The sequence below is a fragment of the Adiantum capillus-veneris genome, chromosome 2 (assembly GCF_014529385.1).
Source record: "Adiantum capillus-veneris isolate H3 chromosome 2, ASM1452938v2, whole genome shotgun sequence".
Classification (NCBI taxonomy): domain Eukaryota; kingdom Viridiplantae; phylum Streptophyta; class Polypodiopsida; order Polypodiales; family Pteridaceae; genus Adiantum; species Adiantum capillus-veneris.
The window spans coordinates 11,927,226-12,215,583 of record NC_140932.1 but is presented as its reverse complement, the minus strand read 5'-3'; the positions used below and the strand labels follow the sequence as shown (position 1 = coordinate 12,215,583).

The 288,358-nt window shown below is 43.9% G+C and overlaps 1 protein-coding gene across 4 annotated transcripts; it reads right to left on the bottom strand.

Annotated features, from left to right (window-relative positions):
• Positions 1-85,415: 85,415 nt before the first annotated feature.
• LOC147462376 (ARM repeat superfamily protein) lies at positions 85,416-249,489 on the bottom strand. 4 transcript variants are annotated; one of them, XM_086483750.1, is made up of 33 exons: positions 249,351-249,489; positions 249,012-249,159; positions 184,325-184,415; positions 184,043-184,125; positions 183,587-183,702; positions 183,410-183,496; positions 183,169-183,285; positions 145,533-145,596; positions 145,314-145,456; positions 125,060-125,107; positions 124,910-124,978; positions 124,708-124,783; positions 109,702-109,832; positions 109,569-109,622; positions 108,923-109,007; positions 108,731-108,795; positions 108,535-108,596; positions 108,306-108,429; positions 108,173-108,230; positions 107,964-108,076; positions 107,811-107,888; positions 107,644-107,706; positions 88,223-88,318; positions 88,024-88,133; positions 87,763-87,952; positions 87,584-87,698; positions 87,389-87,501; positions 86,759-86,839; positions 86,617-86,682; positions 86,349-86,519; positions 86,202-86,258; positions 86,019-86,099; positions 85,416-85,925 (listed from the first exon to the last, which is right to left on the bottom strand). In XM_086483750.1, the coding sequence occupies exons 2-33, from the start codon at positions 249,121-249,123 to the stop codon at positions 85,875-85,877; spliced, it is 2,970 nt and encodes a 989-aa protein (XP_086339876.1). In that variant the 5' UTR covers positions 249,124-249,159; positions 249,351-249,489; the 3' UTR covers positions 85,416-85,874. The 4 variants fall into 4 exon arrangements, with proteins under 4 accessions (XP_086339876.1, XP_086339871.1, XP_086339859.1 ...); XM_086483745.1 differs by lacking the exons at positions 184,325-184,415; positions 249,012-249,159; positions 249,351-249,489 and adding an exon at positions 183,789-183,960 and having other exon boundaries at positions 86,006-86,099; positions 109,702-109,850; positions 184,043-184,190; XM_086483733.1 differs by lacking the exons at positions 184,325-184,415; positions 249,012-249,159; positions 249,351-249,489 and adding an exon at positions 183,789-183,960 and having other exon boundaries at positions 109,702-109,850; positions 184,043-184,190.
• Between the last annotated feature and the right edge of the window lie 38,869 nt (positions 249,490-288,358).

Sequence of the window (288,358 nt, the reverse complement as noted above, 5' to 3'; positions counted from 1 at the left end):
GTCTACTTCTCTGACAAGAACAAAGCTCTCTTCTGTGTCTAGCGAACTCCCTTCGCAGAGCTTCCTCAAGATGGGATACAACCAAAAAGTTTTTGATTTCAAGCCTGATAAATTCCTTTCTCATGCTCATGATATCTCTATGCTCCATGTCATTCCAAAATGAGAATGAGAATGTCAAAAATCACCCCTTCTCTTGCTTGGTCAACCCCTCTCTCTCACACACACATCTCTCTCTTGCTTGATCCCTATTGGCCATTTGCCAATCACCTTAAGTGGTCATTTCAAGCAATAGGGGTAGCATTTGGACAAGTGTCCTCCCCTTTTGAAAGAGAGGCTTGATAATTGCTTAGATAATTGATTAATTAATCTAAATGCTCATTGGACCCCTTTTAAGCCTATCCAATAGGATTCAAGCACTTCATGAGGGTGACATGGGTAGGGGCTGGACATGTGTCCTTGCTGCCTCTTGAGGCTTGGCTTACCTTGTGTGTGTGTGTGTGTGTGTGTGTGTGTGTGTGTGTGTGTGTGTGTGTGTGTGTGTGTGTGTGTGTGTGTGTGTGTGTTCTCTCTCATCCCCCTAGCTTTGGGGCTCTCCCTCTCCTTTGTAGGGATGCCTTTGACTTATGAGACACAAGCACCTTAGTCAGCAAGCACGACAAAGCACATCAAGCTTGGGTAGTGTTCCCATAAGCACTTCAAGCTCCCTAGTCAGAAAGCATGACAAGCACCTCAAGCATCTTAGCCAGCAAGCACGACAAGCACCTCAAGCACCTTATTCATCAAGCATAACAAGCACCTCAAGCACCTTAGTCATCAAGCACTTCAATCTTGGGCAGGGTTCCCACCTCAAGCTCTCGGCCCTAGCTTACCTAAGGTCAAAGGAATTTTAGCACTAACCTTTCGAGGTCTTCAATGAAGCTAACCCTAAGGTCTTTAAGCTCCGTTGGCTAACCTTTCTCCTTGAAATATCATCTTTCATTTGGACTCCTTTACCATTGGCCCCGTGTTGAAATGATCAGTAAGCCATGTCTATATTCTAACTCTTGTTCCCATCTATTCTCCCACATTAAATGATCAGTTTAATATGAGAAAAACATTTGGGTTGGTTAGATATTAGATTTTATGACATGTATATCTATTGTGTTTTGAGAACGTGTGTTTGTCTGCAAAATTTTCAAACACAAAAAAGAAACTCAAAATAGAAGGAAAAAAGTGTCCACAAAGAGCCAACAAAAAGTCAACATCATCAATTTTTCTCGCTTGACTTGTGTCATAATAATCAATATCTAATTCTCCTAAATGATTTCCTCATGTTAAACTGATCATTTAATATGGGGAAGTGCTAGGGGAGAAAAAGCTAGAATATTGGTTAAGCTAGCAGACCAGCCATAGTAGGGATCCAAAGGAGGGAAAATAGGGATCCAAAGGGGGGGCCATCTGCAAAAGAGCCATGTGCAACAATGGGCTAAAACGACCCTAAGGTTCAGCCCATTAAGACTTCCAAAATGCTAAGGTTCCAAAATTCAAAGGTTGTGTCCAAAGGTCAACCTTAAGGGAATTGGATGCTTTGTGTGTGACCAAAAAAGTCTTTGCATATCCCTACATAGGAGGGGGCGAGCCTAGCATGTAGGGGATGAGAGAGAAAGCAACACACACACACACACACACAAGCCCCCTTTACACAAAGGGAATGAGGGACACATGTCAGCTCCCTAGGCCAAATGCCCACAAGGTGTACCCAATTCCTATTGGATGGCCTTGGAGGTGGACCAATGAGAATTAGGCTAGAGTAAATCTAGTTTAATTAATTTAAAAACACTTAATAAAAGAACCAATGAGAATTAAGTCCTCTAGAAGACTATTGGACAGTCTCCCAAGGGGTCCAATGAGCATTCAGCAGCGCAATGGCTTGCCTGATTCCTATTGGCCAGGAGGCAAAGGGGTCCAATGAGAGTTTAATTGAATTATTAATTAACCTAAAGCTCTCACAAAAGGGGAAAGGGGGACACATGTCAGAAGGCTATCACTTATGCTGCTTAATAGTCATTGGCTTGACTTGGGGAGGGCCAATGAGGGTTGAGCAAGATCAAATAGCAAGAGGGCTCGCCCAAGAGAGAGGGGGGGCTGAGTTTTGCAAGGCATTATCACACACACACTCACACAATCTCATGTGTGAAGAAAGAGAAGACTATCTCTTCCCAAGCTTTAATGGAGAGCTCATCACCTACTCCAAGCTTGTGAGATAGAAGCCTACATCGACACACTCTTGGCATGTGGATGCAAATCCAACCAAGAGACAAGCTTCAATGCATGCTCATCTCCTCTACCAAGGTAATTACTAAGCTAAGCTATGCTAATATGAGTGATTATGTGAGGAGATGTACATCTTTCTTGTAAGATACTCCTTCTTCCTCTCAATCTACTTTCATACCCTGCTAGCTCTCACCATCTTCGAAGGTGTGTGAGGTCTTGGGTCTGAGAACGGGGATAATTGATGTTGTGTTTGCTAAGTGTTTTTCTTAGTGCATGAAGATTTCATCTTCATTGCACTACTAGTCTTGAAGGAACACAAAGAATTGTATTGTACAATGTCTCTCTTGATGGGAGAAACCATAATACAAAGCCTTTTGGAGGGGGGACCGGCTCCATGAAAATCCGGTCCTCAATTGTTGTCAATTGCTTAATTTCTCTCTCTTTTGAAAGTATTTTTGATGCTATCTAACTAGGTGTTATGCTTTTTGTTGCTCTCTCCACCCAAGCACTCTTGTAATTCTCATTAGGAATCTATTCTAATGAAATGCCCACTATGCTCATGCTAATTTTCGCTACACACAAGTTATTAGGCCATTAAATGTTACATTGGTATCAGAGCACAAGGTTTCTCTTTTCTTGCTCAAGAAGGGAGGTCCTCAAGCTAGCTATAAATGGTTGGTATTATTAATTTCCTGTGAGTAAGTAGAATAGGGTTTTTTAAGCCTTGCAGTGCGCCTGCCTTCGTGCAGTTAACGGGGCATCACCGTCGAGAGATATGGTCTTAATAGTGGAGTCCTATGGGGCTTGCCCATGGCTTTGCCTATGGCTTAACCACTATTGAGCTATTAGAAGTGGTGCTGTTTTGGTGTTGAAAGACCCTCTCTTCTATTCCTTGCAATTAATGGTATTCGAGCCGCGGGTACAGTAGCTTGAGTGCTTTTACTAAAGGGGTAAAGAGGAGTAGCAACTAGGGCTTGAAGTGCCAAAGTACACCTAAAAAGTTTACACCTAAAAGTTGTTAGAATGGTTGACAATAGTAAAGAGAGTGAAATTAATGTTGATAACTTTGATTATGCTAATGAGCAAGCTACTAATGATGCTCCGATGCTTGTTAACTATCTTGTTTCTAGGCTTCAACAAGCCATGGGAAATCCATCTCTCCAAAGTGAAGTGCAACGGTAGCTCCGTGCTCATGGGATTCTCCAAGCTCATTACCATGACGAGAGAACACCTAGGAAGCCTCCTTGTGAGACTCCCAAAAGAGGCCTCTCTCCGATTCGGGAAAAAGAAGAGAATCCGTACGAAGGGCTCAAGAATTTACTTCTTGATGATGCATCTCCTTCCAAGAGGAGAACTCAAGAGCCTCCACCAAAGGAACGAGAAAGAATTGAGTCTCCCGCCACCTTGGCGGAGATGGCTCCACGAAGACGGCAGGCTAAACGCTCTCCATCACCACCAAAGCGGAGAAGACCATCACACTCTTCTCCACACCATAATTCAAAGAGGGATGATAAAAAGCAAGAGAAGCAAAAGGCAAGAAAGAAGACACCCTCTTCTCCATCTTCTTCATCCTCTTTCTCTTATGAAAGTGATGGTGAAGACAACGAAGATCAAGACAAGAAAAAGGAGAGAAAGAGGTCACCCTCTTCTCCACCTTCAAATTCTTCACCTTCTGAAGAAAGTGATGGTGAAACCTTTGAACCATCAAAAAGAAGAGGCCATAAGAAATCCTATGCCGCATGGAAGAGGTCATCCAAGTTGAAAAGAGGGAAGGAAGAGCATCTCTTTCCTTACTTATGATGGTACCTTTGGTGCTACGGACAAAGTCTTGGCCTTTATCCAACAGTTCGATGCGGCGTTTGGAGATGAGGGCTTCACGGAGTCCTCTAAGCTACGCCATGTAGCTATGCACTTTCAAAAGTCCGCCAGGCAATGGTGGTCTAGCCTACGAGCCAATGGTGAAGCTCCACGAACATGGAAAGCTTTAAGAGCTTCCATTATGAAGCAGTTTTTGGCCACCGATGCCAAAGACAAAGTACTCACCGAATGGCGAAGCCTAAAGCTCTCTCCCTATGAATCCATCCACAAATATGTAGACAAGTTTTGGGACCTACAACTCAAAGCCACTGTCTTCAAAAAGTTGGATTTTGGAGAGAAAAAGCAACAATTTTGTGCGGGCTTAACCGAAGAAATGGCGGAGTATGTCAACTCCCAAAGGCCACGTACCATATCGGCGGTAATACACCATACTATGGTGGCCTCTCGAATCAATTTCCAAATGGGGGCTAAAAGAAATAATAAGCCCCCGGAAAACAAGGGTTCCAACGAGCCTAAGGGGAAGGACAATGTCCAAAAGTCTCCTAAGGGCAACTCCAACAAAGCTAAAGAGAAGGGAGTTTACAAAGGTAAAAACAAACTCTCTCCTGAAGAGCTTGAGCGCTATCGCAAGGATAACCAGTGTTTCAAGTGCGGCGAACAAGGGCATGCGTACCGCGCTTGTCCCCAAAAGAACAACCGCCAAGATCCTCCTAGAGCTTCCTTCGTTGAAATCCAAGAGGAGGAGACTCACCAAACTCACCACAAAGGATCTCCTCTATGCCATGCTTGGGGAAAGGTAAGAGAACATGATGCTTTTATTCTCTTTGACCTTGGTTCTACTCACAATTTTATATCTATAGAGTTGGCCACCAAGCTAGGCATACAAGCTTACGAGATGGGAGATGTCCTACCCGTAGACAGTGCCTTCAAGGGGCAAGAAGCTTCAGTCACTCCCTTAATCGGGAAATTGAGGCTTCATGTCCAAGGCTATGTGGACAAAGAGGACTTCTTTATCTCTCCTCTCAAGCATGAGGATGTAATCCTAGGGGCACCATAGTTTGACCTCCTGGCTGCCAATGTTAAATTTTTTGAAAGGAGAATCTCCTTTAAGTTGAGGGAAAAAGACATGTATATAGATGCTAAGGAAATGGGTAACACTATCCCATTGTACATACACCAGCTTTCAACAAGTCAATAAAGAGCTCTATTTCCGTGTACATGATTTTTGTTAAAGATTCTCAAAATGCACCTAATGCTTTAACAAAAGAAAATAAAAGCAACCAAAAGGAATTAGAGTTATCCAATTTTCTCAAGGGGTTTCAAGATGTTTTTATTGACGACATCCCTTGTGAGCTACCTCCTAAACGAGGTAATGATGACCATGCAATTGAACTTCTTCCAGGAAGTTCACCGCCTAATAAACCTCCTTATAGAGTTTCTCAAGCTCAACAAGAGGAGATTATGCGGCAAGTGCATGAGTTAGTTGAGAAGGGCATGGTTAGGCCTAGCTCATCTCCATTTTTCTCACCTGTCCTATTAGTGCAAAAGAAAGACGGCACATATCGTATGTGTGTCGACTATAGAGCACTAAATAGGATCACTATCAAGAATAGGTTTCCCGTTCCACGGGTAGAACACCTATTTGATAAGCTACAAGGATCGACCTACTTCAGTAGGATTGACCTAAAAAGTGGCTATCATCAAATAAGGATAGTTGATCAAGACATTGTAAAGACCGCATTTTGCACCACATTTGGTCTTTATGAATACATTGTCATGCCTTTTGGCTTGACCAATACACCAGCCACGTTCAACCGCTTGATGGAGAAGCTCTTCAAGACTCATCGAACCTTCACTAGAGTGTTCTTTGATGATATTATCATCTACTCTAATTCATTAGACGAACACAAGCAACACCTCCAGGTAATATTTCAAGTTTTGAGAGAGAATAAACTTTATGTTAATCGAAAGAAAAGTGAATTTTTCTTGCAAGAGATTCAATATTTAGGTCACATTATCTCTCAAGATGGCATCCAAATGGATCCATCAAAGTTAGAGGTAATAAAAGGATGGCCTAAACCAAGGAATCTTCATGAACTAAAAAGCTTTATAGGTATGTGTGCATACTATAGACGCTTCATAGAAAAGTTCTCACAAATTGCGGGACCATTACATGACCTAACAAAGAAAAGCGTTAGGTATATATGGTCTACTAAGGAGAACAATGTTTTCGAAAATCTTAAAGAAAAGCTTATCTCTCAACCTGTGCTTACACTACCGGATCTCTCAAAACCATTTGAGGTCCAATGTGATGCTTGTGGTGATTGCCTTGGAGCTGTTTTGCTTCAAGAAGGGCACGCCATAGGCTATGAGAGTCGAAGGCTCGACCCTGTTGAGCAAGCTCTAGGCATATATGAAAAGGAACTCCTTGCAGTTCTACATGCCTTAGACTCATGGAAGCACTATTTATTGGGGACTCCTTTCATTCTGCAAACGGATCACCAAAGTCTTAAGTACTTCATGACGCAGACCAAGCTCTCTGACAAACAAATGAGGTGGGCAAATTTCCTTTTGCAATTTCATTTTCATATTGCTCACATTGCCGGCAAGCATAATCAAGTAGCAGATGCACTCTCAAGACGGCCGAGAGTGAATGCGGTTTCCAAAGCAACTCACAATGATCTATCTTCAATGATAGATGAGTATGCTATTGATCCCGATTTTAGAGATGTGATTTCAGCCCTTGCATTAGGGAAGAAAGAAGAACCATTTACTTTACAAGATGGTTATCTTCTCTATGGAAATAGACTATGCGTTACTAACTCACTACGTGAGAAAGTAATGTATGAATCTCATGCTCCACCGTATGCGGGGCATAGAGGGATTCAGTCTACCTTAAAGGGAATTGAAACATATTTCTATTGGCCTACCATGAAAGTGAACAAACAAGAGTATGTTTCTAAATGTGTGGTATGCCAAAAGACAAAATTTGATAGAGGGAAGCAACTTGGATTGCTTCAACCCTTGCCAATCCCTAATTCACCATGGGAGAGCATATCCATGGATTTTATCTTTGGATTGCCTAAGTCTATCCATGGGAATACGGGAATATGGACAATAGTAGACAGGTTCAGAAAACAAGCTCATTTTATACCTGTCAAAAAGACTATCAAAGCCCATCAAATGGCAACCCTCTTCATTTCACAAATTTTCAAGTACCATGGCTTGCCAATGTCCATAGTGTCGGATAGAGATCCTAGAATGACCAGTAATTTCTGGAAGGGTCTCTTTGAGAATTTAGGGACAAGGCTAAACTTCTCTTCGGCCTATCATCCACAAACGGATGGCCAAAGTGAAATAGCTAACCTAACAATTCTCGATCTACTAAAATCCTATGTAACGGAAGTAGATCAAAGATCCCAATGGGAGAAGTACTTACCCTTAGTGGAGTATGCTTACAATAACATTGTACATACTTCCACGGGAAAGGCACCTTTCAAGGTAATTGAGGGAAGATCAAAAAGTCCCTTGCTACTTAAGGTACATGGAAAGATCTTCGCTACAGATGAGTATAGCCGAGACCTACAAGAATCTTTTCAAAAGATTAAGGATGCTATCTGTATCTCACAGCAAAGGCAAAAGGCTGATGGTGACAAGCACAGAAGAGCCCAAACCTTTAAAGAAAATGATTGGGTCTTATTAAAGTTTCCCAAGGCTCGATTAAGGCACACTACGGGCAAGAATCCTACGGGACACCAAAAGTACTATGCTAAACTAGCAAAAAGGTACTATGGTCCCTTCCAGATTCTTAGGCCAATCAATGAGATGGCCTATCAACTCAAGTTGCCCAATCATTGGCTCATACACAATGCTTTCCATGTGAGCCTATTAAAGCCTTACAAAGGAGAGCCACCTCAAGAACCAACTATTGAAGACCCACCGGAGATCGAGGACCAAGAGGAGGTGCTGCAGCCCAAGTCCATTCTCCGACATGAAGACAAGGTACTAAGAGGCGGTAAGACTATCCCGACGATATCTTATTAAGTTTAAGAATTATCCTTTTGAAGATGCTAGATGGATGCAAGGCATACAATTAAAGGATAACCTAAACCTTGTCACTGCTTACAATGCTTCCCAAGAGTAAGCAAATGTACAAAATGTTAAAAATGAACAAAGTTTTTTTGTCTTATAAGACTCTCTTTTTCTTTATTGTGCACAAAAATTAAGTAGTATGCATGCTTAGATCAAGTTTGTGGAGACGACGTCTCCCAAACACCAAGTAGAGCTTGTCACTCTACTATGGCAGACTAATAGGACTAATGTGCAGACATGCTTGCGGTAGCCTCAGGCTCTCAAGCACCAAATGGACTAGTCATCCATTGTGGAATGATGTCGTAGGGTAACATAGGGATCCTCTACCCGCTAAGAAAAGGACTCATGAATATGCTTTATCTTCTCTACACCATAGTCGAGGATGACTATGATTTCAAGAGAGAGTTAATGTCATAATAATCAATATCTAATTCTCCTAAATGATTTTCTCATGTTAAACTGATCATTTAATATGGGGAAGTGCCAGGGGAGAAAAAGCTAGAATATTGGTTAAGCTAGCATACGGGCCACAGTAGGGATCCAAAGGAGGGAAAATAGGGATCCAAAGGGGGGGGCCATCTGCAAAAGAGCCATGTGCAACAATGGGCTAAAAAGACCCTAAGGTTCAGCCCATTAAGACTTCCAAAATGCTAAGGTTCCAAAATTCAAAGGTTGTGTCCAAAGGTCAACCTTAAGGGAATTGGATGATTTGTGTGTGACCAAAAAATTCTTTGCATATCCCTACATAGGAGGGGGTGAGCCTAGCATGTAGGGGATGAGAGAGAAAGCAACACACACACACACACACACATACAAGCCCCCTTTACACAAAGGGAATGAGGGACACATGTCAGCTCCCTAGGCCAGATGCCCACAAGGTGTACCCAATTCCTATTGGATGGCCTTGGAGGTGGACCAATGAGAATTAAGCTAGAGTAAATCTAGTTTAATTAATTTAAAAACACTTAATAAAAGAACCAATGAGAATTAAGTCCTCTAGAAGACTATTGGATAGTCTCCCAAGGGGTCCAATGAGCATTCAGCAGCCCAATGGCTTGCCTGATTCCTATTGGCCAAGAGGCAAAGAGGTCCAATGAGAGTTTAATTGAATTATTAATTAACCTAAAGCTCTCACAAAAGGGGAAAGGGGGACACATGTCAGAAGGCTATCACTTATGCTGCTTAATAGTCATTTCCTAAATATGTTGCAGTCTTGTACTTTTTGATCAGGTTCTGTTCCTCCTGATGGAAATGTACCCTGTCTTGAATCCATTCTTCCTTAATCCATTCCTCCAGCACCACTAAATTTGCCTCATCTGGAGATATCTGTTTTTATCGGGGTGGAGGTTGTTGATTCTATTCCTGAGGTCTGTTTTTAATGTTATTGTTGTACTTGATGATACGAACGCCTCTATCATTTTTGTGTGTACACCATAGTTCACAATCAGGACCTTTTCTATGTCCTACTACTCCACAATAATTACATTGTAATTGCTGCATATTATTCAATTTTCTCAACTTCTTCAAAATTTCTTTAGGTGTTTTATCCTCCCTGAACCTCAATAAAAATCTCTACTTCAGATCATTATAATTAGCAGAAGTTGTCATGCCATACTACAAGAACCAATCCATGGACTTACCTTGTAGTGTTGAAACAAAATGCTCTTTCTTCACTACATCCAAATGTAACGTCTCATATCCACTTGCAGACCACCTTGTTTGAAACTGATCAATGTGGTTGTCAATGTCTTGGGACTTTTTTCCGCGCCCACTTTGGGATTTGGTGTAGATATTGGAGGTATTGGAAGTGTTTTGAGTACTCTTATTGGGATTGGATTGAAAGGTAAAGTACCTGTCCCTGATGGTACAAACTGCAATTGTCTTCTTGCCCTTAAGATTGTCTGAGTTAGCACGCAGTACATTAACCTATTGTCCCAAAAGTGGTTCTATTGTGGGAGGAGTTGTTTGTTGGCCTCCTTGGTTTGCAGGGGGGGTCTCCTGCAGCCTGTGTTCAAGTTCTTGCACTTCAATCTCCACCCCAACAGTTTCTACTTCTACAACACGCCCTCTTACAGGTTCTTTTTGGTCATCACTACCCGACTCTTATTCCTGTCTTCCCCTTGCAGGGAACTCTCTCCTCAGTCTAAATCTTATGCCATATGAGTGTTGTGGTAAATTGGACCCTTGCCACTCATGCATTGTTTCTTCTCTTCTATCTTAAATGTTGTGCCAACACTTTCCTTTCATACAGACTGTAACATGAAGACAAATTTCATGTCTCTAAAGGTCAAAATGTTTTAACTACCTTGTCAACAATTGCAATTTTGATTTTCCCTAACAGATTTGGGAGAAACTCCTCCAAAAACTTTGTTGCATATCCCTCAGACTCTTTCTGCGGGTTTGCCCAATTTGAGAATTCCTGTAGGTGGTTTATGTTAACCAACATATCATTTCCCTGCTACATTCTTGAGTGCCATATGGTTCAAGCTGAATTTGAACCAATTCCAAGATCGCCAAAGTGTTACGGGCTCACATCCCTAATAGGTATTCAATACAAGAAACATGCAATATAAAGGAAAACGACTACATGAGATTGCTCATTAAATCACAAAACTGCAAAGCATATGAATAAGAAACCCCATGATGCACATTGCATGTCTGACTCCATTATGAGGTACAGTGTTGTTGAAAGCTTTCCAACCTAATGCCGCATATGTGGAGAGAAAGAGAGAGATAGGCAAAGAGACAGAGAGAGAGAGAGAGAGAGAGAGAGAGAGAGAGAGAAAGATAGAAAATGTAGAGAAAGAGAGTAAAAAGTCATTTTTGAACTCCATCTTGGGACGTAAAAAAGATCTTGCAAACAACTATATACCTTAGAAGCACTTTACTTACTTGCAAGCTCACATACGCAAATACCTTATCTGCGAGCCGTTTGCACACGTGAGCTTGCAAACAACTACATACCTAAGCTCATGTGAACTACATGCAAACTACTGCAAACATAACCATACACCTAACTCTAAATTTAAACCATGAAGCTAAACTTAAATATAAAAACTAAATCCAAAATCTAAACCTAAGCTCTCATCTCACTAGCTATCATTAAATATCTCTAATTATGCTCTAAACCTTAAATATTGTAAGATCCCAAATTTTTGGGTCTCTTCTAAAGATAAGAAAAATAGCTTTCAATATCAATTTTGCCAAATTTTGATTTATTCTAAAATAAAAAGCAAGGCCGTTTGCATGTTCCAGTAGGTTAGATGGACGTTTGGTTCAATTTTTTTAAAATCCGCTATTTTTAGATTTTTCATGCTTTTTATGCTTTAAGGTGCTTTTATGCAAAAAGAAAGTACTACTTCACTGTATATTCATCATTATCATCAAATTACAAGGCCAAAACAGCAGTAGGACTACAGAAAAGCTGCAACTGCTCATTGGTTACATCCAAAAATTGCCACACTCCATAAGACAATTCGGGTATATCAAACTAACTAAGCATTAGGCACTTGTGTAAACATGCCCCTAAGGTTTTAAATCTAAGATCTTAGTTAAAGTCCAAAAAGATAAGTACCCTGACACATCAGGCCCTAACAAAACATCATGGGATGGAAGCAGTGGACAAAGTCCACAAGAAAGCAGATTTTGAAACCACCCTAAGTGGGAAAGCTTCAAAGTGGTTGGCGGAGTACTTAGTCAACTATTTCAAACCATTCTCGATGATTGTTCTTGCATTCTTAAAAAGATTTCCCATTGAAAAAATGACTCTACAGATGCTAGAAAGACTGCGGTTAATCAATTAAAAGAAATTGGATGTGGAGACTTATACAACAAAGATTCAAATTCTACTCCAGAGAGTGAGAGCAGTGCAACTTGCACATAAAATGCTGAATTCGTATTATGATTGACGATTGCAAAAGATTGAAGTATGGGCCAGGGAAGTTTTCCTCCTAGAACAAAGTGTTGCTCTTTCGGCCTTGGAGCATGGCCATTGGCAGAGCGAGTGTCAAAAAATATTTAGTTTGATCGCAAACAAACAGAAAAGGAAAAAGGGCCTAGCACCAACATAGTTTCAATTGAGATGATGAGCACAAAGGACAATGAAGTGAACGGAGAAGTTAAATCCTTTGATCTGGAAGTCCAAGTAGTCATTCATTTTGGAAAGAAAGTTCAGCCAATTTGAAAGGCGATCTTGAAACTGACCATTCTAGACCAGATAGAAATCTTGAAGGAAGTAATATGATGGGTAGAGAATGAACATGTGTTGATGCCATAGGTTTTCCCTGAGAAATATCCGAGAATTGCTCCAAACCAACCACAGTTTCATAACGATGATGTTGTAGAAAACAAAATCCAAATCAATAATAAAGTCACTCCTAAATGCATGGCACCACCAGACCAGTACAATTTAGTGAAATAAAAGTCATGGCATTTAAGCAAGGATAATGTGTTTGCAGAGGCAACTCACGCAGTTTCCTATTGGGATACAATCGGAGGATGAACATATGGATTGATCCTACAACTTGGATATTTGGGAAGCAATGGTACAGTTATTGATCCATACGAATTTGGGAGATATGCTATGACTCGTGTTGGCCTTCAAGGAGAGGTTGATCCCTCACCAAGAAGCACCAAGAATGAGTAAAGTCACACATGAGGAATTGGCTCCTTTGGAAAATGTGCAGGTCCCATTGATTATAGTGGGGCACCACTGGCTGGACTATAAATTTTGTGCTTGTAGATGGAGGATCTAGCATTAATATCATCACTTGGGAGACGTGCAAGAAGTATGAAGGCTTGAATTGGACACAGTCCCGTCTTTTGTAAAAATGGTAGATCAGCAAAAAATACGGCCTCAAGGAATTCTCGGGGTGTGGTACTCGGTGTTGGTGGAATTTCCTTTGTGGTGTCTTTTGTTGTGCTAGATCTATAGGGCATGAAGCTGATGATCATATATTCTTGGATCGGCCATGGCTCTTTGCTAGATGAAGGTCAAGTAGGATTGGGTAAAACATACCTTAGTCATCCGTAGAGGATCTTGGAAGGTGAGCGTTAGGAATTAAGAAGTAGCTAAGTAGAGATTAGAGTGGTTTACTTAATGGAGCGAGATAATTTTCACCTACGAGAGAGATAATAGAGGAGGGAGGGAGAGAGAGAACACATGATATATGTTGTTCACCCAAGTGTCAGCTACATACATGGGAAGGCATCCACTTAATGGCTTTGCACTTCAATCTTGAAGTAATTACAAAGGGATTAGCAACCCTTTATGGAACTCCCGCCTTGCTTCACTCTCATACACCAACTCATACACTTTACCACCTTACAACCATTTTGTGTGCAGAATAGTCCTCCTTTTATATGCCAAAATGGGCTACCCTCTCTTATGAGAGATGGTCGTCTGTAACCGCCCTTTGAGAGGTCCCCAACCCACAGACTCTAAAGCTGTGATGGGGTCCTTGACTGGCCTCTATGCCTAATAAAAAATTAAATTCTTTGAGTAAGAAATAATTCAGGGAATAGACCTTGGCTATTAGCAATGGCTTGGGACTATATCCCTAGAGAAAGACCTAGTCTTATCTCGCAAGCAAAAACGGGACAAAATTTAAAAGACTCGAAACTCTTTTGGCCCTATAACCTCTACAAATGGACTATGGTATCCTCTTCCAATGTTTTTTTTCCTCTACGTGAGTGAGGGCTCAGCCCTTGGTGGACTCCTCTTCCAGTAAAGACATTTACTACATGTTAATGTGCGGGAGTGGATATCTACCTGTCTAATCAGATTTACCCCTCCATGATCGACATCTTAGTCGATCCCCACTTACCACCCCGCACTCACACATGCTTCTTTATTTTCTCCTTTTATCACATTCTTTGAACACTTAAAATAATGGTTCCTTTTGATTTTTAGTAACAGTGATTCCTTCAAAAAAGTATGAAAATAGCATTGAAAAGATTCTCTATCAAACAACATCTTTAAACTTGAGAGAAGGTACGGTCACTTAGAAAATAATCCTTGGAAACCTGACCAATACTCAACTTGTCTCAAGCACACCTATACATGGGTGAAAATGGCACCCTTCCTTATTTATAGTCTGAGGTGGAAAAAAAATCATCCAAAGTTCGGGGCGCCCATACGCAAAACCAGTTTCCCATACAACCGGGTGGTTTGTTTAGGTTTAAAAAAATGCTTCTAAGATATATACAAGCATACACTTGCATGGAGTAAAAACTCTCTATACATGGGGATAACCGGCTCATCAATGGATGAAAAGCCATCATTGCTCATCACCTAAAGTAAAAATATTTCAAGGAATGAGAGGTGTCTTGAGAAGGATGATCAATCATATCTTTCCTAGTTCAATCAGGCTAACCAAAACATATCTCTCCTAGTTTAACAAACAAATGCACAATGTTTCTTGAGAGGTATCCTTCCGTTCTTAGCCAATTTAAAATTTTCTAATTACCTATTCATTCCTTAACGGATGAAATGTTATAACTTAAAAAGGACTTAGGCTACTCCTAAACTTAGTTTATAACTATGACCCACATGTGACTTGTTTGAAATATGTTGAGGCTCAAGTCACAAACACTCTCATCTGTCGTAAGTGGTTGTGTCATCTTTGTGTTGCTATCATCCTCTTCGATTTGTTGATTTGCGTGGGTCCTTTTGGGAGCCATGGTCTTTGTCCTTATAAAAGGATGACTAGTATCAAAATTCAAACTAACCATAGATTCTCCATAACGTATTTCTTTTAATTACCTTAATTTTTCTAAGAGACTAAAGTTGTTTTTTGGATTATAGTATTATAACTACTTTTGTGTTGTGTGATATCATTCTCAAGGCTTCTCGCCACCTTAATTTACCTATAGAAATCCATGCCTAATTTTTGAATAATTAATTTAATAGATTTTTCCTTTTTGTCTAGTCAAAAATAGTAACATTTTGAAATAATAACTTCTTAGGTACTGGTATAAGCAAGATATTCTTATCCTAGCTTTTCATGAGTTTCTCAAGTTCTTGTAATTATCCTATAATTTTTTGAGTTCACTTTCTAATTTTCTCCTTTTAGATATAGTCAAAAATGGCTTATTTTTTTCTTTTAGTAATTTCTTAATGGATATATATTTATCTTAGGTTCCTATATATTATTATACTTCTAGATATTACCTTGGGAATTTCTAAGTAAAACTTATAATCCCCTTTACTTTTTTGCAAAAATTAGAGAAATTAAGTTGTAGTAAAATTAGCAAAGCCAAGTTACTAAATATGAGAATCATTTTGATTTTCTAATACTGAAATATGCCTTTGAAACTTATCTCGCTAACTTCTAGCCTGATTTACTAATTATCTTACTTAATTTTTTGATAAAAATAAAGATTTTAAGCAATAATATTTAGAAAAACTAGCTATCTAATTATAAGATAATCATCATTGGTTTCTTTGAAAATTATCTCACTAATTTCTAAGCTAATTTACTAATTATCTTGCTTAATTTTTAACTAAAAATAGAGAATTTAAGTAATAGTAATTAGAAAAACTAATTATCTATTTTTGAGATAATTATTACAAGTTTCTAACACTTTAATAATTCTTTTAAAACGATCTCACTACTTTTTAGACTATTTTACTATTTTTCTTACTTAAATTTTAGTTAAATAAAAAAATATATAAGCAAAAGTAGCTAACAAAACTAATTACCTAATTATTAGATAATTATCACAATTTTCTAATACTATTATCTTTATTTGAAAATTATCTCATGATTTATTAAGTTGTATTCCTAAATTTCTCATTAATTTTAAGCTAAAAATAAACAATTCTTGCTTTAAAAATATTAAAAATAGCTTTAAAATATTGATATAATTGCCACAGCTTTTTAAAAGTGTGTAGAAGCTTTGAAAATTAATTCATAATTCTCTAAGCTTTTTGGATATATTTTCCCTTAATTAAAGCCAAAGTTTGATAATTTCAATCCTAATACATGTTCATAATTAATTATATTAATAATCGTAAACAAATATTTAGTATTCACTAGAGTAATAACATATAAGAATGTAATTATTAGTATAGAGAGGCTTAATTTTTCCTAATTAATAAGATAATTAAAAAATAAATATAAATTAATATGTCTCACTAATCTAATGAGATTAGTGTTAATTACCTTGATTAGTCAGCTAGAGCTTTTGCTCTCTACTAATTTTTGTATAGACTCTGTCTACTCTAGAGAGAATTTGCCAAGGTCCCCGAGTCTGTTTTGAAATGTGAAGGCTAGGGGCTTATTTATAGGTTTCTCACAAGCAACGCCGAAATTAGCAACCCGGAGCAATGCCCCATCTCTAGGAAGCGCCCTCTACAGCTATTTTAGCCCCTCACAAGTCCAGTCCTGATGGACAACCGGTCAAGGCTTGGGGCCAAAAGGAAAAAACTCCATAAAAGAACAAGAGTAGATGTTATCTAGTTGTCTCAGTCATAGGTACTGAGGCGGTCCGGGGCGGGCAACAAGAGAGGCGACCTCTAAACACCCCTCAAGGCTCCCGTGCTGCTCAATTGGGGCTGGGGCAACCACAAGCACAACACAACAACAAACCAACAGCCAAACCCAAACAAGATAGGGGCACCACCTAGTTATGGTATGCGAACTAGGACGCAAGAGAGATTTTGGCACAACCAAGAAGATGCACTACACAACACACACAAGCAACCTCACACCAAGACACACATGAAATGGACCAGAGAGAGCTAGAGCAAAGGGAAGAGAGAAAGGAAAGGATCTTGCGTAATACCTTATTTGTGACTTGCAAATGGAGATGGTTCGTTATGATGCTATCGTAGAACTTGTACAAAACTCACTCAATGCTTAGTGATTGCTAAACATTGCCAAAACACACACACACTGTCTTAGGGTGTGGGAGACCTCTCACCACAATACCCTCTTACAATGGACAAAAAACTGGCAATGAAAAACACACTAAAACACTTTCTAAAATCAAGATCAACTAATAAAAACCCAAAATACACAAGTCACCTTGAATTCACCAAACCGTATTGCACAAATGGAAGGACGAAGATTTGAACGTCGAATCACGCCTTTGATGCACCAAACCTCAATTTATTGATGATGAAGGAGCATATACAATAGTGGCTTTGAGATTTGTGGAACTCACGCTCTCTCACTTGCAATGTGTATCTTGAAGGCTTCTCTCACAACAAGAGTGAAGCTCACAAGTGGTTGCTACACCTAAGTCTCTCCTCATGCATAGAGTGTTGGGGTGTTATGTGAGATATTGGAGGTTGTTTTACAAGAAGGAGAGGGGCCTATTTATAGGTTGGAGATCCCTCATTAAGATTATTGGAAATCCTAATTTACAAGCTAACAAATCAGGATTATGATTTTTTTGAATATCAAAACATTGCGGGCCTTCTTTGTCTGCTTGAGTCATGGGTGTGGGCTCAAAAGAGAGCATTATTGATGGTAGATAAGGTGAAAGTAAGTTTTAAGGAAGGGGAGAGAGAGAGAGAGAGAGAGAGTTACTATACATGTCTTGAGGTGAGGTGTCTTTTATGGTTAGGTCAATGCTATTTTGTGTTAGTATGTTAGTCGTTAGTAATCACTAGAAAGTTAATGTTACATTTACAATGGGTAGAGTGAGTTGATTTGATGAAGGAAGAGGGGTGAATTAAAAGAGAATCATTGAGATGGTGAAGCTTTGAAGAAGCTTGAACTCACCCTTGTGTAGATTGTGGAAAAAATGACCACTGGTCTTCTTCTTCTTCTTCGCTTCTTTACGCCGCCGCCACGGTTGACCACCACGATGAAAAGAGGATTTGTTGATGAAAAATCCTCAATTTGCAGAAGTTATCATGGTTAAGATGCTGAATTTTAGATATTTTTAGGAGAGGTAAATGAAATTGTAACATAGAAGCAATAGAGAGAGACATGGAGATGGTGTATGTATGTAGAGGTTCATAAAAGAACTATAGGGATGAGAGAGAAGGGTAATGGTGAAGAGGGTGGGAGAATCCATGGAAATTGCAGGTTTGAGTGAGGGAAGGAGAGGGAGGGATGTGTAAGAGTGAGTAGGTGTGTGGAAGGGTGAGAGAAGACTAAAAGCTACTTGTGAGAAAAGTGGGCAGACTGGGGTCCACTCAAAAAATAATAGCTCACCGCTGGTAGCTCCAAAAATCATGAAAAACTTTGAGGTGATTATTCAGAGCGTGGGCTACATTTTTACTTTTGACCACCGCTCCAAATTCAGAGTGGAGATAGGTGCCCAAATTCTCACCAAAAAGCCTGTTTTTTATGCTTGCAAAAGTCTTTTAGTGGCCCCCTCCTTTGTTGAATTTGTACAATGCATCCAAGAGTGAGCCCCTCCTTTGTCATATTATAATACAAAGCATCCAAGTTGCCCTTGACCCATGCATGGAGGAGGATTATTGGTGAATAAAGAAATATATACATGGTGGGACTAGTGTATGGACTATTCATGGACTTTAGCTCAATGAGCACATGGTGTTAGAATAATGAGTAAAAATAATAATAAAAATATGGAGGAGTTATGGATATGGAAAGATATTGGAATCATATGATATGGTCCCTCCTTGAATTATTTTGGGTGAAAGAGGAAAAGGTATGCAAGTAAATAATATAATAAACGTAACGAATGAGTAGAAATCAATTTTTTGTTTTCACGAGGGTGAGGGTGAAAATGTGGGAGTGATTTGTATAAAGGAAAAATATGAGATTAGAGTATGTACATATTGGCAAAAAATATAATTATGGTGTAAGAGGATGAAAGAAGCTGTACATAGGTTTAATAAAACACACACCTAAGTAGAAATATTTAAATAAAATACCAAAATAATTATAAAAAATCCCTATATTTAGGCCATATATACAATGAAATATTTACACACAAAGAGGCCATAATATACTTTTATTTTTTTATTTTTTTGGCTCAACTAGCCCAGTGACTAGCTAGCTGAGGGTTTTTAAGAAGATATGGGAAAAGCCCCCTAACTCACACACGCCTATGTACAGTGAAATGGTAGGGATAGCCATAGCGTTTGGGTGAATTTGGTAGGGTGGAGTAACTTACTATGGCAATTATGGAAAGCCGAAAAACGGCTATCATTAGCCCTCCCCCAGGATGATGGTATATTCATGTACCATTATAGAGCATCTTTTCCAAAGAGAGTGCTTCAGAGTCCTTGACGAAATCTTCATTATTTGGCCCCTCATAATTTTGGCTGGAGTTACACTCATGCTTCATGTAACAATACTTACATGAGACAGCGGCCTTTGGACGGATCTTTGGTAGATCCTTTGGTACAAGGCGACTCAAATAGGGCTTCAAGCGATACCCATTTACCTTCCTGGAGTGCTCTTTACCATTCAAGTCCATAAGCTGATAGTAACTAGAATTGAAAGCCTTCTTGACTATGTATGGCCCTTGCCATCTAGTTTAAAACTTGGCATCAAAATGATTGTCAAGTCGATTGTCATACCTTAGCACAAGCTCTCCTTCCTTGATGCCTTTGTCCTTCAGTTTCTTGTCGTGCGTTTCTTTCGCTTGTGTGGCTTTCCTCTTGTAGCACTCGTATGCTGCTTCTCTTTTCCACTCAAGCTCCACTAACATAAGAAGTCGATCCATCCATACCTCTTGATCATCTTGTGCTCCTTTGCCATGAAGTCGCATTGTTGGAATGTTGAGCTCGATAGGCTGCAAAGCCTCTTGACCATAGACCAAGTGAAATGGTGTGAACTCCGTGGCTTCCCTATATGTGGTTCGATATGCCCACAAGGCACCATCCAAGAAGTCATCCCATAATTTTGTCTTGTTTTGCACCATCTTTCTAATGATTCTTGCAATGACACCATTAGCCTTCTCCACCAAACCATTTGACTGTGGGTAGTATGGTGTGCTATGACGATGTAGAATGTGAAGCTCTTCACAAACTTCTGTGAGCAAGCCCTTCCTAAACCCTGGACCATTATCAGAAACAATCTCCAAAGGTGTGCCAAATCTGCAACAAATGTGAGTGTACACAAACTTGCTAACTGTCCTCTCATTCACTCTTGCCACACTTTGAGCTTCCACCCACCTAGTCATATAGTCTACATCCACTAGAATGTAGAGTTTACCATTTTTTGTCCTAGGTAGAGGACCCATAGCATCAATGCCCCACTTTTCAAAGGGTCCATTTGCAAGCACTATTTGCCTCGGGCCATGCACCAACCTTCTATTTCCATTTATCTGACAATTGTGACAGCTTTTACACCAATGTTGAACATCCACATGCAAGCTTGGCCAAACATACCCCGCAAGCAAAATCTTCTTCACAGTTGATTCTTGGGCAAAATGACCACCACATGCCTCTTCATGCAAACCTTTTAGAATGGCTGGAATTTCCTCGATAGTTGGTACTCTTCTGCACACTTGATCTTTCCCTCTTTGATAGAGGGAGCCTTCTAGGAAGAGATAGAAACTTGCCTTCTTCATGAGTCTCCTCTTCTGAGCCTTCGTGAAGTCTTGTGGAAACTCACCCTCCATAATGTAGCCAATAATGGGAGCCAATGACTCCAATCCCTGGTATCTTGGTTTCTTGACAGCTGCTGTCACCATGATGACCTGCACTTCTCTCTCAACACATGTAACTGCTTGTTGTGCAAGTAAATCGGCATCTTCATTTTGTTTCCTCGGAATATGATATGGTTGCACTTCTTCAAACTGATTAAACATCCTACGAATGGCATGAACTTTTGTCCTTAAGCTTTCATTCTTGCATGCCCAAATGCCTAAAATCTGTTTAACAATGAGAAGTGCATCTCCCTTTACCATGAGACGTTTTATCCCTTGGCCAATGCACATCTTCAAACCATGAAGTAGTGTGTCGTATTCTGCTTCATTGTTGCTAGTTGAACCTGGTAGATTGACCTTCTCTTTCATGACCACCTCTCCACTTGGGTTGAGCAACACTAGCCCTCCCCCTGCTTTCCCTGTGGCTCGTCGAAAAGCTCCATCAAAGAACAAGGTAAAAGCATTGGGAATACTTTTTGGTGGTGGCAATGGTAGGGTCTTTACTTGAGGCACCTTAATTTCCTTCTCATGTACCCTATAAGTGAGAATCCCTGCCAATTGTGCACGCACACTATCTTCTACCTTGAAAGAGTATTGGAACTCTTGCAACTCCATAATCCACTTTGAGATCCTAGTACTAAGATTCATTTGAGATGACACCCAAGGGAACAAATTTTTTGCAGTGAGAATTACAAAAGGTTTTGGTAGCAGGTAAGATCTAAACTTTCTCACCGCAAACATGAGAGAAAGCATCATGAGTTCTGCTTCTGTGTAGTCTCTCTCCAAAGCATTCATGACCCTACTAGCAAAGTAGATGGGTCGCATCCTTGTACTGTGGGGATCTTGTTGTAGCAACACAGCACCAATTGTTTCCCTTCCAACACTAGAGCTAACAAAGAATGTGTACTCCCAACAAGGAGGCATGAGTGTTGGTAGCTCTGAAAAAATGAATTTAATGTTACAAAAATACTCTTCAAGCTCATCAGACCATGCAAATTCTACTTGTTGTGTCAACTTTTGCAAAGGATGAAGCAACTCCAAGGCTAAGTGAATGAAGCGTGACATGTACTTCACCTTCTGAATGAAAGAGATGACCTCCTTAAGACTCTTCGGTGATGGGAGCTCAATAAGATCCTTTGCCTTTGAAGGATCCACCTCAATGCCTTTATAGGAAACCTTGTGACCGAGCAAGATCACTTCATCCTCACCTATGTGGCACTTGTCGGGGTTGAGTTGACCTCCCATGTCGTAGAGCTTCTTTAAACCTTCTTCTACCCTTTGTAGATGCAATGATTTTGAGCTATAAATGCAGAAATCATCAATGAACATCCTAATTGACTTTCCAAAGAATGCTTGAAACACCATGTTCATGAAACGTTGGAATGTTGCAAGATCATTTGTCAGACCAAATGGCATGACTCTAAAAGCATAACAACCCCAACGAGTGATAAAGGTTGTTTTCAATTGATCTTCCAATGCGATACCTATTTGAAAGTAGCCTGAGTAGCCATCACACACAATGTACTTCTCATGACCAGCTACCTCATTTAGTATCTCATCCTGAAATGGGAGGGGAAAGTGATCTCTTTTTGTTGCCTCATTGAGTGGACGGTAATCCACACACACCCTCCACTTTCCGTTTTTCTTAAGAGTGACAACAACGGGAGAGACCCACTCTGAATTCTCCACTGGATAAATGAAACCTGCTGCTAGAAGCTTTCTTACCTCCTTGAGTAAAGCCTGCTCCTTGATGACTCCTAGCCTTCGTAGCTTTTGAGCTTTAGGTGTGGCCTCTGGCTTCAACTCAATTTTGTGTTGAACAGCATCTACTCCACGCACATCGGTGTAGTCTTTAGCAAAAAGCCTAGGAAATTTCCTTAGCACACATTTGAACTCCTCTCTTTCATCCTTTGTAAGTGTTGTAGATAGCATACCTTCTAGCATTCTTTCATCTTCCACTTTTTGGTTCTCTTGGGAACCTACCTCCTCCAAACCTTGACAAGAGGTCTCTTGGTTGGTTGGCTTAAACCTTACCCCCATGACTTCGATGGAAGACTCCTCTTCAGTAATGCTGCCGCTACTTTCTTCTTCTGAAGTGTTATCGGTCCAACCTTCTTCCGTCTCACTTTGAGATGATTCTTCATGGAGCTCCTCTTGGTGTTGCTCCTTCATGTCAAAGACAACCTTCTTATGATTTTCATTCCTGCAAATTAGCTTTCCACTCTCCCAATCCTGCAAAGCTCGCATTTTCATTAACCATGGTCTCCCTAGGATAAATGGGTAACCATTTCCTTTGGTAGACATGACATAGAAATCCACTTCCTTCTTAATGCCAAAGGCCTCCACAAAAACATTTTTACAAATGCCTACGCACCTAGCCTTGCTATTGTTTGCCATCTTGACCTTAATTTCAGGTGTCTCATGGATGTGCATGCCTAGTTTTTGCATGAGTCCCTCTGTCATGATGCAAATTTGTGCACCCCCATCCACTAGACCTTTCCTAACCAATCTCCCTTTTATGTAACAATCTAGCACAGGTGTAATGTCCTCATTCATTTCAGCTTGTGCAATTTTTACAACAGGCACACTCTCTTTTACCTTTCTCCTAGTGCTAACTGCCCTTGTTAAATCCCTCCTAACTTGTGGACATAATGCAAAAAATTGAGGCCATGAGATATCAGGACCCTTAACTCTCATGTCTTCCAACAGGTTGTATGGAGCCATTCCATGTCCAAGAGGAAAGTCTTGGAGGTTGATACGACGTCGAGTCCTCTTAGCTTCCTTGGTCTGCTTTTCCTTCTTTTCTCGTCCATGGTCACTTTGTGATGTAACTCCTTCTTTCTCCTTACCTTTCCCTCGGCCATGCTTAATGCCATTTGCTTCCATGTCAACCTCTCTTGAATTTGTCACCTCTACCACATGCACGTTTGGGTCTGGCAAAGGTGGAACTCCTTCCACTCCTTGTGGAGGTGGTCTTGCTCCATTTGGCCTTTGTATAAGCCGTGGTTGCTGACTAGTTCCTTCACCTACATTCATCACTGGGTAATTCAAGTTAGGTCTCCCTGGCTCCCCACGGGGCCAAGGACAATTATACATCCCATGTCCAGACTCACCGCAATTCCAACATTGCAAGACTCTCCTAGGTCGTGGGTCTCGCTCTTCAGACTTCTTTGCTTGTCCCTTTGGACCTACAGCTTGTGCAAGGTGAATTGACAAGCTACTTAAAGATTCATTTAACTTCTCAATCACTTCCGCCATTACCTCAGGATGCTCCTTAGATGTTGATGCTTGTGACTTACCTTTGGGTCTAAGACCTTCTATTGGAACCTCCCCCCTTAAGCACTTGAGTTTCCTATATTTCTCAGCAGCCCTAGTTTCAGCTGCATCAAAGGTAGCAGGTGCACCCGCCTCAACTTTTACCTTAAGGTCAGGGAAGAGTCCGGCTATGAACCTCTCCTTCTTTAGAAATTTTGCACCATCACCAGGGTTAGCAACATTTCGTATCCATAGAGCCCAAAGACGTAGGAACTCTTGCTTGTACAAGTAGTAGTCATCTAAGTCTTTTTGCTTATGAGAAACAATGTCTTGCCATAATTTCTGAGTGTTTTGGGGATCAAAGAAGTATTTCTTGAAACGATTCAAAACTTCCGTGTAATTCCCTTTAACTTCCTCCGGCAAAGAGTCAAACCAAGTGCTAGCATCTTTCCTAAGGACCACCTCAAACATGTCTACACGTTCTTGATCAATTACTATCCTCTTGATACGGCAAGACATCTTGAAATTCGCTAGAAATAATTCTGCATCCTCTCCAGGCTCTCCAAAGAAAAGAGGATATCCAGACATTTGGCGTTGGCTCTCCATTGAATTGATTTCAAAGTGACGCGTTTTTGTTTTTTCTTTCTTTAAAAGATTTACACAATAATATTTTCTAAATTGCAATCTATTCTACAACAAAATAAAAATATTCACATCAAATGACCTATGATAATCAATAAGAGGTAGAATGACAGGGTTTGGTGACGCGAGAATTTCTCCTACTCTTTGGGTACCAAACATGAATACCATACGTTGTTGAAAATGAATTTTTCTACTAATTGCAATGTTTACTCTAATGTGTGGAGTGAAATGAAAGGGAAAAACCTGTATTCTTGGGCCATTATCCATGGTCTATGCATGAACTAATTCTTAAAACAAAACAAAAATATAGACTTCCAAACTAAGGTCGTACCTAATGAGAGGCAAAATAAAAGGATTTACTGATGCGTTTATCTCTACCAACCTAAGAGGACCTAAAATTCTACGAATTACTCGCTGAAATTGCAACTTAGTACTAACAATTATGTGTACCCTTTTGCCTTGCAATGGGAATGAAGGGATCATACAAATTCTCGTGATTCATGCAAGCAACTTGATTATGCTAAAGGTTGAGCCTTCACAAAACATACACAAGCCTGTCCTCAGTGGGGGTAGCAAAATTGAGGCGGTCCGGGGCGGGCAACAAGAGAGGCGACCTCTAAACACCCCTCAAGGCTCCCGTGCTGCTCAATTGGGGCTGGGGCAACCACAAGCACAACACAACAACAAACCCACAGCCAAACCCAAACAAGATAGGGGCACCACCTAGTTATGGTATGCGAACTAGGACGCAAGAGAGATTTTGGCACAACCAAGAAGATGCACCACACAACACACACAAGCAACCTCACACCAAGACACACATGAAATGGACTAGAGAGAGCTAGAGCAAAGGGAAGAGAGAGAGGAAAGGATCTTGTGTAATACCTTATTTGTGACTTGCAAATGGAGATGGTTCGTTATGATGCTATCATAGAACTTGTACAAAACTCACTCAATGCTTAGTGATTGCTAAACATTGCCAAAACACACACACACACACTATCTTAGGGTGTGGGAGACCTCTCACCACAATACCCTCTTACAATGGACAAAAAACTGGTAATGAAAAACACACTAAAACACTTTCTAAAATCAAGATCAACCAATAAAAACTCAAAATACATAAGTCACCTTGAATTCACCAAACCGTATTGCACAAATGGAAGGACGAAGATTTGAACGTCGAATCACGCCTTTGATGCACCAAACCTCAATTGATTGATGATGAAGGAGCATATACAATAGTGGCTTTGAGATTTGTGGAACTCACGCTCTCTCACTTGCAATGTGTAGCTTGAAGGCTTCTCTCACAACAAGAGTGAAGCTCACAAGTGGTTGCTACACCTAAGTCTCTCCTCACGCATAGAGTGTTGGGGTGTTATGTGAGATATTGGAGGTTGTTTTACAAGAAGGAGAGGGGCCTATTTATACGTTGGAGACCCCTCATTAAGATTATTGAAAATCCTAATTTACAAGCTAACAAATCAAGATTATGATTTTTTTGAATATCAAAACATTGCGGGCCTTCTTTGTCTGCTTGAGTCATGGGTATGGGCTCAAAAGAGAGCATTATTGATGGTAGATAAGGTGAAAGTAAGTTTTAAGGAGAGAGAGAGAGAGAGAGAGAGAGAGAGAGAGAGAGAGAGAGAGTTACTATACATGTCTTGAGGTGAGGTGTCTTTTATGGTTAGGTCAATGCTATTTTGTGTTAGTATGTTAGTCGTTAGTAATCACTAGAAAGTTAATGTTACATTTACAATGGGTAGAGTGAGTTTATTTGATGAAGGAAGAGGGGTGAATTAAAAGAGAATCATTGAGATGGTGAAGCCTTGAAGAAGCTTGAACTCACCCTTGTGTAGATTGTGGAAAAAATGACCGCTGGTCTTCTTCTTCTTCTTCGCTTCTTAACGCCGCCGCCACGGTTGACCACCACGATGAAAAGAGGATTTGTTGATGAAAAATCCTCAATTTGCAGAAGCTATCATGGTTAAGATGCTGAATTTTAGATATTTTTAGGAGAGGTAAATGAAATTGTAACATAGAAGCAATAGAGAGAGACATGGAGATGGTGTATGTATGTAGAGGTTCATAAAAGAACTATAGGGATGAGAGAGAAGGGTAATGGTGAAGAGGGTGGGAGAAGCCATGGAAATTGCAGGTTTGAGTGAGGGAAGGAGAGGGAGGGATGTGTAAGAGTGAGTAGGTGTGTGGAAGGGTGAGAGAAGACTAAAAGCTACTTGTGAGAAAAGTGGGCAGACTGGGAGTGGAGATGGTGTATGTATGTAGAGGTTCATAAAAGAACTATAGGGATGAGAGAGAAGGGTAATGGTGAAGAGGGTGGGAGAAGCCATGGAAATTGCAGGTTTGAGTGAGGGAAGGAGAGGGAGGGATGTGTAAGAGTGAGTAGGTGTGTGGAAGGGTGAGAGAAGACTAAAAGCTACTTGTGAGAAAAGTGGGCAGACTGGGGTCCACTCAAAAAATAATAGCTCACCGCTGGTAGCTCCAAAAATCATGAAAAACTTTGAGGTGATTATTCAGAGCGTGGGCTACATTTTTACTTTTGACCACCGCTCCAAATTCAGAGTGGAGATAGGTGCCCAAATTCTCACCAAAAAGCCTGTTTTTTATGCTTGCAAAAGTCTTTTAGTGGCCCCCTCCTTTGTTGAATTTGTACAATGCATCCAAGAGTGAGCCCCTCCTTTGTCATATTATAATACAAAGCATCCAAGTTGCCCTTGACCCATGCATGGAGGAGGATTATTGGTGAATAAAGAAATATATACATGGTGGGACTAGTGTATGGACTATTCATGGACTTTAGCTCAATGAGCACATGGTGTTAGAATAATGAGTAAAAATAATAATAAAAATATGGAGGAGTTATGGATATGGAAAGATATTGGAATCATATGATATGGTCCCTCCTTGAATTATTTTGGGTGAAAGAGGAAAAGGTATGCAAGTAAATAATATAATAAACGTAACGAATGAGTAGAAATCAATTTTTTGTTTTCACGAGGGTGAGGGTGAAAATGTGGGAGTGATTTGTATAAAGGAAAAATATGAGATTAGAGTATGTACATATTGGCAAAAAATATAATTATGGTGTAAGAGGATGAAAGAAGCTGTACATAGGTTTAATAAAACACACACCTAAGTAGAAATATTTAAATAAAATACCAAAATAATTATAAAAAATCCCTATATTTAGGCCATATATACAATGAAATATTTACACACAAAGAGGCCATAATATACTTTTATTTTTTTATTTTTTTGGCTCAACTAGCCCAGTGACTAGCTAGCTGAGGGTTTTTAAGAAGATATGGGAAAAGCCCCCTAACTCACACATGCCTATGTACAGTGAAATGGTAGGGATAGCCATAGCGTTTGGGTGAATTTGGTAGGGTGGAGTAACTTACTATGGCAATTATGGAGAGCCGAAAAACGACTATCAGTACAATTCAAGTAAGGATAAATGTATCCCGAGCAACCTTGATAAGGTACAAGAAAAGGAGATGACCAAGACCAATTATAGGAGTCTAAAAATAGAAAGTAGTTGTGCTAAGTTCAAGTCACAAGAATAAATCATTAGACTCCAAGTATGAAGTTTAGGAAGCCTTAAGGTGAAATTTGAACTTTCCATAAATTGTCTAAAATTAGCAGCTTTTGGCGGCACCTCCAAAGCAATGTGCTAAGGTTTTGCACAAAGGTGAAATTTTTAAATCCCAAAGCATGAGTTTTATTTTATCCAAATTTTATCCTAGTTTAGCAGGTCCTAAATTAGCAGATAGGTTGTAGCCTTGGATCAACTTCATAAGCCTCCTAGGTTTGTGCAAAGGTCTTCCACCCGATCTAATTAATAAAAGTGTAAGTTTATGTTTTTAATAAATGAAAGGGAAAAGTTAAAGACTAAGGTTAGATCAACACTTTCTTATTTAGTAAGTTGACTCTAGTTTTTGTTTACTAAGCTTGGATACACCACATGTCCAAAGTAGCACATACTTGCTTTGAGTAAACTTAACAAGTGCGTGTGGTGTCTATACTTACCAAGAAGCGCGGGGGGGGGGGGGGGTGCAAGTTCTTTATGCAAGGAAGTCTAGGACAAATGTGGGATAAGCCTAAGTTGCATTATGAGGTGTTCCCACCTCAATGGTCAAGTTACAAGCATTTCAATTCAAGACTAATTGCACGCTTCCATAAGCATATAAGGAGGGGATGGTTGGGATTTTTGTCTCTCTTTCTGCTCTCACACACTCTCTCAAGTGACCAAGTTGGCAAAGCAATCTCTCTCTCTCTCTCTCTCTCTCTCTCTCTCTCTCTCTCTCTCTCTCTCTCTCTCTCTCTCTCTCTCGGGAGCTCTAGAGATAGACTCTATGCTCAAGCTCTTAGCTATGGATGAACATCCAAGCCAGTGAAATTCTCTTCTCAATATCTCATATTTTATGATACTAAGCTTTAGTAAGAGTTTGCCCATGAGAAAATGTACACGAGTATATTTTCTTGCTTGAAAATTATTTATTTTCACTCATATATTCCTCTTTCCCCGCAATTCCTTTCTCCCTGTTGGGGTAATAGGGTTTGGAAAGGAGGATTATACCATGGAATCTTGAAGAACACCATATTATGGATTCAAGAAAGGCTCCACAAGAGCACAAAAATGTAGTGTAACAAAGCATTCTTTTGAGAGGATTGTAATACAAGTCCTTTTGGAGGGGGGACCACCGCCTCCAAGAAAATCCGGTCCTCATGGAGTTGTATCTTAATTGGGTATTCTCTTTGAATTATGTACAGGATTATAGTGTTTTTTATGTGTGATTGTGTAAACAAATCATCCTGGCACAACCTATAATCTCCTTGCTATCTTTCTCTTAAAGGAAACTCTCTCCTTTCATAGTTGCTTTTCATTGAATCTAAAAGTAAGTACTAGATTCTCTAATATTGGTATCAAAGATGAGGTTTCTCTTCTCTTGCCTAAGAAGAGAGGTCCTATAGTAATCTACAAATGGTTGGAGTTGTTTATTGCAGAAGGGTAAGTGGGAATGGGATTTATTATCTTGGTTTGTATGCATGCTTATAGGGTACGGGGGACACCATTGGGATCTATGGTCTTAATAATGGAGTCTTTTGGGACTTGCTTTTTTGACTTAACCATCATGGTCTTAATAATGGCACAACATAATCAAAAAAATGTAATTAATATTGATAAATTAGATTTGGCTCATGGTATAGCAATTGATTATGGTTGCAGAGTTGTCAACTACCTATTGACAAGTTACAAGAACCAATGGAAAACCTTATCTTGCAAGAAGAGGTTCAAAGACAAATTCAAGCCCCTCAAGCTCAAGTTCCCCTAAGAAGAGAATTCTTGTGAGACCTCCTAGTGAGACCTCCAAAAGAGGAATCCCTTTGGGTAATGAAGAGGAGATATTGGAAGGACCTCCCAAGAAAACTGTTCAAAAAGAAGAAGTGCGCCCTGAACTTTCAAGAGAGAGGTATGAAAGCGACACCCATCCAACCTCTAAAAGTGATGTTTTCTTAAGAAGACGACAAGCACGGAGGACAGCTAGTCCTCCCAAAAGCAAGAGGAAGTGAAGAAAGTGGTCATCATCCTCGCCTTCTTCCTCCTCTTCCTCTTCGTCCTCATCACCATCTTGTCACACGGAGGACAACGACTTGTTACCCAAGAGAGAGGAGAGAAGGGGTACACGGAGGATCTATGCAACATAGATAAGTTGAAGAAATTCAAATAAGGAGGAAAGAACATCGATTTTCTCACCTATGATGGAACCTTCGAAGCAACTAATAAAGTATTGGCCTTTATCCAACAATTTTACATGGCTTTTGGAGATGAAGATTTCTTAGAATCTTCAAGGCTCCAATGTTTCTATGCATTTCCAAAAGTCAACCTGTCAATGGTGAGCAAGTCTACATAGTCAAGGTGAAGCGCCAAAGACCTAGAAAGCTTTGAGAATCACTATTACAAACAATTTCTTGCAAGTGATACCAAAGACAAAGTCCTCACTGGATGGTGAAGCTTGAAGATGGCCCCAAACGAGTCTTTCCAAAAGTATGTGGATAAGTTTTGGGAGTTAAAATTCAAGTCTACCGAAAGATAGACTTTGTGGAAAAAAAAGCAACAATCTTGTGATGGCCTATCTAAGGAGAGAGTGAGTATGTCAACTCACAAAGACCTAAAACTATTTTGGAGGTCATACATCATACTATGGTCGCTTTATGGATTCATTTCCAACGAGGGACTAAGAAGGGCTCCAAGCCAACAGAAGTCAAGGAATCAATTGAGCCAAAGGGAAAGAACAATGCGATGCAGAAGTCTCCCCAAGGCTAACAACAACAACAAAGGAAAGGCAAAAGAAAAGGACTACAAAGATAAAAATAAAATTTCTCCTGAAGAGGTTGAATGTTATTGTAAAGATGACAAGTGTTTCAAGTGTGGAGAGCAAGGCCATGTTTTCAAGGCATGTTCTAAGAGAAATGAATGTAATGACCCTCCTAGAGCTACCTTGTGAAATCTCCAAAAGAGGAAGGCCGTTGCAAAGAAACACCACCCTACCCTCTTATGCTTGGGGAAAAGTAAGAGAGCATGACGCTTGACCCTCGCTCTACCCACAACATCATTTCTTTTGAGTTAGCTACCAAGCTAGGAATTCATGACTTTGACATGGGAGATGTGGTATAAGTCGATGGAGCTTTCAAAGGGAAAGAAGCCTCAGTCACTCCGTTGATTGGGAAGCTAATGCTCCATGTGCAAAGATACGTTGATAAAGTATATGTCTTCATCTCTCCAGTCAAGCATGAAGATGTTATCCTAGGGGCACCATGGTTTGATTGCATGGTTGCGCTATGAAGTTTATTGAGAGAAAATTCCTATTTTTCTATGGAGGCAAGGATGTTGCACTTGATGTAAATAGCGCGCGCAACACTATACCACTTGTACAAACTCAAACTTTAGACAAAGTAATAAAACTCTCTCTTACTTGTTACATGGTTTTTGTCAAGGAGTCCAAGAAAGTTGAATGTGTTCCTAATGAAACTAAACATAAAAGTAAAGAGGAGCTAGAATTCTCTAATTTTTACGGATGACATTCCCAGGGAGCTACCTCCCAAAAGGGGACAAGATGATCATTCCATAGAAATTCTACTTGGTAGTTCACCGCCTAAGGAGACTCCTTATTGGGTCTCACTGGCTCAATAAGAGAAGATTATGAATGAGCTTTGTGGAAAAAGGGATGGTCAGGCCTAGTTCATCTCCATTTTGTTCACCCGTTCTACTACTATGAAAGAAAGATGGTACTTATAGAAAGTGTGTGGACTATCCGAGGCTTAATCCAATATTCATAAAGAATTTATTTTTTGCTCCCAAGATAGAAGATCTATTTGATGAGCTACAAGAGTCTACTTACTTTAGTAGAATAGATCTTAAAAGTGGCTATCACCAGATACGGATAGTGTCTGAAGATATTCATAAGACGAGCTTTCGAACAACTTTTGGCCTATATAAATTCTTGGTACTCCCTTTTGGACTTACCAATGTGTTGGCTACCTTTAATTGAATGATGGAGAGGATCTTTAGACTTCATCGAGTGTTATTTGACAACATTATCATCTACTCAAGGACTATTGAGTAACATAAGCAACATCTTCATCTAGTAAGCACAACCAAGTGGATGATGCACTTTCACAAAGACCAAGGGTGTATGTTTTACCAATAGCTACTCACAGTAATCTATCCTCTATGATGGATCAGTACACTAAGGATCCAGACTTCAAAGATGTAATGTCATCTATGTCACTAGGGAAGAAAGAGGAACCTTACGTGTGCAAGATTTTCATCTTCTCTATGGTAATAGGCTATACGTTATAGATAGTTTACATGAAAAGGTTATGTACAAATCTCATGTTCCACCTTATGCAAGACATAGAGGGATTCAAGCTACTTTCAAGGGAGTAGAGATGCACTTTTATCATGGCCACAATGAAGGCAAACATACAGGACTATGTTTCCAAATGCATTGTATATCAAAAGAGAAAGTATGATAGAGGGAAGCATTTTGTCTTGCTTTATCCATTGCCTATACCTGATTCCCTATAGTAAAGTATATCCATGGATTTCATCTTTGGATTACCCAGCCGGTTTAGCAAGCAATCTCATTTCATATCAGTGAATAAGACTATTAAAGCACACCATATGGCAACCCTCTTTATCTCACAGGTCTTTAAGTACCATGGCTTACCAACATCTATAGTATCCGATAGAGATCCAATAATGACCATTAATTTTGGAAAGGGTCTCTTTGATAATTTTGGTACTAAGTTGAGTTTCTTCCGGTCCTATCACCCACAAATGGATGTGCAAAGTGAGATAGCAAATTCAACCATCACTAATCTACTTAAATCCTATGTTACGGAAGTAGATCAAAAAGATCAATGGAAAAAGTATTTGCCCTCAGTAGAGTATGCATACAATAACATTTTTCATACTTCTATAGAAAAGGCACCCTTTGAGGTAATTGAAGAAAGACCCAAGCTCCCATTAATAGCCAAGACACTTGGGAGCAATTGATGAGTATAGCAGAGATATTAAAGAATCTTTTCAAAAGATCAAAGAAGTTAAATCCATCATGCAGCAAAATCGATGCTACTGATAAGCATCAATGAGCCTTGACCTTCAAAATGATTGGGTATTGCTCAAGTTTCCAAAAGCACTCCTAAGCCACACTACAAGAGAAAACAAGGACATCCAACAAGTCACTAGAAATATTATGCTAAATTAGCCAAAAAAAAAAAGGCCCATTTCAAATTCTTAAGCCTATTAATGAAACAGTTTATAAGTTAACACTAGATTTGTAACATGACACTTTTATATCCTTGGACACTTTTGTATCCCCTTAACTCAGCAACTTCCAAGAATTATTGCTTGAGATGCCAAGTAGATTCTAAAGTGGTTTATATCCACAGAGCTAGCTTATGACCTGAAAAAAATTGGAAATTTTTTGGGCTAGTGATTTTATCTTTAGACTTTGGTTTGAATAGTATTTTTAAACCTAATCTGAGCCAAGACACATGTGCTATTTTTGGCCAGTGTTCATATAATTGGCATTAAACCACCCTAAAATACAGCTTAATGACCTTTAAAGTGCCACACAGATAGCATGGCTAAATCTCAAGATGCTTTCATGCTTGTAATAGCTAGAAAATTGATGTATTGGAAGATATGGTCCATTTATGAAAATTTGTTGATTTATTAGTAAAAATCACACTTTGACGAATATTTTGGAAGTGCTTTTTAAATCATAAGGATATTTTGAGTGCAGTCATGGAGTGATAACTATGTAATGCTTCTTCCTTGAGTTTTGGGGCCCCTAAGACCCTAAATAGCAAACAACATAGAGGCGGGTGTGATTTTGCTTTTTACTAGAATCGGACTTATTTTTAGTTATGATCATGTTGTCTTCAAATTTCTAAATTTCACTTAATCAACATGGTGTGTTTTAAGCTAAAGGTCCAAACATAAGCATACAATTTCAATCTAGCACCAACTTGATAAGTTTATAAGATATACGGAAGGCCACATGTGGATGTCAGTTTTTTCATTCATGCATTTTTTTGTACTTCATATGTGTGTTCCAATTAATTGTCTTATGAAGATAGGTTTTGATGCTTTTTGTGTCTGAACATAAAGGTAAAGAACCAAAGTGTGTAAGATGGAAGCATTTATGGTGGCAATGATAGGTGTAGGCATAGAAACATCGATGATAGATCATCAAAATAAGGAAAACGCCATTTTTTGTACTTAATTCTATGTCCAAACCAAAAAAAAACTAGGCGTACAACAACCACATACATTCTTCTAGAACCCATTGATGTTTATACGAAAAATATGTTTGATTGCTAGAGAATTCTAGCAACTATGTTTTTTTTTGTCAATTTGAGCACTCCTTTTGGTTTTGAAAGCTCCTCATGACCATGTAATCAAGAGTTGTGAGTGTTTCTTATTTTTGCCACATAAAGTGTGGTTTTTGCTTTAAATTGATTTAAGGACTTCTTAAAACACATACATATGATAGTAGTATTGAATTTTTTTCCAAAACCCTCAAAGGACAATTTTATGTCCTGTTAGGTTACTAAACGAGTGTTAAGGTTACCAAATACTTGGCTCATTCATAATGCCTTTCATGTGAGCGTCTTGAAACCTTATAAGGGTGAGACACCCAAAGAACCATTGATTGAAGAGACACCTGAGTTTGAGGGTCAAGAAGAGATTTTGCGGCCTGAGAGCATCCTACGACATAAAGACAAGGTTTTAAGAAGTGGTAAGACTATCCGATAATATATTGTCAAATTTAAGAATTATCCTTTTGAAGATGCAAGATGGATGCAAGACAACCAGCTAAAGGATAATGTAAACCTTGTAATTAGTTACAATGAATCTTCTCAAAGGTAAGAATCGGGTATGAACAAGTATATTTTGTGAGCAAATCTAATACTTACTTTTAGATTCAATGAAACTTAATTATGAAAGGAGAGACTTTTCTTTAAGAGAGAGATAGCAAGGAGAACATAGGTTGTGCTAGGCTGATTTGTTTACACAAATACACATTATAAACACTTTAATAATGCACATGATTCAAAGAGAATAACAAATTAAGATTGACAACTCGATGAGGATCGGATTTTCTTGGAGCCAGTCCCCCCTCCAAAAGGACTTGTATTATAATCCTCTCAAAAGAGAGCTTTGCTACAATACATGTTTGTGCTCTTGCAGGTCCTTTCTTGAATCTTGAAGATAGTGTCTTCAAGATTCCATATTAAAACCCTCCTTTCCAAACCCTAAACACCCCAACGGGGAGAAAGGAACTGCGGGGAAAGAGGAAGATGAAGGTGGAGAGAAGATTTTTCAAGTAAAAGAATTGATAATCCATGTACACTTGTTCATTTGCAATCTCTTGGCTTGGATTTGCATCCATAGCCAAGAGCTTGAGCATAGAGTTCATCTTTAGAGCTCCCATGAGAGAGAGAGAGAGAGAGAGAGAGAGAGATAGCTTTTCCAATTGTGGGCACTTGAGAGAGTGTGTAAGAGGATCAAGAGATTCAAAAATGCAACGATCCCTCTCTTATAAAGTTGTTAGTGTGCAACTAGATTAGAATGCTTCACACTTGACCAATGAGGTGAGAACACCTCCTAATGCAACTCAAGCATACCCAACACTTTTCCCCTCTTGCCTTGCATGTTACAACTTTCCCTCCCCTTATTGGGACGCTTCTTGGCAAGTGGAAACACCACACACACTTATTAAGTTCACTCAAAGCAAGTGTGGGCTACTTTGGACATGTGGCTTAGCTAAGATTGGTAAACCTATTTTAGAGTCAACTTACTAAATGAGGAAGGTCTAATATAACCTTAGTCTTTAGCTTTTCCCTTTCATTTGATACAAACCATAAACATACCTTTCAATCAATTATCTGGGGTGCAAGACTTTTGCACAAACCTTCGAGACGTATGAAGTTGGCATGGGGCGATAGCTTACTTTCTAATTTAGGACCTGCTAAATTAGGATAAACTTTGAACAAAATAAAACTCACCCTTTGGGCTTTAAAACTTTGACCTCCCGTGCAAAACCTTAGCATAGTGCTTTGGAGGTGCCACCAAGCTTCTCTCAAAACCTGCTAGATTTAGACTTGCTAAATTTAGACTTTCTAAATTTAGACAATTTTTGGCAAGTTAAAACTTCACCCTAAGGCTTCCCAAACTTTATAGTTGGAATCTAAAGAGTTGTTTTAATGACTTAATCTAAGCACATTCACTTTCTATATTTAGACTCCTATAATTTCTCTCGGTCATCTCCTTTGTCCCGTACCTTTGATCAAGACTGCTTGGGATATTCCTTGACCTATACCTATGCTTGAGAGTTCACAATTACCCTTGCTCTTTTATGGACTTTCCCCCTTTTGGTCCCAAGCCTTTGACCGGGTTGGTCCATTAGCACTTAATCAATTTCACTTGTTCTCTTTTTATTTTCCCTGGACTTAAGTGGCCAATTTAAGTTGGAAAATACTTCTAGGTTAGCAATTAATATTCATGACATTACCTTTCCCTTGAAATCGTAATTGTCCTCGACTATGGGGTGGAAAAACAAAGTCATAGTTAGTCCTATTTCTTTGTTTAGAGAATCCCTTTGTACCCGTCAACATTCTTCCACAGTGTTGAGTAATTCCACTGTGCTTGAAAGGCTTAGCTGCCACAATGATGTCTTTACTTAGCCCTAATAATCTTTTGTAGTAGATTAGCAAGGTGTACTAGATGCTTGAGAGACTAAGCTCCTGCAAGCTTGATTCATGGTATGCATACACTTAAAACTTATGAGCATTTAAAAGAGATCTTAGAGTTAAAACCAGACAAAATTCTTTCCAAAATATACTTTTTTCATACCTGATTCTTACCTTTGACAAGAGTCGTTGTAATTAATTACAAGGTTTACATTATCCTTTAGTTGGATGTCTTGCATCCACCTTGCATCTTCAAACGGATAATTTTAAAATTTGACAAGATATCGTCCAATAGTCTTACTACTTCTTAAAACCTTGTCTTCATGTCGTAAGATGCTTTCTGGCTGCAAAGTCTCTTCTTGTCCCCCAAACTCGAGTGGTTCTTCACTTAATGGTTCTTTGGGTGGCTCGCCCTTATTATAAGGTTTCAAGAGGCTCAAATGAAAGGCATTATGAATGAGCCAGAGACTTGATAACCTTAACTTGTAAGTTGTTTCATTGATAGGCCATAATATCTTTTTGTTAGTTTCATTGATTTGAAATGGGCCATAATATCTTTTTGTTAGTTTAGCATAATATTTCTCGTGACCTGTTGGGCGTCCTTGTGTTCCCTTACCCGTAGTGTAACTTAGGTGTGCTTTTGGAAACTTGAGCAATACCCAATCATTATCTTTGAAGATCAAGGCTTGTCTATGCTTATCATCAACAGCCTTTTGCTTCTATTACGTGATGGATATAGCTTCTTTGATCTTTTGAAAAATATCTTTAAGATCTTTGTTATACTCATCAGTAGAAAATATTTGCCCAAGTGTCTTCACTTTCAATTGGAGCTTGGGTCTTCCTTCAATTACCTATAAGGGTGCCTTTCTTGTAGAAGTATGAACATGTTATTGTATGCATACTATTAAGGGTAATTATTTTTCCCTTTGATCTACTTCTGTAACATAGGCTTTAAGTAGATCAATGATAGTTGAATTTTCTATGTCACTTTGGCCATCCATTTGTGGATGATAGGCTTGTTACCATATACATGTAGTAGTGATGTGTGTGAACACACTTAGGACCGTCGGGGCATTTTTTCCCTCACTAGGAGGTTTTTCCCACGTGCATTGTATAACGCCCATCACTCTAGGGCTATCGATCTTTCCATTGCACACTAAGTAAAACACTCTCTGTTGTGTGCCTTGAGTTTCCTTCATCTTCTCCAAGATTTGTGTTTTCCTACAACCCTAATTCCAACAATTGGTATCAGAGCAGGTTGCGTCCTCCCGGGCTTAGTCGCCAGCAGCTCTAGTACAGTTGCTCACTTTCTCTTATTTCTGTGAGCTTTGGCGAGCGTTCGCAGGTCGACAAATATTTGGGGTGAGCTCAATGAGCTTAGTCTGCTCAGATTTCTAATTCGGACTCATTTCAACCTCCGTTTCCACTACATGCAGTACTACACATGCTATTTTCTCATTTTGTGCAGAATTTTTGTGCCATTTTTTGCATAACGGGTCTTGTATAGTCTTCTATGGTTTTGCCTATATAGCACCTGTTGTTCTTGCTTTGTTTCTCCTCTTTTTGGGAATTTTTCACATCAGTAGGTGCAGGCATTCATCATGGCTCACAACAAGACAAATGTCTTCATGATGTTTGCTGCTAATGAGCACTAATTGGATGGGGACAATTACCCTATGTGGGCTTATATGATGCAACATGTTCTTGTGTCAAAGGGCGTTTGGATCATTGTGCAGGGCATTGATGTATGTCCTAATTCTGAGGATACATACAAGGTTGAGGATGTTGCATGTCGTGATGCAAGGATTGTTGCTGTTAGAGTTGTTTTTCCTATGCTAGAGAACAAGCTCGTTGGGATGTAAAAGATGCACAGGCTCATGTATTGATTGCATTGTCTATGAAGCACACTATTACTCCTCACATTCGTTCAATGAAATTTGCTAAACATGCTTGGGATATTCTAGCTGAAGTCGCAATGAGGCTAAAATTGCATTGCTACGTAAAGAGCTAGAGTCAAAGATTATACATGAGGAAGATGATATGGACACTTTCCTTGCTTGTGTCAAGGATATCAATGAATTACTTATTTTTGCAGGTGAATTCATTTTCAACAGTTCCCTTGTGTTGACTGTTCTTGATGCCTTGCCAGATTCTTACCAAACTTTTGCTAGTACTTGGAGACTTATGACCCAAGGAAATCCTGAAGTTGTCAAGTTTGATGCATTATGCACGTTGCTATTGCAAGAGTCATTTTCCAAAAAAACAGGACTAGACAATGTGCAGTTGAACATGCCTTTATTGCTGCTACAAAGAAAAGGTGGTAATAGTAATGTAGCCAATTCTCATGGTTCTTCTATGAGTGGTAAATCACTTATTCCTAATGCTTCTACTGGCAGCAATTTGTCTGGGAATTCTTGTGAAAAGGGCAAAAAGAAGATGTGCTGCCATTATTGTAAAGCTAATGATCATTTGATCCAGCAATGTCCTAAGTTGAAGTCCAAAGAGAATAAGAAGAAAGAGGCTAGTTCCACTACAAATGCAGTAATTGTTGAGTCTTCTGTGAAAGGAGAATGTGATGTTGATGTTGATGCAGAATGGACTTTTAGTGGAGAGTGTACCTATAATCCTATTGTCCATGTTGCATGCATGTTGCTGCAAATTCACATGTCTGGTATTTTGACAGTGGTACTACAAAGCACACTACCTCACATTGTGTTTTGTTCACCTCTCTTGAGTCTATCCCTCATGGAAATTCAATTACTTGTGCCAACAATGCCTCTTATCTGGTTCAGAGAGCTGGAAAAATTGTGCTTACTGCTACAAATGGAAATTCTTTCACACTTTTTGATGCATTGTATGTACCTAGGATCCAGAAAAAATATGTTTTCTGTATCTACACTTGCTATAATTAGACTTGTAGTCAAATTTGTGGATGACAGATGTACAATACATGATCTTAGTTTTGGTGATGAAATCATTGCATCTGGTATTTTATGTCGTGGACTGTATAAGCTCACTTTGTATTACAAGTGTGGTCAAAATTTTGCAAATGCAGTTGTGGATTATAAGGCTATTTCATATGCAAAACTTTGGCATCCACATTTGGGACATCTGAATTTTGCTAGTTTGTTGAGTTTGTAGAAATGTGATATGTGTACATGCTGTACTTGATGAGGAAATGGCTGAGAATGAGCATGCTAGAGGTATTCCTAAATGGATGGTGCATACTTTGCATGACAATAAATTGGATGCACCTTTGTCTAATCGTACTCATTTAGGTTCTCGCCATTCATCCTATGCATCGAATTGTTATGCTTTGGTTGTGTCTAGCTTACATGATGTGGGGGAACCTCTATCTTTTGATAAAGCACATAATTCAAAAAATTGGATGACTGTCATGCAATCACAATATGACACACTTTTATAAAATGACACATGGACTTTATGTGAAATGACTCCTGGAAAAATTCCATTGGTACAAAGTGGGTTTACAAGTTGAAACGCTTCAAAAAATTGGATGACTATCATGCAATCACAATATGACACACTTTTATAAAATGACACATGGACTTTATGTGAAATGACTCCTGGAAAAATTCCATTGGTACAAAGTGGGTTTACAAGTTGAAACGCAAGCCGGATGGTGAGATTGATCGCTATAAGGCTTGACTTGTTGCAAAGGGTTATGCAAAACAAAAAGGCATAGATTATGAAGAGACTTTTGCTCTCACTTGTTGTAGGACTACAGTGTGTTTTCTATGTGCATTGGCAGCTCATTTGGGTTGGGATGTACATCAATCAGACATTATTACTGCCTTCTTGAATGGTGACATATTTGAGGAAGTTTATGTAATGCAGCCTCGAGATTTTGTCAAGAAAGGATAAGAGGATAAAGTGTGCAGATGTAAGAAAGCTTTTTATGGGTTGAAGCAATCTCCTTGTGCTTGGTATAAGAAAGTTGACACTCATTGGTCAAACGAGGCTTTCATAACAGTCCACTAGAAAGCACATTGTATGTGAAGCGTGACGGTGATGTACTTCTCATTGTCGTTCTTTATGTGGATGATTTCTTTTATCAATGGACCAAATGAGAGACATATTGCTAAATTTAAGCCAATTTGAATGCTACTTTCAAGATGAAAGATTTGGGATTGTTGCATCATTACTTGGTATACTATTTAAGCAGTGTGATGGTGGTATTGCTTTGTGTCATAAAAGTTACATAGAGACATTGCTATGTAAATTTGGACTTGAGGATTGCAAACCTACTGCCACTCCCATGGAACCATGTTTAAAATTGAGTCTTCATGATGCTGGTGATCCTACAGATGCCACTCTTTACCAAACTATTGTTGGATGCCTCATTTATGTATGCAACACGAGGCCGGATACTCAGTTTGCAGTCTCACACGTCATCAGATTTATGCATAGCCCACGGTCTAAGCATGACTGGTTGTCAAGAGGATTTTTTGCTACTTGAATGTCACTTTACATCTTGGCTTATTTTATCCCAAGGGGGATCATTGCTACCAGATTTACATGCATTTTCGGACTCAGATTGGGCTAGTTGTTTTGACACGTGAGTGTCCACAAGTGGTTTTTGTTTCATGCTTGGCAGTTCATGTATATCATGGTTGAGCAAGAAGGAACCTACTCTGGCCACTTCTAGTTGTGAGTCTAAGTACTGGGCAGTCCTCATAGCTACGGTTGAGTGTGTATGGCTCAGATGCCTTATGGTTGATTTAGGTGTTGGACATGACACTGCCAACACTACCTACAGTGACAATCAAAGTGCATTAGAAATTGCAAGGAACCCTATTTTTCATGCTCGCACAAAGCACATTGAGGTGAATTACCACTATGTTAGGGAGAGACTCTCAACAGGAGAGATCCTCTTGGCTTATGTGCCAACACAGGACAACCTTGTAGATCTTTTCACAAAGGCATTGTATCATGAGTAGTTCAAAGCTTTTCGCAAAGCTTTGGGATTACTCCCCTTTGTGGACGTATCATGTCCTCATGGCATGGCACTTCCCTTTAATCTATGTGCCAGATCTTGCTCACCACATCACTCCCAGGGGGAATTTGTTACCATATACATGTGATAGTAATGTGTGTGAACTCACTTAGGACCATCGGGGCATTTTTTACCTCACTAGGAGGTTTCCCCCCCCATGCATTGTATATACGCCAATCACTCTAGGGCTATCAATCTTTCCATTGCACACTAAGTAAAACACTCTCTGTTGTGTGCCTTGAGCTGCCTTAAGCTTCCTTCATCTTCTCCAAGTTGTGTGTGTTTTCCTAAAACCCTAATTCCCACAAGGCTAAGGAGAAATTCAACTTATTACCCAAATTCTCAAAGAGACCCTTCCAAAAATTACTAGTCATTCTTGGATCTCTATCGGATACTATAGACATTGGTAAGTCATGATACTTAAAGACCTGCAGGATAAAGAGGATTGACATATGGTGTACTTCAATAGTCCTTTTGACCTGTAGAAAATTCACTTGCTTGCTAAACCGGTCTACTATTTTCCATATTCCCATATTCCTATGTATGGACTTGGGTAGTCCAAAAATGAAATCCACGGATGTACTTTCCCATGGGGAATCAGATATAGGCAATGGATGAAGCAAGCCAAGTTACTTCCCTCTACCATACTTTGTCTTTTGACATACAATGCATTTGGTAACATAGTCCAGTATGTCTGCCTTTATTGTTGGCCATTATAAAGATATATCTCTACTCCCTTGAGAGTAGTTTGAATCCCTTTATGTCCCACATTAGGTGGACAATGAGATTTGTGTAACGCGGAGCCTATCAAGCGGTATAGTGTTGCCCACACTATTAACATCCAATGCAATATCCTTGCCTCGATAGGAAAAGAGAACTTTTCTCTCTAGAAACTTCATAGTGGTAGCCATGCTATCAAACCAGAGTGCCCCTAAGATAACGTCTTCATGCTTGAGTGGAGAGATGAAGAAATCTTCTTTATCAACATATCTTTGCATATGGAGCTTTAGCTTCCCAGTCAACAAAGTGACTGAGACCTCCATTCACCCCTTCTCTTCTCTCGTGTGGGTGAAAGGTCACTATTCTCCGTGTTAGAAGATGTTGATGATGACGAGGAAGAGGAAGAGGAGGAAAAAGGTGAAGATGGTGACCACTTTCTTCACTTCCTCTTGCTTGGATTTCTTTCTCCCTTCTTTGAATTAGCATGGAGGGAGTGCTTAATGAATTTCTCTTCTTTTTGGGAGGAGTAGGTGACCATCGTGCCCGCCGTCTTCTTGGGCAGCATCACTTTCAGGTGGTGTGTCACTTTCATACCTCTCCCTTGAAATTTCAGGGTGCACTTCTTCTTCTCAAACAATTTGCCTTGTCGGGATCTCCTCCTCATTACCCAAAGACATTCCTCTTTTGGAAATCTCACTAGGAGGCCTCACAAGAATTCTCTCTTCTTGGGCATTTGGGAGAACTTGAGCTTGAAGGGGTTGAATTTGGTTTTGAGCCTCCACTGCAAAATAGGGTTTCCCATTGCTTCCTGTAACTTGTCAACAAGGTAGTTGACGACTCTGCAACCATCATCAAATGTTATACCACAAGCCAAATCTAAGCTGTCAATACTAATTACATTCTCTTCATTGTGTTGGGCCATGATTAAATTTTCTTTTATGTGTATATTAATCACTTCCAAAACTTTGGCTACCACTCCTCTTATCCCTTGAAAATTAGCACTGGAGTAACAACACCTATGGTTTAGAATATTGTTAATTGTAAAGAGTAGTGGAGTGGGTTTAAAAGTGCGAGTTTGGCCCGATTTCTATCGGGCTTGCTAATAGTTTAAAAATGGTTAAGCCATAGGCAAGTCCCGAAAGAATCCATTATTAAGACCATAGTTTTTTATGGTGTCCGTTGTACCTTGTAAAGTGGCATAAAAACCAAGTTAATAAATCCCAGTCTCACTTACCCTATTGCAATGAACAACTCTAACCTTTCAAGATTACTCAAGGACCTCTCTTCTTAGGCAAGAAAAGAGAAACCTCGGCTCTAATACCAATGTCAGAAAGTCTAATACTTACTTTTAGCTTCATCAAAAATTAACTATGAAAGGAGAGAGTATTCCCTATGAAAGAGATAGCAAGGAGTGTTGGAATTAGGGTTGCAGAGAAACACACACAGCTTGGAGAAGACGAAGGAAGCTCAAGGCACACAATAGAGAGTGTGTTACTTAGTGTGCAATGGAAAGATAGATAGCCCTAGAGTGATGGGCGTGGCGTATATACAATGCACGGAGGAAAAAACCTCCTAAAGAGGGAAAAAATGCTCCGGCGGTCCTAGTGTGTTCACACACATCACTACCACATGTATATGGTAACAAATCCCCCCTGGAGTGATGCGGTGAACGAGAGCTGGCACATGAGGAAAGGAAAGTGCCATGCCCTGAGGACAGGATCATTCCACAAAGGGGAGTAAGCCCAAAGCTTTGCGGAAAGCTTCAAGCTTCTCACGAGACAATGCCTTTGTGAAAAGATCTGCAAGGTTGTCATGTGTTGGCACATAAGCCAAGCTGATCTCTCCTGCTGAGAGCCTCTCCCTGACATAGTGGTAATGCACCTCAATGTGCTTTGTGCGAGCATGAAAAAATGGGTTCCTAACAACTACCAATGCGCTCTAACTGTCAGTGTAGATAGTGTTGGCAGTGTCCTGTCCAACACCCAAATCATCCATAAGGCATCTGAGCCATACACACTCAACCGTAGCTGTGAAGAAGGCCCTGTACTCAGCCTCACAACTCAAAGTGGCCACAGTAGGTTGCTTCTTGCTCAACCATGATATACATGAACTGTAAATCATGAAACAAAAACCACTTGTGGACACTCGCGTGTCAAAACAACCAGCCCTACCTGAGTCCGAAAAAGCATGTAAGTCTGGCGGCAATGATCCCCCCTTGGGATAAAACAAGCCAAGATGTAAAGTGCCACTAAGGTAGTGGAAAATCCTCTTGACAGCCTGCCAATGCTTAGACCCTGGGCTATGTATGACCTGTGAGACTGCAAACTGAATATCCGGCCTCGTGTTGCATACATAAATGAGGCAGCCAACAGCAGGTTGGTAAAGAGTGACATCATCAGGATCGCCAGCATCATGTAGACTCAACTTCAAACCTGTTTCCATGGGAGTGGCAATAGGTTTGCAATCCTCAAGTCCAAACTTACATAGCAATGTCTCTATGTAACTTTTTTGACACAAGGCAATACCACCATCACACTGCTTAAACTGTATACCCAAGTAATGATGCAACAGCCCCAAATCTTTCATCTTGAAAGTAGCATTCAAATCAGCCTTAAATTCAGCAATGTGTCTCTCATTTGGTCCAGTGATTAGCAAATCATCAACATAAAGAACCACAATAAGTACATCACCCTCACGCTTTACATACAATGTGCTTTCTGTTGGACTGTTACGAAAGCCTTGTTTGACCAAATGGGTGTCAGCTTTCTCATACCAAGCACGAGGAGATTGCTTCAACCCATACAAAGCCTTGTTACATTTGCACACTTTGTCCTCTTATCCTTTTATGACAAAACCACGAGGCTGCGTTACATAAACTTCCTCAAATATGTCACCATTCAAGAAAGCAATAACAATGTCTGATTGATGTACATCCCAACCAAAATGAGCTGCCAATGCACATAGAAAACGCACAGTAATCATACGACAAGTGGGAGCAAAAGTCTCTTCATAATCTATGCCTTTTTGCTGTGCATAACCCTTTGCAACAAGTCGAGCCTTATGGTGATCGATCTCACCATCCGGCTTGCGTTTCAACTTGTAAACCCACTTCGTACCAATGGCCTTTTTGCCAGGAGGCAAATCACATAAAGTCCATGTGTCATTTTATATAAGTGCATCATATTCTGATTCCATGGCAGCCATCCAATTTTCTGAATTTTGTGCTTCATCAAAAGTCGGAGGCTCCTCAACATCATGTAAGCTAGACACAGCCAAAGCATAACAATCTGATGCATAAGATGCATGGCGAGAGCCTGAACGAGTACGACTAGACAAAGATGCATCCAATTTGCTGTCACACAAAGTGTACACCAGCCATTTTGGCATACCTCTAGCCTGCTCATTTTCAGCCCTTTCCTCACATCAAGTACATCATGTACATCTGCATCAGTAATAGGCTGATCTAAAACATTTTCAGAAACCCCCAAAGGCTGTACATTTGCCTCATTGGAACTTACATTTGTATTTCCACCACTGAAAAGAGGCAACAAAGTGTCATAAATGTCCTGTGAGCTTACATTATTGTCTCTAGTACATGACAGCAAGGGCTAAACAGAATCTTCCACAAACACTACATCCCGAGAAACCAGAATACGTTTTGTTTGTGGATGATACAACCTGTAACCTTTGCTTTCAGCACTATAACCAACAAAAATACATTTGACAGCCTTATCATCCAATTTTCTGCACTGCACTTGTGGCACCAAAGCATATGCCAAACAGCCAAAAACACGCATGTGCTCAATAGAAGGTTTTCTATCATGTCATGCTTCATATGGAGTAATAGAATGCAAAGCTTTCGTAGAACACTTGTTAAGTACATAAGTGGCACACATAATGGCCTCAAGCCAAAAAGAATGCGGCAAAGCTTGACTTTTGACCATACATCGTGCCATTTCCGTTAGTGACCTGTTTTTCCTCTCAGTAACACCATTTTGCTGAGGTGTATAAGGCACTGTACATTGGTGTTTTATCCCACGACTAGCCAGAAATGCATTAAATTCATGAGACATATACTCCCCCCCTTGATCGGAACGGAGGGCGCCCATAGTACATTTCGAGACATTTTCAGCCATAGCCAGAAATTGTTTGAAGCACATAAAAACTTCGGACTTCGCTTTAAGCGGAAATACCCATGCATGCCTGGAGTAATCATCAATGAAAGTCACGAAGTACAGATAATTGCCCAAGGACGGAGTTTACATGGGCCCACAAACATCACTAAGTACAAGCTGTAACCTGCGTGTGGCCCGAACTGAACCATCCTTTGGAAATTTAGAATGCTACATCTTACCCAAAATACAGCCTTCACAAACATGTTTGACAGGTGATTCAAGAGGCGGCAAAGAAGCAACCATATCAGATTTCTGCAAACGCAGCAAACTGGCAAAATTCAGATGACCAAAACGTGCATGCCAAAGTTTTGCATCTGAAATAGCCCTTGAATCTGCAACAGCATTTGCAAAATTTTGTCCACACTTGTCATACAAAGTGAGCTTATACAGTCCACGGCACAAAAGGCCAGATGTAACAATTTCATCACCAAAACTGAGATCATGAACATCTGTCATCCACAAATTTGACTACAAGTCCAAGTCTAGCAAGTGCGGATACAGACAAGAGATTCTTCTTGATCCCAGGTACATAAAGTGCATCAACAAGTGTGAAGGAACTGCCATTAGCATCAGTGAGCACAATCTTTCCAACTCCCTGAACTAGATGAGAGGCGTTGTTGGCACAAGTGACTGAATTCCCATGAGGGACAGACTGAAGAGAGGTAAAAAATTCACGATGTGAGGTAATGTGCTTTGTAGCACCACTATCGAAATACCACACATGTGAATCTGCAGCAACTAACAAGCATGCATCATGGACAACAGGATTGTAAGTGCACTCTGCGTTAAAAGCCCATTCTGCATCAACATTAGCAACATAGTCTCCTTTCACAGAAGACTCAACAATGGCTGCATTTGTAGTGGAACCAGCATTTGCAGTGGAACCACCCTCTTTCTTCTTAGCCTCTTTGGCCTTCAACTTAGGACACGACTTGATCAAGTGATCATTGGCTTTACAATAATGGCAACGCATCTTCTTTTTGCCCTTATCACCAGAATTTCCAGACGAATTGCTGCCAGCAGAAGCATTAGGAACATAATTTTTGCCACTCGCAGCAGAACCATAAGAAGTGGCTGCATTGCTGTTACCACCCTTTCTTTGAGAAGCAATAAAAGCCTGTTCAACTACATGTTGTCTAGTCATGTTTTTTCTGGACAGTGACTCTTGCAACAGCAATGTGCATAATGCATCAAACTTGACAACTTCTGGATTTCCTTGGGTCATAAGTCTCCAAGTACTAGCAAAATTCTGGTAAGAATCTGGTAAGGCATCAAGAACAGTCTGCACAAGGGAATTGTCTGAAATAATTTCACCTGCAGAAATAATTTTCTCATTGATATCCTTGACACTAGCAAGGAAAGTGTCCATATCATCTTCCTCATGCATAATCTTCGACTCCAGCTCTTTATGCAGCAAAGTAATTTTAGCCTCATTGCGGCTTGCATAAAGACCTGCTAGAATATCCCAAGCCTATTTTGCAGATTTTGTTGAACGGATGTGAGGAACAATGGTTCTCTTCACAGACAACGCTATCAATCCATAAGCCTGCGCATCCTTAACATCCCAACGAGCTTGTTCTACCGTAGGCAAAACAACTCTAACAGCTGCAATCCTTGCAGCAAGACTTGCAACATCCTCAACATCACCTACATCCTCAGAACCAGGACGTACATCAATGCCCTGCACAATGTTTCAGACACCCTTTGACACAAGAACATATTGCATCATATAAGCCCACATAGGGTAGTTGTCCCCATCCAACCTGTCCTCAGCAGCAAACATCTTGAACACATCTGTGTTGTTGTTGTCAGCCATGGCAAATGTTGCACCTGATGTGAAAACTGCCCGAAAATAGGAGAAATGGAGCGGGAACAACCTGTGCTATATAGCACAAACCGTAGAAGACTATAAGGCACCTGTTATGCAGAAAACGGCACTGACAGAAATTCTACACAAAATGACGAAATAGCATGTGCAGTACTGCCTGTAGTGGAAACGGGGGCCGAAATGAGCCCAAATCAAAATTCTGAGCATGACATTCTACGAGCTTTCCCGAAGTATTTGTCGACCTGCGAACGCTCGCCAAAGGTCACTGAAATCGAAGAAAGTGAGCAGGCGTGTACTGGAGCAGCTGGCGACTAAGCCCGGGAGGACGCAACCTGCTCTAATACCAATTGTTGGAATTAGGGTTGCAGAGAAACACACACAGCTTGGAGAAGAAGAAAGAAGCTCAAGGCACACAATAGAGAGTGTGTTACTTAGTGTGCAATGGAAAGATAGATAGCCCTAGAGTGATGGGCGTATATACAATGCACGGGGAAAAAAACCTCCTAAAGAGGGAAAAAATGCCCCGACGGTCCTAGTGTGTTCACACACATCACTACCACATGTATATGGTAACAAGGAGAACATAGGTTGTGTGTGGATAATTTCTTTACACAAATAAACATCAAACCATACACATAATTCAAAGAGAATAGCCAATTAAGATTGACAACTTGATGAGGACCGGATGGAGCCGATCTCCCCTCTGAAAGGACTTGTATTGTAATCCTTTCAAGAGAGATTTGTTATAATACATGTTAAACTGTGGGAAAAGAGGAAGGTGAAGGTGGAGAGAGGTATTTTCAAGAAAGATAATTGATATTCAATGTACACACTTCCACCCTTTTGGTCCCAAGCCTTTGATCGGGTTGGTCCATTAGCACTTAACACTAGAATGGTAACAGGACACTTTTATGTCCTTGGACACTTTTGTGTCCTGTTAAGTGACCATTTTGCTTGAATTATTTGAAGAGTATCAAAAGGAATTTCAAGGTGCTATATATCCACAAAGTTGCCTTATGATCTGAAAAAAACTTAGCATTTTTTTTTGAGTATCGATCTCACCATTAACCTTACTCTTGCACAACATTTTTGAACCTAAACTGTGTGAAAAAATAGGTCCTGTTTTTGGCTTTTTTAAAATTTTTGGCAACTATACCACTCTAAACTTCATGTTTGTGAGGTTTAGATGGCTAGATGTTAGGCCTTCATAGTTCTCAACATGTTTTGATGCTTGTAGGGAGAGCTAAGTGTTAAAATTGAAAGTTATGACCAATTTACAAGAATTGCATAATCCTGTTTTTTGTCCAAAATTAGCACTTTTATGATTTTTTGGTGGCTTTCTTGATATTCAAATTCAATTTTGATTGTGTAAGTGTAATGTATAACATAAAACTAATCTTCCTTGAGTTTTGGGGGACCTAATATGCTATATAGCATAGTATATGATGATGGTTGAGTTTTTTGATTGCTGAAGAATACGATACATTTTAGAGTAGCAAGTATAACTTTCTCAATATTGCTAGTTTCTTAGGCCAATTGTGTGTATTTTGTAGGTAGTGACCATATCTAATCATAGACTACAAACTTGGCTAGATATTGAGTAGTTTCTATGGGTTTCTAGAGGTCATAATGCTAAACCCAGTTTTTTCATGTTTGCTGTATTTAGCACTTTATCATTGCCCCCAAGGTTCCAATTGTAAGAGATCCATTATCCTCTTGACATGCTCCATGGCCCAAAGGGAACTAAGAAAACATGTATATAGTATCTGTATTGAGCGTGACTATAGAAACTTTGATGATAGGTCCGCAGAATGGAAAAAATGAAACTTTTTTGTACCTATTTTTTTTGCCCAAAAAAAATTAGTGAGGTAAAAGCAACCATATGTTTTGGTCACCAACCCATTGAAGTTAACGGGGCCTTTTATCTCATGTCCTACAAAAATCTCCACTCTTATTTATATGCAATCAACCGTAAGAAATTGCTGTTTTGGGCAAAATGCACTGGTCCATCAACTTTGGAGGCTTGTAGTGACCAAGGGATGAGAAAAATTACAAGTTTCTCATTTTTTCCATATGTAGTAGTTATTGAACTATAAGCTCATGAAAGGATTTTTCAAAATGAGTGGATCTACTATGGTTTTCGATTTTTTTTTCCAAAACACTAAAAGGACACTTTTATGTCCTGTTAGGTTACCATTCTAGTGTTAATCAATTTCACTTGTTCTCTTTTTATTTTCCATGGGGTTAAGTGGCAAATTTAAGTTGAAAAAGACTCTTGGAAGGTTAGAAATTTATATTCATGACATTTTTAATACATGATTTTGTCTTGTTTTGACTATAAGATTTATTTTGAATGTTTATAAGTTTTAAGTGTATGTGTACCATGAATCAAGCTTGCGACAACTTAGTTCCTCAAGCATCTAGTAGACTTTGCCAATCTACTATGAAAGATGATTAGAGCTAAGTAAAGACATGCTTACAATAGCTAAGCCTTCCAAGAACCAAGTGGAGTTAGTCACCACTGTGGAAGAATATTGATAGATAAAAAGAGATCCTCTACTCAAAGCAATATGACTAGCTAGGACTTTAGAAAGTATTTGTGCTAAGTTCAAGTCACAAGAATAATACTCTAAGACTCCAAGTATGAATTTTAGAAAGCGTTAAGGTGAAATTCTAACTTGCCACAAATTATCTACTTTTAGCAGATTTTTTATATGGACTGGCTATGGAGTGCAAGAGAGGGATGGAGAGAAAGGGGTAAGGGAATGAGCATAGACAGACAGTCTTGGTGGAGCATATGAGATAATAGACTCTCATTTCCTTATTCTTCATTATAAGCAAAAGAATATAAATGGGCGGGCGCCCGGCCATGGGGCCTAAAACCTAATAATCTCCCACTTGAAGGCCTGAAAGAATATAACTGGTAGTTGATAAAATTGACTGAAAACTAAGAAAAGATAAATAGAACAGGGTAAAAAACTTTTGAAAATTAAGGTTTTGATGTATTGAGTACTCCAATCAAACCGTTGCATGAGTCGTCACTTACTTTCTTTCTGCATGAGCTTTGAATTTGAAGTCATATACCATGTTCTTGAAGCAAATATCCATGATGCATGATAGATGATTCTTCACATATAACAACATGGCTCCAAAATTTCCTCTTCTTCATGTGCCTCGAGCACAACTCAGATATAAATTGATAAAATCTGGGAATAACCTTCAACCCATATAGGGCATGTTGTTTTTGCCAATCTCTGAGGTCTTGTCAGATATTTGGGATCCTCAAGTCGTCCTTTGCATCGCTGTTGGTGATTAGTAGCATTTTCAAGGTGTTTCTCATAAGAATCTTTAGATGATGTGCCTTGCAAGGATGGTGTTTTAATATGTCATATGCAATGAGTACCAAAAAAATTCATATCGAATGCAGAAGCCTCAAGAGAGCATGTTGAGATGTTATGAGAGAAGACTGCATAACTGCCAACTGTCGAATAGCGCTTCAAAATGCTATGCATAGAAACATTTTGAGATGCCTTTTGTCTGAGGTCACTATACTAGTTGTTGGCACAGCGTGTTGAGAAGTTGCGTGTGAGAATCTATCCTTGATGAGCTCCTTGACCTCTACCCGCGCATCTTGAGATTCTATCGTGTTGTAGTGTTTTGATATGCCGGCCTAATCACCACCTACGACTGCTACCACCCCCACAAAGTGCCTGCATTTCAATATGTAGCCTGGGGTGCCTAGGACTGTAACATCTTGAGATGTGAGGCCGCCACCCTTGTCTGCCTGGGAACAACTGCATGTAGCTCACCTTTTGAGATGCAAGGACTTCAACTACTGCCTGCTAGCAGCGTTTTGAGAGGCCCGATATGTCTCCATGTGACATTCAATCTTGCCCACCTAGTGGCTCTGTGGAGGAGCAAAAAACAAAGAACGAGGGCTTGAACTCAAAAATCCCCATGCTTATCTGCATGCCATAAGAGCATGTGCCCAAGGGTATGACAAATTAGCCGAACTCGGGCTTGAATACCAGTACGTCCATCGTATGAAAGAGAAAATGGCAAGGTTTGCAGGTTGAATCAAATCCAAAAGATGCTAGTTGCATTGGTATGGAAGATGCTTGTGGTGTCTACTGCTTGATTGGGATATAGAAGAAGAGTAGGGTACCACTTGGTAAGTTTTCATACTGATTACTAGGTAGGGTGGTTTTCTCAATGAGGTTGATCACCTCTTTTTTGCAGGTATGCCTAGTTGAGGTGGACCAAGACCCTGTGGAAGGTGGAAAGTTCAAAAGATAAATATTTAAGCATGATGGTTCTTAAAAGAGAGAGGGCGCACACACACACACACACACACACATCCAAAGAGGAATAGAAGAAGAAGGGGACTTCTAACTTTGTATGAACAATTCCAAGAAACATCAATGCTGGCCTCAAGATTTTCCTACTCCATCTTACCATGAAATGTCAACACACTTTGGACAATTTCTCTGCTCCTGAAGTTGTAAAGAGAGTGACATGACCTTTCCAAGTGACTAGCTAGGAGCCACACACACACATCTTACCAAGAAGACGTAATTCCACACATTTTTGCATCTCAAGTGTAGAGTCCAAGTCTACATTTTTTCAGAGATATTTAAACTTTGTTTTTTTGTTCTTCGAATGTTGAAGACCAAAACTATTTACATCTTTTTGCTCTCCTTCACATCATGGCTTCGAGCTTCTATGGAGTTGCATGAAATTTCAATAGGATGAAACAAGATGGAGTTTCCTAGTATATCAAATTGCTGCTTTTGTGATGTAGGATTATTTTTTTCAACACAAAGATTGTTTGTGCTTTTGCTACAACGATAAAAACAAGAGCAAGGGCAAGTTTTATGCCAGTGCATATTTAGAATGACTCATACTCTATAATGATGATCTTTTGTTTATCAACATACGAAAACTATTTTGTCAATCTTTTGGGATGTGTTCTAAATATTCTTCCAGACAATCAATAATCCTTTTTTTAATAAAGCCATGGTAGTTTTGAGATATAAGTCAACAATGAGCAATTTTTATGGTCAGTAAAGTTGCAGAGTTTCCAGACATTGCCATGACATGTTTAAGTCACTGTGATGGTATTTAATTATGGTATGTTAAAAACTATTTACTATATAGATGATAGGTGGAGAGTAATCTAGATTGTTGGATCATCCCAAAAACTAATCATGGATGTGAGATGCTCATGGATGAAGATCTACTATTATCTTCTATTTATATACTCTCTGTTTATTGTTGTCACAATTTTGGAATTTATAATTAGGCTCTGGCTCACATGGGTTCATTGAAGGACTCTTGTAGGGGGAATAGCTTTTGCTCTTATGTTGGTATCACTCTTCTTCTCTCCTCTCTGTTCTACCTCTCGTCTATTCTCTCATGTGGAATGCATAGCACTCCATTGTAGGAGGTGCACATGACTCTCTCTCTCTCTCTCTCTCTCTCTCTCTCTCTCTCTCTCTCTCTCTCTCTCTCTCTCTCTCTCTCTCTCTCTCTCTCTCTCTCCCCAATTGTGTTTTGTGCTTGATTGTGTGCACGTAGGATTCTCCAAGTATGCACATTTGTAGATTTCATTGCTAGTGTGCTTTCCGTTTTATGTGTTTTGCAGGATTGCTGCGACATTATTTGTCATAGTTATATCCAAGACATAGACTATGCTATATATGGAAATTAGTGTTAAGTATGTTAGGCAAACATAAGTAGCTACCTTTTTGTACGATGTATATTATAAGGACATTTATGCAGTGATTGTCTAGACATGAAAAACTAGAATGGATTAAACTAATTATGCAGTGATTGTCTAGACATGAAAAAACTAGAATGGATTAAACTAATTATGTGGAGATACTTAACGAAAAGAGTATGTCTATAAACAAAATCACGATTTGAATGGAGATAACAAAAAGAAACTAGAACTTGAAGAAGAATAAGAAGAATAATAAGAGGGAGAATCAGATTTTGTTTCCTTCATCGTGTCATTCCCGTTATGGGAAGTGAGCCGCTTGGGAGAAGAGGAGGAGAAGAGGACCTTTAACTATGCGGGAAACAACCCCGATTCAATTTTTCAAAGCACTCTAAATTCAAGATGATTTTCGAAATACTCTTTGGTGGGGCAACAGTTTCACACCCAATAGAAACCCGACAATTATATAACGGGTGAAGTGCAAATGATGCAAGGGGGATTGACCTGAGGTGATGGAAGGCAATAATAGTAGATCCAAGGCATGCGGGCAGAGCCGAAGCAGATGCGGGCTTTCTCTCTCTATATATATACCCCCCAAAAAAATGACGATAAAAACACTCAATTTTAATGTTAAAATCTTAGGTATTTATACTAAAATTAGTGCCCTCACAAAATATTCCCCTTGATTCAAAAAAGGTTTTGCTTTGTGAGCCATTACTTGTGCAAATCATCAATACACGACAAAGAATAGAGATAAACATAACCAAATATATAAGGGCATGTCATGCTAATACTTGACATAAAATATATAGAGAAACATAAAACGATGGTTAAAGATGCAACTAGTATGCCTTGATCGACTCGCTATGAAAACGATGTGAATTAAACAAGAAGAGCAGTGTTATACCTTACACCTCATCGCGTCTCTTATTCTGAAGGCTTTGTAGCATCTCTCCTCAAAGCTTCCGCCAAAAACTCTATGACCTTGCATCACAAACGAGATTTTGCATTAAAAGTTGTATGGAGGTGAAAATATTACATTACAATAAAGATGGAGAGAGATGCATTTCGTGCATTTGTGATGATTGTGTCCATAAATAAATAAATAAATAAATAACCATACGTATGTATGGTGTGGAGTTGGCACCATTCTCCACATTTATAATAATACCGTAGGGAACGTGCCCTTCCCCCGCCACTTTTATCCCCTCCAGTGTTGATGGGGGGCTTATGCTTCTCCTCCAGTGTTGGAGGGACTTTCTTATTGTAAAAATACTACAACTGTACAAAGAAGAACTCATTACCGATGTTTTATAAAGACATGTATCATTTCACATTGTCATGCCGTGGTGTATCGTCTATGTGTCTCTTTGTTGGGCATCCCCAAAAATTCTTCAACCATTGTCACCTTCATCTACAACCTTTAGAATGGAAATGATGTAAATTAATTGCTTTAATGAGTACATGATGTAATCTAAGTACTTTTGAGCATAGAGGAAATCAAAGTCAAAATATAAGTTTACCTTTGGTATTGGTCGTGTGGATCAACGCACAATCTTGGATGGATCGGCTCTTAGATCTTCCTTACATTGTTCTATCACCTTGCCTGTAGTATAAAGTTCTGCCATCGTCATCCAGTCTGTGACTTCTGCAAAGATATCAACTATCGCATTCACTTTTGCTATCATGCCTACCATTACCTGCACTACTTATGATGTTCTTGGTTTCAGGGTATGTTGAATCTTCCTTACTGTCTGTTCGTAGGATCACACGCACACATACACAAAGTTGCAGACTTTGGGACACCCCATCTGGCATACATATCGATCAAGACACAGCCAAGCACAAGATCTTTCTCCAAGAGCCCTTGCTTGGCATCTGCTGAAAATATCCTAGAGTTTTCCGGTGCTGCCCTTTTGGAACAAATCCTGCAATAAAGAGAGAGGCCATCACTTCGCATCTGCTAAAAATAGACTAGAGCTTCCTAGCCCTGTCCTTGTGGGGCAAATCCTGCAATCCATTCCTTCCAAGAGTCCACACTCCAGACAGGAAGCTTTTTCGAAGTTCTCGTGCTCTTTGAAGTGCACCACATTTAGCATCTTGTGTAAATCCAGATGCCTTCAAAATGCACCTGATTGCGTTTGGAGATAGGCCCTCCCTTTGCATCTCCTCAAAACAGCCCAGAGTTTCCTCGCGATACCCCTTTTGCGTTTGGAGATAGGCCCTCCCTTTGCATCTCCTCAAAACAGCCCAGAGTTTATTCGCGATACCCCTTTTGGGCATATCCTGCAATCAGACACAACATCCCGCACAGGAATCTCGTCCAAGAATCTCGTCAAAGACTTGTTGTGCCATGACAAGTGCACTGCACTCGACACACATACTGACCAACATGTTCCCCAAGTATGTGTTCATGTCAAGTAACCCAGTATCGCAAATATCTACATGAATCCAATTGCCTTGGTACAAATCCTTCTTCTTAGCATAGTCTTTAAGTGGGCTCACAAAAGAAATACTTGTTTCCTAGCCCTACCCCTATTGGGCATATCCTGCAATCAAAGATGACATCCCTCATAGGAATCTCATCAAAGACTTCTTGCACCATGACAGGTGCAACGACCAACATGTTCCCCAATTATGTGTTCATTTCAAGTAATCCACTATCACAAATATTAGCATGAATTTTACTGCCTTGGTACAAATCCTTCTTCTCAACACAATCTTTAAGTGATCTCACAAAATAAATACTTGTTTCTTGGATCTCCCTCTACTAGGCATATCCTGCAATCAGAGACAACATATTGCACAGGAAACTCGTCAAAGACATCTTGCGCCATGACAGGTGCACCGCACTTGACATACATACTAGCGAACATGTTCCCCAAGAATGTGTTCGTTTCAAGTAACCCACTATCCCAAATATCAGCATGAATCCTACTTCCTTGAATATCAGCCTGAATTGTATTGCCTTGATACGAATCCTTCTTCTCAGCATATCCTATAATCATAAAACATCCCGCACAAGACTTGTTGCGCCATGACAGGTGCACCGCACATACTGACCAACATGTTCCCCAAGAAAGCGTTATTTTCAAGTAACCAGCAATCAGTGCATTCTAAGAGACGCCACTCCAGACAGTAAGCTCCCTCACGACATCTTTGTTTGACAACCCCTGACTAAGAGTATCAGCGTGAATTTTATGCCCATACCAGCATCTGCGTAGAGACACATGCCTTCAAGATGCACGCACATGTGATTGCATCAGGAGAGGTGCGTAAGCGATTGCATCAGGAGAGAGTCACGTAGAGTGATTACATCAAGGGAGAGGCCCTAAATTTGCATCTGCAAAAAACAGCCTAGAGATTTCTGGATGTGCTCCTATTGCGCATATCTCGCAATCAGTGAACTCCAAAGAGGACATTCTGGACAGAAAGCTCCTCAAGCACTTTCTATGCTTTCTGAAGTGCACCACATTTGGCATACATATTAACCAAGGCATTTCCAATCACGACATTTTTTTGCAACAACCCCGGACTAACAATATTAGAGTGAATTTTTAAAGTGCACAACATTTAGCATACATATTGACCAAGGCAGTGCCAAGAGACGCTCACTTCGCATCTGCTCAAAACAGACAAAAGCATTGTGCCCTACCCCTCTGGGGAAAATCCTGCAATCAATGCATTCCAAGAGTCCATAGTCCGGACAGGAAGCTTCTTGAGCACTTTTTGTACTCTCTGAAGTGCACCACATTTAGCAAACATGTCAACCAAGGCATTACCAAGAACATCTTTTTCAACAGCATATGGCTAACAATATCAGCATGATTTTTTAAGCTCATATCAACATCTCACGTAGAGACACATGCCTTCAAGATGCACTCGTATGTGATTGCATCTAGAGAGATACCCTCGCATTTGCATCTGTTGAAAACGCTTGAAGCTTTCTGGCATGCTCCTGTTGCACGTATCCCAAAATCAATGAACTCTAAAAGACAACATTAGACAACAACCCCTGACTAACAATATTAAATTGAATTTTTAAGCTCATATCGGCATCTTGCACAGATTCACATGCCTTCATGATGCATGCGTAGGTGATTGCATCAAGACAGAGGCCCTCACCTTGCATTTGTTGAAATCAGCTTAGAGCTTTCTGGCCCTGCTCTTGTTGTGCGTATCTCGCAATCAGTGCACGCCGTTCCGAAAAGTAAGCTCCTCTAGCCTTTGTACTTTGTGAAGTGCACTACATTTGACATTCATATCGACAAAGGCAGTGCCAAGCAGTAATTCTCTTTTCAATAGCTTGACGTACATACTAACTAACGTGTTGGTTAAGTATGTGCTTTTTCAAGTAACCCACTATCACAAATATCAGCATGTATCCTGCTGCCTTGGTACAAACCCTTGTTCTAAGCACAGTCTTTAAGTGAGCTCACAAAAAAAAAAGACTCATCTCTTCCTCTCCATGTTTGCTTGTGTAGTGGATATTGCGTCAAAACAAAACTAGTGCTGCATAGAGAGAATCGAGTGTGTGTGTGTGTGTGTGTGCGTGCGTGTGTGTGTGTGTGTGTGTGTGTGTGTGTGTGTGTGTGTGTGTGTGTGTGTGTGTGTGTGTGTGTGTGTGTGTGTGTGTGTGTGTGCGCGCGCGCGCATACAAAGAGTGCTTTATGAATTGCAACACATTTAGCATACATGTCAACCAAGGCAATGCCAATTAACAACGTTTCTTTTCTACAGCCCCTAGCTAACAATATCGTCATGAATTCCTTTGCCCATATAAGCATCTTGCCTAATGCCACATGCCTTCAAAATACAAGAGTACGCGATTGCATTTGGATAGCTGCACTCTCTTTACATCTGCTGAAAACAGCCCAGAGCTTCTTGGCCCTGCCTCTGTTGGGAATATCCCAACAGAGCTTCTTGGCCCTGCCAATGTTGGGAATATCCCACAATCAATGCATTCCAATAAACAACATTCCAAACAGCAAGCACTTTTTGTACTTTATTAAGTACACCACCTTTGACATACATGTCGGCCAAGGCAGTGCCAAGCACAAAGTTTTATGTCAACAACCCCCTGAATAACAATATCATCATAAACTCTTTTGTCGATACCAACATCTTGCATGATTCTAGATTCCTCAAATTGCACGTGTAGGTGATTGCATTTTCTCTCTTTGCATCTGTTGAAAACATCCCAGAGCTACCTGGCCCTTCATACCTTCAAGATGCACGCGTAGGTGATTTCATCTAGACAAAGGCCAGCTTTGCATATGCTGAAAATAGCCTACAGCTCTTTGTCCCTACTCCTACTGTAGGTATACCACAATCAGTGCATTTGAAGAGACGTCGTTTCAAACAATAAGCTCCACAAGCTTCTTTTGAAGTGCACCACATTTGGCATACATATCGAGCGTCATTTCAAACAATAATCTCCACAAGCTGCTTTTGAAGTGCACCACATTTGGCATACATATCGAGCAGTGCCAAGCACAACAGCTCATCAAGGACTTGTTGTGCTCGGACAAGTATACCACGCTTGACATACATATTGACTAACGTGTTGGCTAAGTATGTGTTATTTTCAAGTAACCCACTATCGCAAATGTATCATGGTGCCTTGGTAAGATTTGTGGCCCTGCTTCTGTTGTGCATATCCCACAATCAATGCACTTCAAAAGACGATGTTCCGGATAGGAAGCTCCTTAAACACTTTCTGTGCTTTTTCAAGTGCACCACATTTGGCATACATATCAACCACACACAGGCAATGGCGATGGCGGAAGGAGCTGCAGTTTATGTAATTGCATCAGGAGAGGTTTGAGGCATTGCCAAGAACAACAACAGCCCCTGACTAACAATAATAGAATGAATTTTTAAGCCCATATCGGCATCTTGCATAGAGTCACATGCCTTCAAGATGCATGCGTAGGATGCGTAGGTGAAAGCATCAGGACAGAGACCCTCATAGCCTTGCATTTTCTGAAATCAGCCTAGAGCTTTTTGGCCTCGCTCCTGATGTGCGTATCCCGCAATCAGTGCATACGTACGTGATAGCATCGGGACAAAGGCCCTCACCTTGCATTAGCCGAAATCAGCCTTGAGCTTTCTGGCGGAGGGGCTTCAGCTCTTTTGCATCGGGACAGAGGCCCTCACCTTGCATTAGCTGAAATCAGCCTGGAGCTTTTTGATGGAAGGGGCTGAAGCGATTGCCTCCTTGCATTAGCTGAAATCAGCCTGGAGCTTTCTGGCAGAAGGGGCTGAAGCGATTTCCTCCTTGCATTAGTTGAAACCCAATGAGCTGGTGCCAAGTGACATAGCTCTCCTTGTAGGGTTCCGAAAAACACTTCTACATAATCAAGGTAAAGAGTTGCACATTTTTGAAGGTGGAAAATACTCGTATGGTGATTATACAACAACTTTTATTTTTACTCGAAATCTAGCGGGAGTTTGTAATTCTAACCGATTTAAAATTCTCTAAACCTTGATTTTTTATTGACCCTATGTTCACTCCTAACACAAACAGTGAATTATTTTTGGAACCTTGCTTGACTAAATAAGAAAAATTACAGTGCATCTTTGATTACACATTTTCACGTACAACATGCTAAGAAATCCTTAAGATCTACTGTCATGCAAAGGTTTATTTCTTTTTCTCTAATTTTCTCTATAGACAAGTGCATCAATAATAACATCAAAAAATGTATTTAGGTTTTCTCTAGTCCATTAAACTACATCCATATTTAACTGCCAATACAGATATTGTATCGCACTCTATTAGTATTTTGCTAATATCATGGTTCTTTAATAGTCCAATATATAATATCTACAAACTATTCTAATTACAGTAGGTCATGTTGTTTGATGCTTATTATTATGAGTTGTATTTCATTTGTAAAAATATGCATTAAATTTGTACAACTTGAACATGACGATCTACATTAAGGTGAGTTTTTTTCTCTCCATGCATGCAATGTCCTTTTTCTCATCATAGCCTCCTAAATTTGACCATCTTTAGGAGCCAATACAGTCATTAGTTACTTTTACACTTGAGTTCTCAAATGATGTTCTATAAATTTTAGTAAGTATTACCATGGACTCAACGTTACATGGCTTGCTTATTAGCTTGTCATGATAGAGGGTATACCAAAATCCTCCTTAAAAATTTTCTTTTAGCCCAATATCATGACATGCACCAGATTTTGGCATCCTCCAAGCATCCGTAGCCTTTTCTTTCCCGTGTCTTCATACATTTATAAAATTTGTAGAACTTACTCTCTCACCCAACCTGCCATTCCTTAGATTCTTAACATGACTTGAACTAAGTGTCAAAACCTATGAACGTGTACCTACATCTCACATTCTTCATTGTACACCAATCTCAACTATCTTTTACATCAGCATACTAGCTCTTCAATTTATCATAAACCACATACCTACTTACCTTCACTTGATGCATGATAGGGGTGAAACCTTAATTAGATTTTATATTGCTTTAAACATAAATTCTCCCTAACATAGTTTACGCTTTTGGGTGCATAATCAAGCATCATTTTCACACACATATTACTACCATGTGTATAGCCAAAATTAAGGAAAATATTAACATAAGATGACACATATTGAGGGCCAGATTTTATAAGGCCGACAGATCCCCCCTCAAAGGCCTACATGACCTAAAGGAGCTTAGTGGATTCCTTGATCATCATATGTCATTCTTGTCTTCTTGAAATCATCAATAAATAATAAATACAAGTATATTGTAGAGAAAAGGAGTGAAATCTATGGGGCTTTGGTTATGAGCTTCAAAACAAGTTCCATAGCATAGTAGTATATAAAAAGGTTCTTGAGATTCCAAATTATCTCTAGAAATCCTATTATATGACCTCTGTAATCTCCAAACCAGCTTTTGACCTCTTCTACAAAGTTGTAGATCTTGAAAAAAGCTAAGTATTAATTTCAATAGTTGTAGAATCCACTCTTTTATGAGTGATTTTTGATTGATTTAGTGAAGACTACTTATTTTTTACTTTTCAAAAATAATATTTGTATTTCCAAGAGGAGGTGGAAGAGTTCAAAGCATGGCAGTATGAATGTGGAGATTTGGCTTCTTTTTGCTATTTTTGAAGAGGCAAATGAATGTTCTAGGCTCTCAGCCCATCCACCTCTTTCGCGTCCCATTCCCACCCATCGTGAGCCGTACTTTGTTGTTTTGTATTGATTGGGAACTCACTTAAGCCTTGTGAAATTTTCGTGGGATCTTCCAAGAAAAATCCATGCACTTATAAAGTGACATTCATCTTCTAAAATTTTCTTAGCCATGAGTGCACTTCCTTGAATGCCTCATTATCGTTTGACATATGCTTTGTTGTGCTTTCTCTCTCTAGTATAGTCATTTTAGAGAGAGAAAAGCCATGATCAAACCTAAAATACATCAAATTAAATTTTGATGATATACCACTCCCTTGAAATCAAAGTCGTCCCTCGACTATGCATGTATGAAGTGGAAGGTAGCCCATTTTTTCTTGGGATCCACATTTCAGCGAGAATACTTTTCTTAAGCTAAAATGGTAAGTTTGTTGGAATTAGGGTTGCATAAAAATACACACAGCTTTGAGAAGATGAAGGAAGTTCAAGGCACACAATAGAGAGTGTATTACTTAGCGTGCAATGGAAAGATAGATAGCCCTAGAATGATGGGCATATATACAATGCACGGGGAAAAAAAACCTCCTAGTGAGAGAAAAAATGCCCGACGGTCCTAAGTGTGTCCACACACATCACTACCACATGTATATGGTAACAAATTCCCCCTGGAGTGATGCGGTGAACGAGAGCTGGCACATGAGTAAAGGGAAGTGTCATGCCCTGAGGACATGATCAGTCCACAAAGGAGAGTAAGCCCAAAGCTTTGCAAAATTCTTCAAACTTCTCACAAGGCAATGCCTTTGTGAAAAGATCTGCAAGGTTTTCCTGTGTTGGCACATAAGCCAAGCTAATCTCTCCTGCTGAGAGCCTCTCCCTGACATAGTGGTAATACACCTCAATGTGCTTTGTGCGAGCATGAAAATTTGGGTTCCTCACAACAACTGCCAATGCGCTCTGACTGTCAGTGTAGATAGTGTTGGCAATGTCCAACACCCAAATCAGTCCCATAAGGTGTCTGAGCCATACACACTCAACCGTAGCTGTGAAGAATGAATTGTACTCAACCTCACAACTAGAAGTGGCCACTGTAGGTTGCTTCTTGCTCAACCATGATATACATGAACTACCAAGCATTAAACAAAAACCGCTTATAGACACTCGAGTGTCAAAACAACGAGCCCAATCTGAGTCCAAAAAATCTTGTAAGTCTGGTGGCAATGATCCCCCCTTGGGATAAAAAAAGCCAAGATGTAAAGTGCCATTCAAGTAACAAAATCCTTTTGATTGCCTGCCAATTCTTAGACCCTAGGCTATGCATAAATCTGTTGACCTGTGAGACTGCAAACTAAATATCCAACCTTGTGTTGCATACATAAATGAGGCAGCCAAAAGCACTTTGGTAAAGAGTGACATCAACAGGATCACCAACATCGTGTGACTCAAGTTCAAACATATTTCCATGGGAGTGGTAATAGGTTTGCAATCCTCAAGTCCAAACTTACATAGCATTGTCTCTATGTAACTTTTCTGACACAAGGCAATACCACCATCACACTGCTTAAATTGTATACCCAAGTAATGATGCAACAGCCCCAAATCTTTCATCTTGAAAGTAGCATTCAAATCAGCCTTAAATTCAGCAATATGTACCTCATTGGGACCAGTGTTCAGCAAATCATCCACATAAAGAACAAAAATGAGAAGTGCATCGCCCTCACGCTTGACATACAATGTGCTTTCTGTTGGACTGTTATGAAATCATCGTTTGACCAAATGAGTGTCAGACTTCTCATACCAAGCACAAGGAGATTGCTTCAACCCCTAGACAAAGATTTGTTACATTTGCACACCTTATCCTCTTGTCCTTTCTTGACAAAACCGTGAGGCTACGTTACATAAACTTCCTCAAATATGTCACCATTCAAGAAAGCAGTAACATTGTCTGATTGATGTACATCCCAGCCAAAATGAGTTGCCAATGCACATAAAAAACGCACATTAGTCATACGACAAGTGGGAGCAAAAGTCTCTTTATAATCTATGCCTTTTTGTTGTTCATAACCCTTTGCAACAAGTCAATCCTATAGCGATCAATCTCACCATCCGTCTTGCGTTTCAACTTGTAAACCCACTTCGTACCAATGGTCTTTTTGCCAGGAGGCAAATCACATAAAGTCCATATGCTGTTTTCTATAAGTGCATCATATTCTAATTGCATGGCAGGCATCCAATTTTTTGAATTATGTGTGCTTTATCAAAAGATAGAGATTCCTCAACATCATGTAAGCTAGACACAGCCAAAGCATAACAATCTAATGCATAAGATGCATTGCAAGAGCCTGAACGAGTACAAGCAGACAAAGGTGCATCCAATTTACTGTCATGCAATGTATGCACAACCATTTGGCATACCTCTAGTCTGGTCATTTTCAGCCCTTTTCTCATGAAGTACATCATGTACATCTACATCAGTAATAGGCTGATTTGTAACATTTTCAAAAACCCTCATAGGGTGTACATTTTCCTCATTGCAATTTACATGCGAACTTTCACCAATAAATAGAGGCAACAAAGTGTCATAAATGTCCTATGAGCTGACATTACTGTGCCCAGTACATGACAGCAAGGGCTGAACAGAATCTTTCACAGACACAACATCCCGTGAGACCAAGATACACTTTATTTGCGGATGATACAACCTGTAACCTTTGCTTTCAGCACTATAACCAACAAAAATACAATTGACAGCCTTATAATCCAGTTTTCTACGTTGTGTTTGTGGCACCAAAGCATATGCTAAACAGCCAAAAACACACATGTGCTAAATAGAAGACTTTCTATCATGCCATGCTTCATATAAATTAATAGACTGCAAAAATTTTGTAGGACACTTGTTTAGTACATAAGTGGCACACATGATGGCCTCAAGCCAAAATAATGCGGCAAAGCTTGACTTTTGACCATACATCGTACCATTTTCGTAAGTGACTCGTTTTTCCTCTTAGCAACACCATTTTGTTGAGGCGTATAAGGCACTGTATATTGGTGTTTTATTCTACGACTAGCCAGAAATGCATTAAATTCATGAGACATATACTCCCCCCCTCAATCGGAACAGAGGGTGCCCATAGTATATTTCGAGACAATTTCAACCATAACTACAAATTGTTTGGAGGACATAAAACTTTGGACTAGCTTGTAGCGAAAATACCCATGCATGCCTGAAGTAATCATCAATCAAAGTCATGAATTAAAAAGGGAGTTTGCATGGAACCACAAACAACATTATGCACAAGCTGCAACCTGCATGTGGCCCTATTTGAACCATTCTTTGGAAACTTAGAACGCTGCATCTTACCCAAAATATAGCCTTCACAAACATGTTTGTAGTGGGCGGTAAAGAAGCAACCATGTCAGATTTCTGCAAAACGCAGCAAACTAGCAAAATTAGATGACCAAAACGTGCATGCCAAAGTTTTGCATCTAAAATAGCCTTTGAATCCAAAATTGCATTTGCATAATTCTGTCCACACTTGTCATACAAAGTAATCTTATACAGCCCACGGCATAAAATGCTAGCTGCAACAATTTCATCACCGAAGCTGAGATCATGTAAACTATATATTTGTCATCCACAAATTTGACTACAAGAACAAGTCTAGCAAGTGCAGATACAGACAAAATAATCTTCTTGATCCAAGGTACATAAAGTGCATCAACAAGTGTGAAAGAACTGCCATTTGCAACCAGTAAGCACAATCTTTCCAACTCCTTGAATCGGATAAGAGGCATTGTTGGCACAAGTAACTGAATTCCCATGAGGGACAGACTCAAAAGAGGTGAATAAATCATGATGTGAGGTAATGTGTTTTGTAGCACCACTGTCAAAATACCACACATGTAAATCTGCAGCAGCTGACATGCATGCATCATGGACAACAGGATTATAGTTACACTCTGTACTAAAAGCCCATTCTGCATCAACATCAGCATCATAGTCTCCTTTCGATTTTCCATGAGCTTATGGGGAGGTGATTAACATTTTGACAAATAGGTGCATGCCATGTGTACAAGAATGGTGGGTGTATAAGATATGTGTAAGAGTGGTCAAAGGATGCACTTTTCTCCCCAAAAAGGAGGTGGAACATTTTATGATTTTTGGCATTCCATAACTCCCACATATGATCTCCAATTTTGAGCGAAGATAATAGATCCAGAATCTACACATAGAGCTCTTTCCATAGATATGCTACATGATATGGTTTTACCCGCTAAATTTTAAATTCCATTCTGGGGGGAAATTTGAATTCAAGTAAACTAGCCGTTTTGCTTGTTTGAATTCAAAAATTATCCTTTGATTACTTTCATAGTAGTAAAGATTTGACTTCCTTAAACTGCCAAATAAAGAGGCCTTCCTAGACCCCATTCTCTTTCTAATGCACAGAAGACTCAACAATAACTGCATTTGTAGTGGAACCACCCTCTTTCTTCTTAGCCTCTTTGGCCTTCAACTTAGGACACTGCTTGATCAAGTGATCATTAGCTTTACAATAATGGCAACGCATCTTCTTTTTGTCCTTATCACCAGAATTTCCAGACGAATTGCTGCTAGCAAAAGCATTAGCAACAGGTGATTTTCCACTCGTAGAAGAATCATAAGAAGTGGTTGCATTACTGTTACCACCCTTTCTTTGAGCAACAATAAAAGCCTCTTCAACTGCACGCTGTCTAGTCCTGTTTTTTGTGGAAAGTGACTCTTGCAATAGCAATGTGCATAACGCATCAAACTTGACAACTTTAGGATTTCCTTGGGTCATAAGTCTCCAAGTACTAGTAAAAGTCTTGTAAGAATCTCGTAAGGCATCAAGGACAGTCTGAAATGACTTCACCTATAGAAATAAGTTGCTCATTGATATCCTTGACACCCAGCAAGGAAAGTGTCCATATCATCTTCCTCATGCATAATCAACTCATCTCTTTACACAGCAAATGCAATTTTTGCCTCATTGCGGGTTGCATAAAGACCAACCAGAATATCCCAAACCTGTTTTTCATATTTAGTTGAACGAATGTGAGGAGTAATGGTGCGCTTCACAAACAATGCAATCAATGCATCAGCCTACACATCCTTTATATCCCAACGAGATTGTTTTGTTATACGCAAAACAACTCTAACAGCAGCAAGACTTGCAACATCCTCAACATCGTCTACATCCTCAGAACCAGGACATACATCAATGCCCTGTATAATATTCCAAATGCCCTCTGACACAAGAACATGTTGCATCATGTAAGCCCACATAGGGTAATTGTCCCCATCTAATATGTCCTCAGCAGCAAACATCTTGAACACATCTGAGTTGTTGTTAGCCATGGTAAATGTTGCACCTGATGTCAAAACTGTCCAAAAAGAGGAGAAACAAATCGGAAACAACACATGCTATATAGCACAAACCATAGAAGAGTGTAAGGGACTTGTTATACACAAAATAGCACTGATAAAATTTTTGCACAAAATGACAAAATAGCATGTGCAGTACTACCTGTAGTGGAAATAGAGGCCGAAATGTGCTCGATCAAAAATCTCAGTAGACTAAGCTTTACAATTTTACCCAAAAATTTTGACGACCTGCGATTGCTTGGCAAAGCTCATTGAAATCGGAGAAAGTGAGCAGGCATGTGCTAGAGCTATTGACGACTAAGCCCGGGACAATTCAACCTGCTCTGATACCAGTTGTTGGAATTAGGGTTGTAGGAAAATACACATAGCTTTGAGAAGACGGAGGAAGGTTAAGGCACACAACAAAGAGTGTATTACTTAGTGTGCAATGGAAAGATAGATAGCCCTAGAATGATGGGCATATATACAATGCACGGGGGAAAAAACCTCCTAGTGAGGGAAAAAATGCGCTGATGGTCCTAAGTGTGTTCATAGACATCACTATCACATGTATATGGTAACAAATTTTAGAACAAGTTTTAGTGATGTAACCGTCACAAAACTTATTTCTTGAAAGCATTGGTGTACTTTAAAAACATTTTAATTCACAGTAATTTGAAAGAAAGCAAACATCGAATTACATTATTAAACCTTTTGTATATCCATATCTTAGTTTACACTTAAGCCATGAAGGAGCTTTTAGACTTACAATAAAGGATTGGTATCCTTTCGCTGGGGTTCCTAGGGGTCCATTGGAGGTGTACCCTTAAATGGCTTCAGTAGACTCACATGAAACATACCAGTGCTCATATAACTTCAATCTATAAGATCGTGTATCATTGATTCTTTGGAAAATCTAAAATGGATTGTGGTATCTCTTAGCGAGTTTAACATGCAATTTTTGATTGCTTGTATGTTTGTCTTGCCAGTTCTTTGCCCATATTTTGAGATAATCGCGCCTTAGGAAATTTAAGCAAAACCCATTCTTCTTGCTTAAACTATAAAGGTATTTTATTTTATCAACAACTCTTTTTTGTTTTTGTTGTGTCACTTGAATAGCTTCATTTAACTGTTGAAAATCTATCTTAATGTCCCATACAGTTTCATCACTTATAAATTGATCCATTTTTGAGATAGGTGGAGTCTTTGGCAACCTTTAATTATCTTAAATTGAGACTTGCCTCTAGAAGTATACACCATGCTACTGTATGCAAATTCTACTAAAGGTAAGTATATCTCTCATTGATTATCTTGGTCCTTCTCACCAACATAGCTTTTGAGAATATTCAAATTTTCAACTTCACTTTGGCCATCCATTTGAGGGTGATATGATGAAGAGAAATCAAGATATGTACCCATGTTTTCAGATAGCCATCTCCAAGAGAGACTTTTCATACATGCTCTCTATCACACACTATTGAACTTTGGTAGACCATGGTACTTAAAACTTTGGGAAATGAACAAAGTAGCTAGGTAATGTGATTTAATAAACTTTTTAATAGTAATAAAATGAGCATATTTACTAAGTCGATCAAACTATTATACAAATGCTTGTATTTCAATGTATAGATTTATGGAAAAAGATAAAGTCCATAGAAATACTTTTCCATGGAGCTTCTGGAATGGAAAAGAAATCAGATTGATGCTATTAGTGTACCATCCCATTACAAAAACTATACATTTCAAGATAGAAAGAATGTGGTTCAACAATCAATGAGGGAGTTGAAAGAGCTTGGGAATCTTATGATAGAAGCTAAGAAAATAGATCTAGCCTTGCCGGGTGAAGATCCAAAGCCACTACTGACCTATCTTCTGAGGAATAAGAAATTGTGATCAAAACCCTTAAAGAGTATAAAGATGTATATGCTTTGTATTAAAGACTCAAACGGGGTGGATCCAAAGATTCAATAGACAATTCCTATGTGAGATGATGCTAAACCGTCGAAACAAAGACAATATACCTATAATGAGACCTTTTTCAAGAAGATAAAGAATAGACAAATCAAAGATGCAGAGTTCATTCATGAGATTGGGCATAATGATTGGGTTTCACCTATTGTGGCAATGCTCAAGAAAAATGGCAAACTTCGAATTTGTATAGATCTCAAGAAGGTGAACACAACAGCTATAAGTGATAATTATCCTCTTCCAATCATAGAGCATGTCTTAGAAATGGTAGCAAGAAAAGAGCCCTACATTTTTTGGATGGATTTTAGGTATAGAACTAATTGGCTCTACACCAATACAAAATAGCTGTTGCAACTGATTGGAGCATGTTTGCATATAGAGTCATGCCATTTGGATTGACCAATGCTCCACCTACTTTCCAACGACTGATAATTCATGCCTGCAAAGAGCATCTAAGAATTTTCTTGAAAGTATATATGGATGACCTCTATGTACATTCTTCTTTGCGAAGAGACCATTTTGATGATTTAAGAAAGGTCTTTGAAAAATGCCACTTATATAGAAAATGTTTAAATCTTGATAAATATGTATTTATGGTTAGGCATGGAAAGATTTTGGGACATATATTATCCAAAAATAGGATATCAATAGATCTTGAAAAGATCAAAACTATCATGAAATGAAAATATTAAACAAACCAAGGCCTTGGAGGAAAAAATTGTTGCTCTCAAGAAAATTTTGAACGTTGACAAAGTTGGTCAAGACTCTGAAGTTTAGTCATCCATTTTATTTGCTCAAGAGGGTAGTCCTCTCTATACAAGGTTCTTCATACTTTGGGTATAGCACAATGTACCGAATCGGGCTAAGAGACAATAGACTTAATCATGGATGAAGGATTTTAAACTTCCAATTTAAAGGTGTGTGCGCTCCTTGCCGCACTGTCGAAGCAAGGGACTTGCCAATACACCGTATGCGAGCCACAAACGGCTCCAAGCACACAACAAGCCTAAACTAGCAAGCTCAAGAAAACAAAGGGTGTGTCACTCACCGCTCTACGCTCGCCTTCGTGGTGGATTCCTTGCCGCGATGAAGAAGAAGCTGCAGTCGTGCCGCGCTCAACCGCTTCGCCGCCGTCGTGCCTTCGTAATGCTCGATCGCACACACACTCTCCCTCTCTCTCTCTCTCTCTCTCTCACACACACACACACACACACAAGGAGGTGAAGAAGAAGAAGATGGAGATGGAGCAAGAGCACTCTTCAATTGCACAAATGAGAGAATGAGTAAAAATTAGGTTTAGTTGGCTTTTATAGGAGCTCACCCCATTCACACTTGGGCGCCCATGCTTAACCAACTAATCCCTTGAATGTCCAAGTTAAAGTGCGCCTCTCATCGACGATCACTCTACCTTTCCCTATTGGTCCGACAAGCCCGGTACCTGACTCTAAATAATACAACGTTTATAGATCACAGGGTGTCCGTGTGCCGTGAGGGTTAACATGCCCCCCTTCCTGATGTAGATTCCGTCCTCGGAAGCTATTGAGTTGAAGCTGGTTCGTCGAGGTGGAAGAGCATTTGAGATGAATGTCCTTAGCCTTCTTCAGTCACTGCAAAATCAAACAACATTGGCACAGTAATTGCATTCTCTTAAAAAGCATATGCAGATTTAGGTAGACACATTGATTGGTCAAAGAATTTCAAACAATTTGTCAGCAATGAACATTAAATTTCAATGTAATCAAATGCATAAACAGATGTAAAGGTAAAAAATTAAACAAGTCCGGGGTCGCTAATTTGACGGTCGAAAAGCACTAGAGATCGAATATTAATACCATGGGTAAGCTTCTTAATTTTCAGTGGTCAATTAAGTTGTTTAATCGCGAGAGCCAAGTATTCATGTTCAAGGGCTGACTAGAGGCTATATCTAGAAAACCTTGTAGTTAAGCTACCATAAAAGGAATTTCTCATGAAATCATCGCCTGACTGATTACTTTTTCTTTGACCCCCCAAGGTCTTTTCACACTGATTCAATTTTGATGTGTGTGCTTATTTTGTATGCCTTGGGTTTTTTGCTTTTCAAGGAAAAGCGCCCACACTGGGAACCTCTAGGGCTCTAGTACCATAGGCAATACATGTGAGTGAAGTACCAAATCAAGCTGAGATTTCTCTTCCAGCTTAAAATTTTACATTGTGGCACTTTGATTTTTTGTTTGTTCATTTTCATCATTTTAATTTTGTAACTTTGGGGGGTCATATAACACTGTTACCCTCCCCAGGCTCATCACATTAGTAAACTCCCTTTATAATACTTAAGCTAAAGGTCAATAGGGTTAAGCCCACTAGAAAGCCCTAGTACATTTCATACAATGCTGCCTAAATCGGATTAAGAACCTAAGTAACCATTGTTTATTAGGAAGGCATTCCCCATGGTATTAAGAGAAGATTTCTAATACCTAGCTTGGTCAAACTAGCTTAGTCGGACTTGTTTAATTTTTACACCTAGACAAGTGATTATGACAAAACATTACATTGAATTAAATGTTTGATACTAAGCCAATGCGCTGAATAGTATGCTACCAATCACAATCAAAGCAGACAAACATGGATGCAAAAAAGATAAGGGCAATGCTAATGGACAAGAAACACCTGTTTGTGTTGATGGTCGCGCTTGATATGAAGTGTGAACAAGAGAAAGGTTCCATGAAGGTCCAAATCCTATCAATAGCAACACGCTCCTGTACACACTAGGAAACAAAAGGAATACCTCCAGGAGGCACATCAGTGGGAAAAATTAAAACTCCTAAAAAACAAACTCAAAACACAATCTAGACCCCTAACCTACCTATCTGTCACCCCTTTTAGAATCAAGGAAAGAGGATATTATATAAACCGGGTGGCCACCCTAAGGCTAGGCCTCTATCCTCATCATCTAGATAAATAAAATCGTTGTCCGTGAGGCCATAGTCTTCCTCGGTCTCTATTAGTTCCTCTTCATCATCCTCTTGTGCAAGCATGCTAATAAAGAACCTCGTGATGCGTGGATACTCATCTTGTGCAAAAGAATAAGCATGTGCCATTGGAGACACATTCGCTACTGGGTAGGGATCACTAGTTAGCCATAGACGTATCAGCCATTCTAACTCCTCAAAATTTCTCTCACATGCAAGGCTCTCTATCAAATCCCATTCGCAAGAAAGTATAGGGTAGCATACGTAGAACACTTTTTGAAAAGACAAGGGGTACCTTTCATCAAAAATAGAAGTGCATGCCTCTGGTGAAGTAGCCATTTCTGACAAGACAGATAGATTTGGTTAGGCCTTTAAAACATAAGAGTTGTTTTTGTGTGTTGCTTGACTTGACACGGTAAATTTGGACTTATATGTAAGATCTGATAGGGTGCTCTCTCATTGCTAGGCGCTCTTGCTCTTTACTATTTTTGTTTTTTTGCGAGTATAAGGCTATATATATACATTCCCTAAGATCGGAGATTGAGAGGTCAGGGAAAAAGGTTGAGAGGGAAACAAATGAATGATGACTGTCAGCAAACACTCCCCCCTTCCTTGGGTAGATCATACCGTTTGAAATGAGCTTGTCACCCTTTGAAACCAATTGTTCCAGTTGGTAATAGGTGAGGGGTTTTGCCAGTAGTTTGCTATTACCCTAGGTGCCTCGTCAAGCTGCAAGGGTGGTAAGGTACTCTCCCAGGATTTTATTTGCAACGTTGTTGTAGGTGGTGAACTTACCCCGGAAGGTGCAAACTCTTTCGTGCTTGGATGGATATGTACAGTGGTAGGTGGAGGTTGTGTCGAAGCTTCTATTTGCGTATAGGAACTACATGAAGAGCAAGAAGCTTCATTTGATTTCCCTATTCCTGAGCTAGGTGGGACAAATCGTTCTTTCTTTGGTACCCAAACTAGCTCTAGAACGGGTGTGTAACGTTCCATGATTTTTTCCTTTCCGCAATTTTCAATTTGTTTTGGAGCCACAGGATTGGGTTTACATGGGCCAGGTGACAGGTAAGAGTACACTTTACGTTTGGGCACCCAGATTTGATCATTTCCTTCATAGTATCCTTGGGCTTCCAATAGTCGTTTAGGAATCCAACGCAGTGTTTCTTTACATTTCTTGGAGTGAGTGGTACGGTTCTTACTAGGTTTCCGTTTTTTTGCATCAACCATGCTCACTACAAAGGTTTTAGGGACCCACTTGTATGTTTTCTCTGTTATATTAGGATGGTTCTTGTGTGTCTCAAGCTTTCTTTCAACTACATCAGTTGAAGCTCTAGAGAGTTGGGCTATGGGGATGTATGGTTCAACCTCCTGGACATGCAATGTCTTGGGTTTTATTTCCTTGGGCAATATCTGAGGGACTATGGCTTGAGTGGTAGGGAGTTGTTGTCGCTCCTTAGCCTCAGCTTGAGCTTGTATCTTGTTTAACTCGGTTTGTGCTTTGGCCGCCTTCTTTTGATGAATGGCCCGTAGTTCTTCTTGGCTTAAAGGATCATAATATCTTTTGAATTTACTCCCATTGAGGAATCCAATGGTTTCAACTCCATCAAGAGTTTCCACACGAAGGGTACCTTGTGGGGTAATTTCACATACTCTATATGGTCCTTTACCAGCATATTTCAACTTTTTCTTCTCTTTACGTACTCCATACATAAGGACTTTATCACCAACTTTGATATCCTTGTCCTTCACATGGCGATCAAACCACTTCTTTCTCCTATCCTTTTCCACAAGAGCATTTTGCACAGCCAACTGTCTCTCTTCGTCTAGTTTTTCTAGATAAACAAACGCTCGGTTAAGGGGTTACCATTCCATCCTTCTTGCGAAGCTACCCTAAGACTAGGAATGACAAACTCCCAAGGCATAACCGCTTCTTGGCCATATACCATTTTGAATGGCGTACAATTAATAGCCACTTTATAAGCAGTACGATAAGCCCATAGAGCAGATGTCAACTTCAAATCCCAATCAGTGCGATGAGCTTCTACCGTCTTGGTTAAAATAGAGATTAGAGTCTTGTTGGTGCTCTCGGCTTGTCCATTAGCTTGCGGGTAATAAGGTGTAGACTTATGGTGGGATATCATAAAGGTCGTGGTAAGCTCTCTTATTACCTCATTTATAAAATGGGTACCATTATCACTAACAATTTCAAAAGGGCAACCAAATCTTGTGATAATGTTCTCAAAAAGAAACTTAGCTGTTGTCCTCGCGTCAGCTTTTTGTGAAGCCTTAGCTTCAGCCCACTTTGTTACATAGTCCGTAGCAACTAGAATATATCGAGATTGAGTGTTGCGAGCTGCGGGACTAATTGGACCTACAAAGTCTAAGCCCCATTTTTCAAATGGTTGGGTTACATTAATAGGATGTAAGGGCATTCTGTCCTTGCGCTGTGTGGTCTTGTAACGTTGGCACTCATCACACCCTTTTGTAAAAAGTGATGCATCCTTAAATAAAGTTGGCCACCAATAGCTTGATTGCAGCACCTTTCTAGCAGTCAGGTCCCCTGAAAAATGTCCTCCTGCTATGCCCATATGTGCTTCTTGCAAGATATACAAATATTCATCCTCGCGGGCACAACGCCTAAGAATATCGTCCTTGCCTAATCTATACAGGGTTCCGGCAATCAAACAATAGGGTTCACATTCTTTTACTAGCCTTCGAGCGATATCCTTACGAAGTTCCTTGGGTGGAAAACCATTAACTAAAAAGTTAACAATGTTCTCACTCCATTCAGGCATAGTCTCAACTATGAATAGGGAAGTATCGGGTAATTCATCATCAACTCCTGTAGGGGCTTCACCATTGGGTATGCGAGACAAATGATCAGCCATGACGTGCCTTTTACCGGGTCTCACTACAATCGTGAAATCAAACTCAAGAAGAATTAACAACCATCGTGTGATTCTTCCTGTGGAGCATGGCTTGTTTACCAGATACAGCAACGCTTGATGATCCACATAAAATACAAACTTGTTTGCCAGAAGGTAGTAGCGAAATTTCTTTACTGCATAAACCATTGCCAAACCTTCTCGCTCTGTAGTGGTGTAGTTCCTTTCAGCATCGTTCAATTGACGGCTTGCAAAGCTAATGGGATAGTCCAATTTATGTTCTCCTGGTTGAGTGAGAACACACCCAATAGCAAAGTTTGATGCATCAATATGCACATGGAAAATGACATCCCAGTTAGGTGTCCTTAAAATTGAAGCACTTGCTAGTGTTTTCTTCAATTGTTCATAGGCCTGGTCACACTCTTCAGTCCATTTAAATTCAATGAGAAGCTTGTACAAAGGACGTGCTATCTCAGCGAAAAATAAAATAAACCGTCGATAATAACCCACGTGTCCCATGAACCTTTGAACTCCCTTGTAATTGGTTGGTGGTGGTAACTCTAGAATCACTTTAATTTTGCTCTCATCGGTTGAGATACCATTCTTGGATACTATATGCCCTAAAATAACTCCATGCTTGACCCAAAATTGGCATTTGAACGGGTTCAATGAGATACGATATAACCTACATTTTTCAAACACCTTCCGCAAACATGATAGATGTTCTTTCCAAGAAGAGTAAACACAAAGGTCGTCTAAGAAAGCTTCACAAAACTCTCTCAAATATTCTTTAAAAGCAGTGTTTATTAATCGTTGGAATGTAGCAGGGGCATTTGTTAAGCCAAAAGCCATCACACGAAATGCAAACACGCCAAATTCTGTGATGAAGGCAGTTTTAGCTTGGTCCTCTAGCGCTATCGTGATTTGGTTGTAGCCTGAGTACCCATCTAGAAAGCTATAAGCTTCCTTGCCTGCAACTCTTTCGAGTACATGTTCGGAATATGGTAGGGGGTAATGGTCTCTTCTAGTAGCTGCATTAACTTTTTTGAGGTCCACGCACACCCTGAGTTTCCCATTCTTTTTTGGCACGATAACTATTGGCGACACCCATTCAGAGTGTTCAATAGGATATATGAACCCACATTTGATAAGCTTTTCTAGTTCTTCTTGAATGATCTTTGCGTACTTAGGATTCATCGGGTAGGGTCTTTGTTGTACGGGCTTCGCAGTGCTAATCATAGGGATTGTATGTTGGACCACAGAAGGCGGAACACCTTTCATATCATGGTATGTCCAAGCGAATACGTCCTTGAATTCCTTGAGAAGCTCTTTGAGGACCGCCTCTTCAACTTCTGTGAGGTCTTGGGCAATAAAAACAGGTTTTGATTCTTCACCGGGGTCAGCTAATTCTATTTCTTTAACTATTGCCGGACCATCATAGATTCCATTATTCCCATCGATAGGTATTCTTTGGGCTTTTGTGTACACAACCTTTGCTTCCCCTGTGGTGTAAGATTTGAAATGTTCTGGTGCAGGATGCAAGTCTGTGGATTCTGGTTGTGCGTTGGTTTGTGCTTCCATTTCTGCTTTCTTGTGTTGTCAAGCTAACTCTTGGTTTTGACGCCTCCTTGCAGTGCGGCTCAACTTTGGCTTGTCTATGATCTCTAATTGGGCTATGTCATGGGGTCGTGGTCTACACCACATAACATTTTGGAGATATTCACCCCAATTGTCTACCAATTTTCGATGAGCATCACATGCTCCTATATAACTGAGCCATTCTGCTGAGGATCTCTTCTTGTTTATCCTAGCACGTACATTGGCTCGATATCGACGCCTCTTAAGGTTTTTCTTTTTCTTATTTGAGACCTGCTTTTGATTTGCATTTAGATCTGGCTCACTAAAGGAGTCCTCGTTGGTGTCCTCTTCACTCTCGGAGGAGCTATCATCGGTTGATGTGCTCGATCCTTCCGAATGTTTTGACTGTGAACTTGCTCCACTCTCTAATTCATGAGATTCAGAATCCGTTTCACTCTGGGAGTCAGTGTCCAAGTCGTGTTGGTCAAAGTCTTCTATTGAGCTATCAGTGTCACTGTCAGATTGGTCCACAATTGCCTTTCCCTTAGAAGATGCATGTATGGCACTTATCATGTTCAGAGGTGCAATTTGTGGTACCTCTTCCCCCTCTGGTGTGACCCAAGTGGTTCCTCTATTTCCCCAGGTATCTATGGTTGCAGCTAGGTGTACCCAATCCACATTGTCCGACTCAGTCATCCCAGGTAGGATATCCATATAAGGAGAATCTTGGCCAATGTCTGTATCCTTCTTACAAGTGTAACAATATTGTAGTGGGGCCGAGTGAACTGTGGTGTCAGAGCGATGATCAATAATGGTTTTACTCCCTAAGGGGTGTACCTTACCAGTCACCAAATCCACTCTAAGGACAGAGTCTTGGAATTGCAAATAGACATGATTTTTAGACCAATCGTGAACCATTTGTGCTTCCCTCATGAATGGTCGTCCTAAAATCATTTCATATGACATAAGGTGTTTAGAGAAATCCATTACAATGAACGTATGTCGCACCTTGTATCCTAGAACTTTGATCTTAAGATCCTTGAGCATCCCCATAGGTTTGGCTATGGTACCATTTGCCATCTTTACCACAATGTTAGTAACACTGAGGCGGGGTTTTCCCATGGATTCCCAACAATCTTTTGTAACGATGCTAACTCCCGCACCACCATCAAGAATTCCCTTTATAGTTAATCCCTTGGTAGTGATGGGTAGGGTCGCATTAGACTCATCGCCTTCAAAATACTGCCCTAATTCGTTAATGGGTACCTCGATCACAGACTCGTGTCCATCTAAGTCAAGTGATTGCACATGATTTTCCTCATCAATCATAATCGAGTCAAGCCTATTTGGTTGCGCAAACTGCGGTAATCCCGTTCGTAGCTCTCCGTTAAGGAATGCTCGAAGTGCAAGGAATAACTCAGGATCTCCATACAGCTTTGCTATGATCGTGGTTCGGACCTCAGAAGACATGAAGTCCACTAGTTTGGCAACATTCATTGGCGTTTTGCAAGGTGTAGGTCCTTGACTAGGAACTGGTGAGGATGGAATCTCATATTCCTCAATGGGATCAGGTATTCCTTCGTTAAACATCCTTTCCAACAAGAAGGGTGTATGCTCACTTTCTGATGTCCTGTCCTCACTCCCTTCTTGGATGATACTAGATATGGCTAACGGTCTATGGTTCATGTGGGGTGGATGAACTTGCGTGGGAAACACAGTGTCATGAATTTTGATATGCATGGGTTCTGGTTCTAGTTTCCTTTGAGTCTCCTCCACTAAACCTCTTAGATGTTTCACCTGCTTAATCTCGTCTACAGGGTTTGGGTACGTCCCGATCTTCTTTTTACGATTCTTCCCTTTTTGCCCCTGCGATTTATCTTGGGGGTCTTGGATTGGATTTGGAAACACTTGTGGTGTTTTTAGAGGCTCTTTATGATTTTCTCTTATTCGGTTTTCATTTGGTTCCATGTTACGGTTTTCCTTGTCGGTCTTTCCCTTTGTGGTATTGGTTCTAGTCTCCATTGTCTCGACTGAATCTGAATCATCCTCGAGGTCATTCATATACACGGGGTCATCTCCTGTTCCTATGTTTGTTTTGGAACTTGGCTTTGAATTTTCCGTATTCTGCGACTTCTTCCTTCGTGTCTTCTTTTTCTTTGCTTGGATAACTGACGCGGTATCTCTCTCTTCGAGGATATGTCCTGGCCCTTGAAGCATGGACCGTGTAATCGCATAAGCGGGTGCGACGGGTGGTATTGGTGATGTCACACTAGCAATTTCGACCAAATTTAGGGGTGTGATTTTAGGCGCATTTGGGTTATAGGGGCATTGGGAAATCAAGTGATCTATGCCACAACGATTACATGTGAGTATTGGCATTGCAGACGTGCTCCCTTGATTCACTTGCATCTGTGCAGCATTCTTTTGCAGCCTAATAGGGCACTCCGCTACTCGATGTGGTCCCCCACACTCGTAGCATTGAAGAGGTGGCCTCCTAGCCTGGGTGTTGATATTTTGACCTCTGGATACGAGAGCAGCAGCTTGATAAACCGGCTTGACTTGTCCCCAACAATCTTCCATGTAGTATATAGGACACTCTTCCAATGTATCAAGTCCGTAAGCAATACTAGTGTCTATTTCCTCCTCACAACCATCTGCATAAGCATTAGATGGCTCGCAACCCACTTGGTTCATAGGGACGACTCTTGGATGTGGGGGCTGCGGTCCTAGCACAGGAGGTGGTAGCGGTGTAGCTTGTACAACATTTTGAGGTCTAGGGACCATGTGTTGCGGTAGTTGCTCAACAGGTGGAGTAGGCATCAATACAGGAGCTCGAGGCGCATCCGTCCAGGCTACAGGTGGTCTATTTGCCATCATACGTTTGATCATTAAACAATCCTTAGCTTGGTGACCATACCTACCACATGCGTTGCAAGTTCCATTAAATTTTACTCTAAACGTAGGGCACTCACTAGTGCTATGTGGACCTAAGCAAATGGAACACCATTGTTGCTCCCTTCTTGGATACATGTGACTATTTTGAGGGGGTCGATTATCCTTAAGAGACTCTTGGATTGCCTTGGTGAGGTCTGTCAAGAATGTCTCAAATACCTTTGGCTCATTGGCAATGGGCTTTGCAGTCATGGGTTCATACTCAATGGCTTGTGAGCTAGTGGATCTCGTGTCAGTAGACACCCTCATGCCTGCTATCATCAAGTTGTCCTCTAATTGGATTGCATTGGCAGTGACATCTTCCCAGGTTGTGATACCTCTAATCACTAGTCCATTATAGATTCCTTCATTCCTCAACCCTCGAATGAATCGATCAAGCAGTTGGTTATTGTTGAAGCGCTCATTTACAGGGCAGCGAGAGTTTAAGTGCTTTAGACGACTAATGAAGTCCCTTACTGACTCTCCTTCCTTACGTTCGGCCTTCTGTAGCTGAGATGCTACACCCCAAAGCACACCTTCTCGTATGTACTCCTTTAGAAACAACCTTCGAAGGGTAGGGTAGATTGTTTTCTCGTCCACCCTTAGGGTCCTATACCAATCTCCAGCCTTCTCACTTAATGTCAAGCTTAAGGCATTGCACTTATGTAGTTCATTGCGTTCCCCTAAGGAATCACATACTTGTTCAAACACTTCAATGTGTTTCCTAGCATCTTCGTCCCCATTGAATTTTTGCGTGAGTTTGGCAATTTGTACTGCCTTACTTCTAGGCTCTCTATCAGATGCATGACGCATATTTTCCGCGATAGATCGACCTATGGTTTGAGCAAACGCTGCCAAGTCACCTATGTGAGGAGGCAGGGCCGGTGGAGGTACTCTTGGAATCATATGTGGGAGAGGAACGGGTGCCGGTCTTGGCATATGTGTGGATGATGCAGGATATGGAACATAACCGGGCATAGGTCCACTCGGATAAGAGCTAGGGAGCGGCACTCGAGGAGCATAAGCAAGTGGTACTATTGGAGGTGTGGGGGCCATGTGTGCATAAGGGGCTAGAGGCACATATGGTCGAGGCCCCATATTAGGTACTACGACACTAGGTAGTGGCACTGCGCTAACCGTAGATGTCATCGGTACATTCTCTGTCAGGCTTATCCCTGGAGTGAGCACTGTGTTTTCCTTGATAGAGGGTTGAGCCAAGTTAGGGAAGCTAAAGTTTTCGCTCGGAGGCTCAGATTGCATAGAGACCCCAGGTGAAATGACGTAAGATGGGTCCATGGGGCTCATTAGAGGAGTCTCCATTTGAGATAGAGTAGGCTGTTGAGCCTTGCTCGTATCCAGAAATCTCATGGGGCCATTTGAGAGTATATTTACCCCTCGGTTTTGCCTTTCTGATTGAATCATGCCATGGATAACATTACAGATCATTTTCTGTTGATCTTCGATGCTCGTGGCACTAGAGGTGGATTGTACAATCTCTATCCATCCTACATGGTAGGCGTGGCCAGAGTGTAGATCCGTCAACACCTCAGTGTGGAGGTCGTATGTCCAATGATCATTAATGAACAATCCTTCTAGAGTCGACGTGTTAACGGTTTCTTGTGAGGTAGAAGCAATGTGGCTCCCCGTGGTTTTACTTGCCACCAATGGTACTCTAGAGGGAACTTCTGAAGGAGGCAGCTCAACAGGGCCTTCTTGGTAAGAAGTTGGTAGGATATCCACATGGACACTCTTTGGGGGTGTGGGGTCCACGTGCGATGTGAAAGGAGATTCCACTTCCCCACCCCCTTCGCGTGCTTCATCTGCATCAGGTTCCGAGCGAGTAGCTCTACCTAATGTTTCCTTGAAACGGCTAAACATACTAGTACTAGGCTGTGGAGCTTCGGGAGGTGCATGGCCTTCTCTCTCAGTGTTTTGGGTAGGGTATGCTTCCATGATTTCTGAGTCGGAGGAGGAATCACTAGCGGCTATTTTAGGGTCTTGGGTGGTGCTACCTTGTGTCCCCGCTGAGGGTCTAGAGCTTATCGTGGATGGGTAATGGGTGTCCGTATGAACAGAGGCACTCTCAATATGCTCGTGTTTTAGCACCCGCCCAGAGCGTAAGTGCATGTGCTTTTGATACCCTAAGGTGTCAAAAAGCTGCTCTAGGAGGCCTTGTGACTAGTTTTTAGCGTGTTTTTTGTTTGTTTTTTTGCTAGATTTTTTAGAGCGTGTCGTGGAATGGGCCGTGTGATAGCTCGAAACGAGCGTATCGGTCAGAGGGTCGTGCCGTGCTTTACAGCCCTCCGTTTGGTCACTCTATGCCCTCGGAATCCCTAAAACTGTCAATTTCCAGTAGGGAACTAGGCCCAAACTAGAAAGTCTAAGGGTGCAAGTGGGAAGAGAAAGGAGGAGAGTGGAGGACTTGTCCCACATGCTCTCATTCTCTCTTGAGGGAGTAAGGTATATATATAAAAGTGAGTTTAGTATATATCATAGGACTGAGGCCTGGGCCTGGGCTTGGGCTTGGGCTTGGGCTTGGGCAAATGATCCCGATCCCGATCTATCTTTTATACAAACCAACCCGTCCGTTTTAAGAGTCACGTTTTTTATTTTCGAAAAATTTCGCCGCCCACTCGCTCGCGTTTTTTTATTTTTTATTTTTTTTATTTTTTTTAAATTTTTTTTTTGTGAGAAAAAATTAAAAAAAAAAAAATTTTGTGCAGAAAATACAGAAATTGAAAACGCAGGTATGCAAAAAATGCAGAAATTGCAGAAAATTGCGGAAATTGTAGGAAAAAACGCAGAAATTGCAGAAAATTGACAGAAATGCAGAAAATTGCAGAAATTGAAAACGCCGAACTTGAAAATGCAGAAATTGCAGAAATTGAAAAAACGCAGACAATAGCAGAAATTGAAACTTGACAGCAATTGCAGAAAACGCAAAAAACAGAAATCTTCCACACACTCCTTCCCTGCTCATATGATAGAAATTGCACCACAAGGAAGCGTAAAGTGCTAACCGAGCTTAGTGTAGGACATATCCCCGGCAGCGGCGCCAAAAATGTGCGCTCCTTGCCGCACTGTCGAAGCAAGGGACTTGCCAATACACCGTATGCGAGCCACAAACGGCTCCAAGCACACAACAAGCCTAAACTAGCAAGCTCAAGAAAACAAAGGGTGTGTCACTCACCGCTCTACGCTCGCTTTCGTGGTGGATTCCTCGCCGCGATGAAGAAGAAGCTGCAGTCGTGCCGCGCTCAACCGCTTCGCCGCCGTCGTGCCTTCGTAATGCTCGATCGCACACACACTCTCCCTCTCTCTCTCTCTCTCTCACACACACACACACACAAGGAGGTGAAGAAGAAGAAGATGGAGATGGAGCAAGAGCACTCTTCAATTGCACAAATGAGAGAATGAGTAAAAATTAGGTTTAGTTGGCTTTTATAGGAGCTCACCCCATTCACACTTGGGCGCCCATGCTTAACCAACTAATCCCTTGAATGTCCAAGTTAAAGTGCGCCTCTCATCGACGATCACTCTACCTTTCCCTATTGGTCCGACAAGCCCGGTACCTGACTCTAAATAATACAACGTTTATAGATCACAGGGTGTCCGTGTGCCGTGAGGGTTAACAAGGTGAAGATCCAACAACCAAGCGGGGTGTCAACTTCATATTTGAATTTCTAGTTCATGTTATATGTGGATGTAATTATAGATTTTCAATTATACTATGACTGATGGACATTTGCGACTCTCATTTAGGGGAGTTTATGACATTAATTTTGCATGTTTGATTGGGAAAAAAAGACTTGCCAAAGGGTTTCACAAGGTATGATGGGCAAAGATTCCAACGGTATCTTCCACTCAAGTTTTGTGTTAAAAATAGGACACCTCATCTTCCTTTATTGAGTCTTTTACTCTATTTGCACAAGATGGTTTCACATGTCAAGACATTTTGCAAGATCATCCTGAACTAAGGTAGATTTAAATTACTAATATCACATCCTCACAATTGGATACATCTAGGAAGTGTCTTATGACACTAACTATAGGGATGTACTAACAACAATGTGCAAATTGCATGTTTCACCACGGATTGTTAAGAATCAATTTCACAATTGGACTGCAAATTAATAGCTTATACATTTTCAATGGTATAAGATACCAAGAATGTATCTACTAGTTGGGCTTCACAACGACTGTTTATGCAATTTGTGGTATGCAATGCCAATATTGCATGCACTGGTTGGATGTCACACCAATCGTTTTGTCATTTTGGTGATATTGGACGCCATGAACTGTGTGAGCTAGTTGGTTACAAACAAAGACTTCATTATAGTATTTCTTGCTTGTTGGATTTTGGTGGCATGAGAAACAAAATATAATCGTAGCATCAAAAGCGCTTAGCATGAACTTTCATTGTTCCTTAAACATCTGAATTGAATTCTTTAGGATCTCTTGATCTACAAGCAATCTCGGTATAACAATATTCTGCCTTAAAACTAAAAAGTTCACAATTCATTTCTAAGAGGACTGGTAAAAAGAATGATGCTTAAAAGCCATAATGACACTCCAAATACCCACATCAAGATAATTAATAAAGAGCACTCTTCCTTGCTTTGAATAGGAAGCTCTCGTGTCCAAGAATCAAACGTACGCAAGGTCTACGGCATGGCGAACTGAGAACGTCATGTTGTGGGTGATGGCTACAATGATGTATGTTGAGTTTTGTATGTTGCAAACATGACACAATGGTCCCTGATGATGGCACACTAGAGGCAGTTGCACCAAATCCCCAAAAAGCAAGATGAGCTTATGATTGAATGGATTGAGAAGTGTTCCGTTATTGATGTTAATATCAAACAAACGATCATGTTGAAGATTGTACTCATTAGCATCGATATCTCGTCTATGATAATGACATTGGCACCATGTACGACAACAAATATTTTGTATGTGGGATGAACGGCTTGCAGATGTGCAATATTGGAGCCCATAATTGAGATCATGGCCAAATTGGATGAACAAAATAGTGGGATTAAACAAAGCACACTTATAAGGCAAATCTTTTCAAAGCATTTGATTAACGGTCTCATATAGAAATTCAAAAAGTCTACACAAGTGGTAACGTGAACAAATGTGCAACAAGTTTCAGGTTAGTATCAATCAACACTCAATTGTCTATTTGAATCAATCATTATTTCCACCATTGGAAGCTGAGTCGAGGTCAAAAAGTATGTTTACTTGTATTCAAAAGTATACGTCTGATACATCATATCAATTGAGCATGTTGTAAGGATACAATGGTGAGCTCATGAGGGTTTGAAGCCATGGACTGGCAATTGTTACAAAAGTGCTGTGAGTTTAGAACATTAGGTAAGGTTCTAACGTGCTCGTATGATTGTGTGGGGGGGCTATGCGTACTCCAGGCCAAAATAGTCTACAACACCATTGAGTTGGTGATGAACCCGAGCATGATAACGAGGGAAGGTGTGAGAAACCAAGAAATCAAGAAGCCGCAACAAAACGTCCACCAGTTGAAAAATGGTGCTTATTTTACAACTCTGGCTTGAACACATTCCCTGTGTACCATTTGACTTGCCCATGTACAAAGAAGAAGATCAATATGGTGCAAGAGTGGCTACCTTGCCATTGCACCTTGAATTATGGCCATTTCATTCTCCAATAACCCCTGTTCAAACAGCCGAGTATGTCAGGAGGCTAATATAACAGATTAGCACTCTTGCACTAATATTGTCAGAAAAAAGCTACCTTGAAAGGATACCTGACATATCCAGCTAAAATATTGAGGATCATCTGCAGCAAGTTTCTTGATGACTTGACTAAGATAGGAGACAAGGTTTATCTGTGCAGTTGTCGCATGTCCAATAAATCTCATGAGAATCAGCACTACCCAAAATAAAAATTTGCCCAAGTACCTTTCTTTTCAAGTTGTGTAAAGCATTACCTGATTTATTGGGTCTGAGAAAGCACAAGGATCTTCCTTGTAATCGCCAGTTTCAAGCTTTGACACAAAACAATGAAGTCTTGTAAGCCAATCCAGTTATATCTAACCAGCATGTTTCTATACAACACTCATTAGTTACATGCCAACCTCATCCGTCAAAAGATGCTGCATGTCTTCAAGAGGCTTAAATACAGAACTTCCACTCAGTTTCCCAGAGATTTTCAAACCAAAAGTCTTCTCGCTGCCAACATCAGGTTCATCATCAGCATCATCGACATCATTCTCAACTCCATCCTCAACCTCCTCCCAATCATCATCCTGCATAGCAAACAATGTCCAAGAAAGCCAAAGATATTTCATTAGTCAGCTCCATTTTCAATATAGCTATTAGCTCTCATACAAATCAAAGACGCACCTCATTGCCCACTGCAGCCCTTTGCTCTTGCATCTCAGCCATGGCACTTACCATAAGTGATAACAGCTGGTATCATAACAATCCAAATAACTTTTAAGAAGGTTTTCCACCACATGTGTGTTTTTGCTGCTCAACCACTCACCTTCACAGGAAGCGGAACCAGAGTCCACTGTTCAGGAGCTTCTTTGGCTCGTGACCGTGTCATGATTCCACTTGTTGCAAGCTGAAAGCAGCTCATATAATCCCGATCAATCTCTCTCGTCACAAAATTTATAACTCTTGAACAAAACTGTTTGACATTCATTAGGCTCGGCATAAAATTCAACTAAGAAACACTTCAATTGTTGCCAGTTATTTTTGAGCAGCATATGCCTAAACACTCACTTTTGAAGAGGGAAGAAACAAGGGAAGCAAGGGAAAGCAAAGAAAAATGGAGCTTTGGGCCTGTTATGTTTTTTTATGTCTTGGCTCAATTTCACCTCACATGCTTAGAGAACCAGCTAGTCCATGAACTCCCTATGGTCAGAAGAAATCATTAGGTTGTAATTAACATTGATGTATTGACCACTTCCAATAATTTTTCTTAAATGAGGATATCAACACAAAATTTGCTGCTTGGACAGCAGATTTAAGCAGTCCAGAAACAGCTGGAGGAAGACAGCTGCTCATGAAAGATTTCCAAAATTACTTTTACAGCTTCTGGTCCAAGAAAAACTCCAGAAAAAACATGCAAAGAAATAATATATTGCTAAATAGCAAACACCTCTCTTACCTGGATAAGGCGGCCTTGCACATGCATCTTGGAAAGTTCTGAATGTCTTGAGCTAAGAATCAAGGCAAGTGCAGTAGTGGTCACTTTTATCTGATAGGCTCCTTGCATTTCTCCTGATAGCAGCTTACAACAATAAGAGCCAAGACCGCCCTGAAGTTGGTATTTTATGTCAACTTCAAAATACAAGAAATGCACCTTGATGTTTTGTCCACTCTGACATTACATATTCAAGAGAATTGGGAGAGTTCTTTGCAGGAATCGAGACCAGTAGGTTGAGAAGTTGCCCAACATCAGGAGCACTCATATGAACCTGTAGACTGAGCTGTCGTCAAGCTGCTTCTTGAAAAATCATTCTTAATGTCAACAAAACTCACCAGCCTGGCAATGACTAATATGAGAGAGTTCCTCAACCCCATAATTTCGGAAGTCTCCATGCGTTGCACTAGAGCCACCACAAGGTCCTTAAGATGAGGGGCCATATGGCCAGGTAACTTAAGTATAAGCTGAGAGATGAGACGTTCTACAAATAAGGATGATGAGCTATCAAGTTCTGGATTTAGCAGCCTGCATGCACGGAAAAGGCATTAATAGGCAAAGCTTGATCAAAATGTTTCCGAATCCAGCTCTGTTATCACCTAGCAGAAGCATCTAGCAGCATTCTCATGGTTCCAGCTGCATCTCCACTCCAACTCAACATAGTCTCCCCACCTTCTTGGACAAAAGTTGCCAGGCATTCTGTAGCATTCTAAGGAAGAAATCAAGGCTAGATCAGTAGGCCTTTTGATCTTGCATATCGAGACAAAAAATATACTTGATTGGAATATTCAATCTTACTTGGAGCTCACTATGGTCATCACTACGAAGGACAAGCCCAATCAAGGCTGCAAATGCAACATTATAAACAGCTTGCACAATCCCTGCACTTGATTTCTGCAAGCAAAGTAAAACTTCTCTCTCTCTCTCTCTCTCTCTCTCTCTCTCTCTCTCTCTCTCAAGCCTTTGCACACAAAGGCATGGAGGGTAGGTAAGAAAAGTGATGGCACGGGAGAGTCTTCAGAGGGGAGAGCTCTCATACTACGCTTCCCCTCGTTGGAAGAGAAGAAGGAATTCTTGAGGAAGAGGCCTACTCTCAAAAAGACAGGTATTTTCCTCGGTGATGACCTGACTCTCTCACAGCCCGCACATATGAGAGAGGTAATGCCAGAGATTACAGCGGCAAGGGAGAAGGGAAAGATAGCCTTCTACAGAGATGGACGGGTGGTGATTTTAGAGCGGCGTACTGCATGACGGTGCGAGACATATGGGACCACACTGAAGATGGCTACCTAGAATTGTAATGGGTCTATGAGATTGGACGTGGGTGCATTTGAGGAGAGTTTCAAAGACAAGGATATTGTGTTCTTCTCAGAGACTCATCAGGCCCCTAGACAGGTAATGCCACGTGTGGTGGGATACAGATGGGAAACAGCTCACAGGACAAATGCGAGATCTGAGCATGGGAGTAGAGGCTCAAGAGGAGTAGCAGTGCTATTCAGAGAGGAACTACAACCATTACTGCATATTGTACGAAGAGATGATCATGCTAAATATATGTGGGTGAGACTGAGAGCTGACACAGGTCGATTCCTATATATTGCCATATGTTACTTTCCTCCCAGTACATCAATGTATGCAGCATCCAGAGGGCAGTCGCCTTTCTCTATCCTAGATGATGACATTTGGGAGTTCTCTAGGGATGGTGATATCATTCTCCTAGGGGACTTTAATGCCCGAACGGGCAACTCGCAGACAGTCTTCTACGACACTTCAGATGAGATGCTTAGAGAGCTGGATGTGGGTGAGTTGGGACTTGACAAATGCTCAGATGACAGAGAGCAAACGGAGTATGGGAGATACCTCATGGAAATGACGACTACACATGGATTAGCCATACTTAATGGCTTACAGCGATTTCCTGGAGCAGCCGGTTTCACATGCTTTCCACATAGACATGGGGCCAGTACAGTGGATTATGTTATGATACAACCGAGCTTTGTACCCTGCATTCAGGACTTCACAGTGGGAGCCAGGCCAGTGGGCATAGCAGTAGATCATGCTCTCTTGACACTATCCGTTAAATTTCAGTATAGTACAACCCAGACATCAGGAGGCAGGTCACACACCCGCTATACATTTACACCAGAGACTGATTTCGTTTATTCAGAGGAGATCTGGGACCGTCTATTGGAAGGCACAGCTGGCACAAATGGTACATGCCTCTCAGTGGAAGAGTGCACCACTCTACTGTCTAAGACACTGCATGGGGCTGCATCAGTGGCATACCCACACACTCAGCCGGGCAAGAGACGACATTCTGGGAGCATGCCCCAGAATAGTTGGTATGATGAGGAGTGCAGAGAGATGAGAGCCCAGCTTCAGAGGGATCTTCTTTTAGAAGGCATCACTTACAGACAGTCTCGGATTGCTTTCCGACGCCTTGTGTGACGGAAGAAGCGAGCTTACCTAGCTCAGATGGAGCGAGACTTGTATCAGATGTTCTTGAGTAGGGACTCAGGAGAGGCATGGAGACTCTTCCATGAACACTCCCCTCCCCCAGTGATTACTTCACCTGAGGTGTGGGGCCAATATGCGACATCATTATATACGGTCCCTGGACAGGAACCCCTTCCAGACCCTACCAAGCCTTGCCCAGCTACGAGCACTTTCTTTACTCCTGAGATGGTACAAAGGGCCATTGACAGGATGAAGACCGGAAAGGCATATGATCATGACGGTCTAGTAGCGGAGCACTTTATACATGCCAGGGATATGCTGATGGAGGTTCTCGCAGTGTTGTTCAATCGTGCCATGTGTGAGGGGTTACCTGAGACTTGGAGGTTGTCTAATATTGTGCCCATCTTCAAGGCTGGTGACCCTACAGAGCCTGGGAACTACCGCACTATTATGGTTGGACACACATTGGCACGCTTGTATGCATCTATCCTGGAGTAACACTTGAGTAATTGGGCAGAGGGCGAGGGTGTACGAGCGAAAGGTCAAGCCGGCTTCAAGAGGGGTTTCTCCACTCTTGATCATATTCTGACACTCAGGGCCATCATTGAGGAGGGCAGAGCACATGGGAGACGGATCTACTGTAGCTTTGTGGATTTTCGTAAAGCATTTGACATGGTACCAAGAGCTCGATTGATGCGCAGATTACAGGAGATGGGGGTGCCCATAGAGGTGATTTGGGGGATTATGGCTTTGTACAGATCAGTGATGGGACATGTACGCACTCCGGAAGGGGTATCTGAACTAGTTCACTCTACTATTGGAGTGAAACAGGGCTGCCCATTGTCTCCTACTCTATTTGGTATGTATGTTGATGAGGTGTCTGATTACATCGACAGAGAGGGTGACAGGGGTGCACAACTGGCAGGGACGCGGATCCCATTGTTGCTATATGCTGATGATATTGTGCTGATATCCGACTCACCAGAAGGTATGCAAAGGATAGTGGATTGTGTGTAAACCTAGGTAAAACCAAGGTTATGGTGTTCAACACCACACCGCAATGGGTCAGGAGATTAGTACCTACTTTCAAATATGGTCAGGAGATTGTGGAGTATACAGATGCATACACTTACCTGAGGGTAGTCTTTACTGGGCCGAGATTTTCCTTGAGAAGAGCGGCAGAGACTAGACTAACCAGAGCTGGTGCGGCTCTGGGAGGAATGGAGAGGATGTGTTCGCAGGTTCAGTTCCAGGAACCTAGGACAAAGTTATGGCTCTTTGATACTCTGGTTGCCTCTACTATGTTATATGGGGTGCAGGTTTGGGGACCTTCTGTAGGCCAGGAGGGTTGGAGGCGTATGGAGAAGCCCCTGGTATCTATGATCTCTCGACTGATTAGAGCCAAGGCTTCCGTACCACATGATATCATTCGAGCGGAATTAGCTCCTCCCCCTATGGTGATTGAGGCACTTACTAGATCAGTTTCTTTTATACACAGTCTGTGGGATACTACCAGAGACAGATATGCCAGGGTGGCTCTAGAGTCCTCCAAACAATTAGCTCTTAATGGGGATACATCATGCTGGTATGCACAGATGGCATCATGGTTTCAGACACATGGTTTCACCATGGACAGGTTGCCTCCTTTTCAATACTCTCTACAGGCACCCTTGAGGTCTTTGACGCGGGTAGAGATTAATAGACTCATTCGTCAGGATCTGATTCAGTTGGACACGAGGACATGGATAGAGCCGATACAAGAGTTGGGCACAAATACGGCTTTCTATAGAGAGCTTTTCTCCACCTCACAGGGGATGGGTTTGTGATTCGACCTAGTTATATGGACACGCATCTTTCTCATGGTGTCCGATGTGCCATTGGCCAGATACGCACGTCCTCACATCAGCTCGAGATTGAGACTGGCTTCAGAGGGACACCAACAGATAGCAGGATATGCCGCTTATGCCTTCTAGAGCCAGAGACATAGGTACATTACATATGTCATTGCACAGTGTACTATGAGATACGAGGCCGTTTTCATTGTCTATTCAGAGAAGGTTTCGGGCCACTATCTAGGGTCATGAGTTATGAGGATCAGAGATGTCTTGGGCTTTATCTACTTGAGCTACACAGGCATAGAGAAACATTACTGAGGAGAGCTAAAGAGAGACAACCGCAGAGACAGATCAAAGATTTCTTTACACTAGATACTGAACACCCAGAAGAACAGACAGAGGAGCAACCAACAGTGGAGAGGTCTACCCGCACTACTTGCATTCTGATAGACCGTGCATTTGAGCTAGGGAGATCTAGACGACCCCCACGGAGAAGAGGAGCTACACAGCTTCGAAGGAGGCTACAGCAAAGGATTCGAGCCATACTTTTTCGTCGTCCAGAGTGCAGATGAAGATGGATCTCTATGCAGATAGATCTCTACTTCCCTCCCAAATTGTCTACACATTGTATAGCTCATTTCACACGTTTCACGCCTCTCGCCTTTCACACCTATCCGCTTGGTTTAGGATTCCGCAGTATTTATATCTTGTTATTCCTAATCTAGTTTAATTTTAATTTATTTTGTTAATCTGACTTGATATCAAATACACCACATTGTAACTTCCTGGTCTCATAGGTCACTTTGGCCTTTTGAAGACGTTAATATAACATTTCATTTCATTTCTCTCTCTCTCTCTCTCTCTCTCTCTCTCTCTCTCTCTCTCTCTCTCTCTCTCTCTCTCTCTCTCTCTCTCTCTCTCTCTCTCTCTCTCTCTCTCTCTCTCTCTCGTACCTACTGGAACTACATCAGCACAGGGATAATCTAATGAGAAGACAAAGAGCACTACAGCCTCAGAGGCAGATCACAGATTTCTTCGTATCGAGAGAAGCAGGAGTGGAAGGAGAAGCAAGAGGCCAACAGCCAGCACAAAGGAGTACCCACATTCATACCAAAGGCACCCTAATTGACAGAGCGACTGAGCTTAAGAAATCAAGACGACCACGACCAAGATGCAGAAGCACACTTCACCGGAGGAGACTACAACAAAGGATTAGAAGCATTCTAGCCAAACACCTAGAATGCTCCTAAGAAGTTTATTTAATACTTTGTATTTAGTTTTTCACATTTATTTTCACACTTTTCACACTTAGTACTTTAGTACTAAGGTACCCAGACATTGTTACAGATTCACCACTTTTGTATCAGTTTGGTCTCATAGGTCATTCTGGCCTTTTGAAGACGTTAATATAACATTTCATTTCATTTCATTTCTTTCCCCCATAGATTTGGACTCTCTCATTGTTTTGAAGGTTTCGTTACCTCTTTTTTGCTGTTTTTAGGGTTTTCTCATAGTTCTTTTGCGGTTTTTTAGGGTTTCGTCATTGTTTCTTGTTGTTTTCTAGGGTTTTGAAACTGTTTACCGTTTTTTTAGGTCTCGCCATTGTTTTTTGCTGTTTTATGGGGTTTAAAACATCTGTTTTGCTGTTTTTTAAAGTTTCGAAGCTGATTTTCTCTGTTTTTTAGGGTTTTTCAAATGTTTCTTTCTGTTTTTTCGAGTTCTTGTATTTTTTTGGTTGTTGTAGTCTCTCTCTCTCTCATGGTCTCTCTCCATTGGGCTACCCATTGACCCCCTTTCACATGACCTCTGCAATGGCTATAGCCAACCTCCCTCTCAACATGAAGTTCTCGATCACCAACAAGCGGATATCAACACTTGAAGTTGAAGTGAAGGAGAGGAAAAACGAGATGGAGGCAACTTTTCTTCAAAAGATGGAGGAATGGAAAGAGGAGAAGAAGAACCTATGCGAAAGGATTTCTCACGTCGAAGAGCAAACGGCTTCACAAGAAGCCACAATCCGAACTCTCCAAGTGGACGGCTCGAAGAAGGCAAAATTCAGCCATCCATGATGGAAGGATTGGATACCATGAGAGAAGAAATACAGGTTATCAAGGAAGATGAGGAGAAGAAGTCATGGGCCGCGGTCATCTCCGCAACACAAAAAAAGGTAGAGGCGGCCAAAAAATGGATTGAGGTCACCAAGAAAGGGAAAGGTAAGGAAGCTCCTTGTACACCCACTCTTATTAACATGACCCTCGAAGAGGAACAAAGGAGGAGGATGTGGGCTCTACATGTGAGGGTAACCGGCCTCAAGGACATAAGCAATGTGGAAAAAGAGGTCACAATCCTCACATCCATGATGGGGGTGGACAAGCCTTCACACACGAAGGCATGGAGAGTGGGCAAGAAGAGTGATGGCCCGAGAGAATCTTCAAAAGAGAGAGCTCTCAAACTGCGCTTTCCCTCCTTGGAAGAGAAGAAGAAATTCCTGAAAAAGAGGCCTACTCTCAAGAAGACAGATATTTTTCTCGGTGATGATCTCACTCTCTCACAGCTTGCGCATATGAGAGAGGTAATGCCAGAGATTACGAGGGCAAGGGAGAAGGGAAAGACGGCCTTTTACAGAGATGGTCAGGTGGTGATTGTAGAGCGGCACTCTACATGACGGTGTGAGACCTATGGGACCACACTGAAGATGGCTACTTGGAATTGTAATGGATCTATGAGGTTGGACTTTGATGCCTTTGAGGACAGTTTCAGAGACACGGACATTGTTTCCTTCTCAGAGACTCATCAGGCCCATGGACAACTTATGCCGCATGTGGTGGGATACAGATGGGAGACGGCCCAAAGGACAGTCGCCATATCTGAGCATGGGAGTAGAGGTTCACGAGGAGTAGCAGAGCTATTTAGGGAGGAGTTACACCCACTACTACATATTGTACGGAGAGATGATCATGCTAGATACATGTGGGTGAGGCTCAGAGCTGACACAGGCCAATTTCTATAGATTGCCATATGTTACTTCCCTCCCAATACGTCAGTATATAATGCATCCAGAGGACAGTCGCCTTTCTCTATACTAGATAATGATATATGGGAGTTTTCTAAGGATGGTGATATTATCCTCCTACGGGACTTTATTGCCCGAACGGGCAACTCTCAGACAGTCTTCTAAGACACTTCAGATGAGATGCTTAGAGAGCTGGATGGGGGTGACTTGGGCTTGACCGATGCTCACATGACAGAGAGCAGACAGAGTATGGGAGATACCTCACGGAGATGACGACCACACATGGGTTAGCCATACTTAATGGCTTGCAGTAATTTCATGGAGCAGCCGGTTTCACATGCTTTCCACACAGACACGGGGCCAATACAATGGACTATGTTAGGCACAACCGAGCTTTATTCCTTGTATTCAGGATTTCATAGTGGGAGCCAGACCAATGGGCGTAGCAATGGATCATGCTCTTTTGACATTGTCCATTTCATTTCAATATAGTACAGCACAGACATCAAAAGGCATGTCACATACCCATTTTACATTTACACCAGAGACTGACTCGGTTTATACAAAGGAGATTTATAGCCGTCTATACACAGCTAGTCCTTGCCTCTCAATGGAGGAGTGCACCACTTTACTAACTGAGACATTGCATGATGCAACATTAGAGGCATACCCACACTCTCAGCCGGGTCGGAGGCGACATTCTGGGGAGCATGCCCCAGAATAGTTGGTATGATGAGAAGTGGAAAGAGATGAGATCCCAACTCCGGAGAGATCTACTTTTAGGAGTCATCACTTACAGACAGTCTCGGATTGCTTCCCAGCACCTTGTGCAACGAAAGAAACTAGCTTACTTGGCCCAGATGGAGCGAGACTTATATCAATTGTTCTTGAGTAGAGACTCAAGAGAGGCATGGAGATTCTTTCATGAGCACTCTCCTCCCCCCATTGATTACTTCTCCTGATGTGTGGGGCCAGTATGCGACATCATTATATACAGTTCCTGGACAGGAACCCCTTCCAGATCCTACAGAGCCATGCCCACCTACCGGCACCTTCTTTACCGTTGAGATGGTAAAGAGAGCCATTGACAGGATGAGGACCAGCAGGGCACATGATCATGATGGTCTAGTAGCAGAGCACTTTATACATGCTAGAGATATACTGGTAGAGGATCTTGCAGTGTTGTTCAATCGTCCCATGTGTGAGGGGTTACCTGAGACTTGGAGATTGTCTACTATTCTGCATATCTTCAAGGTAGGTGATCCTACAGAGCCTAGGAATTACCGCACTATTATGGTTGGACACACATTGGCATGGTTGTATGCATTCATTCTTGAGCAACAGTTGAGTAATTGGACAGAGGGTGAGGGTGTACGAGCAAAGGGCCAGGCCGGTTTTAGGAGGGGTTTCTCCACTCTTGATCATATTCTGACACTCAGAGCCATCATTGAGGAGGGCACGTCACATGGGAGACGGGTTTATTGTAGCTTTGTGATTTCCGCAAAGCATTTGACATGGTACCAAGCCCTCGATTGATGCGTAGACTGCAGGAGATGGGGGTGCCCATAGTGTTGATTTGGGGGATTATGGCTCTATACAGATCAGTGATGGGACATGTACGCACCCAGGAGGGGATATCTGATTTAGTTCACTCCACCATTGGGGTGAAACATGGTTGCCCATTGTCTCCTACTCTATTTGGTATGTATGTTGATGAGGTGTCTAATTACATTGACAGAGAGGGTGATAGAGATGCCCAACTCGCAGGGACGTGGATCCCGTTGTTGTTATATGCTGATGATATTGTGTTGATCTCGGACTCACCAGATGGTGTGCAGCGACAATTTGATGCATTACACAATTTTGCAGAGGATAGTGGATTGTCTGTAAACCTTGGTAAAACCAAGGTTATGGTGTTTAACACCACACCACAGAGGATCAGGAGATCAGCACCGACTTTCACATATCATCAAGAGATTGTAGAGTATACACATGCATACACTTACCTTAGGGTTGTCTTCACTAGGCAGTGGTTTTTCTTTGGGGAGAGCAGCAGAGACTAGACTAACTAGAGCTTATGCGGCCTTGGGAGGCTTGGAGAGGATGTGTTCGCAAGTTCAGTTCTAGGAACCTCAGACAAAGTTATGGCTCTTTGATACTTTAGTAGCCAGCTATTTTGTATGGGGTGCGGCTATGGGGACCTTCTGTAGGCCAGGATGGTTGGTTGGAGACGTATGGAGAGGCCCTTGGTATCTATGATCTCTCGCACCCCACGCTATAATTGGAGAACAGCTAGCTGCCCCTCCTATGGAGATTGAGGCACTTATCAGATCAGTCTCCTTTGTGCACAGCTTGTGGGATACTACTAGAGACAGATATGCTGGACTGGCCCTTGAGTCATCCAGACAGTTGGGGACACTTCATGCTGGTATGCACAGATGACATCATGGTTTCAGATACATGGCTTCACCATGGACAGGTTGCCCCCTTTCCAGTACTCTCTTCAGACACCCTCGATGTCTCTTACACGGGTGGAGATTACTAGACTCGTTCATCAGGACCTGATCCAGCTGAATACCAGGAGGACATGGATAGAGCCACCACAAGAGTTGGGCATGAAGATGGCTTTCTATAGAGAGCATCTTCTCTACCTCACGAGGGATGGGTTTGTGATTCGACCTAGCTATATGGACACGCATCTTTCTCATGGTTTGCATTGTGCCATTGGCCAGATACGCACGTCCTCACATCAGCTCGAGATTAAGACTGGCAGATTCAGAGGGACACCAGCAGATAGCAAGATATGCCGCTTATGCCATCTAGAGCTAGAGACAGAGGTACATTACATATGTCATTGCACAATGTACTATTAGATACAGGCCGTCTTCATGGCCGTTTTCATTGTTTATTCAGAGAAGGTTTTGGGCCTCTATCTAGGGTCATGAGTTATGAGGATCAGAGATGTCTTGGGCTATATCTACTTGAGTTACACAGGCATAGAGAAACTTTACTGAGGAGAGCTGAAGAGAGACAACCCCAGCGACAGATCACAGATTTCTTTACACTAGATATTGTACACCCAGAAGAACAGACAGAGGAGCAGCCAACAGTGGAGAGGTCTGCCCGCACTATTGGCATTCTCATAGACCGAACATTGGAGCTAGGAAGATCTAGACGACCCTGATGGAGAAGAGGAGCTACACAGTTTCGAAGGAGGCTACAGCAAAGGATTCGAGCCATACTTTTTTGTCATCCAGAGTGCAAATGAAGATAGATCTCTATGAAGAAGGATCTCTACTTCCCTCTCATATTGTCTACACATTGTATTGTTTAGTTCACACGTTTCACGCCTTTCGCCTTTCACCTTTCACACCTATCAGCATAGTTTAGGATTCCGCAGTATTTATATTTTGTTATTCTAGTTTAATTTATTTTGTTAATCTGACTTTGTATCAGATACACCGCATTGTAACTTTCTGGTCTCATAGGTCACTTTGGCCTTTTGAAGACGTTAATATAACGTTTCATCTCATCTCTCTCTCTCTCTCTCTCTCTCTCTCTCTCTCTCTCTCTCTCTCTCTCTCTCTCTCTCTCTCTCTCTCTCTCTCTCTCTCTCTCTCTCTCTCTCTCTCTCTCTGGCGGGCTGTTGAATGCGCATGACTAGGGTAGTTGAGCGTGCAGGGGCTACTAAACGCGCAAGGGAGCAAGTCGCACAGGCACACCCTCTCTCTCTACAGATGCGTTGTAACACGCTACACAGCAGCAGTCGCAGCAACGCGCAGGTGCAGACACAACAGTACACGCAAGCGGACAGCTTATAACAGTGCAGTGTAGGGGTTTGCACGCTGTCGAAGGTGGCACACAACATGTCGTCGCCCTCCCTGTCTTCTATCACCCAACGCTCAAGACATCTATCGTGCAAAGTGCTTAAGACATATATCGTGTAAATTTTTAAGACATCTATCATAAAAATATCTCCCTCTAAGGGATGGTTCTCACGAACTCACACACATCACACAAGCGTGCGTATACGCAAACAAGTGGGCCTGGGTGAAGCCCACATCTTGTTTAATCTCTTTTCCTCCCAAAAAGAGGATTTGCACATTGTCGAAGGGGGCACACAGCAAGAGGTCGCCACTCTATCTCTTCACAGGCCAAGCGATCCCATTGCAAGGAATTGTTCGGGTGCTTGGGGATGGACCAACCAGTCGATGTCGAGGATGACACCATTTATGAAACCCCGCCTAAATCGAACTTGTTAGAGTCAAAGATCGCTTAATGTATGAGAAAGTACAGGTGATGGACCAACCAGCCGATGTCGGGGATGACACCATTTATGAAAACCCACCTAAATCAAAAGCGACGTTTAGGCGGAGGTTTCGAGAGAGCACACTGTCGCCAGGTTCTGTGAGAGCAAAGAAACTTTCTAGAGTCAAAGATGACTTAATGTATGAGAAGGTACAGGTGATATTTAAGGCAAAGCAGAGCCTCTTAAGGGGTGACATTGAAAAAGAGATGTATGCAAATGCGGAAACTTACAAAAGAGCTATGTATGCAGATATGAGGAAAGAATTGGACCAAGAGATGCTTAAAAAGCGTAACGAGATGTACCCATCATTGAAGGCCGAATAGACGATCGTGAGGGCAAAAGTGAATGTAATGGAATGAAGGACGCAGAAAAGATTAGAGGATGCACTCGCTATGTTTGAATCCTGGAAATCAAAAATGGAAGAACACATGAATGAAAAGGATGCATTGATCGAAGCACTTAAGGGAGACCTTGCAGCTTGCAAAAATACCCTCGCAAAGGAGGCAGAAAATTAACCCTCTATGATCAAGGAGCTTGAAAGCATTAAGGAGCACGTGGAGAAGAGGAAGAGCAAAAGGCACTAACAACCTCTTTGGGACGGAGCACCTATTCGAAACACAAGATAAGGTTGATAAAGCTGAAAAGTGGATCGAGGATGCAAAGAAAGGATTTCGGGCTAAGGCCTTAGTGCCACATGAGATCATTCGGGCTGGGCTAGATGCCCCTCCTCTCGTAGTTGAGGCCCTTACTAAATCAGTCTCGTTCATGCATAATTTATGGGACCTTCCCATAGACTGATATGCTCGGCTAGCACTTGAGTCATCCCGACAACTAGAGCTACAAGTTGGTATGGGCAGATGACATCATGGTTTCAGTCACACGGCTTCAGCATGGATAGACTGCCATTATTCCAATACTCCTTGGATGCACCCTCCCTTCCTCTCACACGGATGGAGACCACTAGACTTACACGTCCAGATTTGATTCAACTAGATACCAGAAGCACATGGATCCAGCCGGTACAAGAGTCGGGCACGAACATGGCTTTCTATAGAGAGCATCTCCTCCAACTAACCGAGGATGGATATATGATCAGATCGGCCTATATGGACACTCATTTATCCTATGGGATAGAATGTGCTACGGGTTAGATGCCCACATCATCGCATCATCTAGAGATTGAGACTAGCAGATTTAGGAGAGTACCAACAGAAGCCAGGATATGCCCGTTATGACCTATACAGCTAGAGACAGAGTTATATCACATTTGTCATTGTCCGGTATACTACGAGATATGAGGCCGCTTTCACTGTCTATTCAGAGGGGGCTTTGGACCGTTGGCTAGAGTCATGAGATGTCAGGATCAGAGATGCCTCGAGTTGTTTTTGCTAGAGCTGCACAGACACAAGGAAAGTCTCTTGAGGAGAATGAAATGAAATGAAATGCAAAACTGTGTAATGCATCCAACTGTCACTGCATACCCTCAGGTGAGGCAACGATCAACACAATATAATCAACATATAGCAACAATGAGATCCACCTCCCTGCCAGTTGGGCACCTCTATTACCCTCTGTCAATGTAATCAGACACCTCATCAACATACATACCAAATAGAGTAGGAGACAATGGGCAACCATGTTTCACCCCAATGGTGGAGTGAGTGAACTAAATCAAATATCCCCTCCGGGGTGCGTACATGTCCCATCATTGATCTGTATAGAGCCATAATCCCCCAAATCAACACGATGGACACCTCCATCTCTTGCAATCTGCGCATCAATCGAGCTCTCGATACCATGTCAAATGCTACAAAGCTACAATAAATCCGTCTCCCATGTGACTTGCCCTCTTCAATGATGGCTCTGAGTGTCAAAATATGATCAAGAGTGGAGAAACCCCTCCTGAAACAAACCTGGCCCTTTGCCCGTACACCCTCACCCTCTACCCAATTACTCAACTGCTGCTCCAAGAATGGATGCATACAACCGTGCTAATGTGTGACAAACCATAATAGTGCAGTAATTCCCAAGCTCTGTAGGATCACCTGCCTTGAAGATAGGCACATAGTAGACAACCTCCAAGTCTCAGGTAACCCCTCACACATGGCACGATTGAACAACATTGCAAGAACCTCTATCAACATATCTCTAGCATGTATAAAGTGCTCTACTACTAGACTATCATGATCATATACCCTCCTGGTCCTCATCCTCTCAATAGCTCTCTTTACCATCTCAATAATAGAGAAGGTGCTGGTAGGTGAGCATGGCTCTGTCAAGATCTGGAAGGGGGTCTTGTCCAAGAACCGAATATAACGATGTCGCATACTGGCCCCACACATCGGGAGAAGTAATCATTGGGGGAGGGGAGTGCTCATGAAAGAATTGCCATGCCTATCCTGAGTCTCTACTGAAGAACAGATGATACAAGTCTCGCTCCATCTGGGCCAAGTAAGCTCGTTTCTTCCGTCGCACAAGGCACCGGGAAACAATCTGAGACGGTCTGTAAGTGATGACTCCTAAAAGAAGATCTCTCTGAAGCTGGGTTCTCATCTCTCTGCACTCCTCATCATACAAACTATTATGGGGCATGTTGAAGTACGCGAGCGGGAACATATGTGAGTCTGTGTGCAGCAATGGAGAAGAGAGGAGAAGAGAAGACCTTGTATTTGCAAGGGCTAAAACTCACTCTCAATATGTGAGTCCCCCTTATTCATTCTATTATGTACATAATGAATAAGTGTAGTGGACGGGCGCTTGGCCTAACCGGCCACATGGTGCTTTACCCCAACAACCTCCCACGTAAAGGCTAATGTGGCCGTGAGAGAGAAAACAACAAGAAAGCCATACAAAACCTGTACAAGACCATCACAAGTATGACCTCAGCCAATGCCCACTGGTTCATTGAATCTGTGTGCATCCAGCTCTAATTGTAGAGGAAGTATAGAGCGATCGACCACATACTCCTCACCAAAGCCGCACACATCCCGCAGGTATCTCACTATATGCTGCGAAGTGCCCCTATGCTCAAGACCAACATCAACCATTGCACAACTGACTGCTTCCATTGCAAATGCAATCTCGAGTCTCGAGATCAGTATCTCGTACATGAGACTCCCGAATGCTGATGGAATCCTCACAATATCAGCCAATCTGACCATCTCAATCAAATCTAGCTCAGAACTCCACTCTCATGGCAACCACTCTGACACCTGAACTCCGATCCCTGAAATCCATCCTCGTGTCCATCGCATGTCACATGTGCACCAGGAGCATCTATCTGTCCTGAACCTTGTGAGGCAAGAGCAATGTCTAGCTCCAACTCACATGCATCAACCTCTGGCCTAAGCATATCCATGAATGACTAAATCACAACTGAATCCTTAGCGTTGAATCCATCCATATCTGTTATCATATCCACAAATGACATACCCTGCTGCACAACTGTCTGCGCAACTGGCTCAACATGCTCACAAACTAGAGCATTATGCAACCTATCCGCAAAGGAGACATGCCTCGTCTCTCTGCATGGCTACGTACTCACAAAGATAGTGCCGTCTCGCACGCGAAGTACTTGCATCCCATGAATCGTGCCAATACTAGCACCTCTCGCTATGACCAGATGTACACGATGCAATTCAAAACTATGCTCGTCGATGCAATCTAAAACTATGCTCGTCCAGCACTACCTGTTGGCATCCGATGTCTTGTAACTGAATCACAGAGTTCAAGCTCTACGTCAAACCTAGCACATGGCGTACATCTCGCAACACATATGATGCACCACTTGGCAATAATATTCTGACATCTCCTGCTCCAACTATGTCATGCACTGAACCATCAGCTAGACGCACACGTCCAAGCATACCACCAACATATGTGCTAAACCACTCACGACTCGGGGTGACCCGAAATTTAACACTCACATCTAGTATCTAATATAGTCTAACATCTCCGTCATGCGTAGCTACATCTGCTCCCACATCATCCAAAGTGATAGCATCTCTCCTGTGCTATCTCCTGCGCTGTCTCATCTGCCGAAAACAACGCCTACGTACATGCCCTGTATGACCACAATGCCAACACACAACATCTCTGTGTTTGCAAGATTGCCCTTCGGCTGTAGGTATCTCTCTAGACACATTTATCCAAAAGCGTTGCACAATCTTTGCCATAAATCACTAGCTGTACATAAATCCAAACCAATGCGATAGACAGACTCACCAAGGTATAACACGATCGTCGGATGTGCAAGCTCATCCAAGTCCTCCCACTCATCGTCAATTATAGACTCTGGCCTAGCATCCAGAACCTGTAGTGGCAACACTTGGCCCAACTAAGTCAATGCATCTTGCATACCTGCTTTCCAATGCTCAAAGTCTGAACATCCAACTTCGCATAGAAAAGCAGAAACCCTGACAATGATTTACATGTCAATCCATGGCCATAACCTATGACAAGATCAAGCACAAATCGATCATCTGACAATAGCCAAAGCCTGGCTAACTCGTACACCAAGCACTGTCAAAATACAACAAATGCTAGCATAAGCTGTCCAAGAGAACTTTGTCAAAACTATGGCGATCAATATAACGAAACAAGTGAGCAAGACCACTCAAATGATGCTAAAAAACCTGCTCTAATCCAAGAGCACTATGTGGTAACCGATGAATCTATCATCAACAATCTCCTCCTGAAGAGATTACCGCATACATGTCAAATGACATAATCCGGTGAGCAAACACTCTCACAATGCGATGCCAAAACACTATCGCAAAGCAACCATTGAGTGTCAAATGCAATCAAAACACGACTACAAACCACGCGCATAAACAAATAAACTCGCAAGAAAATTCGACAAAGTTTCGACAATATTTGGCTATCTAACCATAATAACCATACACGCCATAAACATGCTCAAAACCATGAGTAAATCATCCGCAAAATCCGCACTCAAGCATATATGAGTTACCCCAAAGTCTCAACTTTCTAAACTTGGAACACAATCCTCCTGTAATCCGAAACACCAAGTGCATCAACCACACTCTGCAAGAGCTAAGCAATTACTGGCAAGAATCTAGATATAAATGAGCGAAAATGTGGCACAAATTGATGCTCAAAACAACTTAAAATCAGTCCACATATGCCATTGCAAGGCGAAGAATATCATCCGCCGAAAAGCGCACATCATGTGCATCCACATGGCAATACAAACGAGCATCAAGCATGCACCAAATGTGTATAAAATGAGTATCCGAATCAGCTGAAAATTCAACTCACAATCATCTCAGAAATGCTTACAAAACTCTCTGCAAATATGTACACCACACTCTCGAAATTTACTTAATCGCATAAGTCAATACACATAACATATGATGAATTCACTCTCGAATCCTGAGAATCCACACGAATACATACATCCACAAAGTGTTCTTAACATATGAGCATAAATTTGTTGAAAATCTTAATCCACACTTTCTTCATTGAGAGCAAAACATCAATGCGCAAAACAAGAGAACGACAAATCTCAATGCAAGCTCTCCAAATGTAGCAAATCACCACAATAGGCATACATAATCTTCAACTTTTCGAACACCCTGCAACGAGTCAACCCATATCTCTCAAACCATTCAGAATTTGCAGAAACTTCTTTCTGCAAAGTTGTAGATCTCAAAAGAACGGACATGAGATGAGCTATTTGTACAAGTCAAAACAAATCTGTAAAAATCTACAGCTGTGTACCATAGACGTGCAGGCAATCTACCAAACTTACAGCAAAATCAGTGCTGACTTTGGAAAAACTTCCAACTGGAAAGTTGTAGACCACGACATTTCCAATATGGCGCGAGGAAATCAAGCTGAAAATCGACCTTTTACTCACCCAAAGTTCTGTTGCGAAACAGTGCTGAAAATTTCACAGCTTCACCGCAATCTCTGCCACAATGTCACCATGCTCTCCGCAATCGCCATAAGCTTTGATACCAGTTGAAGTCATAGTTACCCGGAACAGGAACGGGAAACGGGAGAGTCCGGAACGGACGGGAACTAGGAGGAGGAGGGGGGGCCGGAACGGAAACGGGGCCGGAACGGGCCACTAAAGTAAGGCTTGAATTACCTCCATTCAGCTTAGTCCCAAATAAACTCCTAAACAACCCCAAAAACTACCTCCTAACTTGCCCTCAATGTGCACCAAATATAATCTCCAAACAACCCCAAATTTGCCCCCAAAAGACACTTTTTTGCCCCCAAATACCTACTTTTGTCCGTTCCGCCCCTCGTTTAGTCGTTCCGCCTCGTTCCCCCCATTCCGGTTACACCTCGTTCCGCAACGGCGTTCCGTTCCCATCTCCGTTTCGGAAACGAGACTAATGCAGAACGCCGTTTCGGAACGTTTGGGTTGTGTTCCCCCCGTTCCCTGTTACACTAGTTGAAGTGTACGAGCGGGAGCGTATGTGTGTGTGTGGAGAAATGCAGAAGAGAGGAGAAGAGGAGACCTTGTGTTTGCTGGGGCTAAAACTCACTCTCAATATGTGAGCCCCCTTATTCTATTATGTACATAATGAAGAAGTATAGTGGATGGGCTAAAACTCACTCTCAATATGTAAGCCCCTTTTATCATATACATAATGAATAAGTGTAGTAGCCGATTAGGCTCCATGTGGCCTAGCCGACCACATGGGGCTTTACCCCAACACATGCTCCCAAAATGTCGCCTCCGACCAAGCTGAGTGTGTGGGTATGCCTCTGATGTTGCACCATGCAGTGTCTCAGTCAGTAAAGTGGTGCACTCCTCTACTGAGAGGCCAAGACCAATTGTGCATAAACGGCTATAGATCTCCTCTATATAAACCGAGTCAATCTCTGGTGTAAATGTATAACGGGTATGTTCCCTGCCTCCTGATATCTGGGTTGTACTATACTTAAATGAAACGGACAATGTCAAAAGAGCATGATCTACTGCTACGTCCACTGGTTTGGCTTTCACTATGAAATCCTAAATACAAGGAATAAAGCTCGGCTGTGCCATAACATAGTCCATTGTACTGGCCCCGTGTCTGTGTGGAAAGCATGTAAAACCAGCTACTCCACGGAATCGTTATAAGACAGTAAGCCATTAAGTACGACTAACCAATGTGTGGTCGTCATCTCCGTGAGATATCTCCCATACTCCATCTACTCTCTATCATGTGAGCATCTCTCAAGCCCAAGTCACCCACATCCAGCTCTCTAAGCATCTCATCTAAAGTGTCGTAGAAGATTGTCTGTGAGTTGCCCGTTCGGGCATTGAAGTCCCCTAGGAGGATGATATCACCATCCCTAGAAAACTCCCATATATCATCATCTACTATAGAGAAAGGCGATTGTCCTCTGGGTGCAGCTTATACTGACATACTGGGAGGGAAGTAACATATGGCAATGTATAGAAATCGGCTTGTGTTAGCTCTCAGCCACCCATATACCTCGACGATGATCTCACACGTATGCAGATTGAGCACCGACAGGCATGTATGCCTGGAGTACTACAAGCCCGCAAAGAGGGCAAGAGGGCCATCTACAGAGACGGTCAGGTCATCATTGATGGCAAGGCCACTGACTAGAGACTCGCGGCCTATGAGACACCTCATGCAGAGATAAAAATGGCAGTATGAAACTGTAATTGTTCCTTGTAGAGAAGGTGATACAGAGAGGTCTACCTAGAGTACAGGACTACCAGTGGGGGTCTCTACATAGGAAGTGTACACGGCGCAACACTTCCACAGACTCTTGTCGAGTAGCAATCCTCTATCGCCGCTCACTCCACAGCAAGATACAGATAGTAGAAAGCGACCCACACGCATGTTACATGTGGATGGGGCTTGAGCTATGTGAGGAGCACATCCTCTACATTGCCATTTGCTCCTTTGAACCTAGTGGATCCAGATTTGCACAGATAGGAGTAGGAGTGATAGAAGTCCCACACACATACCAAGGAAGAGGAGGATGACACACTCACCATATCCATGCCTCAGGGAGGAGATCATGGAGTACTCCAGATTAGGGGAAGTCTTTCTTATGGGAGACTTCAATGCAAGGACACAAAGCAGACAGTGTGACATTTTTGACTTTGACGACCCAGAGCTACTCTCCACTATGGAGCACACAGGGGCAGAGTGGACCTCCACACATACCACTACACCCATGCCATACGGACGACACCTGATCCGTTTAGGATCATAGCACCATCTCATTATTTACAACGGGATGCCACAATGGCCATCATCGGGGGGCTTGACATGTATACCACCATCCCTTACAGGCGGCACTACAGTGGATTACATCATGGGCTTTCGTGGCGCTGCCCACTTGCTCACATCCTTCACCATACCACCACCTCCTATTGGGGCTGACCACGCATATCTCGCTCTCCCCTTCACTAGTCCACCTCTCTCCCACACACCACCTATATATACACCACACACCACCATACATTTCACACATGAGCTAGCTAGAATTTAGCTCATCCCATGTATATGAGGGGATATTTATGCACACACATACAAAAGAATAAACAAACTTCCCTGTCGCAGGGACATTAGAACAGACAAAATCTTCTGTTGGAAGTCACCTTTATCAGAATATTCAGTAAATCGACTGTTCCTGCCACCAAGCCAGGAGCTTGATCAGAGGGCTGCAAATAAAAATGAACAGTTAGCTCAACGAAAGTAACAACGAAAATTCACATAGGGAGAATGTGCCGTGACTGCTGAAAGACATAAATACAGGTCAGCTCACATTAGCCAGAACTGGACCCACAAATGGAAGCACCCTTGACACCAATGATTCGAGGCACCCAGGCGTGTCCTTTAGCGCCTGCAATAAGAGTGACATTTTTAATGCTCCCTCAGCAATAGGTGACCCCACAAGGGTTGTCAAGCTTAACAATACCTCCAAAATTTCAAGAGCATCCATGCTCACGAAGGGATCTGAAATGTATTGCCGCCACATCCCAAGGACAAGGGGAGAAAGCTTGGATTCCATTGCCCATGAGGTCTGTGGATCTGATCAACAGAAAAACAACTCAGAAGTTGCATACCAAGGATTCCAGGAGAATGCATTTATCTGTGTTGAAAGCAAGAGGCGCAAACCCTACATACCCGCCTTGATAGCAGTTTGCAGAGTGTCCAAAGTTAGATGCAAGGTTTCTTCTGATACCTATATATTTCATAACACACACTGTGAATGGCTGAGAAACAAAAGGCACAACATCGACCTTATAACAGCACATACTTCCTGCATAAAATTGCAAAGAGATGTCATGACACCCTCCATGTGAGGATGAAGAACTTGGATTTTAGCAATTGGTAGCAATTCGAGGAGTGAGCGACACGCACACACCCTGATCGGTGCAGAACTGCGAGCACAAAAATTCTCAAGCACTCCAAGGTGGATAAAGGGAGATGTTGACATACCACTTTAAATGCATCATGCACACATATTAATAGCTTCGTGTTAATACCTGTTTGGTCCAAGACCTGCCACTGCAGCCTTAAGGAACTGCTCACATCTTCTCTCATCAATCTATGCTAATATAAAAAGGCTATGTCAGCATCTGCCAGCCCAAAATACAGGCACATGATCGACTCTAGAATATGCAATGCAGAAGTCAGATCTAATGTTTTTCCAGACCAGAGAGAATTAGCTTGGGAACTTACAAAAGTGGAAAGCTTTGAAGCCACCCATAGAGCACGACCATAGAGAAACGGGTACTCAAAACCAGCTGCAGTAGGTTTAAATGTGAGTGTAACAGTCAATTAATTGTTTCTACCTCGATCCTGTAAGTGACATGCTCAATGGCCTAAGTAAGCCAGGTAAAAAGACTTGTTCCTGGATCTCCAAGTCTTTACCTGGATTGAGGTCCTCCAACAGAAGGCTGTCTAGAAATCCTTCCAAATTAAAAACAGTCTCCACTTTCATCTGTGAAACATGATTCTGTGGCCAAGGCAGCATCAACGTCAGCACACCTTGATCAGCAATTGGTGGTCCATTACAATGTGAAGAAAGATTGGCCCCAAGTTCACACAGACAAATAGCTACTGTTCTCTATTAATAACGAATATGATCAAGAATTACATGCAAACCAAAGTCTAGACATAAGAATAAAATTTATAGATCTCTGGATCTGACAACAGCATTTCCACATCCAATAAATAATGTTGAACATTATAATGTGACTTTTCTCCATCACATACATTTACTCCTGCCAGAGAAGAACTTAAAGATTTTGACTCATACTGCACAAAAAAAAAACCATTGCCATGACTTCAAATAGTCTCATTCAAGGCTGCACCAACTTCCATGACATGCAAAAAAACATATAAACAAAGTTGAACTGTAAGCTTGCACATTTTTCCTTACTTCCAGCCACCGCTAAGGTTTACCATCATTGGAAAGTTAAATGTGGATATATTTCCCTAAATCACCAAAGAACAGGTATGCCAGATCCACCAAACAATGTTTTCCCTTAGAAGGTGAAAAATAAACAGCAAGTACCTCGAGTAAGGCATCAGAAACTGTACCAATAGCCAGAAGTGCAGCTTCGCGGACCTGTAAAATGCACTGTCAATCACACAATTCGATCACAAATAGTTGTTATACATCTTTGTATGGTTAAGACAGAACATACTTTCCACCATTCAGCCCTTCCACTCGCTTTTACTTGTGCAGCTTCACCAAATCGTCTCTCTACAGATTGCACAATTGACTGGACGCCTGCTAGCTCAAACGTTGACACTAGCTCCTCGAGAAGTAAGGCTCCTTGAGAATCCAACATTACTATTAAGTAAATTATGGAGGACACGTAAGTGCTCAAAACACTTGGCATGTGTGAACGCATAAACACGACATACATCTTCAGAAGGTTAGAGACATCTTCACTTTAAAAATGAAATGACTAAAAGAAAAAACAGTTGCAAAAAATACACAATAAGGAAACGCATGTATACATCTGGAGATTTAATCAGGTGAAAAAGGAATTGACTTTAAGTTGAAGTACATGTCTGCAAGTATATACAAGTGCGTCAGGATCTGTGACATAGGCCCTCCCACAGATGCCCACTACTTGTATCCTCTAAAAACAGCACTCTGCAACCTGTGGAGCCTCTACTGAGACTCTGTGTAGCCCTGGATCTCAAAGAACATGGGGAGTGCAGACTCCAAGCAAGCACGAATTTCGATGAGAACCTCCAATCGCGTGAAGGCCCCCATCCATCTGGGAGCTGCTGTCTCTAGAGGGGTGAGCCACTGAGCCGGTAAAGCCTCTGTAATGTCCTGGCACATGCTCTGCACCCCTCTCATGCCTCGAAGGTGGATGCTCTGTGCTTCCTCTGGCAAACTTGAAAACTGAAGCCAGTCGCCGAGAGTGCAGGCTGGGCCCTCTGCCATGGGACCCCAAGAAACATGAGGCCTACTACCAACCAGGTGGCCTCTCTGAGTGCAAACCATGGTGTTCCAAACTAGGGGCTGTCTCAAACGCTCCTTCGTGCAAGTGGGTTGGTGCTGCTCAAGGCCACTCCGCAGCTGCTCCCAAGAACGAAGCAAGCTCACAGCAAATCGATCCTCCAGCCTCCCTCCTGCTCAAACCAGCTTTGCGCATCTCTGTAAAGATCCACATGATGGAAGGGCTCCAAGGGCCTTCTGCCTGAGGGACTCGAGCTCGAAGCCACTGAAGCAACAACTCCTTCCAGGGCTCCTCCCCTGGAAGAAGTCCTCTGACAACAAACTTCCCAAGAAGGGGCTCTGCTCTGTTGTGCTGAGTCAATGATCCCCAACCCCCCCGAGAACACGGTAGGGTGGTGACCTGCCAGGCTGCTTTGGCCCGAGCTAACTGAGTGTCGTGCCCTAACTAAAGAAAGTTCCTGAGCAGCCTCCCTAGTTGGTTGATACAGAAGCTCAAGAAGATCCAACAAGACGTGGTGTGCCACATAGTAGCCAACAGCACCTGGTTGGCCACTACCAATTTGCCTGCCAAAGAGAGCTGTGTCGAACTCCAATGCAGCAACTTCCTCCTAATGGACAGAAGGAGGGGACCAGTCTGCTGCTCAAGGGACAAGTCTAGGCCAACCTGACAACCCAAGTAACGAATTGCAGTCCCTTGGGGAATCCATCTAAAACCCTCACCTAGAGACCAATCAGGTGTAGGAGCACTGCCAACCCACAAAGAAATTGTCTTCCTCTAGTTGATCAATGCTCCTCATGCACAACAGAACACCTGAAAAGCCTACTCACACTTGTGCAGGTTGGCCTCCTCGCCCTCCAAGTACAAGGCTAAGTCATCCGCAAACTCAGTGTCAAGAAGCTCATCTGCCCTGACAGGGAGCTCAAGACCACGCAAGCCAACCTGCTGGGAAGTCAAAAATCTGCTCATCGCCTCAACATAGAACAGAAAGAGGAAAGGGGCTAGAGGGCAACCCTGTCTGACCGAACGCTGAGCAAGAAGTGTTTGTCTCTTCCCCCTACCAAGAGCACCTAGCTGTGCGCACACCTATAGAGAGCTGACACACCTCTGATCCAAGCATCTGAGAAACCCATCCTGCGTAGAGTGCCCTCCAAGAAGTCCCAGTCAACTCTGTCGTAGGCCTTCTCAAATTTGAGGAGTATCACCGCATCATCTCCCTCCAAGAAGTCCAAGTCAACTCTGTCGTAGGCCTTCTCAAAATCGAGAAGGAGTATCACCAATCATCTCCTTGGAGACGTGCGAGGGCAGACACCTCCCAAAAAGTGAAGATGTTGTCAAGGATACTACGCTCCTTGACAAAACCTGTCTGGGTCCCATGTCAAATGCTCTCTAGAAGTGGGAGAATCCTCAAGCTCAGAGCCTTTGCTAGAATTTTGTAGGATGAGTTGAGCAACATAATGGGCCGCCACTATTGAATCTCATCCAAGGAGCCTTCCTCCTTCGGAAACAGGTAGATCAACTTTCAAGCCCTCACTCATGCTGTCAGGCATCTCGCCAGTGTGCAAAACGTACTGAAATGTCCTGCAAAGATCTGAACCAAGCAAGTCCCAGTACTCCAAGACAAAGCTGGGAGTCAAACATCCTCCCCTGGACAACTACCTCGGGGGAGTGCTCTGAGGGCCTCATGGATCTCCTCTAACTGGAAGGGAAGCTCAAGTCTCTGTCGCATCTCCTCAGTAACAAGGCAAGGCATCTGTGCCCAAACCTGCTCTCTGCATGCATCCTGGCGCTCTGACTAAGATCTCAGCTGACAACAGATCACGGTAAAAGTCAGTAGCAACTACACGCATATCCTCAAGCTCTGAAGCGATTGATCCGTCGGGTCTCCTCAACTAACTAACACTGGTGTGCGCATGGCGCGGCCCCACTGTCTCCAAAAACTCCCCAATAACTCTATCACCCACCTGGGTCCACTGAGATGCCTGCCAATGGAAGGCAAACTCATGAAGCCACTCCTCAATGCTAGCCAGAGGAGGAAGAGGCAGAATTGAGGAGTCTGAGAGTGGAGGGGGGGGAGGCAGCGGAGGTGGTGGAGTTGAGATGGAGGAGGTCTCCGCAAGGGACTCCTACTAAAGGGGGTCGAACGGGTTCCATGTCGGAACCCAATGCTGTTGAGCTGCAAGAGGTCGGCCACCCGAGGGGGGCAGTGTGGCGAGCCTGTCCTTGTCGATGGAGATCGGGCACCTGCCACCAACCGTCAGCTGTCTGATCGCTAGCCTCTATCGAGGTACCAACCTGTCTGTTTGGCATGCTCAGCCTTGGGAGGCTGCGCATGCGCTGTTGGTCGAGATCTCCTTCGAGGACAGGCCTTTGATAAGTGGCCCATCTGCTTGCAAATGAAGCATTGGTTCAAGCTTCCCAAAAACTCTACCCTCTGGCGTAACCATCCCCTACTCACCTTGGGTAGAAGGACCACCTTCGATAGAGTATGGGTGTCACGAACCAGAATGCATATTGACGGCACAATGGCAGCCTTGCCTACAACTGAAGCTGTCGTGCGCGGGTCTCCAACTGTCCAGATCTCAGAACCAATCCTGGAGAGAAGCGGTAAGTACTCCCTCCGCAGGCCAGTGAAGCAGACCGAAATAGGCAAGTCTACCTCCTCGACAAGAATATCCGATGCTGGATCGAAACCATGGTGCCACTGTCGAAAGTGAGCCCTGACCGCTCGAATGGCCAACGGGCTCATCGAGATGACCTAGGCAGCCATCTCGAGAGTCTAAAACTCTATCTAATAGTATCCTCGCCTGAGCGGTTGAACATTAATGAACTTCCCCATCTCTGCAACTGGGACGATTGCCGATAATCTTGCAGATGGCAGAGGTGGCATGAAGGCGCTCCACCTCTCTTGCACGACAGAGCAAGTCGAATGGTGGGCTTGGCGGGGTCGGGTGACGTGGCTTCATTTGAGTCCCTCAGGGGCGAAGCGCGAGCTTCCTTCGTGTCTACAGCTAAGGAGGATGACGACGGTGCTCGAGCAAATGCTAGCAGGCTAAGAACAACCCACAAGTAGAGACGAAGGAGGGGGGGGGGACGGGGCAAGGGGTAGAGCGCTGGAAAGGAGGGCGCACAACGCGGGGGAGGGAGGGGGGAGGGAAGGCGAAGGGGGGGGATGCAGGGTGAAGGGGGAAGAGGCGTGCAGGTGCAAGCAACGAGCAACCGATTTTTGCAGTTTCTACGCATGGCTTTCAAAGATTTGCAAAATTATTCAGAGCTTCTTCAAGATTTCTTTGGCAACTGCCATGTTGTAAAGTGCTTTAGTTTAAGCGGAAGGGAATGTCAAGATTCTTGTGGCTAGCTATTTTCCAAATATTCTCTAAATATTATGGATATTAATTTCCTATTCTGGACAAGGGTTACCATGAAGAGTTCAAAGTTGTACCTATTCAAAGGATTGTCTTGTCCAGGAACACATCTTCTATACTTCTCGAACCTCCAGTTAAGTGGTTCTCTGTCGAATAGTGCAACCAAGTTCATCAAGTGTCTTATATGTAAAGAGAGAGAGAGAGTATGAGAGTCTTAGTCTAAAGTTTAAGTTCAAATGTTTATGTTTGGAAGTTAGAGTCTTCACCCCTACAATATCACACATCTAAGTGAAAAGTCGTGGTCCATTGTAGGAATATTCATGGATAAGACTTGTATGTTTGAGGGTACAAAAGAGACCCTCCATCTTGGCATACATACTTAACTCAGCCTCTACCTTCTAAGACTGCCTCCATATATCTTGACCAACATGTGGCCAAATTCGAATCATGATATTCCTAGCACTAGTAAGGCCTAGTAGGTTTTCCCCTTACCAAGCTATTGTGATATGCATGGTCGAGGTATCAAGGAACCCCCCATGCCGATGACCTCTTGAGGTGTAGAAATTACCATGAAGGTTGAGTGAAGTAGAGGGGGGGTGATATTTATAGTGATTGTAGACAAGGGTGGCAAACCCACATATCGCAGTCTCTCATGGGCATGATATATATATATATATATATATATATATATATATATATATATATATATATATATATCTATTTGCTGACAAGTAAAGAAAATGGCAGTTTTTTGTGTCTTAGATAGAAGAGGTGGTGTACATGGTTAGCTACAAAAAGAAAGGCGAAAATGTGTTGAATCAGCACCAATTAGGAATTGAGGGAATGACAAATGGTCAAGCTCTCCTTGGTCTCCACCCAAAATATAATCCAAAATACATTAGTATAGCTTTTAAAGACATTGAAATTTCTTTTTTTCTTTCTTACATCACTACCTCCACCTGCCCAACCTTTTTGGGAAGCACGTAAGTCCCCTTGACTCCGAGCCACCGTGTCATACCATTATAGAAGTGACATGCAACTCCCACGCCGAGCTAATGAGACCCGTACCTAAAGTTGTCTACCTCCATTTGGTTTATACTCTATCTCCATAAGCCGAGCCCTCCGCATTCCAGGATACGTAAGAGCATCCAATCACCAAAGTCATACGTCTTCCACTGTCCACTTTGAGCATTCTCTATCGAGAGACACTAACACCACAATGGTGTCGCTACTAGGCCACTCATGAGGACTATGGAATGGGAGGGCACCACGTGCCAACAGAAAAGAACAAACTAAATAACTTTAAGCACTTCAAATAACAACTGAACGAAAAGAAACAAAAGGGTGCGACACCGAATGGGAGCGAATTAACTTGCATATCACGCAAGACCGCAGAGCCTCGCTACGCTACTGCCGCCCCCCCCCCCCCCCCCCCCCCCCCCCCCCCCCCCCCCCCTGCACATTGGCTCGTGTAGCACTATCTTTTTGGGCAAGTGCTCGGCGCTCGTCTATATTTTCTCTCCACCGCCCGTTCTTTTCGCCGCAGCAGTAGACACAGATGGAGGTTCCAACTCCGCCACAAAGGGACTCGTTCGAAGCCCCCTCGTCTGACCCCGCTGAACCCACCATTCGACTTGCTCTTTCGCCGACAGAGCAAGTGAGCCTTGCCGCAGAGGTAGAGCGATTGCAGGCGACTTCTGTCATATGCAAGATTCTCGGCACCCGACCTAGCAGAGGAGAGCTGCGTGACCTTCTCCGAGCCTGCCGCCTTCTCGCAGAGGTGGGCAAGATCTTGGACGTGCAAATACTCGGACGAGGTTACTACCAGATCAAGTTTGAGACCTCCGAGATGGCGTCCAAGGTCATCGCCATGAGTCCACTGACCATCCGAGCAGCACGTGCCCACTTTCGACAGTGCAGACATGGTTTCGACCCTGCTTCGGATGTTCTAGTAGAGGAGGCAGACATCCCCATCTCTGTTTGCTTTCTAGGTTTGCGGAGGGAGTACTTACCACTTTTGTCCAGGATCGGCTCAACCATCGGGCCTGTCCTAGAGACACCTCGCACGGCAGCAATAGTAGCTGCTAAGGCGGCTGGCATTCCCTCAGTTCGCGTTTTGGTCAGAGACACTTACACTCTTCCAAAGGTTATTCTTCTACCTCGGGTGAGTGGGGGTTGGTTTAGACAGAGTGGAGTATTCGGGCCTCCCGAACCAGTGCTTCATTTGTCCACAAATGGGCCATCTAGCAAAGGTCTGTCCACGGAGGAGGCCTCGACCTACACCACAACGTTGCTGTGGCCCTTGCTGAGTGCCAAGCTGTTTCTGGGGCCCTTGCCTCAGGCACCTCCTCAGCAACAGTGGGTTCCCACAGGAAACCCGTTTGGTCCTCTTGAGCAGGATGAGGTCCCTGCTCCAGCCCCCACCCCAGCTTCACCCTCGACAGACACCCCCCCCCCCCCCCCCCCCCCCCCCCCCCCCCCCCAAAAGAGTTCCCCCCCTCTTCCTTATCCTCCGCCCCGCCTCCTGCTCCCGCCGCCTCTTCCCCCCGCCCCTCTACCTCTGCCGCTCCCTCCCACCCCTCTTCTCCACCGCTCCCCCCAACTCCTTCCCCCCCCCCCCCCCCCCCCCCCCCCCCCCCCCCCCCCCTCCTGCTTCAGTTCCACAGTCGACCCAGGGGGCGGGGCCTTCTCCAACAGCTAGGAGATCTCTTGGCAACGCCTTTGCCACGAGTCGCTTAACGAGAGAGGGACAACCTTTCTTGCGACCCCCTCTGCAAGTACAGACATCTTTCCTTGCGGCTATCCCTCGTGGTTTGACGAGCATTGACATCTGGCGCCGATGGGACTTCTTCGACTACGGCTTCACTCATTTTCTCGGCGACCCCTCAACAGACCATGAGGCAGCATGCTTCAGTGTCCATGTTCTGTTCCTTGCCGCTAGGGGGACAGAGGCCTTGGGACTCCGCAGTTGGCTTCTCCTTCCCCCTCTACGGCAGGGACCAGACAGAGTGGACTCTCGACTCAATGATGGGATGGTTGCACACACAGGTCCTAGAGTTCTCTCACCACATGGGAGAACTAGGAGTTACAGACATGCTCTTGACTTTGTGGCCATTGGCCAAGTTTACGGTGACACCTCCAGATTCAGCAGGATGTAGACACATTGTGGTTTACTTCTTTGCCGATACACAGTGCTTGCCATGCTATGTATACATTCATGAGGACTCTTGGACAGAGGAGGTTGCTTTACGTACGGCTCGCTCTACTTGGGCTTGGGCCAAGCACTCGATGCAGTCACGCCTATCTAGAGGACACTCGGATGCAGATTAGTCCCCATCCAAGCCAGCCTCGAAGATAGCCTGTCTAGCTGTTGCGGAAGCATCTGTTCTCTCTCGCTCCCCATAAGGATCGTCTCATGGAACATGCAGGAACTTGGTGGGCCCGAGTTTCAGCGTCAACACGACCGACTGCGTCAGGAGCTTCAACGCTGCCTTGTGAGAGGAGAGATTGATCTCCTTATGCTTCAGGAGCACCATTTGTGTGAGAGCCGCATTAGACGTTGTGGTCAGCTCTTGCGTGGACGATATGATACTTTTTGGTCAGCTGCTTTTGGACCTGGAGGCATGCAAGGTGGGGTATGTATGACTATTGCGGACTCTTTGCAGCAGGCCATTGTGGGTAGAGGGATTATTGTGCCAGGCAGGGCTCAGTGGATTACTATGCAAGTTCAGGGTGGCCTAGTGGGTTTCCTGAACATCTATGCGCCCAATGTGGCAAGTGCTCCTGCAGAGTCTTGGTCTCAGATAGTTGAGTCATTGGTGCATAGGAGGGGACTTCAACATGTTGGAGGACCCTTCTGACAGGATTGGTGGCAGCCATGCTACAGTGCATGGAGTTGAGATGACAGCTTGGCAGAGGTTTTGTATAACTCTGAGGGTTTCGGATGTTTGGCAACACTCTGGTTTGTGAGGCCCCCAGACAGCCTTGCCTTCTCTCGGTCGGACCGCAGAGTGGGAGGAGTGAATCTATCGCGGATAGATCGCTTCTACACTACTGACCACTCAGTGACTTGGGAGGGATAGTGGGCATTCTGGCAAGGACCTCCTTCTCGGACCATGCACCAGTGATCCTCACAATGGCAGACAGACAGAGGACTGGGAGCACGATGCTTCGCATCCCAGAGAGAGTCTTGTTGGACTCGGCACTCAGAGAGCGGGTAGAGGCTCTCTGGATAGAGAGCTTGGACAGGAGTCTTCTGATGACAGAGTGGCCTCAGGCCTAGCCCAGATTAGCCGCTTCTTTCTCCAGGAGTCTCTGGCTCGCCGGGCTACAGCAAGAGAGGAGGAGCAGCGTCTCAGACGGAGCATTGCTTCGTTACAGACATTGCAGGAGCAACATCCAAACAGTCCTTGGTTGGAATAACAGTTACAACAGGCTCGACAGGAGCTTGCTAGCACAGAGGAGAGGCGACATGAGTTTGCTTTTCACCGACAGGCATCTCAGTGGACCCGGGTGGGCGACAAAGTGACTGGTGCTTTCTTTGAGGCAGTGGGACCTCGGCACTCGCATGCCAAGGTCAGTCAGTTGAGGAGGCCAGACCGGTCAGTTGCTTTTGAGCCCAAGGATGTGCGTGCAGTTGCTACTGACTTTTACCGTGAGTTACTGTCTGTAGAGTCCTAGACAGAACGTCAGGATGCATGCAGGGAGCAAGTTTGGGCACAAATGCCTTGTCTTGTGACTGAGGAGATGCATCAGAGGCTTAAGCTGCCACTTCAACTTGAGGAGCTGCACACAGCTCTTAGGGCCCTCCCCCGTGGTAGCTGTCCAGGTGAGGATGGGTTGACTCCCAGCTTTTTCTTGGAGTACTGGGCCTGCTTGCCCCAGTTCTCTGTAGTGCTTTTCAGTACATTTTGCACACAGGAATGATGCCTGACAGCATGAGTGAGGGCCTGATCTACCTCATTCCCAAGGAGGGTGGCTCCTTGGATGAGATTCGACAGTGGCACCCCATCACCATCCTCAACTCAGCCTACAAAATTCTTGCCAAGGCTCTGAGTTTGAGGATTCAGCCACTTCTAGAGAGCCTTATACATGGGACTCAGACAAGTTTTGTCAAGGAACGCAGTATCCTTGACAACATCTTTACTTTTTGGGAGGCTTCTGCCCTGGCACGGCTCCGTGGTGAGGACCTCGTGATTCTTCTTCTCGACTTTGAGAAGGCATACGACAGAGTTGACTGGGACTTTCTGGAGGGCACTCTGCGCAGGATGGGCTTCTCAGATGCTTGGATCAGAGGGGTGTCAGCTTTGTACAGACAGGCTCATAGTCAGGTACTCTTGGCAGGAGGTAGAAGTGATCACTTCATGCTTACACGCTCGGTCAGACAGGGCTGTCCTCTTGCTCCCTTCCTCTTTCTGTTCTATGCGGAGACGACGTGCAGGTTTTTGGTGTCGCAACAGGTTGGTCTACGGGGCTTAGCACTCCCTATTCGGGGAGATGAGCTATTGGACGCTGAGTTTGCCGACGACTCAGCCTTGTACTTAGATGGCCAGGAGGTCAACCTTCACAACTGTGAGCAAGCTCTGGAGACCTTCTGTTGTGCATCGGGCGCACTGATCAACTGGAGAAAGACAGTGGCTTTTTTGGCTAGTAGTGCTCCTGTGCCCGATTGGATGCCAGGAGAGGGTTTTAGGTGGATTCCCCCAAGGACTGCAGTTTGTTACTTGGGCTGTCAGGTGGGTTTGGACTTGTCTCCCGAGCAGCAGATTGCTCCCCTTCTCCTGTCTATCAAGAGAAAGTTGTTACATTGGAGCTCAGCACGACTTTCTTTGGCTGGCAGAGTAGTAGTTGCCAACCAGGTGTTGTTGGCGACTATGTGGTACATCACTTCTTGCTGGATCTTCTGGAGTTCTTGTATCAGCCAGGTAGAGAGGTTGATCAGGAATTTCCTTTGGTCAGGACGTGACACTCAGATAGCCCGAGCCAAAGTGGCTTGGCAAGTCATCACTGTTCCTTGTTCACAGGGAGGGCTTGGGATCATTGATCGAGCACAGCAGAGCAGAGCCCTTCTTGAGAAATTCATCGTCAAAGGACTTCTTCCAGGTGAGGAGCCCTGGAAGGAGTTCTTGCTACAGCGGCTTCATGCTAGGGTGCCTCACGCAGGAGGCCCTTGGCGACCTTCGACCAAATGGATCTTTGCAGAGATGTGCAGAGTTGGTTCGAGCAGGAGACTGGAGGACCGCTTCGCTGTGAGCTTGCTTCAATCTTGGGAGCTCTTGAGGCGTGGCTTGGAGCAGAGACAGCCTACGTGCACGGAGGAGCGCCTACGGCAGCCCCTCGTATGGAACCCCATGGTTAGCACTCAGAGAGGCCACTTGGTTGGGAGTCGGCCTCATGTTTCCTGGGGTCCCATGGCAGCGGGTCCAGCGCGCTCTTTAGGTGACTGGTTAGAGTTCACAGGTTTGTCAGAGGAAGTGCAGGGTCTCCAACTACAGGGCATGAGAGAGGTGAAGAGCATGTGCCAGGACATCTCAGAGTCAATTCCAGCTGAGTGGCTCACGCCTCTCGAGCTAGTAGCACCCCGATGGATGGGTGCCTTCACACGACTGGAGGTTCTCATCTCAGTCAGGGCCTGCTCAGAGACTGTTCCATCCCTTTTCTTCGAGCTCCAGGGTGGGGGACGGCTTCAGCGAGTTGCAGTAGAGGCCCCGCAGGTGGCAGAGTACTATTTTCAGAGGATCCGAGTAGTGGGCATCTGTGGGAGGACTTGTGTCATAGATCCTGACCCAACAGCTCTTGAGACTGGACACTGGAGACTGTGGGCTTGGGAGTGTTGTCCACTGGCACGAGTACAGTGGGATCCTGGTGAGTGGCTATGGAGGGATCCCTTCTCTTCTGCAGACCATCCAGGAGTCCCGTTCTTTCAGTACACTGTTCCTCTGGGACGTCATATACTAGCAACACAGAGAGAGGCCCGCCCCGCTGCAGCACCTCATTGGCAGGAGGAGGGTCTCACAGCTGAGTTCTTGACAGCATTTTGGGAGAGGTTGTGGGACTCCAAACAACCGAGGCGAGTCACCTTGTTTCAGTGGGGCTGGTCGCACACAAAGCTACAGCAGTTCGGAGTTGCCTAGTGCATAGTGGTCTCTCGGCCGCATGTGCAGCTTGTGACCATCTTGTGGAGAGTCAGTGTCACTGTCTATGGGACTGTCCCTTGGCCCAGCAGGTGTGGCTACGAGTTCTTCGGCTGATGCCTGCTCTCTCCACGGCTCGACAGTACACTTGGGGAGCAGTGGCTTGGTCCACCCTCACGGGCCCAACGCTTCAGTTTGAGCTATCCTCCACCAGCAGGGTGATAGTGATGCAGGAGGGGCGACCTACACTTCAGCCTGCTACAGAGCTTACTCCACAGGAGTGGTGCAGTGAGAGAGAGGCGTGTTGGGAGCTCATCTGTGGCCTGACACTCTGGTTCATCTAGCGGGCCCGTTGTTTCTGCATCTCTGAGGCTCGCCCTGTGCCACCAGCAGAGACTGTACGCGATTTTTGGCTAGAGCTGATCCACACTCTAAGAGGACAGCTCGAGGGACTACAGGGAAGCTCCGACCGCATGCGGGAGCGCAGAGAGGCTTTCCTACGACTCTGGCGTCCTGGGCCTTTCTACACCATGGTCCAGGGTGTACTCCGATGGCACTACCGACCACCTGTGTGGCTTTTCCCTCCCCCCATCTCTTGATTTAGCCCCATTGTACATATGCTGGTTCTTTCATTGGGAGAGTCTCCCACCATGGTTGTTGTAGCCCTCTCTTGAAGAGGTGGTTGTAGCCCTATGGGCAGTTTCAGTAACTAATAAAAGGATCTTTTTCTCGAAAAAAAAAACAACTGAATGAAAAGAGATGCACAACACATGAGACGCAGAGTGGCGGAATTCCACCCCAAGAGATCACTCGCCCCAAACCCTGGTGCCCCTTTAGTATTTCTTTATATTGCTTCAACTTAGTACAATGTTGGTACTCCGTCCTCTGCACTTCCACGCGGAAACATGCTAGAGAATGAGCCTAAGGCACATATTTCAAGGCCCTTGGCCTGTAAAGCAGCACATGAAAAACATCAACTAAAAAGCATCTGGTCCCAAAAGCTGGCTAGGCAAAGGCTGGAAATCTCTACAGCTTGCCACATCAGCAGCCATCAACGTAAAACGCACAAATCCATAGACCTGCCACATGGCATTGTCAACACCATTTGTGCGTTCTCCGTACAATCATGCCACATCATCAACTGCCTATGCATAAGTTTGTGTGATTGTATGGGTCCGTGTGACCTGTGCCCCATTGGACGGGGTCCCATAAGTTGGTAAAAACTTCTTTTAATAACTGGTCCCACTCGACGAGGATCTGTAAGTTGGTGAGACCTCTGCTTCTTCTCCTGCTTCTAGGGTTTACGCCCCTCGACCAGGATCTGCAAGTCGGCTAGGGTTGGGTCTGGGAAACCCCAACCCGCCAGGTCTTCAATGGCTTGACATGTCAACAGTTTGTGACATTTCCCTTGAAAGAAGAGTGATCGTCCGAGATTACTGCACATCTACAAAACAACTCAAGTTAGCTCAAAAATATCCGAGGGTCATTTCGAGGGACAATCAATTTTCTCATTCCAAATCGGAGCACTTGATATTCCGACATAGCAAAATTAGCCATCGCAATCAACCATCGCTGATCTTGAACAGGTGTCTCGATGCACTAAAATTACATACCCAAGCAATCTCACCCAATTAGGAATATTCAGTGGTTGGCACATCACAATGCAACACAAATGTTATATGCATAGAAACATACAGTCACCGTTGAACACTCCCCCCGCAAATAACCATCCCGGTCCGGACCATGAGTTGTTCAACGACTCCCTCATCACTCCTCCCGCAAATAACCTAAAGAGGCTCGGGCCATTAGATATAGAGGCCTCTTACAACCAAACGATCCCCAAACTTCTTAATACTCCCTCCGTAAATAACCATCTAGGTCAAGGCCATGAGTAAAAACAGCACTTTTCAAACATTCAATACGCTCCCTGGGGATAATCACAAGGGTCCAAGCCATGAGTATGGACACGCATTCTCAAACATCAATTCTCATCAATATTCCTCTCCAGAGTAAATCACCAATCATTGAAACCACTATTAAGACCAGAGTCAAACAATTCAAATCGGCACTAAGACCGTTTTAAAAAAGATACCATCCATTTCAAACAGATTCCAAGCAGTATCTCCAAACAATTTCTCAAACAGGTTGTTGTCAAACAAAATTCAAAAAACTACTAAATCACATTCAGAAAGCATTCTTGGTATCAATCGAGCTCGAAAGGACAACAAGCTTTCCATCTTGAGACCTGCACCAAAAATTAGAGTTAGGTTCCTTTGTAGCCGATTGCAACATGGTCCATAAACTCTTGAATGGTCGAAACTGGCTCTCGTAGCAGTGATGGCAGTCCAAAGATATAGCAATCACACTGAGCCTCCAAGGTTATCAGTTCGAGAAACGACACCTTATAAGAGATATCAAAAAAGTCCAAATCTATAATCTATAAGGGTTTTCGTGGCAAGCATTTCAAGATACTCCACTTTGCCAAAAACTACACTCCGAAGGAAGATATCAGATGGCATGTAACTTCGGGCAAAAATTTTGTTGAAGGCTTGCCAAGTCCTTGGAGTGTGCGGCTTGGTAGCTATAGATATCCACCATTGCATGGCACTGCCTCTGAGAAAAGCGGTGGCTCGAAGGATCTTTGATTCTTCTGAGTAGATCCCCATGGTGTAGATGTTGTCAAGCTATTGCAGAAACTGTAAAGCTTTCCTTGAATTTTTCTCTCCCAAAAAAGCAAGAAAAATTTCTTCTGAAATATAGAAGCACCATCTTGCTCTGTCTTGCTCTTTGATAAGACCAGTATGCTTTCACAAAAGCACATGATTGGAGCTTTGATATTACTGTAATGGGACGGCATCACGTGCCAATGGAAAAGAACACACAAAACAACTTTAAGCGATTCAAATAACAACTAAACGGCGGAGTGTGTAGGTCCATTTTTTTTCCTTTTGACCTGGGCCCTATCGGACACGGTGACCCATAAGTTGGTAAAAACTTCTGGATCTGTAAGTGGGTGAGCACTTCTGCTTCTTTTACTGCTTCTAGGGTTTAAGGATCTACAAGTCGGCTAGGGTTGGGTCTAGGAAACCCCAACCCGTCGGGTCTTTAATGGGTTGACACGTCAACAGTTTGTGACACACTCCACTTCATTACCAGAGTGGCATTTGCTTCTTGTTGTATAAACAATGACAATGCAAGAGACAATCCCCAATGCTCATGCAATGTTGATGGTCCCCATTGAATAGACTACTCGAGAACGGACTTCTCCACCAGCCCCACAATTACTCCTGGAGTGTAGAGGTTCCTCCAGGGTTGATCTATAGGAGAAAGTGTCGTATACTGGCTGAAACAAATAATTAAATCTATTACTAAAAAGAAAGTGGGCTGCTCTGATAGCACATATGGCTGTCAGGGCCTGATGTGGAGGTTGCTAGAGAGATGGTGCATGCTGGCTAAATCGCCCTGTAATAGGCTTCCAAATATGGCAATGGTGAGGCTGGATATGGCTGTCCCTAGCCCTAATGACACTACATGTATGCATGCCTACATATTCAGTATATAAGAATTAATATAATAAAACCTACAAACACAAATTAAAACTAGCAAGCAATAGTGTACAACATGCTCAAATCCCTTGCCAGAATTATGATAATACTGCTAACCCTTTGAGATTCCACGTATTTTAAGGGTATGTAGGCATATTTTTTCAGACGAAGCGAAGGTAAGAAGAACTACACCAGAAACTCGACAACTGCATAAAACATCTTCCTCGTCCGCAGCAAACACATTAACATCTGAAGACCACGTTTCTACCTGGGGCACAATGTAGATCAAATAAAAAAAATACTTCCGTAGACACTTGCAGGTCTACCCATTCAATGGCAGAAAATAAGAATGTGTACCACACCTGAAGTCAATCAGTACTAATGAGGAGCTTACCTGCTCACTTGTCATCTGCATATAGCATATTGAGAAATAAGCCAGATCACCTATATGACTCTTGATAATCTAAAAGAAACAAGTTCCCATTGTTAATGAGATCAAACGATTACATAAAAAGATACACACTGACAATAAGTTGTGTTTTACCTTACTGCATCGTGGATGCCCAACCATTGTCGTAAGGAGCTCAAGAAGCTGCAAATTGGGATGTGAATTCTCAACACTTTTTCTCTTGTAAATATAGATTTCAACCACACCACAATGCGCTGACAATGTAAAAGATAAGCTAGCCATGCCTATTAGTCCTCAGTAAAAATGACTCATACACAATGAAAGATATTAGACACATATTCTCAACCGGCTCATTGAAACAAATGATCTTCTCACCTAATACAAACATCACACTATTTGCCTAATGATGTGTTATACAATTCTCATAACCCAAGCATGTAGTGCACAAGTACAAATTCATGGCTTGCAAATCTCCACGCACAACAAACATCCACAAAAAAATTTGGAAAGACAATAGGCTCAACCACTTTCTCCTTACACAGTATTGGGCTTTATAATAAATTGGCATGATGATCTATCATCTAGTTTGCTACTTGCTTTTATCTGGTATCAACCAAGAAATTTTGAATTGTACATGCCATGTATATTTTCTGTATGTCTTTGTTGTTGTTTGAAGCAGAGCCTGTCCTCAACGTTTTTGAGCTATGAGGTTTGGAATTTGCCTGTGATTCATCAGGCATGTTGTTTCCCAATTTGAAAAGTTTAATGTAACCTAGGCAAAAATTATAAGTAGAAGTCGCGTGCTGTGTGTGGAGTAATAGAGTCTTGATTTAGTGAACCGCTTCAGAGACGTTGGAGTATTCACAAATCACTTGTCACTTATACATCTCAAAAAGGGCCCTAAATTTTAGGAAATGCTTCCATTGGACTCCCATTGGTCATCTTACCATCAATCCCCACTGGGACCGCATCCAAAAATGCAATGTAGCTGAGCTGTCGGGTACTTTCTTTTGGTGACCCCACCTTGACATTGTACCTTTATTGAGTTCACTTCCTAGTATCCACCAACTTGCTAAGTGCGACGGGGGGACCTACATGATCTTGAACTGAGCCTAGACATCCTCTTACTATACGAATTTCAATGCCGACCAACTTCCCGTCTGCGGGTGAAACTACCGTTCACGTGGGCCACACAATGTCCAACCATTTGCAACTTCAAAAAGAGGGTCTCAAAAATTAAACAAAAATCATTGGAAAGAAACCAACAACTAAGGTTAGCAATTGCCACGTCCCCGTGACAGCATTTCTAAAAGGATGAACAGAACAATCATGGAGCGAGCACGAAACATGCGTCTACCGCTTGAGCTTTGGGCGGAAGCTGTAAGTACGTCTATGTACTTAATCAACCAGTCACCCTCAACGGCATTGGATGGGGGAGTTCCAGAAGAGGCATGGACAAGTAAACTAGTGAATTATGCATTTCTCGCAGTGTTTGGGTGTGAAGCTTTCATGCACATAGATAGAAGCCTAAGGTCAAAGCTAGATGCAAAGTCCAAAAAGTGTTTCTTCATTGGCTATGGAGAAGGTGACCTTGGGTATCGCCTATAAAATCGTGAAGATGGTAAAATCTTTAGAGGTAGTGATGTAATTTTCAACAAACAAAATATGTAGAAAGATTACTTGGAAAGAAAACAAACAAAAGAAACAGGTGATTAGTACATGGAGCTTGAGGACGGTGAAGACTCAAGGAGTGCAAACGGTGATAACGAGCAAAAACGTCAACCAAATGAGAAGCTTCAACCTGTTCCTCGAAGATCCACAAGAGCAAGTAGACCTCCAGAGAGGTTTGTTCCTTCCTTCAACCATCTCTTGATTTCAGATTCTCGAGAGCCAGCATCATACTAAGAAGCTATGCATCACGAATCCAAAGAAGAATGGATGAAGAGCATGCAAGTGGAGATGGACTCACTACATCGCAACCAAACATGGGAGTTGGTTGAGTTGCCTAAAGGTAAGCGGGCACTGCAGAACAAATAAGTTGAAGGAAGAAGAATATGGGAAGAAAAGATAAAAGTCGAGGGTTGTAATAAAAGGGTTTTCTCAAAAGAAAGGCATTGACTTCAATGAAATATTATCTCCCGTTGTAAAAACGAACTCAATTAGGCTTGTCTTAAGCCTTGTGGCTGCTCATGATTTAAATCTTGAGCAAATGGATGTAAATACGGCATTCCCTCATGGTGACTTAGAGGAAGAAATTTACATGATTCAACCATACGGGTATGAAGTAAAAGGGAAAGAGAAAATGGTTTGCAGATTAAAGAAGAGCTTGTATGGCTTACAGCAAGCATCAAGACAATGGTACTTGAAGTTCGATCGATGGATGTTGGATCATGGGTTCCGAAGATGCAACTCAGATCACTACGTTTATACAAAGAATTTGAGAGATGGGAAGTTTATCTTCCTAATGTTGTACGTTGATGACATGCTGATTGCAAGTGCTAACATGCAACACATGCTGATTGCAAGTGCTAACATGCATGATCAAAGACCTAAAAGAAGAGCTATCTAAATCTTTTTCAATGAAAGATTTAGGTGCTGCAAAAATGATACTTGGTATGAAGATATCAACGGACAAGACGAAGAAGACAATAAAGCTATCTCAAGAGGATTACATCAAGAAGGTACTAGAAAGGTTTGCAATGCAAGATGCAGAAACGGTTTCTACACTTCTGGTTAGTTTAAACTAACTAAGGAAATGTGTCTAAAGACACAAGAGGAGATAGCATATATGTCTAAAGTTCCATATGTTGCAGCGGTAGGTTCTCTTATGTATGCTATGGTCTAGACAAGGCCAAACATTGCACATGCAATGGGAGTTGTAAGTAGGTTCATGGACAACCCAGGTAAAGAGCACTGGCAAGCTGTCAAGTGGATGCTTAGGTATCTAAAAGAGACAACAACAAATGCTTTGTATTTTGGAGGAACTGATATTTTTTTGGAAGGGTATGCTGATGCAGATATGGCAGGTGACAAAGATACTCGAAGGAGCACTACTAGCTATGTCTTCACGGTTGGAGGCACAGCGGTAAGCTGGGCTTCAAAGCTGCAGAAAGTAGTCTCACTTTCTACCACGGAAGCAGAGTATGTAGCAATGACAGAGATGTGGCTTCACAGATTCTTAGAAGAGCTTGGATTCAAACAAGACAATTGTGTCTTGTACAGTGATAGCCAAAGCGTTGTCCATCTTGCGAAGAATTCAACCTTTTATTCAACGACAAAGCGCATTGAGGTGAGATATCACTTCATACGCACTCTTTTGGAAGAGGGACATCTAAAGCTAAGAAAGGTGCATACAAGTGAAAATCCTGCACTAGCATAGTTACCCGGAATGGGAAATCGAAACGGGGAACAGGGAACGGCAACATGAATGAAATGCCATTCCCTATTTTGGATACTCACGTTTGAAACACGGAACGGAGATCCGGAACGGAAATTGGTTTGGGAATAGGGCACGAGGACCTGAAAATAGCCATTCCTTGTAACTATGTCCTGCAGATATGTTTACAGATGTGGTCAACAAGGAAAAGTTGAGCTTCTGCTCATCTTCAATCGGCATTCAAGGATAAGAAGCCAGGATGGAAAGCAGTCACAAGTTTAGTGTGGAGATCAATCTCCAAGTGGGAGATTTCTGATTGTTAAGTATGGAGCCTGATTTACCCCTTGTAATTTTCTGTATTAAAAGCGTACATTTGTAAGGCCCCCGTTATGAGGAGAAGCCATCGTGCGTGAAGAAAATCACTCGCTGGAAACCAAAATTTTCACGGCCGAATTCAATGGCCGATGGCCAATTTCAAAGGACTCGTCTTCTCAAGGGTGGCCACACATGGGCGGATTGGAGGGTCCGATTTGCACTTGTCTACACAAGGACAGCTAGACATGGCTACCTCTCATGAGAGAGGGCAGCCCCTTTTGGCCTATAAAAGGAGGCCTCTTCTACACACAAAAACAGATTGTGAAGCATTGTGGTGCATTGTGAAGTTGATGTGAGGTGGTGAGAGTGAAGCAAGGCGGAAGCTCCAAAAGAGTGTAATCCCTTTGTAATCTACTTCTTGCTTTGAAGTACTAAAGCCATTGAGTGGCTGCTTTCTCATGGACGTAGCCCACATTGGGTGAACCACGTATACCGTGTGTACTCTCTCTCTCTCTCTCTCTCTCTCTCTCTCTCGTGTGTGAAATTATCTCTCTCCATTAAGTAATCTACTCAATTATCTATTTAGCTACATTATATTTCCTAACAGATGTTGTGTATGCATATAATCCGCCAAATTCAAAGATGTCCCCATTGACATACATTGGATGACCATCCATCTCCCATCCGGGTCATTGAAAACCAAGGTCAGGGAGAGCTCATGTCGAACAAGCATAAGTATTCCAGAAAAGCCAGTTGATCCTGCATACGCTATCCAATAGCCCGCAAAGTAAGAAGTTTGTACAGCAAAATGATGCTGGTTTTGCTCTTGAAGAACAACTATGTTTGCTTTACATGTATATACATAGTGTCAGTTAAGCAACCTCTTGTCGTGGTTGCATAACCCACGCACATTATAGAAGATGCAATTTCAAGAACTATGAATTCTTTACAGTATATACAGTGGCTGAGAAAACAACCTCATCCGCGCTAGGTACATGAGGAGGCGTAGCATAGCTTGGACCAGGAGGACTCAGGAGAGGGGCACCTGGCGATGAAGAAGCTTCCCCTGTAACTACTTCCTTGTTTGAGCGAATCACCTTATCCTAGGCCTCAGCCAAAGAAGTGTTGTCGTTACAAGGAAGTTTCTTATTAGGAACATTTTTCAATGGGACACATAATTGCGAGAAGATACCGAAGGGACAGCTTTAACAATTTTCTTTGATACTATCCAAGCCTGAGATGATGAAACCTGTTCTTTACCTTTATCTTTTGCATTAGGAGAAGCAAGCAGTGTCTGCAATTGAGATTATTTTCATTTGCCTTTATTCGTCCCAACCGTGGAGGTAAAAGCAGAAGCACTCTTGATAAGTACCTCAGGAGAAGATTTCAGAGGTTGTGAAGGTTGAGGGGAAGGGACAGCTGAAGGAGATGGCTGCAGATTTGGTTCTGAACATTCGGACTGCAAATGACCAAATTTGACACAACATAAACAAGAATTTGCAAATTTACCCCATTTGAGTTTGAATGGGCGCTTTCCAGCCATTGTGTCCCCAGAATCAACCGAAATGCTTGCTAGTGTACGAATGTCAGTGTCCCACAAAATACAGAAACCAGGGATTTCATTCACGTCTTCACGTGAAGTGTAAAGTGGTAATAACTCATGTTATTAACAATCCATGGGAATGTCAACAAGATCAAATTCACAATGACTGGTTTGAATCGGGCGTTCCTATAAGCACTCCAAGCATGCCTCCTGCCCGCCAGGCAACCCGTATGGCCCGACGGGCTCGACTACTTTCTTTGCACAGCCCCATATTTGGGGGTGGCTACATAAACAGTGTCCACTCCTCCCTGCTCTCCATTTTGGCACACTCTTTAAAGCTTTCACTATATAGCAGGCTACAGTGTCACTTTCACAGGACACTCAATTAGTACAGTTGGTTCAGTTTGGTTCACACTGGACGGACTCTCTGGGCTGGGCAGTGACACGTGGCAGGATACTGACGGTGGTCTAGTGGACATCGTGGCCACGTCACCACCACCACTCACTTTGGAGATTGGCTTAGGTGGCTGACATTTATGGGCCGTTGGTGGATCATCTTCTGGATATATGGTCCAGCGTCGTCGTCTGGAGCACAGAGTCTAGACACACAGCACTCCTTCACTCTCCCTGCACATCTGAGCCTCGACACCCCGATTGTACCTGAGAGTCCTGGGCTAGAGCTGAGTGTGCTGCCACGCCAGAGTCTGTATCAGTACTTTGAGATAGTCGAGTCATTTGTGTGGTCTACTGTTGCTGTTGATGTTGTGTCTGTGAGCGTGGTTGTCTATTGTTTCCTGTTTCCAGTCTGTTTTGAGTGAGATTGTCACACACATTGCACTGAGGAGCACCCACTGTAGAGAGAACGACACACTATCTGCGCTACAGGTGCTCTCATTTTGGCGATCACGGTGGGACCTCAACTGAAATCTCACTCTGTGAGGTGCAAATCTTGAAGCTAGTTGGGTCTATCTCGCTTCCCCTAGCTTCGCCGACCTTGCCTTGCACTTGGCTTGGTCCAACTGTTGTAACTTCTCTCGCCCTGGTCCAACTGCTCTCTCGCCCTAGTCCAACCTGTCCTCGTCCCTGGTCCAACCTGTCCTCGTCCCTAGTCTAGACCTCCTCGACCCTGGTCTAGTGAAACCGGCCTGTTCAATCCAAAAAGAGCGGTAGACTTTACTTCAAACCTTGATTTAGCTTTCACCCATTATTAGTGGTCTATTTTACCTGTACTTTCAAGACACAACAAAGGGGAGAGGGATACAGGCTGCTAGATTGCACCTGTATGAGTAGACGGACACTAGATTGGCCCCTAACTTAGGCGCCCCTTTCGGTATTTCTTTATTGTTCAAAAGAGGGAATAAACGTTGTGGTTCCCTACAAGCTGCCCCGCACAAACTCGGCTGAATTTCCACTGTTCCAACCCGATTTCGGCAACATAACTGTACTAGAACCCTTCACAGTCAGTATTCCCACGCATTGACTGACTTTCCCGACGCATACGGGCACTTTGCAAAACCTGGCGAGAATCTGCAGCACGCTGAATTCTCTGTTTTCAGCCCTGAAAATGCGCCAGATCACCTGTACAGCGGACCCCTTGCATCCCCGAACCTCCTGGGGGTATTAGGGTCCGTTTAGGGCCAAAACCCTAAACCTGCAAAAATACACAGCAGGCTGTAATTCACTGTTTCGGGCTCCGTTTCGCGTGCCGGTCGCATCCGTAGCAAGTCCTCGAGCTCCCGCACCTGTAGGGCTACTTGCCCTTTGAATCGGACGAGATTTCTAGCGTGAAACCTCTCCGAATTCACCTGTACCTGCGGGGGGATTAGCCGCTAGCTAATCCAGTACCTGTGCAAGAGGCTCTTGCCTCGGCAATCACGCATGAACCCACACAACTGTACATTGGTCAAATGAAGAGCCCACTAGAGGGGCATAACATACTGCCAAAGGGGAGAGAGAGGGCAGTGCGTAGCGTGCAGGGCATCACTCCTGGCACCGCACTCTGCATAAGAGGGAAAGCAAGCACTCCATAGCTCTTAACCTGTGACAAAAGCTGCAAATGAGCCTCTCCCAGCTTAAAATTCAGCGCCAACTCTCTTGCATTAGAAACTGCACCAGAATGTGCCACTTGGCACATTTATAAGCATTTTCCCGTTTCGGGGTTGCCGTCTAAAAATATCCCAACCGGTTGCCCAGTTGACTTCACGCCAGAGTAAGAAAATGTTCCCTTTTACATTCCGGAGATAATGACGTCAACACATTTTCAGGTCCCAAAATAGCAGTTCCCTAAATTTTAGGAGATGCTGCCATTGTATCTTTCTAGGTCATCCGACCCTCTTTGTACACTGCGGCCACATCCAGAACTGAAATGTAGCCTCTGTAGCAAAGGATTCCACTTTGGCTAGTCAATGACCCCACTTTGGCTAACCATAGTCTTTGTCCAACCTTAGTGCTCTCTTGCCCTCAGGCCTGGACTCCCTCTGGACAGTTCCACACTAGCTATGCAATGCAGGGCAGTTAGATTTCTCGAGGGGTGTTTCCAAAAAGTGAAAGTAAATAGATAATACGAAAAAAATCAACAAAAAGGATAGATAGTAGTCACACGCAGGTGACATCTGGTCCTCCTCATCCCTGGTCCAGCCTAGTCTAGTCACGCCTGGTCTAGTAGAGTCTAGACCAGTCTTCAGCCAGTTCAAGGTCTTCTTGCCCATAGGTTGGTTGGATTGGTGGTCACTGCATGACACATACAAGGCGGTCAGTCGAGCGTCAAAGCGCACCACTAAGCCCTCTGAAGTACTATAACAGAAGACGACCTTTGGTACCTACTAGAAGTCCATCAACCTCGTCACCTATACCCCCACATACATCACCCATTCTTTCATCTGGTTCCATACCTTCCAGATCACCTTCTCCAGTAAAGCTCTCTCCTATTCTACTACAGCAGGCTACTGGGCAACAAGCTCAGCAAGGCGCCATGGAGCCGTTGGCTAGCGTTTTGGCTTAAGGTAAACATCAAGTTCTCTACATTCAAAGGACTCTCTTCAGCAGATGCTGACGACCATGCAAGGAGGTTTGTATCTCTCTGTAGGGGTCGTGGTCTTAACAGGGAAGATGCTTATTTGGTACTCTTTCCATCCACCTTGGATGGCTTAGCAGACAAATGGTACAGCCAGTTTGCAGAGAACCATTTTGCAACCTAGGCAGCCTTAAGGCAACAGTTCTGTGCAGCTTTCAGGCCTAGTGACTACTAGGAGAAGGTGTTGGATGAGTTAGCCAACATGGTGCTCCAGTCAGAGGAGACTTTTACAGAGCTTATGACTAAGACCAAGTCTCTGGTTGCCAAGCTTCCTCAGCAACCCGGTGAATTCATGGTTAACAAGTGGGTGGAGAAGGAACTTCTCAACAAAAACTACGAGAGAGTCTCCGACCCGACGCCACTCTGGAGGAGTTCATAGCAGCTGCTACGAGGATAGAGGGGGCTAGGAAGCTGTTCTCCAACCCCCCTCACATAGAGACCCCCTCTGTGTTTTTGGAAAGTCCTGCCGATCCTTTAACTTCTTTACGCAGGGAACTGGAAGCCTTTAGTTACAACGAGCTCTTCAAGAGGAGAGGTCCTTCTCTCTTAAACAAGAGAAGCCTCCACATCACGAGGCATTGGAACAGATTAAGCACGAGCTAGAAGAGCTCAAGTGTCAGCAAGAGACTAAGGCTACGGTTTGGTGTAGGTCATGCCGCTCTCCAGGGCACCCTCCACAGGAATGCCCCCTTCGGATTTACTGCCACTTCTGTGAAGAATCTGGACATGAGGACAAGGATTGTTACTACCTCAAGGGATTGCGACAAATACAGCAAAGTCTTGGTCCTTCTCTTCAGCAAGGGCCAGCACCTGCATCCAACATGGTTTCTCCCTGCGGCCATCCACACCATATGCCACCTTTGCTGACAGCCCCTCCTATGCAAGGTATGCAGAGCACTTTTCCCTCTCAGAGCTTTATAATACCCATGCTCCCTCACCACCTCACAACTTCTATGCCTCCACCTCCAACTCCATGGAGCAGGGACCACCTCGTCCTTCGACTCGTCCAGTGAATCGGCCCATTTTGTGCTACAAATGCGGGGAATATGGTCATTACCAAAGCAAATGCCCTCTGCCCGAAGGGTCTCCTCCCTGCCGTCATTGCCCTGATATGAAGGATCACTACAGTAAGGATTGCTTTAAAATTCGTGCATCTACGGCGTCGAACCCAAGTCAAAGCCAAATTGAGTTTGCCTTTCCCAAGCTCAATTTGATAGCACTTAGCACTGTTTCTCAGCCGCCCCCTTCTACCCACGTGGTTACCCCTCAAAATAAGCCGCCACAGTTGGCAGAGGAGCCATCGGGTGTCCTCACCCGGGCCCAGAGAGCCGCTCTCGGTCTTAGCATTCCATCAAGTTCAACTCCCCCACACATTCTCACACCAATGAATACCCTGCCTGCAGCTGTTAACAAGCAATCCCCCAGTGCCATGAAAGAATCCAAATCTTTGCTCTCCGATATTGATGAAGCTTTCTTGGAAGCAGTTTCCTATTTGCAGAAGATCAAGATACCAAAGGAACAACAGGTAGAAAAAGAGAAGCTTACAGCAGAGACGGTCTTGAAGAACACTTTCCAACAAGTGTCCCTTTATGACATGTTGCGGCTAGATGCGAATTTTAGAAGTGACACCCTTGCTGTTATTTGATCACTTTATCCTGGAGCAGGTCCTTGTGGCGGGCACCTCCCAATGCGACCATCAGAGTCCTATATGATATCTAATCCCGCTGCTCCACTCACTGATTATAGAAGCCCTTGCCTTACAGTGTCCGTTTTAGGTCGGCAATTCTCAGGAGTGATAGTGGATGGTGGATCTGCCATCAACCTGATGCCCGAGTTCACTATGTTAGCTCTAGGTCTACAGCCTACTCGCCCTGCTCCCTTCACAGTTACGTTGGCCGACCAACGGAGAGTCTACCCAGTGGGCATAGTGGACAATGTGCCTGTGCAGGTACAAGACTTTACTTTTAACTTGGATTTTGTTGTGGTTCGTCTTTCCCAGGTTGAGGGCGGATTTCCTTTGCTCATTGGAAGACCATGGCTGCGACACACTAAAGCACTTCATGATTGGGGGAACGACGCAATGTGGATACATACTTCTGGCTCCTCGATGCAACCCATTCTCTTAGAAGGTGGTATGGATCCCGTGGTGCAGCAAGTTTCTTTGTCAATGGAAACCAAACCTGAACAAGAACAACCGACTACACCTGAAGGGTCAGATGATGATCTGCTCGAGTGGTTGGAGGCTACCAAATCTATGCCTTGTTATGGAGTCTCTATTCACTCTTGGCCTGAAGATACACCCTCTTCAAATGTTTCCACAGTCACTAAACCTAATGTGCCAGCTAAAGTGTTGAAGGTCACAGAAGATACTCATGATGCTCTCTCGATGAAAGCCCTCTTGATGAAAGCCGTTCAATTTGAAAAGCCTATGAAAAAGTATATAAGCGAGAAGAAATCTCCACTACAAGAGTTCACCACCCTTCAAACATCAACCCCAACCTCTGTGGTGTCTGCTTCCCCGACCAGAACAAAGCTCTCCTCTGCGTCCTCTAGCAAACTTCCTTCAGAGAGCCCGTCCTGCAGTATGAATTCCAAGATCATGATAGCTGTCTTGCATGTGATGCTCATTATAGCTATAGCTGAGTGCTCTTTATTTGCCCCTATCTACCCTTCCCCTCTCCCCCTAGCCCTCGACCTACCCTCCCCTCCCCCTCGCCCTACCCTCCCCCTCGCACTCGCCCTAGTTCACCTCCTCGCCCTCGCCCTATCTTCCCCCTCGCCCTCGCCCTACCCTCCCCATCACCCCCTCGCCCTCGCCTATCCTCCCCCTCGTCCTAGTCCACTCCCTCCCCCTTCCCCTCACCCTCGCCCTCGACCTCACCCTACCCTTCCCTTCGCCCTCGCTATCCTCCCCCTTCCCTCGACCATACCCCCTACTCAGCCCTCCCTACCCTCACCCCTACCCACCCTAGCTTGCCCTCGTCTGTACCCAACCCCCCTACCCTCGCCCCTACCCACCCCCTCTCGCCCCTACCCACTCCCCTCGCCCAACCCTCCCCCTCACCTTCCCCTCGCCCCTACCCACCCCTCTCGGCCCTACCCAGCCCCTCACCAGCCCTCGCCCTACTATCCCCCTCACCCCTCGCCTAGTCCCTTCCCCTCAACCCTACCCTACCCTCCCCCTCCCCAACTCGCCCAACACTTCCAAACTCGCCCCTTCCCCTCCCACACTAGTCCCTCCTCCTCCCCAATTCGTCCCCCTTTTCCCCTCCCCAACTCGCCCCCCCTCCCAATTCGTCCACTTACTCCCTCTTCCTATTCGGCCTTTTCACCAAATCAGCCCCCTCCCAATTAGTCCCTTCCCAATTCAGCCCCCTCCCAATTAGTCCCCTCCCAATTCAGCCCTCTCCCAGTCCCAATTGGCCCTCTGTCCAATTAGTCCCTTCCCAATTCAGCCCCTCCCAATTAGTCCCTTCCCAATTCCGCCCTCTGTCCAATTAGTCCCCTCCCAATTCAGCCCTCTCCTAAATGCGCCCCTCCCAATCCCAATTGGCCCTCTGCCCAATTAGTCCCTTCCCAATTCGGCCTCTGCCCAATTAGTCCCCTCCCAATTCAACCCTCTCCCAAATGCGCCCCTCCCAATCCCAATTGGACCTCTGCCCAATTAGTCCCTTCCCAATTCAACCCTCTGCCCAATTAGTCCCCTCCCAATTCAGCCCTCTCCCAAATGCGCCCCTCCCAATCCCAATTGGCCCTCTGCCCAATCAGTCCCTTCCCAATTCAGCCCCCTCCCAATTCCTCCCCCTCTTTCCCTCCCAATCCAGCCCTCTCCCAAATTCGCCCCTCCCAACCCCAATTGGCCCTCCGCCCAACTAGTCCCTTCCCAATTCAACCCCCTCCCAAATTCGACCCACCCTCCCAATTCATTTCCCTCTTTCCCTCCCAATTCAGCCCTCTTCCAAATTCGCCCCTCCCAACCCCAATTGGCCCTCTGCCCAATTAGTCCCTTCCCAATTCAGCCCTCTCCCAAATTCTCCCCTCCCAACCCCAATTGGCCCTCTGCCCAATTAGTCCCTTCCCAATTCAGCCCCCTCCTTCCCTCCCAATCCAACCCTCTCCCAAATTCGCCCCTCCCAACCCCAATTGGCCCTCTGCCCAACTACTCCCTTCCCAATTCAACCCCCTCCCAAATTCGACCCACCCTCCCAATTCATTTCCCTCTTTCCCTCCCAATTCAGCCCTCTCCCAAATTCGCCCCTCCCAACCCCAATTGGCCCTCTGCCCAATTAGTCCCTTCCCAATTCAGCCCTCTCCCAAATTCTCCCCTCCCAACCCCAATTGGCCCTCTGCCCAATTAGTCCCTTCCCAATTCAGCCCCCTCCCAATTCGTCCCCCTCTTTCCCTCCCAATTCAGCCCTGAACTGTCATCATCTTTGCATAAGAATCCGCCATCCTGTGTTCGAGCAGAGAAACCTCCTCCTCCAAGTGTTGAATTCTCTTGCCAGCAACAATCATTTCTTGCATGGTTGGGCCTAGCACCTGCTTCAAAAAAGATGTACTATGCGGTACCTAGTGATTTCATTTCCTAGTTTTTCAGTATTTCCTCTCACCGAGACGGTGAGCGGTCTTGTGGCGAGCAACCTGTAGCAGGCTACAGTGTCACTTTCACAGGACACTCAGTTAGTACAGTTGGTTCAGTCTGGTTCACACTGGACGGACTCTCTGGGCTGGGCAGTGACACGTGGCAGGAGACGGACGGTGGTCTAGTGGACATCGTGGCCAAGTCTCCACCACCACTCACTTTGGAGATTGGCTTAGGTGACTGACATTTATGGGCCGTTGGTGGATCATCTTCTGGATATATGGTCCAGCGTCGTCGTCTGGAGCATAGAGTCTAGACACAGCACTTCTTCACTCTCCCTGCACATCTGAGCCTCGACACCCCGATTGTACCTGAGAGTCCTGGGCTGGAGCTGAGTGTGCTGCCACGCCAGAGTTTGAATCAATGCTTTGAGATAGTCGAGTCATTTGTGTGGTCTACTGTTGTTGTTGCTGTTGTGTCTGTGAGCGTGGTTGTCTATTGTTTCCTGTTTCCAGTCTGTTTTGAGTGAGATTGTCACGCACATTGCACTGAGGAGCACCCATTGTAGAGAGCACGACACACTATCTACGCTACACACTAACAATTTTTCTGAGGTTTATTTATTTGGCTTTGGTTTAGGTAACTTTGATCCCTTTATTTTTTTAAATCCATGAATATTTATCTGCCTTGGGTTTCTATCCGCCTAGAAACAGGTTTGGGTAGTAAGAATGCTCGTGGAGGGTTTAGGTGGTGCAAGTGTCCGGGGCTCATTTCTATAGCTGGAATGAAGCACTCCTCATGACTACACCGGTGTACTTGTTTGTTACGTTTAGTTACCTCCCTGGGTGTCTATCGGACTGGAAACAGGTTTGGATAGGGAGCATCCTCGTGGAGGATTTAAGTGATGCAAGTGCCTGGGCCTCATTTCTAGAGCTGAAATGGAGCACTCCTCATCACGACACCAACGTACTTGTCTGCTATGTTTAGTTACCTCCCCTAGGTGTCTATCCGTCTGGAAACAAATTTGGATAGGGAGCATCCTCGTAAAGGGTTTAGTTGGTGCAAGTGCTTGCGGCTCATTTCTATTGTTGGAATGGAGCGCTCCTCATCACTACACTTGTCTGCTACGTTTAACTATCTCTCCTGGGTGCCTATCCGCCTACAAATAGGTTGGATGGGGAGCATTCTCGTGAAGGGGTTAGGTGGTGTAAGTGTTTAGGGCTCATTTCGATTGTTGGAATGGAGCGCTCCTCATCACTTCACCAATATACTTGTCTGTTACATTTTGTTACCTCCCTTGGGTGTCTATCCGCTTGGAATCAGGTTGGATAAGGAGCATTCTTGTGGAGGGTTTAGGTGGTGCAAGTGCCTGGGGCTCATTTCTATTGTTGGAATGAAGCGCTACTCATCACTTCACCGATGTACTTATCTGTTACATTTAGTTACCTCCCTTGAATGTCTATCCGCTTGGAAACAGGTTGGATAGGGAGCATTCTCATGGAGGGTTTAAGTGATGCAAGTGCCTTGGGCTCATTTCTATTGTTGGGATGGAATGCTCCTCGTCACTTCACCGATGTACTTGTTTGTTACATTTAGTTACCTCCCTTGGGTGTCTATCCGTTTGGAAACAGGTTGGATAGGGAGCACTTTTTGTGGATGGTTTAGGTGGTGCAAATGTCTGGGGCTCATTTCTATTGTTGGAATGGAGCGCTCCTTATCACTTCATCGGTGTACTTGTCTGTTACATTTAGTTACCTCCCTTGGGTCTCTATCCGCTTGGAAACAGCTTTTAGATAGTGAGCATCCTTGTGAAGGATTTAGGTGGTGCAAGTGCCTGTGGCTCATTTCTATTGTTGGAATGGAGCGCACCTTAGGAGGTGTAGCCAATGCGAAGCAACCCAGATTACCGACTCCAAGCCAATTGACCTCAAGATGGGTCGCCCAAGTACCAGTTTGGAATGCGTGGAATGAGGCAAGTAAGTCTCGAGAAGAGCTTTCGACCAACTGTCTCTGCGGCACAGTCTGCTCTTGCTCAAGTTATCTATTTTACAAGCGGTTCTATGTTGATGGTCACACAAAAGCCATAGAAGCATGCATGGAGTATGGTGTATGTTTTAACCCTCCATCATATCATCAGATGCGCACAACGTTCTTGGATAAATGCTTTGTAGACACTCAAAAGGAAGTTGTTGATAAATTATTTGGAATCAATTGATCAAACAAGATGCACTATAGTCAACAATGGATGGTTGAATGTCCAACATAGGACGCTAATTAATGTGATGCTATTAAGTCCTTGAGGGACGTGCTTCAATAAAGCAATGGACCGCTCGGGTGAGATTAAATCACTAAGCTATATAGTTGATATCATAACAAAGACAAATCATACAATTCATAAAATAGGTGTCTCCAATGTAGTACAGGTGATCATGGACAATGCGAAAAATTGCAGAGCAACTGGTCGTCTCTTGGAGGAGCGCTTTCTGAGCTTGCACACATTTGGTTGCAATGCGCTTAGCTTGAATCTTGTGTTACAGCATTGGTATAAAAAAGATGAGACTGATTGGTTCAAAAGCATTGTAGACAGTACAAGGAAGGTGGTGAAGTTTATTTGCACTAACTTCTACACTGTGGAAAGTCTGCTGCAAAACAGAAATGTTGTTTTAGAGACATTTGTCTGCGTTGGTTTTGAGTGGGAAGCTGAGCAACCAGAAAGAGTAAAAACGAAGGCGAGGTCCTTGAAAGTTCTTAATGATGATAGACACTTTTGGTCTGACATTGGTGACACATACTTGGTGATGAGGCCTGTGATGATATCTTTGTGACAGTTTGAAACAAGATTTTACACTAACTTCTACATTGTGGAAAGTCTGTTGCAAAACAGAAATGTTGTTTTAGGGACATTTGTCTGTGTTGGTTTTGAGTGTGAAGCTGAGCAACCAGAAAGAGTAAAAACAAAGGCGAGGTCCTTGAAAGTTCTTATTGATGATAGACACTTTTGGTCTGACATTGGTGACACATACTTGGTGATGAGGCCTGTGATGATATCTTTGTGACAGTTTGAACTTAAGTTACCCAATATAGGCAAGGTATACATGGCCTGGTATAATTTCAGAAGTGTTTGAACTCTCCTTCAGAGCCTGCAAAATGTTTGATTAAGGCTTGGAAAGCACCCTTTAATAAATCTAAAAGGGATACCTTGAACAAGTATGTGCATGCTCGGAGGGTCAGTGCGCATAGCCCTCTGCATAGTGTTGCTTTTTTGCTTGATCCAGAGTATTGGAACATGGACTGTGATGAATAGGATAAAGAGATGATTGAAGACTTCTACGACGTGGTAAGTAATTTCTACAACAGTCCAGATGATCAAGCCCAAGCCGTCTCTGACCTCACAAAGTATAGGTTAAAGGATGGCCTTTTTAGTTCTTAGTTTATTCAGAACCTTGCATCGGAACAGCAAGCATGGAGATGGTGACTCGTGAACGATACTTCAACGACTACGTTACGCAGATTCGTTGTTAGGGTGTTTGCACATGTGCTGCCAACTCAAGTTCCCAGGCGAAATTGGAGTACATACAGCTTTGTGCACTCAACCATTCGTAATCGGCTTCTAAGCGATCGAGCAAAAAAATTGATATATTTATATTGCAATCATAAGCTCCTCAGCAATATTCAATCAAAAAAGTATGAAGAAAACATAACACGGTGGATTGTGGATAACAATGAAGATGACCAAGAGCAAGGGAAAGAGGTGACAGCCAAAGAACTAGAATTTCGTGAGCTTGGTGGATGCACTTTGTTTGAATTGGACTTGAATCTTAAGGCGGATGTTGTTCTCCTACTCGACAAAGACGACTACTGCGGAGCAATAATTTAAACATAGATAGCATTGTCGAATGACAATTGGTGGGGTGCGGTGCAGAACAAGTTGGTGGGGTGCGGTGCAGAACAAGTTTAAGTCCTTTTACAAGGACAAAATGGCAAGCTATGTAAACTTTTTATTTGTAAGTTGTGGACCATGCGAACTATCGACACTAGAGTTTAAATAGAACCATTTATGACTTTAAAAAATTGCCTTCTTGAATCCATTTTTGCGACCATTGTCTATCACCACTGTTAAATAATGCTTTTATGTCTACAGCAAGCGGACTTAAGTTCATCAAGGACGCCAATATTAGAACCACCATGTTGCATATACACCAAGTAGGACTATCAAAACATCCAGCTCACTTTATCAACTTGCTCAGTTTGCAAAACACATTATGCACAATGACGAGAGTATCATATTCATAGAATGCAAAAAAATTAATGCGAGTTCTACAAGGCGTCAGCTTTCATTCCAAGGGCATCATATACAATGATTCGAAAAGTCACTGTAATTCACTCAAGATTATAATGTGTATAAAGATAAATTTAGATTGTCCAAAATAGAGTCTCTCTCTCTTGCAATGGCTGCCACTAAACGTTGATAGTCTTTCTTCATTATGAACATAGAATAAACAAGCTCGTCAATGGGAGCCTTGCATATATGGCACTCTTTTTTATTCACTATGTTTTGCATGAGACATGCCAAATGATACATTTGGCCGCATGCTATAATGTAGTGACCACTCCAATTGTGGAAGAAGTGCCCGCAAACCAGACAAGGACCATAGCGTCTTATGTGTAAACTGGAGGAGGCCGCAATGTGTTGGGATGCTCGATCATGCTCATGATCGACTGTTGTTGGCACCCTTTCTCCATTTCACAGAGCTCGCGTCTAAGGAGCTTGATGTCTCTGTAACTCTTTGGAGTTACTTGTATCACCGGTCCCGGTGTTTGTGTGGGGATACGAATCTGTATTTGCAACTCCTCCACACCGTCATGTGTTTGATAGCTGCGCAAGCCAATGCATATCTCAGCTACTCTCGTCAGATTGTAATCGTCTCACTGTGGATATCCACTATGCTCTTATTGGGGGTCCTGTCGTTGAACATATTGCGTGTATAGCATCTTTGCAAACCATAGGGGACAATCTGTGTGGTTTAGTGTACTCCTTGTGCATGCAAGGTATATGGCCACGGTGTGCATGCAAATTTCTCGTGCAATGCATTTGTCCAACTTTAATCTCCACTTGCGGATGGAGAACTCATACACAAGCTGTCATGCTTCCTTGACCATCTCTGTGATGACATCTCTATTGATGTCTTTCCATTGCTTGCCATTGGCCAATGCCCACTCACTAGTCCTCACAGCAGCTCTGGCTTGGTTGTTTGGGCAAGTAACATCTGCAAGTGCGCATAGGTCGTCGTATGCTTTTTTGGACTTCTCATGTTCATCCATATCTGGCAGACACACATCGTTTATGTTTTCAATGAGCAATATAAACTTCAGTTTCAACAACAAAAACTGCAATTCCTTTGTGAATCCCGTGTCTATAAATCGGCTTAAATTTTCACAACACACCACACACTACATTGAATCACTTTGCGCCTTACGCCATCACTATACAAAAAAGTTTCATTTGAGATTCTCATGTGTAGAAATCAATTTAAATTTTCCCAACAACAACCCACATACTACATTGAATCACTTTGCACCATGGTATTTCGATGTAAAATTTCTACAACAAACCACATACTATATTGCTTATGGACATCTTGCCCATCAATATTGCGCACTCTTTTAGATTTTGATCTCTTTGCACGCCATACATTGGTGCTAGCTTTGCTGGATCCGCATATGTCGGTGCCTCGACGCCCATGTCTCTTAAGCACTGTGTCATATTGCCCACTACACTATCCATCAACCTACGAATAGCCTTCACATTGTAAGCGGAGAAGTGTGTCCAAACTGCTTCAACAATGTTCTCAAAGAACCAATCTCTGCGTGTTTCACTCTCCAATGTAGAGGTTATCTCCTCCGTGGCCAGGGCATAGATATACGTGACCATGAGGGTTAAAATCTTTTGTTTCTAACTCTTTTGTTTCCACAGGTTCCATCTATACTACAATGATAACATGTTTCGTGATTTTGAAAGACAACATAACTCGAAATTTTATAATAGTTATGAATTTCATCAATAAAACTAACAACTTTCGCAACCATCGAACTAACTTAAAGAGTAGAGCATCATTCAATGGGACTTACGACAACTCGAGCCCAATAGTAGAGCTGATGCCGAGAGCAACATTGAACTAGCCTAAAAAGAGGGCATCATTCAATGGGACTAACAACAATTCCATCCCAATAGTAGAGTTGATGCCGAGGGCAACATCTTTAGTTAATGTTGTTTCAACCTCTACAATTTCAAGTATCAAAATCTTTTGTGCCAAAAACCAATTTCTAAAATTACTCCAACACCATGTGCGAACATACCTCAAAACATGTTGAAATCCACAAAGCAAGCATCCAATCCATTCATATGCCCTTTGTAATAAACCTATACTTATTGCTCAAGTGCACAAGCACCTCTATTAGTGTGGCTGTATCTGTAAATCTTGCTTAATCATTTAACCAAGAAAATCCATATTTTTTATTATCTTAACCATGAGCAATGCATTTTAACCTTCATGTCCTGCATAACAATGGCACATCTCCAAATTGGACATCAGATGTGCCATTTCATCACAGTTTCAATGAAGCTCATTTCTGAGTAGTTAAAGCCTCAAACCATTTCATTGAACCCCCCACATACTCACAAATAGCTCTATCACAATGTTGTGCAATGTGGACACAACCAAAGCAGTCTTGCTGTGGCAACCAAAAATGAGTCTTGCACAAACTTAACCTTTTAATCACGTTGCATGCAAACATCTACTAATTAAAAAAAGGAGGCAATATGTGCTCTAAACACCACGTAGCATAAGTGCGGAATGCACACAACACAACACACCACACACTCTCGCCAAAACAGTTCCTCAATTAAACATTGATACCCCCAAAAAATGTCAAAAGGACGTATACAAGAGAGAGGAGAGCATGGTCAAGCTCTTGCTTGCCCTTCACCGTTCCTACGATACTCAAGCTTGCTAGTCACGTCTCCCTTAGCATACCCAAGGCTCTCATGCCATAAAGAAATGTGCGAATGATAAGAATTGACACTCTTGGAAGTAAATAAAAATACAGAAACCCCTGGAGAAGGACAAGGTAAGAAGCTGACATTCCACTTTTTCCACTTACTGTAAGTTTACATATGAGACAAAATAAACTGCAAGCACAAGAAAGATAGGTAGAAACTAGATGCAGCTGAATTGTGAAATCCATGTGCAGAGACGCTTTTGTCAGAGTTCAACCATGCCAACACATGAGCAATTGCAGGCCCACACCATACAACCCAACTCATGTTAAAAGTTCAGCTGGAACCCATACTGAGTCCCTTATGATGCATACAATCATGTACTAGGCAGAACTGACCCACCCCAGCAGAAAGACAGTCGTATGACATACCTTCAAAATGCCAAAAAGACTAATGTACTTAAGTATAAGCTCTTAAACTACAAGAGCAAGAGAGAGTTGCACCTGTACACAAAAAGATTCAAGGCTTTGTTCATTCCCATCAGAATCAGCTAGATCTGAAAATGCGAGTTGCACCCCTTGTATGCATGATGCATCATATACAGCCAGACAAGAGACCAAAGTGCTCCAAAGGGGAGAGAGAACCACTGGCATCAAAATACAAATGGCAACATAAGAGTCAGACGTCAGCAACCAAAAGTTAAGAGGCAATTAAAGACTTACCAGAAAATTCGGTAAGAAATAGCTTTGAGAAATTCAGAACCATCTGCAACAGTATCTTGAGAGCCTGGATCAACAGAATTCTTGCACAGTTAGTCAGTATTGCTAGGTGGATTTGAAACATACACATGAAACAGGGTTTCATAGGTATGAAACAGGTTTCGAAAAACTTTTGAAACGTACAAACTTAGAATATTCATTTATGTTTAGAAAAATAGTATCATGCACAAACATTCTTGTTAAATTGGTTCAACACAAATAAATTACGCACAAGAATGAGTACAATAACCATGCTTTTAAATAGCTCTTGAAGTAACCATGTCATGACTCTAGTTGAACGCTCGCTGCTGCTGTCGCGCCCCCCCGTCGCCATCGCTGCCCCCCCCGCCTTCATGCGCCGTCGCTGCCCCCTGCCCTTGCCGCCTGCACCTGCTGAGCGCCGCCCCCTGTGCGCTGCCCAGCCCGCCCGCTACCCTCTACCCGCCTAGCACCCTACCCCCTGCCCTTAGCCCGCCTTCGCCGCTGCCTTACCCGCCTGCCGCCCTGCCTTTTGCCTCAGCCCGCCAGTCCCGCCTCCCAATCCCGCCAGCCACGCCTCGCATTCTCGTATTGCCGGCCTCCTTTCGTCATCGACTCATCCTTTTTTTCTTCACAGCAGCAGACACAGATGGAGGCTCCAGCTCTGCCACAGAGGGACTCTTCCGAAGCCCCCTCGCCCGACCCCGCTGAGCCCACCATTCGACTTGCTCTTTCACCGACAGAGCAAGCGAGCCTAGCCGCACAGGTAGAGCGCTTGCAGGCGACTTCTGTCATCTGCAAGATTCTCGGCACCCGACCCAACAGAGCTGCATGACCGTCTCCAGGCCCGACTGCTTGCAGAGGTGGGCAAAATCTTGGACATATAGATCCTCGGACGAGGCTACTATCAGATCGAGTTTGAGACCTCCGAGATGGCGTCCAAGGTCATCACCATCAGTCCATTCACCATCCGAGCAACTCGAGCCCAATTTCGACAGTGGAGACATGGTTTTGACCCTGCTTCAGATGTTCTCGTAGAGGAGGCAGACATCCCAATCTCCATCTGCTTTCCTGGTTTGCAGAGGGAGTACTTACCACTTTTGTCCAGGATAGGCTCAGTGATTGGGACTGTCCTGGAGACACCTCGCACGGCAGCCTCAGTAGCTGCCAAGGCGGCCGGCATTCCCTCAGTTCGCGTTCTGGTTAGAGACACTCACACTCTCCCGAAGGTCATTCTTCTGCCTCGGGTGAGTGGGGGTTGGTTTAGACAGAGCGTGGAGTATTTGGGCCTCCCGAACCAGTGCTTCATTTGTCGACAAATGGGACATCTTGCGAAGGCATGTCCACGGAGGAGGCCTCGACCTACACCACAGACTCAGCCGCAGCCTGCAAGGGCTGGCCAGTAGCCACAGGCAGAGACGCAGTGCACACATGCAGAGCCACCCTCGGAGCCTCGGGCTCCAGCGGAGGAGGGTTGGCAGCAGGTCCGTAATCGACGACAGCAAGGGCCACAGCGACAGCCTGGCCCTCAGAATGGTCCTAAGGCGCCTGCAGAGTGACACTCAGAGTGGCCATGAGGAACCGTTTCGGTCCTCTTGAGCAGGATGAGGTCCTTGCTCCAGCCCCCACCTCAGCTTCACCCTCGACAGCCCCTCCCCCCAGAGTTCCCCCCCTCCTCATCATCCTCCCCCCCGCCTCCTGCTCCCGCCGCCTCTTCCCCCCGCCCCTCTACCTCTGACCCTCGTTTTCTCGGCGACCCCTCAGCAAACCATGAGGTAGCCTGCTTCAGGGTCCATGTTCTGTTCCTTGCAGCAAGGGGGATAGAGGCCTTGGACTCAGCAATTGGCTTCTCTTTTCCCCTTTGCGGCAGGGACCAGACTCAGTGGACTCTCGACTCAGTGTTGGAGTGGTTGCATACACAGGTCCTAGAGTTCTCTCACCACATGGGAGAACTAGGAGTTACAGACATGCTTGAGACTTTGTGGCCATTAGCCAAGTTTGTGGTGACCCCTCCAGATACAACAGGATGTAGACACATTGTGGTTTATTTCTTTGCCGATACGTAGTGCTTGCCATGCTATGTACACATTCATGAGGACTCCTGGACAGAGGAGGTTACTTTACGAACGGCTCGCTCTACTTGGGCTTCGGCCAGGCACTCGTTGCAATCACACCTATCTAGAGGACGCTGAAACCGGCCCGTAGGGCGGTAGGCGTTGGCTTTCACCCGAAATTCTTTACTTTAAACACACACAGAGCACTTTGCAAAGGAGACCTGTAACGGGAATTAACACTATATCACACACACGGCTCGGAAGCTAGAATGCTCCGAGCAGACGCCGACAACCTGTAGGCCCCAAAATTGGAGCCCCTTTCGGTATTTCTTTATTCTTTAGGAGGGTAAATTACAAGGTAAGGTCCTGGGAATCCTTCACGTGTATCCACCTAGATACCATTTGATTTGACCAAATTTCGGCAGCATAACAGCCCCAAAACTTGCGCGAAACCAATTCCTCTGCTGGAACTCACTTGCATTGGCATATACCCTCTGATTCCTGTCCAAAAACAGTAAATTCAGCACGCTGTATTTACTGGTTTTTGCCCTGTTTTCAGCCCCAAACAGTCCCCTAATTGTCCTTTGCCAGTGGGGCACGATTTCCAATGATCCTGGCGTCCGTATGGCTGAAAAACAGTAAATATACAGCGCATACACAGCGCTGATTTTGCACCTGTATGGTGAGGTTATGACCCTCACCAGTGCCTGCTTTGGAGTAGCAGCTAGCTACCCCTGTTCCTGCTCAAGGAGGCTCTTGCCTCAGCACAAAAGCATGAACCCACACAACTGTACATCAGTCAAATGAGTAGCCCTCTTGTGGGGCATCACATAACTGCACGTAGGGGAGAGAGAGCAGTGTGTAGTGTGCAGGGCATCACTCCTAGCACCACACTGTACATGAGAGGGAAAGGAAGCACTCCATAGCTCTTAACCTGTGACAAAAGCTGAAATGAGGCCTCTCCCAGCATAAAATTCAGCGCCACTTCTTTTGCAAGAGGAAAGTTCACGAAAATGTGACACTTGGCGCATTTTCAAGCCTTTTCCCGTTTCGGGTTCGCCGCTTAAAAATATCCTGACCGGTTGCCCAGTTGACTTCGTGGCAGAGTTATAAAGTGTTCCCCTAGTCATACCGGAGGTAATGACGCAAACACATTTCGCGGCCCAAAATAGCAGTTCCCTAAATTTTAGGAGATGCTTCCGTTGGGTTCCCACTGGTCTTCTGACCATCTATCCTCATTGGAGCCGCATCCAAAAGTGCAATGTGGCCCAACTGTCGGATACTTTTTGTTGGTAGTCCCACCTTGACTTTACGCCTTAATTGAGTTCACTTCCTAGTATCCACCAACTTGCTAAGTGCGACGGGGGGACCTTTAAGATCTTGCTCTGAGCCTAGACATCCTCTTACCATACGAATTCCAGTGCCGACCACTTCCCGTCTGCGGGTGAATCTACCGTTCACATTGGCCATACAATGTCCGACCGTTTGCTACTTCAAAAAGAGGGTCTTAAACAAATAAAATAAACCCCATTGGAAAGAAACCAACAACCAAGGTTAGCAGTTGCCACATCTCTGTGACATGGTTAATAACTGCCACGTCCTCGTGACAGACGCTCGGATGCAGATTACTCCCCATCCAAGCCAACCTCGAAGATAGCACGTTTAGCTACTGCGGCAGCATATGTTCTCTCTCGCTCCCCATGAGGATCATCTCATGAAACGTGCAGGAACTTGGTGGGCCCCAGTTTCAACGTCAGTGGAGCCGACTGCGTCAGGAGCTTCACCGCTGCCTTGTGGGGGGAGAGATTGATCTCCTTATGCTACAAGAGCACCATCTATGTGAGAGCCACATTAGACGTTGTGGTCAGCTTTTGCGTGGACGATAAGATACTTTTTGGTCAGCTGCTTTTGGACCTGGAGGCATCCAGGGTGGGGTATGTATGACTATTGCGGATTCTTTGCAGCAGGCCATTGTGGGCAGAGGGATTATTGTGCCAGGCAAGGCTCAGTGGATCACTATGCAAGTTCCGGGTTGCCTTGTGGGCTTCCTGAACATCTATGCGTCCAATGTGGCGAGTGCACGAGCAGAGTTTTGGTCACAGATAGTTGAGTCTCTGCCGTAGGCAGAACACTAGTGCATAGGGGGGGACTTCAACATGTTGGAGGACCCTTCTGACAGGATTGGTGGTAGCCATGCTACTGTGCATGGAGTTGAGCTGGCAGCTTGGGAGAGATTTTGTATGACTCTGAGGGTCTCGGAGGTGTGACAGAACTCTAGTTTTGTGAGTCCCCCAGACAGCCAAGCACTCTCTCGTTCGGACCGCAGAGTGGGAGGAGTGAATCTATCGCGGATAGATCGCTTCTACACTAGTGACCACTTCAGTGACTTGGGCGAGACAGTTGGTATTCTGGCAGGGACTTCCTTCTCGGACCATGCACCAATGATCCTCACAGTGGCAGACAAGCAGAGGAGGGGGAGCACGGTGCTTCGCATCCCAGAGAGGGTCTTGCTGGACTCTGCACTCAAAGAGCGAGTAGAGGCTCTCTGGATAGAGAGCTTGGACATGCAAGATTCTCCTGCTGATGGAGTGGCCTTAGGACTAGCTCAGATTCGTCGTTTTTTTCTCCAGGAGTCTCTGGCTCGCCTTGCTGCAGCGAGAGAGGACCAGCAGCGTCTAAGACGGGGCGTTGCTTCGTTGCAGAGGATGCAGGAGCAGCATCCAGACAGTCCTTGGTTGGAGGAGCAGCTACAACAGGCTCGCCAAGAGCTTGTTCGCACAAAGGAGTGGCGACATGAGTTTGCTTTCCATCGACAGGCATCTCAATGGACACACGTGGGTGAAAGAATGACTGGTGCTTTCTTCGAGGCAGTGGGACCTCAGCATACGCATGCCAAGGTTAGTCAGTTGAGGAGGCCCGACGGGTCAGTTACTTCTGAGCCAGAGGACATGCGTACAATTGCTACTGACTTTTACCGTGAGTTACTGTCTACAAAGCCTCAGTCAGAGCGCCAGGATGCATGCAAGGAGCAGGTGTGGGCTCAGATGCCTTGCCTTGTGACTAAGGAGATGCGTTAGAGGCTTGAGCTGCCACTTCAGCTTGAGGAGCTACACACGGCTCTTGGTGCACTCCCCCGTGGTAGCTGTCCAGGTGAGGATGGATTGACTCCCGGTTTTTTCTTGGAGTACTGGGACTTGCTTGGCCCATATCTCTATAGTGCTTTTCAGTACATCTTGCACACAGGAGTGATGCCTGACAGCATGAGTGAGGGTCTGATCTACCTCATTCCCAAGGAGGGTGGCTACTTGGATGAGATTCGACAATGGCGCCCCATCACCATCCTCAACTCAGCCTACAAAATTCTTGCCAAGGCTCTGAGTTTGAGGATCCAGCCACTTCTAGAGAGCCTTATACATGGGACTCAGACAAGTTTTGTCAAGGAGCGCAGTATCCTTGACAACATCTTTACCTTTTGAAAGGCTTGTGCCCTAGCATGACTTCGTGGTGAGGATCTGGTGATTCTTCTTCTCGATTTTGAGAAGGCATACGACAGAGTTGACTAGGACTTTCTAGAGGGCACTCTATGCAGGATGGGCTTCTCAGATGCTTGGATCATAGGGGTGTCAGCTTTGTACAGACAAGCACACAGTCAGGTACTTTTGGCAGGAGGTAGAGGTGATTTTTTCATGCTCACACGTTCGGTCAGACAGGCTGTCCTCTTTGTCCCCTTCCTCTTTCTGTTCTATGCTGAGGCGATGAGCAAGTTTTTGGTGTCGCAGCAGGTTGGTCTACAGGGCTTAGCACTCCCTATTCGGGGAGATGAGCTACTGGACGCTGAGTTTGCTAACGACTCAGCCTTGTACTTGGATGGCTAGGAGGCCAACCTTCATAGGTGTGAGCAGGCTCTTGAGACCTTCTGTTGTGCATCTGGCGCACTGATCAACTTGAGAAAGACAGTGGCTTTCTCGATTGGTAGTGCTCATGTGCTCGACTGAACGCCAGGTGAGGGTTTCAGGAGGATTCCCCCAAGAACTGCAGTTCCGTACTTGGGTTGTCAGGTTGGTTTGGACTTGTCTCCCGAGCAGCAGATTGCTCCCCTCCTCTTGTCCATCAGGAGGAAGCTGTTACATTGGAGCTCCGCACGACTTTCTTTGGCTGGCAAAGTTGTAGTGGCCAACCAGGTGCTATTGGTTAACATGTGGTACATCACTTCTTCCTGGATCTTCTCGAGTTCTTGTATCAGTCAGGTAGAGCGACTGATCAGGAATTTCCTTTTGTCAGGGCGACACACTCAGACTGCTCGAGCCAAAGTAGCTTGGCAAGTCATCATTCTTCCTTGTTCACAAGGAGAGCTTGGGATCATTGACCCAGCACAACAGAGCAAAGCCCTTCTTGGGAAGTTCATCGTCCAAGGTCTTCTTCCAGGTGAGGAGCCCTGGAAGAAGTTCTTGTTACAGCAGCTTCGTGCTAGGGTGCCTCATTGCAAGAGGCCTCTGGCAACCTTCGACCAGATGGATCTTCACAAAGATGGGTAGAGTTGGTTTGAGCAGAAGACTAGAGGATCGCTTTATTGTGGGGTTGCTTCGTTCTTGGGAGCACTTGTGGCGAGGCCTGGAGTAGCGCCAGCCTACTTACACAGAGGAGCGCCTGCGCGACAGCCACTTGTTTGAAACCTCATGGTTAGCACTCAGAGAGGGTAGTTGGTTGGTAGTCGGCCTCATGTTTCCCGGGGTTCCATGGCAACGGGTCCAGCACGCTCTTTAGGTGACTGGTTACAGTTTTCAGGCTTGTCAGAGGAGCTACATGGCTTTCAACTACACGGCATGAGAGGGGTGCAGAGCATGTGTCAGGACATCTCAGAGGCAGTACCAGCTAAGTGGCTCACGCCTGTCGAGTCAGCAGCGCCCAGATGGATGGGAGCCTTCATGCGACTGGAGGTTCTCATCTCTGTTCGGGCTTGCTCAGAGACTGTTCCTCCCTGTTTTTCGAGCTACAAGGTGAGGGACGCTTACAGCGAGTTGCAGCAGACACCCCGCAGGTGGCAGAGTGCTGTTTTCAGAGGATCCGAGTGGTGGGCATCTTTGGGAGGACTTGTGTCATCGATCCTGACCCAGCAGCTCTCGAGACTGGACATTGGAGGCTGTGGGCCTAGGAGTGTTGTCCATTGGCACAAGTACAATGGGACCCTGGAGAGTGGCTCTGGAGGGACCCTTTCTCTTCTACAGACCACCCACGTGTCCCCTTCTTTCAGTACACTATTCGACTGGGACGTCACATACTGGCAGCAAAGAGAGAGGCCCGCCCTGCTGCAGCACCTCATTGGCAGGAGGAGGGTCTCACAACTGAGTTCTTGACAGCTTTTTGGGAGAGGTTGTGGGACTCCAGACAGTCGAGGCAAGTCACTTTGTTTCGGTGGTTGGTCGCACACAAAGCTACAGCAATTGGGAGTTGGCTGGTGCATAGTGGTCTCTCGGCCGCATCTGCAGCTTGTGGCCACCTTGTGGAGAGTCAGCGTCATTATCTTTGGGACTGTCCTTTGGCACAGCAGGTGTGGCTTCGTGTTCTTGGCTGATGCCTGCTCTTTCCACGGCTCAGCAGTACACTTGGGGGGCAGCGGCTTGGTCCACTCTCACGGGCCCGGCACTTCAACTTGAGCTATCTTCCACCAGCAGGATGATAGTGATGTAGGGGGGGCGACCTACACTTCAGCCTGCCACAGAATTTACTCCACAGGAGTGGTGCAGTGAGAGAGAGGAGTGATGGGAGCTCATCAGTGGCCTTGCACTCTGGTTCATCTGGCGGGCCCACTGTTTCCGCATCTTTGAGGCTCGCCCTGTACCACCAGCAGAGACTGTTCGCGATCTTTGGCTAGAGCTGATCCACGCTCTCAGAGGACAGCTCAAGAGTCTCCAAGCATCTCCAACCGCATGCGGGAGCGTAGAGAGGCCTTCCTTCGACTCTGGCGTCCTGGGCCTTTTCTCACCATGGTCCAGGGTGTGCTCAGATGGCACTACCGTCCACCTGTGTGGCTTTTCCCTTCTCCCATCTCTTGATTTAGCCTCATTGTACATATGTTGTTTTTTCATTGGGAGAGTCTCCCCTTCATGATTGTTGTAGCCCTCTCTTGTAGAGGAGGTTGTAGCCCTATGGGCAGTTTCATTAACTAATAGAAGGATCTTTTTCTCGGGAAAAAAAAAACCATGTCATGAGTCATAACCACCACCAATACCCAAGCTAATTAAAAGTCTGAAGAGGAAAACAAAGACCAACAGATATATAGAGCATGCCCCGGTTTCCACAAACCAATACCCAAGCTACTTAAAGTATGAGACATGTCATAACCACGTAGAATGGCCACCCAACAATACCCAAGCTACGTGAAGTATGAGACATCTTTTGTCATTCATAACTAGCTTTAACAAATGGATAGAACATGCCATGGTTTCCACAAACAACCATATAGAAACAAGAGTCTCATTCATTTAGAAAAACAAAGAAGTCAAAGCTGTTCAAATTAAAAAATGCATTCTTAATGGGAAAACTATTTGCCCTTGGTGGAGTTTGCCTACAACAACACACTTCATTCATCGACAGGGAAGGCACCATTTGAAGTAATCGAGGGTGCTCAGAAGGTTCCTTAATTTCTAGTCTTATATTTTGGATCAAAAAACTTAAAAGAAAACTATTTGCACTTGGTGGAGTTTGCCTATAACAACACACTTCATTCATTGACAAGGAAGGCGCCATTTGAAGAAATCGAGGGTGCTAAGAAGGTTCCTCAATTTCTAAGCACCAAAGACAAGATTTTTTCTTGAAGCAGATTTTTGAAAAAGTCTAGAAGGCATGGAAAGCCATTAGCAGTTGCGAGGAGGAGAGCTATAATGCAATCTTGTAGCTATGGCTTACGTGTTGACACAAGACAACCTTGTAGATTTGTTCACAAAGGCATTGCCTCGTACCTTTTCGCAAAGCCTTCGGCATGCTTTCCTTTGTGGACTGATCATGTCCATAGAGCAAGGCACTTCCTTATACTCTATGTGCCGACTCTTTTTCACTGCATCACTCCCAAAGGGGATTTGTTACCATGTATATGACAATGATGTGTGTGAACCCAGTTAGGACACATTTTTCATGAGGTTTTTTTTTCCCATGCTTTGTATATACACCCATCACTCTAGGGCTATCTTATCTTGTATTTGCACACCAAGTAACATATTCTTTGTTGTGTGCTTTGAGCTTCTTCACCATCTCCCAAGTTGTGTGCGCATTCCTGTAACCTTAACTCCAACACTAACGTGGGAGGTACGAATGAGAGCGACGTGGTGCTCTTCACTTTGGGAGTGTTCGAGCCTCCGCTATTGAAAGCATTGGCTTTTTCAACACGAGTCAATTAGAAAAGCAATTATCTTTTATACTTTTAAAAGTGTAAGTTTTTTAAACTTTTGAGCTTTTCGGCACCAAATGAAAGCAAAGGCAAAGTGTCTATAATTATGAAGACCAGTGTGAGTTCATATAATCGGATGAAGAGAGAAATGAAATGAAATGAATTGTCAAGAGACCAAAATGACCTATGAGACCAAATTGATACAATCTTGGTGGATCTAATACAATGTCTAGGTACAAAATATAATGACGTAAAATAAAAGCTAAAATGAACCTAAGTGTCGAAGGATGTCTGGCATTGAGTGTTGTCTGAGGATGTACTGCATCGGTAACAAAAGAGCATCGTCAATGTCTGCTATGTAAATAGTCATACAAGACGTCTCCCATGTCGTGCTAAAATTGTCATGACCTCTAATGTTGTCTCTCTCCATATCTCCTCACTAAACTATTTCTCTGTCTAGTAACTCAAGTAGATGCAGCCCAAGACATCTCTGGTCCTGATAGCTCACGACTCTAGAGAAGGGTCCAAAACACTCTCTAAATAGCCAATGGAAGCGCCCCACCCCTTATCCCGTAATACATTGTGCACTGACATATATAACACATCTCCGTCTCTAGCTCTGTATGGCTTAGACGCCATATCCTGCTAGTTGTTGGTATCCCTCTAAATCTAACAGTCTCAATCTCAAGCCGGTCTGAAGATGTCCGTATCTGACCAATGGCGCATCGTAACCCATGAGATAAATGTGTATCCATAAAGCTAGATCAAATCACAAATCCATCCCCTATGAGTTGGAGAAGATGCTCTCTTTAGATAGCTATCTTTGTGCCCAATTCATGTGTCAGCTCTATCCATGTCCTCCTTGTGTCCAACAAGATCAGGTCCTCGAGAATGAGTCTAGCAATCTCCACCCATGTAAGAGATAGTGATTGTGCATCAAGGGGAGTACTAGAAGGGAGGCAAGCTGTCCATGCTGAAGCCATGTATCTGGAACCATGATCACATCTACGCATACCAGCAAGATGTGTCCCCTTGTAAAGCTAATTCTATGGAGGACTCAAGGGCCAATCTGGCATATCTGTCTCCGGTAGTATCCCATAAGCTGTGCATAAAGGAGATTGATCCGGTAAGCGCCTCAATCTCCGTGGGGGCGATGCTAACTCCTCTCTAATGATCTCGTATGGCACGAAGGCCTTGGCTCTAATCAGCCAAGAGATTACAGATACCAAGGGCCTCTCCATACCTCTCCACCCATTCTGACCCACAGAGGGTCCCCAAACCTGAACCCCAGAGAGCATAGCTGAAGCTACCAAGGTATCAGAGAGCCACAGCTTTGTTCGGGGTTCCTGGAACTGAACCTGCGAACTTATCCTCTTCAATTCGCCCAAGGCCACATACGCTCTAGTCGATCTATTCTCTGTTGCTCTTTTCAAAGAAGACCTTGGGCAAATGAAGATGACCCCAAGATAAGTGTCTGCATTTACAGTCTGCTGACCATAATTGAATGTAGGTGTTGATCTCCTGATCCACTTCAGTGTGGTGTTAAACACCATAACCTCGGTTTTATCAAGGTTTACAAACAATCTATTGTCCTCCACAAAGCTATGTAATGCATCCAAATGTCGTTGCATACCCTCCCGTGAGTCAGAGACCAACACAATTTCATCAACATATAACAACAATGGAATCCATGTCACCCTCTCTGTCGATGTAATCGGAACCCTCATCAATATACATACCAAATAGAGTAGGAGACAATGGACAACCTTGTTTCACTCCAGTAGTGGAGTAAACTAAATCAAATATCCCCTCTGAAGTGCGTACATGTCCCATCATTGATCTATAGAGAGCCATGATCCCCCAAATCAGCTCAATGGGCACTCCCATCTCCTGTAGTCTACGCATCAATCCGGCTCTAGGCACCATGTCAAATGCTTTGCGGAAATCCACAAAGCTACAATAGATCCATCTCCCATGTGCCCTACCCTCCTCAATGATGGCTCTGAGGGTCAAGAGTGGAGAAGCCTCTCCTAAAGCATGTCCCACTGCTTGTATGCCCTCACTCTCTACCCATCTACTCAACCGCTTTTCAAGGATAGATGCATACAATTGTGCCAATGTGTGCCCAATCATAATAGCATCATAGTTTCCGGGCTCCGTAGGATCCCCTGCCTTGAACATAGGCAAAATAGTTGACAATCTCCAAGTCTCAAGTAGACCCTCACACACGACAAGATTCAACAGAACTGCAAGAACCTTTGCAAGCATATCTCTAGCATGTATAAAGTGCTCTGCTACCAGACCATCATCATCATATGCCCTCCTAGTCCTCATCATATCAATGGCCGTCTTTACCATCTCAGTGGTAACGAAGGTAGTCGTAGATGGCAGGGCTCAAGAGGATCTCAAATGGGTGTCTGTCCAAGAACCGTGTGTAAGGATGTTGCATACTGACCCCACACATCAGGGGAGGTAATCACTGGGGGAGAGGAGTGCTCATGAAAGAAACGTCGTGCCTTTCTTGAGTCTCTACTCAAGGACAACTGGCATAAGTCTAGCTCCATGAGAGCGAGGAACGCTCGCTTCTTATGTCGCACAAGGCACCGCCGAGATTGTTTATGATTGATGCCCACTAGGAGAAGATCACTGTGAAGTTGTGCTCTCGTCTGTCTAAACTCCTCGTCATACCGACCGTTCTAAGGCATGCTTCCAGTATGGCATCTTTGATCACGCTCAGTGTGGGTATGCTTCTGCTCCTGCATCATGCAATGTCTTAGTCAGTAAAGTGGTGATCTCCTCCACTGGGAGTCTTGGCCTAGCTGTTGTACATAGATGACTATAGATCTCCTCCGTATAAACAGACTCAATCTATAGTGTAAATGTATAGCAGGTATGTGTCCTCCCTCTTGGCACCTCGGCTATACTGTACTGAAAGGAGACGAAAAGTGTCAAGAGAGCATGACCCACTGCTACACCCATTGGTTTGGGTCCTACTATGAAATCCTGAATGCAAGGGATGAAGCTCGGCTTGACATAGTCCATTGTGTTGGCCCCATGCCTGTGTGGAAAGCATGCGACACCAGCCACTCTAGGAAAACATTTGAACTTACATCCTCATCTCCAGCTTTGAATGTCTTCTTCTTTTTGTGGTGTCGGGACCACTTCTTGGTGATGGCTTTGGAATCCTTGTCCATTGAAATTTTGTGTCGACTCTTCTTATACTCCTTGTCTTGCTTTCCGGCGTGTCTTGGTTGATCTACAGCCTCGTCTCGGGGCAGCTCAAGTTCATCATCAACAATGATTTGTCCACCCAGGTTTTTCATGAAACAATAGTTTGGCATGTAAGTCAGTAAAGAGATTTCTTCTTCTTCATGCTGTCGAGAAGTTCCTACTGTAGGGTCCCTCTGGGGTATTCCTTGAGTCGGTATTGGGGGATTTTGAGGTGGCTCTTCCGCCATCTTTGCTTTCCCTTTTCAAGGGTCTTAAGCACTCTCTATACTTCTGGCTGAGCAAGGACAACTTGCAATTCTGCCATCTGTTGCTTGAGCCGCTCAAGCTCTTCTGTTTGTCCTGCCATGATTGGTATTTCTGCCAAGGACCGTCTCGCCTTAAGAAAGGAATTGAGAGGACCTTGCTTTGATACCACTGTCACATATACGGAAGCATGAACTTTATTACTTTAATCTTATTTTAATTTTCACAATGAATCTTGCACGGCATAAAATTAAGAAAAGCAATTGCCCCCCCCCCCCCCTTCCCGAAGGAGATTTCTTATTATTTTTTAACAATTATAAGCATATGAATACGAAACAACATAAATTGCTTGTATCTCGGATACTATTCTATTGCATAAGGATGCATAAACTCATGAGCCTGTTGGGTGAAATTTCATACTTTTAGCCGTGGATAGCTAATTCTGATTCGTACAGAGATTTTTTCCCAAGCTGGAAATGCCTCTGTTGTTGTCTACTCGGGTAGGGAATACTCACACGAGTTCTTCTTGGCAAAATTCTGCTCTCGAATGCAATTGGAGTGCTGAAAGTTGTGTGGCCAGCCCGTGTTGCGTTTGTCTGAGTGCATCTTTTCCCCGCAGGGGGCACACAAGCTCTGCGGGTGGCACTACACCGTTCCTGCGCGTTTCAAGGCTTCTACACGCTCTTCCTGGACCCGGAGCAGCAAATCATTGGGGGGGGGGGGGGGGGGGGGGGGGGAGAGAGAGAGAGAGTTCTTTCTCTAAAAACTCCTGCAAAACGTCCCCAAAAGGAAGCGCTAGCCTTCTTTTTTTAGTCTGGTGGCAAAATTTGCAAGATGGCGCTGCATGAGAATGGAGAGAGAGTGATCAAAAACTCCCTACGTTGGTCTGCAGTTTTTTTGATGCTACCAGCTGAATTTTTTAATGTTTAATGGTTTTGACCGTGTTCAAACTAGCCGGTCACTTGTTTTAAAAGCTTTTAACCTTTCACTTAAAAACACGCATGAAAACTCAGTTTTCTTACCGAACTGGTCATAAATAACTCTGCCGTCTTCTTGCCTTGACCGACTCGGCCTGCCTGCTCATGCCAAGACGTATTTACATTGTCCCGCCGGTCAACTTGCGTGGGCGGCCACAGTGCAAATATTTAATTATAATTTTTATGAACCCACTATGGACACCATCTTATTCATACGTTTGTTTTGATCTGTTCTGCCTTGTGTCCGACTACTGCTCTGTTTATCATACTATCCGGACACGGATAAATTCCAAGTTACACTGGTAAAATTTACTCGTACTATTTTTAAATAATTAATTGGTACCAAATATATAAGTTCATCAACTCATTCTATGTGCACAAAAATCATTTTCATATTATCTATAGCCGTAGCTAAAATATTACACCATAGCACCTTGTTCTTCTCTTGCAGAGCTTAGGTGCAGGGTCCATAATCTTGTCGTGCTAGCTATAGTCTCAGTACTAATGTGTGTTTCTTTTTTGCTAGATGTTTATTCCCAATTCACTCTAAGAGTGGGGTAATATTCTCTCAGGTGGTGTTCCAGACACGTGAAGATCAATAGCAGTTTTCACTCTCAGTTCCGATGAAGTTCCTTTAGATACAGTTTGCAGTTCATCATTTTATATGGTGGTTGTTGCAGTTCTTTGGTGCTTCAACATCGAACATATAATTTCTTCGTGACCTGGTTGTCCCTTGCCTTGGAATTCCTGTAGGAGTTTGGAGATTTTGGCATGTGGTATATGACCGAAGGTGCAAATTTCCAACCCTTTCTTTGAGGGTAGAGCACATTAAAGTTGGGAAATGATCCGGATACCCGCAGTTTATGCCTTTACCCTCAGTATTGATGCATTCTCTTGGAGCGGTCAACAACGGTACCTTCTGCAGATGCTGGTTGTGTGACTTGTGAGTCGATTGGCTTGAGGAGATTCTTGATAGAGCTGGATTCACTTTCAACAACCGACAGAGTATGTCACAAGATTGTGACAACCACTATATATATTTGCAGGTTTCTTTCCCTTGGTTTTTATTTAATTTTTGGGACCCTCTTATTGAAATCACAAATGCCCGAACATTGCATGGCCAGTGCAAAACAGCCATTGGCTGAGAGTTTCACCCGCAGGAGTCAAGGCCACGGAGTCACGAGATGGTTGAGCCGATCGGCACTGGAATCCGACTAGTAAAGAAGTGGCTAAGCTCAATTAAAGTCATTTAGGCCCCTCGGCACTACTTCATAAGTTGGTGGGTATTAGGAATTAAACCAAAAGGAGCAAACTCGACACATGGCAGTAGGAGAGCAACCTACAAGTCAACTCTCTCTCTCCAAAAGCTCATCCCAAGAGGGGGCACCCAAACTTGAGACTGGAAGCTGATTTTTATGTGTGTGATCCACAGTGCCACAGTGTGTGTAAATACTGGGTGCAGATGATCACAACCTTAATGTAAAGCTTGCCTTCTCCATTGTCTCATGCAACGCGATGATTTGCTCTCACGCATCTCTCTCTCCCCTTTGCACTATGGTAATGCCCCTCTAGTTGGGCTTCTCAGATAACCATGTAAAGTTATGGGGGTTTAATGCGCGTTTGCCAAGGCAACAACCTTTTGTACAAGAACCAATTAGCTAATTGCTAATCCCCTTTAGGTACACACAGTTCCATCGCGAAGAGATGCGATAACAGGGAGTTTTCTCGCATGAAAACTTGTCCGAATCACAAGAGAACTGTCCCATTGCGTGCGGGAGCTTCTGAGACACGCGTAGACGTGTTTGCTCCACTCAAAATGATGCGAAACAGGAAATTACAGCCTGCTATGTTTTTTTGCAGGTTAAGAGTTTCGCACCTAAACTGCAAGATAATGCCGGAGGAGCCTCGAGAAAGCCTTGGATGCTTATAGAGGACAATTTAGAGAGATTTCCCGCGAGGAATCTCGTTTAAATTAAAGGGCAAGTGACCCTACACGTGCGGGAGCTCGAGGGCTATGTAATTTCTGGCCAGGTTTTGTAAAGTGCTCTAAAGTGCATGGAAAGTCACTGTTTACTTGGGATTTTGTCCCCGTGGAGACTTCTTTTGTGGTTATGCTGCCAAAATCAGGTTAGAGTAAGGAAATTTCAGCCCGATAAAAGTGGGACAGCTTGTAGAAGTTTACAGGAGTGTAATAAGAATAAAGAGATATTAAAAGGGGCGACAGTCTTTTGGGCCAACAGGCTGTCGTTGTCTGCTTGGAAGCCCTCTAGTTGCCGCCGTGTTTTGTTTTGAAGTGTTGGAATTCAATCACAGGTTTATACGTGAAGTTCCTTTGCGTCGTAAAGTTCAAGTAAAGTTTAACAGTGTAAAGATCGGGTGAAAGCTAAAGTCTACCGCGCTTTGGGCCGGTTTCATGGTTCCGTCGCCTAGACAAAATCGCTTTTTTATCAAGAAGTGAGTCTTGGTTGGTTTGCGGCGAAGACATAGAGCACAGGAACTTGGAATCACACTATGGCTGCCAGGACACATGACATCAGGAAAGAGGGTTCCTCTTCACAGGACAGACAGGAAGTTCCTCTAGTCTTTGAGGTTGGAAAGAGTTCACGGCCACCACTGTCTGTGCCTTTTATTGATTTGAATCATAGTTACCCGGAGCGCGGAACGGGAACGGCGACGGGATCCCCGCGGAACGGGGGAACGGCTTGGGGTCCGGAACGGGAACGGCGCGGAACGGGAGGTTAAAAAACACCCAAATAGTGCATTTTTTAGCTCCTTGTGTTTAAATACAAGGAGTATTAGAGTGCTTTGACTATAATACTCACAAAAAACTCGTTTTGAAGACCATTCAACCTTGCTATGACTAGATGAAGATGAGAGAGAGAGAGAGCTTGAGAGAGTGAGAGGGAGAGACTCGAGAGAGAGAGAGGGAGAGGGAGAGATTTGAGAGAGTGGGAGGGAGAGGAAGAGAGCTTGAAGGCTTGAAGCCTTGAGCCTTGAGAGAGTGAGTCTTGAGAGGGAGAGATCTTGAGAGTGTGAGAGGGAGAGAGCTTGACCCTTGAGGATTAGCTTGTGGAGAGAAAGGGGGAGGGGGGTGCATTTTATGAGTCTTTGAGGCCTTGCACACTTCAAAAAGAAGCCCAAACATTTACTTCAATTTTTCCAATTTTTGCCAAATTTGTTTGTAGCCGTTGGCCGTTCCAGGGGCATTCCGGAACATTCCGGGGGCGTTCCGGAACGGCCATTCCGGTTTGCACTAGCCACCTGGAACGTCAGACGTTCCGGGACGTTTCGGAATGTTCGGGAAGGGAACTGCCCCCCGGAACGCCGGAACGGGGGCTAGGGGGCGTTCCCCGGTAACTCTGATTTGAATGCTCCACAAGGTCGAGGATTTATGACAAGGCAGCTAGAAGAGGATGCATTTAGGACACAGTTGGTTGCTGCTGTGAATGTGTTTTCTCGATTGGTACAAAATCCTAGGTTTATGGAATTTCTGCAAGCGCCACCAGTGTCACACCAGACAAGGAAACTTTCTTATGCAAGAGAGCCCGTTGAGGCTCAAGCCCAGGTCCCTTATGCGTCCGAGCAAGGTAGGGAGCACTCACATGTTGCGGAGTCGGTTGGGGCTCTAAGGCAAATTTCTTCTGTCCACGAACAAGTGGTTAGGATGCCAGTTACACAAGCTATACTAGTTCAGCTAGCCACCTTTCGGAGTCCAAATGTTGCATTAAATGGACAGGGAACCAATTTCGAGGCTGTACATCACGTTTGTCCACCACCCACGGTACATCCCGGGTATTTTGAGGGTGGATCTGTGTTTCAAAGCATGGCTAGTTATACGCCTGGAAACCATTAATACATGCCAAGAACAGTCTTTGGGGGTATGCAAGGCATGATGCCAAACCCCATGTAATATTGTTCCACAATCAAAATTTCTATCCAGCCATCTCACTCTCATATCAATATCAAAGCATAATGATATCCATCATCACACCCAGATCGTACTGATCCTTCACAAATGTCTTGACGCACAAAGACCACAAACCCAATCTATCTCATCCAAGTTGGCAATGTTGATGCACTAGATTCACATGCTTCACAAAATGCTATGCAAATGGCACAAATGCACAGATGTGGTCACAAAACATAAAGACATAAACTTAGCCCATATTGACGGCACTCAAACTGTAGCCTGCTCGAGCACAATTAAATTCCAGTTAACAACCCAACAATCCCCAAACTACAACTTGCACCATTCAAAGGGATTTATATACAACTAAACCATGTGAAGACAGCAATTTGCTCCGTTTAGAGGTTCCAAGTATAACTAATTGATCTCCAAGAAGTAGCCTACGCTGTTTAGAGATTCATCAAAACAAAAAATACCCAAACAAATTCAATCAGGACCAAGACAAGGTCAAACAACTTCAAACAATACCCAAACAATATTATTCAAAAATCTCAAACAAGAGAGCGAGAGAGAGAGAGAGAGAGAGAGAGAGAGAGAGAGAGAGAGAGAGAGAGAGATAAATTGAAATGTATATTAACATCTTCTAAAGGCCATATTGACCTATGTGAGAGAGAGAGAGAGAGAGAGAGAGAGAGAGAGAACTTTTCACGTATATTAGAGACCGAAGACGGTCTATGAGACAGATCAAATATATATGTGTGTCCTCCATCTATCGAGAAAGGACAAAAGTACAAAGTATAAAAATGTGGTCATGTGATAAGGGGGAAAGGGGGTGATCCATGGGAGACTAGGATACAAGATAGATCTATCTCCAAGGGATATATGTGTACATCTATATGCTCCGGAAGTGCAATCATGAAGAGCATCAAGCTAACTAGCTCCATCCTATGTCAAACTGAGGGAGTAAGATCTAGTACATGAGTGGGTGTGGTCTAAGGGCTGCGAGTATGATCACGGCTGGGTCTTCCAGTATCAGAGCAAATCTCTGCTAGGCTGCTTGGTGGTGGCGAGATTGGATCTCTTAGATCTACATGGGAAGCTATGTATCCTAGATCTAAAGGGCATCTCCTAGCTCTGATCGTCTCAACCTCCTGTGGGATGCCCCTCACTGTGTCTGTGTGACGAGTGGCAATAGGGTTGTGCTCCTCTAAGAGAAGTTTGTAAGCTGACTGTCTGCCACCCCTAGTGTCGCTACAAGTGCAAGTAGTGTCTCTCTATGTCTATGTATCTCCACTAGAAAGTAGCCAAACTAGCACTAGTTATACTATGAAAAGAGCCTCATATCTGTCTTGATACTCTCATATGTTCTACATTTGCAGACAAAGTGCTCCTCGTCCTCAATCACCCTTGGTGTGCAAAGCTGGCATGGACAGCTCTTCTTCCCTCTATCTCTAGCCGGTGTGATGATACTCAAAGCTGACCAATTGCCACTCGTGAACTATGTGGCATTTATGTGTTCATGTAGCGTGGTCTTTGGATGAAGCATGGTCAAGAAGTACTCATACAATAAAGCATCTTCGGCAGAAGAGGATGTCTAGGTGTGACGCATGAATCTCTTAGGTAGAGCTGCCATAGATCCTGTCTAAGTACCGTGTTCCTCTCATTTTAAGAGAGTTAGATGAAGGGTGAGCACAGGTCGTACTGGAAGGGTGATAATCCATCCATGTCTAGTCCATGTGCTACAAGCCACTCTCACCTGCGAGTACCAAGACTCTTGCTTGCCTGACTCTGAAATCTGTTTGGAGGCCTAGAAGGCTTTATGTGTGAGTCTTTCTGATGGAAACTCTCGTCCTCTAAATGAGGAAAACTATCTATACAACAGCATCGACTAGCATGGGTGGAGAGGCTAATTCTGCTCTACTAATGTCATGCGGTACCAAGGGTTTGCTATAGAAGAAGCGTGATATCATACATATTTGTGGTCTCTCAATATGTGTCCATGAGGTGGTTGATAATCCAACGGCCCATACTACTGCAGCATACACCAAAGCTAGGATGGCCAAAGTGTCGACGAGCCACCCCTTGGTCCACGGCCCTTGAAAGTATACCCGGTGGCATCTCCTCTCTAGAATTGGCCAAAGCCGCATATCCTCTGGTGAGTCTGTCCATAGCTGCCTTTGCCATGGTGAAGCATCCAAGTACGCTCACAAAGGTGACTCCCAAGTATATATAAGACTCCACCACCTCTACATGTCCAGTTGCAGCCATAAAGTAAGCCGCACTCTTTTAACTATCCTAAAGTATAAAAGATCATGACCTTGGTTTTCCCAAGGTTCACTGTCAGTCTTGTCTATGTCCAAAAGTCGTCTAAATGCTTGAAGACTGAAGTGTTGTTGTAAGCTCTCCTGTGATATGACATCAAAACAATTTCGTCAGCATAAAGCATGATATGTATTGGGGTACCTCCAAGGTATGCACCCTCGCCACCAGCTCACAATATGTAATATGAGATTTCATAAATGTAGGTCCCGAAGGGAGTCGAGGAAAGTGGCCATCCTTACTTCACATCATTAGTGCTAGCAATAGAGTCTAATAAGCCTCCAGTGTAAGGTGCAGCGGAAGTGAATGTTGAACGTTGCTCAAGATGAGTGTTCCGAACTGTGCTCAAGGGTTCCTTTTACTTACAAAAGGGAGAGCCTTCCGTTCCTTTAGTGAGAGAGTACAATGATCACATACAAAGTGAATGACATTGTGAATGAAGGTGCTGAGAGAGAGAGAGAGAGAAGAATATGACACCAGACGGTTCTCAAACCCTCCACCAAGGGGTCCCCCTCCTCTCTACGGCGAGAGAGGTCTATGCTATTGATTGCACAAATCTGGTACAATGGTCTAGATGCAATGGACTTGCCGACGATGTCGACGACAATGATGACGACGACGAGGACGGACTCAAATCTGAAAACGCTGGGGCTGAAATCTACAAGTGCTGACTTTTTGCTGTATACTGACATTGTGTCGGCGAGGACGGCGATGGCGACGACGCGACGAGGATGTGTTGAAAACGCAGATGCTGAAATCTGCGGATAGTGGCTGAAACTGAAAACGCTCGCTGATCTGACGGTACGACGAGGATCTGGTGCGGGTAGGTGAGGTCTGCGAGGCTAGGGGCTGATTTGCTATGTCTAAGTGCTGAAAACTGAAAACTGAAAACGCTGATGCTAGGGGCTGATCTGTCGCCTGAAACTGCAAAACGCTAGACAAGTCTGCAAGATGCAAAAACGCTAGGCTTGATCTGGGATCTGCAACCGCCAAGTGCTGGAATCTGGAAACGCTGTCTGATCTGGAAAGTCCAAAAACGCAAGGCTTGTCTTGTGGCTGAAAACGCTAAGTCTCCTGCCGGTCTTGCTGAGAAGGTGCACTACAAGTCACTGGAACTTCTACTGCCTCTTCTGCCAGAAAGTGCTAGCACTAGGTTTTATTTATAGACACTTAGTTTGCCCTGCCCAGTTTTCCAATGAAAGTCTTATTAAATAATAAGTGAAAAATGGATAAATAGGGAAAATGGGTTTTGTGTAAAATGCTCATGATGGGTACTGGTGATCATGTTGTGTGCAACCAAAATATATGCAACTACTCTAAGTGCCTAGACATGCACAGCCTGCGCACAGGCTCACAAAGGTGACAAAACACTTCCCAAGCTGACCTAAACCCTAGACCTGAAGTAGCTTGTCCACATGCACATAGGGTTAGATGCGCACGTGACATCCGCGACATCGTATTCTCCCCATCACTTGCTCATATAAAGCATATATAGCCAAGGTCATATGTGAAGGTACACCCAAGCTCTAGAGGAACGGAAAGAGTCTCTCATGTGGAACTGAATCAAATGCTTTGCGAAAGTCCAAAAAGCAACAAAGCAATCTCTTCTTCCGTCCGTTTGTCCCATCAATGAGGCAACGTAGAACGAAGATGCCTAGCATTTTGCTTTAGTAGATCAGTCCTTGTGTTATGCAGCCAATCAACCAGCGTTTTTGCATCAGCATTTAGCCCCAACGTTTTGCAGCAGATGAGCATAGCGTTTTGCATCAGCATTCAACCCTAGCGTTTTGCACTCAATATTCAGCAATTGTGCAAGTAATCTAAAGTTAGTACTTGATTTGGCAACAAAGCGAGGGGCCCCTTGAGGTTGGTTGGGACTGAACATGCAGTGTCAAGGTTGGTTGGGACCGAACATGCTGTGTCATCTCTCTCTCTCTAGGCCAAACAATCGGGATGGGTGGAAGTAGTTAAAAAGAATATCAAGAAGGAGGTATGCGAGGAGGTTCACATGGGAGAGCACTTGAGGGTTCAGCTTACTCTCGAGGAGGAGCGATTGCGCCAGATGAGGAAACACAATGTTAGGATCACTGGCCTTAAAGAGGGACCTTCAGCAGAGGAGGATGCACGAGAGCTTTGTAGCCAACTAGGCTACAAAGAGACTATGCCTTTTACAAAGGCATGGCGAGCCGGCCGTGACACCACTCGAGCTCGCCCGTTGATCATGCAGTTACGAGGAGATGAGGACCGCACCACCTTTTTTCGCAAAAGGGTGCTCTTACAAGGCCTCCAGGGCGGCCATATCTTTATGGACGAGGATCTCACTAGGATGCAAATCGAGCACAGGAAATCATGCATGCCCAGGGTCCTTCAGGCATGGAAAGAAGGTAAAAAGGCCTTCTTTCGAGATGGTAGAATCTTCATCGACGGCTGCCCAATCTCATAGGGATTCGGGACCTATGAGACACATACACTAGCACAGGAGACACCACTCAGAGGGGCAGTCTGGAACTGCAATGGTTCTATATGGACACATCCGGAGCGCCTAGAGGAGATCATCAGTGAGCATGACTTTGTATGTTTTACAGAGACACATGAGAGCCCAGAGAGAGGACTACTTGTAGTCACAGGATTCCAGTGGGAGTCGACTTACAGGACCATCACCAGACAGAGTACAGCTCGGGGGTCAAGAGGGGTGGCCATACTATTCAAACAGAGCTTACACAACCGGATACAGGTGATGAGTAGAGACGAGGAGGCATGCTATATGTGGGTACGGCTAGAGCTCACCCACGAGAGAGGGCTATACATTGCCATATGCTACTTTTCACCACATGGATCACGATATGCTATCCAGGACCCCTACTCTCGACTGTCGGAGGACACTTCTCACTACACATCACTCGGGGAAGTCCTCCTCATGGGGGACTTCAACGGGAGGACATAGAGCCGACAGTGTGAGATCTATGATATGGAGCAGCCGGAGATCATGAGGGCACTTGATGCAGAGGACATGGGGGTGAGTAGAGTGTCGGCAGATGGGGGACAGGACAACACTGGATATGGCAGACACCTTCTTGAGCTTGGCAGCAAGCACCATCTCGTTATTTATAACGGGATGGCGAGGTGGCCAGATTCTGGGGGATTCACTTGCTTCCCACACAGTGGCGGAGAGAGCACAGTAGACTATTTGTTGGGCTCTACCCAGACAGCAGAGCTTATACACTCCTTCAGCGTTGCACACACACCGATAGGGGCGGATCATACTTATCTCACATTCTCCCTTTTTGCTACACAGCTTGCTGACCCCCCCGCCTCCCCCCCTCACACTTACACTACCATTTCTTTCACTCATGAGCTCACTCTTGTTTATATACATCACCTGCATGAGCACCTTATACACTTAGACCCCACAGCCCCTCTGGACACACTCACCACACACATTACATCCATCTTACACGAGTCAGCCACTCAAAGTTTCCCACATCGCATACACACACCCTCCATGCACTGGCACTATGCCACAAAACAGGTGGTACGACGACGAATGTCGAGATCTACACAGACACCTACATATACTGGAGATCAGAGGGGAGATTACACATCGCCAGGCTCAGCGCAAGATGCAGACACTTACCTGTCGTAAAAGACGGGAGTGGGAGGAGCACCAGTATTGGGACATCTATCATTTACTCATGAGCAAGAATAGTGCTGAGGCATGGCGTCGGATCAGACCTCCCAAGCCATCCACTCCTATTCAGGACCCAGCGGCATGGCACAGATATGTCGAGAGCTTATACGAGATCCCAGGACAGCCACCCATACCTACGCCATCGGCTACCCGACCCACATCATCTACTTTCTTCACCACCCACATGGTGAAGAAAGCTATATCCCACCTACAGCATGGGAGGGCTAGAGATCAGGCAGGCCTACAGGCAGAGCATCTTATATATGGTTGTGATGCATTGGCACCACTCATTGCCCACCTCTTCAACCGCGCGCTTTCAGAGGGATTCCCAGAGTCGTGGACAGCGCACACCATCGTGCCTATCCACAAATCTGGGGATGCCATGGATCCTAGCACATATCGCACTATCATGATTGGTCCTATACTGGCCAAACTATATGGCGCGGTTTTAGAGGAGGTGCTCAGTTCTCTAGCAGAGGGAGAGGGCATGAGGACACCAGGACACGCAGGCTTCCGCCGAGCTTTCTCTACTATTGATCATATCTTCACCCTTCGTTGTCTGATCGACCAGACACGGGTGAGGAAGAGGAGATTATATTGCTGCTTCGTTGACTTCCGCAAAGCATTTGACACAGTACCTAGAGAGAGACTTTTCCGATGTCTGGCTGCGCTTGGGATTGGAGAGGAGATGGCATGGGGGATCTATGCATTGTATGAGCATGTATCTGGCAGAGTGAGATGCCCGGGTGGATTATCTGACACCCTTGTGAGCACCATTGGTGTGAAACAAGGTTGCCCCCTATCACCTACACTCTTTGGTCTATACATTGACGAGATTGTAGACTTCATCTTGCACAGGGGTGGAGAGGGTGTGGATATTGCAGGGACTACTGTACACATACTCTTATATGCAGATGATATTGTCCTGATGTCAGAGACGGCAGAGGGACTACAACTACATTTGCAGGCCCTGGATGATTTCTGCTCACAGAGAGGACTCACGGTGAACCTTGGCAAGACCAAGGTTCTCATATTTCATACATCGGCTCAGATTCGCCGACAGAGTAGATTTACAGTAGCTGGAGGGGATATAGAAGTGACAGGCTCATATGTATATCTGGGGGTTACATTCACCGCAGCATCAGGGACCTTCTCCATGACACAGGCAGCCAGAGATAGACTTACCAGAGGATACGCATCACTAGCTCTGATGGAGAGACAGTGCCACCAGGCCCACTTCCAGGAGCCTCGGACGAAGGGGTGGCTCTTTGACACACTGGTCACACCTGCACTCATGTATGCCTCGGCCATTTGGGGACCGGGACTGGCAGACTCAGTATGGACACAGATAGAGAGGCCACAGATTATTATGATCTCCAGGATGATTCACAGCAAGCCATCAGTTCCACACGACATTATTAGAGCTGAGCTGGCTGCACCACCGATGTTGGTAGAGGCACTCTTTCAGACTGTTTGCCTTCTTCGCAGATTCAAAGATATGGATCCAGATAGGATCTCTCATAGAGCCTTCATTGCATCTAGAGAGATGGCACAGGCAGGGGACACTAGCTCATGGTATGCCCAGACAAGAGATTGGCTAGCTCAGCCCGGTTTTGATATTGATAGACTACCACCACTCGAGTATGACACCCAAGCCCCGACCTATACCCTCTCACGCTCTGAGCGGAATAGGGTCATCAGACAGGAGATATGGCATACATATATTCAGAGGACATGGCGCAGGCCCACAGACACCGTACCTCCTAAAATGCTATATTACTATGAGCATTTTCTGAGGTTCTCAGAGCAGGGATTCATTGAGATTCCATCATACATGCAAGAGTACATGCCACACCGACTTCGGGTCAACATTGGCCAGCTACGAGTGTCATCACATCAGCTAGAGATTGAGAGTGGCAGAGCCAAAGGCATACCACGAGAGGAGCGTACATGCCGGATTTGCCAGACGGAGGTGGAGAGTGAGGAGCATTTTGTCATGAGATGCCCAGCATATACAGAGCTGAGAGAGAGATATGGCATTGGAGACTCATTACAGCAGCATATGATAGGCCGAGAGCAAAGGAGGTTTGGCCAGTTCCTGGTTGCGGCTTTAGAGGTTCGAGAGCAGTTGTTACAGCCACGCCAGAGTCAGGATAGCACGACACAGACTACCATCACACAGTTTTTCCGACGAGCAGGACCAGACCCCCCCACACTACCTACACAGAGTAGAGGGCTTACCCTTCTGCAGGCAGAGTCTCAGAGGGCACGTCGGAGACCGAGGCTCCCAGGATACAGGACACATGGGTGTCACCAGAGGGAGATCTCGAGGATACTAACCTTACACCATCAGTATCTAGAGCAGAGTCATGTACCAGCACCAGGTAATCCAGCATTCCAGAGATACCTGAGCAGGCCACCACCGATGTACCACATTCTCTACCCTACATATGTTGCATGTTTTTAGATACCCTCCCTATCATCTCATGGTGGTATCACCTTGCAGCCCCTAGTTGAGCCTGATGATGCGTGAGCACACCTCGACACGAGGACCCACACTATACATTGTACACCACATGCACCACCCTACCACACCCTCTTGCATAGTATAAGCTCATTTCAGTTTGTACCCTTTTTTTTATTTTCCGATGCCTAGAGCATCAACACATGTATATGATATTGTCTCATAGATCGAGTTCGGCCTTTCGTAGACGTTAATAAAGCTTTCTTTCTTTCTCTCTCTCTCTCTCTCTCTCTCTCTCTCTCTCTCTCTCTCTCTCTCTCTCTCTCTCTCTCTCTCTCTCTCTCTCTCTCTCTCTCTCTCTCTCTCTCTCTCTCTCTCTCTCTCTCTCTGCTGTGCTACTGTGCTGCACCAGCGCGCGGACCTGCTGCTGTGCTGCATCTCTCGCGGACCTGCTGCTGTGCTGCACCAGCACGCGGACCTGCTGCACCAGCGCGCGGACCTGCTGCAGGCACATTTCTGCTGTACAGCGCGCTGCTGTGTCACCCCAGCTGCTCAGCGCGCCCACCCCACCTGCACAGCACCCCCAGTACCCGCCTGTGGCTGCCGCTGTTAAATCAACCTGCTGCTGCTGCTGAACTGCCCCCCTCCAGCCTCCCACTCACGCAGCCCCTCCTCGCTCCCGATCACACAGCCATCTCTCTCTCTCTCTCTCTCTCTCTCTCTCTCTCTCTCTCTCTCTCTCTCTCTCTCTCTCTCTCTCACACTCACACACACACGGATACATACCCACACACACGCTACACACATACACGCATACACACACGTACTCCCCTTCTCCCCTCTTCTTCACAATATGAAGAGAGGGTAGCTCTGAATACAACATGTCTTCCCCCATCATCAAGACGCCGACATCGACAATGAAGACAACCTTCATGCTCACGAACAAGAGGCTTGCACAATTGGAGAAGGACATGAAAGAATGGTGGATGGAGAGAGAGATATGGAGGGAGGAGAAAGCCACCTTCATCAAGCTATGGAACGAAGAGAAAGAGGACATGAGAGCGGAAATCCAAAACCTCAAAGAGGAGAAGGAGAGAAGGGCACGGGAGAACGAGCAGGAGAGGGAGAGATGGAGGAAAGAGCAAGAAGAGATGAAGGCACAAATCGACCTCCTTCATGCTTCCATCACATCCCTCACCGCCGAGGAAGGAGAGATTAAAGAGGAAGCTAAGGAAGCCCTCAAGGAGGAGATCACCAAAGCCCTCACCGCAAGCATTGAGAACAAATTAGAAGCCACCAAAGAAGGATGGGTCGAAGTGGTCAAAAAGAATATCAAGAAGGCAAGAGAGGAAGCCCAAAAAGATGAGGTACTCATCGTACACACAACCATCGAGGAGGAGAAGATGCGACAAGCTCGCCGTCTCAATGTGCGAGTGACCGGCATCAAAGAAGAAGAAGGGTCCACACCCGAGAGCGATAGGAAAGCCTTATGCAAGAAAGTGGGATACAAGGAAGAAGAGATCCCTTTCTCCAAAGTTTGGAGAGCCGGCAAAGATCCAAAGAAGAGAGCTATCATCCTCCAATTCGCCTCCGAGGAGTCTCGAACTTCTTTCCTCCGAAAGAGGGTCATCTTGAGAGGGCTAGAAGGCCCCCCGATTTATCTTGATGATGACCTCACAAAGATGCAACAAGATCACCGCCGCACGTGCATGCCTAGAGTCCACCAAGCCCGCAAAGAAGGGAAGAAGGCAGTATATCGAGATGGTAGGGTTATCATTGATGGCAAGACCACCGCATAGGGACTCGCGGCCTGTGGGACACACGAGGAGATTCATGTCACGGTTTGGAATTGCAATGGAGACCTATGGACACACCCAGAGAGACTTGAGGAGGTGATGAGAGGTCGAGACATGATTCTACTTACAGAGACACACGAGAGCCCAGAGAGAGGGTTACCACGGATACATGGATTCCAATGGGAGTCTCTACATCGGGGATGTATGCGCCAGCACACCACTCGCGGTTCAGGAGGAGTGGCCATACTCTTTAGACAGGGGCTTCACAGCAGACTACAGATTGTTGCCCGGGACCCACAGGCCCGATACATGTGGATTCGCCTCGAGCTCTCACGAGACAGGATCGTCTACATCGCCCTTTGCTACTTTGCTCCCACAGGCTCCAGATTCGCCCTTATTGAGCAGGAGTCACCGTACGCATGCCTCACGGAGGAGATTATGGAGTACTCCACACTGGGTGAAGTCTTCCTTATGGGAGACTTCAATGCTCGTACGCGCAGTGAGCAGTGTGAGGCATATGACCACGAGGACCCAGAGGCACTACACACTCTAGATGAGGAGGCTACTATGAGAGATACAGCAGACAGAGCTCCAGTCACAGCCTACGGACGACACCTACTTCGACTTGGCTCCCAGCACCGTCTCGTTATTTATAACGGGATGGCCCAGTGGCCCACCTCAGGGGGCCTGACTTGTATGCCACATGGAGTTACAGAGGGAGGGGGGAGTACAGTCGACTATATTCTGGGACCCAGGGAGGCTACACACCTTATCACATCCTTCACCATTCCACCCATACCCATCGGAGCCGACCACACATACCTCTCTTTCTCCATCACCGGAGATACCATCCCACACAGCTCCACAGCACACACTCCACACACCACCATCCATTTCACACATGAGCTAGCCTCTCTTTACTCAGCCGAGGTCGAGCATGGCCTATGCCTCCTCCACCCATCCACACCACTCTCAATTCTCACATCATATATCTCTTCCGTTCTCCACACTTCAGCTATTAGCTCTTTTCCACACACCACTCACACAGGACGCACTCCCCCCCCCGGGACTATGCCTCAGAACCGCTGGTATGATGATGAGTGCAGAGAGTTATACCGACGCCTCCGTGCACGGCGAGCCTTAGGAGAGATCACAGAGAGAGAGGCCAGACGAGATATGAAGACGCTGACACGCCAAAAGCGACGAGCATTCGAAGAGGCACAGGAGCTTGAGCTATACCGCCTATTCATGAGCATAGATAGCGCGACGGCATGGCGCACCCTGCGCGAGCCACGTCCGACCACAGCTATTGAGGATCCACAGATATGGCATGATTATGCAGAGCGCCTTTATGAGGTGCCAGGGCAGCCTCCTATCCCACAACCACATGAGCCACGCCCCACGTGCTCCTCCTTCTTTACAGCAGAGATGGTAGAGAGGGCCATACGCCGCATGCAGCACAGACGATCAGCTGACCACACTGGATTACAGAGTGACCACATCATTTATGCGGCCTCCACTATAGCCCCGTTGATTGCACATGTCTTCAACCGGGCTATAGGGGAGGGCTTCCCAGAGGAGTGGACACAGCACACCATAGTGCCTATCCACAAATCTGGCGACACCCTGGACCCAGGGAACTACAGGACTATCATGATTGGCCACACGATGGCCAAGCTATATGGAGCAGTACTTGAGGCACAGCTCAGCTGCTACGCAGAGACCGAGGGTTTACGAGCTCCAGGCCAGGCAGGTTTCAGACGAGCTTTCTCCACCACTGACCACATCTTCGTTCTGCGCTGCCTCATTGATGGGGCAAAGGCACGGAAGAAGAGGCTTTACTGCTGCTTTGTGGACTTCCGCAAGGCCTTTGACACAGTCCCACGCGAGAGACTCTTCCAGCGCCTTCACAGCATTGGGGTACCGACAGAGATGATTTGGGCCATATATACTCTCTACGAGAGGGTGACGGGTCGGGTTCGTTGCCCAGGCGGCTTTTCAGAGACCATTGCTAGCACCATTGGTGTTAAGCAAGGATGCCCACTCTCCCCGACACTCTTTGGGCTCTACATCGACGAGATCTCCGACTACATACTACGAGCAGGGGGAGAGGGGAGCGACTTGGCAGGTACTCCGGTCCACATCATGTTATATGCTGATGATATTGTGTTGATTTCAGAGTCACCCGAGGGCTTGCAACGCCATCTTGAGGCCTTGGACGAATTCAGCACACACAAGGGGTTGACTGTGAACCTTGGCAAAACCAAGGTCATGATCTTTCACACATCCAGTGCAGTGAGGAGCGCTACCACCTTCACAGCAGCAGGAGGACAGGTTGATGTAGTCACCTCCTATGTCTACCTTGGCATCACATTCACCAGCCTACCAGGACCCTTCACCATGAGGCAGGCTGCTGCTGACAGGCTCACCCGAGGATATGCAGCTCTGACCATGCTAGAGCGGAGATGCCACCAAGCACACTTTCAGGATCCCCGCACGAAGGGGTGGCTTTTCGACACCTTAGTCACCCCGGCCCTGATGTACTCGGCGACAGTATGGGCACCAGGATTGACAGCTGACCAGTGGACACAGCTTGAGAGGCCACAGGTATGTATGATCTCACGCTTGCTCCGCAGCAAGAAGACAGTGCCACATGACATTATTAGAGCCGACCTCGCCACACCACCTATGGTTCTAGAGGCATTATTCCAGACAGTCTGCTTCATCCAGAGGATGAGAGAGCTACCTCCTGACAGACTTACTCGTAGAGCATTTGAGGCAGCTATACAGCTATCAGAGAGTGGGCATGAGAGAGCTTGGTACTCACAGGTCAGAGCATGGTTTGAGGGACACGGTCTTGACATGGAGAGCCTACCACCATTCCAATACGACCCCCACTCACCATCTGTTCACCTCTCTCGCAGTGAGAGAAACTTGGTATTGAGACAGGATCTGTGGCAGCTATACACTAGGAGAGTCTGGGAGTCACCTGGCTTGGGGACGAGGATGTCAGATTACAGAGACCAGTTTCTCACCATATTGTCTGGGGGGTTCACACAGAGACCACGCTATATGGACACATATATGCCACATAGCTCACGGGTGGCGATTGGTCAGCTGAGAGTGGCTTCACACAGGTTAGAGATTGAGATCGGGAGACATACTGGTGTTCCCAGGGAGGAGCGAGTCTGCAGAGCCTGCACAGAGGAGGTGGAGAGTGAGGAGCACTTTGTATGTAGATGCAGAGCATACACTGAGATCAGAGGCAGGTATGAGGCCTTATTCAGAGGACAGCCCACTCTCCGAGAGATCATGGACTCTCGAGATCAGAGACAGCTCGGACGTTTCTTACTAGAGATACAGAGCCATCGGGACACACTACTATAGCCACGCACAGCTACACAGACAGAGGGGAGACAATCGCAGCTCACAGACTTCTTTCAGAGGATTGCCACCCCTACCTCACCAGATACTCAGAGAGGAGTGACACTCCCACAGGCGGAGGTGAGCCGAGCTAGACGACGACCACGAGTCACAAGCTACAGGGGCGCGAGCTCCCACCCCGACAAATCGAGGAGTTCCGAGCCCGGGAGCGCCGCGCCACTGAGGAGCGAGTAGCTCAGATGAGGGCCGACCCGACAACTTTCATCCGGGTAGCCTTGGCACCAGCCCCGCCCATGTACCACATCTTACATCCCCCCATTTGTACAGGATGGAGCTAGATAGCTTGATGCATTCTCATGATTGTACTACCTTGAGCAAATAGACATGCATATACCCCTAGAGATAGAGCTCCATCCCTCCTCAGATACTCCATTACCTACATTCAGTTGAGTTTTGTATCAGTTTTGTTTCATTTGTCTTTCCGATAGACGGATGACATACACACCATGTACATTTGATTTGTCTCATAGGCCGATTTCGGCCTGACATAGACGTTAAAAATCTCTCTCTCTCTCTCTCTCTCTCTCTCTCTCTCTCTCTCTCTCTCTCTCTCTCATAGGTCGAGTTCGGCCTTTCGAAGACGTTAATAAAGCTTTCTTTCTTTCTTTCTCTCTCTCTCTCTCTCTCTCTCTCTCTCTCTCTCTCTCTCTCTCTCTCTCTCTCTCTCTCTCTCTCTCTCTCTCTCTCTCTCTCTCTCTCTCTCTCTCTCTCTCTCTCTCTCATAGGTCGAGTTCGGCCTTTCGAAGACGTTAATAAAGCTTTCTTTCTTTCTTTCTCTCTCTCTCTCTCTCTCTCTCTCTCTCTCTCTCTCTCTCTCTCTCTCTCTCTCTCTCTCTCTCTCTCTCTCTCTCTCTCTCTCTCTCTCTCTCTCTCTCTCTCTCTCTCTCATCATTTATGCGGCCTCCACTATAGCCCCGTTGATTGCACATGTCTTCAACCGGGCTATAGGGGAGGGCTTCCCAGAGGAGTGGACACAGCACACCATAGTGCCTATCCACAAATCTGGCGACACCCTGGACCCAGGGAACTACAGGACTATCATGATTGGCCACACGATGGCCAAGCTATATGGAGCAGTACTTGAGGCACAGCTCAGCTGCTACGCAGAGATCGAGGGTTTACGAGCTCCAGGCCAAGCAGGTTTCAGACGAGCTTTCTCCACCATTGACCACATCTTCGTTCTGCGCTGCCTCATTGATGGGGCAAAGGCGCGGAAGAAGAGGCTTTACTGCTGCTTTGTGGACTTCCGCAAGGCCTTTGACACAGTCCCACGCGAGAGACTCTTCCAGCGCCTTCACAGCATTGGGGTACCAACAGAGATGATTTGGGCCATATATGCTCTATATGAGAGGGTGACGGGTCGGGTTCGTTGCCCAGGCGGTTTTTCAGAGACCATTGCTAGCACCATTGGTGTTAAGCAAGGATGCCCACTCTCCCCGACACTCTTTGGGCTATACATCGACGAGATCTCCGACTACATACTACGAGCAGGGGGAGAGGGGAGCGACTTGGCAGGTACTCCGGTCCACATCATGTTATATGCTGATGATATTGTGTTGATTTCAGAGTCACCCGAGGGCTTGCAACGCCATCTTGAGGCCTTGGACGAATTCAGCACACACAGGGGGTTGACTGTGAACCTTGGCAAAACCAAGGTTATGATCTTTCACACATCCAGTGCAGTGAGGAGCGCCGCCACCTTCACAGCAGCAGGAGGACAGGTTGATGTAGTCACCTCCTATGTCTACCTTGGCATCACATTCACCAGCCTACCAGGACCCTTCACTATGAGGCAGGCTGCTGTTGACAGGCTCACCCGAGGATATGCAGCTCTGGCCATGCTAGAGCGGAGGTGCCACCAGGCACACTTTCAGGAGCCCCGCACGAAGGGGTGGCTTTTCGACACCTTAGTCACCCCGGCCTTGATGTACTCGGCGGCAGTATGGGCACCAGGATTGACAGCTGACCAGTGGACACAACTTGAGAGACCACAGGTATATATGATCTCACGCTTGCTCCGCAGCAAGAAGACAGTGCCACACGACATTATTAGAGCCGAGCTCGCCACACCACCTATGGTTGTAGAGGCACTATTCCAGACAGTTTGCTTCATCCAGAGGATGAGAGAGCTACCTCCTGACAGACTTACCCGTAGAGCATTTGAGGCAACTATACAGCTATCAGAGAGTGGACATGAGAGAGCATGGTACTCACAGGTCAGAGCATGGTTTGAGGGACACGGTCTTGACATGGAGAGCCTACCACCATTCCAGTACGACCCCCACTCACCATATGTTCACCTCTCTCGCAGTGAGAGGAACTTGGTATTGAGACAGGATCTGTGGCAACTATACACTAGGAGAGTCTGGGCGGCACCTAGCTTGGGGACGAGGATGTCAGATTACAGAGACCAGTTTCTCACCATATTGTCTGGGGGGTTCATACAGAGACCACGCTACATGGACACATATATGCCACATAGCTCACGGGTGGCGATTGGTCAGCTGAGAGTGGCTTCACACAGGTTAGAGATTGAGATCGGGAGACATACTGGTGTTCCGAGGGGGGGGCGAATCTGCAGAGCCTGCACAGAGGAGGTGGAGAGTGAGGAGCACTTTGTATGTAGATGCAGAGCATACACTGAGATCAGAGGCAGGTATGAGGCCCTATTTAGAGGACAGCCCACTCTCCGAGAGATCATGGAATCTCGAGATCAGAGACAGCTCGGACGTTTCTTACTAGAGATACAGAGCCATCGGGACACACTACTACAGCCACACACAGCTACACAGACAGAGGGGAGACAGTCGCAGCTCACAGACTTCTTTCAGAGGATTTCCGCCCCCCCCTCACCAGACACTCAGAGGGGAGTGACACTCCCACAGGCGGAGGTGAACCGAGCTAGACGACGACCACGAGTCACAGGCTACAGGGGCGCGAGCTCCCACCACCGACAGATCGAGGAGATCCGAGCCCGGGAGCGCCGTGCCACTGAGGAGCGAGTGGCTCAGATGAGGGCTGACCCGACAGCTTTCATCCGGGTAGCCTTGGCACCAGACCCACCCATGTACCACATCTTACACCCCCCCATTAGTACAGGATGGAGCTAGATAGCTTGATGCATTCTCATGATTGTACTACCTTGAGCATACAGACATGCATATACCCCTAGAGATAGAGCTCCATCCCTCCTCAGATACTCCACTATCTACTTTCAGCTCAGTTTTGTATCAATTTTGTTTCATTTGTCTTTCCGATAGACGGATGACATACACACAATGTACATTTGATTTGTCTCATAGGCCGATTTCGGCCTGACATAGACGTTAAAAATCTTTCTTTCTTTTTCTTTCTCTCTCTCTCTCTCTCTCTCTCTCTCTCTCTCTCTCTCTCTCTCTCTCTCTCTCTCTCTCTCTCTCTCTCTCTCTCTCTCTCTCTCTCTCTCATAGGTCGAGTTCGGCCTTTCGAAGACGTTAATAAAGCTTTCTTTCTTCTCTCTCTCTCTCTCTCTCTCTCTCTCTCTCTCTCTCTCTCTCTCTCTCTCTCTCTCTCTCTCTCTCTCTCTCTCTCTCTCTCTCTCTCTCTCTCTCTCTCTCTCTCTCTCTCTCTCTCTCTCTCTCTCTCTCACACACACATTGTGTTCAGTTCTCTCAAGTGAAGTAAAGTAACCCCGTGTTTGTGCGAAGTACTAGATCCGATTTAGAATCCTTAAACCCTTCTGTTGTACCTAACATACCATCTCCATTTTTTTAACCATAGATATGGTAACACGAGCCATACATCTACTACAACACCACATATCTGCTTATGGCATAGGACTATAGAGGGAGCACCTTATTTACATAGCCGATACCATAGCCTCGTTGATTGCACACATCTTCAACATGACTATGGGGGAGGGCTTCTCAGAGCAATCCATTAGACACACTATTTCGCCCACAAGTCTGGCGACACCGTAGACCAAGGGAATTAGAATTTCATCATGATTGGCCACACAAGGGCCAAATTCTACAGAGCAGTTCTTGAGAAAGAGCTCAGCTCATATGTAGAGAGGGAGGGACTCAGAGCCCTTGGCCGGGCAGGTTTTAGACGAGCCTTCTCTACTATAGCTCTTGCTACGCCTTGCAACCATAGTAACCTATGGTGTTTGCCCGGTTGCTTCCCTCATCGTCGTTGCCCTGCAAAACTGCCCCGTTATGCCAGACCCTCATTAACTGCAGTCAATGGTGTGCAAGCCTTTTGTAAATTGAATTTTATTACAAATTTGGCCCCCTTCCCACGGCACAATGGTCTCAATTTTTGTATTGTGTCATTCCCAAGGGTTTGTCTTTCCCATGTGCTAAAAGAAACATGCTCTTCCTCAACTGCCCAAGCTCAAATCATTCACAACATAAAAGCTTAAACTCCCACAAACTTAACCAAATTCACTTAAGCGCTTAAGGGGTCGTGCTTATACAATCACAAGTCTTGCTCAAGAAGCTTCAACTCACTCTTCAAGGGGGAGTTTTTTAGGGAGAAGTATAGTCCAAAGCACAATGATACGAATGTGTTATCTAATCCCAACATTAGCGAAGACTCTAGAAGCCCCAAGCCATGCACTCGCACAAAGCTTTCTTTTCCACACTTAAACAAATTCACAACATCCATCTTTGCATTAAAACAAGGCATGATAACATTTGGCTCAATAACCATCATAAATGTATGAGGATTTCAGACACTCCTAATTATTGATAAAACCTCCCCATATATTTTGCACAATACTAGTCCTAAGGTCAAGAAAATGAGAAAAGTACATATGAAAAAGATGAAGCCACATACGACAACAATGACTACAACTATGAATGAGGGATGACATACTTCCGATGAATGAATGAATGATGTACTTCTCTTAGTAAAACCTAGGTAATGATGAATGAACGAATGATGTACTTCTCTTAGTAACCATGTAAATGGCCACCTTGTGAACCATGAGCTAATGAATCCACTGAGAATCGCCACGATGTATCCAATTGAGAACCATGAATTGTTAAATCCAGTGAGAACTAGCCATGATGTATCAGTGGACCATAGGAAGCCTAACACCACTAGAGAGTACCATGACTAGTCTTAAGGGGGAGATTGTTGGGTAACCTTAGCCATGAGTACGGTTCCTCTCTTATGACACGAATCTATGGGAAAAGCCCCGAGTCTACTAGACACCCATGTGGCATAAAGCCATGTGACTCTTCATGCAACTCCATATGATATTTTTACACCGAGGACAAGTTACCTACTAGATGACGTATCCCTGCCCAGTAAGCCTATAAGTTCAGCCTTGTATTCACTCATTCCATATTTTCAATTAGCAAGCATTTCCAAATCTATTTTGTGTTGTTGTCTCTACTATATTACACTGGGGCATTGACAAGAAACACAAGCAGATGGGGAGGTACATTAAATAATGAGCTGCCATTGCAAACTTAACTGTCCTTTTGGTCTCTATTGGAGCATTTCTGCTATATAAAATATTTCTGGTGATTTAACAGGCAAAAACTTATCCACTGTATTCTCCAACTGTCCAGACGTTAGGGAAACTTTGCTTTCCCTCAAGAGAAAGATTTGTATTCGCTTTCCACCTTTAGTAAGAGCAAAGCTTGATCTGGTTTTCAAGGGCATGCACCCCAATACAGGGCTTCTTTTGATGCTTCATGCTTTGGCTGAGATAATGGGTCCTCTTAACTATTTGGAAAATGCAACAGAATGTATTTATGTGCCTTGAACTGCTTGAATATTGTTTCCTCCTCCTCTCCGACAAAACGTCCATACTTGTCAAAGAATAAAGATTAATAATATGAAAAAAGATATTTGTGTGCCTTGGACTCCTTTATATCCTTTCCTCCTTTTCCATGTTGTCAGAAAAATAGAGATAAATAAGCAACAACTTAAAGCCTTTTCTGCCGCTCTAGCATTCTTGACTTGACTGACCTCACTAAAAAATTTTCTTTTCATTAATCATCTACATTGTTGATAATTAAAGTTTACTAAAGGTGCACATGTGCGCACCATTGCGTGTCTGGTTTTAAAGGAGCAAAGACCCTAGGCAAAATTCAAGCCACGCTAAATTAGGGTACTAACCTCCATTCGGATGCCCCAGTCATCAGGATTCTCGTAAGGAACAGGAGAGGACAAAATCAATGCAAACTGCTCCATCCAAGCCTTCAGCATTGGTGATACAAGTGCTTTGGTCTCAGACTGAAGTCAAAGTAATACACCAGGTTTTGATTCAAATTGAACAAGGTAGAATGCAGCACTTGGTTAAGTTACCTGCCAGAAGCAAAGTCCTGATAACTACATAAAGTTTGCCTGGACCCTATACCTGATAGACTCCTGACATAACACCCAGAGTTGATATGCAGCCATGGAGAATTATAAGAGCTCTTCTGCGCATGGATGGCCCATAAGCCTACAATTTAGTTCACCCACAACAAACAATCAAAAGTGCAGAATTTTAATGAACGCTTCTGATTACATATCCCATGGCATAACCATTTACTTGTGGTGTAGACACTATTATGTACAAGGATGGAAAAAGGATGGGCACAAGCCGAGGAACATGTATATCATCAAGATCACCAGCAAACAACGAAAGGCACTTCAAAGCTCCATTAACTGCAAAAAAACATGTCACCTTTGTTGTCACTATGAGGCCTATACCAATCTCAATTTAGACTGGACAGAATGGATTAAAAAATTGCCTTTATTTATATCAGTCCTGTCATTCAAGTATCTCAGTAAAAAGTCCATCAACTCTGACCATTCCTCTGGCCAATCGCAGCTCGCAATAGAAGCAACCGCCATTCCTACAGCAGTCCTGATCTTTCCATAAGAATCGTCTACCACTTGCAAAAGAAGGGAGCGAATGATAACCTGTAATCCTCATAATCATAGGAAACATACAGTCAAATAAAGACACCCTATTGTAAAAATCAGTGAAATCATAAATCTCTACCTTGTCCTCTGATGGAACAGTCGGAGGAACGTAGCTCTCCTCTCCTTCCTGCCAATGCTTTTTTACATAGTGCTTTAGCACAACTGCAGCTAGGTAACCAAGACAATTAGGGAAAACTAGCATCTAGAACAGAGCACATGTCAGAGCCTTGAAGGACGCCTCTTTACCACCATAATATAGTCAATAGAGTTATCTTTGTTTCCATGCTGAGAAACTTATTCGATTCTAATTTCAGTTCTTCAATCTCGATCAGCAAAAAAGAATAGCGCCTTAAACAAAAACAATAAAGAATTGCAAAAATGGAAGGATATTTGTCGAAGCCCAAATGGAAGCCCCTTATCCACAACAAGCTTAGCAAGAGCAACCCCATAACCTGTGCACAAAAATAACTCTGCTCAACAACCAAGAAAACATCCAACGCTTAAATCCTTCAGCACTCAACTAGTTTAGTCTTGATGATGCAGTTTGCAAAGCAATCTCTCCATTAATAGATTCTGAGACATTCTTCAATAAAATGGTGAAGAGGGCATAGTGTGCGGATTGGTTGATCACCTATTTTGCAAAAAGACTCACCGTTGTTATATCAATCAACCTTGAAGAGCTAAAGAAATCCCAAGGGCGCTGACACTAGCAATCCATAGCCACCGGCTTTGTACAAGAGCATCCCGCTCCTACATCGTCTCTCCCCCTTCACTAGTCACTTGCTGGTAGTGCAAAAGTGCATTAAAGTCTTGCAGATTCTGGTCATTCTTACAGCCGACCGCTCACCAGAATGATTTACACTCGTCCTTTCCCCTAACTCATACTAAACACCCCCCCCCCCCCCAAAGAAAACTGTGGATGAAAAAACCCTTGGGAGCTCAAGGGAAAAACCCACAGCTCCATATATACACACCATTATATTAAAATATCATTGAATTTTACAAAGAATGTTTGAGGAGCTACATCACTCCAATCAAAATAATGATGGCTTCGAAAGGCTTTTAAAAAAATAGCTATAAAAATATTTCATAAAATAAATAATATTGACTTTAACTTTAGGATTCTCCATCAACTTTACTTTGTCATATTCCAATTGTATAAACTGTCCAACATCTCAAAATCATAGAGCACAATATAGAAATTGTTATGATGTTGAAATTCCACGAGTACAATGTCTTAGGAAATGGTTCACAATGCCGCTCTTTTGACAACATTGAACCAAACAAAACATAACATTACATATAAACCTATTAGAGTTATGGCATCTCTCTAGATTCGTTCAGGTTTCTCCCAAGGAGAGGTGTTAGGAGTGAGGGTTGTTTTGTGGGTATGCCCGGCCAATGCAAGGAAGTTTTCTCATGTCGAGATGTTTTTAGCCATGTTTAGCCTTGGGTTTTCACTTGGTTCCATGGTCTTTAGGCTCCTATAGGCAACGAGTATTTTTCTCGACCTTGCCTCTTTTTCCCCAAAGCCCGTTGGGCATCCAGTGCCAGTACTTGCTTTTTACTCCTATTTATGAGGTCGTGGGCCTAGTGGACAGCTGGCCAACTCAAACCTCTCAAGCTATATAGCCAGGGCAGGACATTATGGGAGTTGTGTGCACAACAACCTCTATTGCAGAGCACTGTATAGCAAAGATAATGTGTCGTGCTCTCTACATTGGGTGCTCCCCAATGCAATGTGCGTGAAATCTCACTCCAACAGCATGAAAACACAGAAAACACTGTAGCCAATGAACAACAAAGCACAAACAGCGACTCAACAGCAGAACCTGAACAGCATAGGACTCGACTAACTCAAATGAACCAGTACAGACTCTGGCATTACAGCACACTCAGCTCCAAGCCCAAGACTCACGGGTACAATGGGAGTGTCGAGTGCAACTATGTCAAGACTTTGTAAATAATTAATTTATTTAGGAGAAAATAATTATCTAATTAGTTGTGTGCACATCAGAATAGATCTAGCAGTTATGGGGTCTCAGGTACGTCTAAGTTTGGGCCAGAGCACCTTAGGGAGACCCTAGCAAAAAATACCATGAAGCCCTAGTGATTGGGAAATTGGGTCTTCAATGAAGGGGTAGATAGTAGCCTCAGATTTCAGGCTGAGAAAATTACGCGCGTTAGTGCAAGCACAGGAATGAGATGGGGTCCTTAGAACAACAGTAACCCTAAGGCCTGAATTATTTTTACGGCCTTAGGTTAAGTCAATTAAATTATTTTAAATGATTTGTGCTGGACCAAATGCAAATGGCCGGACAAGTGCGAACAGGTAATACCAGAGCAGTATCGGTACGGTATTGTACTGGGGAGTAGCTAACATTTCATTAGTAGCATTTGTGTGTGGAGTTGTGAGTTAATTTGCACATTTCATTAATAGCCTAGGGACTTTTAAATGTGAAAGTTGAATGGTTTTAAAGTTATTAAGTAAGTGTGCCACTTGGCACATCTACCGATGCAAAACTAGCTCTCTCTCACTCTCTCTCGACGGAGACCACGACCGAGACACAGGAGCACACTCCATCGACAGAGACTCCAACAGAGGATCAAAGGCATTCTAGCACGACACCCAGAGTGTCATTGAGGGCCTATTCTACATTTCACATTTCACATCTCACATCTCACACTTCATTTTCATTTTTTACATTTTACATTCAGTACTTTTTATACTTGTACTTCAGACATTGTATTGAATTCACCATTTTGTATCTGATGGTCTCATAGGTCATTTTGGCCTTTTAAAGACGTTAATATATCATTTCATTTCTCTTCCTAGCGTCCCCTCTTACTGATGGCTTGATAAGAGCACCCCCTCCCCCCATTTCTCAATGTTGGCAGTGCTCCTACCCCCCCTATTGTGAGTATGCTCTACGCATTGGAACCCTCCATGGAAGCTTGAGAGCAGCCCCTTGCGACATATGTGGTAGTCTCATGCTCCCATTGTCTAGAACAAGGGTTCTCATAGCCATAGCCAGCTTTTGGTTGAGTTTCATCGCAAGAAGTTGCAACAAGCGCTCTCTTCGTAGAGAGTGTCTCTTCGTAGAGTGTGCTGGTTGTAAATTCTCTGTTTTCAACCCTTAATCATCTCTTTTAGGGTGAATTTCAACTTAATACACATAGAGTCTAGTTCTTCTCTACCTACACTACGCGTCGATTCCATCGCGAAAAAGGTCTCTATTTCGGCATTGGAAGGTGCTCAGGTAACATTTTCAAGTTATGTGCAGAAAATTACGGCAAGCATGTGTGCGTACATTTTGCGTGTTTCTCCCTTGTTTTTGTTGCACGAATGATTATGCATAAAGGGACACAGTTAGCGGAAGGTAGACTCTCATTTTTGAGAGCTTCCGTTGAGTTTTGTGGAAGATAGACTCGTTTTCGAGAGCTTCCCAAAATCTCATAGCAGAGGGAAAATTCTCTCGATATCCAAAGAATAGCTTTCGCACTCTCTCAGTCAGAAACAGAAAAGAAAGAATAGAGGACCGGCTATTGCCCCGTTCATGTGCTTGTAGATTCTCCCTTAGTAATAAAGATAATCTCTTTATGGGGGGGAACCAGCCCATCTTCTAGTCCCCAATGAAGTGTCAAGCTTTCTCTCTCTCTCCCTCTCTCTCTAATTCTCTTGAGTATTTGAAGTACAATTAAAAGTCAGTTTACACTTCCGTATTTTTGTGACATCGAGGCTCAAATGTGCAAGGATGGTGCAGATGTGTTGTGCATGAACTCAAGGTATAATCGGCCTGTACACAGTACAAGGCGGTACTATTTCAATTACCTGTTAACTTTACACAGAGCACTGAGAAGAAAAGAGAACACAAATGTGTCCAGAGACTAAAATGTCACTGCGTACACGAGACCGACACCCTGTAGGCCCCAAAGACTGGCGCCTCTTTCGATATTTCTATATTCATTTGAAAGTAGGTTGTAACAGAGTTGGACACTCCAAGTCAAGAATCAATCGCGACAGCACCAAATAACCACTTCAAAACAATTCACAGATCACAATAAATTTGCACTGGCCCGGCGGAGTTCCGTGCCTAGAGATATTGGCCCCAAAGACTGGCGTCCCTTTCGGTATTTCTTTTTGTATTACTCAGTTCAAAGTACAAGAGAGTGGCTCAGGATTCACTGTCAGACTCTGCGTCCAGATGCTCTGAGAAGTGAATGCCCAAACCACTTATTTAAAGATACAAGGGATGCCCAAAAGCAAAGCCCCAAAAGCTTCAAAGCAAAAGCTCTTTTCTCTCTCTCACAGAGAGCTTCTGAAAGCAAAAGCAAACTCTCTCTCTCTCTCTCTTTCTCTCTCTCAATGAGAGCAACAAAAAGCAATTATGCTTTTCTGGCCAAAAGCTGAGATTTGCGTCGCTCAAAAATAAAACCCAAAAAAAAGCCTCCGCAATTTCCGAAAATTAGGGTTTATGGCAAAAATTAGGGTTTGCAGGTTTTTTAGGGTTTCTGGCAAAAATTAGGGTTTTTGTTGTCCGCCACGTCATCACTTTGTGACATACACCGCTCTTGAAAGCATTGTAATCGACCGCGATTACGCCTGCAAAACCGACAAAAGCCATAAACCGTCTTAGCAGACAATGACTGTTAGTACCTACGTACTAGGGACACACATCTAGCACATGTTCCAAATCGACAGTCACATCACACGATATCACAGGACATCACATGACATTCAATATTCATTCGGATCTTAGACCATGATATATCGGCAATGTAGCTAGCAATCACATCTAGGTCCAATCGAAACCTCATCGATATCCATTTGACTAACCCCTATTGCAACCATGTCTATTCGAGATCAAGTAGACCAAAATACTGCAGTCATTTCGTCTATCAGTTCCTGCACTCAAAAGAAGTCAAGAACAAATCAGTATCATTATCAGGAATTCCATTTCATAAAGTCATCCACCAGAATACTGTCAGCTATCAGTATCCCTGAAGCTCAAAGAGACATCAGTGACTTTAGTATCAAAATCGAGGCATCTGTTGACAAAGGAGCGGAGTAACTCCCCTCTTGTGCATCTCACTGCACCAGATCTTCGGCCAAGTTGAATTTCTGGGTTCCGTTTGGAGTAGACTATGCTAAACCAAAACATCGAGGTAAAGTTTTACAATCCGAGGAGTATCTGCTAGGTCCTCCTCCTCCATCCACTTTGCATCAAATGCAGGAAAGTTCTTGAACTTGACCAAGAACCGCCTTCAGACTTTACCTTTCTTCGTATCCGTATGTGCAAAATCTGTTCAGGAACAAGGGTCTCCTCGTTTTCTTCCACTGCGGGTTGCTCATCAGGCTCTCCATCATCAGGCACATCACCTTTAAAAGGTTTCAAGAGACTCACATGGAATTCATTGTGAATCCTCCAAGTATCTGGCAGTTTCAATCGAAAGGAGACATCATTTATCTTTTCAGTAATCTGGAAAGGTCCGTACTATCGCATACTAAGCTTTGGAAAAAGCCTCTCCTTTCCCTTTTTCTTTCTTAGGAGTGCCCTCTCAAAATGTAAGAGCACCCAATCATCCTCCTCAGTTTCAAGTCGCGACGATGGCGATCCGCTACCTTTTTCTGTCGTTCTTGAGACTTCTGCAAAGTCTCGCGAACCTTGGCAAAAGCCGTATCCAAATCTCGCGAATATTCATCCGCTTCAAATATCTAATCTTTTGTGTTCAGAAAGGATGGAATCTTCGCAGCACTTTGAACAATCTCAAATGGCGTCTTCCTCGTCGAAGAGTGTATCTTGTTATTGTAGACAAATTCCACCAAAGGTAAGTTCTTTTCCCATTGAGTCTTCTGATCCAAGATACAAGACTCCAATAAATCTAAAACCATTGAATTGGCAATCTCAGATTGTCTGTCAGTCTGCAAGTGGAACGATGACGAGAACTGCAACCGCATGCCAATGTTCTCCCAAATTGCCTTCCAAAACAAACTCATAAATCTGGGATCTCTGTCGGAGACAATTGTCTCAGACGTGCCATGTAAACGGAAAATCATCGTGATCATTCTCTGTTCTCGGGAGATCAAAAATGAAATCCATTTCAATATTTTCCCAGGGGCGGGTGGCTATGGGTAAAGGCTGTAACAATTCTTGTACCTTATGTCTGTCAAACTTGACCTTTTGGCATACTGCGCACAAACTCTTCCATATCCTTTTTGAGTCTCGACCAAAAGAAGTACCTCTCTACCCCTTCATGGTGGTAGCAATGCCGCGGTGACCCATAAAAGGTGGATAGTGGCATTCAGTCATAACCTTTTCCCTCAACAGTTGTGTAACGCACAACATAGTCTTTCTCATCAAGTAGCCTTCTCTAAGGGAGTATCCAGCTCCTGTCTCCACATCCTGTATCCGTGTGAAAATATCTGCAAAACCTGTATCTGTGGCATATTGATCGACCATATCCTCGTAGCTCCTATGATGTATCGCAGAAATAGCCAGAACCAATGGCTTCCGAGGCAAAGCATCTACCACCACATTCTTCTGTCCCTGCTCATGGACAATCTGGAAGTGAAACTGTGACAAGATGTTCGCCCACCGCATCTGCTTTTCCGAAAGCAGCTTCTGTGGCAAGAAGTAGTGCAAACTCTGATGGTCTGTAAAGACAGTAAAATCCGCTCCGAGTAGGTAATGCCACCACTGAGTAAGAGCATGGATAACCACCAAAAGCTCTTTCTCATAAATGTGTGTTGTCATCTCCCGCCTACAGAACAATCGGCTCTCGCAAGCAATGACATGGCCTTCTTGCATCAAGACCGCACCCAGACTACGACCACAAGCATCACAAAATACTTCAAATGACTTCTGCAAGTCCGGCAAAGTCAAATCTGATCCTGTAGTCAATTTCTCTTTCAATGTATGTGTAATGGAATTGGCCTATTTAATTTGAGAGTAGCGGAAATTAATGAGATTACTTTTGAGAAATGACTTTGTGAGCATAGCGGGTGAACATAATTGAAGATAGCAACATAATCATAGCAATTAGTTAACTTGGCATGAACAATACTTTTGCAAGAGAGAGAATTTAGAGAACATGACAACAGTTGAGGACCGGATTTATGTGGAGCCGGTCCCCCCTCCAATAGGCATTTGTATTATGATTTCTCCCATTAAGAGAGACTTGTTACAATACAATCTTTGTGTTCCTTGTGACCTCGGTGATGCAATGAAGATGGAAAGCTTCATGCATCACAAACATAACATAAACTTGAAGAAAGCTTTAACTATCCCAAGCCTCAGTCCCAAGACCTCAAACACCTTCGAAGGTGGAGAGAGCTAGCAGGGAATGAGGGTAGGGAAGAGGAAGAAGAAACGTTTCGTAGGAGAAAGAATTAGTTCCTCACTTATCATAACTCTTGTTGCTAGCATACATAATAGCATAGTGATGAAGAAGAAGGAGATGGCAAGCTTAAGCATTGAAGCATGGCTCTTGGTTGGATTTGCACTCCATATCCAAGAGTGTTGGTGTAGGCTCTCAACCTCTACTTGCTTGGAGAAGGAGAGGGAGCTCTTGCACTTTGCATAGCACACAACGAGAGTGTTTGTGAGTGTGTGTGGGTGAGTATACCCCCTAAGCAACCCCCTAGCTTGCTTGGGTCGACCCCCCCTTGTAGCTCATGCTTGAAGCTCATTGGACCCCTCCAGGCCTAGCCAATCACAAGCAGGAGGAATTGTAGCGCGGATAATGTGTCGTGCTCTCTACAGTGTGGGTGCCCCTCAGTGCAATGTGCGTGACAATCTCACTCAAACAAATCGAAACTCACTCAAACAAAATGAAACACAGAAACAATGGATAACAACAGAACAACAGAGACACAACAGTGGATCAGAACATGTGGACTCGACTATCTCAAAGAACCATGTACAGACTCTGGCGTGGCAGCACACTCGGCTCCAGCCCAGGACTCATAGGTACAATGGGGTGTGAGGTTCAGATGTGCAGGGATGGTGAAGACGTGCTCTATGTATAGACTGGCTGCTCTCGAGAGCGATGCTGGACCAAAGGTCAATAAGATCATGATGATCACCAACCGCTACTACTCATATGTATCACCATAAAGAGCCACCAACGGCTCATAAATGTCAGCCATGTGGTGACCTGGCCACGAGGTCCACTAGACCACCGTGGGTGAGTGGGTACCCTGCCACGTGTCACTCCCTAGACCAGAGGTCCGCCCAGAGGGTCCGTCCAGTGTGAACCAGACCTAGTGTAGCCAACTGTCCAACTGTCTGCCTTGTGAAGTGACACTGTAGCCCTGATACAGGTTGCCCACCACAAGACCGCTCACCGTCTCGATGAGAGGAAATACATAGTGAGAGGCAATTGACCTGCTCCATACTTGCAGATGAACCTTGCAACACTTTCTACACAACATTGCTTTCGAAAAGGGGAATGACCATAATGTGTTACTCAAAGGATGACCATAAGGTGGAGTAACACCGAAAATATGGTTAAGCTCTATGATGATGGCAAAACGAAAAGCTTTCGCAGCAAAACAGGATGGCCACCAGAAGAATGCTCAATAGCCACATGCTAGTGGACTGAAATGTACGTCTACAATGCGGTGGATTGATGCTCTAATTAAGAGTGCTTCAGAAAATCCAGGAAATCAACTTAGTATAGACTTGAACCGACGGCGTGGCATTGTGAGGGAGCTCCTTTTGCATATGCCTGCGGGTAGAAGCAGAGTAGCTGTAGGGTTCGAGGCTGTGGCCATGGATACTGGTCTACAGAACCGGGAATAGCTTTCATCACTTTGGGAGCCGAGCAAATTTGTAGAGGCACTTGTGACAAGGTCAAAGATTAGTCTTTCCTTGAGCTTCCGAGAACGTTGTTGGCATGGTCATCGAAAGCTGATCATCATGGCCGGCAATACGGGGGCAAAGTGGATGGTAGGGCGAGGAGCAGATGTTCTACCTTTTGTTCCAAGTACATTAGCTGGAACCAGGTACTTCCGTCCCAGAAAGAGCTCAAGAGCTTTTGGCTTGGAAGGCGTAGCCAGTATGAGCATGCAACCAGTGAAGCAGCAAGCTGAGGAACTTCAGATTGGGCTGAGGAACTTCAGATTGGGTTGGATCATGACGGGTTGTATCATGATCAGGGTCTCTTTGGGCCTGGTCTTACAACCCATGAATCAACTCGATCTCCTCAAAGTCGAGAAGAGCCTCTGAGAACGAACTTTGTGACCTGTGAAACCTCAATACCTGCTTCAACTGCTCCACCAATGCCTAATTACAGACACTGGGGAAGGAGGGCTGGTGAGGGGCTGGGTAGGGGCGAGAGGGGTGGGTATAGGCGAGAGGGGGTGGGTAGGGGCGAGGCAAGCTGAGGTGGGTAGGGGCGAGGGGGTGATGGGGAGGGTAGGGCGAGGGCGAGGGAAAAGGGGGAGGGGGTGGACTAGGACGAGGAGAAGGATAGGGCGAGGGCGAGGGGGTGATGGGGCAGGGAGGGGTGGGTAGGGGCGAGGGTGGGCTGGGGTGGGTAGGGGCGAGGGGTTAAGGGGGAGGGTAGGGGCGAGAGAGGGTGAGGTGAGTAGGGGCGAGGGGTGAGGGGAGGGTAGGGGCGAGAGGGGGTGAGGTGAGTAGGGGCGAGCGGTGAGGGGAGGGTAGGGGCGAGAGGGAGTTAGGGAGTGGGTAGGGGCGAGAGGGAGTGAGGGGGAGGGTAGGGGCGAGGGGAAGGTGAGGGGGGCGAGGGCTTAAGGGGGTGGGTAGGGCGAGGGCGAGAGGGGGAAGGGAGGGTGAGGGACTAGGGGCAAGGGGGCAAGGGGGAGGGACTAGGGCGAGGGGGTGAGGGGGAGGGACTTAGGGCGAGGGCGAGGGTAGTGATGGGGACTAGGCGAGGGGGAGGTAGGGCGAGGGCGAGGGGGAGGGAGGGTGAGGGACTAAGGCGAGGGGGAGAGGGGGAGGGTAGGGCGAGGGAGGGACTAGGGCGAGGGGGTGAGGGAGGGTAGGGCCAAGGCCAGGGCGAGGGCGAGGGGAAGAGGGGGAGGGAGGGTAGGGAGAGGGCGAGGGGAAGTGGGGGAAGGGAGGGTGAGGGACTAGGGCGAGGGGGTGAGGGGGAGGGTAGGCCGAGGGCGAGGGCGACGGGAAGAGGGGGAAGGGAGGGTAAGGGACTAGGGCCAGGGGGTGAGGGGAGGGTAGGGCGAGGGGGAGAGGGTAGATAGTGGCAAACAAAGAGCACCCAGCTATCAGGAGCAATACAACTCTCAAGAACTTGGAATTCATCTTGCAGGACGGGCTCTGAGAAGGGAGTTTGCTAGACACAGAGGAGAGCTTTCTTCTGGTCGGAGAAGCAGACACCAAAAGGGTTGATGTTTTAGGGGGGGTGAACTCCTGTAGAGGAGGTTTCTTATTGTTGCTATGCTTCTTCATAGGCTCAGGTGGCACATTAGATTTAGTTACTGTGGAATCATTTGAAGAGGGTGTTCCTTCAGGCGAAGAGTGGATAGAGACTCCATAACAAGGCATAGATTTTGTAGCCTCCAACCACTCGAGCAGATCTTCATTTGACCCTTCAGGTGTAATAGGCTGTTCTTGTTCAGGTTTGGTTTCCATTGACAAAGAAACTTGCTGCACCACGGGATCCATACCACCTTCTAAGAGAATGGGTTGCATCAAGGAGCCACAATTATGTATCCACATTGCATCATTTCTCCAATCGTGGAGTGCTTTAGTGTGTCGCAGCCATGGTCTTCCAATAAGCAAGGGAAATCCGCCCTCAACCTGGGGAAGACGAACCACCACAAAATCCAAGTTAAAAGTAAAGTCTTGTACCTGCAGAGGCACATTGTCCACTATGCCCACTAGGTAGATTGTCCGCTGGTCGGCCACTGTAACTGTGAAGGGAGCAGGGCGAGTAGGCTATAGACCTAGAGCTAACATAGTGAACTCGGGCATCAGGTTGATGCCAGATCCACCATCCACTATCACTCCTGAGAATTGCCGACCTAAAACGGACACTGTCAGGCGAGGGCTTCTATAATCAGTGAGTGGAGCAGTAGGATTGGATATCATATAGGACTCTGACTGTCGCACTGGGAGGTGCCCGCCACTAGGACCTGCTCCAAGGTAAAGTGACTGAATAACTGCAAGGGTGTCACTTCTGAAACTCGCATCTAGCCGCAGCATGTCATAGAGGGACACTTGTTGGAAAGTGTTATTCAAGACTGTCTCTGCTGTATGCTTCGCTTTTTCTACCTGTTGTTGTTCCTCTGGTACTTTGATCTTCTGTAGATCGGAAACTGCTTCCAAGAAAGCTTCATCAATATCTGAGAGCAAAGATTTGGATTCTTTCATAGCACTGGGGGATTGCTTGTTAACAGCGGGCAGGCAGGGTATTCACTGGTGTGAGAATGTGTGGGGGAGTTGAACTTGATGGAATGCTAAGACCGAGAGCGGCTCTCTGGGCCCGGGTGAGGACGCCCGATGGCTCCTCTGCCAACTGCGACGGCTTATTTTGAGGGGTAACCACGTGGGTAGAAGGGGGCGGCTGAGAAACAATGCTAACTGCTATCAAATTGAGCTTGGGAAAGGCAAAACTCAGTCTGGCTTTGACTTGGGTTTGAAGCCATGGATGCATGAATTTTAGGGCAATCCTTGCTGTAGTGATCTTTCATATCAGGGCAATGACGGCAGGGAGGGGACCCTTCGGGCAGAAGGCATTTGCTTTGGTAATGCCCATACTCTCCGCATCTGTAGCATAAAATGGGCCGATTCAAAGGGCGAGTCGAAGGGCGAGGTGGTCCTTGCTCCTGGTGCATTGAGTTGGAGGTGGACGCATAGAAGCTTTGAGGTGATGAGGGAGCATGGGTATGATAAAAGCTCCGAGATGGAAAAGTACTTTGCATACCTTGCATAGGAGGGGCTGTCAACAAAGGTGGCATATGGTGCGGATGGCCACAGGGAGAAACCATGTTGGATGCAGGTGCTGGCCCTTGCTGAAGAGAAGGACCAAGACTTTGCTGTATTTGTCGCAATCCCTTGAGGTAGTAACAATCCTTGTCCTCATGTCCAGATTTCTCACAGAAGTGGCAGTAAATCCGAAGGGGGCATTCCTGTGGAGGGTGCCCTGGAGAGCGGCATGACCTACACCAAACCGTAGCCTTAGTCTCTTGCTGACACTTGAGCTCTTCTAGCTCGCGCTTAATCTGTTCCAATGCCTCGTGATGTGGAGGCTTCTCTTGTTTAAGAGAGAAGGACCTCTCCTCTTGAAGAGCTCGCTGTAACTATAAGGCTTCCAGTTCCCTGCGTAAAGAAGTTAAAGGATCGGAAGGACTTTCCAAAAACACAGAGGGGGTCTCTATGTGAGGGGAGTTGGTGAACAGCTTCCTAGCCCCCTCTATCCTCGTAGCAGCTGCGATGAACTCCTCCAGAGTGGCGTCGGGTCGGAGACTCTCTCGTAGTTTTTGCTGAGAACTTTTGGGAAGCGCCTTCTCTACCCACTTCTTAACCATAAATTCACCTGGTTGCTGGGGAAGCTTAGCAACCAAAGACTTGGTTTTGGTCATAAGTTCTGCAAAAGTCTCCTCTGGCTAGAGCACCATGTTGGCCAACTCATCCAACACCTTCTCCTGGTAGTCACCTGGCCGGAAAGCTGCACAGAACTACTGTCTTAAGGCTGCCCAAGTTCCAAAATGGTTCTCTGCAAACTGGCTGTACCATTAGTGTGCTAAGCCATCCCAAGGTGGATGGAAAGAGTACCAAATAAGCATCTTCCTTGTTAAGACCACGACCCCTACAAAGAGATACAAACCTCCTTGCATGGTCGTCAGCATCTTCTGAAGAGAGTCCTTTGAATGTAGGGAACTTGATGTTTACCTTAGCCAAAACGCTAGCCAATGGCTCCATGGCCCCTTGCTGAGCTTGTTGCTCAGTAGCCTGCTGTAGAAGAATAGGAGAGAGCTTCACTGGAGATGGTGATATGGAAGATGTGGAACCGGAGGGAGGAATAGATGCTACCGTATGTGGAGGTATGGGTCATGAGGTTGATGGACTTCTAACAGGTTCCAAGGGTCGTCTCCTGTTGTAGTACTTCAAAGGACTCAGGAGGGCGCTTTGACGCTCGACTGACCTCCTTGTATGGGTCATGCAGCGACCACCAAACCAACCAAGCTTTGGGCAAGAAAACCTTGAATTGGCTGAAGACTGGTCTAGACTTTACTAGACCAGGCGAGTGACTAGACCATGCTAGACCAGGCTGGACCAGGGACGAGGAGGACTAGACCAGGGTCGAGGAGGTCTGGACCAGAGACAAGGGCAGGTTGGACCAGGCGAGAGGAGAACAGTGCAAGGCAAGGTCGAAGAACTAGATAGACCCAACTAGCTCCAAGATTTGCACCTCACAGAGTGAGATTTCAATTGAGGTCCCACCGTGATCGCCAAAATGAGAGCACCTGTAGCGCGGATAATGTGTCATGCTCTCTACAGTGTGGGTGCCCCTCAGTGCAATGTGCGTGACAATCTCACTCAAACAAATGGAAACTCACTCAAACAGAATGAAACACAGAAACAATGGATAACAACATAACAACAGAGACACAACAGTGGACCAGAACATGTGGACTCGACTATCTCAAAGAACCATGTACAGACTCTGGCGTGGCAGCACACTCGGCTCCAGCCCAGGACTCATAGGTACAATGGGGTGTGAGGTTCAGATGTACAGGGATGGTGAAGACGTGCTCTGTGTATAGACTCACTGCTCTCGAGAGCGATGCTGGACCAAAGGTCAAGAAGATCATGATGATCACCAACCGCTACTACTCATATGTATCACCATAAAGAGCCACCAACGGCTCATAAATGTCAGCCATGTGGTGACCTGGGCACGAGGTCCACTAGACCACCGTGGATGGGTACCCTGCCATGTCTCTCTCCCTAGACCAGAAATCCGTCCAGAGGGTCCGTCCAGTGTGAACCAGACCCTGTGTAGCCAACTGTCTACCCTGTAAAGTGACACTATAGCCCTGCTACAGGAATTACAAGCAGCAAGGGTAGCCTTGAGACAAGTGTCCCCCTTTCCCCTTTGAGAGAGAGGGCTAGATAAATGCTAAATCATTTAATTAAATCTCCTAAATTATTATTGGACCCCTTGGGTGGCCAACCAATAGGCTTCAGGCACACCATGAGGGCAACGTGAGGAGGAACTTGACAAGTGTCCCTTTTGCTTTATTTGTACCATGCATGCCTTGTGTGAGTGTGTGGGTGTTCTCTCTCATCCCTCCTCATGTAGGGCTCGCCCCCTCCTTGTAGGGATTGAATCTTTGACTTTTTGACACCTCAAGCCCCTCATGCATAGGCCCAGAGTTCCCACCACAAGCTTGGGCTGGGTTCTCACCTCAAGGGCAACCTTAGCACCTCAAGCAATTTAAGCTTGGGTTGGGTTCTCACCTCAAGTGCAACCTTAGCATCTCAAGCATGTCAAGCATCTCAATAACTAAGCACCTCAAGCATCTCAAGCACCTCAATCATCAAGCACCTCAAGCACCTTAGTCATCAAGCATGACAAGCAAGACAAGCACCTCGAGCTGGGTCGAGTTCCCGTGCCTCAAGCTCAGCCCTAGCTTACCTAAGGTCAAAGGCCTTTTACACACATTATTGGAGGTCTTCAATGAAGCTAACTCTAAGGTCTTATGCTCCATTTGTTAGCCTTGCTCTTTGATAGATCATCTCTCATTTGGGCCCCTTTACCATTGGCCCCGTGTTGAGATAGATCTATAAACACATGTTTATATCTTAACACTTATTCCCGTTTATTCTCCCACATTAAGTGATCAATTTAATATGAAAAAATCATTTGGGTTGGTTAGATATTAGATATTAGATTTTATGACATTACCTCTCTCTTGAAATCATAGTCGTCCTCGACTATGAGGTAGAAGAGATAAAGCCTTAGTCATTAGTCAATTTTACTTAGCGGGTAGAAGATCCCTTTTTACCCTACGACATCTTTCCAAAATGGATGACTAATCCATTTGGTGCTTGGGAGACATAGCTGCCGCAAGCATGTCTGCTCTTTAGTCCATTTCATTCTCCCAAAGTAGAGTGACAAATTCTACTTGGTGTTTGAGAGACGTCGTCATCACAAACATGATTCTAAGCATGCATACTAGTTAAATTTGTGCACAATTAAAAATCGGACTAGTCTTATAAGACAAAAACACGAGTCATTTAAAAGAAATTTGTACATTTGCTTACTCTAATGTAGCATTGTAAGCATTGACGAGGTTCATACTATCCTTAAGCTGTATTCCTTGCATCCATCTAGCATCTTCAAAAGGATAATTTTTGAACTTAATAAGATACCGTCGGATAATCTTACCATGTCGTAGTACCTTGTCTTCATGCCGAAGGACAGCTTCGGGTTGTAGCACCTCTTCTTGGTCTTCAACTTTGGGAGGGTCTTCAATAATTGGTTCAGTTGGTGGCTCTCCTTTGTAGGGCTTAAGTAAGCTTACATGAAAGGCATTATGTATGAGCCAATGGTTGGGCAACTTGAGTTGATAAGCCGTCTCATTGATGGGCTTCAAGATTTGGAAAGGACCATAGTATCTTTTTGCTAGTTTAGCATAATACTTTTGATGGCCCGTAGGATTTTTGCCCGTCGTTTGCCTTAACCGAGCCTTAGGAAACTTGAGTAAGACCCAATCATTTTCTTTGCACATTAAGGCTCTTTTGTGCTTATCAGCGGCAGCTTTTTGCCTTTGTTGAGAGATGGATATAGCCTCCCTAATCTTTTGAAAAGATTCTTGTAGGTCACGGCTATACTCATCGGCGGCGAAGATCTTCACATGTACTTTGAGTAGCAAGGGACTTTTAGGTCTTCCCTCAATGATCTCAAAAGGTGCTTTTCCCGTAGAAGTATGTACAGTATTATTGTAGGCATACTCTACAAGAGGTAAGTACTTTTCCCATTGTGAGCGTTGATCTACTTCGGTAACATAAGTCTTGAGTAGATCGAGTATCGTAAGATTGGCTATCTCACTTTGGCCATCCGTTTGTGGGTGATAGGCCGAAGAGAAATTCAATCTTGTTCCTAGATTTTCAAAGAGACCTTTCCAGAAATTACTGTTCATTTTAGAATCTCTATCTGACACAATGGATGTGGGTAATCCATGGTGCTTGAAAATCTGAGATATGAAGAGAGTTGCCATTTGATATGCCTTAATAGTCTTTTTGACAGGAATAAAATGTGCTTGCTTGCTAAACCTGTCAACTATTGTCCATATTCCTGTATTCCCATGGATAGACTTGGGTAATCCAAAGATGAAATCCATGGATATACTCTCCCATGGTGAATTTGGAATAGGCAACGGCAGGAGTAATCCAGGTTGCTTCCCTCTATCATACTTGGTCTTTTGGCATACTACACATTTTGAAATATACTCTTGTATGCCCACTTTCATGGTAGGCCAATAGAAGTACGTCTCTACTCCTCGGAGGTAGGTTGAATACCTCTATGCCCCGCATATGGAGGAGCATGGGATTCACACATAACTTTCTCACGAAGGGAATGGGTAACACAGCCTATTGCCGTGGAGAAGATAACCATCCTGCAAGGTGAATGGTTCCTCTTTCTTCCCCAAAGCAAGGGCTGACATTATGTCTCTAAAGTCAGAGTCAGTAGCATACTAATCTATCATAGAGGATAGATCATTGTGAGTAGCTATAGACACCGCATTAACTTTGGGTCGTCGTGAAAGTGCATTGGCCATTTGATTGTGCTTACCAGCTATGTGAGCAATATGGAAATTAAATTGCGAAAGAAAATTTGTCCACCTCATGTGTTTGTCGGAAAGCTTGGTTTGCGTCATGAAATACTTGAGACTTGGGTGGTCGGTTCGTAGGATAAATGGAGTCCCCAATAGGTAGTGCTTCCATGTGACTAGGGCATGTAGAACAGCTAAAAGCTCTTTCTCATAAATGCCCAAGACTCGTTCATCAATATTGAGCCTTCGGCTCTCATATGCTATGGCATGCCCTTCTTGAAGCAAAACGGCTCCAAGGCAATCACCACAAGCATCACATTGGACCTCAAATGGCTTTGAGAGATCCGGAAGCACGAGGACTGGTTGGGAAGTAAGCTTCTCTTTGAGCTTTTCAAAAGCATTTTGCTCCTTAGCAGTCCATACAAACTTAATGTTCTTCTTAGTTAAGTCGTATAGTGGTCCTGCTACTTGAGAGAATTTTGCTATGAAGCGTCTATAGTATGCGCACATATCAACAAAGCTTCTTAGCTCATGTAGATTTCTTGGGTTAGGCCATGCTTTTATTACCTCTAACTTTGATGGATCCATTCGGATACCGTCTTTAGAGATAATATGACCTAGGTATTGAATCTCTTGAAGAAAGAATTCGCTTTTCTTTTGGTTGAGAAAAAGCTTGTTCTCCCTCAATGCTTGAAAAATCACTTGGAGATGTTGCTTATGTTCCTCCAAAGACTTGGAGTAGATGATGATATCATCAAAGAACACTCCAGTGAATTTACGGTACGGTCTAAAAATTTTCTCCATCAAACGATTGAACGTAGCTGGTGCATTAGTCAAGCCAAAAAGCATGACTAGATATTCATAAAGACCAAACGTTGTGCGAAACGCGGTCTTTAAGATATCTTCATCCACTATCCTTATTTGATGATAGCCACTCTTAAGGTCAATCCTACTGAAGTAGGTAGAGCCTTGTAGCTTATCAAACAGATCTTCTACCCGAGGTACGGGAAATCTATTTTTGATAGTGATATGGTTTAGTGCTCGATAGTCCACACACATACGGTATGTACCATCTTTCTTTTGCACTAAAAGGACTGGAGAACAAAAGGGAGAGGAACTAGGCCTCACCATCCCTTTGTCTACCAGCTCTTGTACTTGCCTCATGATCTCCTCTTGTTGAGCTTGTGAGACTCGATAAGGAGGCTTGTTAGGTGGTGAGCTTCCAAGAAGGAACTCAATGCGATGGTCATCATCCCCTCGTTTTGGAGGTAAGTCCATAGGGATATCATCGATGAGCACATCTTGGAATCCTTTTAGAAAATTAGACAAGTCTAACTCTTCTTGATTCCTACCATTTACATTTGATGAAACATTAGTATCTTTTAGAGACTCTTTGACAAAAATCATGTACGCAGAAACTGAGCTCTTCATTGACTTATCAAAAGCAAGAGGATTTACAAGTGGGATAGTGCGACCACGCTCACTAGCATCTATATACATGTTCTTCCCCCTGTAGGTCAAGTAGATTCTCCTTTCAGGGAACTTAATGTTGGCAACCATGCGATCAAACCATGGTGCCCCTAGGATAACATCCTCATGTTGGAGAGGAGAGATGAAGAAGTCTTCCTTGTCGACATAGCTTTGGACATGAAGCCTCAACTTCCCAATCAAGGGAGTAACGGAGGCTTGTTGTCCCTTGAAAGCTGCATCAGCCACTACTATATCGGCCAACTCCATTGATATAAAGTTAAGAGTAGAGCCAGGGTTAAACAAGATGAAGGCATCATGCTCTCTTACCTTTCCCCAAGCATAGGAAAGTGATGATCCTTTGCAATGAGCATCCTCTTTTGGAGCTTCGATGGTGGAAGCCCTAGGAGTCTCATTGCGAGTATTCTTCTTGGGACAAGAACGATAGCCATGTCCTTGCTCCCCACACTTGAAACACTTATGGTCCTTGCGAAAAGCTTCAAGCTCTTCAGGAGAGAGTTTGTTTTTACCTTTGTAAACTCCCTTCTCCTTGGACCGATTGTTGTTGTTGTTGGAATTGGCTTGGGAAGTATTTTGAACATTGGTTTTCCCCTTTGCATCATTTTTGTCTTTGTTTTCCATGGGCTTGACATTACGTCTAGCCCCTTGATGGAAATTGATGCGTGAAGCAACCATGGTGCGATGGATTACTTCGCTAATAGTACCAGGCCGTTGAGAGTTGATGTATTCGGCCATCTCTTCAGGTAATCCCGCACAGAATTGCTGCCTTTGCTCGGCAAAGTCTATCTTTCGAAAGACAGTAGCCTTGAGATGTAAATCCCAAAACTTGTCTACATATTTGTGGATAGACTCATGGGAGAGAAGCTTCAAGCTGCGCCATTCGATAAGCACTTTGTCCTTTGCATCGCTTGCAAGGAATTGCTTCATGATGGAAACTCGTAGAGTTTTCCATGTCTTTGGGGCTTCACCATTGCCACGAAGGCTAGCCCACCATTGACGAGCTGATTTTTGGAAGTGTATAGCTACATGGCGTAGCTTGGAGGATTCTGTGAAGCCCTCGTCTCCAAAGGCCGCATCAAATTGTTGGATGAAGGCCAACACTATGTCAGTAGCACCAAAGGTTCCATCATAGGTGAGAAAAGAGATACTCTTTCCTCCCTCCTTGAACTTCTTTAGCTTTTGTGACCTTCGCCATGCAGGAAATGATTTGCGATGTCCTCCCCTCTTGTATTCTCTAGGCGAATAGCCATAACTTTCGTCGGAAGAGGAGGAAGGTGAAGAAGACGGAGAAGAGGGTGACCTCTTCCTAGCCCTTTTCTTCCTTTGTTTCCTCTCTTGCCTTTCAGAGTGATGAGGAGAAGGACTATGTGTTGATCTTTTCCTCTTGGGAGGAGTGGACGATCGTCTAGACCGCCGTCTTCTGGGAGCCACATCTTCAGAGGAACTTAAACTTTCATTGCTTTCTTGCTCTTTGGATTTCTCCTCTCGAATGGGAGAGAGTCTTCTTTTGGGGGTCTCTTCAAGAGGCCTCCTAAGCTCTCTCTCCTCTTGGAGAGGAAGGGAAATTCTAAGCACGAAGTTGTTGAGTAACTTCGGCTTGCAAAGCAGGGTTGCCCATAGCTTCCTGCAACCTAGTAACGAAATAATTCACAAACATGGGAGCATCATCATTAGCACCTTCATATGCAAAATCAAAGCTATCAATGTTCATTCTACTCTCTTGATTATTGTCAGCCATGTTAACAAAATTTATGTGTGTACTTAGTGTATGCTTTGGCAATTCAAAACCTTAGTTGCCACTCCTCTTAGCCTTTGAAAATCGGCTCTTAAGTATCTACACCCACGGCTCGAAGTGGTTAATTATAGAGAGTAGAGGAGTAGGTCTAACATAGCAGAGTTGTCGAGGGCTAGCTCCTTTCGGACTTCTTATGGATCAATAATGGTAAAGCCGTAGGCAAGTCTAAAAAGACTCCATTATTAAGTCCAAACCTCCGGAGGTGTGCACCATCCCCCACATAGTGGGCTCAACAAAACCGATAATAGATCCCAGTTCCACTTACCCTAGTATAATTAACAACATCAACCATTTATAGACTACTTAAGGACCTCTCTTCTTAAGCAAGAAAAGAGAAACCAAATGCTCAGATACCAATGTAATGGAATTGGCCTATTTAATTTGAGAGTAGCGGAAATTAATGAGATTACTTTTGAGAAATGACTTTGTGAGCATAGCGGGTGAACATAATTGAAGATAGCAACATAATCATAGCAATTAGTTAACTTGGCATGAACACTTTTGCAAGAGAGAATTTAGAGAACATGACAGCAGTTGAGGACCGGATTTATGTGGAGCCGGTCCCCCCTCCAATAGGCATTTGTATTATGATTTCTCCCATTAAGAGAGACTTGTTACAATACAATCTTTGTGTTCCTTGTGACCTAGGTGATGCAATGAAGATGGAAAGCTTCATGCATCACAAACATAACATAAACTTGAAGAAAGCTTTAACTATCCCAAGCCTCAGTCCCAAGACCTCAAACACCTTCGAAGGTGGAGAGAGCTAGCAGGGAATGAGGGTAGGAAAGAGGAAGAAGAAACATTTCGTAGGAGAAAGAATTAGTTCCTCACTTATCATAACTCTTGTTGCTAGCATACATAATAGCATAGTAATGAAGAAGAAGGAGATGGCAAGCTTAAGCATTGAAGCATGGCTCTTGGTTGGATTTGCACTCCATATCCAAGAGTGTTGGTGTAGGCTCTCAACCTCTACTTGCTTGGAGAAGGAGAGAGAGCTCTTGCACTTTGCATAGCACACAATGAGAGTGTTTGTGAGTGTGTGTGGGTGAGTATACCCCCTAAGCAACCCCCTAGCTTGCTTGGGTCGACCCCCCCTTGTAGCTCATGCTTGAAGCTCATTGGACCCCTTCAGGCCTAGCCAATCACAAGCAGGAGAAATTACAAGCAGCAAGGGTAGCCTTGAGACAAGTGTCCCCCTTTCCCCTTTGAGAGAGAGGGATAGATAAATGCTAAATCATTTAATTAAATCTCCTAAATTATTATTGGACCCCGTGGGTGCCAACCAATAGGCTTCAGGCACACCATGAGGGCAACATGAGGAGGAACTTGACAAGTGTCCCTTTTGCTTTATTTGTACCATGCATGCCTTGTGTGAGTGTGTGGGTGTTCTCTCTCATCCCCCCTCATGTAGGGCTCGCCCCCTCCTTGTAGGGATTGAATCTTTGACTTTTTGACACCTCAAGCCCCTCATGCATAGGCCCAGTTCCCACCACAAGCTTGGGTTGGGTTCTCACCTCAAGTGCAACCTTAGCACCTCAAGCACTTTAAGCTTGGGTTGGGTTCTCACCTCAAGTGCAACCTTAGCATCTCAAGCATGTCAAGCATCTCAATAATTAAGCACCTCAATCATCAAGCACCTCAAGCACCTTAGTCATCAAGCATGACAAGCAAGACAAGCACCTCGAGCCGGGTCGGGTTCCCGCGCCTCAAGCTCAGCCCTAGCTTACCTAAGGTCAAAGGCCTTTTACACACATTATTGGAGGTCTTCACTGAAGCTAACCCTAAGATCTTATGCTCCATTTGTTAGCCTTGCTCTTTGACAGACCATCTCTCATTTGGACCCCTTTACCATTGGCCCCATGTTGAGATAGATCTATAAGCACATGTCTATATCTTAGCACTTGTTCCCAATTATTCTCCCACATTAAGTGATCAAATTAATATGAGAAAATCATTTGGGTTGGTTAGATATTAGATATTAGATTTTATGACAGTCTGAAAGGCAGTCACTTCTGTGGATCGCCACGAGAAAGAGACTCCTTTCTGTGTCAAGATATGCAAAGGGGAAGCAACCTCTGCAAACTTTCGTATGAACCGCCTCTAGTACGAACACAGTCCCAAGAAGCTTCCAACTTCATGGACATTCTTCAAATCGGGCCAATCTCGGATAGTCTCTATCTTGGCCGGATCCATTTGCACTCCTGCTGCTGAGACAATTTGTCCCAAAAAGTGTATCTCTGGTAGGAAAAATTCACTTTTCTTTGCATTAATCACTAACTTGCGATCTCGTAATGCTTGAAAGACCTGAAGCAAATGATCTCTGTGTTCTGCCTCATTCTTGGAGAAAACAATGATGTAGTCAAAGAAAGTGCCAACAAATAGCATGTACTCTCGAAAAATCCTGTCCATCATCCGGTTAAACATCACAGGAGCATTGGTTAAGCCAAAAGGCATCACCAAAAACTCAAATAACCCAAAAGTCGTCCGAAAGGCTGTCTTGTAAACGTCTCTCGGCGCGATACAGATCTGATGATATCCACTCTTCAAGTCAATCCTGCTAAAGCACGAGGATCCCTATAACCTGTCGAGTATATCATCGATCCTAGGAATCGGAAATCTGTTCTTGATGGTGATTTTGTTGAGAGCGCTATAATCGATGCACATTCTCCAAGATCCGTCTTTCTTCAAATCCAACAACAATGGAGAGCAATACGGTGAAGTACTATGCTAGACAAGACCCTTTTCCAAGAGGTCTTTCACTGGGTTCATAATCTTTTCATTCTGTACTTGGCTCACACAATAAGGTGGCCGGTTTGGTGGCGTGCTTCCAGGTATCAGATCAATGGTTTGATCTTCAGGGCCTCTACAAAGCAATCGGCATGAGTGTGGAGAAAAATCTTGTCGTTCTTTTGATCGGGTCAAAACATATTCAACCTTTATCCATCGTTCAGTTCTCTCCCAAAAGAATGAGTAAGAAACTGAAGTTCATCAAGTACAATCTCTAAGCCCTTCATTTATCAAAGTCGCTTTCTCGACTCGATAGTCAACCACGACGTAGTTCTTGTGGTACCAAGGGATCCTAAGTAGAACGTCACTCGCGTGCCCTAAAAAGCCTGTCATTGCAAACGAAGTTTGCCAATGCTCGGTGTAATGGCAACATCGCATCCAGGTGCCAGTCGAACTACCTCCGCTCGTGGCGTCAATCTGTCGGGCGTAATTTCCAAATAGAGCCGCCAATTCCAAGTGAAAAGAACTTGGCCTTGGCTCCTTCAAAAGAGCTTCCTGATCCTTCACTTTGCCCCAAAAGCGGCAAAGTTTGTACTTTCATTCATTAGATTCGGTGCAGGTCCCACGCCATGTGGTACCAATTCTGCTTTTTTATCTGCCTTTTCTGCCACGTTCCTAAGCTGCTCTCGAACTCTCAAGCCTGTCGTCGTCTTTATCATTCTCTTCTTTCTGTGCCTTTTTAGGGCACTTCGTGGAGATATGTCCATGTTCCCCACATCCAAAGCACTTCCCCTCTCTGATGAAGCGAGCTCTCTCCTCAGGAGTAAGCTTGGGTCGTGCATCCTTTTTCTCAAGGCTGCTCTTTTTCTTTCTACTTTCATTCCCAGAAGTCTGTTCGGCTCGTTGTGTCATGGCCTCATCTGTGGGGTAGGTCAGACTGCCAAAGTGAATTGCAAAGCCCAGCTTCACATGACTCACCAACTCCTGAATAGAAGCTGACTTCTCTTCCAAGCAGTGATCTCGGATCTCTGTAGGTAGACCCAAGGTAAACCGCTCAATCTGTTCTCTGAACGAGATCTTCTTGAATGAAGAGGCGGGTAGAAAAGAGCTCCAGAATCTTTCACAGTAAGCATTGATTGTATCTTTCTTGGTCATCAGAAGATGGTTCCAAGCAGCTCGTATATCTCACTCATATTCTTGCGTCAACCAAGAAGAAATAAAAAGCTTCTTAAACTTCAGCCATTTAACTGGCGCAGTCTTGTTTAAAAGAAGCATGGACCACCAAGTACGAGTATTCCCCTTAAAGTAAGAGACAGCGCTCCGAATCTTGGAGTGCTCTGAATAGCGTCCTCCCGCGAAAGCGATGTCAAACTGTTGTATAAAAGACAAAGCCTTCGAAGCATCTAAGTATCCTGAAAAAGTATCAAACTTGATCGAGTGGCCACCTTCCTTAAACTCTCGGACTTTCTTGCTTTTATCTTCGAGAAAGTCATACTGGTTGGCTTTGTAAAAATTCTTCTTGTTCGCATAAAAGTTTTGGTCATCGGAATCTGAGTTGTCTGTAGACAAGTCCTCAGTAGTCTCTGGGCCAGATTTAGCCTTCTTAGCCTTTTTCTTGCCCTTTCCGAAGCTTTGTTTCTTGCTTCGCTTTTTACCTTTTCTGTCTTCTTCTTCGCTCAAATCTGAAGAGCTAGAAGAACTGTCAGAAGAAGAAGAAGAACTGGGTACTCCTTCAAATCAAACACGCTTCTTCCGTTTCTTTGCCTTGTCAAAAGTCGACTGACGACCCAATAATCCCGGGAAGTCAGTGCTTTTCTTCTACTTTTTGCCGTGCTTTTTGGCTTTCTTTTGCGCGTCAAAAAGCTGAGCAATCCGTGCATCAACCAAAGAAGTCTCGCTCATATATTTTGCCAATTTCAGATCCTTCGCAAAATTGAGCATCATCTTTGTTGCATCGCCGATCAATTGACGACGCTTCATCTCTCTTTGCTCTGCCTGAGTAGGCCGAGGCGGGCCATACTCTCTGTTTGAATCTTCGTTGTGATCCTTGCCCGCATCTCCAGATGCAGAGGGAGTCGACTGATCCTTGCGTGAAGCCATAAGTGCCGCGGAAAAAAAAAGATTGGGGATCGGATTTCCCGTAGAAGAGAAATCGGCCGTGCTCTGATATCACTGTAACAGACTTGGACACTCCAAGTCAAGAATCAATCGCGACAGCACCAAATAACCACTTCAAAACAATTCACAGATCAGAATAGATTTGCACTAGCCCGGCGGAGTTCTGTGCCTAGAGATATTGGCCCCAAAGACTGGTGCCCCTTTCGGTATTTCTTTTTGTGTTAATCAGTTCAAAGTACAAGAGAGTGACTTGGGATTCACTCTCAGACTCTGCGTCCAGATGCTCAAAGAATGCCCAAACCACTTATTTAAAGTTACAAGGGATGCCCAAAAGCAGAGCCCCAAAAGCTTGAAAGCAAAAGCTCTTTTCCCTCTCTCACAGAGAGCTTCTGAAAGGAAAAGCAAACTCTCTCTCTCTCTCTCTCTCTCTCTCTCTCTCTCTCTCTCTCTCTCTCTCTCTCTCTCTCTCTCTCTCTCTCTCTCTCAATGAGAGCAACAAAAAGCAATTATGCTTTTCTGGCCAAAAGCTGAGATTTGCGTCGCTCAAAAATATCCCAAAAAAAAAGCCTCTGCGATTTCCGAAAATTAGGGTTTGTGGCAAAAATTAGGGTTTGCAGGTTTTTTAGGGTTTCTGGCAGAAATTAGAGTTTTTCGCAAAAATTAGGGTTTCTATTGTCCGCCACATCATCACTTTGTGACATAGACAATCGGAACACTTAAATCAAACTCTCACAAAGCTGTCCAAACCTGGCGAGGGCTGAGAACGCAAGTTTCCAACCTGATTTCGACAACATAACGACGCCAAAACCCTTGTAGATCAAAAGTGTCTGTTAGGACAGATTTCCTCACAATTTAGAAGCTTTCAAGCAACTGTAACAAAATTTTAGCGTGCTGTAATTCCCTGATTTGCCACTGCCAAGTGCCCAAAGCCCTGTACACGCATCCCAAGGCCTTTCCGAGGCTCCCCTACCGTTCTCTTGCAATTTAGGTGTGAAACCCTACATCTACAAAAAAACACAGCAAGCTGTAATTCTCTGTTTTGCATCGTTTTTAGCGGAGTGAACACGTCTACCCGTGTCCCAAGGGCTCCCGCACACAATGGGATATTCCCCTGTAAATTGGACGAGTTTTCACGAGAGAAAACTCTCCAAATTTGCAATCTTTCGCGATGGAACTGTGCGTACCTATGGGGGATTAGCAATTAGCTAATCCGGTTCCTGTTCAGAAGGCTCTTGCCTTGGCAAACACACATAAAAACCATAGAACTGTACATGATTATCTAAGAAGCCCAACTAGTGGGGCATTACCATATGTGCAAAGGGGGGAGAGAGATACGCGAGAGCAAATCATCGCGCTACATGAGACAAGGGAGAAGGCAAGCTTTCATTAAAGCTGTGAACACTTGCACCCACTACTCACACACACACTGTAGGTCACTGACTCAAAAATCAGCCTCGACTTCAATTTTGGGCGCCCCCTCTTGGATGAGGCTTTCGGAATGTGTGTGTTGGCCCATGGGTCCATTTGACTCCCTTTGGTTTAATTTCCTAGTACCCACCAATTTATAAAGTTGTGACTTGCCGAGTGGCCCAAATTCCATCTGGCGCACATTGGCTTCCATACTCATCAGAAATCAGTGTTAACATATGCTAGGGGCTGATTTTGTTGTCCAAACAATACATCAAACCTTGCGATACTTTCTCACACAAAACGAAGTTGTCTAAGAAACACATGCGATGGGCAAACATCTTCCATTTTCAGATTGTGCATGGGAAAAAAGAACGTGGTGGTTGATGCGTTGTCACAAAAGCCCCAAATTTCAACAGCGTCAATTCTATACCATTGTGAACTAGACGAAATGAAGACACAATATGGTGAAGATTCAAATTTTTCAAGGATCTATATTCAGCTTGCTTATGGGCAACATCATGAGCACTATATGCTTAAGAATAACTTTCTCATGATGCATGGAAAGTTATGCATTACTAAACAGTTAAGGCCAAAGGTTTTGATGGAAAGCCGTGCTCCACCATACGTTGGGCATCATGGAATTGATGCGACAGTTAAAGGGGTTGAGGAATTTTTCTATTGGCCAGCTTTACGTCAAGATGTTGACACATTTGTAAGATCATGCTTAGTACGCCAAAAAGTCAAACTTGACAGGCAAAAGCAATCGGGGTTGTGCAGCCATTGCCGATCACTGATAAACTATGGGAAAGCATTACAAATAATTGGTGATGCCATTTGGCCCTATGAATGCTCCAACCACATTCAACCCTATGATGGATAGAATTTTCAGAGAACACCGATCATTTGTGGGCACTTTCTTTGACAACATCATCGTCTTCTCCAAGAATGAGACTGAAACCGGCTCGTAGGGCAGTTCACTGTAGCTTTCACCAGAATCCTTACTTGATAAACTTTACAACACAAAGGAACTTCACGAGTAAGCCTGTGATTGAAATTCAACACTTCAAAACAAAACACGGCTTGGCAGACAGCGACACCTTGTTGGCCCCAAAGACTGGCGATCCTCTCGATATTTCTTTATTCTTATTACACTTTAGAAAAACTTGTAAGCTTCTACAAGCTGTCCTACTTTTATCGGGTTGAAATTCCCCTATCCTAACCCGATTTCGGCAACATAACCACAATAGAAGTCTCCACGAACAAAATCCCAAGTAAACAGTGACTTTCCACGCACTTTAGAGCACTTTACAAAACCTGGCGAGAAATTACAGCACGCTGAAATCTCTATTTTTGGCCTCCAATTTGCACCAAAACACCTATTCGGTGATTCCCTAGCTTCCCTGGAGCTCTTGGGACCCATAGGCATCAAAACAGGCCAAAACCCTAAACCTGCAAAAAAATACAGCAAGCTGTAATTCCCTGTTTTGCGCTCCGATTCGTGTGCCGATCACTTTTGTAGGTAGCCCCTGAGGTCCTGCACCTGTAGCGTCACTTGCCCTATGAATTAGACCAGATTCCTTGCGGGAAATCTCTCTAAATTGCCCAAGGCTTTCACGAGGCTCCTCTGGTGATATCTTGCAGTTTAGGTGCGAAACCCTAAACCTGCAGAAAAACACAGCAAGCTGTAATTTTCTGTTTCGCATCATTTTGAGTGGAGCAAACACGTCCACGCGTGTCTTAGAAGCTCCCGCACGCAATGGGACGGTTCCCTTCCAAATCGGATGAGTTTTCACGCGATAAAACCCTCTGTTATCGCAATCCTTCGCGATGGAATTTTATGTACCTGAAAGGGATTAGCAATTAGCTAATCCGGTTCATGTATAGAAGGCTCTTGCCTTGGCAAACGCACATAAAACCCCAGAAATGTACATAGTCATCTGAGAAGGTAAATTGTTTGCCAGAGACACTCTTTTTGAGACACATCGTCTCACCGGAAGATGTAAAGATGGACCCCGCCAAAGTTAAGACCATTCATGATTGGCCCGATTTGAAGAATGTTTATGAAGTTCGAAGCTTTCCGGGCTTGTGCTCATACTATTGGCAATTTATTCGGAAATTTTCAGAGATAGCTTCTCCTTTACATGTGCTGACGCAGAAAGGGGTTCCTTCTTAATTGGGGACCGTCAAAGATTGCAGACTTGCAAAAGCCCTTTGGAATTTACCGTGATGCATGTGGTCGCAGTAGTTTGGGAGAAGTCTTGAGCAAGAAGACCAAGGAGTTCAAGGAAGGGGGTCAAGCCGTCAAGTTTGAGACGTTTTCAAGCTACCACGACACCCATCGAGCCCTTGAGTTTGTACAGCAATTTGACGTCGCCTTCTCTGGAGGTAGGTTCACAGAACACTTCAAGGTGCAAAGAGCGGCATCTTACTTGAAAGGAACTGCACAGACATGGAGATCTACTCTGTTGGTACGCAGAGAAGCACCTGCGACGAGGTTAAAATTCGAGAAAATTTTCGAGTCAACTTGGATATCATATGAATATGAAAGAGATGTCATTAGGCTTGGCATCACTTGAGAATGACTTAGAAAGATACATTAGATGACTACTGCCATAGGTTTTGGAATACTTATGTGCTAGTGTCTTCGTTTCGGAAGATTACTTTGAGAGACCAGATTGAGCGGTTTTGTTGTGGTTTGCTAAAAGAGACTATTGTCTAAACCAAAAGTCTGACTCTATTCAAAGACTTATGGAACGTGCTAAACAATGATTTAAAATGCATGCCGGCTCATTGACTTATCCTATGAACAGGATAGTATCCACCTCAACAAGGCAAGAGTCTGCCCGTGAAGAGAATGAAGCATGGGAACCGGATGATAACTCATCACAAGATTCTGGAAAATCATATGGTAACACATCCGAAGGTTCAAACGAAGTAAGGGAACCACATGCAAGTTCATCAGAGGATTTCGGAGAAGAAAGGGGATCAGATGATAGTGTGTCTAAGGGTTCCGATGATTGACACTGACGTGCCAATGGACAGGGGAAGGTAGCAAAGCCACCCACAAGTCCAAGGACACAAGGAAAGAAAAAAAAAAAAGGAAATCAGCTGGTAGATCAGGGAATTCCCTAGACCTGGGATACGATTTTTTAAGCACATCAATATGATCTAGATCTGGATACTGCTTTTGTCAAGGTACACGAGGCTCTTGAGAAGTCTCAAGCAAGGCATAAGAAGGTAGCAGACAAGCATCGGTGCCACTTGCAACTGAAGCAAGATGATTGGGTGCTCTTACGGTTTGAGAAGGCACGCATAAGGAAACGAAAGGGAAAGGAGCGGCTTTTTCCAAAGCTAAGTATGTGGTACTATGGCCCTTTCCATATTCAAGAGAAGATAAATGATGTATCCTTCATATTGAAGTTGCCAAATACTTGGAAGATTCACAATGCTTTTCATGTGAGTCTATTGAAATGTTTCAAGAGTGAGGTGCCAGTTGACAGGGAGCTTGAGAAGCAGCCTAAAATGAACGAGAGCGAGGAGATTCTCGTTCTAGGATTGGATGCAAAGTGGATGGAGGAGAAGGACCTACTGTGAGAGTGAGCAGCGGAAAGAGTGTGAGCCACGCGCGCCAAAAACGTTGGAGGGAGAGAGAGAAAGAGAGAGAAAACACGAGTGCTCTGCAAATGATGCTCTCAATACACAATCTGAATGACTACAAGACCCTAAGCATTCTATTTAGAGAATCTTAGGTTGAGGTAGAACAAAATGTGTAACTGGTGCAAAAAACATCAAAGAAAATGGCTAAAACCAGCCAGGCTCAGAAAATGACCGGCCGAACACGTGCTAAAAGTGTCCCTCCATGCAATCTACATGATGCACGATGGGTGGCCAACATGAGACAATCACTAGCCATACAAAACGGCGAAGCAACGGTGGTGTAACTCTAATACCCCCTCTCAGCACCGGATGCTGAGACAACACAGAGGAGTCGAAGGTGAGAAGCCAAAGTCCGCTAAGGTACACCCTGTGAAGATGTCTCCTGCATTGTTCACTGTAGGAACATACTCCAAATGAAGATCTCCAGCCAAAACCTACTCTTGAACATAGTGGTATTGCACCTCAATGTGCTTTGTCCGAGCGTGAAAGATAGGGTTCTTGGCAATAGCAATGCACCTCTGATTGTCGCACAAAAGACGAGTCGTAGCAGTCTCGGGAAAACACAACTCTCCCAATAATCTCCGTAGCCATATGGCCTTACAAGCAGGATAGCAAGCTTCTCAATACTCCGCCTCTGTAGAAGATAGCGTAGCGATGGGTTGTCACTTACTGCTCCATGAAATGGGTCTTGAGCTTGTTAGGAAATAAGACGTAGCTAAATAGATAATTGAGTAGATTACTTAATGGAGAGAGATAGATTTATATACACGAGATTATAGAGTAAAGAGAGAGAGAGAGAGAGAGAGAGAGTACACACGATATACGTGGTTCACCCAATGTGGGCTACGTCCACGGAAAAGCAGCCACTCAATGGCTTTAGTACTTCAAAACAAGAAGTAGTTTACAAAGGGATTATACCCTTAATGGAGCTCCCGCCTTGCTTCACTCTCACCACCTCACACTCACCTTGTTGCATCAACTTCACACTATGAAATGTGTGTAGAAATGGCCTCCTTTTATAGGCCAAAAGGGCTACCCTCTCTTATGAGAGACAGCCATGTGTAGCCGCCCTTGTGCGAATAATTCCAAATCGGACCCTCCAATCCGCCCATGTGTGGCCGCCCTTGAGAAGACAAGTCCGCTTTTGAATTCGGCCACCGGCCATTGACTTCCAACCACCGGCCAACCGATCGGTTGTTTTCCGACCACTTTCCGGCCGCCGTCCGGCCATAATATTCCGGCGATAATATGCCCCTAATTCTTGTCTGTGAAAATTTTGGTTTCCGGTGAGTGATTTTCCTTCACGCACGATGGCTTCTCCTCATAATGGGGGCCTTACAAATGTGCGCTTTTACCACAGAAAATTACAAGGGTAAATCAGGCTCCATACTTAACAATCTCCCACTTGGAGACTGATCTCCAAACCAAACCTGTGACTGCTTTCCATTCTGGCTTCTTATCCTTGAATGCCGATTGAAGATGAGCAAAAGCTCAACTTCTCCTTGTTGACCACCTTTGTCAACATGTCTGCAAGATTTTCACTTGTATGCACCTTTCCTAGCTTTAGTTGTCCCTCTTCCAAAAGAGTGCGTATGAAGTGATATCTCACCTCAATGTGCTTTGTCCTTGAATGAAAGGCTGAGTTCTTCGTAAGATGGATAGCGCTTTGGCTATCACTGTACAAGACACAATTGCCTTGTTTGAATCCAAGCTCTTCTAAGAATCTGTGAAGCCACAGAATTTCTTTGCTTGCCTCCATCATTGCTACATACTCTGCTTCCGTGGTAGAAAGTGAAACCACTTTCTGCAGCTTTGAAGCCCAGCTTACTGCTGTGCCTCCAACCGTGAACACATAGCCAGTAGTGCTCCTTCGAGTATCTTTGTCACCTGCCATATCTGCATCAGCATACCCTTCTAGAAAAATATCAGTTCCTCCAAAATACAAAGCATTTGTTGTTGTCCCTTTTAGATACCTAAGTATCCACTTCACAGCTTGCCAATGCTCTTTACCTGGGTTGTCCATGAACCTACTCACAACTCCCACTGCATATGCAATGTCTGGCCTTGTCCAGACCATAGCATACATTAGAGAACCTACCGCTGCAGCATATGGAACTTTAGACATATAGGCTATCTCCTCTTGTGTCTTTGGACACATATCCTTCGTTAGTTTAAAATGACCAACCAAAGGTGTAGAAACTGGTTTTGCATTTTGCATTGCAAACCTTTCTAGTACCTTCTTGATGTAATCTTCTTGAGATAGCTTTATTGTCTTCTTCGTCCTGTCCCTTGATATTTTCATACCAAGTATCCTCTTTGCAGCACCTAAATCTTTCATTGAAAAAGATTTGGACAGCTCCTCTTTTAGGTCTTTGATGTCCTGCATGTTAGCACTTGCAATCAACATGTCATCAACATACAACATTAGGATGATGAATTTCCCATCTCCCAAATTCTCCGTGCAAACGCAGTGATCCGAGTTGCATCTTGTGAATCCATGATCCAACATCCATCGATCAAACTTCAAGTACCATTGTCTTGATGCTTGCTTTAAACCATACAAGCTCTTCTTTAATCTGCAAACCATTTTCTCCTTACCTTTTACTTCATACCCCTTTGGTTGAAGCATGTAGATTTCCTCCTCTAAGTCACCGTGAGGGAATGCCGTATTTACATCCATTTGCTCGAGATTTAGATCATGAGCAGCCACAAGGCTTAAGACAAGCCTAATTGAGTTCATTTTTACAACAGGAGAAAATATTTCATTGAAGTCAATACCTTTCTTTTGAGAAAAACCTTTTACCACAGGCCTAGACTTGTACCTTTTCTTCCCACCTTCTTCTTCCTTTAGCTTGTACACCCATTTGTTTTGAAGTGCCCGCTTACCTTTAGGCAACTCAACCAAATCCCATATTTGGTTGCGATGTAGTGAGTCCATCTCCACTTGCATGCTCTTCGTCCATTCTTCTTTGGATTCATGTTGCATAGCTTCTTCATATGATTCCGGCTCTCCAGAATCTAAGATCAAGAGATGGTTGAAGGAAGGAACAAACCTTTCTGGAGGTCTACTTGCTCTTGTAGATCTTCGGGAAATAGGTTGAGGCTCCTCATTTGGTTGACGTTGTTGCACATTGTCACCGTTTGCAGTCCTTGAGTCTTCACCGTCCTCAAGCTCCATGTACTCATCACCTGTTTCTTTTGTTTGTTTTCTTTCTAAGTAATCTTTGTACATATTTTGTTCGTTAAAAATTACATCCCTACTCCTTAAGATTTTACCATCTTCAGGATTCCATAGGCGATACCCAAAGTCTCCTTCTCCATAGCCAATGAAGAAACACTTTTTGGACTTTGCATCTAACTTTGATCTTAGGCTTCTATCTATGTGCATGAAAGCCTCACACCCAAACACTTTGAGAAATGCATAATTCACCGGTTTACTTGTCCATGCCTCTTCTGGAACTCCCCCATCCAATGCCGTTGAGGGTGACCGATTGATTAAGTACACAGACGTACTTACAGCTTCCGCCCAAAGCTCAAGCGGTAGGCCTGCATGTAACCGCATGCTTCGTGCTCGTTCCATGATTGTCCTGTTCATCCTTTCCGAAATCCCATTTTGTTGAGGTGTCCTTGGGGTTGTCCTTTGCCTCCGAATGCCATTGCTAGCACAAAAGCTTTCAAAAGCTTGGCTTCAATATTCGCCTCCATTGTCGGATCTAAGGCATTTAACCTTGGTACCTGTTTCATTCTCCACAAAGGCTTTCCACCTTTGAAATATGGAAAATACATCGGATTTATTCTTCATGACATAAACCCATGTTTTTCTAGTCGCATCGTCTATGAATGTTACATAGTACAATGAGCCACCAAGTGATGGTGTACTTGCATGACCCCAAACATCAGAATGAACCAACTCAAGTTTTTTATTTTTTCTTTCATTTCCTGATTTTTGAAATTTTACCCTCTTTTGTTTACCATAAACACAATCTTCACAGAACTCTAAGTCCACTTCTTTCAAACCTGGTAGAAGCTTCTTTGTTTGAAGAATTTGCATTCCTTTGGTACTCATATGCCCAAGTCGGTAGTGCCACACCGCACTGTCAACTTCTGTAGTTGCTGCACAAGCTGAAGGTTGCGTGCTAATAGTACACAAGTAAAGTGTACCGACTTTTTCACCCTTGGCAACCACCAAAGATCCCTTTGAGATCTTCCACCGTTTGTTTCCGAATGCAATGTTGTGACCTTCATCGTCCAATTGTCCTGTAGAGATCAAATTTTTGCGAAGAGAAGGAACATGCCTAACATCTTCAAGCTTCCATTCATTTCCGTTAGCAGTTTTGACAGAAACTGTACCTTTGCCGACAATCTCACAAGCTTCATCATCTCCCAAGTATACATACCCAAAATTACCTTTGGTGTAGTCTTGGAAATGTTGCTTGTGTGGTGTCGCATGGAATGAAGCCCCGGAATCTACTATCCAGGAATTAGACACATTGTCTAATGAGAGAATTAGAGCATCTTGCTCTACTTTACCTGCCACATTGGCCTCCGATGTTGGCTTGTTGTCTTGAGACTCTGTCTCCTTCTTCTTCTTGGACCAACAATCCTTCTTGACGTGACCTTTCTTGCCGCAGTTCCAACATTCAAGAACTGACTTTGTGCGTGACTTGCTCCGCCTTGAGCGATCACGACCCTTTTGGTTTTTGAAGCTCTCCTTAAGCCTTCCTCTTGTTTCCACTGATAGTGCAGCACTTGATGATTCTCCTGTGCTTCTCCTTCGCATTTCCTCGCTTAGGAGAACACCCACAACATCATCAAACTTAAGAGTATTTGTGCCAGAGATAGAATTACTTACAGCCATCACAAGGCTGTCCCAACTATCTGGTAGAGATGATAGTATAAGGAGAGCTCGCACTTCGTCATCGAAATTGATTTTCACTGATCGAAGTTGACTTATGTTTGTGTTAAAGTCATTTAGGTGTTCTGCAACTGAACCATTCTCTGCCATCTTTAGATTGAACAAGCGCTTCATAAGAAATACCTTATTGGATGCCGATGGTTTCTCGTAGAAGTCGTCAAGTGACTTCATCAAGTCCTCCGTGGTCTTCATCTCCGAAACATTGAAGGCCACCGTTGACGCCAAGCTCAACCGGATTGTTCCCAGTGCCTTTCGATCAAGGACAATCCATGCTTCATCTGCCATTGTTGCGGGCTTCTTCGCAAGACCGCCTAGTGGCAAATAGAGGTCCTTCTGGTAGAGATAGTCTTCAATCTGCATCTTCCAATGTTGGTAGTTTTTGCCATTGAACTTCTCAATCTTGAGCTTCCCTTCCTCCGCCATAACTCCCACTCAATTCAAGGAATCCTTTCCTTGAGATAATTTAGCTACAAGCAAACCTTGCTCTGATACCAGTTGTTAGGAAATAAGACGTAGCTAAATAGATAATTGAGTAGATTACTTAATGGAGAGAGATAGATTTATATACACGAGATTATAGAGTAGAGAGAGAGAGAGTACACACGATATACGTGGTTCACCCAATGTGGGCTACGTCCACGGAAAAGCAGCCACTTAATGGCTTTAGTACTTCAAAACAAGAAGTAGTTTACAAAGGGATTATACCCTTAATGGAGCTCCCGCCTTGCTTCACTCTCACCACCTCACACTCACCTTGTTGCATCAACTTCACACTATGAAATGTGTGTAGAAATGGCCTCCTTTTATAGGCCAAAAGGGCTGCCCTCTCTTATGAGAGACAGCCATGTGTAGCCGCCCTTGTGCGAATAATTCCAAATCGGACCCTCCAATCCGCCCATGTGTGGCCGCCCTTGAGAAGACAAGTTCGCTTTTGAATTCGGCCACCGGCCATTGAATTCGGCAACCGGCCACCGGCCATTGACTTCCGACCACCGGCCAACCGACCGATTGTTTTCCGACCACTTTCCGGCCGCCAGCCGGCCATAATATTCCAGCGATAATATTCCCCTGATTCTTGTCTGTGAAAATTTTGGTTTCCGGTGAGTGATTTTCCTTCACGCACGATGGCTTCTCCTCATAATGGGGGCCTTACAAATGTGCGCTTTTACCACAGAAAATTACAAGGGTAAATCAGGCTCCATACTTAACAGAGCTCTGAAAACTAGTCCTGTTGTCATGAGGACGTGGCAACTGTTAACTATGTCATGAGGACGTGGCAACTGCTAACCTTAGTTGTTGGTTTCTTTCCAATGATTTTTGTTTTATTTTTGAGACCCTCTTTTTGAAGTTGCAAATGGTCGGACATTGTATGGCCAATGTGAACGGTAGTTTTACTCGTAGACGACTCGTGTAGTAAGAGGATGTCTAGGCTCAGTGCAAGATCATGTAGGTCCCCCCCCTGTCGCACTTAGCAAGTTGGTGGATACTAGGAAGTGAACTCAATAAAGGCATAAAGTCAAGGTGGGATCACCAACTAAAAGTATCCGATAGTTGGGCCACATTGCATTTTTTTAGGCGGTCCCAATGAGGATAGATGGTCAAAAGACCAGTGGGAGCCCAACCAAAGCATCTCCTAAAAATTAGGGAACTACTATTTTGGACCGTGAAATGTGTTCGCATCATTACCTTCAGAATGACAAGGGGAACATTTTACAACTCTGCCACGAAGTCAACTGAGCAACCGGTCGGGAGATTTTTAGACGGCAACCCCGAAACAGGAAAATGCGTGTACTCGTGCCAAGTGGCACATTTTAGTGTACTTTCCTTATGCAATGTAGAGGTAGCGCTGAATATTAAGCTAGGAGGCCTCATTTTGAAGAACTGTCACAAGTTACAAGCTATGTAGTGCTTTCTTTCCACTCTATGTACAGTGGGGGTGCTAGGAGTGATGTCCTGCACACTACACACTGCTCTCTCTCTCCCCTACGTGCAGTTATGTGATGCCCCACAAGAGGACTCTTCATTTGATTAATGTACAGTTGTGTGGGTTCGTGCGCGATTGCCGAGGCAAGAGCCTCTTGCACAGGTACTGGATTAGCTAGTTGCTAATCCCCCGCATGTACGGGTGAATTCGGAGAGGTTTCACGTGAGAAATCTCGTCCGATTCAAAGGGCAAGTAGCCCTACAGGTGCGGGAGCTCGAGGACTTGTTGCAGATGCGACCGGCTCGCGAAACGGAGCCCAAAACAGGGAATTACAGCCTGCTGTGTATTTTTGCAGGTTTAGGGTTTCGGCCCTAAACGGTCCCTAATACCCCCAGGAGGTTCGGGCACGCGAGGGGACCGCTATAGAGGTGATCTAGCACATTTTCAGGGCAGAAAACTGAGAATTCAGCGTGCTGCAGATTCTCGCCAGGTTTTGCAAAGTGTCCGTATTGCGTGGGGATATTGTTTGTGAAGCGTCCTAGTACAATTATGCTGCCGAAATCGGGACAGAACAGGTGGATTTCAGCCCGGATTATGAGGAACAGCTCGTAGGAAATCACAGGTTTTATTTCCTCTGTTAAAGTATAAAGAAATACCGAAAGGGGCGCCAATTTTGGAGCCTATAGGTTGTCGGCGTCTACTCGGAGCATTCTAGCTTCCGAGCCGTGTGTGTGCATAAGAGTTAATTCCCGTCGCAGGTTCTTTTTGCAAAGTGCTCTGTGTGTGTGTTTCTAAAGTAAAGAATTTTGGGTGAAAGCCAAAGCCTACCGCCCCACTAGCCGGTTTCAAGGTTCCATTGCCGGCATATCAATCACTTTTTCCTCAAGAAGTGAGCCTCGGTTGTTTTGGGTAAAGGCACAGAGTACACGAACGCGGGATTAAACTATGGCCGACAAAGGGAAGGGCATTATGGCAAAGGGTTCCTCTTTGAAGGACAGGCAAGAAACTCCTATGATCTTCGAGATTGGCAACAGCTCACGGCCACGTCAGACTCTACCTCCTTTTGATGTGAATGTCCCTCCAGTAGTACAAGGCTTTATGACTAGGCAACTTGAGGATGATGCGTTAAGGACTCCATTAGTTGCTGCGGTGAATGTCTTTTCGCAACTGGTGCAAAATCCAAGGTTTATGGAGTTCTTGCAAGCGCCACCAGTGCGACAGCAAAATAGGCAACCTACACCGCATACAGAGCTTGTTGAGGCTCAAGCCCAAGTACTTCATGCGACTCAACAAGATGGGGAACACTCGCATGTTGCGGAGTCGGGGGCTCCACAACAGGTTCTTCCCGTGCTTGAACAGGCGGCTAGAACACCTATTCCACAGGTTATGCCAGTTCAGCCTGCCAACTTTCAGAGCACACATGCTGTCTTGAATGGACAGGGAGCTGGATACCAGGCTATGCACCCAGTTTTTCCACCACCCACGGTACATCTTGGGTATTTTGGGGGTGGATCTGTGTTCCAAAGTATGGATGGTTATGCGCCTGGAAGTCAGCCTTACATGCCAGGAACAGTGTTTCGGAGTATGCAAGGCATGATGCCAAACCCCATGTATGGTAGCATCGGCATGCAACAAGGTTTTCAGTGAAACCAGGCCAGTTTGGGATGCCACAGGGTCATTTTGGCATGGCTGGTTTTTCTGGACAGCAGCCAGATATGGTACCTCTGACGCAAAATGTTAATGGCCAAGCTATGCCAATCATGCCTACTACAATGTCAATGTTGCAGACTATTCCTTATGACAATCTGGGGCACTGGAGAAGCCGAAAGCTTACAAAGAAGGTGGTGCAGTTGTAAAGTTCAGCACTTTCAGTGACTTCCAGGATAAAGCAAAGGCTCTCACTTTCCTCCAGCAGTTTGATACAGCTTATGTAGGAGGGAATTTTACAAAGGCCTCCAAGGTCAAGAAAGCTGCCACTTTCTAAAAGGACAATGCGCTTACATGATGGTGGACGACATTGTTAATGCAAGGACAGGCACCCGCCACTTGGGTTTACTTCAAGCAAATGTTTGCATCGCTTTGGCCGTCAAATGAATTTGAAGCCAACGTCATGACAGATTGGCACCAGCTTACTTCGGCTACATGCAAGAACTTGCTGGAGTACGATCGGAGGTTTTGTAAAGCGTTACTCTCAGTGACCTCCTACAGATTTGTGCCATTGACAGAGCAGATAGAGAAGTATTGTTGTGGGCTGCCTAAAGGGCTTCGGAACTACTGTACCAAGAACAGAGTGGCTACCCTCACTCAGCTTATGGAAGTTGCTAATTCACTGGTCTTGCCTTGTTGAAAGGAGAGGACAGTGGGTTTCCGAGCAACGAAAAAGGAGGGCAGCAGAAGAAAAATTCAGCGAAGAAGCCCTTTGTGAAAACGGCTCCTAAAGCATCACAGGGGTCAGAAAAGGCCACCAAAGACAAGGATTCAGCCGAGACTTCTGGAGTGCAAGCAAAGAAACAAAAAAGAAAGCCTTTTTGTGCGCAAGTCGCTCGAGGAAAAGAAGGTCCTAATGGCTGAAAATAAATGCTTATATGCGAGCAGCCTAGTCACTTTGCTATCAATTGTCCAGAAAGGAAAAGACCAGCTAACTCAGACAATAAAGAGGACCAGAAAGGCAAGAAGCCTAAACCCATGGCAGGTTTGGTGCCAAATATGGTGGGTGATAGGCCAAGTACAGATGCCAGTGAGTTATGCAGGGCATGGGGTAAAGTTAGGGATCATACGGCACTCATCTTCTTTGATCCAAGTGCCAAAGCAAACTTTATCTCACCAGAGCTAGCAATGGAGCTGGGCATCAGAGCTGAAAAAATGGGATACACAGCACAGGTAGGGTTGGCATGTCTTGGCCACTCAAAGTGTGTTACTCCCATTATTGGAAAGTTGCGTCTTCATATTCAATCATATGTGGACACAAAACAATTTTATATCATGCCATTGGAAGGGTGCGATGCGCTACTTGGAATTCCGTAGATGTTCAGAGTGCATGGCGTGTTGGATGCCTTCAGCAAGACGATCACCCTTCAACATAGTGGCAAAACTCATGTTTTGGATGTAAAGCTCAAAGGGGAGTCTGTCTCTATTGTATCTGCTTCTGCTATCACTTCTGTAATAAAGAATCATCTTTCTGTGTACTTGATTTTTGCATGTGATGTCTCAGATAATTGTCAGTCAAATTTATCTGTGTTAGATAAAGAAAGGTCAGCATTTTTAAAGTTTGGTGACTGTTTTTCTGATTCATTACCGTCGCAATTGCCGCCAGAGAGACCTGAGGACCATCGGATAGATTTGGTGCCAGGGTGTAGCCCACTAAATAGAACTCCCTACAAGGTTAGCGCGGCGCAGCAGAAAGAGATTATGGGCCAGGTTGAGGAGTTATTAGAGAAGGGGTTGATTCAGCCTAGTTCTTCACCTTTTTGCTCCCCAGTGCTTGAAACAATAGATTTTGGCAACCCATGTAATTTGAAAATGTGTTGCACAAACAATTGCGCAACGTCTGAGACCGAAGCAGCCTTCTTGCAAGGAATAAAATGTGCCATCTTTGAAAACCGATCAACCACTACGAGAATTTGTGCATTGCCTTTTTGGGAACGAGGCAAAGTAGTGATAAAATCCATGTTGATACGTTCCCATCTTTCTTAGGTACTGGTAAAGGTTGAAGTAAACCTTGAGGAAGTTGTCGAGAAGCCTTTATTGTTTGACAGGAATGACAAGCTTTGACAAACTTAATAACATCTTGCTGCATATGTGGCCAAAAATATGTTGCGGACAACAATCTGTATGTCTTTTTGATGCCTGGGTGAGCAGCAAAAGGGACTTCATGATACTCTTGGATCAAAATCTTCCTTAATGACGCATTGTGAGGAACACAAATGCGATCAATGTAATAGAGCAAGTCATCAACAATGGTGTAAGCTGCAAACATACTCATCTCTGCAAGAGTAGGAGTCGAGGATTTAAGAGCTTGAAATGCATCTCCAAAATCTTTATCTAACAAATACTCGTGCTTACATAAGCAAGTATTTCCATCTGCACACTAGAAATGGCGAAGGTGGTAGTGCGAGGCATGCGGCTTAAGGCATCTGCAACTGCATTTGCAAGGCCTGGCACGTATTGAATAATCATATGAAAATTTGCCAAGAACTCAACCCATCGTCCTTGACGAGGATTCATCACTGGTTGAGTAAAAATGTATGTTAGTGAGTGATGATCTGTCTGAACAACGAAATTTGCACCAAGAAGATAGTGTTTCCAAGTGCGGTAAGCATGAACAATGGCCAAGAATTCCCTGTCGTAAACTGGGTATTTCATTTGAATGGCTGAAAATTTGCAGTTGTCAAAAGCAATGACACACTCATTCTGCATAAGAACACCTCCAGAAGCACGATCTGACACATCTGTCATTACCTGAAAAGGTTGAGTAGGATTTGCAATAGACAAGATTGGAGTTGTCATCAAGGAATGTTTAAGAGCTTTGAACGACTGTATTGCTTCTTCAGACCATTGAAGTTTATCTTGCTTGGTAAAGCTCAGTCAAAGGAGCTACAATATCCGAGAACTTGTGCACCTTGGTATGATAGAAATTGGCAAGTCCCAAAAAAGAACGCACGTCTGAGATAGTGAGCGGTAAAGGCCAATCCACAGTGACTTGTATCTTCTTGGAATCTACTGCAATGCCATTAGCAGAAATAATATGACCAAGGTATTCAACCTGATTCTTTAAAAAATCACTTTAGTACATTGGTTCGCAGAATTTGGATAACAATCTGCAAATGTTCTTTGTGATCAGCCACCGTTCAACTGAAAACAAGAATATCATCCAAATAAACGATCACAAACTTGTCCAAGTAAGGATGGAAGATTTAGTTCATCAACGTCATGAAAGAGGCGGGGGCATTGCTTAACCCAATTGGTAAAACCAAAAATTCATAGTGACCATACTTTGTGCGAAAAGATGTCTTGTGCTCATCACCAATGCGAATGCGAATTTGGTGATACCCTGACTTTAGATCAATTTTGGAGTAGATCTTTGCACCCAATAATTGATCAAATAACTCGTCGATGCGAAGCAAGGGAAACTTGTTTTTGATTGTCAACTTAGCCAAAGCACGATAGTCGATGCAAAGACACATAGACCCATCCTTTTTCTTAACCAACAAGACAGGAGCTCCAAAGGGACTTTTGCTTGGACGAATATAACCTTTATCCACCAAATCTTCTAACTGCCGCTGTATCTCTTGAGATTCTGAGTATGAAACTCAATAAGGGGCTCGAATTGGTGGAGGTTGGCCGGGGATCAAATCTATGGGATGACCCACAGAACACCCAGGAGACAAAGTTGTTGGTAGCTCGTCGGGAAATAAGTCCAGATGGGGTTGAAAGAAGGGTTGTTGCAAACAAGCAAGTTTTGACGAGGATTTAGATTGTTCTTCACATGACTCTTCTGCATTGGGTTTGACATCTCGCAACACGATTCAGGCAATAGCACACTCACGTTTTCGAACCAAGCGTTTTGACTTGTAAATCAGAGATCATTATAATGGGTTTGGTATTGAAGAGACTACGAAGCTCCACTTTTTTGCTTGTGAAAGAGCCGAATAGAGTGATCTCTGAAACTGATGATTGAAATAACCAAGATTAGCTAAGGATCAAGACGTAATGTGACAAGGGCATAACTGAAAAACCAAGTTGATCTTGGTAATCTTGAATCTGAAAATCGAGCTTTTTAATCATTTTGTTGCACTTGAGAAAGGAACCGTCAGCAAGTTCTACTTGATAAGACGCCTCACTAGGTTGTGTTTGAAGGCGAAGTTTATTAACCAAGGATGTGCTGACAAAATTAGTGGAACATCCACTATCCACAAGAACATTGATTGGATGCTTGCCAACAAAGCCAAGGAGGCTAGCGACCTGATTCGAAAGGTCCATTCAAGTAACAACATGATTTCGAGCATTTAGCATTAAGGCACTCACCACCTTTGAAACTCGAACCCAATGTGCTACTTGTTTGCCTTTATCTAGAGTAGGAGGTTGGCTGTGGACAGGTTCTGGAATTGTGGTCTCCATATGAGAATTCCGGCGAAGATTTGAAGGGTTTGGCTTCTTGGGACACTCATACCACTTGTGCGGTCCATTGCAAATTGTGCATAATCAAGGACGGTTGGAGTGGGAGGTTGAAGCAGCCGATGAAGAGACTTGTTGCCCAAAAGAAGTATCTCGCCGAGAGTCACGGCGACCATTCCTTCAATGATTGGACACCACCCAGACCTGGAATCGAGAGGCGTGGAGATGTGTGACATACGCCAGATAGTTCTGAGGCAAAACTATTGCCTTCAGTGCAAGAACAGGAGCAAGTGCAGGCGTTGAAACAGGTTCGAAAACAGGTATATCTTCTGGAACAGGTGCGGGTTCTGGAGTTGGGGAATCCAGAATTATAATCATTTCCGGTTCGTGTGCAAGTTCCAATTCCGGTTCCGGTTCCGGCTCCGGGATATCGAGAATGATGATGATTTCGAGTGCCGGGAGAGGGTACGCTGGCAAGTCTGCTTCGAAAATCTTATCTATGTACGAGATGTAGGGAAATCTGTCCACCGGTTCGCACCGGCCATAACAAGAGGGCACACCGCGCACCGGAAGTGGGTGTAAGACGAGTCAAATGGCCAGCACGAATGTTGGGTGAGAGAGGAGCGTACAATGATGGCCCACGTTGCATCGCACGTAACATTGGCTAGTTGGTTTTTTTTTTGTGAAAAGGTGCTGTCACGTGACACATCCAACTTTATGTGTCCGTGGACAAGCTACAGTACGACAAGGGTTCGGTCAATCCAGTCAGTCTAGATTAGAAGCGATCTGGCACTTTTGTGAGTCTATTCGTAGACCGTGCATGCCCAGTCACTTAGTGTAGATGCATATCCTCTGGTTGCACACAGCATGATCATCAGAATCCATTAGAATCAGTTAGGGAAATTTTCCAGTGCATTTAGCCTATTTTCCCTATTTTTGACATTTTTCACTTATTATTTTTAAGTGACTTTCCAACAAAAGTAGGTAGGGCAATTTTGCTAAGAAAATATATAAGCAAACCCAAGTTAGCACTAAATCGCAGAAGAGACAACAGGAGCTAAGCTCAGCAGGCAACTTCTCATCAGAACCTTGGCGCTTTCCCCCTCCAAGCAAAGATCCCATGCTAGCGTTTTTGCTTCAGCTTGACCTAGCGTTTTCAAGAACCAGCACCCTCGCCACAGAGGCCACCCCTTAGTGTTTTCCATCCAACACTTCAGTCTGGCGTTTTTTGCATCAACCTGCATCGTCAGCAGTACCAACCATTGCTAGCATTTTTAGATTCCGGTAGCCTAGCGTTTTTGGATTCCATTAGCCAGTGTTTTGGTCCACCTCAGCCATAGCGTTTTTGGATTTCAGCAACAGACGAAGTACCCGCAAGTTCAGCCCTCCAGTGTAGCAGATTCAGCCCGTAAGAACCATCAGTTTTCAGCCTTGAAGATCCTCAGTTTTCAGCCCTAAACCTACAGATTTTCAGCCACAAAGACCCACTGAAAACAGCCCTCAAATCAGCGTTTTTGGATCAATCGCAGATTTCAGCCCATAGTGTTTTTGGACAGCAGATAGAAGACCACAGATTTCAGCCCTTAAGTCGTCGTCGTGATCCCCGTCGTCGTCACCGGCATAGTCCCAAGTTGCATTAGTCCATTGCATCGTCATTGTACCACTTTGTGCAATCAATAGTAGACCACTCTCGCCGACGAGAGTGGGGCCTTCGGAGGGTTTTACGTCTCCAGTGTCGTATCTCTCTTCTTCTCTATCTCTCAGTCTCATACACTTGCACGCACATACACTTTGTTTGTGATCATAGCATTCTCTCACTAAGAACGGAAGGCTCTACCTTCCATAAGAACTAAAAGGAACCTTGAGCACAGTTCGGAGCACTCATCTTGAGCAAAGCGCAAACAATCATTCCGTTGCACCTAACATTGGTATCAGAGCTTTGGCAGTGTTCTGTATCACTCAAGGAAAGAACCACAAGAACCACAAGAATTTTTTTTGCTTGTTGAGGTCGCACGAACCCAAGTTCGCTTGGGCGTGTCGATTCCTAATCGTGTTTGTTGAAGAGTGACAGGAATCCCAGGAAAGAAGGGCTTGTCCAACCTCCCCTTGTGGCTCTTTTCACTCATTGAGAGCGGACTGTACACTTAGCGGCCGGCCAATCGACGTGAGGTGGAAAAAAGCAACCTTGGTGTGAGTGCAAGGCCGCCAAGGGGTGCGCCCACGGAAAAGAGTAGAACTTGGGTGAAGAGAAGATCCTTCTCAAACACGGTTTGCAAGCAAAAGAAAACCTCAAGAACCTCAAGATCCTCAAGAACCCAAGTTCCTCGTGGACTTAATTAAGGACCAAAGATCATAGTGCATGGTCGTCACCCGAAGCGGAATGGATACTTCGCATACACGTGATGAGCATGAGAGAGGCGACGAAGAATTTTCCCCACCAGGAGACTTTTTCGACCCTCCCCCTTCGCCATCTACGCCACCAAGTGTACCAAACCCTATGGAGGAAATGGTGACGCAGATAATGGCCATGATGGACAAACAAGAAGCAAATCGCCTTGCTTTAGAACGCGAGTGCGACGCATGCAAAGAAAGAAAACAACAAAGAAAGACGGAAGAGGCAGCACGAAGCGCGGCCTTGGAGATTGAGCGTGAGGCTGAACGAGAGCTACGCACTCAAGAATTGATTTGACAAGTACTTGCCTCGAAGACCGAACCACCCAAAGATCGTGGGAGTTCCTCAAGTGGTGCACACCACGATGCGGATTCCAACCATCCAGTCACAGAGAAGTTGACTTTCAGTAAGTATGATGGTAAGATGGATGCTACGGTTATTCATTCTTGGTTGCATCAATTTAAAGCTTATTTTGCGACAACTAAGATGACAGGAGATAGCAAAGTTTTGACAGCAGCTATGTAGCTTGCCGGTGATGCCATTAATTGGTACCACGCATGGCAAGAGACACAGTTAGCCGCGCACCTAGAGGCAGCCGACGAATTCATGCCCCTTTCCTTCAATTGGGCTGATTTCCAAGACAAGCTCAAGGCGCGGTTTATGCCACCTCAATACCTCGCACGATTGAAGGACGATTGGCACGCTCTCAAGCAAAATGGTATGCCAGTCATGTCTTTTTCTAATCGTGTTTTGCAGCTAGACACTCAATTACGCAAATTGGATGAGAGCGCAAAGAGGCTTTTCTCTTTGGATTGGACGAGTACATCAAGTACGATGTCGAGGTGGTCGATTCAATTGATCTCAACAAGGCGGTAGCGATTGCTCTCGCACAAGAGATGAAGCACAACAAGGGAAAGCCTAAGGAGAACAAGACTTCCACAAGTACCTCGCAGACTTCTCAGAACCCTCAAAACAGTAAGAACGGTAAGACTGGTAAGAATGGTAACTCTTCTAACCAATCTTCCAACAGTCTCTCAGAAAAGAATTCTTCCAATGAATCTAAGGGTAAGGTTAACACAATTGCTAAACCTAAGCTTACTCCAGATGAAAAGGTAGCACAAGGAATTGTAGGAGGATACATCACGTCAAAAGAGCAAAGCACTTACTTGAAGGAAGGTCGTTGTTTTCATTGTCACATTAAGGGTCACATAAAAAGAACATGTCCTAAGCTTGAATCGAATGAATCTAAAGAATCCACAGAACCCACTTCCTCTATCAATGCAATTAATGATAACACGAGTGTGTCCCAAGTTTCTCATGACTCTCCCATTGATGATTCTCTCATTAAATGTTATGGTCGTACGTCGGGGCAACGTTTTGTCATATTGTTTGACCCAGGTAGTATGCATGATGTGATCAGTCCCTCTATTGTTGAGAGAGCCCGCCTCCAAGTTAGTCCGAGATCTCCTATCGAGGTCTCTAGCTTTGTTCCCGGTATGGACGCTCTCATCACGGAGGAGTGCCTTGATGTGTTGTTTGCAATTCAACAAGCTGCCTTCACTAGAAGATTTGTTGTTTCTCCTCTCTCAGGATGTGATATGATTTTGGGCATTCGATGGTTTCGTGATAATAACGCTCTTATTGATTTTGAGGCTAACACTTTAACTCTCGATGCCAAAAGTGATTCTCCTATTGTCATTCATGGAGAGGACATTGTTCATTCTCCATCTGTCATTGCTAATATGCAGGACAAGATTGAAAGGATTCAGGAGAAGGAGACTCTCTCAGTCTCTTTTTCTCCAAAGCATGACACACAAGATTTACATGATTGTGAGCAGTATGATGATTTGACTGACAATGATAAGCACGATGATTTGGATGATAATGATGAGCATGATGATTTGCATGATCAAGATGTGATTTCTCACGAGCATGATGATTTGCATGAAGATGATGTGATTGTTCGCAAGGATGATGTGTTAGTGGATGCTTTTTCTAGCGAAGCTAACCTCGTTGTAGATTCAATCAATCACGAAGAACCGATCTTGGCTTTCGAGTCGAGGTCCAAAGAACCCCCACAGAACGATTCGATCATTCAGGAAGAACCGATCCTGGCTCTCGAGCCTAGGTCCAAAGAACCCTCACGGGACGTATTATGTGTTCGCATGATTGATACGCACGCATTGTTCGAGTGTTTTATTCGTGATCGTTTCCTGTATTTTAGTCAGCATCGTTATGTGATCCCTTTTCCTAGGCATGACATATTGTATGTTGAGCACGTTTCTCTCATGGATGAGCACGAATGTATGCGAATTTTTCATGAAAAGCTGAAAAGTATGTATGTAAGGACGTCACATTCCATGTCTCTTCCTTGGCATGACACAATTTCCAAACGAGTACATGAAAGTATGAGCACGAAGCATGGGCATTTCCGTTGTGAATTGCCACAGTTGATTGCTCTAGATCATAAGAGAAAGATTCGATTTCATTATTTGCATGTGTTTGATGAACGGTTTGTCACTCCGTCTCTAGGTTCTACATTGTATACATAGTCTTTAGCGAAGACAAGATTTTTTTCACTCACTTTACATGGAATGGATATGTTCATGTTTTTGTGTTGGAAATGGTTTCAGGAATTTTCAGCCATGGAGATTCTTGAAGAAGAAGTAAGCATGACTCTCAACAAAGTTGAAGCATCGAAGGAGCCACAGAAGACTTTGTGTCGCTTTCCACGCGGCCCAAAGAAGCAAGCATTGCAGACCTTTATGAAGTTCAAGTACCGCACGACCCACACATCAGAGTGGGCCGGCCAAGATTCCGGATGCTATTGGCGATCTCCCTCGACGCCATACAGTTCGGTACCAGTACCTCACTTTGAAAAGGAGGGGATGTCACGTGACACATCCAACCCTATGTGTCCGTGGACTCGCTACAGTACGACAAGGGTTCAGTCAGTCCAGTCAGTCTAGATTAGAAGTGATCTGGCACTTTTGTGAGTCTATTCGTAGACCGTGCATGCCCAGTCACTTAGTGTAGATGCATATCCTCTGGTTGCACACAGCATGATCATCGAAATTCCCATCAGAATCCATTAGAATCAGTTAGAGAAATTTTCCAGTGCATTTAGCCTATTTTTTCTATTTTTGACATTTTTCACTTATTATTAAGTGACTTTCCAACAAAAGTAGGTAGGGCAATTTTGCTAAGAAAATATATAAGCAAACCCAAGTTAGCACTAAATGGCAGAAGAGGCAACAGGAGCTAAGCTCAGCAGGCAACTTCTCAACAGAACCTTGGCGGTTTCCCCCTCCAAGCAAAGATCCCATGCTAGCCTTTTTGCTTCAGCTTGACCTAGCGTTTTCAAGAACCAGCACCCTCGCCACAGAGGCCACCCCTTAGCGTTTTCCATCCAACACTTCAGCCTGGCGTTTTTTGCATCAACCTGCATCGTCAGCAGTACCAACCATTGCTAGCGTTTTTGGATTCCAGTAGCCTAGCGTTTTTGGATTCCATTAGCCAACGTTTTGGTCCACCTCAGCCATAGCGTTTTTGGATTTCAACAGCAGAGGAAGTACCCACAAGTTCAGCCCTCCAATATAGCAGATTCAGCCCGTAAGAACCATCAACTTTCAGCCTTGAAGATCCTCAGTTTTCAGCCCTAAACCTGCAGATTTTCAGCAACGAAGACCCACCGAAAACAGCCCTCAAATCAGCGTTTTTGGATCAATCGCAGATTTCAGCCCATAGCGTTTTTGGGCAGCAGATAGAAGACTACAGATTTCAGCCCTTAAGTCGTCGTCGTCGTCACCAGCATAGTCCCAAGTTGCATCAGTCCATTGCATCGTCATTGTACCACTTTGTGCAATCAATAGTAGACCTCGGCGAGAATGGGGCCTTCGGAGGAGGGTTTTACGTCATCTCTGGTGTCGTATCTCTCTTCTTCTCTATCTCTTAGTCTCATACACTTGCACGCACAGTGTCCATTCACTTTGTTTGTGATCATAGCATTCTCTCACTAAGAACGGAAGGCTCTACCTTCCATAAGAACTAAAAGGAACCTTGAGCACAGTTCGGAGCACTCATCTTGAGCAAAGCGCAAACAATCATTTCGCTGCACCTAACAGGTGCCTTGAAACTTCCAGACTATGAGTTAAATTGGTCCAGACAGCTTTAAAGTGGCCGGCCAATTTTAATAACGGCTTAAAAAATTGACCACTAGCGTAAAAAAACCCAAATCATTGGCTGTGTAATCGTAAGGCTGCGACTCTTCATCAACAGGAGATGAGCACGTGATGCTACGCCAGGCAAGAGATGAGTGCAAGAGGTGCAACCCTTCAAAGAGGTGCATGCCAAGATTGGCACCTATTCATGAAGAGGTGCTATTCTCCTGTGAAGTATCCAGAGATTCGATAGGGTGCCAACCGATGAAGAGGTGCTACGCTTTGACGCGAAAAGACACCACTCGATGAAGAGGCATACATCGAGAATTTCAACATGTATGCCCCATACACACATCTTCTTCTCTTTATTTATTTATATATCTAGAATAGAGGGTTTTGGATTACCTCATACTTGTCTGTGTGTATTCCATCTTTCTATTGCTTCCATGCAACTCCGGGAGAGGGTAGAGTGTAGTGACAAAGGTGAGAGGCTCACAACCTTCGGGTCCCGAAAAAATTTTGCTATAATACCACTGTAAGGATTCCAGTTGCTAATCCTTCATTAATTACTTAAGCTCATGATTAAGACTTAAGAAATTTGAATTGCATTCAGAAATAAAACTTAGAAGACTTAAGAAACTTGAACTGTACTCAAAAACCGGACTTAAGAGACTTGGTGATGAGTACAAGACAGCTTTTCACACAAAGTTTTCTAAGTCTTATTTCTGAGTACAGTTCAAGTTTCTTAAGTCTTAATCATGAGTTTAAGTAATTAATGAAGGATTAGCAACTAGAATCCTTACAGTGGTACCATAGCAAAAAATCTTTGGGACCCGAAGGTTCTAAGCCTCACACTTGCCGCTACATTCTACCCTCTCCTGGAGTTTCATGGAAGCAACAGAAAGATGGAATACACACACACAAGTATGAGGTAATCCGAACCCCACTATTCTAGATATAGAAATAAATAAAGAGAAGGAGATGTGTGTGTATATGGCATACCTGCTGAAATTCTCAACGTATGCCTCTTCACCGAGTGGTGTCTCTTAGCGTCAAAGAGTAGCACCTCTTCATCGGCTTGCACCCTTTCGAATCTCCGGACACTTCACAGGAGAATAGCACCTCTTCATGAATAGGTGCCAATCCTGGCATGCACCTCTACAAAGGGTTGCACCTCTTGCGCTCACCTCTTGCCTGGCATAGCATCACGCACTCACCTCTTGCAGATGGAGGGTCGCAGCCTTACGATTACGCAACCAGTGATTTGGGTTTTTTTACGCTAGTGGTCAATTTTTTAAGCCATTATTAAATTCGCCGGCAACAATAAATCTAGCCGAACCAATTTAACCCAAAGTGTGGAAGTTTCAAGGCACCCCTTCACAACAAAAAAACCAACCAATGTTACGTGCCATGCAGCGTGGGCCATCATTGTACGCTAATCTCTCACCCAGCATTCGCGCTGGCCATTTGGGTTGTCTCCCGCCCACTTCCCGTGCATGGTATACCCTCTTGCTATGGCCGACATGAACCGGTGGACAGATTTCCCGTACATCTCGTACATAGACGAGATTCCCAAAGCAGTCTTGTCAGCATACCCTCTCACGACACCCGAAATCATCATCATTCCCAATACCCCGGATGTCACGTGACACATCCCAACCCTATGTGTCCGTGGACAAGCTACACCATAGCAAGGTTCCCAATAGTTCAATCAGTCTAGATTAGCAGTGATCTGGCATTTTTGTGAGTCTATTCATAGACCGTGCATGCCCAGTCACTTAGCATAGATGCATATCCTCCGGTTGCACACAGCATGATCATCGGAATTCCCATCAAAATCCATAAGCATCAGTTAGGGGAATTTTCCGGTGCATTTAGCCTATTTTCCTATTTATTGGTATTTTCACTTATTATTTTTAAGTGACTTTCCAACAAAAGTAGGTAGGGCAATTTTGCTAAGTTAATATATAGGCAAACCCAAGTTAGCACTTTCTGGCAGAAGAGGCAACAGGAGCTTCCCGCTCAACAGGCAACTTCTCAGCAATACCCCCCTCAGCATCAGATCCATCGCCATACCTCCCTCATCCCTGGCGTTTTCATCTTCAGTAGCTATCGCCATCATCCCCCAGTGCTTGGCGTTTTCCCCTTTACCAGCAAAATCCTCAGCGATTTCAGCCCAAGGCCCAGTGTTTTTGGTTCTCTGACCCAAATCTACCTGGCGTTTTTGGCAAGAGATAAGATCAGCCAACGTTTTTGTTTCCAGCCCTAAACTGCATCAGACCACAGCATTTTCAGCCTTATGCACAGTAGCAGATTTCCCCCCAAGACAATTGCAGATGTTCCCCCATTTTCAGCCATAAAACGCAGCCAAAACAGTCATTTTCAGCCACCGAAACAGTCCCGAAATTCAGTAATTAGAAGACCACAGATTTCAGCCATCAAATCGTCGTCGTCATCGGCATAGTCCCATTGCATTCGCATTGTACACCTTTGTGCAATCAAAGTAGACCACTCTCGCCGACGAGAGTGGGGCCTTCGAAGGAGGGTTTTACAACCTCTCGGTGTCGTATCTCTCCTCTCTCCTTCTCTCAGTCTCATTCACTTGCACGCACAATATCCACTCACTTTGTTCGTGACCACAGCACTCTACAAGACGGAAAGCTCTCTCTTTCCCTAAGAACTAAAAGGAACCTTGAGCAATAAGGATCACTAATCTTGAGAAAATACAACATTCATTCCGCTGCACCTTACATTGGTATCAGAGCTTTGGAAGTGTTCTGCATTACTCAAGGAAGAACCACAAGGTTTTTTTTGCTTGTTGCGATCGCACGAACCCAAGTTTACTTGGGCGTGGCGATTCCTAATCGTGTTTTGTTGAAGAGTGACAGGAATCCAAGAGAGAAGGGGCTTGTCCAGCCTCCCCTTGTGTCTCTTTTCACTCATTGAGAGCAGACCGTGCACTTAGCGGCCGGCCAATCGACGTGAGGTGGGAAAAAGCAACCTCGATGTCAACGCAAGGCCGCCAAGGGGTGCGCCCACAGAAAAGGGTAGAACTCGGGTGAAGAGAAGATCCTTCTCCAACGCGATTTGCAAGCACAAGAAAACCTCAAGAACCTCGAGAACCCAAGACCCTCAAGACTCAAGAACCTCAAGAACCTCAAGAACCCAAGATTCTCACGAATCAAGGACCTCAAGACCCTCGAGAACCCAAGTTCCTCGCGAGCTTAAGACCCCAAGATCATAGTGCATGGTCGTCACCCGAAGTGGTATGGATACTTCGCATACAGGTGATGAGTATGAGAGAGACGGCGAAGATTTTTCCCCACCAAGAGACTTTTTCGATCCTCCCCCTTCGCCATCTACGCCACGAGTTGCACTCACTCCTATGGAGATGATAGTCAAGTCGATGTTGGACATGATGGCACAACAACAAGAAACGAAACGAGTTGCATTGGCACAACTCGCAAGCAAAGCAGAAGAACAAGCAGCAAAGGACCGTGCGAGCGCGACGAAAGAAACGCAAGATTGGCCGCACAACAAGAAGAAAATCGCCTTGCTCAGGAACATGAGCGCATTGCTCTTGCCGCAAAACAAGAAGAAAATCGACTTGCTCTTGAACGCGAGCGGGAGGAACGAAATGCACGCAAAGCAGAAAAGGAGGCCGAGCGTGAAGCTCAAAGGGAGCTTCGCAATCAAGGATTGATTGCCAAAATCCTAGCCTCGAAGACCGAACCACCCAAAGATCGTGTGAGTTCGTCAAGTGGCGCAAGCCACGACGCAGATTCCAACCATCCAATTACAAAAAAGTTGACTTTCAATAAGTATGACGGTAAGATGGATGCTACTATTATTCATTCTTGGTTGCATCAATTTAATGCTTATTTTGCGACAACTAAGAAAACAGCAACAGCAAAGTTTTGACAACAGCTATGTACCTTGCCGGTGATGCCATAAATTGGTACAGGCATGGCAAGAGGCACAGCTAGCCGCGCACCTAGAGGCAACCGACAATTTCACGCCCCTCTCTTTTAGTTGGGCTGATTTCCAAGACAAGCTCAAGGCACGGTTTATGCCACCTCAGTACCTTGCACGATTGAAGGACAATTGACGAGCTCTCAAGCAAAAACGGTATGCCGGTTATGTCTTTCTCTAATCGTGTTTTGCAGCTTGGCACTCAATTACGCAAATCGGATGCGAAGCACAAAGAGGCATTTCTTTACGGATTGGACGAGTATATCAAGTATGATGTCGAGGTACTCGATCCAATCGATCTCAACAAAGCGGTAGCAATTGCTCTCGCCCACGAGATGAAGCACAACAAAGGAAAGCCTAAGGAGAACAAGACTTCCACAGGTACCTCACAGACTTCTCATAACCCTCAGAACGGTAAGAACGATAAGAATGGTAAGAATGATAACTCTTTTAACCAATCTACCAACAGTATCTCATCAAAGAATTCTTCCAATGAATCTAAGGCTAAGACTAACACAATTGCTAAACCTAAGCTTACTCCAGATGAAAAGATAGCACAAGGAATTAAAGGAGGATACATCACGTCGAAAGAACAGAGCACTTATTCTAAAGAAGGTCATTGTTTTCATTGTCACATTAAGGGTCACATAAAACGAACATGTCCTAAGCTTGAATCGAATGATTCTAAAGAACCCACAGCACCCACTACATCTGTCAATGCAATGAATGATAACACGGGTGTGCCCAAAGTTTCTCAGGATCCTCCCATTGATGATTCTCTCATTAAATGTTATGGTCGTATGTCGGGGCACCGTTTTGTCATATTGTTTGACCTAGGTAGTATGCATGATGTGATCAGTCCATCTCTTGTTGAGAGAGCCCGCCTCGAAGTTAGTCCGAGATCTCCTATCGAGGTCTCTGGCTTTCGTCCTGGTATGGACGCTCTCATCGCGAAGGAGTGCCTTGATGTGTTGTTTGCAATTCAACAGACTGCCTTCACTAGAAGATTTGTTGTTTCTCCTCTCTCAGGATGTGATATGATTTTAGGCATGAAATGGTTTCGTGAAATAAACCCTCTCGTTGATTAGGAGGCTAGCACTTTAACTCTCAATGCCAAAAGTGATTCTCCTACTGTCTTTCATGGAGTGGATACTTCTCCTTCTCCATCTCTCATTGCTAATATGCAGGACAAGGTTGAAAGGATTCGAGATAAGAAGACTCTTTCAATCTCTTTTTCTCCACAACATGACACACAGAACTTGCATGATTATGAGAAGCATGATGATTTGAATGATAATGATTTGCATGATGATTTGGATGAAAAAGAAAAGCATGATGAATTGCATGAAGATGATGTGATTATTCACATGGATGATGTGTTAGTGAATGCTTTTCCTAGCGAAGCTAACCTCGTTGTAGATTCGATCAATCACCAAGAATCGATCTTGGTTTTGGAGTCGAGGTCCACAGATCCCCCACAAGAAGATCCGATAGATCCCGAAGAAGCGATCTTGGCTCTCGAGCCTTGGTCCAAAGAGCCATCACAGGAAGTATTATGTGTTCGCATGATTGATACGCACGCATTGTTCGAGTGTTTCATTCGTGAAGGTTTCCTGTAGTTTAGTCAACATCGTTATGTGATCCCTTTTACTAGGCATGACATATTGTATGTTGAGCACGTTTCTTTCATGGATGAGCACGAATGTATGCGGATTGTTTATGAAAAGCTGAAAAGTTTGTATGTCAGGAAGTCACATTTCATGTCTCTTCCTTGGCATGACACAGTTTCCGAAAGAGCACATGATAGTATGAGCACCAAGCATGCGCATTTCCATTGTGATTTGCCACAGTTGATTGATTTCGATCAAACAAAAAAGATTCGACCTCATTGTTTGCATGTTTGATGAACGGGTTGTCACTCCGTCTCAATGTTCATCTACATTGCATACACAATCTTTAGAGAAGAAACGATTTTTTCCTTCACCTTACATGGAATGGGTATGTTCATGGTTTTGTGTTGGAGATGGTTTCACGAATTTTCAACCATGGAGATTCTTGAAGACGAAAGAAGCAAGACTCTAGACGAAGTTGAAGCAAGAAAGGAGATTCAAAAGATTTTGTGTCGCTTTCGGCGCGGCCCAAAGAAGCAAGCGTTGCAGACCTTTATGAAGTTCAAGTACCACACGACCCACACATCAGAGTGGGCCGGCAAAGAGTCCCTTCCAGGATTCCGGATGCTATTGGCGATCTCCCTCGACGCCATACAGTTCAGTACCAGTACCTCACTTTGAAAAGGAGGGGATGTCACGTGACACATCCCAACCCTATGTGTCCGTGGACAAGCTACACCCTAGCAGGGTTCCCGTCAGTTCAGTCAGTCTAGATTAGCAGTGATATGGCACTTTTGTGAGTCTATTCGTAGACCGTGCATGCCCCGTCACTTAGCATAGATGCATATCCTCAGGTTGCACAAAGCATGATCATCGGAATTCCCATCAGAATCCATTAGCATCAGTTAGGGGAATTTTCCGGTGCATTTAGCCTATTTTTCTATTTATTGGTATTTTCACTTATTATTTTTAAGCGACTTTCCAACAAAAGTAGGTAGGGCAATTTTACTAAGTTAATATATAAGCAAACCCAAGTTAGCACTTTCTGGCAGAAGAGGCAACAAGAGCTTCCCGCTCAACAGGCAACTTCTCAGCAGTACCCCCCTCAACATCAGATCCATCGCCATACCTCCCTCATCCCTGGCGTTTTCATCTTCAATAGCTATCGCCATCATCCCCAGTGCTTGGCGTTTTCCCCCTTTCCCAGAAGCAGTAGCAACAGGCTCTACTAACGCTAGATACCCCTTGCCAATCCTCAACGATTTCAGCCCAAGGCCCAGCGTTTTTGGTTCTCTGACCCAGATCTGCCTGGCGTTTTTGGCAAGAGATAAGATCAGCCAACGTTTTTGTTTCCAGCCCTAAACTGCATCAGACCACAGCATTTTCAGCCTTATGCACAGTAGCATATTCCCCCCCCCAAGACGGTTGCAGATGTTCCCCCATTTTCAGCCATAAAAACGCAGCCAAAACAGTCATTTTCAGCCACAGAGACAGTCCCGAAATTCAGCAATTAGAAGACCACAGATTTCAGCCATCAAGTCGTCGTCGTCACCACCGTTGTCGTCATCGGCATAGTCCCATTGCATCAGTCCATTGTATTCGCATTGTACACCCTTGTGCAATCAAAGTAGACCACTCTCGCCGACGAGAGTGGGGCCTTCGGAGGAGGGTTTTACAACCTCTCTGTGTCGTATCTCTTCTCTCTCCTTCTCTCAATCTCATTCACTTGCACACACAATATCCACTCACTTTGTTCGTGACCACAGCACTCTACAAGACGGACAGCTCTCTCTTTCCCTAAGAACTAAAAGGAACCTTGAGCAATAAGGATCACTAATCTTGAGAAAATACAACATTCATTCCCCTGCACCGGAGCCGGAGCCGGAGCCGGAACCGGAACCCGCACACGAACCAGAAGTGATCATAATTCCCGATTCCCCAACTCCAGAACCCGCACCTGTTCCAAAAGATGTACTTGTACCCGAACCTCTTCCGACACCCGCACCTGCTCCTTTTACTACACTACAAGCAGCAGGTTTGCCTCAAAACTATCTAGTGTATGTCACATATCACCATGCCTCTAGATTCCAGGTCTAGGTGGTGAGGCACATATTTGTTACGAGCGATCCTCTTCATTTGCCACATTTCGAGCACATTCTGGGACGGTACCCTCATTTGGCCTATTCTTTGACGGAGTGCAGAGTCGATACAATGAACAATATCATCTCATAGAAGCCTCTAGTTCGGGTTCACAGCGAGCTGCATATTTCGGATTATACACCTTTGACCCCAAACGACACACCTCCTATCGACGAGGTGGAAGATATAGAAGATTCTGACCTTGAAGCAGATTTCCTAGCAGAGTTCGACGCAACATCAGCAGCAAATTCCCCTTATTACGGCCGCCACACTTCTCCAGTCTCTCCAAGATATTCCCTCTGAGCTGTGAGAATGTCCGAGGCAAGCAGTGCTCTTGTTCCACCTGACGATCAAATAGCTATCCTCAGAGAGCAGATGTTCGTCCTCCAGGAGGCCCTTTCCACCGGTCTTACATCGATGATATCCCGTTTGGATGTCTTATATGCATTTTCTTCTTCGAGGACCGGGACAGCTACACATTCGGTTTCCTCTGCAGCAGAGTCAGTTCCTGAGCAAGTCAAGCCTCCAAAACCAGAGGTAGACAATCCGGAATTAAAATATCTTTTTAGACAGAAAAAGAAAATTGATGCCAAGTTACCCGAGCCATACAACGATCGCCGCAATAAGCGCGTGCTTGATCATTGGCTTTTAAGATGGATGTTTATTTCGCAAATACAGATCTCATTGAGAGTAAAAAGATTGCTTTGGCGAGTTCCCTGCTAAAGGATACTACATTCCTTTGGTGGCATTGACGAGTTAAAGATGGAAAGATCACCGCTACATGGAAAAAATTCCGACACGTCCTTTGCAAGGCTTTTGAGCTTGCAAACGCAAATTTTCACGCCCGGTCTTCTCTCCGTCGCCTGAGCCAAACTGGCTCCTTGGCCGCGTATATCTCGGAGTTTCAAAAACTCACTCTTGAGGTAGAGACCCTCAGCCCCTTCGATAAATTACATAGTTTTGTTGACGGACTTGAGCCTTCCCTGTGAGATGATATCCACAAATTTAACCCTGCCACACTGGAAGCTGCAATCGCTTATGTCGAGCGTCTAGGCGATAATCGGCGCCCATACAGAAGTTTCCTTTCTAGCGACCAATCCTTCAATTATGCCGGCTCTTCACAGCGTAATCCTCGAGGACAAGGTGATCAAAACTAGCGTTCTTTCTCAGGATCTCAATCTTCGGGACAAAACTCCTTCCAACCAGAGTCTTCTGGACAAGCAGCCACTTCTCGAGCCTCAACTTCTGCAAATCCTCAAAATAGACGACACAATCATCCCAATCATAGAAGGAATGGTCGTCGTGACTTTCGGCAAGATACTTCTTCTGGGCAACAAGCCTCATCATGGACTCCTTCAACCTCCCACTCCAACCGTCCTCGATTATGCACAATTTGCAATGGATCGCACAGGTGGTATGAGTGCCCCAAGAAGCCAAACCCTTCAAATCCTCGCCAAAATTCTCATATGGAGACCACAATTCCAAAACTTGCCCACAGCCAACCTCCTACTCCAAATAAAGGCAAGAAAGCAACACGTTGTGTTCGAGTTTCTAAGGTGGTGAGTGTCTTAATGCTAAATGCTCGACATCATGTCGTTGTCCCAATGGACCTTTCGAATCAGGACCTTAACCTCCTTGGCTTTGTTGGCAAGCATCCAATTTCTTCTTCAAATGTTCCTCCACTTGATCATGGTAAAGGACATGAATTTTCTCAAGATTAGCATTCCAATACTCAACAACGCTCTTCGTCAAATGCTTCTTCGACTTCAAAGAAGGATGGTTTATGTACAATTTGCGGTAGTGACCATAGATGATATCAATGTCCAAAGAAACCAAATCCGTCTAATCTGAAAAGAAATTCCAATGCAAAAACATCATCGAATTCCAAACAACCGAATTTTGCTAAGGATAAAGGAAAATCAGTCGTCAATACAATTCGTGTCTCAAAGGATACGACTATTCTTATGAAGGATGCTCGATGCAATTCTTTAGTTTTGGAGCCTCTCTCAAAGCAAGTTTTGAGTCTTCTTGGAACTCTCAACGATCGTTCCAACAATGTTTTGGTGGACAGTGATGTTCTAATAATTTCGTCAGTACTCAGATAGTTCAACAGCTTGGCTTACCAACTCAGAAGACATCTCACTTATATGATGTGGAATTAGCAGATGGATCAATTTTGACTTGTGATGAGACAATTCGACAATTGCAGTTCGATATTCAAAATTATGCAGATCAATTGGATTTCAAAGTCATGCCTTTGTCTTGCTACGACATGATTCTTGTTCAGCATTGGTTATTTCAATATGATCCAGCCATTAGCTTTTGAGGACACACTAACAATTTGTTCAAGGATAGACGTGAACTGATTTTACATGGGCTTTATCATGCGGAACGAGTGATTCAAGCCTCACGTGTACAAGTCAAACAGCGTGATACAGTGGATTACGAAGCAAATATGATCTCCGATGCAGATGCAAATGCAGAAATTCTAATTAATGAATTTTTGAATTCATTAACTTCTCCTGAATCAATTGATGAAGACAAAGATGATTTCAAGCAAGAAATTTTTCCGAGTAATACTTCGTTACCAGACAAAGATAAGAACATAGTTGCAAATTCTGAGTCTAAAGACGACTATACTTTCTTTGATTCTTTGTTGGATGATGATATGCCAATTGCAAGTCATGAAGTGACAGTTTCTGAAGATGATTCTTAAGAATTTTGGGATTCATTATTGGAAGATGATTACAGTCTCAAGCCAAAATCCTCTCCAATGATCCATAAAGTTGAAGTTACCCCATCTGAAGAGTACATTGAGAAGATTTCCTCTTCTCCAAATGTTTCACAGTTACTGGAGGATCTTGAACCAAAAATCTTACACCGCATGAAGGATTTTAAAGATCAATCTCTTGTTGTTGTCAACCTGATTATGCCAGATTTCTCTAAAAAGTCTTTAAATGAAGCAATGACATGGGATTTAGTAGTCAAAGCAAAAAGGTTTTGCAAGAAGCAAAGGTTCAAAACAAAGGTTTCAGATAACTCAAAGATTGAAGATTTTCAGAGATTCAATTCTTTTCTAGAGTTCTATCAACATCAAAAGTCCTTTCTTTAACCGAGGCTCTCATTTTAAATGGGAGGGAATGTCATGATTGTGTCTATGTTGCAGAATTACATCTACTCCTAGTTGCAAATACGCAAAGTGCCATGCCAAGGAGAACCCCTACGCTTGGATGGTAAGGACCCTTCGCTCAAGAGACATGCCTCTTTGCCAAAAGCCACACTCCTTCGACGATTGGTCACACCCCTTCGCTCTACGGTTGCGACTCTTCGCCCAATGGTTGCAACTCTTCGCCGAAAGGATGTGTCTTTACGTCTAAAGTCGCATCTCTTCACCATGAGACTTTTGGTCTCACGAATGCTCCGGCTACATTCAACCGAATGATGGACACGATTTTCAGAGAGTATAGATCATTTGTGAGCACCTTTTCCGACGACATGATCGTCTTCTCCAAGAGTGAGACACAACACCAACACCATCTGTTACAGGTCTTTTAGGCATTGCCGCAACATCCATTGGTAGTAAGTGGGAAAAAGAGCGAGTTTTTCTTGCTAGAGATACACTTCTCGAGACACATTGTCTCATCAGAAGGTGTAAAGATGGACCCAGCCAAGGTTGAGACCATTCGTGACTGGCCAGACTTGAAAAATGTACATGAAGTTCGAAGCTTTTTGGGTTTGTACTCTTATTGTTGCAGGCGGTTCATTCGAAAGTTTGCGGACAGAAAGGGGTTCCTTTTACTTCGAGACCGTCGAAATTGCAACCTTTCGGACTCTCAAGAAAAAGTTGACAACGGGTCGAGTATTGGCGTTGCCAGACTTGCAAAAGCCCTTTGAAGTTTATAGTGATGCTTGTGGTCGTAGTTTGGAAGCAGTCTTGCTGCAAGAGGGCCATGTTATAGCTTACGAGAGCAGGATGTTCTCATGTTTTGAACGAATTGCACAGATTTATGAGAAAGAGCTTTTAGCAGTTATTCATGCTCTTACACAACTACGGCATTGATGCCACCTTGAAAGGTGTCCAGCGTTATTTCTATTGGCCGAGGCTCAAAAAGGATGTGGACGAGTTTGTTTGCAGTTGTTTAGTATGCCAAAAGGTCAAGTTTGACAAGCATAAGACACCAAGCCTTCTACAACCTCTACCCATACCTTCTCGACCATGGGAAAGAATAGCAATTGACTTTATTTTTTATCTACCCAAGACTCAAAGTGGGCATGATGGCATTTGGACAATCATCGATAGATTCAGTTAGCAGCCTCACTTCATTCCAGTAAAGAAGACAGTTAAGCCCAATCATTTGGCAAAACTGTTTGTCTCACAGATTTTTCGATTACATGGTATGCCTGAGTCTATTGTTTCGGACAAAGATCCCCAATTCACAAGTTTGTTTTGGAGAGCAATCTAGGAGAATATTGGCACACGGTTGCAGTTCTTGTCCTCGTTCCACCCACAGACTGATGAACAATCTGAGATAGCCAATTCAGTGGTTTTCGACTTGTTGAAGTCGTATATTTTGGATCAAAAAGCTCAGTGGGAAAAGTATTTGCCCTTGGTGGAGTTTGCCTACAACACACAGTTCATACGTCGACAGGAAAGGCACCATTTGAGGTAATCAAGGATGCTAAGAAGGTCCAAGCTTTTCTAAGCACCAAAGAAAAGATTTTTTGAAGCAGATCAGTACACTCAGAATCTAGACACTGCATTTGCGAAGGTGCGCGAGGCTCTTGAGAAGCCTCAAGCACGGCATAAAAAGGCAGCAGACAAGCATCGACGTGACTTGCAATTGAAGGAGAATGATTGGGTGCTTTTACGTTTTGAGAAGGCACGCCTACAGAAACGAAAGGATAAGAAGAGGCTTTTTCCAAAGCTAAGTATGCAATACTATGGCCCTTCCTAGATTCAAGAGAAGATCAATGATGTATCCTTCAGATTGAAGTTACCAGATACTTCAAGGATTCACAATGCATTTCACGTGAGTCTGTTGAAACCTTTCAAAGGTGAGGTGCCAATGGACAGGGAGCCTGACGAGCAACCTGAAGTGGAAGATATCGAGGAGATTCTCGTACCAGAATAGATACTGGCTCACAAGGAAAGGAGAGTGAAAGGTAAAGTGATACGACGGTTCTTAGTTAAGTTCAAGAACTATCCGGAATTGGACGCAAGTGGATGGAGAAGGAGAACCTAGCAAATACTCCTCAGATTTTGGAACTTTACCTTGAGGCTTTTGGTCTAGCTTTGACTATTCCAAGAGTTCCCAATGATCAGCAGGTTAAATCTAGTGCAGTCAAGACTGCACAAGAGGGGAGTTACTCCGCTCTATCGTCACAAACTACCCACATGGAATAAAGTCACTGACTTACTTTGTGATTTTTGGGATAGTGATGGGCTGACAATATTCTATTGTATGACTTTATGAAAGAAGTACTTCGAAATGGGAATGAATCTGTTATATGTGCTCTCTCATGTGTATTGTTTGAGTGCATGTTTGAAAGACGAAATGATTGCAACATTTGGTTCTTGTTCACCTAAGAGATGAAGTGGATATGATGGTAACAAGATTTAGTTGATCAAGACCTCCGCGAGAGATCGATGAGATCTAGATGTGATTGCTAAATACGTTACAATAGATCATGATTCTCATTTAGAATCTCGACGAGGATAGTGATGTGAACGTGATTTGAATGTTCAGTGACGGTCATCTGTGTGCAAGTGCTCAATATGTGTTGTCTAGTGCATTAGTACTTAGAGTCGGTGTTTATTAAACTAGTTTCTGGCTTATGTTGGTTTCACAGGCGTAATCAAGGGCGATTACAATTCTTTCAAGAGGGGGGTATGTCACAAAGTGATAACGTGGCATGGACAATTGAATGCACCCCGAACAGAGGGATGTCCAAACCCTAGTGAAAGATGTAGATAAAGTTATAACAACTTGCAGAACCAATTCCAAAAGGCTAAATATGAAAGATTCCACTTAGGCCATGTCCGATGGGGCCCAAGGGACGATGGAACCTTAAAAATAAAGCAGGAGCCCTAATTGCGTGAGGATGCTCACATAGCAACACTGAACGAAACTTTCGCGTTTTCCGCTGACTGCTGACGTGGCACTGTACAGATTTATGTGATTTGCGTTGGCTGCCACTAGCGTCTGCTTTTGGGCCCAGGATGCTTTTGAACTTGCATCTTTTCATGTAACTCCTTTTAGAAGGCCATGGGCCTATAAATTAACTGCTAGGGCCTCACTCTGGCCATGTGAAGCTATGAGAGCATGGCAGAGTTGAGGACCCTCGCACATTGTACGTTGCAAAGCATCAATAATAAATAAATACCAAAAGGGGCACTAGTCTTTGGGGGGCAATCTCTCTAGGTGCAAAACCTCGCCGTGCCCTCTCTCTCTCTCTCTCTCTCTCTCTCTCTCTCTCTCTCTCTCTCTGGTTCAAGTTTGTTTACTTGTTTTCGGTTTCTCTTATCTGTGTTGCATCAGATTCTTGCCTTGGGGTGCCCAAGTCTATTAAGAACACTTCCTAAGTTGTACTAAACCCTAGAAACAAGAGTTAGCTTGTCCACATGCACATAGGTTAAATATGCACGTGACACTTCTAGTTGGCTCTTGAATGTCCAATCGAGTAAACCATGTCACATCACCATATTGTTACAAAATCTTGTTGATACATGGTTCTTTCTGAGAAGGGCCAACATGGACACAATGCGAAACTTCTAGAGAAGCCTCTTATCTAAGAAGTGAATGGAGCTAGCTTATTTTCGTTCCAAACTTTGCACCTTGAGGAAATGAGATTTAAGGCAGATATGGCAGAAGGTTATATTCTTTCCACTCCATTCATCACATCATCATATCTCTTCGAGTATCTGTCCACACATTCGCAAATTCTGTAGTTCAATGTCTATTTTCCCCACTACTAGCCGCAAGAGGTTGCGCCACACCGTCCTGGTGAACAAGTGAAGGAGTCCAAGTGTGGTGATAACGCAAAGAAGGCACAGAAGTTAGTCAAGGATCCTATAGACAGAACTTCATAACCTCCCTTCAACTAAGGATGGGTTCAAACTTCACACCTAGCGGCCAATGCTGCAAGCGTCCATCTTGATCTCAAGGGATGTAACAAACTAGGCATTATATGAGAGGGTGATTCTCTGAGCAACACCTGAGAGATTCTCTACTTCTATTCAATCCACCATAGACGTGAAGAATGGATGCTCATCGCTAAAAACAGATTCCCAAGACAATTCAGAACTCCCTCTACATGCATGTAAAACTTACACACACAATAAGTGGTCTCTTGCAGCAGAAGATAATAGCTTTTACATGCAAGATTGTCTTGTTTACCAGATGATGTAGTCGTAATCATCATAACTTGGCTAGAAAGTGCCTCATACATGAAACAGTGATAGTTACCATTTTTCAAATTGTTCAGCACCGAACCTTCAATACAGATTCCAACAGCTACCTGAAAAGTTTGGTGACATATATACCATACAAAGCTGGGAGACCCAGTTACACTGTTTGAGAGCTAGAAAAAAAGGCACTGACAGCTACTGTCTCGCTTTCTTTTTTGTAATGTATGCAAATTTTCATGATTGTTGAAGGTTGAAATTAAGCATGCTTTTGTTTGGGGAAACAAAGAACGAACTTTCTCTCTTCTTACACAGAAGGCCCAACTCTCTTCCTGTTGAATTGTGGGGGGGGAGAGAGAGAGAGAGAGAGAGAGAGAGAGAGAGAGTGTGTGTACACAAAAGCGGAAAAAAAAGTATACTGTGTCTTCACGGAATTAAGCTCGGAAAGAGTAACCTGGCTGTGTGGCTGCTGTATTTAGTGCATCCTCTGCTGCTTTACGCGCCCCGTAATCAATATCAAGTGTTGCATTGAGACAGTTGGCCAGCCAAAGCTGCTGACCTTCCATTAGCTGATAGAATTCAAAGCAAGGCTTCTCAAGAGCCTGCACAGGCCCGAGAAATCGGAAGAATGTCGCTTGGATACATGCTTACGGGAGGCATACAAGTGCAGATTAGTTCGAGAATGTGAAGCTTAACATGCAGTGGGACTTTGAATGCAAGCTATGGTGTGTGGATAGTCGAAGGCTTAACGTACGAGATCGGTAGAAAGAACAAGCTGATTACAAACGCGTACCAGAAACGAGCTCCTGGAGAGCTTAGAGTAGTGGAAGACGATGAAGGTTTCTCGGTCCCGGAGTTCAATAGTCGTTCGCGCGGGATGTATAAGGGTTTTAGGAACGACAGATACGCCCTCGTAATCGGGGTTCCTAACTTCCTACTCGGACGACTGGCCATGTAGTCTCGGTGTCCGAGTCTGCGGTGCTTAATCGCAACAGTCTCATGTGAACAAGATCAACTTGATTATTTGGTAAGCCCAACGAAGAAAATTTTAAAGTATTAATAAAGATTTGAGATACAAATGAAGGGAGACTAAGGGAGGATACGATGTGATTACACGCAAAAACTTAAGCTGAAAAGCATACGATGTGGATACTTCATTGATGACTGAGATTTAAGCTACATGGAGTAACCTTTGGCTAGAGGCCAACCAAGTAAATTTTCATCCATTACAATTTACAAAACGTGTGAGGAATTAACACCAAGCGGACTGCAACTTACAGTATGTAACGCCCATCATATTGTTATCACATGAACATCCCCACTATCTCCTTACCGCAGCTTGGTAGCTATTAGCTATCCTCTTTGCTCTTGCTCTCGCATAGCACCTCTTTGCATCACCAAGGCAGTCATATATAGGGTATTGTCACCCTGCAATGTCTTCTAATTGATGTCCATTGGGAGTGGAAAGACCGATTGGTTGCACTGATTTATTTGCAACAATATCACTTTTACTTGCTAGACTGGTTGATTTATCGCCAATTTAGGCATGGGTAGGGGTTTTGGGGAATGATGTTAAGATGTGACTAAAAGAAAGTACAACAATGAGCAAGAACATATATAAAACCAGTGAACAACAAACAATGGCAAACTATAAATATTGAAATGTAGTGTTGACGTGGATAACAAGCAGTGGTATTGTTTGACATTAAAATGCAAAGGACTCCGCTAGAGTTGAGTTATAACACAACAACATGAGTAATTAAATGTATGTGTCATGCAATAAGTAAAAGGGAAACACTATAGATCAAATAGTGCGCATCACACAAGAGTGCCATACAGAAGTATGGTGGAGAGTCGGCATTGTGTCTCCACAAAAGTAATAAGGAACGAAAGTCGTGCCCTGTAGACCCGTAGATTGGTTGTGTGGACCAAGCAAATACATAAGCATGAAGGTTTAGAAGCAAATTACAAACTTTGAAGATTGCATGTATCTCTGCAACGTACATTGTTGTCATATCCTTGAATGACTATCCCCACCTCGACTCATGCATGGAGCAGCCTCATTGCCCTTCATCCCTATATTGTTGCTTGTGCTATAACCAAGCATCAATGGCCCAGTCATTGAACTCCACATGTGTTGTCAAGTCCAATGCCCACACTCACCTTAAGAGTGCTAGCATCTTGAATATGCATCTTCTTGAAGTAACCCACTATTGTGTATCGTATCGATTTGGTACAAATCCTTCTAGTGAGCGCATGTATTTGTCCACTTAGAAAGAAAAACTCTTTGCCTTGGCACCATCATAAGAGAGCATGTAGGGGATAGGGTTGTCGAGTGATGGCATGGGTGGCACAATCAACTAGTGTTATGATCTACCATTGTGAAATAATCTCGACAATTCAATCATTGTTGATGGTCCTAGACCCTCCTTCTTAGAGAGAGAGAGACAGAGACAGAGAGAGAGAGAGAGAGAGAACTTTCTTGGTGTTGAAGATGTGGCCAAGACCTCAACCAAAGCGAAGCTCGGAGTGGTACTTCTTGTGGCCTCGAGTTGACATTTTGAGAAGTCTTAGATCAGCACCAATATTGACTATTGAGAAGCATGCATGCAATTGGGTTTGAAAAGCTGTGCAAATTTGCCAATGCTCGATTAACCACCACAGGATGATGACCTTGATCTGACATCAGAGAACTCCGCAACATGGAGAAGGTTGGTGGCTCGTTTGATAAAAAGACCTTAGGTCCACTAAGTAATTACGTAAGCAGTCGCCCATTTACGAAGCTTCTCTATCAATTTAAAGGCAACCCACACTTTGTTTTTTATTATCTATGGCCATCCTTTTCTTGCTACAGGTTCATTGACAAGCTTAAAATCTTGCACGGTGAATTTTGCGCCTCGAGTAGGGTCTTCTTTATGCTCCAAATAAATGTGAGAGAGAATGGGATGGGCTAATTTCCCTTCTATATTCATCCTTTTTATCATGGTCTCTTTGTATTTCATACCTTATCTCGTGTCAATCATGTCTACTATGATCTCCATCATTGTCCTGTAACTTCTACCCTCATCTCGATTGTCGCATTAAAATTCGCTATCATGCTACCATCACCATTGCTTTTGTTTTGTCGTTATTATTTCCACTTAGTAGCCACCTATACATCTTCTCATATCCATGGAAACATCATGGATATTGAAGGAGTACGAGCAGAAGTGTGATGCGAGAGAGAGTGCGAGAAGAAGAGCACGATGATATGGTGAACTCACTCTACTGTAATGTGTAGAGCATAGTGAGTTCTTATTAGGTTTTTACAAAATAATATGTGTACATACCTGGCGGCCCGCCCACTTACCCGGGCGACCACATTGGGCTTTATACCCAAACAACCTCCCACTTAAAGTCCAATGTGGTACTTTAAGTGTGAGAGAAGCTACTATACAAGCTAATATACAAGAGATGTAGAGAAGTGATGTACTACCCTACACCTAACTGCTTGTGAAAATGCGCAAAGCTCTCTGAGGGAAGTCCTTTTGTAAGTAGATCAGCAGGATTTTCTATGGTGTGAACTTTGACGAGCTGAAGTTGCTTATCCTCGAGCATTTCCCTGATGAAATGATACTTCACATCCACATGCTTTGTCTTTGAGTGATTTGCGAACCAATTGTATAGCACTTTGACTATCACAATATAACACAGGCATCTCTTCTTTGATTCCCAAATCTGGTACTAGTCGATTAAGCCAAATTGATTCTTTGCATGCCTCTGATGCTGCAACATATTCAGCCTCTGTAGTAGACTGAGTAACACAATCTTGTAATCTACAACACCATGATACTGCTCCACCAGCCAATGTAAAGACATACCCTAACGTAGACCTTCGGTTTTCTAAGTCACCTGCATAATCTGAGCCTGTAAAACCCTTTACACTTAGCTCCTGACTCCCATAGCATATACGCATACTCTTTGTAGCTTTCAGGTATCTCAATATTCCTTTCACTGCCTCCCAATGTTTCTTGCCTGGGTTTGACATGTATCGACTTACTACTCCCACTGCAAATGCAATGTCTGGGCGAGTAGCAGTCATTGCATACATCAAACTACCCACTGCAGACGCATATGGAATCTTATCCATTTCAGCCTGTTCTTCCTCAGACACAGGACAATCTTGTTTGCTAAGTTTCACATATGGTGGCAATGGAACACTCAATACCTTTCCCTTCTCCATATTGAAACGTTGCAAAACCTTGTCAATATACTCTGTTTGAGATAACCAAATCAACTTCTTTGATCTGTCTCTCTCAATGCGCATACCAAGTATATGACTTGCCTCACCCATGTCTTTCATGTCAAACGATTTTGCCATCTTTGACTTCAAAGCTGAAATTTCTTCCAAGTGCTTGCCAGCAATCAACATGTCATCCACATACAAAATAAGGATCAGCCAACTGCCATCCTTAGCCTTCTTTGTATATAGACAGTGATCGAACTCACTACGTTTGTAGCCTTGAGAAAGCATAAACTTGTGGAATTTATGGTACCATGCCCTCGGTGATTGTTTTAAGCCATAAAGACTCCTTAACAACTGGCATACCCAATCTTCCTTCCCTTTCTCAACAAACCCTTATGGCTGCTGCATGTAAATTTCCACATCTAAATCACCATGCAAGAACGCTGTCTTGACATCCATTTGGTGCAACACCAAATCTAATATGGCAACCAATGCAAGAAAGCATCTCAATGTAGTCATCTTGACCACCGGAGAGAAGACTTCATCAAAGTCAATGCCTTGTTCTTGCTTAAAGCCCTTGGCAACAAGCCTTGCTTTGTACTTTGGCTGACTATCATGAGCGGTGATCTTATACCTGTAAACCCATTTACAGGGTAGAGCCTTTTTGCCCCGTGGTAATTTAACTAGCTTCCATGTCTGGTTTTTATGCAGAGCTGTCATCTCTGACTGCATGGCCAATTGCCAATTCCCGGAGTCCTTCATTTGCACTGCTTCCTTGTAACATGAAGGCTCATTGCAATCAGTCAACATGACATAGTTCATAGATGGAACAAACCTATCAGGAGGTCGCGTGACACGTCCAGATCTACGCACAATAGGTGACTCAGGCTCAGCCACAACCTGTGGTTCCACTCTATCCTGTCCTTGCTCCTCTTGAGCCCTGACATTTTGTCTTGCACGTGCAGGTCCATCTTCTTGGAAGACAACTCTTCTAATCTCCTCAACCCTCTCTGGTTTAGAATGATATTTGGATTCATTAAAGTGAACATCATTGCTACGGACAACCTTTCTGGATTCGGGATCCCAAAGTCTATACCCCATCTCACCAGAATTACCATAGCCTAGAAAGATGCACTTTCTACTCTTTGGCTCAAGTTTGTTCCTAAATTCCTTTGGAACGTGAGTATATGCCTCACAGCCAAAGACTCTGAGATGCTTGTATGAGGGCATTTTTCCTGACCATACCATCTCTGGCACTGAATCCTTCTGCAAAACCTTGCTAGGAGATCTATTTACAAGATGAACAACTGTTGATACAGCTTCAGCCCAAAACCCATTTGGCAGTTGTGCATTAGACAACATACTTCTGACCTTCTCTTGTATGGTCCTATTCATCCTCTCAGCAACACTATTTTGAGGAGGATTGTAAGGAGCAGTAAGTTCACGTTTTATACCTTTTGACTCACAAAAGTCCTGAAAGGCCTTTGAAACATACTCTCCACCATTGTCAGTGCGTAAGCATTTAAGCTTCTTGCCACTCTGATTCTCCACAAGTGTCACAAACGTTTTGAAAACACTAAACGCTTCATCCTTGTGCTTGAGAAAGTAAACCCATACTTTCCTCGAGTAATCATCTATAAATGTCATAAAAGTAAAAAGCTCCCCCTAGAGATAGGTTAGGCATAGGTCCACACAAATCACTATGAACAAGTGCAACCTGTGTATCTCTTCTACTGCTTCTATGCTTATGTGGCTGCTGTGTTTGCTTACCATACAGACAGTGTTCACAGAATTCAAAATCATTAAATGAAAAGCCAGGCAAATAACCAGAACAGGACAAGATTTCCATTCCCTTCTTGGACATATGTCCTAACCGGCTATGCCACAAAGAAACATTCGGCTGCTCGGTTACATTGATTACATTTTTAGAGACATTTGATACATAAATCATGTAAAGTCCTCCAGACTTTACTCCATGTGCTACTGTCATAGAACCCTTGGATATCTTCCACATGTTCTGTCCAAAAGTGGTGACGTAGCCAGCATCATCAAGTAAACCTGTGCTGATCAAGCTCTTTGTAATTGCGGGAACATGTCTCACATTCTTCAGCGTGAAAGAAGAGCCATTCTGAAACTTCAATTGAACATCTCCAACACCTAAGATCTCCCATGTCTGCCCATTGCCTAGCCAAACATGATCTTTAGTGGTCACATAAGAGGTAAACCACTCCTTGTTTGGAGACACATGAAGTGATGCCCCTGAGTCTATAATCCAGTCACTCAGTGCATTTCCATCAGATGCTGTAAGAAGAGCTGAGTCCATTGTATTCTTCAAGAAGTAGATGTCTCCTGACAGTAGACTGTCATCCTCAGCAGCAGTGTTTGTCACATTTATTTCTTGAATCTTCACTGAGGACTTGTTCTTCTCACCATGGTCTTCAGCTTTCTCTTTGCTTTTTTCATCTTTCCATTCTTTGCAGTCTCTTTTCATGTGACCCTTCTTGCCACAATGGTAGCATTCTATGTCACTCTTGCCTTTAGCACTGCGGGACTTGCTACGAGACTGATTCCTCTTTCCACCTTTGTACTTTTCTTTGGTCCTTCCCCTGACAACTAAGGCTGTTCCTTTGCCTTTGTCCATTGTCTTTCTATTGGTTTCTTCAGTAAGCAGACTTCCTTCTACACCTGCTATGTTCAAACCATCTGGAGGTGCAGAATTACTCAAAGCTGTGCGAAAAGTGTCCCAACTTTCTGGCAATGTGATCAATAGGAACATAGCTCTAACAGGTTCATCAAACTTGACAACTTGAGCTGACAATTGACTGTAGATTGTGTTGAATTCATTCAGATGATTGGACATAGGTGTCCCTTCTTTCATCTTCAAGTCAACAAGCTTCTTAAGCCAGTATACCTGTGAAGCTGCACTCTGCTTCTCATAAAGATCACTCAGCTTTAACCATGCTCGATAAGCCGACATCTCGTCTGCTACATTGAAGTAAACGCTTTCTGCCAAAGTCAGCATAATGGTAGAAAGTGCCAATTCATCCATTTCGCTCCATTCATCTTCGTCCATATCTTCTGGTTTTATTCCCTTGAGCTTTATAGGTTTTATCTGCTTCTTTTGTACCAACACGTGCCAAATCTGCTTCTTCCACAATGGGAAATTGGTCCCATCCAGCTTCTTGATATTGTGAAGAGCAGTGTCCTGTGATCCAGCCATAGCTACGCTTCACAGTGGTTTACTTTCCTGGGAAAAATTCGGCAGAGTTTCCCCTGTAAACTGACCTCTGAACCAATATCAACCTGTCAAATGAACCAAGAAAGCTTCAGATTTTGCATACATTTCGGCAGAGTCTCCTTTGTAAAATGGCTCTGGTGTACTAAAAAACAGACCAAAAAATAGCTCAGAAAACCACTATCCCTCTAACATTGTAAGCTGTGGGTAAACCTGTCCTGCACCTGTACTGTCTCTCACTGTCCTGTAAGCATAGATTGCGACAATGCCTCAACGGCAGTAAAGCAAAGATGCAATCCAAACTGTCTAATTCACAGTCAATACATCCTAGCTGCCTATCTAAGGGTGCTCGAGGGATCGCTCCAAGACCTGTATCACCGAAAGGATCTCAACATTCGAGAATCCCCCAGCTCAATAAAACCTCACTCGACCCTCAACAAAGGCTGCAGTAAATCTGACAGTACATAGACTTCCCACAAAGTCATACATCCACAAATTTCCCACTGTATGCTGTAACTGCTGCGACGGTTGTTTCCTGCGTGACTCACAGCCAGCAAACCCTCAACAAACATACATCATCTCTGACAATACATCCCATGTGGAAGTACCTGCAATGTCACGATGAAATCTGGAATATCAAGCAACAAACACAAGCTACCTGATGAACTAGTGGATGTCGCCTACAGTCTGTGTATAGATGCGCCCGTGTCGTATGTGACACGCCTCCAAGAACTGTGAGCCGTCCTTCGATGTGTAGACAGCCACAAATCAACACTCTGGGAGTGTCGATATCCTCAGCACCTGCAGTCGTAGGCCGAAAACCCCAAATTTGCAGAGTCGGATCTGCACCCGCCGAGACCACGTAGTCGAAAATGGCCTGCGCAGAACTTTGTCGAAGCCGAACGGTGGCCGAGATGACCTCAGAATGAAATTCTGAGAACACCGTGGCCTTCGGGCTCACCCACAGGATTTGGGGCGGTGTCTTTGCCTATCGAATTTCACTCCAATCTGAGTTGGTGACTCTAGCCTCCTGCAGTGCTGCCCCGAGCCTCGATCTGAGCTCTGATACCAGTTGAAGGAGTACGAGCGGAAGTGCGACGCAAGAGAGAGTGCGAGAAGAAGAGCACGACGATATGGTGAACTCGCTCTACTGTAATGTGTAGAGCATAGTGAGTTCTTATTAGGTTTTTACAAAAGAATATGTGTACATACCTGGCGGCCCGCCCACTTACCTGGGCGACCACATTGGGCTTTATACCCCAACAATTGCGACATCCTTCAACCCTTGTTGTTGTGGTTAGACAAGCCAATGCTCTCTTTGACTTTGCCATGTAACTCCAGGTTAACAGCCGTGAGCCGGATAACAACACCACGTGAACACCCGAATTCCTATGCAGGTGCTTTAGTCGATGAAGCATGCAACGAGATAAGCTTTAATTAGTAGTCTCTTAATTGAATTTTGCCACTTTTGAGTGGCCCTGAAAATCCTTACATGACACAGCTTTGGATTTAGATGATGTTGTTTTGCTTGACATATGGCCTTACATAACACATTTGTGGCTTTAGTCGGTGTTGTTTTTACTTGGTCGATGAGCTCTTAATGGAATAAACTACAACTCTAAAAGAGTTGAGGTCTGGAGCGAGCTTTAGAGGGAGCTTTTTCTCGGTATTGCTTGACTAACCAATTCTTGTAAAAAAGCTCGCTCCAAACAAATACCACAAAAAGCTCCTTGAATAGCTGTCTCCATAGTATTGTCTCTCTCCCCTGTGTGTGTGTGTGTGTGTGTGTGTATGTACCGGTACATATATCTTTAAACTTTGCTCTCTTTTGCCTTCTCTCTAAATCCTATCAATCTCCTCTCTCCATACCTATCCTCCCCCCCTCTCTCTCTCTTGTTGGAATTAAGGTTGCAAGGAAACGCACATAGCTTGGAGAAGACGAAGGAGGCTCAAGGCACACAACAGAGAGTATATTACTTAGTGTGCAATGGAAAGATAAGATAGCCCTAGAGTGATGGACGTATATACAATGCACGGGGGGGAAAACCTCCTAGTGAGGGAAAAAATGCCCCAGTGGTCCTAAGTGTGTTTACACACATCACTACCACACGTACATGGTAACAAATCCCCCCTGGGAGTGATGCGGTGAACAAGAGCTAGCATATAGTGTATAGGGAAGTGACATGCCCCGTGAGGACACGATCAGTCCACAAAGGGGAGTATACCCGACGCGTTGTGGAAAGATTTATCTTTCTCACGAAACAATGCCTTTGCAAAAAGATTTACAAGGTTATCATGTGTTGGCACATAAGCGAAGTTGATCTCTCCTGTTGAGAGCCTCTCCCTGACATAGTGATAATGCACCTCAATGTGCTTTGTGCGAGCATGAAAAATTGGATTCCTCGCAATTGCCAATGCGCTTTGACTGTCAGTGTAGATAGTGTTGGTAGTGTCCTGTCCAACACCCAAATCAGCCATAAGGCGTCTGAACTATACACACTAAACCGTAGTTGTGAAGACTATCCTGAAGTGGCTACATTAGGTTGCTTCTTGTCATAAAATCTAGTATCTAACTAGCCCAAATGATTTTATCATATTAAATTGATCAATGTGGGAGAATAAACGGGAACAAGAGTTAGAATATACACATGTGCTTATGGATCTATCTCAGCACGAGACCAAAGTCAATGGGTCCAAATGAAAGATGGTATGTCAAAGAGCAATGCTAGCTAATGGAGCTTGAAAGACCTCTTCATTAAAGACCTCCAAGTATTAGTGTTAGAAGTCCTTAAACCTAAGACCTTGGGCAAGCTAGGGTTGAGCTTGAGGTGGGAACCCGACCCAAGCTTGAGGTGTTTGTCATGCTTGCTGACTAAGGTGACTGAGGTGCTTGTCATGTTTTATGATTAAGGTGATTGAGGGGCTTCATGACCAAGGTGCTCAAGGGGTGAGATGTTCCCAAAGTCAACATGCATCCCTACACAAGGGGGGGCAAGCCCTACACGTAGGGGCATGAGAGAGAACACACACACACACACACACTCGCTCAAGGCAAGCCAAGTCCAAAGAGGCAACAAGGACACATGTCAAGCTCCTCCCCATGTTGCCCTCATAAGGTGCCTAGCCTATTGGTTGAAAGGAGTCCAATGAGAATTGAGTTTATTTTAATAATTATCTACGCATTATCAAGCCCTCTTTCTCAAAGGGGTAAGGAGGACACTTGTCCAAATGCTACCCTTGTTGCTTGATATGCACTAAGCATGTGATTGGCTAGGCTTGCAGGGGTCCAATCAAATTCAAGGATGAGCTACAAGGAGGGGTCGACCAAAAATTAAGATTGACAACTCGATGAGGATGGGACTCACTTGGAGCCGCTCCCTCTCCAAAAGGACTTGTATTATAATTCTCTTGAAAGAGAGCTTTGTTACAATACATGTTTGTGCTCCTGCGGAGCCTTTCTTGAATCAAGAAGATGGTGTTCCTTGAGATTTCATGCTCTAATCCTCCTTCCCAAACCTATTTACCCCAACAGAGAGGAAGGATCTGCAGGGATGGAGGAAGATGTGAGTGAAAAAAAGTATTTTTCAAGCAAGAGAATCACTTGTGTACGTTTGCTCGTGCGCAAACTCTTAGCATAGCGTAGTGTAATAGAATAGGAGAGATGGAGAAGAAGAAACTTTCATTGGCTTGGATTTCCATCCATAGCCAAGAGCTTGAGCATAGAGCCCGTCTCTAGAGCTCCAGAGAGAGAGAGAGAGAGAGAGAGAGAGAGAGAGAGAGAGCTTGGCCAACTTGGGCACCTGAGAGAGTGTGTGAAAGGAGCAAGAGAAAAAAAATCCCATTGAGTCCCTCCTTATATGCTTATACAAGTGTGCAACTAGTCTTGAGTTGAAATGCTTGCAACTTGACCAATGACGTGAGAGCACCTCATTGGTCAAGTGTGCAACTAGCCTTGAATTGGACTGCTTGTAACTTGGTGGGAATACCTCATAATGTAACTCATGCTTATCCCACACTTTTCCTAGCTTGCCTTGCACGAAGAACTCGCCCCCCCTTCTCTTAGACCCTTCTTGGCAAGTATAGACACACCACACATTTGGTAAGTTCACTCAAAGCAAGTGTGTGCTACTTTGGACATGTGGCCTAGCCAAGCTTAGTAAAAAAATACTAGAGTCAACTTACTAAATGGAAAGGGCTTATTTAACCTTAATCTTTAGCCTTTCCCTTTTGTTTATTAAAAATCATAAACTTATCTTTTTATTAATTAGCTCACATACAAGACCTTTGCACAAACCTTGGAGGCTTATGAAGCTGACCCGAGGCTACAACCTACCTGCTAAATTAGGATAAATTTTGGTATAAAAAAAAACTCACCCTTTGGGATTTAGCAAAACCTTAGCATATTACTTTGGAGGTGTCGTGCAAAGCTGCTTCCAATGTTAGGTTTCGGGCCCCATGGCCGATCTATCTCATATGCTCCACCAAGATTGTTTGTCTGTGCTCATCCCCTTCCCCCTTTCTCTCCATCCCTCTCTTGCACTCCATAGCCAATCTCCACAAGTGGTATTAGAGCGTAGGCAGCCCCGACACCTCCCCTCCCCTACTCGTTTGTGCACCAACCCCGAGCAAGAGCCATACGACGGCCTCTCCACTGTTGAAGGTTTGGGAGCAAGGGAGCCGAGTGCAAGCATTGAGGGAAATCCAATCAAGGGAAGTTTCTGAGGGAATCCAAGGCCATGAGCAAAGGGCTTGTGACCGGGCACAGACGAGTAGAAAGCCTTGAGGGCTTGAGCTAGTTGTGAGCAGGCAATTGAGAGAGTCAAGAAATTGAAGGATTTTGAGCTCCTAATCAAAGCCCACACACGATGGCAATCGGGGAGCAACACTAACAATCGAAAGCGAGAGCGAACAGTAATTCAACCCACCAAAGGGCGCCATGGGGTAGGGAAACAAGCCGTCAAAGGGGCGGCCTCAACAGTAAGCAGCAGAGCTTCTACCCGTCACGCACACTCGCCGAGATTGTCAAAGTTCATAGGCACTCGTCAAATTTTGACAGTACAGCAGGCTTTTGACAGAGAGTTGCAAAAGTTTTTTTAATTTAAAAATTGACTTTACACACGATGTGTGCAAGCCTTCGCTCCCACGAGCGTCCGCCAACCGATTTCCCGGCTCACATACACTCTCGAGTTGCTTGAGAGATTGAGAGATAGAGTAAGAGAGCTTGAAAGAGAGAGAGAGCAGGTTTTCATCTCGGCATTGAAGACTCCCTCTAGCGTTGGTAGGCGGCCTCGACTTCAACGATTAGCCGTTACGACACCGGTTTCGACACCGTTTCTTGCGACTCGGTGACCTCAACACCTTTGACTCAGTCACGACCTAGCTCACGACGGCTAGCACCTCTGCCCGGTGGCAGAGGCACGGCACAGACACCAAACTCGACTCGGTTTCTTTCATGACATCTCATGAGCAGTCATAGCTCAAAGAACGCTTCCGTCTGGAGGAAAAAGGCGACACCAACTTCGTTGACGATCTATCGATGACCTTTTCTTGGCGTGCATGGGCGAGGTACCTTTATCATAGAGGAGTGACGCTCGACACCCGCTTCGAGCACCTTTGGCGGCTATGTGAATAGTGCATTTCCATCCGACTGTAGAAAATCGACACATACCGACACCGACAGGTAGGTTATGGGGGGCTTTTAAGCTCGTTTATACACAGTTTCTCTTGGTTTCCAAACACATACAGACACAACACTTTTCATGCGATTTTGGCAGTCATTTCGATAACAATTTCTCTGCGGACAGATGACAGATGCATGTTTGTTTTAGCACACCATAGTGCTATTAAGATTTGTTGAGAGCAGATATCCCTACAAGGATACTTTTTTACTGCACGCAATAGTTCTTGGCGTCTGGTTAAGGGCAGCCACTCATGTACGTTGAGTAGTGGACACTGCCTATGGTACTACGTGTGGAGCCATTTTTTGGCTATTTTGGCAGTTTTTCCGGCCGTTTTTGAGACTCAGACTCGAAGAGCCCTTTCTGAGACTATGGCTAGTTGTTTTGTGTTTTCTTTAGCCTTTGGAGGATCAATAGCATGAGGTTTTCTTTGAGCTGGGGTATTCTCGAATATTGAGATGCCTTCAATAATACAGGTAGATGGAGTTCCCCTCTTACGGTACCCTCGCCATAGGATATGTATCTGAGCGGTTTTTTGTGCTTTTAACACCAAGTTGGCAGTCACACAGCAGTGGTTTTGAGAAATTTCTGCCCAGTGGTTGTTCTCAACAGTTTATGCACTGACTTTTGGTCTTTCGGGTTTGACAGTTTCCCCCCCGTACAGAAAAGACTCTGTCGGATAGTATATCACTGATGATCCCGAGCCTAAGTATAAGGCTAGATTGGTTGCTAAGGGATTCAAGCAAACAAAAGGCGTGGATTTCGATGAAATATTTTCTCCAGTGGTCAGGATGACTACATTGCGTCTTATGCTTGGTCTAGTAGCCATCAAGGACCTGGAGTTGGTCCAAACTGATATGAAGACGACGTTTCTTCATGGGGATCTTGAAGAGGATGTCTACATGAAACAGTCAGAAGGTTTTACGATAAATCTTGAGAAGCCAACACGGACATAACTAGTGTGTGGACTCAACAAAGCTTTGTATTAAAGCAAGGTTCAAGGCAATGGTACATCAAGTTTGATAAGTACATTTAATCCCAGGGTTACGCATGGAGCCAAAAGGATCACTACTTGTACACGAAGAGGTTGAACGATGGTTCCGTCATCATTCTAATTTTGTACGTGGATGATATGCTCATCAAGCAGTTTGCTATGAAAGATTTGGGCGATGCATGTCACTTTCTTGGTATGCATATCAAGAGAGATCGCAAACGTGGTATACTTGAACTTTTGTAGGAAGAGTATATTCAGAAGGTCTTGCAATGTTTTAATATGCAAGGGGAGAAAGCATTGAGTACCCCAATGGCTACATACAAAAAACTTAGCAAGCATGATTGTCCCAAAATTGGATGCTGAAAAGACAGAGATGACAAAGGGTGTCGTATTCTTTGGCAGTTGGCAGTCTCATGTTCGCCACGGTTAACACACGGCTAGACATTGCATATGCAGTGGGAGTGGTCAGCAGGTTTATGGAAAATTCAGATAGAAAGCATTGGGAAGCAGTGAAGCACATCTTAAGATACATCAAGGGCTTAGCTAGCAACTGCTTACGCTTTGGGAACAATGATGCATCCATAGTTGGATACACCGATTTGGATTATGCGGGTTGTGTGGACACTAGGCGATCCACATCTGGCTACCTTTTCTTGTTTGCTGGAGTGACAGTTTCTTGGAGATCATGTATCCAAAATTGCACTTCATCTTCCACCACTAAGGCAAAGTATGTTACAATGTCTAATTCTAGTAAGGAAGCTATGTGGTTATCTCGTCTAGTGGGAGACCTTGGTATACACCAGACTCCAGTGCTACATTTTGACAGTCAGAGTGTCATTTTGTTAGCAAAGAACCCCGTGTTTCACTCCAAGTTGAAACACATAGAGGTCAAGTATCATGTGGCACGGGATATTTTGGCTAGCAAATACATTGAGTTTGTCATCTGCTCCCATTAGAAAAGGCACGAGTGCTCCCTCCCTTCCATTATGTTACTCCTTATACATCCCGTATTTCCAACCAATTAGCTCCATCTTTGTCATACATGAATCTAGGAAAGTCCAATGGTACATGGAATCATCTCTCCATCACTGTATTTAAATTTCTCCAAAACAAGATTTGTGACTCTTAATCTTTCTCTTTACATTCACATATTGCAATCACCTGCAATGCTTTCATGTGTATACAAAGTAAAATAAGGATACGAAATGTTTCTCACATCAAGATATGCTAGTTAACATGTCTTCATAAGCTCGCTTACTCAGGAACATAAACCAAGCATGGCATACTTGCCCATCCTTCAATCCGATGAGTGTGATTAAAGTGCATCCATGCACTTCTCAAATCTCCTTTCCCTCCTTGCCTCATTCAGTGAACAACTTCAACACCTAAACCAGGTCCTTTGGTGGACATTTTGAACATGTAACATTAATCCTTGGTTCCACCCTGACCAAGAAAAAGAATTCCATCGAAGAATGGAAAAATAAAGTGCTTCTACAGCAATAGTATATTTTCATATCCATCACCAAACGACTTGACCCCGTTTAGCTTTCTTATTTGATACAATTCCTTTGAATCCCATGTTCTGAACAAGTGGCATCATTTCTTCAAGAAAATGATTAAGCTCAACATCAATGGCTTCCAAATCATCTTCTTTAGTCAAAGATTGGAAAAACATTTGTGGACTAGCATATGTGCTTTTCTAGGAACCCCCTTGTCAATCTTTAGAATTGTGCTAACAAGACTGTGCACATTTTCATCCTCAAATGTGTTATTGTGGCTTCCTTTGGCATCACATAATAGATCATGCATGTGCAAACATTTGAGCAAGTGATAGTTTTCTCACGATAGTTATTTTATATTTACCTTTGCTAGAAGGATAGCCCATGTTGACTTGTCTATCCAAATGACCATGAAAGAATGCATTAGTATATCCTATTTCAATCATGTAAAAAGGCATGTTACTCTACAACATTAAAGAATTCCAAGACAATAGCTCAAAGCACATTGTGCAATCTATGGCCATGTTGGTTGATGCTGGTCAAGACTACAGGTGATCGTTGTACTTCTGCTCCATGCCAAGCATCCTTTTACTTTCATGTGTTGGAGGAAGCTCAAAATAAACACTACCATTATACACAGTTGGGAGCTCATTTACCCTTTTGGGAGGTCCACAAATCTCAAGTAGTTTGGACGACTTTGGCTTTATCTTGCATCCATTCAATGATGGATGTATCCTTTGAACACTCTTGTCTGGGTTGCCCACCCAATCCCTATGTGTCTTAGCAAGCTATGGGTTCCTTAGTTGTTTGCACCATCTTCAAAACAACTACATCTACATCTTCATCCATATCAATGTTAAAATGTAATTGAGATGTATTTTTGGTACATGGAGTAGACAGATTCGTCACCATCATCTTCCAGTGTTTCTAAGCTATCAAACACATAAACACGGTCATCTGAATGTAGAATGTGGTACGCAGAGGACAAAGTACAATAAAAAAGGTAATTCCTCTAGTCTTTGTGATCCCAGCTTCGCAACACATTGACCTTGGATGCAAAGCTCCCTATTTGTACAATTGCTTGCAACCCTTCATATTTCATAGAAGGAGGTAACAAGCTTTGAAGAAAATATTCACAGAGGAGAATCTCTCCATTCCTTAATGCAACACTATATTCCATGGTAGCACCATCTATCGTCCATGACATTATGGTTGAGGTTGTCATGCTTGAAACACAGATGGAGGAGGAAAGCTTGAGAGAGACAAAGTGACATAATGAGATGACTGAGAGTGTGTATAAGACACATAAGAAGTGCAAAAGAATATATCCCCAGGGAGTTAATGCATTCAATAAAACTATACTAAATGGATATTCAATATGCATTCTTTAAGATATGTACAATCATATCATTAAAATCTATTCGAACTAAAATCCATTCAAAGATTTTTATTAAAGCATGTCACTCTCAAAATCTCTCAAAATATGTGCATTTATTTAAAAAATTATTATATACATGTATTTTACTATATTATTTGTAACATATACTATGTTGTATATTATATATTCTAAATGCGATATACTATAGATATAAATATACATAACAATGTATTTAACTAATTATTGATATTACATAGTGTAATAATTGATATACATAATGTAATATATCATAGTAGTACATATAGTACATAGTATAATGCTATATATATATATATATATATATATATATATATATATATATATATATATAGCATTATACTATGTACTATATGTAGTACATATAGTACTATATATATATATATAGTATTATATATGGTATAGTATACTTCATTCTAATAAGTTTGTATACTATAACTATATCTATGGTGCATGTTATATTTTGTATATATGAACAACAAAAGTAGAAAAGTACATTTTATATGTGCTATTAATACAAATTGAAATTCTTTGATGTGTTGATAATGGAATCTAAGAGAGATAACAAGAAGAGAAAACCACCACACTCACCATTTAGCAATCGTTGAGTAAGCAGGAAGTTGAGATCGGGTTGTATCCCTAATAGGACAATTCCATTATCACGTATCCGACTCTTGGAAACTCCTCCTAGACAACGGAGTCATGCTTCTAAAAAATGTGTTTTCATTGATGAATGAAGCTCATGTTGATGAGAGTAGTCCAATAACATCAAGAACGATACAAAGGTCGTCATTTTGAAACATAGTAAACTAATCTTTATTTTAATTTATATGTCTTTGTAGGTGTTTTGATCGGGCATGCTTTTCTGTTGCAAAGACTAATGAACATGATGAAGATCTTCATAATAATTAAGAAGATAGTAAGGGTAGTGATCAAGAGGGGAATGATGGGGGTGAGGAGAAGAAGCACTCAAGACACCTAGGCAAGCAAATCTCTCTTAGCTTGATGAAGGATGTCTTGAGTCAGTTTTATGTCAAGAAGAGGACATTGCCTCCTCTTGTCCCTCTTTGTCGATTGGTGGTACATGAAGCTGTTAGGTCTACTAGAGATGATATCGAATGACTTATTTCCTCATTTGATTCTACTCAATATTTGGAAACTATAGGACACTTTTGTGTCACTTAAAGATTCTAGAGGAGATACCGTACTTGCTGTGATAGCATTTTATTTGGAGGAGTGGGAGCTGCTTTCCTGGGAACAAAATGCTAAATTTGAGAGGGCACTTGGAAAATAATGGGAAGAGTTTAAAGACAAAAAGTTCATGGTTTAAGATGAAAATTATAGATTGAAAACATAGTGGAATAGAATAAAAGATAGTAAGATCTTCTAGCTTTTTCACTTTTTTTAATTTGAATCTTTGTTTTAAAAACTTATGATTTTGGATTTTGTGCGATAGAGTGCTCGGACAAGTGTGCAATACCATGTTGATGTTCACTACCAACTACTTGAACTGACTAGAGCCAAAAAGAGGAGTTACTTCTTTCACTCAACACCTCTAATGCATAAGTCCACTAATTTCTAAATTGAATCTCATGTTTTGCTTTGATACTTGTGATTATAGTTTTGTGTTGTTCCTATTTACAACATTTCTAGGGCCATTTCATGCCAAATATTACTCATGAATTCTATATGTTTCAAAAATTTGGTACGAAAAATAAAGATTCAATTCTGACAAATTGACACCCGACATGAGAGAGTGGGTCAAGGCGGAGATGATTGTGGAGGCAAGGTATTACCATGGTGTTGCACCATGCACCATGGTACAACTCTCTGTGTGGATTGATCCATTAAGAAGAGGATGGGGTCTAGGAGGGCCTCTTTATTTGCCATGAGATTATGGAGGTGATTAACATTTTGACAAATAGATGCATGCCATGTGTGCAAGAATGGTGGGTGGTAAGAGAGGTGTAAGAGTGATCAAAGGATGCACTTTTCCCCCCCAAAAAAGGGGTGGAAAACTTTATGATTTTCGACCTTCCATAATTCCTACATATGATCTCCGATTTAAGCGGAGATTACGGATTTGGAATCAACACGCCGAGCTCTTTCCATAGATATGTTACATGATATGGTTTTGACCGCTAGATTTTTATTTCATTTTTCAAGAGAAATTGGAATTCAAATAAGCTAGTCGTTTTGCCTGTTTGAATTCAAAATCCGTCCTTTGATTTCTTTCATAATACTAGAGGTTTGACTTCCTTAAACTGCCAAATAAAGAGGCCCTCCTAGACCCCATTCTCTTACTAATGCCTCAACTTGTGTGGAAGGTGATACCTACACTTTATGTTTATAGATTAATGCATGTTTTTTTCATGGTTTCAAGAAGGTATTATATTTTAGGATGAGTTCGATGAATTTATGTCCAAAGAAAATTCAAAGCTTGATGCCCTTGGACTAAATGATGTTGAGAAAAAGAAGCGGCTAGACAAGGCCACAAAGGTGGAAGAGGAATGGTTGAAAGATAGGGGATACAAGTACCTATAAATTGAAAATCCCCTCAATGGTAATGAGTTCTTCAAGTTGTTGTTTAGCATTAAATGGGATGAACAGGGCATGCTAAATATCACTAAAAGCAAGCTTTATTGTCTCACAAGCTCAAAGATCACTCGAGAGGTAATCAAGCCATTTTTTCGCCATTTGTTAGTAATATGCATACTACTTTATGTCTCCATGTGCCTGTTTGATATGATGTTGCTGATTAATGTAGAAAAAACATAATTTTGCATCTCATGAGTCTCACTAAGTGCAAAGATCCACAATATCCTCATTTCGGTGACTACATACTTTTTTGGAGTTACATGAAGAAGGAAACTTATTGGGCTCACTTGCATGGGCCCAGGCTACACTTTGATTGAAAGGCTACCAAATTCATTTTAACAATTCTATAAGATGAGCATGAAGAATCATATATTGCAGGTAGACGTTTAAGCATTGTATTTACTACATTATAGACGTGTTTAAACAAGATCAACTTGATCATATGTTTCACTTTTCACTATGTATGTAGGCTTTTCTTTGTCTCATGGATGCAATGAAGTCTTTTGACACTAGTGAGAAGATGCACCAAAACTTATCTTTTTGACTAAGCGGGTTATTTATAGGTTTTTATCTTTACCTTACACTATTCAATATTATCAAATAAATTATGTGATGGTGTAATTGTTATGTGCACAATTTTTTTTTGAAAAAGTGGTTATATGATGGTTGATGATATTGAGTAGGAGTTAGAATTTGGTGTGCAAGAGAATCCTTAAATCCCATGTGAGAGCCCAAGATAGGGTGGATGGTTTTTTTGAGAAAGATATTATGTTTCGCTGACTATGTTTTGATGTGTAAGAAAATCCTTGAATCCCACGTGGGAGCCAAAGAAAGGGTGGACGGATTTTTTTAAAAAGAGGTCTCCATACAAAGGAGACTCTGACAAAAAAATTAAAACCGTAAGTCCTCTCTTGCTTGTGATTATAGTTCATTCTATTTTTTGAGAATTTGGTTTGCAGAAAAATCCTTAAATCCCCTATGGGAGGCCAAGATGGGGTGGACAATTTTTTTGGGAAAGATATGGTGGATCATATATTCATGATGGCTTAAATTTTGATCTATAGAAAATCCTAAAATCCTATGAGGGAGCCCAAGATAGGGTGGACGGTTTTTTTTTTGAAAAAGAGGTTAAACCATATATTCTCTTTCATTTATTAATCGCTTGTGATTCTATTTCGTTCTATTTGCATGTGTATATGGATTGTGCAATGCATATAGGAGCAACAGTTGGATACAACAACAATTAGATACAACCCTAATATTTACTAGAGAGTGGATTAGTGTCCGTGACAAGAATACCATGTACTCTCCATCTTTGCTTGAGAGGAAAGTGACAACATGCAAATCAAATGTTTGACCTCGGGGTTTGGACTATCCAGCGGGTGTGATTTCGAAGCAAGAGATAGGGGGATATTTCTAGGCGAGCAATTTTTGGTGAGCTTTATTTAGGAATCAGGCAAGCAAATTCCTAAATATTCTCTCTTCCTCCTCTATCTCTCTCACACAATTTTGCTAGTCTCCACTCCTTCTTGTTTTTCTTCTCTCTATGTCTCTCTCAGAGAGAGAGAGAGAGAGAGAGAGAGAGAGAGAGAGGGTAGAGATAGGCAATGAGGTAATAGGGAGGTTGATACATAGACAAAGATATACCACCTTTCAAATTGTTTCAAAAACAATAGAGATAAGGGTACTTGAAAGAAGAACATCCATTAATCATAGAAAGGTTACATTGTATTGCACTTGCATTACATAGGCAAGAAGCGTTCATCTTTTGGAAGGCCCGAGAGTCACAATAGTGCTTTCCTCAAGTTTCAAAAGAAGATTCACCACATTCCCTAGCTGCTGCATCATTCGCTCCTCTGTGATGAGCCCAATCCTCCTCTGTGATGGGCCCAATCTTCTTCCAACAAGAGAAAGCGAATTGTCCTTTCTCGTTCAAGATAAGCAAGGACCGCATATTGAGGTATGTGCGGCAATGATAGAGGCAATACACATTGATTGTTGCCTTTAGAGCCTGCTTAAACCACTTGGCTCCATACAATGCCTCTTGGTTGGGAATGGCTTCCATTGCATCCCACGCAAATTGGATTCTATTCTCAAGATCGTCAATCATCGTGAAAAGAAAGAAGTGAACGGTTTCACAAAAATAATACAAGCAATACCAATTTATAGCAATTGTGAGGATATTAAAGCATTGCTTTATTCATGATGTGACACGTAGACAACCACCTTCCAAATTTGAAAATTGTTTGAAAAAAACTGCAAAACAATGCACTGAAATGTGGCCATCATAAGTTAAAATTAGAACATGGTAGTCTCGAGGGGTTCACCATTCAGTACCCCCCTATATCACGTGCGTTTGTGGGGTATTAAAAAAAACCCCTCTCTTAACATGTCTAAATGAATAAAATGACTCCTTATTTTAGGAAATTTTTCTAAAATTGAATATAAAAATCCCTTATTTTAATGTATCTCTGTTAAATTGCCTAAAATCTTGGCATTTTAAAACCCCTCCTTTCGAACTCACGTTATACATTAACATGATTACAAAGTGCACTCCCCGAGCTGGTAGTATTGTCCATTTTGTGAACTGACATACAAAATATTGGAAATGGAAAATGCTATGCATCCATGCCTGGATAGGTCCTGCCTCGGCTCAATGCCCTAATTATATCAGCATTTGCCCAAACTGGTTGATGAATAAACATGTTCTCATTTTGGCTTAATCCTAGCACACACAGATAAATAAAATTCAAATGTTTACATGCAAGATATGGTTTTTGCTTTGTCACCCGTTCCATGAAGTCTGGACATGTGCACAATGGCTAGTTGCAAATACAAACATTGTACAACCTGACATCTTCACCTTTGGTCTCTACTTTGAAGGCCTCATGAACACCATCTACCCCAGATATCTCTTCTACGACCTTAGCTCTCAGCGCTAGCGCTAGACTGATCTTGCGAGCAGCGTCTGTGGAAATGGAAATCCAGTACTGTACATGCACACCATCTCGCACTATGGCTTGTGTACTACCTTGAGGAGTAGATGTATCTTTGACTTGAAAGGAGAATTGGTTGTATTTTGTGCAGGAACAACTGGCATTACAGTAGAGATTCCCTCTTTCCTGATTTCCACTTGATACCCCCCTTCATGCAATATTTGCACCTCATCCTCCGATATGTTGGTGCCCACATGCACGGGCCAAATGTGCGGTGGATGCTGAGGCTGTGGCTCAATGTTCTGGTCTAATATGTGGCAATGCAAGACATGATCCGGACAAAACCAAATCCACTGGTGCACCACACCATTCAAATGCTTTCAATATCCTTCAAAAGATTTGGCCGGTATACCAAGGCTTGTACGTGCAATATTGCTTCCACACCTTCGTCCTCCTCTTGGAGTCCCGCTACATGTGACTCTACTACCTTGTGGAGCTCGTCGTATGGAACACATTGCCTCATTGACCTTGCGTTCCACTACATACTGCCTACCCGAACCTATACTTTGTTTTGGGGTTTGTGACATCCCTTTTTGTGCAAAGTTGATCTTACGGGGTCTTCCACACTTCTTGCAATCTTTGGTGACTGAGTTGTACTCAGGCCTATGTGATGTATCATCTTCCACATTGATAACCTCATTTGGCTTGCATTTTTGCCTTGATGTCTCCTTATCTATTGGGAGTCGGTTGTTTATAGATTGGAGTGCCCTCAGTAGTCTCGTTCACTGCTCTATTACTTGATTGGGACGTTTTTCATGGCACTCTGCAAGCTTCTATATGGATGTACCCTTCCCAATGTGTTTTCCATGGCTGTATGAAATGGCCTTTGTGCTCTATAAGATAGAATTTTCTAGGTTGGTTTTACATGCATCATGTAATGAAATGCGTTTACAAAAACCCTCCCCTGCTAGCCAGCTGCCATGCTTGCTCTCGATGAGGTTTGTGTGTGGAGTGTTTGGTCCATCAGAGATTCTTTCTACGCACCTCATAATGCCACCCCAATGTGTAATACAAATTTCCCACCAAGTAAGTCATGAATCCATGTATGGAATGTTACGGTCTATGCAACGACCGTTACGCCACCATTGGCGTATCAGACGAGCCTCTGCTGTTGCAACCTCTTTTGTTGGTGGTTACCTCCACTTCTCACACAATTCTTTGTGTATGTGTTTAGAAGCTTGCTCCACATACTTTGTTGTGTGTTGATTCAAGCTTTGCTTCCAATAGAAAAGACAAGAACGCTCTCGACCGCTCATTGTATTAGTCTTGTTGCCACCATTGGAAAAAAAATTCAAATTGCATTCCAAATTGCTCGATCTTCGTCCACCATAAAGCCAAAGAAATTAGCTCTTTCACACCCACATGATAGCATTACATCATTGAGGCACTCCTGAAACAGACATTGCGTTTCCATGTCTTCCTCTTTCATTTCACAAGTTGCAATAGTCAGAAGGTCCTGCATGCTGTAAACAAATTGTTAGAGAGGGAGTCAAAGGCAACCCACATTGCTGTCAAGGTGTGCCATGTACCTTGGATCATAGACATGACATGCCATAGTCACCCAATCATTCACGCATTTAGTGTGATCAAACTGGATCCACACATGTCGAAGATCGCCATCCCCGTCTTGTCTTGTTCGGTTCACCAAGTCCACATCGGATGCTAGATCACTTGTGGACATTTTGAAGACATAAGATTTCTCTCCCTCCGTACCTTGACCAGGAAACCTGCTTCCATGGAAAAAGTCATATGTGTTGTCTCGCTTCAGCTTTAGGATTGCATCAATGCCAAAAGATTCTTTGTCACCACCTCTCCATAAACTAGATACTGACCTTCGAAACCTAGCAACGTTCATAGTGTTCAGAGCAAAAACAATTCAACATAGAGTTTTGCATTAAAATAAGAATCTGAGAAATGCACATACCAATTATCTTGCACCAATGGTCCCAACTCCTCAGCGATTGCAAATAGTTGTTGCTCACCTAAAATTCCCTCGTTGATGTTGCTGCAAAGAAGTGTTGTACGTATAGTTTCTTTTGCCAAACACATTAGAACCTTCTTGATTCCTACATGTGGATCAACGGTCAAAATCCTTTGCACCATCACCTTGGTGTTGTCCGTTACTTCTTTTGAAGCTATTTGGAATCAAACCTTGAGGCAGGGTTCAAAGATCTACTATCTCTTTTTGAGCGAAGTGCACATCTGACAGACTATCCACACTAGCAATGGGAGTCGTGCTAGGTGAGTCTGCATAGTGTGCTTGGTGAGCCTGAATAGTGTGCTTGGTGGGACACGTTGACTTTGTATTTATGTGAAATTTGTTCATCCAGTACATAGATGATTTCACCCAAATTGTTGAGCGTCCTTTTAAGAGGCAAAGTCATCTCAATATCACCAACTTCGATCAATGCATAATGTGCTTGGTGGGACACGTTGACTTTGTATTTACGTGAAATCTGTTCATCCAGTACATAGATGATTTCACCCAAATTGTTGAGCGTCCTTTCAAGAGGCAAAGTCATCTCAATATCACCAACTTCGATCAATTCATCTAAAGTTGTAAATTGCATTGGATAAATTATTTCTAAAAGAATGATTCAGATATTATAAATTTACCATTGTAAAAAGGATAAGAAAGTTCCTTATAAAGAAACATAAAGAACATGCAAGAATAATAAGCTAAACAAGTAATTAAGCATAAGATCTCATTATAACAACTAACAAATTGTTTATATACTCATGGCTAATAATATAATCGTTATAAATTTAATTTTAATAATATTTTAATATTTTAACAAATATATTTTAAAATAAAATATAAAAATAAATAATTTTAAAAATATTTCTTAAAAATATATAAAACTCTTTTAATATTTTTGCGTGTGTGTGTGCGTGCACGTATGCGAATATGTATGTGTGTGTTTGAAGAAGGGAACTGTGAGTGTGTGTGTGGCAAGCCTGTGTGCACACATGTGTGTGTGGCACGCACACACACACACACTCGGTGTCTGGTACACACACACCCCCACACCCACCCACCCACACACACACACACACACACACCCCACTCGGTGTCACACACACACCCACACCCCCCCCCCCCCCCACACACACACACACACACACACCACTCGGTGTCTCACACTCACACACACATGTGCACGTGCGTGTGGGAGGGGAGGCGGCATGCATGGGCCACATGCTGCGACGCGGTGGAGTGTGGCCCTATGTGGCCCCTTCCCCATGCGCCAAAAGGAAAGTGGTTGACCACGTGGCCATGAGGCGGCTTGAGTGGCCGCCCCGTGGCCACGTTGTCTGCCATAGGGCGACGCCTAGCCCTTTGCGCATGGGGACCATGTCCCCATGCGCCAAGTGCCAAGGGGCCACGTGGGGCCACATGCCACCGCGAAGGGGGGGCATGTGTGGGCCACAGGCTGCCACGTGGTGGTGTATGGCAACACGTGGCCCCTTGGCGCTTACTACCCTATGCCGTTGGAGAGCCACGTGTCGTCCAACGGCCCAACGGTAGATCACATGGCCATGGGGTGGCCACGCAGGCTGCCTCATGGCCACGTGGCATGCCACATGTATCGTGGTCAGCCGAGGGCAAACATCTCATACGCATGGCATGCCACGGTGGCCGTAGTGCTACCACGTCGACGATGCGACAGCCAAGTGGCATGCCACGTGTACTACCGCTGGCGGTGGTACACGTGGTGCGACACGTGGCCTCTTTTTAGGGGCCACGTGTACTGCCGCCCAGTGGCATGCCACTTGGTCGCTGTGCTTTCGATGTGGTAGTGAAGCGTCCACCGTGACATGCCACATGTACCGTCAACTGCCGATGGTACACGTGGCCAAGAGGCGGCCAGCGTGGCCGCCCCGTAGCCACATGGTCTACCACTGGGCCATTGTGTGGCGCATGGCCCTTGGATCACGTGCCACCCAATGGCCCTTGGCGCACGAAGACGTTCCCATGCGCCAAGGGCCCACGCATGTCGTCTCCCCCCCCACACACATGTGCATGTGTATGTGTGTTGTGTCACACACACACATGCACGTGTGTGTGTGTTATGTCACACACACACACACCCCTATGCAGGGTGTGTGTGTGTGTGTGTGTGCACGCGCTTGCCACAGACACACACATCCCCACATATGTATGTGTGTGTGTGTGCGCGCACGCACACACACACACACACCGCGTGTGCACACACACACTTGTATTATTATATTTTTTTAAAAAGCAAAAAAACTATATACTTTTTATTTGAAAACTTTATAAAGAGCTTGCCACAGTTCTTTTTCATATCATTCTCTATTGAGTTTGCCTCTTCTTCCTATCTTAAACTCATTTATTTGTCAAGTTTTCACTCAAGCTCTTATCTTTTCATCTCTTTCTATTTCAAGTTCTCTCCATCTCTACTTCTCTATCTTAGACTCATTTCTCTCCATCCTTCCATCTGTACTTCTCTATCCTGAACTCATTTCTGTGTCAAGCTTTCACTTGATCTCACTTTGTTTCTCTCAAGCTCTTAACTTTTCATCTCTTTTCATCTTTCAAGTTCTCAATATCTCATAAGCCGTAACTTCCTCTATTTCTTTGACTAAATTATGAGGGAAAAAATCAATCAGAAAACAATGGTGTTGTAGATAAAGTTTATGCTACTATGTTGCAAGAAGTCCCTCCAATGATGCACTCAAGAGAGCGAACAATCTTAAGCCATAAGCTCTCTAGATCGGATTGTGTCCGTTGTAACCGGTGTGGGTGGAACAACGCAATCAATTGGAAAATTGAGCCATAATGTGAAAACTATTACCACAACAGAAGAAACAAAAAATGAAGGGCTTGAAAATGTGGTCGATAAGCATATTTCTTTGGGTTGGGTGGATTCTCATAGAGCTCCCTATGATAATAAACTTTCGTGCTTACCTCTATGTCAAATTCTTTCGAACTCCGCCATCCGCACACATGATGACCATGTAGTGGATTTGCAACTCTCTATTGCAAATAAAAGCTACCAACCAACCACGACAAGATATTGTAAGTGAGCGGATTCTTGGGGATGATCATAAGCAATTATCTCGTTGTGGTCACACTTCGAGAGATCTTGCAATGTCATATGACTTGGACAAGGAGCTTTGTCCTAATCCTCGAGCTTAGTCACATGGTCGAGAGGTACTTTGTGGTTTTGGATGGAAATCACTGATTGGAGGCATGGATGCGGTGGATGAACGAGAAAAACATCCCCATTGAGGAGGCACCGCGATGGAGTGCGTGCTTGTGGATTTTGAACCCCATGAGACATTGGAGTTTCTATTGGTTTTGGGAATGATAAACAAGTAAATCCAACTGTTTTTTACGAATGTATTGTTTTTGACAATGTGTATTACATCTGAGTGTTAAACAGAGACACAAGGGTTTCAGTCCCTCACACCACTGCGCATGATATATTCATGATGGGAAAGCTAGGACTGGTGGACCTAACTTCACTCCCACAAAAATTTCTGGAACGAGCGCGATTGGCAGCAGAGAGGGTTTTGAACTTTAGGGGTCCAAACAAATCAAAGTGGCTAAAATTGTCAATGGTTGTCCTTGCTTAACTCATTTGGAAGGTATGTGTGGGACGCATGTCTAACCATCCTATCTTATTGTTGCAATATTAGCGAGAGTCACAATTAATTTGTCAAACCATGGGACGAAGCTGACTCGACTAGTGCATAGAGGCTACAAGAGGTTGTCAATCTCTCGGAAAACAACTAACAACTCGCATCTAACTCAAGCTACACTCAAGTGATCGAAATCACTAAAAGCCAATCGCTCATCGGCAAGAAAATCACATCCGTGTTAACCCTCACGGCTCACGGACACCCTATCACCTACCGTAGAGTCAGGTACTAGGCTTGTCGATCCAATAGGAAAAGGGTAAGAGTGATCGGCGATGAGAGGCGCACTCTAACTGGAACATTCAAGGGATTAGTTGGCTAAGCATGGGCGCCCAAGTGTGAATGGGGTGAGCTCATATAAAAGTCAACTAAACCTAAAATTCACTCATTCTCTCATTTGTGCAATTGAAGAGTGCTCTTGCTCCATCTCCATCTTCTTCTTCTTCATCTCCTTGTGTGTGTGTGTGTATGCGAGAGAGAGAGAGAGAGAGAGAGAGAGAGAGAGAGAGAGAGAGAGAGAGAGAGAGAGAGAGAGAGAGAGAGAGAGAGTGCGATCAAGCATTGCGGCGGCACGACGGCAGCGAGGTGGTTGAGCGCGGCGTAGCGGCGTCTCTCTCTTCTTTGCAGCGAGAATCCTCCACGAAGCAAGCATAGAGCGGTGAGTGACACACCATCATCATCCTTGAGCCTACTAGTTTAGGCTTGTTGTGTGCTTGGAGCCATTTGTGGCTCACACGCTGTGTATCGGCAAGTTCCTTGCATTGACACGTGCGACATACGCACACATTTTTGGCGCCGCTATCGGGGAATGCCATACACTAAGTTTGAATGGCACTTTGTGCTTCTTTTGTGGTGCAATTTCAATTGTAGGAAAGGTAAGGAAGGAGGGTGTGTGTGTTGAGAAGAAGGATTTTGTGTTATACTGTGTATTTTTTTTGTTAATGGAGTTTTCAAAGGTATTGTGTTTATTCTTTGTGTATTAAGGTTGTTAGTTTTCTTTGTTACTGGATTTTTCAAAGGTACTGTGTTCATTCTCTGTGTATTAAGGTTGTTAGTTTTCTGTGTACAGTAAGTAGGAAATAGATCTGTGAGAGCTAATAGAGTGTGTTAGTGTGTAACAGTAGGTGTATTAGTTAGAAGTAGGTAGATAGAGTGTGTGTGTGCTCTCGCGCAGGCCGCGGCGACCTTATCCTTTTAAAAAAAAAAGTAAAAAATTTAAATTTTTTTATATATAAAATAAAATTTTAAAGGTAGGACCGGGATCAGAAATATCTCCCAGACCCAAGCCCAAGCTCACGCTCAGGCCTAGGCCTCAGTCCCCTTTTAAAATTACGAATTTTAGCTTCATACGTAGCTAAAAATCGATTTTTTGAGGATTAACGGAACTTCAGATGCCCGAAAATTATGGTGTAAAGCACACCGCGACCCTCTGAGTGATACGCTTGTTTTGAGCTATCACACACTTTAATAAAAAAATCGATCATTAAAAAATGTAAAAAACACGAGTGAAAACGGACGCTTAAAAAAGGTAAGCGGTTAACCTTCGAGGTTATTCATCGACGCTTGTAGGGTGCCAAAGGCACATGCATCTGCGCTCTGGTCATGTGCTAGAGACGGAGCAACTAGAGAGCATTTCGACTTACGCGAGTTCTCAATATCCATCTACTTGAGGTTCCGGGCCCTCGGCGGGGACCCAAGGTAGTACAAACCAAGATCCGAACATAGCGGCTAGTGACTCTTCCTCTGACTACGATGTCATGGGGGGTTTCCCAATGCCTAATCCCGATAGCTCAAGCCAAGACATGCATGCCATGGACCCGCGGTCTGGGCCGAGCGTGCTTAGCCGCCTGAAGGAAACCTTTAGTAGAGCCACTCGCTCCGAACATGGAGCTAATGATGTAAATGAGGGGGGTGGGGAAGTAAATTCTCCATTTGTGACCAACGTAGACCCTATACCGTTAGAGAATGTGCACGTGAATACTTCATTCACTGCACCTCCTGACTCTTCAAAGTTATTTCTCTCCGAGGTCATATTACTCGATGGTAGAAGCCTTGCCGAAGTGCAAGAGGTTGAGCGATATATCCTTGCAGCGAGGGAAAAGGAAGTCGAGAGCTTACGTAAGGCGGAGCAACGATGAGAGTTAAAAGCGAAAGCCCCTGTCATAAAAACTAATATCTAACCAACCCAAATGATTTTCTCATATTAAATTGATCACTTAATGTGGGAGAATAAACGGGAACAAGGGTTAAGATATAGACATGTGCTTTTAGATCTATCTCAACACGCGGCCATTGGTAAAGGGACCCAAATGAGAGATGGTCTATCAAAGAGCAAGGCTAAACAATGGAGCATAAGACCTTAGGGATAGCTTCATTGAAGACCTCCAATAATGTGTGTAAAAGTCCTTTGACCTTAGGTAAGCTAGGACTGAGCTTGAGGCGTGGGAACCCGACCCAGCTCGAGGTGCTTGTCCTGCTTGATGATTGAGGTGCTTGAGGTGCTTAATGATTGAGATACTTGAGGTGCTTAATGATTGAGATGCTTGAGCTGCTTGACATGCTTGAGATGTTAGGGTTGCACTTGAGGTGAGAACCCAGCCCAAGCTTAAAGTGCTTAAGGGCCAAGTTTGTGGTGGAAACTGGGCCTATGCATGAGGGGTTGAGGTGTCAAAAAGTCAAAGATTCAATCCCTACAAGGAGGGGGTGAGCCCTACATGAGGGGGGATGAGAGATAACACCCACACACTCACACAAGGCATGCATGGTACAAAGAAAGCAAAAGGGACACTTGTCAAGTTCCTCCTCATGTTGCCCTCATGGTGTGCCTAAAGCCTATTGGTTGGCCACCCAAGGGGTCCAATGATAATTTAGGGGATTTAATTAATTTATTTTGCATTTATCAAGTCCTCTCTCTCAAAGGGGAAAGGGGGACACTTGTCTCAAAGATACCCTTGCTGCTTGTAATGCCTCCTGCTTATGATTGGCTAGGCCTGGAGGGGTCCAATGAGCTTCAAGCATGAGCTACAAGGGGGGGTCGACCCAAGCAAGATAGGGGGTTGCTTAGGGGGTATACTGACCCACACACACTCACAAACACTCTCATTGTGTGCTAGGCAAGGTGCAAGAGCTCCATCTCCTTCTCCAAGCTCCTTGAGAAGTTGAGAGCCTAACCCAACACTCTTGGCTATGGAATGCAAATCCAACCAAGAGCTATGCTTCAATGCTTAAGCTTTCCATCTTCTCCATCTTCATTACTATGCTATTATGTATGCTAAGCAAGAAGAGTGATGATAAGTGAGGAATTATGTCTTTCTCCTATGGAATAGTTCTTCTTCCTCTTCCCTACCCTCATTCCCTGTTAGCTCTCTCCACCTTCGAAGGTGTTTGAGGTCTTGGGATTGAGGCTTGGGATAGTTAATGCTTTCCACAAAGTGCATGTTATGATTATTGCAAGAAGGCTAATGGTTTATTGCACGTAGATTAGTTACTTAATGCAAGTAGATTAATTGTATTGCAAGGTAGATTAATTTTTGCTTTAGGCACAAGTTGATGCATAAAAGTATACATCCTCATGCACTCAAATGATTTAGGGAACACAAAGACTAATGATGTTCACAAGTTCTTGCTTGTTTTCAAGCTAAGATTGATTGCTGATATTATGCAAAAGCTTGGTGTATGAAGCTTCCATCTCCATACTGTCAAAGAGGTCTCAAGGAACACAAAGATTGTATTGTACCAAGTTTCTCTTAATGAGAGAATCTATAATACAAATGCCTTTTGGAGGGGGTACCGGCTCCACATAAATCCGGTCCTCAACTGTTGTCATATTCTCTAAACTCTCTCTCTCTCTCTCTCTCTCTCTCTCTCTCTTGCAAAAGTATTGCTCATGCCTAGTTAATTAAGTGTTATGATTGAGTTGCTACTACCAATTAAGTTCACCCTCTATGCTCTCAAAGTTGCTCACTCTAATTCTCTTAATTCCGCTATTCTCTAAGTTCATAGGCCATTTCCATTACAGCCCCTATGTCAATATCCTTGCTAAGAGAGCAATCGAGTGCTCCCGACTTAGCAACCGCTAAGGGCCAACCCCTAGAAAGCCACATTGCATCTAGCTCAAAGGACACCCCTAGCACCTCAATCCTAGATGGAGTGTTCCTAAATGAGAACTGGGAGTATGAACTACAAACGGAAACTCTGACCGACCTATACACAAGTCACACCTATCACGTGGGTTGGTTAGATGTCCTACAATCCACAATGGGCGATACTAGTGTGGAGGATCAACAACAAAGAGTTTGTGAGGTCATCCGTAGGGTCATTGAGTTAGAGAGACTAAACAAGGGGATCAACATGCCTTCAACGGGTCTCATGAGATTCTTGGATACAAGAAAGGCTAAACAAAAACCGACCTTATCGCAAATGGAGACTCCCTCGGTAAGCCCGATGGATCCTCCATATGTTGTTTCGCCAGGGGTGTCAGTGCAATCGGAGCCCACAAGTGATAGCTTTACCTTTCCAAGTCTAGCTCATCTTTCCCTTGATGACACCACGGCTACCATGCCTACCCCAATGATGGGCATGCCAAGAAACATGCCATGGACCTCATTTGTTAGTAAAGCACCGCTACATGTTAGCTCAATGCCTACAACAGTACCTACAAGTGTGTACCAATCGTATACAACCATGGGTCCTCGTACTCATGTAGTCCCTACCCCTCCCATTGTTTCAACTGCCTATGCTCCAGGACCATAACACTCAAGTTCTTATTTCCATGGGACTATACCAGCTAGCATTAGCATGTCACATCCGACGTCTGCTATGTCTAGGGCCACACATATGAACTTTGGACCACCACATGGCACAACATCGTACCCAACGTGGAACCTAAGGGCTTCCTATGCGCCAAGCCCAATGCCAATACCTACTCCACATGTAGTCTCTGGAGCACCTTCACCCACGGTGCCTGCTCAGTTAGGTGACTTGGCAACGTTTTCTCAAGCTATTGGTCGATCTATTGCTGAGAATATGCGTAACGCACCTGATAGAGAGCATAGAAGTAAGGCAGTACAAATAGCCAAGCTCACACAAAAATTTAGTGGAGATGGGGATGTGAGAAAACATATCGAAGTGTTTGAACAAATATGCGATTCTCTAGGAGAACACAATGACCTACATAAGAGTAATGCTTTAAGTCTAACCTTAAGTAGGAAGGCTGGGGATTGGTATAGAATCCTAAGGGTGGAAGAAAAAACGATTTACCCTACTCTTAGGAGAGTGTTCTTAAAAGAATACATACGAGAGGGAGTACTTTGGGGTGTAGCCTCTCAGCTCCAGAAAGCCCAACGAGAGGAAGGAGAGTCAGTGAGAGACTTTATAAGTCGCTTGAAGCATTTGAATTCTTGTTGTAATCCAAATGAGCGCTTCAACAATAACCAATTGCTTGATAGATTCATTAGGGGGTTACGACATGAGGATATCTACAATGGCCTAGTCATTAGAGGTATCACCACTTGGGAAGTAGTCACCACCAATGCGATCCAATTGGAGGATAATTTAATGATTCAAGGAGAAAGAGTGTATGTTGAGTCTAAATCTATTAGCTCGCAAGCATCGGGGCATCAGCCAATGACCCTAAAGCCTATTGCTAAGGAGCCAAAGATATCTAAGATGACTTTAGTAGATCTCACCAAGGCTATTCAAGAGAGTCTTAGAGACAATCGTGCTCCGCAGAACAATCATATGTATCCAAGAAGGGAGCAACAATGGTGCTCACTATGCTATGGACCGCATAGTACCAGTGAATGCCCTACTTTTAGAGTAAAATTCAATGGGAATTGCAATGCATGTGGAAGGTATGGTCATCAAGCTAAGGATTGCATAGTATTTAAGCGCGCGATGGCCAATAGACCAACCTTAGCACGGATAGACACACCTCGAGTGCCTGCATTGATGCCGGCCCCACCTCTTGAACAAACATCACAACACATGGTCCCTAGGGCCCAAAATGTTGTTCAAAAAACACCCTTACCACATCCAGTGCTAGGACCGCAACCACCACATCCGAGAATCACTTCTGTGAATCAAGTGGATTGTGAGTCATCTATTTCTTTTCTGGAAGGCTGTGAGGAAGATATAGATCCTAATATTGCCTATGGGATGGATGTAATTGAAGAAAGTCCATAATACTACATGGAGGACTATTGGGGCCAAGTCAAACCTGTATATCAAGTAGCTACTCTTGCGGCAAGAGGCCAAAATATCAATTACACTGCTAAGACCACCTCTTCAATGCTATGAGTATGGAGGTCCGCATCGTGTAGCCGAGTGTCCTATTAGGCTACAAAAGAACGCCACACTAATGCAAACCAATCAAGCGAGCACATCTACAATGCCGATACTCATGTGTAATCGATGTGGCATAGATCATTTGATTGCCCAATGTCCAAATAATCCAAATGCATTGAAGATCACACCATTCAACTTGATCGAAGTTACCGAGGAGCCATCACAAAGTACACATGTGGTACAGTAAACGTACTCACATGATTGATGCTCCAAAAACAAAACTATATTCTTGAGGAAAGAGACACGGCATCAATTGCCCAATCTCAGAAAAAGAAGAAAACACGAAGGAAGAGATCGCAAAAAGCCGAGAATTTAGACCCCAGTTCAAAGACTAACATAGGGATTGGTGACGACCCCGTATATATGAATGACGCTGAAGAGGATTCTGATTCATGAGAAACTATGGAGACCAAAACAACCACTAAGATAGAAACCAACAAGGAAGATCTTCATGAGCCACAATGGCAGGGATCCAAGAAGAAGATAGGAACTTATCCAAACCCTACAGAGGAGATTGAGCGGGTCAAGCAATTAAGGGTTTTGGTAGAAGATACCCAAAGGGATCTAGAACCAGCACCTAGGAAGATCTAGATTATAGACACTGTGTTCCCTACAACAACAACCTCACCAAGACCATAGACCCTTAGCCATACCTAGTGTCATCCAAGAAGAAAGTGACTTAAAGTCATGGGAAAGTGGGCGTACTCACTTCTTCATGGAAAGAATGTTTACAGAGGGACTACTTGATCCTATCGAAGAAATGGAGATCCCATCTTCCCCACGTCAAAGGACTGAAGTCCAAAAGGTGCCATTAAACATTGCCAAATTGATGGATTTAATGTCTTCAGAAGTTAGAACCACCATCATGTCCAAACTATATAAAGACCCTGAGCTAGTCTCAGCTCTTCGAGCCTTCCTCAATGGAGAACTAAAGTTTGGGCTACCACAGTTTGCACAAATGGATGGAGCTGGGGAGATGCCAATAGAGGAGGAACACTTAGATCCACAACCCAACTTAGATGAGAACCTTGTTATAGAAATACCTGTTAACAAGTTGGACAATAATTTGAGGGTGATGAATCCAATGCGACCATACCAATCACTACTAAGGGATTAACTGTGAAGGGAATCCTTGATGGTGGCGCTGGGGTTAGCATTGTGACTAAAAATTGATGGGAAACTATGGGAAGACCTCACCTTGCGACCACAACCAGAGTAGTGAAGATGGCCAATGGGTCTATTGTTAAGCCTATTGGGATGCTAGAAGATCTCAAGATCAAGGTCTTTGGACATAAAATAAGGATTACCTTCATTGTTATGGATTTCTCCAAACACACTATGGCATCGGAGATGATCTTAGGACGTCCTTTCATGAGGAAAGCAAAAATGGTGCATGACTGGTCTAAAAACCATGTCTACCTGCAGTTCCAAGATTCTGTCATTAGAGTGGATCTTGTGACGGGTTGAGCACATCCTCTAGGAAACAGGTTTATAATTGATCATAGATCTGACACCACAGTTCACTCGGACCCATTGCAGTATTGTTACACGTGTAAAGCGGACACTGATGTTGGGGAAGATTCTCCTTATATGGATGTACTACCTGGGATGACTGAGTCAGACAATGTGGATTGGGTCCACCTAGCAGCAACCATAGACACTTGGGGAAATAGGGGGACAACCTGGGTAACACCTGAGGGGGATGAAATGCCACCACTCGTACCCTTAAACATGCTAGAAGCAATGCATATAGCTTCTGATGACCTACAAGATGAAAGTTTGACTGGCATTGGAACCAGTAGTGCCTCACAAGACTATAGCCCACACGATTTGGGGTCAGAATCATCAGTTGAAATTGACTCTGAGGACAAAGAATCTGAGTTAAATCTTAGTGCAAATGTGGGGAAAAACCATTCAGGGCCCAGTGGTAACCTAGATGACAATCTATCCAAGGGAGCAGAAGACACAAGTAGTGAATCATCTAGTGACTCTTCACTAGAGATCGGCCGTAATCGAGAATTAAACAAGAAGAGTAAGAGATATAAGAGGCGACGATATCAAGCAAATGTGCGTGCTAGAATAAATGAAAAGAAATCTACCGCAGAATGGCTTAATTATATAGGGGCATGTGATGCTCATCGGAAGTTGGTAGATAACTGGGGTGAATACCTTCAAAGCGTTATGTGGTGTAGTCCACAACCCATTGACATCGCACAACTAGAGGCTACAGAGAAGCCAAATTTGAGCCGTATTGTAAGGAGACGACAAAATCGAGAGTTAGCTCAACAACAAAAGGAATCGGAAGTGAAATCACAGTCCACAGAACAACAGGACTCCACAAACTTACACCCTGTGGCCTGAACATTTCAAATCCTATACCACAGAGGAACGTAAGGTTGTGTATACAAAGGCTCAAAGAAAACCTATCGATGGGATCAATGGAGTCTATGACGGTCCAGCAATAGTTAAGGAAATAGAGTTAGCAGACCTAGAAGAAGAGTCTAAACATGTTTTCATTGCTCAGGATCTGATTGAGACTGAGAAGTGTGTATTTAAAGAACTTCTCAAGGAATTCAGGGATATATTTTCCTGGACATATCATGATATGAAAGGTGTTCCACCTTCCGTGGTGCAACACACAATCCCCATGAATAGCACGGCTAAACTAGTTTAACAATGACCCTACCCGATGAATCCCAAATATGCAAAAATCGTTCAAGAAGAGATTGAAAGGCTTGTGGAATGTAGATTCATATACCCTATTGAGCACTCAGAATGGGTGTCACCAATAGTGATCGTGCCAAAAAAGAATGGGAAACTCAGAGTGTGCGTGGATCTCAAGAAGGTTAATGCCGCCACTAGGAGGGACCATTACCCCTTGCCATATTCAGAACATGTGCTTGAAAGAGTTGCAGGGAAGGAAGCTTATAGCTTTTTAGATGGGTACTCTGGCTACAATCAAATCACAATTGTGCTAGAGGACCAAGCTAAAACAGCCTTTATAACCGAATTTGGAGTGTTCGCATTTCGTGTTATGGCTTTTGGCTTAACCAATGCCCCGGCTACCTTTCAAAGATTAATAAACACTGCTTTTAGAGAATATTTGAGGGAGTTTTGTGAAGCTTTCTTAGATGAACTTTGTGTTTATTCCTCTTCGAAAGAACACCTAGCATGCTTACGAAAAGTGTTTGAGAAGTGTAGATTGTATCGCATCTCCTTAAACCCTTTCAAATGCCAATTATGGGTTAAACATGGAGTCATTTTAGGGCATATAATGTCAAAAAATGGGATTTCCATAGATGAGGGAAAAATTAAAGCCATTGCTGAATTTCCACCACCTACAAACTATAAAGGAGTTCAAAGGTTCATGGGCCATGTTGGTTATTACCGACGGTTTATTTTAAACTTTGCCAAGATAGCTCGTCCTTTGTACAAGCTTCTTATTGAGTTCCAATGGACTGAGGAGTGTGACCATGCTTATGAGTCATTGAAAAAGACCTTGACTAGTGCTCCTATTCTACGAGTGCCCGATTGAAATGTAATTTTTCATGTGCATATTGATGCATCGAACTTTGCTATTGGGTGTGTTCTAGCTCAACCAGGAGAACATAAACTGGACTACCCCATTAGCTTGCATGTCGTCAGTTGAATGATGCTGAGAGAAACTACACCACTACAGAGCGAGAAGGTTTAGGTATGATTTATGCAGTGAAGAAATTCGCTACTACATTCTGGCCAACAAGTTTGTGTTCTATGTTGATCATCAAGCCTTGTTGTATCTAGTAAATAAACCTTGTTCCACAGGAAGAATTACACGATGGTTGTTAATTCTCCTTGAGTTTGATTTTACTGTCGTGGTGAGGCCTGGTAAAAGACATGTCATGGTTGATCATTTGTCTCGCATACCCAATGGTGAAGCCCCTACTGGAGTCGATGATGAGTTGCCCGATACTTCTCTATTCCTAGTCGAAACCATACCTGAATGGAGTGACAAGATTGTGAACTTTCTAGTTAATGGTTTTCCACCCAAAGAGCTTCGTATAGACATAGCTCGAAAAATGTTAAAAGAATGCGAACCTTACTCTCTCATTGCAGGAACTCTTTACAGGCTAGGGAAGGATGATATTCTTAGACATTGTGCCCGTGAGGATGAGTATTTATACATACTGTAAGAAGCCCACATGGGTATAGTCGGAGGACATTTCTCAGGGGAACTAACAGCTAGAAAGGTGTTACAATCAGGCTATTGGTGGCCAACCTTATTTAAGGATGCATCACTTTTTGCAAAAGGATGTGATGAATGCCAATGTTACAAGATCACACAACGAAAGGAAAGGATGCCCTTACATCCTGTTAAAGTGACTCAACCATTTGAAAAATGGGGTTTGGACTTTGTAGGCCCAATTAGTCCGGCAGCTCGTAGCACTCAATCTCGATATATTATCGTTGCCACTGACTATGTGATAAAGTGGGCGGAAACCAGGGCGACACGTAAGGCCGATGCGAGGTGAACTGCCAATTTTCTCTTTGAGAACATTATTACAAGATTTGGTTGTCCTTTTGAAATTGTGAGTGACAATGGTACTCATTTTATAAATGGAGTAATAAAAGAACTCACTACCAACTTTATGATAGCTCACCATAAGTCCACATCTTATTATCCACAAGCAAATGGCCAAGCTGAGAGCACCAATAAGAACTTAATCTCTATCTTAACCAAAACGGTGGAAGCTCATCGCACACATTGGGATTTAAAGCTTACATCACCTCTATGGGCTTATCGTACTACGTACAAAGTTTCCATTAACTGCACACCATGTAAGATGGTGTATGGCCAAAAAGCGGTTATGCCATGGGAGTTTGTCGTTCCTAGTCTTCGAGTAGCTTCTCAAGAAGGTTGGGATGGTAACCCCTTAGTTGAGCGATTATATATCCTTGAAAGGCTAGATGAAGAGAGGCAATTAGCTGTGCAAAATGCACTTGTGGAGAAAGATAGGAGGAAAAAATTGTTTGACCGTCATCTAAAGAACAAAGATATCAATGTTGGTGATAAATTCCTTATGTATGGAGTACGTAACGAAAAGAAAAAGTTGAAATATGCGGGAAAAGGACCATATAGAGTATGTGAGATCACCCCACAAGGAACCATT

Bases quoted from the DNA above. Each gene is read 5' to 3' on its own strand.
- LOC147462376 (XM_086483733.1), bottom strand. From the start codon at position 184,165: ATGCTAGTTTTCCCTAATTGTCTTGGTTACCTAGCTGCAGTTGTGCTA. The intron at 108,077-108,172 runs GTATGTAGGGTT...TCTGTTGATCAG, and splicing joins GCAAACTGCTATCAAGGCGG to ATCCACAGACCTCATGGGCA. The intron at 87,502-87,583 runs GTGCATTTCTTG...AGCTGCTATCAG, and splicing joins AGAGTGGACAAAACATCAAG to GAGAAATGCAAGGAGCCTAT.